Source organism: Euleptes europaea, unplaced genomic scaffold, assembly GCF_029931775.1.
Source record: "Euleptes europaea isolate rEulEur1 unplaced genomic scaffold, rEulEur1.hap1 H_2, whole genome shotgun sequence".
NCBI classification, from domain to species: domain Eukaryota; kingdom Metazoa; phylum Chordata; class Lepidosauria; order Squamata; family Sphaerodactylidae; genus Euleptes; species Euleptes europaea.
Window position 1 is genome coordinate 1,095,150 of NW_026612050.1, and position 288,358 is coordinate 1,383,507.

Consider the following 288,358-nt stretch of genomic DNA (forward strand, 5'->3'; position numbering starts at 1 on the left):
CACATTCTTCCAGGCATCCACCTCCTGTGTTGCTTGTACCTCCATTTGTTCAGATTCCTTACTCTCCTGCTCCTGTTGCTTGCTAAAGAGAGCTTCATGAGTTCTGTCCATGAACTCTTCATTTTCCTTTATAAAATTGAGTGTGGACAAGCTTGCCTCAAGACCCTGTATCTTCTCCTTCAGCAGGGCTACCAACTTACACTTGCTGCAAGTGTAATTAATGTTACCCTCAGGTAAAAAGACCTTGCATGTTACTGCCTCAGCTCCCTCACCATCCACACTGCTGTGATCCATTGCTGAAGTTTCTTTCCTAGGCTACTCTGATATTTCCCCTGACAAACTTCCTTTCAAGGCTTCCTCCTTAAAGAAGCAAAACACTCGGCACATAAAAAATATAGAAACCTGTCAGTGGCTTACAAGGCCCCCAGGTCAGACCCCCAGGTCTAGAGCCAAAGGGCAAGAGCCCTTGTGCTCTCGACCTTCGGCTCGCACCAAAGGCTTGCACCCCTGGTGAGACGAGCCTTCTAATGAAGAGCTCTCAGCCCTACCCCTCAATAGCTTACAGCAGAGGGTGGAGCCAGCAGGGTGGAACCCTAAGAAATTACACTGCCCTCCTCACTCAGGAATCAGCAACCCTTTAGAAACTCTGGCTCCTGCAGACTCTAGCCCAGGTGCCTCAGGTTTGGTCCCTGGCAAGATGAGCCTTCTAATGAAGAGTAGAGAAGCCCCCCAGCCCTACTTACATGCTGGCCCAGCGCCACCCTAGCAGCAGCACACAACCTCTCGCCCTTCAGCCGCTCCAACTCTCGACCTCGACGAGCAGGGTGGCCACAGACCCTACCTTCCCTGTGCCAGCAGCCCATCCATATTACAGGCTGAAAAAAAGGGAAATGGAACAGCAGACCACCTGCACCTGGGAGGTAAGATCTCAGGTGGCAGGAGAGCTGGAGGGCTGGCAGGTCTTAAGAAGATTACTTGTGAGTAATTTAGATTCTGGTTGCTATTGTGAAAGCTGTATTTACAACTGTTGAAAATAACACTTTTTTTGTAAATGAGACTATGGAAGAATAATCAGTCAAAATGTCTTATATGTTTAGGGATTTGGGCATCATTGCCAATGTTTAATGCAAATAGGAATTTACATTAATGTACAAGTTAGTCTGTCATATTCTAAAAAATGTTTGAGTAAGTAACTAGCTTTCAACCTTGATTCAACAGAGTTATTTAAAGTTTTTAGTGTAATTAACTTTAAAGAGCTATATTACCAGATTAAGAGGTTAAATTTAATCAATTGATAATCTGTTGCTTAATAAATTGTAAACACTATCTCAACACAAAAAGAAGAAAAAGTAAAGTTTTTTAAAAGCTTTTGTAAGCAGGTGAAAAAGACATTTATATTGGAAGATATTTTATCTTATCCTAGCCAGACATTCAGTTCTGACAGCAGTATCTCTTATAACAGCTTCCAACATACCCAATCACGATCAAAAAAGCTTAAAACTCCAGAAAGCAAGAAGGCAGCAATCATACTGTTTGGGACAGAAATCACAGCCACTGAAGCAGCTACAGATAGTTTCAAGGTCAATGAAGAGCCATCAGAAAAAATAAAGCCAGTAAACACAGAAGTGTCATCTGGTGCAGAACAAGACACAAGTAGGAAGCAGATGGATCATAATTTACTGGATAATGAAAAGGTCTCAGGTGAGATGAGTGACATTGTTTCCCATAGAGTTCATCAGTAGCTGATACTGTGTGATCCTGTAAATCTGTAAGTGGGAATCCACACCATGAGTTGATCTATGTAACCAAACAGTGTCTCTTGCATTGTACTGTGGTGTCACACACCCTTAAACCCATTAAAACGTAAAGAAATTTGGGGCTGACCATCTTATCTCCTCAGGAATAAACATTAATAATGCTGTAATATTATTGTAATGTAGTGGTACAGGTCTCACTATTGGCCAGTTTTACTTATGGATTTAGATTTTTATCTCATGTTGTCGTGCCGCGCCTGGTCTCTAGCGACCCCCGGGGTCTCTGCCCTGGAGAGGGGTGGGGGCGGGGGAGCCTCCTCGGCCTCAGACCAGTCCGAGGGGGAGTCAGAACTTTCTCCCCCCTCGGACGTTGCCAGGTTGCTGGCCAAAAAACCTCCTTCAGCCTCCATGCAACTCTTTTCTGGCTTCCTCCCTGGCCTTGGCTCCCCTCTCGCCTTTTAACCCTCCCCGGCCAGAGATGCCCCACCCTTTTCCCACCACCGCCCCCTTTCCCCGCGTTCCCCCGGGCCTGATGGCCGCTCCTGCGGCTCCATCGGGCTCGCCGGCAGCTGCGGCGGCCCTTCCCCGACCCGCCCGCGCCCTCCCGACCATCAGCTGTGGAGGGGGGCGGAGTTCGTTGGGCCGTGTCGCTCCGGCTGCGTCGGGGTCGGCGGCTCCTGTCCGGGCTGCTCCGTTCTTGGGCGGCCGCGCCCCTTCCCGCCGGTTGCCTGGAGGAGGAAGGGAACCGGCGGTGAGGCCCCCCAACTCTCCCTCAGGGGGGCGGATGATCCCGCGAGCCCCCCCACCTATCCCGTGAGTACCTCGGGGCCCGGGGTTTAGGGAGCGGGGAGACAGCGGCCCGGGAGCCGGCCTGGAGGCTCGTCCCAGGACACACCCCCTCCCTTAGCGACCGCTGGTCGGTGCTGTCTTCCTCGAATACCCGGGACATATAATCAGCCGGGACGTGGAGGGATCTAGGGGCATGCTGCACCGTGAAGGAGAACGGGAGCAGGGAAAGGTACCATCGAAGGACTCGGGCGTTGTGATCCTTCATCCTCGTCATCCAGAGGAGAGGAGCATGGTCCGTAACGAGAGTAAACGGATTGTTTGTCAAATAATACTGGAGCGAACCGATAGCCCATTTGACCGCCAGGGCTTCTTTTTTGACTGTAGCGTAGTTCCTTTCGGCCGGGAGTAGTTTGCGGCTGATAAACAGTAAGGGGTGTTCTTTCCCTTCTGTTTCTTGTAACAAAACAGCGCCTACCCCCGTGGCAGACGCGTCCGTATGGGCTATAAACGGCTTATCGAAGTTCGAGTTCTGCAACACTGGGTCCCGAGATAACTCTGCCCGTAAACAGTGGAAAGCTGCTAGAGCTGCCGGGCTCCACCGCAACTGGTTCGGGCTCTCCTTCTTGAGGCAATCGGTCAATGGGGACGCTTTCGTGGCAAAGTGCGGTATGAACTTACTGTAATAGCCGACTAATCCGAGGAACCGTCGCAGTTGGCGTTTTGTCCGGGGGAGTGGAGTCTGTTCCAAGGTAGTCACCTTTTCCGGAATGGGTCGTAATGTTCCGTGTCCCACAATATAACCCAGGTATTTGATCTCTTGAAATCCCAGATGACTTTTCGTAGGGTTGGCCCTTAGGCTGGCGTCGTAAATGGCCTGGCAGACCTTCGCCAGGTGTTGTAGGTGTGACTCCCAATCAGGGCTGAAGATGACGATATCGTCTATATAAGCAACGGTGAAACCCTTACAGTGAGCCAACACCCGGTCGACCATCCGCTGGAAGGTCGCGGCGGCCCCATGGAGACCAAAGGGCATTACGGTAAACTGGTAGAGGCCAGAGGCTGTTTTTTCCTTATCTTCTGGTCTCATCGGGATCTGCCAATACCCTTTTGTGAGATCCAGGGCAGACAGGTACTTGGCTGTCCCTAATTGGTCGATGAGCATGTCCGCCCGGGGCATAGGGTAGGCGTCGAAGTCGGCTATTTGGTTTACTGCCCGGTAGTCAACACAGAACCGAATACTCCCATCTGGCTTTGGCACCAGGACGATGGGGCTCCGCCAGGCACTCGTAGAGGGTTCTATGACTCCCAGTCGTCGCATCTTGTTGACTTCCAGCTCCACTTCATCCCACCTCTTCCGAGGTACTGGGCGCCAATGAGCTCGGGCTACTTGTCCGGGAGGGGTTCGAATAGCGTGGAAGAAGTCAGTGATGAGACCCGGCGTAGAGGAAAAAACCGGGGGAAGGTGGGACATCACCTCTTGCAACTGATGGCGTTGCTGTTTGGTGAGGGAAGCCCCTATCTTTGGGACTTCTGAAGGTTGGCGGTCCGCACCCCACGGCACGTCCCCCTCGGCCAGACTGAGTGGCTCGTCTCCAAGGTGGCACTCTCCTGTGGGGATGTCTGGGTTGATCCATTCTTTTAAGTCATTTACATGTGGCCTCTTCAGTTGACGAGGGCCGGGTCCACACCGGACCTCATAGGAACACGGGCCTAGGGTTCTCGTTACCACATAGGGACCTTTCCACAACTCCTTTTCCCCTGGCCCGAATACCCTACCGCGGACAAGCACTTGAGAGCCGACTTGTAGGTGCCGTTCGCGTGTGCCTCTATCATACCGGTCTTTCTGTTTTAGTTGGGCTAGGGCCAAATTCTGAGCAGCAGTCGCTTGAGCTACGACCAACCTTTCTCGCAACTGGCGCACGTACTCGGAAGCCTCCTGACCTTGGGAGCGTCCTGCTTCGGGCCCGGCCATCTGGCCTTCCACTACTTGTAAGATGCCCCGTGGTTTCCTTCCGTACAAGAGCTCAAAAGGAGCATAACCAGTGGAAGCTTGGGGTGTCTCCCGAATGGCGAACAGGACGGGGTCCACATATAGATCCCACTGATGAGGATGGTCGGCCGCCAACTTACGGAGCATTGTCTTGAGGGTTTGATTCAAGCGTTCCACCAACCCATCCGTTTGTGGATGGGCAATGGCCACAAAAATCTGGCAGATGCCCATTTCCTTGCATAAGGCCCTAGTGATAGCAGCCGTGAAAGACGAACCCCGGTCTGTTACTATCTCACGGGGTAGTCCCACCTGGGCAAAGAGATGTATCAAGACCCGACACACTCCCGGGGCCTGTAGAGTGCGCAACGGTATCGCCTCTGGATATCTTGTGGCATAGTCAATAATGACAAGTAGGTAACGGAACCCCCTTGGGGTACGAGGAAGAGGACCCACAAAATCCATAGCGATCCGCTCGAATGGTGTGTTGATGATGGTTGAGGGTTGGAGGGGGGCCCGGGGGGGGCGGTCGACCGTCCCACTTTTGGCACTGGGGGCCGGCTCTGCAGAACTGCTTGACATCCCGGGAAATAGCGGGCCAAAAAACCCGGGCCTGTAAGCAGGCCAGGGTGTTTTTCACCCCTTGGTGACCCGCCCAGGAGTGGTCATGGGCATATTCTAACAGCTTCCGCCTATACCCCTGGGGCACTAAGAGTTGGGTCACTTCCTCCCCCTTCTCAACCACCACCCTATACCACAAACCCCGTACCTGTTGGATTTGGGGCCATCTACGCGCTCGTCTCTCGTCTACTACTGCCCCATCACTCACAGCCACCAAATCGCATAGCCTCGCCAAGGAGTTGTCTTGCTCCTGGGCTCGCCGGAACTCGGGATCACTTCCCCACCGGGCTACCTCGGCCTCGTCCATCATCTGCCTTGAATGTGCTGGTGCGGTCTGCAGGTCAGCGGAGGTCCCCGGGTGCTCTTCATCGTTCCCTTCGATGGCCATACCTTCGTCCCCCGGTTGTGTTACCCCACGGTCTCCTAAGAGAGCCTTAAAGAACGGGGCGTCCCTCCCAATCAACATGGGATACGGCAAGTCAGGAACTTTGGCCACCTCCATGTGGTAGAGTTGGTTCTTCCATGTTACTGACACCGGTACGACCGTGTAGTGCTCCACGTGCTTGTGAAAGCAAGCGACCGTGGCCATCCGAACCACGGGCAGTTGTGCTGAGACCAGTGTGGACCTCACCATGGAGATTGAGGAACCACCGTCCACCATGGCTTTGAGTGGTCTCTTGCCCAGTAGGAGGGTCGGCAAAAGAGCTGCCGGGCGGGTCTGGGAACTCTCAGCCTGCATGGTCTCTTCCCACCCGAGGTCGCACTCCATCATAGGGCAATCTCGCTTCAGATGCCCCCATTGCCCGCACGTGAAGCAGGGTCCCAGCGCTTTGCTTTCCGGGCTGCGGCTTTCATCTTTGGGGGGGTTCCTGCCACCCTCACCCGGAAGCTGCCCTGCTGGTGACGCCATACTTGGCCCTCCCCACCGGGGTCTGGGACACTTGGAATTCTTGGGACCAGCCGGGCCCGTCCCCCCCGTAGATTACCGTCAGGGCTTTTAAACCTTCCATCCATGCGGCTCATCTCCCTGGGGATGTCTCTATGTTCACTTGCCAGCACGTTCTCCAGCAAGGTCATAGCGGTCTCTAAGGTCGCTGGTTTATTCCACATGACCCAATCCCGGGCTCTTGCGGGTAGTACTGAGAGCAGCTGCTCCAAGATGTCCTGATCAGCCACCTCCTTGCTTTCAGCCGTCTTAGGTCGTAACCATCGATAGGCCAAGTCCTTCAAAGCCGTTACGAAGGCCCTGGGGGGTTCCCCTTTCTTCCACTGCATGGCACGGAACTTGCAGCGGTAGGTCTCGGGGGATATGGCATATCTCTCCAATATGGCTGCCTTCAGCCGGTCATAACTCTTACTCTCCTCTTTGGGTAAGGCCTTGAGGGCAGCTTGAGTTGGGCCCATCAAGTAGGGCCCCACAATAATAGACCATTTCTCTTTAGGCCATCCCGAAGCCTCTGCAGTCCTCTTGAAGGCTTCGAGGTATCCATCGATATCATCCTTGGGTCCGAGTTTTGTCAGCAAAACAGCAGGCACCCTGGCGGGGGCTTCTCCCGTTGAAGTGGGGTCAGGCGGCCGAGTGGCCTCTAGTGTGTGTCGAAATTCCCTAAAGAGAGCCGCTTGTGCCTCCTGATGCTGCAGGGTCATTTCCTGGACAAGGCGTTGTTGGGCCTCCTGTTGCCGTTGCAGTAAGTCATGCATCATGCGCCCATGATGCTCAGTGAGTCAGCGGCCAAACTGGTCGAGGTTCCCGGCAGTGCCGGCAGCTGTGTCTGCTGCTTCCATCCTGGGAGCGGCGGGAAGCTGCAAGACCGGGGGCCGCAGTAGAGAGCGACTGGACCGCCACCCAGGGGGCGCAGGCAGGCGGGGTGGGGGTCGCGTCACGCTTGCCCCAAGGCCCGCATTCTCCACCATGTTGTCGTGCCGTGCCTGGTCTCTAGCGACCCCCGGGGTCTCTGCCCTGGAGAGGGGTGGGGGCGGGGGAGCCTCCTCGGCCTCAGACCAGTCCAAGGGGGAGTCAGAACTTTCTCCCCCCTCGGACGTTGCCGGGTTGCTGGCCAAAAAACCTCCTTCAGCCTCCACGCAACTCTTTTCTGGCTTCCTCCCTGGCCTCGGCTCCCCTCTCGCCTTTTAACCCTCCCCGGCCAGAGATGCCCCGCCCTTTTCCCACCACCGCCCCCTTTTCCCGCGTTCCCCCGGGCCTGATGGCCGCTCCTGCGGCTCCAATGGGCTCGCCGGCAGCTGCGGCGGCCCTTCCCCGACCCGCCCGCGCCCTCCCGACCATCAGCTGTGGAGGGGGGCGGAGTTCGTCGGGCTGCGTTGCTCCGGCTGCGTCGGGGTCGGCGGCTCCTGTCCAGGCTGCTCCGTTCTTGGGCAGCCGCGCCCCTTCCTGCCGGCTGCCTGGAGGAGGAAGGGAACCAGCGGTGAGGCCCCCCGACTCTCCTTCAGGGGGCCGGATGATCCCGCGAGCCCCCCCACCTATCCCGTGAGTACCTCGGGGCCCGGGGTTTAGGGAGCGGGGAGACAGCGGCCCGGGAGCCGGCCTGGAGGCTCGTCCCGGGACACATGTTTTGCTGAAGGTTTGAGCCACTTAAGTTGGAGGAAGTTTCCTTAGTCTGAAGTAAGGCTTTACCCTTTGCTTAGTTGGGATGGTGGCATATGGGTAAGATCCATCCCGTTAAGTACTGGCCCTAAAGTATGATTTCCATGTATATGCGGCAGTGGTTCAAGTCATGCTTTGAAGAAGAAATGATATGGGGCGTGTTTTACTGAAAGCTAGAAATCCACTGGCTAGGGAGAAGTAAACCAAACTGTAGAGAGACAAGTGCTTCCTGTCTCAGGGATGCACAAGATAAAAAAAGAGAGAACAGTTAAGTACTTGATTAATATTAGATTGAGTTTAGTCATGTTGTGTAAAAAGTTATGTTTTCAGAATGCACAAAGGACTACTGGGACAGAAAAGCAAAAAGTGGCCACTGTTCAGGGGTGGACTACGAGACCAAAAGCTCCCTGGAAAAAGGCCTTGCTTTCCCAAGGGAGAGGGAGAGGGAATGAGGAAGAACAGGATTTCAAGGGCTCATGCTTGCTTTTTGCAGAGTGGGGGCCAGTGACTCTCACTCACCTTGCACAAGGTGGGGGCTTGTGGCAGCAGCTGCCTCGTGCCCACCTTGCACAAAGCTTGTGGCAACAGTGGTTCATACCTACCTTATGTGGGGCTGCCTCCAGGGCTAGGATGGTGGTCCCCCAAGCTATTGGCCTACCAGGCCTTTTCCTCATGGCCTTAGTGGCCAATTTACCCTCTGTTGCTGTCACTTTGAGAACATAAATGACAGAAATCAATGAGATCTCTCTCCACTATCTCCATGTAATATGAATATTGATCATTTGAAGTGTTGTCCAACTTACTTCAGCATACTTTGCAAGTAACTTAGGCCAACAAATGTATGTTTAATCTAGGGCCATTTCTGACATAATTATTAGAAGTGTTATATGAGGATTAGTTACCTATCCAAATTTTTAGAGCTAAATCCATTAAAAGGCAGAAACCTAAGATCATGCTCTTGGGAAGTTTAACAGTGACCTCATAATGTTTCCATAAAGAGGTACTCAAATAATTGTTTTTAAAACCCTGTGTGTGTGTGTTTTTACCATCAAGTCACAGCTGATTTATGGCGACTAAGTGGGGTTTTCAAGGCAAGAGACTTTCAAACGGGGTTTGCCATTGCCTGCCTCTGCGTCACCCCCCTGGTATTCCTTGGAGGTCCCCCCATCCAAATACTTGCCAGGGTCGAGGTTGAAAGTGTGTGATTGGCCCAAGGTCACCCAACAAGCTTCCATGGCAGAGTGGGGATTCGAACTTGGGTTTCCCAGATCCTAGTCCGACACTTTAACCACTATACCATGCTGGCTCAAAAACCTTGTCTATGAGCTTTAAATGTGAAGTTGGAAATAGCTGCTAATTTAGTAACAGAACATCTATCCATCATATAGAGGAGTAATATTCATTCTGGAGGCTTGTGTGAAAATCCCATTGAAATGTGTGGAAGGTGCATAGTACCTGCTGGCTTCGATGAATTTGAGCTCTGAATAATTTGTAATTCTGTAGTTACCAAAGCTGTTGTTTTTTTTTAATTTCATGATTTTATCATTGGCTCTCAAGTATTGTTTTTTACCTGTCTGAATGTTGTCTTGTTAGGTCACAGCTCTTCCAGCTCATATCCTCATCCTGATCCTGTAATGAAAAACATACAAACTGAAGATGAGGAGAAAGAAAACTTCTGCCTTTGTTCAGTTCTGTCCTGAGGAATGTGCATTGGCCTTGCTTTCATCTTCTAGCTGTAATAAGCAAAGAGTTTTAAAATCTTCAGCTTCTTCGGGGCAGGCTGTAGAGTATGCATCTTCTGAAGCTGAGAGTTTGGAGAAAGAAGAAACTAGCAGTGTGTCTACAAGATGAGATCAGTGACCTCGAAAGCAGTGAAAGTGGCCTGGAACCTGGAGAAATAACACTAGTAAGAGAAGGGTTTGGGGAGCAGAGAATGAAAATACTCTGAGCATGTCAATTTTTTTTTTTTATAAACTCCTCCCTGCCCACTTGAAATATGTTCAGAACTGTAAGAATTGATTTTGGGGGTTTTAAGTGTCTGGCATGGCATTAGAGATTCTTTTGTTTTATTCTTATATCTAAATATTTTCATCCTCTGTCTTAACACTTTTGTGTGTAGTGTACTTCACACTCCCTCTCACCCAAGCCTCACAACAGCCATGAGGTGAATTATTTGTTTTCAGATAGGTCTGAGAGGAAAGCTCTGAACCTGTGTGTGCAGTGTACATATTATTCCCCCATCCTTTGTGTTGGTTGGCAGAGGACTCTACAGCAAGCTGAAGAAATTAATCTCTCTCAAAATAATATTTAGATGCCATTTTTGCAGTGCCTTTGAGCATTTAGTATAACTATACATTAATTTGTGGCCCTTCCATTACCCTGTAAGATAAACCAATAATTTTTATGTTTATGGTGTGGGTTGGTGGGTGAAGCTGAGAGGACAGTGGTAGACCTAAGGACAGGTTTCGGTGCTTTACAGCTCACTCTTAGCCACCATGCTGCACAGATGTGCTGTTCATATAATCTCATTTACAAAAGCCATCTGATTCTGATTTTTTCCCCACTGAACTTGCAAATATTTATGTGACTGAGACTCCAGGAAATAATAGTATAGCTGTATCCACTAACCTGCAGAGAGCAGCCCATTTTGGATGCCAGATGTTCCTAGGAGACTGGAAATATACATTTGAGCTAAGAATAAAACAGCACTTACCCTTTTACAGACATAAATAGCAAACTCATCATTGTTTTACAGAGAGAGGAGATTTAATAGTCCCAAAGCCAATCCTTCTGTTTTAATATGAAGTGCTAATAGACATCTTCTCAGTTATGAAATGGTATATTGCAGCTTATGTTTGCTTGGATACATTTGCTTGGATACTTTTTAAGCTATTCCTAAGTGGGTTTTCAAATATTTTCCAATATGTTTGCATTCTGTGTCTGTCTTGTAGTAGCACAAAAGCATTTATAGGAATATTGTTGAAAAAGCTAGCCCTTTGCCATTCTGCACAGCAACCTTGTGTTGTGTAATGAATCCACCCTATTTTTTAATCTTGAAATCAGCTGCACAGCATTAGGCCAATGATCCTTCTAGGTCAATGCCCTGTTTTCTTCAATGGCTAAACCTTGCAGTGTCAGGAAGTGATATAGCTTCAGGGTACTAATAGAGTATTCCATTTCATATTGCTCACTGCTTTATATGCATTTTAACTGTTGGAATAGAAGACTGGAACTATTACCCAATAAAACTGATGTTTTACCACCTTCAGTAATAAGCAGAGTTTGGACATGCATACCAAATCCTAGTAATTTGACTGGTTGGTAAGAAATTTGCTACAGTTAAGGGAAACTCAGCATGTGTTAAATGGAGAAAACTGACTCAGCCCTCAACATCTGAGAAGATAATCTTGAAAAACAACTAGAAAAATAATTGCTTCACCAATTTACATGTTGGGTAGCAGCTTTTTACCCCTGAAGGAGTAGTATGGGCATTTCTTAACTCAGGGCTCACTTCTAGAGCTACCAACTGCCTATTCCTCTCATGCAGGCTTAATGGGATGTTATTTGCCCCCATGCCATGAAAAGCTTCAGTTGCCCATTTCCACACACACTTCTATTAAAGGGACAGGGTGTTTTTCTTCAGGCCAGTTGGAAACTTTTTGCATCATTAGGAGAGGGCAATGGCCTCTAGAAGGGTTTTCAGCATCTTCAGACACAAAGTTTGAGGCCATTGACATATACAGTTTTTCACACATGCCATCAGCTGTCAAGGCCATTTCAGGAGTTGCTTATCCTTATAAAATCTCACATTGCCTAGCTTTTTAGTAAAGTATGCTCTGCAGAAAAAAGGCAACAAAACTATTCCACAATAATTTTGAAATATTTTATCATCCACAAAAGGAATTCTCTTCTATTCTTTGTTTTTTGAAAGGGATGGGGAGTGGCAGAAGTACCAAGTAGAGGGAAAGGAACAGCAGGACTCCCACTTAAACTGCTCATCTTCTGGCATGCTAAGCAAAGTCCACAGAATCTTTCTTAAGAAAAGCAATTCTCAAAAGAAATTTGAATCCCTGATGGTTTTGTGACAAAACCAAACTCGGAGGTTCTTAGCACTGCTGATCAGAAATGTCCTTTACTTCCAAACTCCTGTACAGCTGCTATTTCTATCCTTTTCTCTTGAGTACCACCTAGCTGTATTAGCACTGGAGATTTTTGTCATAAAGATATGTACTGTTTGCTGGCAATAATGTCATTTTCACTGTGCTTTGACTGTCTTCTCATTTCAGTCACTTTTATTTTAATAATATCTTGTCTAATGACAACATGTAGGTGCATGTAACATTCCTTATGAGAGTAACTTTATGCATATACTTCCCCATTTGGTTTGTCTTAACAAAACCTATGTCATGAACCTGTATGTCAGCTTTGTTTATTGTACCAGTCTTACCTCACTGCCCCTTCCCATAGGGAATTTTGGATGAGAGATGCCTGTTCAAGAGCATTGCAGGGGTTGTGCTGCTGCCCTGGAATGGGCTACCAGTGGGAGTTACGACCATCTCTTCCCTAATGGTTTTTAGAAGAACTTGTAAGAAGTTTTATTTCAATGAGCTCTCTGTTTTTATCGTGGGGAGTTTTATGGCCATGGTAAAGTTACGGTATAGTGGTTGTTTTTTATGCAGATGTTTCAGTAGTGTCTTTTGGCTTTTAATGCGGTTTAAGATTTAAATTAAAGTAAAATGCAAGAAAAAGGATTTTGAATTTTATTGAGAAAGACCCTTATATGGGGTCATGGTAGGTTATTGTTAAGAATAGATTCCAGTGGTTGGGGTTTGATGACATCATAGAACAAATAAAGCCACTGGAACTGAATTTGGATAGGACAAGTACCTTACTGAGAGCAGTCACTAAATAATTAGCTGCGGTGAGTGCCTGTAAGAGGGTTGGATCTTGATCTGTTCGGCCTTTAAGTCAAAAGAACAGTAAGATAAGTAATGCTGTTTAAATTGTAATGGTTTGGTTGCTATCAGCCTGCCTTGAGCCCACACTTGCAGGGAAAGGTAGTCCTAGAAGTATTTTAATTAAATTGTCTCTCTTAGAGAAATGAAGGAAAGCAAATGAAAACATCTAAAAGCTGGCATCATCCATTAAGCAACCCCCCTGCCAGATCTTTTATGATGTTGGTTAAATAGCAGTTAACAAGCAATGAAGGTGAGCATGCTTTTACTAACCCCTCTAATAATATATCTTTCAGCCAATATGAATATATTTGCATATAGACTTGAGCTATTTTATAGCACTAAGGACAAAAGGATATTCTGAGCATGTATCAGAAACTTTGCTGCTGTAGAATGAATTGCATCAAAAGCTTTCGGCATGCTTTCCAAATACATGATATATATATTTTTGTACATTTCTACCTTTTTTGACTCTTAAATCCTTCTAAAGACATTAAAAGGGACTTGTAAGAAGCTCAGAAGAGTATGTAGTTGCTTAAATACTACATGGGGGATAAAAGTTCATTTTGCAACCAGATAGTCTATGTTGGATTTTTCAGCAATTAGCTTTAGCATGGAACATTACATTTTATTGAATGAATGCAAGCAGAGCTAAACAGACCACCTCTAGGCCTTCTGAACCAACAGTGAACTGCTTTGCTCTTGGTTCTTTTCTATATAAACATTCTAGTTGGATCTTGAAAGAAATCTGATTCTCCAGTCAACCTTGGTTATTATCTGGTTTGTGAAAGAGACAGTGTTTTTGTTCTGAGCAATCAGAATATCAGAATTACCAAGTTCCTTTCGTTAAACTTTAGAATAGAAATTTTATTACAGTCAATGACCAGCACATTCGTTAAACTTTGAATTCTGTGTGCAAATTCAGGTCCAAATATAAAGGAAAACAAATGCTTTGCTTTTGTCAGCCTAGTTGAGAAAAGCTTCCCCATGGTGTGCATTAATGTAGATCTATCTGAGATGCTGTCAACATGTTTTACACAGTATCTTCCTCTTTTGTGATTCATCTGCATCAGCCCCACTACACCACTGATAAAAGAAAATACTAACCCAGATACCAGATCAGCTGAAAGGTAAAAGGTGAAATGGAAGAAAGGATAGGTTAGATGTTAGCCGTCTGGGACCTGAAATTCATTCATCTTTCAATGTCAGTTGAGCATCCAATCCTTCCTGACAAAACAAATGCCTCCAAATTGATTGGCTTGAGTTCATCTTTAATGCAGATTTCTTGTTGGTGCTTCCACTGAGACTTGTGGCTTGATTGTTTAGTACTTTGGAAATTCAGTTCACTCAGTATTGCTGAATCAAGTCAACATGTCTATTCAAATTCTTGATAAAATAGAGAAAGGATGTGTGTTATATGCAACTGTTTATGCAAATATTTAAATGAATCATAGAATCATAGAGATGGAAGGGACCACCACGGTCATCTAGTCCAACCCCTTGTACAATGCAGGAAATTCACAACTACCTCCCCCCACCCCCCAGTGATCCCTACTCCATGTCCAGAAGATGGCCAAGATGCCCTCCCTCTCATGATCTCCCTAAGGTCATAGAATCAGCATTGCTGACAGATGGTCATCTAACCTCTTCTTACCACCTCCTGAGGAAGCCTGTTCCACTGAGGAGCTGCTCTGTTAGAAAATTCTTCCTAATGTCTAGACAGAAACTGTTTTAATATCAATCCGTTGGTTCTGGTCCAAACTTCTGGGGCAACAGAAAACAACTTGGCACCATCCTCTATATGACAGCCCTTCAAGTACTTGAAGATGGTTATCATATCACCTCTCAGTTTTCTCCTCTTCAGGCTAAACATACCCAGCTCCTTAAACCTTTCCTCATAGGACTTGGTCTCCAGACCCCTCATCATCTTTGTTGCCCTCCTCTGGACATGTTCCAGCTTATCTACATCTTTCTTAAATTGTGGTGCCCCAAACTGAACACAATACTCTAGGTGAGGTCTAACCAGAGCAGAGTAAAGCGATACAATCACTTTGCTTGAACTGAACACTATACTTCTCTTGATACAGTCCAAGATTGCATTTGCCTTTTTAGCTACCATAGCACACTGTGACTCATGTTCAGTGTTTGGTCTACTAAGAACCAAAGATCCTTTTTGCACACACTACTGCTCAGACAAGTCTCCCCGATCCTATAATTATGCATTTGATTTTTCCTACCTAAATGCAGAACTTTACATTTATCTTTGTTGAAGTGCATTTTATTAGCTCTAGCCCAATTCTCCAGCCTGTCAAGATCATCCTGTAGCCTGGCTCTGTCTTCTACCATACTTGCTACCCCTCTCAAATTAGTATAATCTGCAAATGTAATAAGCATCCCCTCTATTCCTTCATCCAAATCATTTATAAAGGGCCCAAAACAGATTACACTCTACTAGTCACTCCTCTCCAAGTGCATGAGGAACCATTGTTAAGTGCATTGTTAACCATTAACAAGCACTCTTTGGGTGCGATCTGTCAACCAGTTACAGATCCACCTAACAGAAATAGGATCTAAACCACATTTTCCCAATTTGTCAACAAGAATATTATGGGGAACCTTATCAAAAGCCTGACTGAAATCTAGATAAACTATGTCTAACTGGGTCTAACAAGTCTATCCAGACTTTTCGTCACATCTTGGATGCGCGCTCCCAACAGACAGCACACCTCTCGAGACGACAAGTCTGGTCGACACACTTTACCCTCTACCCCTCTCAGTAGGGAATCCCCAATAACCAACACTCATCTACTCCTACACTGGGGAGCAGAGGTTTGAGTCCTATCATCCACATGAACCTTAGAGACCAGACAGGACTGGCGCTTAACCTGTGTTCCAATGGTCTAGATTCAGCATCTATGGGGAGGTTTTCAGACCGATTGCTAAGTGTCAGGTAAGACTTTTTTGCTTTCTGCCTCTGCCCCTCCCACCAGCATCTACACTAGGGCTGTCGATTTGGTTCGTCCTGAACCGAAAAACAGCCAAATTTCCCCTGATTCGGCGGTTTTTAGTTCGGATGGAATCAAACTCAAAAAAGGCGGGAAAACAAAAGCCGAATTCAGCGAGTTCGGGGTGTTCGGCGAATAAATTCAGCAAATTCGGGGTTCGGCGCAGCAGCATAACCATCAGTTAGTAAGCAGCATTCTCCTGCGGCCAATCGGTGGCCAAGCTGGGTCTTCTTCCCCACCCTTAATGTGCATCTCTGACAATGGGGGTTTGCAATTAGCAGAGCTTGTCACCCACGCCCAAAGCTCCCAGCCCCGACAAACAACTGAGCTGCGGGGAACAAGGGCAGGGCAGGTTCGAAAAAGATGGAACAGAAGACATCCACAGTAAGACCCATTTTGGGGCTTTTCTCTATAATTTTTCTCCTGTGTGTGTGTGTGTGTGTGGGGGGGAAGCAGAGTCTGTGTGTGTGTGGGGAGGGAGATGTTTCTGTGGGTGGGGGGGAAGCCAAAGGGAGCCTTCGCCTTTTCTGCGGGGTGTGTGTGTGTGTGTGCCCCCTGATGGAACAGAAGACATCCACAGTAAGATCCATTTTGGGGCTTTTCTCTGTAATTTTTCTCCTGTGTGTGTGTGTGTGGGGGAAGCAGAGTCTGTGTGTGTGGGGAGGGAGCAGTTTCTGTGGGTGGGTGGGGAAACCAAAGGGGGCTTTCACCTGTTCTGCAGGGGGGTGCCCCCTGAGTCTCTCTCTCTCTCCCTGGTTTGAGAGGGGGCCCTTCAGTTGTGTGTCCTCAGGTTTTCCCTCATTCATAAAATCGGTTAGGTCTATTTTGATGCTTGCTCAAAACTGGTTTTCAAATTGTGACTTAAAGAATGCATTTGCCTGGTCCTGAGTCTGATGCAAAAGGGGAAATTCCACCCTCTCCTGCTCCTTATGCATAGCTAGCTGCCTCTGTCCCTTTCCATGGTTTGCAAACTCCCAGGTGTCAGGTGTTGCTTTGCATGGTTGCAAACGTGTTGTTTTGCATGGTTTGCATGGTTGCAAACATGTTGCTTTGCATGGTTTGTATGGTTGCCAATGTGTTGCTTTGCATGGTTTGCATGGTTTGCATGGCTGCAAATGTGTTGCTTTGCATGGTTTGCAAACTTCTTCATACCTGCCCTGCCCTTGCTCCCCGCAGCTCAGCTGTTTGTTGGGGCTGGGAGCTTTGGGAGTGGGCGGCAAGCTCTGCTAATTGCAAACCCCCATTGTCAGAGATGCACATTAAGGAGGGGGGACCCCTTTCGGGGCTATATCTCAGCCCCCCCAACCCAATCTTTACAAAACTTGGGGGTTCTTGCAAGAAGGGCCCCCTCAAGCTACGCTGAAGGTTTGGGACCTCTACCCCCAAAAATGCCCCCCAGAGCCACGGAAAGGCGCGATTGTGTTTTTAATGGCTTTATTCAGCCAAATTGTCCCCCGAACTCCGGATCTCATGCCGAATTGCACGAACCCGAAGCGGGGGAGTTTGGACGTCGGCATTTCCTGAATAAAAACGGGCCAAATTTTGCCAAATCCGAATTTTACTGAATTTTTTTTCAACAGCCCTAATCTACACCTCAATGGAGACCTGCCCGGCTAATTGTTAGTGTGTTACCAGGTCCCGCGGAACAATGCCTGGGAGCCCTGGAAATCACCTAGCTATTTCATGCATTAGTTTCATGTATGGGTTTTTCAATGAGTAGTTACCGGCAGTTACCTTCTGTATTGTTTCCTTGTATTTGAGCCATCAAGACAACTCTGCCGCACCTCGTCCTTTTGTATTATGCCATGAACCTAATCAATCCTATTGTATGTACCGGTGTTTCCCCATGTCTGTATTCTAGCCTTATGTTTCTATGGACTGACTGAACTCGCTGGCTTTCTTAATAAAACTTTTAAACTCACGACTATGTCTGGAGTGAAGTTCCTTATGAAAGAAAAGCAACGAAGTACTGCAGCCTGACACTAAGCAGCAGAGGAATAGAATGTCTCCTGACTTTCCTATTCCTGTGGGTAGCATTCTTCCATGTGTCCTTCTCCTGAGGTTGGTCCCCTTCCCCACTGCTGGTTGTCACTGTACTAATGGGGCACCTCTACAGCGGCGAATGGAGAAGAAGAAGAGTTGGTTTTTATATGCCAACTTTTTCTACCACTTAAGGAAGAATCAAACTGGCTTACAATCACCTTCCCTTCCCCTCCCCACAACAGACACCCTGTGAGGTAGGTGGGGCTGAGAGAGCTCTAAGAGCTGGCTTCATGTGTAGGAGTGGGGAAACCAACCCAGTTTACCAGATTAGTGTCCACCACTCATGTGGAGGAGTGGGGAATCAAACCCGATTCTCCTGATTAAAGTCCACCTCTCCAAACCACCACACTGAGAATTGAGGGAAGATTGTTCCCCTGCCCCTCTATCATGTGTCTTTCGGGCAGGAAAAGCCATTGAGGCTTGGACGTGTATTGAGGGGAGGGGGAGTGCTCTATTCGGAGCTGATCATTTGAGAAGTTTTTAAATCTGTCTCTGTAGCTGGCCTGTGCATGTGCAGTACCCATGTGTGCCTGCACAGAAGACCACTTGATGAACCAGTTACAGGTAAGTGTAACACTGTTTCTATCCTTCTATTAAAATCCCATCAAATGCTTATTATTTTAAAGACAGAGAGAAACCCATAAATATAGGGTTGACTACTCAGGCTTCATTCCTACATATACTTGATGCCATGTATGTGGTTACTGGACCACAGCTATAAGAAAAATGGAAATAAGTAGCACTGTTGTCACCATATTCATTAAGCCCATCTTTATTCAAGTCACCTCCTGCTCTTACAAGAGCAGAGAGATACAGGCAAAGAAATACAGAGAAGGTGATAAAGGAAAAAATAAAGCAATCTCTGTGGATATAATTGTTCAGTTAATAATTTCTTTTGAGTACTATGTTATTATAGTGATTCTGAACTATTTCCTAATGAGAGAGCCATATTTTTTTAAAAAAGCTGAAGCTTCCAAAAGTTAAGAAACCCAAAGCAATGACAAGCAACATAGCATGCAGGGTACCTGGCTATATTTATTTTTTGTTTACTCTGCTTAATTGGATTTTTGCCTGTTGAAATGTCCCATAACAGCAAAGCAAAAAGCCATAGGGAATGCCACATCAATCAGAACTATAAATCTGTTTGGCTAGAGGACTATTTATTTATTTAGAAAATTTATATGCTGCCTCTCTAGAGACTTGCTCAAGGCTGCTCACAAAATAAAATAGTAGCACGAAACTCACAACATAAAAACAAGCCATAAAAACCTAGGCTCCAGCTCCTGGGTAGATTAAGACAAAGGCTTGGATCTTATACTTTACTTGTGCATGCACAGCAGTTTCCTCCATTGTATTGTGGAGTACATTCCACTGACAGTAGGCAAGTCATACTCATGCAAGGCCAGCATCTTGTGCAAGTAGAATGTGCCTAGTACCCAAGGAATTTTTCCACACTGAAGGACAGCACAACATGAGTGGGAGGATGTATAGGCTCCAAGTCAAAGCCCACAGGCATATTGAAGAAGGGTGGCGAGAACATTGCATCTTCTCTGTTTTGTACCCGCTCTTGCTAGGGTAAGTAAGGGTGGAGTTGATTAATAGCATATGTAATTCACTGTGAGGACTAATCAGACCAGGTAGGCAGGCATTTATTCTCTTGGATGAAAATTCATAATTACTCTGATATAATCCAGGATGGAGGTTGATGTTTCAAGAATAGGAAATAATGAACACATGAAGCTGCTCTGGTCCATCAAACTCAGTATTGTGTACTCTGACTGGCAGCAGCTGTTCAGGGTCTTAGGCTGAAGGGGAAAAGATCAGCTTGATTAATAATTTCCTCCGGACCAAAGGGGCACATTACATTCCAGCAGCACTTAAACTTTATCAGGTGAAAACCCTAGCACAAATGCTATATGGAACACAACTCGATTCTCCACCCTCTTGTCTTATTCCCATTGAGCGTGTGCAATCCAAGTTCCTTAGAGCTGCCCTACAATTGCCAAGATGTGTTCCAAATGCTTTGATCCGTTTAGAAACTGGCATGGTGAAGGTGGAGGCAAGGATTGTCCTGTCCTTGATTTATGTCTGGCTAAAAATTAACTTTAACCCTAATGGTCTTCTCCCACTGATCCTTTGTGACACCTTTAGGTCAAAATGGGTGATAGCCATAGAAGACAAATTAAATAACTTGGGTTTTACATCCCTAGCACTACTTCAGTTAGGGTGAGAACAAGCTAAGTTAATTATATCCCAAAGGATTAAAGACATTGAGAGACAAGCAGATTTAGCAAGGGCGCCTCTATTCATGGCACCCCTCCATTCTAAATACATCCTAGCACCAGCAGCCTATCTCCACTATTTAGAGATGAATAATTATAGAAGGGCCTTTACCCTGGCCAGATGTGCAGCCTTACCTTCTGCTATGCTAGAGGGGAAATTTAAGAAGACACCCTGGGAGGAGAGATTCTGCCCTTGAAAATCGGGGGACTTAGAAACTGTTGAACATGCCCTTCTGAACTGCAATTTTTATACATTACCCTGTTCGAAGTTTATTGAGCCCCTCTTATCGAGAATGGGACCTGACAGGGCAGGTGAAAGGTTTGAGATGCTCCTACAAGGGGGTAATCCTTCAATCACTCTTCCGGTTGCGAAATTTTGCATGGCAGCAATGAAAATTCGACGCCATAGAACAGCCTCTTAGCGCAATTGACAGATGTGTCCCAGCTGTAATTTTCTTTTAAAGTGTTATAGGACTCGGACTGTAATTCTTTGTAAGAATTTATTAGCCCATGTTTTCTGTTTTATCTCGTTTTATCTGGCTAAGGGCTGTAAATAAATTATCTATCTATCTATCTGAAGTCTTTTACCTCAATTACTACCTGATCCTTTTACCTGGAGATTCCAGGCATTGAACCTGGGATCTTCTGTGTGCCAAGCAGATGTTTTATAACTGAGCCACAGACCCTCCCTTATTAACAGCAGGAGATAGTCCTATGATTGTTTAAAATAGGTCTTGAGTGGAGATTTACACATGTCAAATGGATTGAGACAGAGAGGTGGATAGAAAAGAGCCAAGAATTTTAAGTTAGCTGGAAACTAGGTATGTAGCAGGGGAGGGGGGAATTTGGGAGTATGATCACTTCCAGTAGGCCGTTTATATATTTATAAATAAAGAAATATTTCAAAGACACCATACATTTCCACCTCTTTTTCATCCAATGAAAGCATCAATTTAGTATGCAGCTGTGGTGAAACAAGTTACATGCTAAGGAATGCAAATAGAACTGCCTGCACCATCACTTCCTTCTGTGAATCAATGGTGCAGCCATAGTTGGAATAGGATGTACAATTCTGGTCACCTCTGTAAAACAGAAATTTGTACAGCACAGCTGGAAAAACTGCAGAAAAGGGCAATCAAAACAAAACAAATAAGAGTTGGTGTGCAGCTTCTAGTTGAGAAAAAAGACAAATGAAAGGGACATGACAGAGATTTCTAAACTTACAAGTGGGGAACTGCAAGAAACTTGCAGAAGTAGCCATCCCATTCCCCCACCTTGTGTTTCTTCCACTCTTTCCCTACTTCTCTGCCCCCCACTCTTTCTTCCTCCTGCCACCCCTTCTCTGTCTCTCTCTCCCCATGCCTGTCACCCACCACTCTCATTGTCTCTTTCTGCCTCCCCAACCCCATCTCTCTCTCCCCTCTACCCCATCAATCTCTTCCTCTGTTTTTTGCTCCCATCACCCCATCACTATTTCTGTCTCTCTCCTTGTGCCCCCCCAGTCACCCTCCCACCATCACTGCTGTTGCAGGTCCAGATGCAGCTTCGTTCACCCCTCCCCACTATTACTGCTGTTAGCAGTGAGCTTGGCATTGCTTCTAGTAGGCCTGCTGAGGCTTCCCCCACCACCATTGTGGTTTTTATAGGCGAGCCTGGAGCAGCTCCCAGTGGGCCTGCTGAGGCTTCCCTGTGCACTAGTGCCACTCTCAGTGCCAGTACGGCTCCTTGCAGGCCCACTGAAACTCCCCCCCATCACCGCTTTAAACAGCAAGCCAGTGCAGCTCTCATTGGGTTGACTGAGACTCTCCACCCCAGTTGCTGCTGCTGGTCCTGGCTAGACTTCATCCCCCTCACCAGGCTCACCAACAGGAGGAGGAGGTAAGAGTGTTGTCTGCACTTGCTCAGCCAGCGCTTTTGTTTTTTTGAGGGACTAAGCCCCCCAATTTATTATGTCTTCGTTTCAGATTTTTCTGCAAACCTGTGGGGACCCCCAAGTTAGCAGAAGTACCTTTTTTCCTGTGTAGCTGCAATCCACAGATGCACATACCTGCAGATGGGGCCACACTTTCACAGTTAGAATATACAAGCAGGAACCTGCAAGAACTTGTGGGATGCATCTCATTTTCCCCTCCCCCACTATTTCCTCTTTCTCTTTCCTGAAATCCCCCATAGCCTCTCCCCCTTTCCTGCTTCCTTATCTCTTTGCCATCCAACAGCCAACCTACATTTATCTGCTCCTCTGTCTTCAGCTTTCCTTCTCTCCCCCTCCCCAGCTGCCTCTGTAGCAGTGGGGCTAGCAAAGCCGGTAGCTGGAAGTGTGCGGCAGCGACCGCAGTGGTGAGTCTGGCCTGGCCATGATGGTGGGGCTCTGTGCACTCCTCCACTTCGCCAGCCCCTGGCTTGGAAGGGTCCTGGAAGCGGGGTGGAGGCAGCGGCTGGAAGTGTGCAGTGGTGGCCGCGGCGGCGTTGGCACCAGCGCTGAGGAGTGGGACAGGGAGTGCTTCCGGGGGGGGGGGGGCTTGAGGGGTGGCAAAGGCTGCAGCGAGGAGAGAGCCTGCAAAGGAGGTGGCAAAGAAGGTTCCCGGAGATGGGTGGAGGCAATGAAAGAGCATAAGGAAGGGGAGTTGACCCACACGCTGAACCTTACCTAGTAATTGCGTTTCTTTACTTAAAATCGGGACAAAAGTGGGATTTGAAAACCAGGAGAATTTTCGCAAGGGAAAATTGGTCCTGCAGGCGGGACCATTTTGACTAGTAGCCATGGATAGCTCTATCCTCCATGAACATATCCACTTCTCTCTTAAAGCCTTTCAAGTTGGCAGATAGCACCACATCCTGGGGCAGGGAGTTCCACAATTTAACTATGCATGTCTACGTGACCTGAGACATGTTACCAATGGCAATTAGCTGACCAATTACCTAAAGACACATTGTTGTTACATCATCATACTGCGTCTGTATAAACAGTCAATACAAACAATTTAACCCTTTACTTTCTGACAGAAACAAAACTCGCATTCTATTCCCAACACTATTTTACAGTCATAGTATTTGCTTAGCTATTTAAGAGATTTCTGAAGGATCATCTATTTGTCCTACTAAAAAAATCATTCATTCTTTTCCATAGTTTTGTGATTAATTGGATAGATCTATAGTTTTTGAGCTAGCCCACAAATTTGCAAGCTATGGTACTTCAATTAGCTGTTAAGCATCTCTCCTCAAATTAGAGACAACTTAGAGCCATGATCTATATCTATGTAATATTTGCATATCTTTAGGGGACAAGATTGAGTGGGTTTCAGAGTGTTCCAGTAATTTATACAAAAAGGCTATATTAACATTAGAATCCATCTGGTAAAGTAATTAAAAGATTTAAATATGGGAGGGTTAAGTGAAATTGCTGAATTTTTAATTAGAGATTATACAGTTTTGTGTCTGGGGATGGCTGTTAACCTTGCTTACAGCTAAAATAAAGCATTTGAAAATTATGATTACCCATCTCCTTCAGAGTTGTCCTTGTCAGAGTCATTCAGGTGAGCTATTAATTTAATTGCTATGATGCATTTCTTCATAGTAGTGCTGTGATCCCCAAACTTCTTGAACTATTGTACCAGATAGGGAGTTGGATCCAGACTACATTTTCAAATGACCTGTCTCTTCCTCTCACTACATTTCTCTGATCTCCACCACATACTGCTCCTGGGAGATAGGAAACCATGAGGAATGACTTGAAGGGGTTCTGCAGTAGGAAGGGGAAATAGATGGAAATTGCCATCTAAGACAATATAGTCTGTATCCAAGCCACTATATAGCTCTGCCTTCTGCCCATCCAGGATATGGATTATGCTAGCCCAGCATCAGGGGATAAATATCTGAGGTACTTAACCTGGGAAAAAGAAACATTAATAAGCATATACACCAGTACTAAAATTGGGGTTTTTAATTTGGAATTGGGATCCTTCAGATGTGTACATCATAACCTAAAAATATGGACATTTTAAATGTCCACCATTCCATTAAAGAACAGCAAACAGCTGTTTCCCCTCTAAAAAATGGAAGATCACATTTTCGAAGGCTCCACGCTCTTCCAGTGCCTGTGCTCACCTCAAGGAGCTGAGCAGATGTGGCAAGTACATAACAACAGCAACACAGCTGTGCCTGGCATTGACCAATAACTGCATTCTGGACCTTGAGGACAGTGTAAGTGTCATCAAGACAACATGGATCATGGCACAGTGAAACAGAGGACAGCTGGTACTGGAGGTCAGCATACCCTGCCTGTTATGGACCAAAGTGTTCCACTCACTCCTATGCAAGGGGTACCTAGGGGGAGCCCAGCAGTAGGAGGTTCATCTAAAGGAATACCTGCTTTCCCACTAATCCTGGTTCAAGGCATTTGCACTGTGGATTATTTGGTAGAGCACCACTATACTCAGCACACTAGTTTGTGGCCAAGACATCACTCCCACTGACACCTCCCACTGCCCCCCATGCTACTTGGCTGGACCTCCCCAAATAAACTCTTTCTGAACACAATAAGCCCCCCCACTTAAAATGGGTTTGTCAATATTACCCGGAAAGATGCAGCAATATTTTAGTACACTTGAGGAACCTCTTCAATGGAGAGCATTTATGCTAGCTCGACTCAGTTCCTTTCAATCTAAGGTTTTATGCGGGAGATTTACTAAGACTCCCTTTAACAAGAGGGTATGTCCATGCGGAACGGGCCAGCCAGACACCCTACATCACATTATCTTAGTTTGTCGCTTACATGAAGAACCCCGTAAAAATTTTATATTACCCTAAATCAGCAAATGGATGGCCCTTTATAGAACACCCACTTGCCAATTCTTGCTGAATGACATTACAACTGATGTTACGGTGAAGGTGGTGGAGTTTTTGGCAGAAGTTGTTATGGTTAAGATTCAAACTCAGTTTTAATCTAGATATGTTTTATCTGTTTATCTCTGACCTTGTGACCATCAGTATTATTATGCCAATAAAGGTTATCTGATTCTGATTCACAATAAGCCAGGGATGAATCTCCTTTGTCTTGCAGTGGGAGCAGGTTGTGGTTATGTAGCCTTCCCATACAGTACTCTCCTCTATCATGCTTACATTTCATGCTATGCCACATAAAAACAATAATATCAAATGCAGTAAAAATGCATATAGAAAAAAATTCAAACCTCTATAGCACATAGGCTTTGCGTAGAAAATCCTCACAACAACCCTGTGAGGTAGGTGATACTAAGAGTGTGTGACTGGCCCAAGTTCACCCAGCAAGCTTCCATGGAAGAGTGGGGATTAAAACCTGGATTTTCCAGATCCCAGTCCAACAGTCTAACCACGATACCACAGTGGCTCTCAGTCTATTAATTGTATATATGTACTTTCTAATTTTAAGCAAATATATATACTAATGAGTAAAGTGGGAATCAGATATAGGAAGAGGTGCTTATTAAGCATGTCAAGCATTGGGGGGGGGGTGTCATTGTCTCAGCCAATTTATGGTGACCCCGTAGGGTTTTCAAGGCAAGAGACATTCAGAGATGGCTTGCCAATGTGTGCCTCCACATAGCAACCCTGGACTTCTTTGGTGGCCTCCCATCCAAGTACTAACCTGACTGAACCTGCTTAGTTTGGACCAGGCTAGCCTGGGCTTTCCAGGTCAAGGATATGCAGAGCATTAATCAACTTTAAATGGTGAGGAAAGAGCAGGGGGATCATAAAGCAGCTGGAAAACAGCAATATCAGTTGTTTTCAGTTTTCAGTTGTTCCTGCCTTTCAGGATTCCTTAAATATATACACATATCATCAGTCTCAGGCTTTGCTTTCAGCCCAGTGTTTCCTCCCTTGGCAAATCCATGTCAACACCAATCATAGGACACTCAGATCTCTGACTCTATCCCCCTTGGTGCCAGGCTGTTAGAAGAATACAATCCACATAATACCTTTTAATAAAAGGTCTGATGAAGTGGACAAAATGCTTTTAAGTGTGCAGCCCACCATTTCCAGTCTTGACTCTTGCCTCTCATGGCTAATAATATCATGCCATGCTGGGTTGGTTGGCTGAGTCTGGGAGATAATAAATGCCTCTCTGTGGGATGGTGTAGTTCCTACCATTTTGAGAGAGGTAGTTGTGAAACCCCTCCTGAAGAAGGCATCCCTGGACCCAAATGACCTAAACCACTAACCACCTAGTGGCTAATATTCCATTCACGTGCAAGGTGCTCAAGGTGGTGGCTACACAGCTTCAGGCCTTGGAGGAGAGGAGATGGATTATCTAGATGCATTACAATGTAGATTCAGGCCTAACTTTAGGACAGAAATGGTCTTGGTCACCCAGACTTATGACGTTCACCTGAAGAGTGATGGTGGAGTGAATCCATGTTAATTCTCCTGGACCTCTTGGTGGCTTTCAGTACTATTAACCATAGCATCTTTCTGGAGAGGCTGGATGGGCTGGGAACAGGGGGCACCATGCTTCAGTGGTTCCATTCTTACTTTGACCAACTGATTCCAGAAGGTGGAATTGGGGACTGCTTCTCGACTCCATGGAACTTATACTATGGGGTCTCACAGGGTTCTGTTTTACCCCCCCCCCCATTCTATTTAACATCTACATGAAACCACTGGGAGAGGTCATCACTAATATGTGTCACTAATATGTGGATGATTTATTGGAGTCTGCAATGCTGAGTTTTCCATCGTTCAGCATCTGACCACTCTGATTGCTCGGACTTTTTACTTTCACTTCTGCGGCTGGCATAGTGAAGAGATTGGGGATGGCCTTGTGTAGCCTCTGTGAAGAGATAAGAAACCCCAAAGCTTCCTGAATCTCCCTGAATACTTAATACTATCAAATGGACCAGCTGTTGGCGGAGGCCATAGTCTGTTGCCTTGCAGCCACCTTTGTAGTTCGATGGTAGCTTGCAGCTGTGGTGTCGGACTTGGTGTGAGCTGGGCATTTCTCTTACACTTTTGGAGGTCCTTGGGCAAGTTCAGGGCATTGGGAGTTTGTCACGCTCAAAGGGAAGATCTCTGAGAAAGAGAGTGCAGGTGACAACTGAAGAGACTGAAGAAACTGTAGGAGGTGACTGAAGGCAGCGGAGGAGAAGGTGGTAATCAAGGCCAAGGACTGCTTGTGGCCTACTGTGGGGTTGGTTTGGCGTGATCCTCACAAGGCTTCAAAGCTTGCTGCGTCTGGTCTGATTTGGATGGGGCAATTAACTGGGGACAAACTGAAGTGCTTATTTTTCTTTTAGTCATCTGAAGGCCCTAACCTTACCTTGAGTTAATAATTTGTTGTTTGTTTTTTAAACAACTACCTGTGATGAGTTTCTGGTCTAGACCTGTCCAAGTTTAACTCTCACACTGTCCTGGAGATGGAATTAGGAAATATTTAAAAAATGGGAAGTACCTGCACTGAGGATATTAAACCCTAACACTGTGCTCCGCCAATTACTTCCCAAGGAACCAGGAGGACTTTTTCTACAAGGAACTGCTTCCCTAACTGTGGAGCTGTAACTCTAACCTCAGCTGGATTCAATAGAGCCCAGGAGAGCCTTGCCTACCAATTACCTTTTAAGCTATTTATTTAAGTATTTTGAAATCTATGTCCTTCACTCTTTTTAAGGCCTAACAGAAGCCTAATTGGTAAGAAACTGCAGTCTTACAGCTATTGTGAGACAGCTATGGTTTAAATTTGAGGAAAATGTAACCTAACAAGTTCCTAACAGGCCCTTGTTAAAGACAGTAGTGTCTCTAAAATAGCATTGAACAACAAACCTTCCAAGAGAGTGTGCTAGACTCAATAAATCCACCAAAGCTTTTTGCAGACCAGAGAACACAAGAAGACATCAAACTGCTACAAAACCCCTCTCTAAAGGCAACAACAAGAACAGTGACAACCACAACAAAGTAGCCCCCCCAAACAATCAATCAAATCACCCCCTCTTTTCAGGTGAAAGTAAACAATATCTGAAGCAGAGAAAACCCTAAAATTCAAACAGTAGAACTTTGAAACAACAAGCAGTGGAGAAATTGAAGCAGGTCCTCTCTCAAAATAATAAAATTACCCCCTCAAACTAGCAACACCCCCCACCAACCAACAGGCCAAGGCCTGATGGCTTCTAGCAAAATTTAGAAAATAAGCCCCAAATACAACAACTTGTTTAAAGGGAAAACTGTTAAATGTCTTCTCCAGGCAGCAGTCAGGAAGGAATCCAACCCAAGCAGCAGGTTGTAATCCAGCAGGTCAGTATGAGGCACCAGGATCCAGGATCGCAGGCAGCAGGAGCTAAAGCCAAGCTATGCCACCAAACTCTCTCAAATGGCCTGGTCTGGGAACCAGACGGGCTTTTATAGTCTTTGGCCAAGCACAGAAAAATTTGAAAATAATTCCAGCCAAAAAGTACCTTCTGTGGTTGGTGAAAAAACACTGTTCTTCCTTATCTGGGTTCCTATTGGCCACTGAGAATTCCTGGCCCTCCTCCCTCCTCTACTCTAGGTTGTCTTCTGTTGCAATCCAGGTAGACTGCACCAGCTGGCTTTGCAGCAATACAAAATGCATTGCTGTCATTGGCCACATGGGAAGCTCCAGTGAGCCTTCCTATTGGCCACTCCAGCATGCCTGCTCCCTCCCTCCTGCTGCCCTGGAAACCAGCCAGGGAGCAGGAAAACGAAGAAAGGAGATAGCTTTCCTTTAAATGCAACAACAACCACAACATGGAGAGACTCCACAAGGCAAATAACCGAAACCCGAAATGCCAAATAATTATTTGCCTTTTTCGGGAATCACATATTCAGCTTCGGGCAGATCCCCAGGTTTTGGCATTCCGTAAAACCAAAACCCGAATATTGCCGAAATGGCTAATTTCGGGTTTATTTTCAGTTCCGGTATACTGATATGCACAACCCTACTATGGACTGCATAAAAGGCTCTACTAAACACCCCTATGTGGCTTTTGTTGACCTTACCACTGTCTTTGACTCAGTTGACAGAGACAGACCTTGGTATAAACTGTCAAGCAGCACCATTGACAAATGCCTTTTGCTCCTGATAAGGGAACTACTTATCTTCTTATCTACTTATCTTCTAAAATCAGAGTTGGAATCTCAGGTTCCTTGACAGAGAGTATTGCTGTAGTTAGAGGTATGAAACAGGGCTGTGTTTTGCCCCCCCCTTTTCAATCTTTATATAAATGACATGGTTAAGAGGCACTCAGGTGCTGGCTTTTTCCTTCCTTGCCTTGGCTCACATAAAATATCAGCCCTCTTATATGTAGATGATATGGTCATGTTGTCCATAACTCAAATTGGGCTGAGAAGGTCACTATCTAGGCTTAGTGACTATTGCAAGGAAGACCTGCTAACTATCAATTTTTCTAAGACCAAGGTGATGATCTTTGGAAAAAGGCAGTGTCTCTCCAGATGGTCAATAGACAATTTCCCAGTTAACCAATCTCAAACTTTTAAATACCTGGGAATCACATTCAGTGACACTCTTTCCTGGAAGGCCTACCTGGAAATTACTAAAGCAGCAGCCCTTCAGACAATGGGTGCCATATTGAAATTCTATTGCATTAAAGGGGACTTCCTGATAGATCCAGCAATAAAATTATTCCAGAGCAAGGTGCTTGTGCAACTTTTATATGGCATTGAGGTATGGGGATGGAATAATGCTATTGTATTTGGAGAGAATCCAAAATCTCTTCCTGAAAAAGATTCTAGCTCTACCCCTTAACACCCCAGCTGCTTTGCTGAGAGCGGAAATAGGTCTTCCTTCCCTGTGGGCACGGGCTCACAAAACCCTGTTCACATATTGGCAAAAACTGAAGAGAGCCTCAGCAATTCATCTCTCAAGTATTTATTTTTATATAGGACTAATGGATCCTTTATGGTTAACTAACTATAATAAAATCCTTCAAAAATATAGTTTACCCAATGTTGTTCGTGGGGCTTCCCAGGCTAACTTTATCTGCAGGGCCCAGGTATATGGCACAATGCAGAATCCGACAGACAGGTTATAACAGGTTCTAAGTTTTCATCCTGGTACAAATTTTTCAAAGATAATTCCGGGGCTTGCTATCTAAGATTACATTTTTCAAATTATGGTGAGCCTTTACTTCCATTCATTTTCAAACTATGCAAACTGCAATGCTTGAAGGACCCTATAACAAAAGACCAGTCACTCAGCATCTAAGTATTTTTTGGAGGTTCTGAACTGGAAGATCTGTGTCACTACTTGTTGGATTGCCCAGTACACCTTATACCAAGGCAAAAGATTCTAGAGTCAATCCTAGCCAATTTGGTCCAACGTACTGTGACGGAGAAGATCTTATTTCTCCTTGCAGATACAGAGCCAGTAATCTCCCATAAAATTGCCCTTTTTGCTTTGGCAGCAAAGAAAATCCAGGCCAGGCTCGTCCAACATAGTAATACTGAAAAGAACTGAGACGTGAACTAGTTTTTTGATGGGAAGTGGGATTAATTATAACTATGAACAATATTTGGGCAGCCATTCAAAGTTTGGGTTTTAGACCTAAATATTAGGGTTTATTCTATTTCATAGTAAGTCTGGAGAGGTATTGCTGATAATTTAATGTTGGGATATTCCCAGATAATTTCTAATGTTACATTTTTAAAGAATGTTCTATATCATTCTCCAGTATGTTAATATTCTTTTTTTTTGTAATTAAAGGGATACAAAAAAGGAAAAAAGGGAAGGATAAACCGTTTTATATACAAAAACAATATAGCAATTTCAATTGGAAGATAAACTCAGTCGAATACAGTAACATATAACCAGTCTAAGTACTGATCAAATGCAGTATAATATATCTAAAAAAAGTGATTATAAAAATGTAAAAATCATTCAAACTATCAAACTGTTACACATTAAAAGTATATAGTATACCAGTATGTTAATATTCTGATGGGTTAGAGAGATTTATTTATTGAGTTTTAATCTGTTGCCAAAATGTAACTTTTATCAATAATTGTTATATAGATTTTTATCAGTTCTTGTAATGGCCAAATGCAATAAACTTGAACCTGAACCTGATACCCAGCTGTATTTTTCTTAAACAGCTAAGCCAGGTAGGTCTGTGAAAATCCTGACTAGGTACCTGGAGAAGGTAATGCTATTGATGAGGGCCAAACTGAAGCTCAAACCAGACAAGACTGAAGTGGTATTGATCAGTGGAGAAGCTCCTTGGGGACTGTGGAGTTACCCTTCCTGGGGGAGGGTTGCTGTCCCCCGAAGGAATAGGGTCGTACCTTGGAGGTGCCACTGGCTGCATTTTCACACATGCTGAATAATGCACTTTCAATCCACTTTCAATGCACTTTAATGATTGTTTGCAAGTGGATTTTGCCGTTTCACACAGTAAAATCCAGCTGCAAAATGCATTGAAAGTGGATTGAAAGTGGATTATTCGTCATGTGTGAAAACGCCCTGGATCTTGGCCTATGGTTGAATGTTCAGGTCTTCTCCATAGCACATAGTACCTTTTATCAGCTCCAACTGGTTTGGCAGCTACACCCATTCCTCAAAAAGTATAATCTAGCCATAATGATCCATGCTGCGATTGCATCCAAACCTTTCATTTTTTAAATTTTGTTTTTATTATGAATATATAGGATACAAAAAGGGGAAAAGGGAGAGGGCAGGGGCAGTCCATCTGCAATAGACGTATAGACTTATTGGTCTTATAAATTCAAAAAACATTTTAAAGAATCATACTACAATAAGTAAACATTTACTACAATGGACATTCACTACAATAGACATGTATTATTGTCCAGATACGCTTTCATGTGGTTAATTCTATAGACTAATTTTTTTTAATGTGTTTTAGTTTTCTTATACTATGCTAGCATCCAAGCCTTTCAAAGACTTTCCTTCTTGGCCAGACATAATGCCTTACGCCTCAATGAATTAACTGGCAGATTTTAAAATACCCCTATTGAACAGAGAGTCTGCCCATGTGGAAAGGCAAAGGAACTGGATTGCATCCAAGTTAAATGACTGTAATGCTTTCTACATGACACTGCCTTTAAACAGTTCAGAAACTTCAATTGGTCCAAAATGCAGTGGCCAGGCTGTTGTCAGGGGTTGGTTACAGGGATGTGCTGAAAGATCTGTACTGGTTGACCATCTGTTTTTGGGCACAGTTCAAAGTGCTGGTCCTTACTGTTAAGGCTTGGGATCAGGGTATCTGAAGGTCCATCTTTTCCCACACTATCCAGCCTGCCAGTTAAGATCTGGTTTTCAAGCCCTGCTCTCTGTGCCTGCTCAGAGGTGAGGCAGGTGGCAATTGGAGACCCAGGGCATTGTCTGTGGTGGTACCTCACCCTTGGAATGCTCTCCCCCTTGAGGTTTGCTTACTTGTTTTTTTCAAGTTGCCAAGCTGAAACACATCTCTTTAACATTCTGTCTCCAATTTTAAACTCCAGTAACTCAGAAATCTTGCATATGATTTCTTTGACCTCTGAACAGCTTGTACCATGTCACAAAAGAGAGCTTCCATACATTTCTTGATGTAACAAGGAATAGCTTTTTTTATAGTTTAAGCAGAGAATGTGACATGCTTTAGTTGATTGAGAATCAGTTGAAAAGAGCATGTTGTCTATGCTCCTACAACTTTGGCAGACTTTGGGTTGGCTTATAAAAATATTGCCCTGACCTTGATAGGCCAGGCTAACCTGATCTCATGTGCTTTTGGAAGCTAAGAAGGTCAGCCCTGGTTAGTACTTGGATGGGATACCACTGAGAAAGTTCAGGGCTGCTACACAGTGGCAGGCAATGGCAAACCACCTCTGAACATCTTTTGCCTTGAAAACCCTACGGTGTCACCATAAGTCAGTTGCAACTTGATGACACTTTCCACCACCACTGAAATATTGTTAGTCTTAATGTTGTCCATTTGAGTTTTTGGCTGTTATTGATCACTATATAAGTTGTGTTTCTGAATATCATGAGATCTTGTTACTATGATAGAGGTGAATAGTTGTACGTAGGCACTGTTGTTTTGATTGTGTTTGTGTGGTAAGTGCCATCAAGTCACTTCTGACTCATGGCGACCTATGAATGAAAGTCCTCCAAAATGTCCTATCTTTGACAGCCTTGCTCACGTCTTGCAAATTGAGGGCTGTGGCTTCCTTTATTGAGTCCATCCATCTCTTTTTCGGTGTTCCTCTTTTCCTGCTGCCCTCAACTTTTCCTAGCATGACTGTCTTTTCCAGTGACTGTTGTCGTCTCATGATGTGACCAAAATACGATAGCCTCAGTTTAGTCATTTTAGCTTCTAGGGTCAGTTCAGGCTTCATTTGATCTATAACCCACTGATTTTTTTTTTTTTTTTGCAGTCCACGGTATCCGAAACACTTTCCTCCAACACCACATTTCAAAGGAATCTATTCTCTTCCTATCAGCTTTCTTCAATGTCCAGCTTTCGCACCCATACATAGTAATAGGGAATATGATGGCATGAATTAATCTTGGTGGCCAGTGACACATCCTTACACTTCAGAATCTTTTCTAGCTCCTTCATGGCTGCCCTTCCCAGTCTCAATCTCCTTCTGATTTCTTGACTACACTCTCCCTTTTGGTTGATGGTGGAGCCAAGGAATAGAAAGTCTTGAACAATTTCAGTTTCCTCGTCAACCTTAAAGTTGTGTAATTCTCCTGTAGTCATTACTTTTGTTTTCTTGATGTTCAGCTGTAGTCCTGCTTTGGCACTTTCTCTTTTAACTTTCAGCAGTAGTCGTTTCAAATCTTCACTATTTTCTGCCAATAATGTAGAGTCATCTGCATATCTCAAATTATTAATGTTCCTCCCTCCAATTTTCATTCCACCTTCATCTAAATCTAATCCAGCTTTCCTAATGATATGTTCTGCATATAGATTGAAGAGATAGAGAGATAAAATACATCCTTGTCTGACACCTTTGCCAATTGGAAACCATTCCGTTTCTCCATATTCTGTTCTAATTGTGGCCTCTTGTCCAGAGTACAGGTTGCACATCAAAATGATCAGATGTAGAGGCACACCCATTTCCTTTAAAACCAGCCATAGCTTTTCATGATCCACACAGTCAAAAGCTTTGCTGTAATCTATGAAACACAAGCTGATTTTCTTCTGAAATTCTCTATTATGCTCCATTAACCAACGTATATTTGCAATATGATCTCTAGTGCCTCTTCCTTTTCTGAATCCAGCTTGAACATCAGGTATTTCTTGTTCCATATATCGTAACAGCCTTTGCTGTAAGATTTTGAGCATCACTTTACTTGCTTGAGAATCTAATGTGATGGTCCAATAGTTGCTGCAATCTTTGATGTCTCCTTTCTTGGGAATTGGAATGTAAATGGATCATTTCCAGTCTGTGGGCCATTGTTTTGTTTTCCATATCTGTTGGCATATTCTTGTCAAGATTTTGATGGATTCCATTTCTGTGGCTTGGAATAGCTCTATTGATATCCCATCTGCTCCTGGTGATTTATTTCTCCCGATTGCTCCCAGTACAGCTTTCACTTCACTTACTAAAACTGTAGGTTCTTCTTCAAAAGATTCTTCTTGGAAAGAATATGTCATCCTTTCATCTCTTCTGTATAGTTCTTCAGTGTATTGTTCCCACTTTTTCTTTATTTTGTCCTGTTCAGTTAATGTATTTCCATGCTCATCATTCAGCATGCCTAACCGTGCTTTAAATTTCCCTTTGATTTCTTGGATCTTGTGGAACAGATCTCTTGTTCTTCCTTTTTTGTTGTTCTCTTCTATTTCTTTACACTAGTTATTATAATAGTTCTCTTTGTCTCTACGTGCGAGTCGCTGGAACTGTGCACTTAGACTTTTGATTCTGTTTTTGTCACCTACTTTTGCTTCTTGTCTATCTTTGTCAATTTTCTTATTCAAGAAAACACAGATTAAGAATTCAGATGCGAATAGCCTGGGGAATCTACTTGTTTTCATAAGGTTTTATTTTGATGTATGAACTTTTGCTGCACTGTTGTCTTATTTTGGAAAATAATAATTATGGCTGGAAGTATTATGCCTCCCCAAGTACTTTCAAAAGAATCCTTGTGGCATTTTTTCAGATCCAAGAGATTTTGAGTCACAAAATCATTTGGTTAGTTCCCCCCGTTAGTAATCCAGAGTTGCAAGCTTAACAGGGTGTAGGTGTATTGGAGTTTTTTGCTGTTAGATTCCAGTCATATAATCTGATCCATGACAAGCTTATAAGAAAAATGAGTCTGTAACCTGATAAATACCCTAAGAGAAATGATGGCTACATCTGTCAAGAAGAAGGATAACGTAGTGGTTCCTTGTATAAAAATGCTAGTTGTTTGAGTTGTCAAGTTAACTATACACACATGTAAGGTTTACGTAAAGATTTAGCATTGTCATGATACTAGAATCAGGCACATTATTATGTCTGTATTTTCCAACTGAAGTTGGGGATGTGTGGCTTTTAAACTTTTCTCAGTCTGTATCTTAAAATAAAACATATTAACTGGCAGAAAAAGCAGCAGTGAAAATCAGTTTGGATATGAAATAAACTTTTCTTGCCAATGTGAACTGTCTGAACTATATGCAGCTTAAATGTAAAGATGGTTTCTTTAAATGTAAAGATGTTTTCTTTAGAATTCCTTGTTTTATTTGTTTGAGAACAGAGCAGCATAGGAATCAAATTGATTTAGCACACAGCTACCAATGCATGGGTTTGCTCATACAGGGGCAATGTGGACCTCAGTATTCATAAGTCTGAAAAGTAGTTAAGGGATATTATATATATATATATATATATATATATATATATATATATATATTGTGGGGCGCCCTGTCCCCCCTGCGCTTGAGATATCTCCCGCCGGTACAGGAGGAGGTCGGGGTGGAGGAGCTTCCTCGGCCTCAGACCTTTCTGAGGGCGAGTCTGGTTTGAATTCCCCCGGAGAGGAAGCCAGGATCACCGTGCCGCCTGCCCAGTCGATCCACAAGACCCCTCCTCTGCTCCTCCTCGGCCTCCGCGTCCTCCACCCTTTTATCCTCCTCCCTCCCGGTGCCGCCCTCCACCCGTCCCCGTGACATTCCCCGCCCCCTCCCAGCTGCCGCCCCTCAGGTTTTCCTCTCTTTCCCTGGTCCCCGCCTCCCGCCACGGGGTTGAGCTTCCCCGCCCCCTTCCGCTCCGGGCGCGGCCGCCCATCAGCTGTTCCGTGGGCCGCCGCCCCGTCCGCCTTTCTTCGGGGCCGCCTCCTGGCCGCCGCCCCTCTCCCTCTCCGCTGCTGCTGCCGCCTCCCTCTGGCCAGCCCCTCTGTCGGCGGGGTTCGCGGCCCCCTGCAAAGGAGACCGGGGGGCCTGGTGAGTTCCCGGGGGAGCCGGGTCGTTTCCCCGGCGCCCTGCTTCCCCCCCCGCCGCTGGCCCGCTCCCCCAACGGCCCAAGCCCCGCCGCCACAAGCGGTGGCGGTCCAGACACCTCCTCCTGCGGTCTGCCCCCTCTTGTGGAAGGAGGAGGAGCCCTGCCAAGTCCGGCGACTCCCGGGATCCCGGGGGTCGCAGGACATATATATAGTTTCATATTATGAAAGCAGTAACAGTTCTTTATATGCAGTTGGAAATTGTTTTAGAGGTCCGGTTTGCACATGGTTGTCACTTACTGTCCCCCACACTGCTTTACAGACACCACAGGTCTCTATATTCTGTTTCTATACATACATATGGGATAAAGAAGAATAGCTGTAGGCAACTACTTCATCATTAAGGAGAAATAGTTCAATAAGCAATTGAGAGAACTTTGTTGAAAACTTGTCTATGCAATGTTTTCTAGACTGTTAGGGGAAAACCATGCCATTTTATAATTTGCTTACTGTACTTCAGCAGAAATTAAGGGCAATTCATCATTAAAGATCTATAAAAACTTTCTTTTGTCAACTAGATGCATGTAGTCATGGTCTGAAGGAATATGATGTTTCAGCATTCTGAGCAACATTCATTTTTTCTAACCAATAGAAGTGTTAATGAGAAGCAAGTTCATCTTATTCTGCTTTATGAGACACCCACTTCTTTAAAATGTATTCTGTGGTAACCAAGTCTCTTGCAAGTCATTATTTCTCCAATAGTATACTGTTTTATGTATTAGTGATTGGCATGTTGGCAGGCTGCTTTCCACACCTATAATAAACAGGGGTAAATTCTCCTTTCTACTTTGTAATATAGGCCAGTTCTTAATTCTGAATGCATCTGTTCTACTGAATTTTTCAAATGTGGAACTGCAGTCCATTTGCTTCTTACAGGGTTGCCAGGTCCCTCTTGGCAACCGGCAGGATGTTTTAGGGGCGGAGCCTGAGGAGGGCGGTGTTTGGGGAGGTGATGGACTTCAATGCCATAGAGTCCAATTGCCAAAGCGGCCATTTTCTCCAGGTGAACTGATCTCTGTTGGCTGGAAATCTGTTGTAATAGCAGGAGATCTCCAGCTAGTATCTGAAGGTTAATCAAACATTGTAGCTACTATGGCTCTATATGTTAAGATACTGTGACACAATTTACTTTTCCACTCTTTTGTGTATTTTCTGTATATTTTTTTGTTTCACAAACCACAGATACTTTTAAGAACTATACATAATGATATACAATTGTGTTACAATGTTGTCACTCCATAATAAAATAAATTCCAAATTAAATGTCCAAAATGAATAGCTGGCATCTTGCATTACAAAATTGCTGGTGAGTGTTATTATAAATGTATGAGGGACTTAGCATGTTAATTACTCCTTACAATGTGACATAGCTTTCAGTATTAATATTAAGTTATATATTGATTAGATAAAAAGCATTGGTGAAATATACTGCGTGCCATCTTAAGAATATGTGGATGGTTGAAACCGCTCAAGCAAAACAAGTGGCAGTTGGAGAAGATTAAAAAATACAACAAATGCAGAAGGCAAGATTTTGGATGCATAAAGTAATTGACTGATGAAAGACAATTTGAAACAGGAACTTTACCGGAATGCTGTCTCTTTAATTTCATGAGTTTTGAAACATTTTGGACAATTAATTTGGAATTTATTTTATTATGGAGTGACAACATTGTAACACAATTGTATAGCATTATGTACAGTTCTTAAAAGTATTGTATAAATCATCTGTGGTTTGTGAAACAAAAAATACACAGAAAATACACAAAAGAGTGGAAAAGTAAATTGTGTCACAGTATCTTAACATATAGAGCCATAGTAGCTACAAGTGTTTGATTAACTACGTGGATTGTAGCTCAGTTTTTTGTTTTCTTGACTAGGTATCTGAAGGTTGGAAACCCAAGCTTCTTACTGCTACTTAAATTTTTTGTTTGCCATAACCCCCAGAATACAGCATTTTCAGTTGTCATTTTATTTTAAGAACTGCCTGAGGCTCTCTTAAATGAAGAAGAAATCCAAGAAGAAGAGTCCTGGGTCAAACCTCTTGTCTACCTTTGGCAGAAAAGAACACCAAATTTTACTGCAGAAAAAGACTTCAATGAAGCTGTTGCCAAACTGGAACCATGTTGTGCCATATGCACACTCCTCAAGCCTTACTACAAGGTAAGGAATGAGAAATATTTGTGAATGAGAAATATTTATTTTTTCCTGTATGAGAAATATTTACAGATGTGCCCTGTGGTAAAATATGAAAAATACAAAGTAACTGTAAATGCTTGCGGAACGCTAGCTTCTCACAAAGCTATATCACTTCCCTGTCTTTATTAAGTAAAGGACTGAAGTATAAATGGTCCCTCATTTAGCAAGTCTGAATAAACATTGTGAGTTGGATCCAATGAAACATGAACAGAATGAGTTCACAGATCTGATCCTCTGCAGCCATTTATGCAGTCCACTACCAGATCCTCTTGTGTTTTAGGGGACCTGTAGGAACAGAGCAGGGTGGCACATGGTACTTAAGCAAAAAGAGGGAATTGGTAGAAATTGCATAGGCTTCCATGAGCTCTTGCTCTGTGCATAGGGGAATTTGTGCAAAGGGGGAGTAATTTCTGCCTGTTTCCTCTTGAGCTGCAATCCCCTCACTATGATCCGCTCCATTTCTGAGGCTTCCCCAACCCTCAGAACAGGAGCAGTTTTCTCAGAGGGTACAAGGGTTATAGAATCAAGGGAAATAGGAAACATTCCATTCTATGAACCCATTCCATGCATGGTTAATTGGATCACATCCTATGATTCGAAGTAGACATTTCTATGATTCTTACCACTAGAAAGCAAGTAAATGGAAATTAAGAAATTTCTGCCCTTCAGTGAGATTATTTTACTTTATATCATCATAGCACAGAGCATGAACTATCCTACTACATGGGGAGAACAGTAGTTTCTTAATCTGCTCTCTTGCCCAGTGGCAGAATGTGATAACACTGGAGGTGTTTGCCTGACCAGAATTCCTTGCATTCTTCCAAATGCTACAGTGCAGTAATGCGAATACATTCTAATTAGGCATCTGTTGAGAGGGAAGACTGGTACTTTAAATGCTGAAGAAACAAACATCAATCCTGCTTACTCCCATCTAAACTGAATTTTAGCAACTGTGCATAAGATTGCACTTCAGTTCACCCTAAATACATTCAGTTGAATTTTTATTGCATCAGACAATGTGAGCACACATAATTGCCAATCCCCCCCCCCAGATGATTTATGTTTCTGTCTGCTGGGGATCAGGTTCTACTGTGACTTAGACTGAAGCTCCCCCATCTCAGTCCATACTCAACAATTGGGGAAGAAGTCACAGTCACTATGTAGTTTGACTAATAACGTTATCTCCTAATTTCTGTAGCAGTGCTGTGGTTATTTGTTTAAAATAATTGTATGCTACTTTTCAAAATAAGTACAAAGCAATTTACATGAGCAAAGTATCAATTAAGTGCAAAAGGGCAATCAAAATAATTCAAAATGAAACTCTTTAAAATGTAATTATAACCCCCCACAGATCAGTCAAATTTTTTCTTTGGATGGGAAAAGAGTTTAATGACTTTTTGGAGCACTGACAGGTAGGAGGTTCCAGAGTAGGATCTGCAGTAGATTTTCTGCTGCTAGCTGTAATTATTCTGGCTAGGTTTCCCAGCTCCCTTAGTGGGGGAGGGTTTCCCCCACTCCAGCTCCTATTTCCCCTCCACTGCTCTGAGTGAGTGATGGTGGGAGAAGTTTTTTAAATGGCTGTTGGTCTGAAGGTATTGCCCAGGATACTGGTTCCTTTTGGGATCTCCTAATCCAGGGGTGAGGAACCTTTTTTCCGCCGAGGGCTATTTGGATATTTATAACATCATTCGCAGGCCATTCAAAATTATCAACTTAAAAGTTGACCAAGCCCCAAGCAGGCAGCTGCCCCAGATGACCTCCCTGCGTGGGCAAGCAGGCAGGCATACCAATTGGGGTGCACTTGCCCACCTGGTGGCACAGGATGGTCTGTTGCACCAGCCGGGCATAGCTGTCCAGCTGCACGCCAGAGTTACTCCTGCTCCACATGGTTGGGGCCGGATTCTACAACCCGCTCCTGCTACCTCCACCTGCACGGATGAAATGAGGACACATTGGCTAAGAACTCGCCCCCTTCATGAATTCTGGCCCTGCCTCCTTTAACCCCTCCATTGTCACCCCTTCCTCCCCCAGCCCTCTTGTAGTAGAGGGAATACGTTTCTCCATGGCCTGGGTGGGAAAGGGTTAACACAGTTTCTTGTGCAGTCCTAGCAGCTCCATAGCTAAAGACTCTTCTGCAAGGGGGAAAGAAGGTTCCTATTCTCAGCGAAACAAACTCACATCTGCCTTGAATAGAGGCTATTCCTGTCTGTGGGAGGGGGCAGATCACCAGTCTTAGATCCTCCTGAGCTAGAGATCTGCCAGGACCGATGAAGGGCCAGACCAAATGATTTTGCGGGCCTTAAACGGCCCCCAGACCTGACATTCCCCACCCCTGTCCTAATCCCAGGTGCTAGTGTTTTGTTGGCTTTTACCTTTGCATGGGGATGGGCATTGTTGGATGTTAACAGGAAAGTATAACAATATAAATTGGGGTATGAAACCAGAATGATAGGTGTGCCTCCTGCTGTTTGCAGAAGAGCATCAGCTGAGAAGTGTTAAAGCCTGCCTTGAGGAAGCGTGCATGGAAATAAATCTTTTTTAATTGTTTCTTTTTATACAAATTTCAATTATATATTTCTTATTCTACATACAATGTTTGTATAACATACTTTTCTCATTCCCTCCTATCCCCCTCCCTAGCCCCACTCCTTCTCCTTGTAATTTTTAGTCTCTTGTCCCCAGCCACGGGCACAAAGTCTGTATCTTCCACCGAATGTCTTTTCTTCCTTCCACTGATATCCACTCTAAGTAGGTCTTCCATCTACTCGTGATTTCCCTGCTCTTGTCTTTCCATGAAGTCTTCTGGCGCATCATCTCGACGATATCCGACTGTATAAATTCAAACAGATAGTTGTGCCAGATTTCTATAGTCCATTTACTTTTATCCTTCCAACCCAGAGCTATTACTGCTTTGCTTGCTAATAGCATAGCCTTGAGTATGGCCTGATCCCTCTTATTTACCCCCGAGTTCCCTGTTGTGCTCATTAACATTAGCTTAAAATCTATGGTTAAAGATACTTTACATATTCTCCTTATGATTTCTAATATTTGTGTCCAAAATTCCCTAACCTCTGGGCATTCCCACCACATGTGGGAGAACCAACCTTTAGATTGTCTACAATGCCAACACATGGGGCTTAGTCCTGGAAACATATTCGCTAATTGCGCTGGTGTTTTGTACCATTTTGTAAAAAAATTATGTTCCAATTCATTAAATTTAATCACTTTTATTTCCTCTAGTCCTTTCATAATTTTACATGCTGTATTTTCTGATATCTGACCTTCCTTACTCCAAGGTTTTTGTAAATATGTTATTGTCTTATCTTTATTTGAAATCATTTTCCTGTAGATTTTTCCTGCCAATCCTTGTTTTGATTTTTGTATTTCTTTATATATTTCTTGCATTGGTTCCTCTGACCATATTTCCCCTTTTTTGTTAATCATTTTAACCCTTCTATAAAGGCCTGATGTTTTTAGCCAATGTTGCTTGCCTATCTCTTCTACTATCTCTTGTAAAAGTTTTAGGATTCCTCCTCTGTACATATCTCGTGCATGGAAATAAATCAAGCAGCTTTTTTTATACTGAAGAAACAAGAATTCTAACTTTAAAGTTAGCACCATACACTACAAGTAATGCCAATGAAACGAAATTCTCAGATTACTAGCATTCACTATATTATTTAGACTACACGATATGGTGATATACAAGATGTTGGGAATGTATAAATGTTCAGAATTTAGCACAGATATTATTTCATCTTAAGTAGCTGTCATTATTGAATATATATATATATATATCTAACTCTCAACATGGCCCCATCTGTAGATACTTAAATCCAGTAACTGGAGCCATGAAAAGACATGACAGACCTTTCTGCAGACCTGAGAAAAGCCCTAGGTTTGCTGAAAAATTTGAAATCTAAAACAAACAATACTTTGAGGGGGTTAAAAAACCACCAAATGGTAGAAAGAGCATCTGTAGCTTTAAGAAATGAAAGCCTTCACTGACTGTTGGTAGGCAGACACAACAGCATTGCCAGCCTTCAAGTCTTGGTTTCTGTCAGTAAGAGATGGAAATAACAGGGCCCCCAGAACTATTTTGGCCTCTGAGGGAAGATTCATAAAGGCAGCCCTGGTAGCAACAACCACAGCAACTTGATACCACATGACTTAAATGATTCACCCAGAACTGGCTGCTTGCTACTGTTCAACAGCTTCCACCCCACAAAAGCTAGTGTGATGTAGTGCTTAGAGTGCAAACTAAGATCTGGGAGGCCCAGGTTTGAATCACTACTCTGCTGTGGAAGCTCACTGTTACTCTCAGTCTAACTTACCTGACAGGGTTGGTATGAAGATAAAATGGAAGCTAACTATTGTGGAGAAAGGCAGGGTATAAATGAAGTAAATAAATAATAATAAAGTAAATAAATAAATAATAAAGTAAATAAATAGAAAGTTAATAAATAAATAAAGTGAAAGGTGGGGGACAGAAAAAAGTTAGGTAGGTTGGTGGGTGGGAAGGAGAGAAGGGAGCAGGGAAAGGTGAGGGGATATGTGGGCTGCTAGGAGGACGGGAGGAGGGAGGAAGAAAATAGTGTGGGGAGGGGAATACAGGAGAAAACGAGGTACCCTCCAAGTCTTTGCAGGTTCCTCACTGCACAACTGGTCCTGGTCCAGCTGGCACTCTTCAACTTGGGCAGTTTTCCCAGGGAGTGGCTGTTGGAGGGGAGGAGAGAAAGCTGAAGACAAGGACAGATAAAGGGAGGATGGCTGGTGGGTGGGAAGGAAAGAATGAAGCAAGGAAAAGGTAGAGGCTGTGGGGGCTTTCAGGAGAGGGAAAGAAGACACTGTGGGAGAGGGAAAAATGAGATGCCCCCTGAAAATCCCTGCTTGCAGAGGTCCTCCATTTGTATGTTACCTGTATATTACTTTGCTGTTACAGTTTGATCCAGAGTTTTGCAGAAGCTGTAGTTTGTATATGAAGGTCCAAGAAAGATGGGACTCCACTATGATTCTGGCATAGCTTTGTGTCTGCAGTATGTATGTTTCATTTTGTATGTTTTAAATTGAATACCACCTGATAGGGATTGTTTTTGACTTTCATTTTAGCATGTGGTATCTCTAAATGCTATAAAAACTAATAATAATAATGAGATGAGTATATTGATAGCCGCAAGGATATTAATGATTGCTAAAATTTAGGCTGCTTAAATTAACTTAATTTACAGCTATCAAAATAAAACATAAAAAGTGAGTGGTGAGGTATATTTTAGAAGCAATCATTTTAATGAGAATTGGATTTTATTAGCATATAAGGAGGGTGCGAAAACATATTGAACAAAAAAACCTGAATAACTTTCTGTTAAAATGTATTTTTCAGGCTGACAAATCTAATGAAGAAAACTATATTTAGAAACAAAACAAAGAGAAATGTGTGTGACCAAGGAAAAGACAAAACCACCTATTCCAGAGATGTTTTATTTATAGTGAGGAGAACACTGAAAACTATCCATCAAATGGCTTTATTGAAGAAAATGGAACAAGTCAGCTGATTTCCTGTGTGAAATGTTGTGTACAAATTCATGCAAGTAAATAGAGCACTTGTTTAACTTTAAAGATTCCATTTACATTTTCACTTTTTTTGTATTATAATCTGTGAGTTACCCTTAGAACATATAGCAAAAACATGTGATATTTGGTTAAATAGAACTTGTATGTGCAAACGATTAGAAGATTTATAAATAGGGTTGCCAACCTCCAGGTACTGACATATCTTTGCAAAAATAAAAAGGGGCGTTCCCGAGCCGAAAGTGTTCTGGAGGCTGACTAACATCAGCCCTGCCCCGCAGCCGGCATTGTTACGCCTCAGGAATGCCTCTCGGGGCACCGGAATGCCTCCCAGCTTGCCTCCGCAGCCTGTGCTGGCAACCAGAGGCCAGCAGTCAGCGGCGGCGGTCGGGGAGTGGTGCCCGGCCCTGCATGCCTGTGCTGGGGCCACTAACGCCAGCGTGCGCCTTCCAGGAGCCAGCGGTGTGGTCCCCTGTGCCGGCGGAGGCCGTAGTTGGCCTCCTAAGGGCTTTGGGCCCTATTGTCAGGAATGGGCCCTTAGACTGGGAAACACAAGTTCAAATCCTCACTTTGCCATGAAGCTCACTGGGGAACCAGTCACTCTTTCTCTCATCCTAGCCTGCCTCACTGAGTTGTTTTGAAGAAGAAATGAGTAGGGCATGACTATACACACCACTCTTGATGGAAGGGCAAGATTAAAATATGATCGCTAGATAAAGCAAATATATAAGTAGGCAGGTTTGAACATCCCCTGAGTACCTAGAGAAAGAACAATGTATTTTTTTAAACAAAGGGAAGTCTAAAGGTCAAGCAGTGCAAGTGCAGTGCAAGAGATACCAGAAGGTATGTCTCAGTACCATATAGAGAAGAAATAAATACAATCAAATAAACACATGCAAAATCCAATCAGAGTAGGTCCCAGCTAGCGACCAATAGTGATGTATATGCTGGACAAGATTAGTGGTGTGAGTCATCCTGAAGGAAGATTACTTTCTATAATGAAGTAGCCATTCTCAGGATTTGTTGAGAACACATTATAGCATCATATTTGCTAATGAATTCTAATTCTGCAGCTTCACATGGGAGACTCCCACTGAAACTTTTTTCTTGAAATATGCTGTCTTCCCTGGGAGAGTGAAATATCCATCAATGACTTCTGAGTAAGGCCATTTTCCATGGCCAGTTTGCATTTATCCTTTTGCGTAGAGGCTGACCTGTTTGGCTTATGTCAAATGAGAAAAGAGCATTACTGGCAGATTGTATTAGATATTTTGGCCTCATTCGGGGGGGAAAGTAGGTGATAAAGTAGGCTATGGAACATGGAAGCTTATGCTCCAATAAATATGTAAGTCATTAATGGTTTATATCTGAGAGAGGGTGGCAAGTTTCATTCTATAAGGTATGTACTTTTGTTTGCACTGTATCATCATGCACTACATGTAGTTCTAGAAAACTGTGTTTATAGAATGGTTCCCAAGACTTACATAAATGCAACAGTTATGAAACAAATTGCATTATCTTTCTTTCTTTCCCCCCTGTTCTTAGACCGAGGTCTTGAACAATAAACCATAAAACTTAAATAAGACCAACAAATTACACTATTCTCAGAGGCAGGCAATGGCAAACCACCTCTGAATGTCTCTTTCCTTGAAAAATCCATAGAGTCGCCCTAAGTCAGCTGTGGCTTGATGGAAAAATAATAATGATAATAATAAGGCCTTATAAATTTGTATTGTAGCTTTATGAGTCAACGTTAGTGTTTTGAAGTACAACCGGAGAATGCTGATTTCAAACCCTGCTCTGTCATGGCATTCCGTGGATGATCTTGGGTTGGTCATTCTCCCATCTTAAACCACTTCACATGATTCCCATGAGGATAAAATGGAAAAGAGGGCTATGTATGCTGACTTGAGCTGCTTGGAGGAAGGGTGGGATAGTAATAAACAAACAAGTTTAGCAGCTTTATTGTACAGCAGAGTTGTATTGCCTCAAGTCTATTAGACATGCCTAATAAATAAAATGTGGTATACCAATGTGGGTAGGGTTGCCAACTGGCAGTTGGGAAATTCCTGGAGATTTGGGGGTGGAGCCTGGGGAGGTCAGGATTTGGGGGGGGGGACTTCAGCAGGGTATAATGCCATAGAGTCTACCCTCCAAGCAGCCATTTTCTCTAGGGCAACTGATCTATGCAATCTTGAGATCAGTTGTAATTCTGGGAGGTCTCCAGGCCCCACATAGAGGTTGGCAGCCCTAATGAGGGGTGCCTTTTAAGTAGATGCCTCTGGATTGTGATGTGCTGCATCTAGCTAAAAAAAGCCCAGTGGGATTTAAGACGTCTTGAGATTGGTTTATTAAAGGGTAACAGGGAAGGCCACACTGCTACCTTTATACAGGCCCAATTTAGCCTTGCTGTATGTCCAATTTGAGCAGACAGTTCCCAGCTGGTTTGGCCATCCCATCCATGTTTACATCAGGGCTGGCAGGAGAACTGTGGAGAGTGGAAATCGCACAATGTCTTGATGTCACATTTGGGCATTAGTCAAAGCTCTGGAATATCTAGAAGTCCAGAGAGTTTTGATGTCATATTCGGGTTTTCTCTCAGATGTGATCTCAATGTATTGCATGATGTCACATCCATCCCCTGTCCCACTCCCAGTGGTGCCAGGTGGCAGCTTGGCGGCCCTGGCTCAGCTACGCACAATGGCAGTGAGGCCTGCTGGAAATCATATCAGTTCTAGCTTTGGTAGAATTCAGTGCTGCTGCTGTTGTTGTTGTTGTTGCTGCTGCTGCTGCTGCTACCATCAGTACTACTAATAAAGCATTCCCTAAGTGTTCAAGGTGCTTCACATAATCTTAGTGAACTTTGCCTTATAAGGCAGGAAAGTATTATGTCCTCTGTGGGTGAAGGGGAGCTGAGATAGCAGCTTTCCCTAAGGCCACCTAATGATTTTATGACTAAGATATGGATTTGAATTATCTAATACTCTTAATTACTCAGGTGTACTAACTTTCTGTTATGAAGAGTTATTGCTGCAGTACTCAAATTGTGATTTTACAATATGGAAAGTGTAACCTAGACAGTGAAAGGACTGTTAAAGATAACACAACCGAAATTAGTGTAGTTGCCAACATAGATAACTTCTGAGCTGTGGATAGGGGCAACCAGCTTACCCCTGGGAAAATATTCATTTTCCAATTATTTTTATTATTTTTTATCACAGAATATGAGAAATAAATAGCTTGTCTGTTTTTCCAGAAAGATAATGAACTACAGAATCTGATTATCACCTTGCTTCTCTTGTTATTGGTTGCTATGGTGTTCCTTCTCATGAAATTTATTATGGATGGCTATGTTCTCGGTGTAAAAAAGGAGCCTGGACAGCTGTAAGTCATGTGTTTTATTTAGTGATTGTTCACAGTGCAGAGCAACTAATCCTCCCAAATAACTGATTGTATCTGAAATAAGCGATGTAATGGGGCATTCTTCCAATACAACCACTTAGAGTTGAGAACAGAATTCGTATTTCTGTTCTAACAATGCCTTTATGATTCAATTGAATTTTTGATAGTATTTTCAGGAAAGCGGTAAGGCATTTGATACAATGGCATCTAAGAAAACAACTAAAATTTGATGTGTTATAATGTTGGGCAGGATATGAGGGGAGCTAGTTTAGTTCTGGATCTGTAAAATATCTCCATATATCTTATTGATGAGCCCCTCCTTAATGGGAAAGAAATCGTGCATTTGCTTCATCCACTGAATGCTCAAACAATTGCATCAAACACAAGCATGCTTACTGTTCCTTTGAAGCATGACTTGGGAAGAAACAATAAGAGAAAGTAGCAAACAACGCATCCCAATAGCACCCCTCCCCACCACACATATCCTTCAACCCCAGCAGTCCCTACTGCATCTCAGGAGATAAGGAAATCCCACAAATCTTCAGTGCAGGAGAACTTTACCCACTGTTACATATGCAGAAGGAAGCTGGAATCATGTTGAGCTTGGAGCCTCTCCAGGCTCCTGCACTGGTGTGTTCTAATTGGTTCAAGGGGTTGCGGCCACCCAATCATGGTCTTGGGGGGCGTGGCCCCGGGTGGCTGGGTTGGCATATAAGCCAGGTTGTTGCACATTTCTCCAGTTCAGTTCTTGTTCACCTAATAAAGCAGTTGCTGTTGGAACTCCGTATCCAGTCTCATGTATCACCCATCAAAGAGATTCCCTGTTAAAGGATTGCCTTCTATGCAGGAGGTTGTCAGTCAGGTGAAGATAATAGGGAATTTCACAAAATGTGGTATTGGGCACAGAATCCAGCTTCCTGAAAATGTTGGATTTAATCTTTTTTTTTAAAGTGATTTCCTTGCCCCTAAGTCCATGGCAATATGTTTCAAAGAATATGGTCAATTCCTGGTGAAATCTCAGAAATGGAGGGAGTTTGCTGAATGTCCAGTGGTCAGAGAGCAGGACTTCAATTGCCTTTATTGCTCCATAAACCTCCACATTTTGTAGACATCAGTTCTTTTACTGAATGTTTATCTCTTACATTTTTTGGCAAGGGCAGCTATTTAAATGAAACCCCCTCCTCAATATACTTTGAATGTTATCCTATTTCTTCATGAACTTGGAGCATACAATACAACCAAGCATTGGCAATAAACACCATAGGGAAGGTTTTCAAAATACATAAATGGTGACCCCCCCCACCATCTCCTCAGTCTGATAAAGCTGGAATATTGCTCTCACCAATGTAATTTCTTACAATTTTATGAAAAATAAACGAGAAACAGGTTGGAAGGGGAGATAATGTAAACAGTTTTTTTAAGGTTCTTATAGCAGTTGGTAAAGAACAAAACAAGAGGTCGCAGATATGGTGTGCATATTAACCAAGGCAGGGAAATAAAATGGCAAATACCAATTTAGAACAGATTATTACAAAAATAGTCATTCGCATATATAGGTAGTTCAATGTTTGCTTGGTGAATTGCTATTAAAATGTGCCCAGAGTCAATTTCTGTATCTGTAATATGTTTTCATTTTAGCAGGGTAGGCATTCTTTCGAGGCAAAATTGAATTTTTCCTCTCTTGCTGGCCACCAGAGAAAATCGTGAAAGGTTTCTTATCAGGCAATCAGAAATTCCAGGACTTATGAAGCTGCCTTTGTTATAGCTCCTGCAGAGTTGTGGGTGGGTGCAGAGGGGAGGGGGTACAGTAAAAGTCAATCCATAGAACTGACAGGGTGTCTTTTAAATCAAAATGTAATTATCAGTTCAGTTCAGTGAACAGAGTTAGACAGCACTGCTGCTCTAACAACAAGTTTGTCTGTTTTCTTTCAGCAGAAGGACAAGTGGGTCTCCACTAAGCATTAGTAAGGAGAACTCTCATGTGTTTCCTTGTGAGGGGAACCTGATAATGTTCAAAATGGAGCCGACTGTCAAAGGACCTGGACCTTTCCTAGCAAAGCCTCTGTCTTTCCAAACCGGGGGGAAGTTATAGAGACAAAACCCAAATTAGATTCAATCATTGTAATGCTGGAACCTCAAAACGAGGATTATCTCTGCCACAATCTACTAGTTTGTTAAATTTAGATCAGTAGGTATCTGGAAACAATACCTTTGGAACTCACAGAAAATATATGTGCCCTGCCACATTAGCGCACGGTTGTTCATAAGCTCATGCTTACGCATGAAAACAACAGTATACTACTTTAGTAGCATTATACTACAATGGTATAGGCTGTTATAAGAACTGTGCAAATATATGTGCAAACTGGAATACTTTGAATCAGCACATCTATTCAGGGCAAATCAGAAAGAATGCTAATGCACTGAAAATTAATAAAAAAATAGATTTTCTATCTAATCCCAGTCCTAGAATCATAAAATATGTTAAAAAACATATAGGTCAGTTCTCTTTGCACAAGCCAGAGCCAAACCAGCTTATAATTTAATTTACAATGGGGATTTTCACATTGCCTATGTAAGCTGTTTTGGCTGCTGGTTGCTAGTGAATTTTTTTTTTTGGGGGGGGCATTTCAGACACAACTGTTTATGTCCCCTCCTAATTCAGGGGTTGAGCCTTTATTCTGAAAACCCCTTTCCCCTTTCTTTAGCATCTGGTAAACTTCTGAATTATTCCAGAGTAATGTTTGAAATCTCTGCGGTGCTTCTGAAAGCACTACCTTTTGATTTTCCAGCATGTTCTCCCCCCCCGCTCAATTTCTGTTTTAAAAAACAAAACAAAAACAAATAGGTAAGATTTTTGATATATCAGTGTATCACAAAGTTGGAAGCATTTTTAAAGCACTGCAGAGCCAGAAAAAGTGGCATGATTTGAAATAGAAACAGCAGTTTGCATATGACTCATAAACAGATGTAAATGCTGTTTACAACCTCCATTCCCCTATTGCTTTATATGAGGCAGCAATGGAAAAAACCTGGGTTAAAATGGAAATATGAACGTGCCCTTACACATGCAGCATACACAGATCAGTGAGTCTTTGATCAGTCAATAAGCTCAAATTAGCTATTTTAGGATTTACTTTTATTTAAAATACTGCTTGGCACTTTGAAAAGGTTGCCATCGTATACCCCATGAAATTTAGGCCCAAACCCTGGCATTAAAAGACTTGTCACAAACAAACATGGTGAAGACCACAGATTTATGTTAGTCTTTAAAAAGCACACTGGATGTGCTTGAAGCCCCAATTCCAATCAAAGCCAGATGGGGGAATGGAGAACCAATTTAACCCATCAACTTGCACTCAGTTTCACTAATTGAGAATGGATTGCCCATGCTATTGTTTGTTTTAAAGGGGATATGGCGAGTTTATAAGGACTTATCTTTTCTCCCTTTTAAAATGCTAACATGGAGCCATTTCATTTAGTAAAACTATGCAGTCCCCTAGGTCCCCTATCCCATCCCTATATGGCCCTGATCTGAGTTTGAGCTGTACATGTGTATAATTTGCCTTTTTCAAAAAAAACTGGAAGACATTATTTTCATCATATCTCGGTATCCTTGTAAGTGTGGATTTTGGTTGAAGTTCTCCTTTATTTATTTATTTATTTATTTATTTTCATACTTCTAGTCCGCCCTCCCCCAGCCAAGGCCGGGCTCAGGGCGGGTTACAACATTTAAAAATCTTACAATATGACTATAGAATATATAAAACCATTTAAACCATTCCCTTAATTATAAAACGATGGCTGCCATATAGGTAAAGTGCCCTCTGTTGCAGATAAGGCCGACCATAAATTAATATCTAAAACTAGGTTGGCTACCCCCCCCCCCCAGTATGTTGACTGTATGTTAAGAAGAAGGGGGTAGGGGGTAGGGAGGCCAGCACTGATCTCACTTGGTCTTGCCTGCGGCTGTCCTCAACCATAGGCCTGGCGGAATAGCTCTGTCTTACAGGCCCTGCAGAACTCTTTCAGGTCCCACAGGGCCCTGATGTTATTAGGCAGAGAATTCCACCAGGCCGGAGCCAGGGCTGAAAAGGCCCTGGCCCTGGTCGAGGACAGCCGCACACTCCTTGGGCCAGGGACCACCAACAGGTTGTTATCAGCAGAACGTAATGCTCTTCGGGGGGTATATCAGGAGAGATGGTCCCGAAGATACGAAGGTCCCAGACCGTGTAAGGCTTTAAAGGTTAAAACCAGCACCTTAAACCTGATCCTATGCTCCAGCTGGAGCCAGTGCAGTTGTCGGAGCACTGGCTGTATATGATCTCGAGGCAAGGCCCCAGTAAGGAGCCTCGCCGCCGCATTTTGTACCAGCTGGAGCCTCCGGGTCAGTCTTAAGGGCAGCCCTATGTAGAGTGAGTTACAGTAGTCTAGCTAGAGGTGACCGTCACATGGATAACCATGGCTAGATCTGGGTGGGAGAGGTAAGGCACCAGCTGCGGGGCTGGCGGAGATGGAAAAATGCCTCCTTGACCACGGCTATGACCTGAGCCTCCATAGATAAGGAGGCATCATGGATCACACCCAGGCTCTTCACGGCAGGCGCAGGTGTTAATTTCACACCATCAAGAGCTGGGAGGTGGCACCCCATCCCCAAACCGCCCCAACCGAGCCACAGAACCTCCGTCTTCGCTGGGTTCAACTTCAGGCGGCTCTTTCTCAACCACCCAGTCACTGCATCCAGGCACCTGGCCAGTGTGTCTGGGGCGGAGACCGGATGGCCGTCAATTAACAGATAAAGCTGAGTGTCATCAGCGTACTGATGACACCCTAGCCTGAAACTCCGGACAATCTGGCAAGGGGGCACATATAGATGTTAAATAACATCGGGGAGAGGATTGCGCCTTGTGGCACCCCACACACCAAAGGGTGTTGCTGTGAAACCCTCTCCCTGAGCGCCACCCTCTGTCCCCGATCCTGCAGGAAGGAGTGCAGCCATTGACGGGCTGTGCCCTGAATCCCAGCATTGGCAAAGCGGTGGTCAAAAATATCATGGTCGACTGTGTCAAAGGCTGCTGACAGATCTAAGAGTATCAGCAGCCCCGACCCACCTTGATCCAGTTGTCGATGGAGATAATCTGTAAGGGCGACCAGAGTCGTCTCCGTCCCATGGCCAGGGCGGAAGCCGGATTGGAATGGGTCTAGTGCCGATGTCTCATCCAGGAACTCCTGTAGCTGCTTGGCGATCACTCTCTCAACTACCTTGCCCAGGTATGAAAGATTCGATACCGGGCGGTAGTTGGATAGATCCCTCAGATCTAGAGTTGTTTTCTTCAAGAGTGGTCTCACCACCACCTCTTTCAAGGCCCCAAGGAAAGTCCCTGAACTCAGGGACAAGTTGATAATCTCCCCCAGGGGAGCCTGCACCACTTCCCAATTAGCTTTAATCAGCCAGGAAGGGCACGGGTCCAAGAGGCAAGTGGTGGGCCTCACAGCTAAAGGATCCTGTCAACATCGGACACCGAAAGCCACCTGAAGTGATCTAAACATGGTCCAGAAGACGAGCAAAGAGCCTCTAGTTCGCTCACTGTATCAAAATTGACAAGAAGGTCATGGAGGAGTGACAAGACTTTATCTGCAAAAAAGCTCGCAAATGCCTCACAGCTATGGGTCGAATTAATTAAGTTTGATTGATTGTCTAAAGATGTGAGGGACCGAATTACACTAAACAATTGTGCTGGGCGAGAGCTAGCGGACGCAATTGAGGCTGCATAGTATTCCTTCTTCACAGCCTTCAATGCCACATAGGCTTTCATAAACATCCTATAAGATGCTCTTGTAGCTTCATCACAAGTTCGCCACCATACTCGCTCTAGCCGTCTAAGCTCCCACTTCATACTATGGAGCCCCTCAGTGTACCAAGGGGCTCAGTTTTGGCGGGGGCGAAGAGGGGGTCGGGGTGCAATTTCCTCAATGGCTGCAGAGAACCAGTCATGCCAGTCCTCTACCAGCACACCAAGGGAGTTGCTAAGGGGAGCAGGATCCCGCAGAACACTCTGGAATCCAAGTGGATCCATGAGTCTCTGCGGGCGAGCAAAAATATGCTCACCGCCCAAACAGGGTGGAGTCTAAAGGTCTATCCGAGCCTTAAGGACAAAGTGATCTGACCACAGAACCTCCTCACTAGACCCGAAACAAATTGGGAGAATCCCAGTGCCGCCATGGATGACACCAGGTCCAGGACATGCGAAAAAGGGGCGGCATCAGCATGAACGTTGAAATCCCCCAGTACTATAAGCCTGGGGAACTCTAAGGCCCAGTCTGCGGCCACCTCTAGCAAGCTCGACAGGGTATCTGCCAGTGCGTTGGGCGGCCGGTACACCAGCCAGATAGCCAAGTTCTCCTCAACTTCCCACACAAGGGCAACACATTCAATGCCGGAAATCTCCGGATCAGGAAGGGTCCTAAAGGAGAAAGCCTCCCGGATGACCAAAGCCACCCCTCCCCCATGGCCCATCTTCCAAGACTGGTGAAGGACTGAGTACCCTGGGGGGGTCAGTTCTTTCAGGGCGACAACCTTGCCCTCCCGCACCCAGGTCTTGGTCACGCAAGCCAGGTCCACACCCTGCACAACAAAATAGTCATGCAGGGTGGCGGTCTTATTGTTAATGGACCTGGCATTGCACAACAGCAGTGTTGGGGACGGGTACTTCCTGGTCTCCCTACCATCGTCTCTCGGGATGGGACGCAGATTGGAAGGCTTCCGAGCATATCAGTATCTCTGACGCCTTCCTTTATATAATCTTCTCCCACCGCCATACCTCCCGCGCCCCCTGATGGTTGGGATCCCCAGCCCATGGCTGGCCTCCCTTAACTCCGATGTCATCATTCAAATCCACTAAATCCAGTAGCACTTAATCTAACCCGACAATAATAAAAACACAACACAATACCAATAGATAATCAACAATAGCCCACCCACTCTATATCCTCATATATCTCCCAATCAACCCTCTACCTATTACAGGAAACTATACCAGGAAAGAGCGGGAGATCTGAACTGGGGCAATTAGTTCCTTTTGTCAAGAAATATCTGACAGGAATCTGACTTGGCCAAAGCATATAAGTAGCACAGTGAATGCTAAGTAGCTTTGAATTTGCATCATATAGGTGCAGACCAGAAAGGTAGAGGTAAATATTGAGGTGATTACAGCAGACAAGTCTGAAGTACATGGTTCTTGCAGAAATAGCTTTGTGACTCCAAACAATCATGTATGTAGCAACACTCATGATATGAGCGATGGAACTCAATTATAGATCCTCATTAATCTTAAATATTTCAGGCAGGAACTCCTAGTAATGTCAAGAATAATAATGACTGACATTCTAGTGAACATTGCATACTGTACAATGTGTAGGACTGAATTTCTCCTGCTGGCACTTTGCTCAAACACTGATGCCTTTCTTGAACAAAGCTTTCAAAAAGGTTTAGAGGAGAAGAGAACCACATAGTACATGTACAAGAAGGTGCTTAAGTTAAAAGGTGAACATCAGTCAAATGTTTTAAAGTATAGAATCACTCATTCCATGTCTCAGCCATTTGTTTTACCTCCTTGGCTCCCTTTGTAATTCTGAGCAGAATGAATGAATTAAAGAACATAAGCAAAACAAAAAAAACCATTGGCTCTTTAATAAATTATGTATGGATCTTGATGAGTAGTAGTTTGGTGCTTTTTCTGCAAGCAAGACTATAACATGCTGACAACCGTTAGAATGTGACAAACTGACTATTTTTGAATTTATCATAGGGTCATCAGTGTTTGTTCTCACATAATACTTAAGTCTCAGGTTACTGAATCACTGAGTGTGCCTCCTGTAACATTTATTAAAGATTCCTTATACACAGTGCTTTTGAACACTGAAGTATCTAGAGTATCTTCGTGGTCGAGGTTTGGCTGCATAGTCCGAATTTCTGTCTGCATGTTACTGCTTTTGCCGCTGTATTCAACGCTTCCCCTGTCTGCACTTTCCCCTGCGGAGTTGATCATTCATGACATCGCATAAACACTGGTGTTAGGGGCACTTGCACCATACAGAAAGGGCCGGACGACTGCGTATGCAGAGTTAGGCCGACATTGGGAGGCAGCTGCCGGTGATGGTTGGAGTGAAGCAGTACAAGCTCCATGCCAGCACCACAGGTGCAGAGGCAAGTGCTGTCCCCCAAAGGGGCATTGCCAGGGGTGTTCTGAGCACTAGGAGTATTCCGAGGAACACCTACTTTTGATGCCAGGTATTAACCTGGCGAAGCCCATTGAGCCCCATACAGTCTCCCTCATGACTGGACCAGTCGGCCAGCGAGCGCCCTGCCCACCTCACCATGGCGGCTGCGGAATTCAACTAGGTGGCAGGCCAATAATGGAAGGCAGGAAGTGGACACCCCCCTGGGGGAGTGGCATGGCTGGGCTGCACTTTGAGCCAGAACTTCATCTGACAGGTAAGCCTTGTGTGGGGCGGCATGCTGCCGGACAGCTCCCTGAGGTGGGGACTTTGTGGGTTTTTCCCTCTCAACCCCTCCTTGAGGGGAACTCTGCCTGGGCCTCCCATGGATACCGGGAGAGGACAGTCTCATGCTCGAGTCTCCCTGCCGGACTTGGTATGTGGGTGGGCGAGCTCACACTGGTGACAGGAGCCATGGGCGAGGCAACCTTCTCCATGGATTACAGGGGTGCTCTGATGAGCACTCAGGAGAGTGTGAGCCACAACAGAGCTAATTGATATTGCCACCCAGTGCACTATGCTTGTGTTTTTCCAGGTGGCGAAGTCTGGCTGTCAAGGAGGCATCATCGCCATTGGGGCAGAGGCAATAATGGCAGAGATCCCTTCCTGCACTCTTGGTGCTTGCCGACCCGCTCCCTCATGGCACTCTTGGGGTTTGATGGTGGTGTCCACCCAGTGGCCACTCCAGTTGGTTTCACTGCACCCCAGCCACTATGGGCATTCTGAGGACCCTCTTCTCAGGAGCTTCCAATTTTCCTGGAGGCTCTATGGAGGCCACCCCTGGTACCTACTGTCTTCCTCAGGCAGCAGCCCTCAAAGGTTCTGAGGCTGGCCCTCTGCCTAGTGGGGCCACGCTCACACCCTCCTTCATCGTTCCAGAGATCAACCTTTTCTGGGCAGGAGGCCCAGAGTCAAGCCACCCTGCCCCCTCTCCCAGTGTATCAGGGAGGATGCCTCAGACCCAGTGCCAGAGTACTGCCTCCCCAACAGATTGTCGCCTTGTTCCGAGGAGCCCTCCATCTTCCACCAGTGAGGTGGGCCCGTCTGACAGTGCAATCCTTGTTTCGGAGCGAGTGCCCTGGGTGAGGAGGCCTGCAACCCTTAACGCTGCTCACAGACACTTGGCGGGCGGGGAGATGAGAGCCAGCGGGGGCAAGCTGCTGCTACTGATACCTGGCCTAGCATGGCACCTATCTATGTGGGGTGGCCATCCGCAGCCCCATGGTCTTCCAGGGCAGCATCAGTGCCACGGCTGCATGTTTCCGCCCCGTGCCTTGGTTGGCTGTGCACACCTTTCAGTCTGCCTTGTGGACCCGCCCGGGCCTCGACAACAGTCTAATAAAATGACACTCTCTGTTTCTATCCTTTTGGATGGGGGTTTGGAATTAATGGGCTGAGAAGCCCCTAGAGGGTGGCAAGGTTGGGGCAGCATGTGCTTGGTGGGCCCCCAGGGGTGGGTGGGCTGCAGGTCTTGCAAAGAGCCTCCAGTCCTCACTGGGGGTGTGGAGTCAACCCCCGAGTTGATCCCTGGTGCCCATGACAATGTGTCCAGCGTAGGGTGGTGAAAGCAGGGTGAGGCAAAGATGCTAAGAACCTACTATAGGTGCCGCCAGATGGCTCAACCCAATTGTCACTCCAGGGGGCGCCCCCTCATTTTCATGTCAACACAGACAGCTTTGGATCGCCCGCAGGCCAGCCCCACCCACTCGCAGCTGCCTTCCTGGCCCAGGATGGCCGTGGAAGAGGCCCTAAAGGCATCTGCCCCATTGGTGAGGTCACTCCCTGGACCACCCTATCTGGTGAGAGCATGCCCTTTATACCGCCTGGCTGCTGGTCCCAAGGTGGAGTCAATCTTCTGCAGCTTTTGCCATGGTGGCTTCCTCTTCCCCATCACCATCCGGCTCAGGGCATTGCACCACTGAAGGAATACTCATTTGATCAGAGGGCCTCTGTCCCTAGTGAGGGCTCACAAGACCCGGGCTGCTAATTTCCAAGTGCGGGCATTGAGCCAAATGTGAGGTCATTATGTGGGGCTCACCCAGTGTGCGGGACAATGGAACCCAAATATCTGCTGTCGACAGGTGTGACACAGCCAAGCTCTTTCTTCCTATCAGATCTCTCCTCCCATTGGGGGGGGGGCTCTTTTGTGCCAAAAATAATCACCTGGCTGGGTTGGAGGCGGGGCAAGTCCTGGCATGGCTGCCCCCAGGAGGTGATGCTGGAAGGGGCTCGCCATGTGCAGGGCATCCATCAAACCACCCTCACACCTGTGCATGGGGGGCTCACACCTACTGCCTATGGTGCTCTCCACAAGGCTTGGCCAGTGAGACTGCCACGGCAGCCTCCCAGCCCCCATTGTGTCAGCGACCATCTGGGACAGTGGCCAGCGGGATCGCCACTCTGAGCATCCACCCACAGCCCCCATAGGCCCTTCTCAGCACTGAGGTGCAGTCAGGAATGGATGCTCAACGTGAGGTGCGCCCAAAGTGGTTGTGCATTGATAGTTTCTGGCCCTTGCATGGGCACCCATCTCCATGCCATGTGCCTGCTAGGTCTTGAACATGCCTCTGCCAACTCTGGCTGTTTTGCGGCTTTTTTTTTTTTAACCGGGGCCTTTCACCCCATAGGGAATAGCGAGGCTGCGCCTGCTAAAAAGCAGGTGCGGCACCGCCATTCCCGGCACCGGAGGAAGTGGCCAAAAGGGGATAGGGAGCTGCCTTTGTTCTTGATTCATCCTGTTTACTTATGTTCCTGTCAGTTTAATTTGAACAACTTTGATCAGTCTGTTAGAGAAAACTGGATTTTAGTGTATTTGAGAAATGCCTCTGGAACCTTTCATAAAACATTGGTGTCACTTTAAAATATTATTATGCAGATACCAAGTTTCATGTTGGGTTTCAAATTGTGGTTAGCTTTACACAAAGACAGCTTCAGAATGAAATTTACTTTATAATATTCTTTTATCTTGCAAAAATGAACTACCATATGAGTCTCGTTTCTTCCACTGAAAGGCACAGGTAGCATCCAATTAAGTTACTAGCAGTGCAATCTTTTGCAAAGTTACTCCAGTCTAAGCCGATTGAAATGAATGGACAGACTGGAGTAACTGTCCTTAGGATTGCACTACAAGTTAGATTTCTGCTACTTTGTGAATATATTTTATGAGCTAATGTGAAAGTTTTGTTTTCTTACCTCTACTCGTGCTTAAACATTCCACACTCAGCTTTTGCTGATGACAGTATAAAAGAAGCAAACGAAAGCTCATTTGTCATTGTTTGCATGGGCAAGTCTTGTAATGTTATCTCACATTCAAGTGTGTTTTCTTTAGCTCTGGAATTTTGTGATTATGGTGCTTAACATGGTATTGCTAACGGTTTGTTAGAAATAAGCATACCATTAACAAAACAAAATCTGAATCAGCTTAAAATGGCTCTGGATCTAGTTGGTTTTCTTGGGTTTCTTTTATAACATACTCCTAAAATAGTACTGCAGCTGATATAATGCTGTTCACCAGACAAATATTTTGTTTCCTAATTATAAATACAGCATATCAAAGATTCCCAAGGGATAAAGCTGAAGGTTCCTCTCCCCCATGTCCTGCTGTAGAAAAACTCACTGTTGTACTATTACTTTATTGCTTTTGTTCTGATAGTGTACAGGCTTTGGTGTGTATGAGTGAAAACTCAGCATTAACAAAAACAATTCAGTTGACTAGTGGATGGTTCACAGTGTACTCCCAGCATGTGCACTGTCCATATGATGGGGTATAGAAGCTCGCACAGCTTCACCATGTTAACTTTGTGTATCAAGTGGTGCCTGCATGAATAGTCTTCATTCATGCAGTCCATCTCTTGTGGCAAAAGGGGGATGTCAGATCACATGGGCCAGGGTGGACTTGCATTAGAATGTATGTTCATTGATTGATCATATTTCTGCTTGTTGTATGTATTATCATGTTTTTGCTGCATTTTTTCTACTTTTGTAATAGCATATTCTGCATTTTTACTCAAGTCATACTTTATTGCTTTGTTTCTAATTTTTATAATCCTAGTCCTATTGCCTTCCTTATCTGATGTCTCACACTATTTGAGTGGATTGATTATAACCTTGTAACCTGCCTTGAGGAAGCCAATATGGTGTTGTGTTCTCTCTTCACTTCTTTATTTATGCTCACAGACAAGCCAGCACGGTGGAGTGGTTAAGATGTCGAACTAGGACCTAGGAAGCCCCACTTGTGCCATGGAAGCTTGCTGGGTGACCTTGGGCCAGTCACACTCTCTCAGCCCTGACCCTGGCTAGTATTTGGATGGGAAACTTCCAAGGAATACCAGGGTTGTGACATGGAGGCAGGCAATGGCAAACCACCTCCAAACATCTGTTGCCCTACGGGGTTACTGTAAGTCAGCTGTGACTTGTCAATAAAAAACCAAAACAAAAAACCTGCCTTGAATCTCAGTGAGAAATGTAGACTATTAATAAAGTAAATAAAAATAAAAATAAAAGAGGTAAACATTTCCACATCTGGGCTTAAAGACATTCTCTAGGGGTATGCACTAAAATGTTATTGAGTTTGTTTAATCCTTTAATAATTTTATTCATCTTTATATTCATCATTACCCATGTTCAAATTCTTTATCTTATTCTTTATTCGTTTCTGCTGTTTTTCATAGAAAACATATTTCCAGCAGTAGCTTTTGCTTTCCACTCAATTGGGATGAAATTCACAAAGATTGGTCCAATCTATAAATCAAAGCTAAGTTTACTATATTTCAGGCAATTAATGACAGGACACATTTCCTACTTTAACTTTATTTTTTTTACCATCCTGACCTTTTTGAATTCTCAAATTTACTTTTGTTATAGTGATGGATTTGAAAATCGTTAGAATAACTCCTTTTCAGCTAGCTTTTTGACTAAATGTTAATTAAGCAACAAGTATTTCTAAACACTTCTAGCAGAAGTAAACAGATTTCAAAATACAGATCAAGCAAATGTCAGTGAAATTTAATGTAATGCTTTGCCTGCTGCTGAGATAACACAAAAGGCAAGTTTGAAAATAAAAATATTTTCTGTGCACATTCTCTCAAATATGCACGGTATGAAGGAAAAAAGTGAATCATTTTTGTTTGCAGAGAAATGCTACAGCCATATAGTCACAAGACTATAGTTTGCTTTTTTATATTTTCTCACAAAAATTAAATAGTAAAGCAGTAGCTTCCCATAACAGTCCATAATTCCTGTTTAACTAGAAAATATGCAAATGATGTCTTCTTGCAAGAGAGCTCTTGCTATGGTTTCAAATTAAGTAAGGGGATAAAATAAGCAATAATGACTTCTTTATAAAACAAACAACTAATGATCAAAGAAAAGTATAAATAATTGTAAAATATCCCAGGGCCCATAAGATAAAGCTTTAAAAATTCAAGTTGAATTCCAGATAGACTCAAAATACCTTCATCTGATACCTTAAACTATAAAGGTTCATTGGAAATATTCCTAGACGATAGATTTCCAAAGCCATGTAACAACCACAAAACCCCCTGTTCCAGATAATCACAGATCCAACTACACAGATTCAAAACCCTATGCAGAGGCTAAGTTGTAGATCTTAATACATAGGAAACACAGTTTCTGCCTGCACACTCATGGAAGGTAGCTAGGCTATGTCAAGTGGAATAAACTATTGTGGTCAGTGTGGTCACCAGGCTGCAGTAGATTCTGCTGCTTCTTCAAAACACAAGATTACCTCACTGCTGACTTTCGGTGGATTTGGCAAGCCAGGGAGATGAGTTTGGCGCGTCTCCGCTTTTTCATCTCCCATTCTGGGACCCTGGGTTAGATTGGGGCCAGGTGAGACCCCCCACACATGATAGGTGGGGTACTCCTCTCTTCTTTGGAGAGCCTTGATTGCCGGTGATCGGGACTCAAGGGTCATGGCACGGCTTCGCAGAGCGGGGGACTGCAGTGGCAAGACTTGCCTCCACTATATTGATTGAATGGAAGAGAGAAAGGAGGGTGAGTGTGATATGAAGAAATAAAAGTCTTTTGGGGAGTATGGACTATTTGGAAAGCTGGATTGAGTGTGAATCTGGGACTTATTTGAAGCTGAGTAACTGAGAAGGGTAAAGGGGAAGAGCTTTCCAAACGGAGATCATCAGGAAAGATTGCAGAGACGGCAGCTGGAGGTGTGTGTGGGGGAGAAGGTGAAACGTGTCTTAGGTAGCAGCCTGTCGGCTTGAACTGGAGGCATAAATATACCTAAATAAATCAAAGCTAAGTTTGGGCTCAGGATAACTTGGGCTAAACTCTGAGAACTTTCAGAAGTTAAAAGCGAAACTAAAAGAGATGGCGAACAAAGGCAGGCGCCATTGCACTGCAAAGCATGGCCGAGGTGAAAGCAGTCTAGCATAGATGCACTGGGCTTAAAGGATTTTTTGCCTTTTGGGATATAAATTACTTACAGTGTGCCCCCCCCCCCCACACACACACAGAAGAACCCTTTGTGCAATTGGACTTACATAATACTTGGATTCCCCTCACTAAGCTGCAATTCCTGTCCCCAATTGGAGCAAGAAGCCAGGCATAGATTATTCTGGAGAGCGAGTTCAAGCAGTTGCACAACACAAGACTTCCACCTACTGGTGAAAAGCTACATTTCTTCTTTTACTAATTATTTCCCTGATATCATTGCAAGCCCTACTAAACAACTAAATTCTCTGGTTCAAGTGGCTAACAAATTCTTCAAGTTAGTGCTTCCATCCCCTCCTTTGAACTGAACTCTGTCAAGTTTATCAAATTCTACCAATTGCAAATAACAAAATTAAACTGTAAGGTCTTTTATAACTAATGAATTAATATAGTTCAAACCAGTCCAACTAATCAAATTAATTTTTAACCTATTAACTATTAATCTCATTGATCTCTTGATTATTAATTAGAGATTATGAAATAATAATAATAATAATAATAATAATAATAATAATAATAATAATAATAATAATAATAGGTCTATGACCGCAGTCTTGGACCAAGGAAAGAGAGAGGGAGGGGAACACAAAAGAAGGATAGGAAACATAAAACATAGTAAACATAGTAAACATAAGACAATATTAAATTAACAGTGCCAAAAACCAGACGTCAGCCTGACAGATAAAATTCCTAGCTAAAATAAACTAGGGGTGGAGCGAACTGACTAAAAGTTGCTAGAGGTAGTCATTGAAAATTATTTCTTCTTAAGTGCAACCACTCTGGCCAAAAAAACGAGCCACATTCGATGTTACCAAACCATTGTTTAAATCGCCAAGCAAAAATGGCAACACCCAGGTGTGTGAAGGGAGGTTCAAACTAGTAAGAATTGGAGCAATAAAAACCTCACTGTCCTGAGACCAGCGAGGACAATGGAGTATCAAGTGGTCCAAAGTTTCAATTTCGCCCATATTGCATAGGCAGAGACGATCTGGGTAAGGTATCCCACTAAATCTGCCCAACCTGACCACAGATGGAAAGGCATTTAGACGAGCTAAAGGAAAAGCCCGATGATGTGAAGAAATTGGAACCGTACTAAGGAAATCTGGAAGCTTCTCTGGTGGAGGGAGCCCCAACACCAAACTGGAACAAGTACGTTTGGCCCTCGCAACCGTGCTGGCCCAATATAACTCCTTCAGCCTCTTCAAAATTGCCACTGATTGAGATGGCACAAGATTATCAGAGGGAGTAGAAATTGGAAGTCCCAATACTTTTAATTTTTGGCTAGAAGAGTCAGCCAAGGGTTGGGGGCTGGATCCTTGAAAATAAGATGGAGAAACCCCACCTGGGACGGAAGGCTAGCATCGGACAACGTAAGCTTAATTGCTCTCCTCCACGTCTAATTTCTCATCAACACCGGAAATCCAAATGTCTGCTAAGTACAGAATTTGGGAGACCACCTTCGCATTAAACACTTCAATGGCGGACGGAATGTGCTTGGCCCCCTTGGTTCGGAAAAACTTCTCCACTATTGCAGTAGTGGACCTTGATGTCTTCTTCACATGATCCAAGTGGGCAGACCAAGATAGATTAAAACTGAAGACAATGTCCAAGTAGCGGAAGGTGGAAACCCATTCGAGCTGTCCGTTTTGAACCTTGAAAAACTGAGAACCTCTTCTCCTGGTGGCAGAAAAGCAAAGAACCTTTGACTTGGCATAGTTCACAGTAAGTTCTTCTTGGTCACAATATTCCAAGAAGAGATTAACAGTAGACCTCAATTCCCCTTCGGATGTTTCCAACAAAACCGCATCATCTGCATATAGTAAAAGTGGTATGGAATGGCCAGCCAAATAGGGTGTGTGTGTTTAGCTCCCTCCTTTAGGTGGGGCACCAAATCATTGATAAAGATGTTAAACAGGGAGGGAGTAAGCAGGCATCCCTGTCTTACCCTCTTTTGGACTGGGAATGGGTCCATCATTGCTCGGGGTAGAGATAAGCCTCTTCGTCAAGCCAGTCCTGAAGCCTCTCCAAGAGGAGTGCAGTGTTGATCTTGCATGGAATGGCAATCAGACTAATCGGCCTATAATTCCCAGGGTTGCTGGTGTCTCCGCTTTTATGTATTGGCACAAGTGTAGCTGTCCTCCAGATCTCCGGAATGGCGGCTGCTTGGTCGATATCCAAGAAGAAGGGGGCCAGACGATTCAGGGTTAACTAGGAAAATATAAAATATAAGATATATAAATATTGACAAGAGAAATATATAAAAATTGATTAGAGAAAATAAGATTGCATGATTATGTTTTAAAGTGTTAATGGAATGAGAATAGTGATTGCAAGTTTTGGGGGCTCGTAAATCTTTTTATAAGTTAGTTTTCTGGTAAATGTGTAACCTTGTATGGGAAAATTGTTTTATCATATGCAATTAAGAAAAAAATAGCAGACAACAACAAATATCCAAGAGAAGAGGCAAAGGAAAAACGAGTAAACTGCCAAGTGAGGAAGATTCAGAAGAAGAGTCTTTTGAACCTGTAACAATGTCCAACGCAGCCATCAAGGCACTAGCTGATTAAATGATGGCACAGTTTGCAGGTCTAGAGAGTAAAGGGAAGATATACAAACCTTCAAGATTGAGACAAGAACTTCTCTTGCAGAAATTAAGAGGAAATTGTGGAAAATACAAAGGTTGTCGATGAGTTAAAAGCGGAATACAAACAGGTCGCAAAGAAAGTTCACCAATATGAACTTTGGAAAGGGACCGCTGATACTAGAATTGAGATACTAGAGATCCAGAACAGAGAGGCGAACCTGAGATTTTGCAGGATTGATGAAGAATTCGGAAAGGACAATCTACTGCAGAGTTTTACAGAATTGATTCAGGATTACTTAGGAGGAGGAGGAGATTCTCTATTGATATAATATCTACAGAGTAAATTCCAGCTTTGTGAGAAGAAATAAAGCTCCAAGAGAAATTCTGGTTAAGTTTTCCCAGAAAATAACATAATACACAATTCTGCAATTGCAAAGAGAAAAGTCATTTATTTACAATGAAAAGCAGATTGAGCTATTTCAAGATTTACCAGCCTCGGTTATAAGAAAGAGGAAAGAATTCCAACAGCTAAGAGAATTACTACTGATTATACCAACCAGGCTGGAAGTATTTCTACCTAAGGGACGTAGAGCCATCTTAACCAAGATCTGACAGATCTATTAATTGAGGAACTGCGATCAAAAGGGAGAACTGAGAAACCAAGTAAAAGTGAGAAGGAGCGAGAAAGCCCAGTCTCAAGCCCCAAGAGAGTCAGTGATAAAAGAAAGGAGAAGGGGGAATCAAAATCAAAGGGGAAGAACAAGACACAACAAGAAAAAGGAGAAGGAGACTTGGAAGAATCTTCAAAACTAGACGAAGAAAGGGCATTTTAGAATGCAGAAAATGGATAAATTAAAGATTATTTCTGTTAACATCAATGGACTGACAGCCCATTCCTGAGGCCACAGGCAGGCTGTGGTGGAGGGGTGAGGTACAGCAATGGTGCAGCCAGGAGGCCTCCTAAGGGGATTCGCAGCAACGCGCGACACTATGAAAAAGGGAGAAGTTTAAAAAGAAGCGAGAGGCCGAGGAATGGCACAGTGGCACAGTCAGCAGGGCAACTTCCGGGGGAGGGATCTTGGTGGGGGGAGGTAGGCCACGGAATGGGGATGGGAGGGGCAGGCCATGAGAGGGGATGGCTGCCTCAGGGGCAGGAATGCAGGGGGAAGGGTGGAGCCAACAATGAAGGCAGGGAGAGCAGGACGGGAGAAGGAGGATGGGAGATCTTCCAGAGGGGCAAGGAGAATGTCAAAGAAACGGCCACGAGGACTCGGAGAAATGCAGTGTCGGAAGCATGCCCTTCACCTGCCATCCTCCAAGTTGCACCCAAGCAGCACTCTCTAGCGTGACATGAGCTCCAGGGTGGGCCGGGGGCAGGCAGCGACACCCCTCTGAATGCAAGCAGGGGTTGGGAGCCTCTTGTCAGCCGCACAGTCCAGGGGCTCAGCCCCATCAGTGGCTGCAGGAGGAAGGGGGAACTGCAGGAAGGGGGCCACTGCATCTTGAACAGCGACTGCATGCTGTGTCTTTACACCACATAAAAGGTTGTCCCCCTGAAGAGGGGGGGAAGGGGAAAGGGTTGTGGGAGGGGGGAAACACAGCTATCGTCCGCAAGAGTGGACAAAATTCAGCTGGACTAGCTGAATCCTTCCAGCCACTGGGGCGAGACACGGGAATGGCGCATCTTCACAGACGGCTGTCCCCATGCCCATGAAGGCCCTGGGGATCCCATCAGTGAGTGCCTGGGATGACCTGGCTCGGAAGAGACCCAAACCCAATGAGACTTGGATGACCGCCAGAGGAGCCACCTGTGTGGGAATGGCACACCGATATGTCATGGTGGACCGAGTCCTGGGGGAATTAGGGGTCTGTGGCACAGGGGGGCAGTGAGGGGGCATTTCCCCACTGGCGGCGGTAGCACCGGGAGGGAACGGCTGGCCACAAGCAAGCAGAAAAGGATGGGGGCACCTCCATGCAAATGTCTGTGGAGATGTCTGGGAGCTGCCAGTGCAAAGATGCCGACCCATGCCCTCTCTGCCTCCCTTCAGCCTCTGCAGCCACTGTCGAAACTGGTCAGCTGCTGAATGTCAGCCTCACAAGCGTATAGCCACCAAGCGCTGGCCGCTGTGGGGACGGGACAAGAAGGGCCCCTTCCACGGGCAGCCACATCCCTCCAGGTTGTCTGGGAGTGCCATTTATGCCCTGGGTGTCCCTACCCCCCTCCACCACCAAGTCATGAGTCTGGAGCTGCAGCCTTCTGCCAGAGCATCTTTTGTGGGAGGCACCTGGCCCTGGGGAGGTGGAGGACATGCAGGAGGGGGATGGTGAAGACAGAGGAGAACTGAGGGAATGCAGCCATGGTGCTGGGTGGGGTGGTAAAGTGCCAATGGCCATAGCCCCTCCACGCTGTCCTCTCAGCTGATGCCAAGCAGGGCCAGCAGGGGATGCCAGGGGGTGGCCGAGGCCTGGGAGCCATGGGATGGAGAGGGGGGAAGTGGGAACATACAGGGAGAGTGGTGGCTGAAAGCTCTGTCTTTGCACCAAGGGAAAGGAGGACCCCCTGAAGAGGGGGGAGGGTCTACCGCTGTCCAAGCTTGGAGGTGCCTTGCAAGAGCAAGCACACCTCTGCTGGGTGGGGCAGGGGGCGATGGACAGTTCCATCAGCCCCATTTTTTATGTGGGTCAGCATGTAAAAGTCTCCCGCCAACAGGGCAAGATACAGGAATGACGCATCTGTATAGATGGCTGTTCCCATGGCCGTGCAATGCCCCGCACAGCCCAAGCGGCTTTGCCGTGGAAGCTTGGAAGACAGCCAGACCCTAAGAGGCTGATTAATCAGCGAGGCAGCCGCCTGTGTGGAGACGGAAGCCCAACAGGTCATGGTGGTTCCACTGCTGGGGAATGTGGGAGTGCAGGGGTGGATGCTGCTTGCACCAGGAGGCAGTGGCTGCCAGCTGTGTCCCACCACAGGACGGTAGCGGTTCCATGCAAATTGCCGCAGGGGTGACCAGGAGCTGCCAGCACCACGATGCCAGGCCAGGCCCTCTCCACCTTTCCTCATGCAATGGGGCTACCGTCAGAGCTGGCCAGCTGCTGAAGTGCACTTCTCCAAGCGATATGTTGCTAGGTGCTGTCCAGCGTCTTCATTGCGGCAAAATAGGGCATAGCATGGCCAGGGCCAGTTTGAGGGCCCAATAGTGAGTGGAGAGATTGGCAGGGCAGCCCCCACCCCGCCACAGCTCCACTGCCACAAAGGCATAACAAAGGACACGCTGTCAGTGGAGCCCCTGTATGGGGAGGGAGCGGCCCCCTAGAGGAGCGGAGCCCATACAGGGAGGGGATGAGGAGGGTGGGGGAACATCCAATTGGGCTCAGGAGGGTCCGGACAGAGATGCCAACCTCCATGTCCTCAGGGGCATATCCTCTGTCACTGGCAGTCCATGCCTCATTGGCTGGTCATTGTTATTAAAATACGCAGAACTTTATTGGAAAATGATTGTTAGAATATTTTACAATTTTATCAATTTTAAGATGATAATTTTAACCAGGGATTGCTTTGATTAATCTTACACCTTTATATGTATGGGCAGTCTGTGATTCTGCTGTGCAAAACTATTGAGTCTGGAAATTTTGATGTATTGGTACATGATAGGTCAATCGACCGTATTAATAAAATTTGATTTGATTTAAAATTTGATTTGGAATGGTTGCTATGCCTGCAGCCATGAAAGCTGGTGCTCTGAGCCCTTGAGCACAATTTTGAATCATTCTGTTAATTACTTGACTTAAAAAGTTTAAATCAGTCACTCTGCGACCGACTGCCAATGCATTTATTTCATCTCTAGTTATAGGTAAAAATCCAGCTGCATATGGGTGGTTAGGCTGCCAAGCCTCATGAAATGGACCATGATGAGCCAAATCCTCCATAGATTCCTTGGCTGCCTTTGCCTCCCATGTGGATCTGCAAGACGACTGCTGTGCTGCAACTTGGTCCACGCCTTCCACATTCGTCTGGCAGTACCTGTTGGAGGTCGATTCTGGAGCAGATGTGGCTGTGGGGAAAGTGGTGTTGAGTTCCATCCTGCAGTGACCAGCTTCCACACCTACCTCCACAGTAAGTGAGCATGCTACTCTCCCATGTGGGACTGCAAAGAGGCCACGACAATGAAAACAGTGTTGCTTACCTGTAACTGTTGTTCATCGAGTGGTCCTCTTTGCAGGCACACATCTCTCCCTCCTTCCCCACTATAGGCTAGCTCACTGCCTAGTGAGTCTTAGTACCGCAGTGGCAAAAGGAGAACTGAGGGAAGGATGCTCCCTGCCCCTCTGTCACATGTCCCAAAGGGCTGGAAGGATCGTTGCCGGAGGGGAGCAACAATCCTTGTTGCTGGGCTAAAAATGAAGTTTTCTAGGCATTCCGCGGCTGGCCTGTGCAAGTGTAGTTCCCATGTTTGCCTGCAAAGAGGACCACTCGATGAACAACAGTTACAGGTAAGCAACACTGTTTTATACTTGCTTACCTGCAGGCTATCACAAGGATAATACAGGATTGCTGTTTGGAAAAAAAACCATAACTAAAAACATTACATAGCATCGGCACATAGGACGCTTAATGCGCTTTCAATCCACTTTCAATACATTTTAATAATTGTTTGCAAGTGGATTTTGTCATTTCACTCAGTAAAATCCAGCTACAAAGTGTGTTGGAAGTGGATTGAGAATGGATGATTCAGCATGTGTGAAAGTGCCCATAGACTAGTGTAGTATGTGTTTGTATGAGTGACTTAACAGTGCCATCTAAGCTGGTCAACTCAGAATACTTCTCTGGTCTGTTTAGTGGAACTTACTTCCAGGAAAGTGTTCTCAGGATTGTACTTAAAAATACAGTCATGGGTTAGATAGAAGCAGCCCTACTGGAGTACAAGTTATGCTTTCCAGCTTCACTGTTGCAACCTGCAGTGCCTGTGAAAATGTGAGTCAGGGGACCCTCTGGAATGTTATGGAATGTACCACAGCTGGAGGGGAAACATTCAGCAACAGGAACTCCCCCTCCTTGTGCAAACTTTTCGTATGATTGAGCCAGCACTGTGATGTCTTATTGTATTGTCATTATTCAGCATTGTTTTATTTGTTTTTAATTCCTTTTGGTTTTCAGCAGGGTAAACAAAACTAGAATTTGTGTTTCTATACCTAGAAAAGACAGTCATGCTAGGAAAAGTTGAGGGCAGCAGGAAAGAGGAAGACCCAATAAGAGATGGATTGACTCAATAAAGGAAGCCACAGATCTCAATTTGCAAGATCTGAGCAAGGCTGCCAAAGATAGGACATTTTGGACGACATTGATTCATAGGGTTGCCATGAGTTGGAAGCGACTTGACTGCACTTAACACACACACATACCTTGATGAATGGAACCTTATCTTTTGTCTGTACAGCTTTGTATTATTTATACATTTCAGATCTCTTTCTCCAAAAAAAGAAAGAAAATGAGTTTTACAGTGGCTGAAGTTGCTCTTTGGCTTTAGAGTACCTCAAATTTGTATTTGAAAAGTGAATCGAATATAGGCATGAGTATATTCTGAGTGAGGAGCATTATTTTTGAAAATAGAATTACACAGTGACTGAGCAACAGAGCCTTTCAGAATCTGGCTAAGGTCCTAGCAGTATTTGTAGAGTCTTATATACTTGAAAATTTGCTCTTAACAACAAATATCAGTAGGCTTGAAAACAAATGATTTGACCCTTGATAGTTGAATCAATTCTAAAAATAAAGAGATTTCACTATCAGCGTAAAAAGTGGAATCGTTTGCAAGTGCGCGTTAGTTTTAAAGGTATTGGCAGGTGCAGTCTCTTTAATGTTACAATTTCAAATAGAATCAATTTGGACTGTTTTTTTGAACTAATTTTACTAGAAAATAATTTTTTATAAAATTGAGAAGAGTTGTAAAGAGTTGGGGTTTTTTGGAAGCGTAGAAATTCTTGACACTGATGTATACCACTGCTGACATGAAATTCTTGAAAAAGAAGCAAGTATTGATTAACTTTAAGTTTTTCAAAAATATTGCTGCAGGCAGTAAAATAAAGGAAAGTCATTATACTGAACATTAACTTACGCACTAACTAGCTGATGTGTACATTTTCAGTTTGGGGTAAACACTTAGGGTGTTCAACCATATCTCCACTGATATGAAAAGGATATTAAAATACTATGAATAATAAATGCTTCCTTTTTTCAATGAGTGCTTTGTTAAAGTAAAGATGATATGATAACTAATGAACCCAATACAATTTATAATGTCAATTAAAAATATACAAATTTATTACAATTATGCACAAAACATGATTTACTATCTGTATAGTTTTCATAAGTAGATGTCTAAAAATGTACTCAGACATTCCATTTGCTTAGTATCAGAATGAAGTGCTACAGTAAACAGATTCTATAGCAAACTGCATATTGAAGTGACCCAATTAAAACATTTTGTATAAAATACAAAGTTTTGGATTGATGTAATTTCAAATAATAGTTTCTGAAATCTAACAATTAGCAAACCCCCCCACAGTATTTATTTATTTATTTATTCTTACATAGAGATGGCCACGGTCACATTGAAGTTTATTTAAAGTTCTATCAAAACCATTCAAGGCTTCAAAAGATTTAAAAGTGTTCAATATAAGTTTTACTGTGAGGAAGCACATCTGTGTGCACATGCATGGACTGAACTACTATTAGTGAAACAGCACTTTTAAGAAGCGTATGCAGACATACTGTGTTTCTTCTTATTAATTTCTGGAAACTAAGCATTGTTGTCCCCATCCATAAGAAGGGGATCAAGACAGAGCCACAGAACTATAGACCCATAAGCCTGCTTGACATTGCAGCAAAGCTATATAGCAAACATCTGCTGCATAAATTGGAAGAGTGGGTGACCGAAAACCACATTCTGCACCCACACCAAGCAGGATTCAAAAAGAGATTCGGCACAGTAGATCATTGCCAAACACTCTACCAACTTGCTTTTTCCGGTGTAAATGGCCCAACTAAAGCGCTATTTGTAGCATTTGTAGACCTGGCCGCCGCATTTGATTCCATCGATAGGGACCGTGGTCAAAATTATTAAGGAAAAACATTGATAAACGGATACTCTTTTTGTTGCGTGTGTTACATACGGACATCTATGCCCAAATTAGGGTGGGTATAACTGGCTCTTTAACCAACAAAATTCCAATCTGTAAGAGAGTAAAACAGGGGTGTGTTTTGGCCCCCTTGTTATTCAATTTGTTTATAAACGATATCGTTGAAAGGCTGTCAGGTCCACATTTTGTTCCACCCTCACTCGGACACCAAAAAATCTCAGTCCTATTATATGCGGACAATATGGCCCTAATCTCCCTTACTAAAGTTGGCTTGAGAAGGTTGCTGCAACAACTGGGAACGTACTGCAAGGAAGAGGCCCTTAATATTAACTACGAGAAGACAAAAGTCATGGTCTTCAGGAAAAAGCCCAAAATGTCATCTTGGAGTATACTTGGCAACCCAATCAAGCAGTGTAGCTCCTTTAAATACCTTGGAGTTATATTTAAAGAGACCCTAAACTGGAATGTGCATCTAGCAGCATCTAGGGCCTCTGCATTAAGGATAGTGGAGTCTATTTTACATTTTTTCTACAGCAGGGGAGGTTTTCTTATAGACCCTGTCCTAAAACTATACAAAAGCAAGGTCGTACTACATCTCCTCTATGGAGTGGAAGTATGGGGCTGAAAATATGATATTCTTATTAGTCTAGAATCAATCCAAAATTACTTTCTCAGGCGTATCTTAGCTCTCCCCAAGGGGACTCCCCCTGCCCTGATGAGAGCCGAAACAGGTCTTCCCTCGCTCAGGGTGAGTGTATACCTAGCGGTATTAAAATTATGGGGGAAAAACAAAATAGTTAGAACAAAATCGTTTAGCAGTCAGTCATTTAACATCATGCTAATGAAAGATCCATCACTCCTTAACTACTTAAATAAGATATTATCTCAGTACTCAATTCCAGATGACCTTTTAGGGCTCTCAGCAGATTTTTCCCAATTTAAGGACTGGGCCTACAAATTAGATGCCCTGATGGACAGAACACAGATTCTGAAATCGGGAACTGCTCCTTGGTTTACACTTTTCAAAACTGGCCATTTTAGAGCTACTTATTTAGTCAATATACCAAACCCCAAGCTTACAGCAGCCTTTACTTCCCTGCGGTTTCAAACAATGCCAACTGCTGTACTGTCCGGGCGTTTTTGCTGAATTCCAAAAGAGCAACATTTTTGCATCTGTGGAAAATCTGCTCTAGAGGACTTATACCGCTACTTATTTGAATGCCCTCTATTTGTGGAACCTAGGGCTAAATTTCTTGCCGGGTTGGTTTCTGGCCTAAACACCTGTCCTAGAGCTGAGAAACTAGTATTTTTGTTAAAAGGTACAAATGCGTTTGTCTCTTATAGGACTGCCCTGTATGCTCTGGCAACAAAGAAAATAAGGGCCAATATGGCTGCTAAGGGAGTAGATCCTCCAAGTTTATTTTAATGGCCGCTAGGTCCCATTGGCCGATTGGGACACCACCACAATTTTTAGCTATTATTTTTGTTGTTTTGTATGCATCAATTTAGCAAAGTTTTATTATGTATATTTATTATTAACCCAGTATGTTATTAATCTAATATTTTATTATGTATTTGTGGTATCCTTGATATGTTTGTAATGGCCTATGGCTAAATGCAAATAAAACCATCCATTCATATTATTAATTTCTAGTAAGTTCACTAACAGTTAAAATCCAACTTTGATCATGGTCATGGATATCTTCTTTGGCTGCTGCTAAGGCCAAAAGAGAATATCTAAAGGTCATTTATAAAAATCAATAAACACATCAGTTCAAGAGAACTTAATCAATATGGATCATGTATTCTATTAATTCAACAATTAATTTAATAGGAAGAAGCACTTTGCTTTATTAAGGCACAATGTTATTAAGGACCAAAGGAGGACTTGTTTATTTGAACTTCTGTATGTGAAGGGAAGTGACTGTGTCAGCTTTTTTACTTAGCCAATGTTATAAAAATCAATAGTTACTTGATACTAATTACATTAATAATTCAATAAAGAAGTCCAGTAGTGCAATTTTATAATGAGTCTTGAGGCATGTAAGTGTAGTCTAACTTCTTGAACCTAGTTTCAGTCCCTCTAGACCAGTGGTTCCCAAAGTGGGTGGTATCTAAGGGGGTGCTAGGAGGCATGGGGCAGCAGGGGGGTGCTGGAGGTGGGTCCCTTTGACTGTGTTGTGAACTTATTTGCAATTGTCCAGGCTATGGCACCATGCTGAAAAATGGCTTTCCAAGTTTCTGCTTCTGCATAGTGCTGAAATCTGGTGGAAACAATTGGAATTTTTAGTAAATAAGCCACCAAAGCTCTTGTCAGTTCAGTGAAAGGAATTTGCAGTTGCAAGGAAATGGGGTCAATCTTATTAAGGCTAAATCTGTCATCTCTACGTTTTTCTCAAAATTAATCATATTCAAATGCAATAGAGGCTGTTGCAAGCTATACCAATTTTGGAGCTTGACTGAGCTAGAAGAGAAAGGTGGAATACGAGATGTTGATCTGCAAGTTTGTTGTGACCATTTGGATAAACTGCATGAAGATATGTCTGAGCGATTTGAGCATCTTCTTTTGATTGGAATTCCAGATTGGGTGATAAATCCATTTTCAGATACAGAGGAAGTGGAGGTAGTGGAGGAAGAACTAATTGAGTTACACTTCATCAAGCCCTTCTATCGCATTAAGAATTTACTGAACAGTGAAGTAGTTACTAAATGTGGTGTCTAAGATTCTTGCTAAATGACCATCAGACACTGAAAGGCTGCTATCACTAGATCAAATTCATCAATTTTGCTGAATAAATTAAACTAAAAAGTTATAATTTTATTTTGAATAAATACACTTCTTCCTCTGCCACCTCAGCTGCTGGTTGTGTATAGAAGCCAGCTGCTGGCTGGCCCTTCATCAGAGGAATCATTGGTGTCCCCTGGACCTGACTGGGCCATGACACCTACCCTACCTTGGTGGTGGAAAGTGCTGTCAAGTCACAGCTGACTTATGGTGACCCCATAGGGTTTTCAAGGCAAGAGACGTTTGGAGGTGGTTTTCCATTGCCTTCCTCCACGTGGGCTGAGAGATCTGAGAGAACTGTGACTGGCCCAAGGTAACCCAGCAGGCTTCATGTAGATGAGTGAGGAATCAAACCTGATTCTCCAGATTAGAGTCCGCCACTCTTAACCACTACACCACACTGACTCTCGGGTACTCTACCCTACCCTATAAAAAGCGTTATTCAGAATAGCGGTTTGCACAACCCACTAAGGAAGATAATAACAATAAAATTCAAAAGTAACAATTAATTGAGTTAGCCCCAAAGTAAGGTTCAAATGGTATTGGAGAAATCCCCTTACCCCCTGGTGATTTTATTTAGCAAAATAAATAAAAAGCAGAGTACTGGACATACTACAATAATGAGGCAATGAGCATCCAGACTACAAGAGACTGTTTTTACAACTTGCACAATGATTAATTGACTATGTCAAAACATACAACATAGTGCAAGGAAATATTTTTCCTGTGAAAAGTTCTCATTCTTTATTTATGAAAGTCATGGCAGTGTCAAAACTTATAATACAAGTGTTGTTTTGTGCAATTTATTTTAATGAGAGTCAATTGTTGATGTGTTCAGAGAATCTTGACCCATGCTTAATACTGAAAACTCTAAGTGTTCTGAAATGTAATAAATCAGCTCCTGATATCTTTATTAAAAAATCCACAATACATATTCTTGTAAGTTGTCTTTCTCATACAAAACTGCACTTATATCACAGCCTTCCATTAGGTATATATTTCTCAATTAATGAAATTTATGTCTTATAGAAAACTGAATATTTAAATGGTAACAGAATGACGAATTTTTTACAGACTCTAGCTTCAATACTATGAACACTTACTAGGGAGTGAGTACCATTGACTTCAATGGGACTTGCTTCTGAGTAAACATACAAAGTACACCTACACATGCCTTTATTGGAATATAGAAAGAAAAAGTACATTAGGATAGATCCAAGTACAAATAGATAAAATTGGATAAACCATAACTGAATAAGCCATTAAGGAATGCTACATACCATTCACAATATCTGATTGCTAACTGTAAAAACCTTGCAATTGAATCAATTATTTTTGGATTTTGTGTGGTCATAAGATAGGATGTCCTAATTTCATCAAAAAGCCATTCTCTATTAACAAACAGCAGGTCAGTGAATTGGGATCAGCTGCAAGCATAAAAAAGCAATTAAATAGGACATGACCAAGTGATTTTATTTCACCATCCCCGCAAGGGCAAACTCTATTCGTAAATGGGATTTTATGAAATCTTCCATGTAACAAGGTGGAGGGTAGTGCATTAAGCCTGGCAAGCATATATGCTCTATGCTGTTGTGGTGCACAATAGATTGTCTATTTGACCAAGACTCCCAACTCAAGGGGGAACATCTACTATTTGCATGGCTTCTAAGTGCCTGCATTTCCATATCTAAAAAGCTGCACCTGATCACATCGAATGCTGACTTTTCTGTAAGGCAATACAGGGAATCTTAAGCAATTCCTATTGATCTGATTTGTTCTCAGTATGTCTTATCCACATGGATGATTGAGATTCAGTTAACATATGAGAAATAAAACTATTTAGTTCTGCCTTGAAATGCCACTGAAGCCAAAATTGTTACCAACCAAGCTCTGGTGTCCATAAATCTTTGATTTGTTTCTAGACACAAGGCTGCATAAGGTATACATTTTGGTGTTCAAAGAATATTACATGAGAATTTAGATTATATTCTTTCAACATCCTGATTTAAGGCATGAATCCATATTGGGATTCCATAGAGAGTTTGAGAACTTAGCTTTGCATTAAAAAACCTTAAGAGCTGCTGGAACATACTGGTGTCCTTTGGTATAGTAGAAAAGTGTGATCGACAATACACTATTTTGAGCAGAGTCTATCGTGAATTTCCTATGCATCACCCAGTTGGCTCTGTAGTGAAAATATATTCCTAATTAATTGAACAATTTCACCTTTTTGATTGAATTGCCTCTTATACTCTATTTAGAAGGGCTCCAAGATTTTGCAAAGACCATAATTTTTGATTTTTCAAAATTTAGAGTACGTTATTAAGATCACAAAAATCTAAGACATGGGAAAGTAAACATCTCAGACCTATTCATGTGAGTGAAAGTGTGGTTCTAGCCTCTCATACCCAGCCCTCCTGGCACACATGGACTAGTGTGCAGGACTGAGGAACCCTGCAGAGAGCCAAGGAATTGAAGAGACCCAAACACTACCCTGGATCAAGCTGCAAAGTGCTAGCAGAACCCTGCAGGTGGCAGTGCTGTGGACCCAGGGAAAGAAGTGGCCTGAACTCCATCTTGGATGTAGCTGCACAGCAGTGGAAGAGAAGACTGTTTCCAGCCTTACCTGCAACCCCCCTGACCCATGGAAGAGCTGCTGCCTTCTAGCCAATGAACATGACATTGTAACGTTTGCATGACTATCAACGTGGCCGCTCTATCAAGATCAGCCTGAAGACCAGAGCCAGAGATAATGACGCTCCCCTTCACGCCCTGAATTCCTTTCCTGGGACAGCCTGGGATCAGGCTAATCCCATCTTCTAATTCATCCTCTTCCTCTCACACCCACAAGCACCTGAGAGCCACCTAATATCAATAATTGCCCAATACTTGTCATTCATCAATAATCTATCATTCTTTGAATTGTCCTTTCTCCTTACAATGTTCCAAAACTTGAGAAGCAATGTTACCTTTGTGCACCCAGGACCACCTGTCTGGTGAGTCACCCTGCCTCAGGACAGAATTTTTGTATCAATGTTGCCACCCTCACAGTGACCACCTTGTAGGCATTTTCCTGGATCCAAGCATTTGCCCCGTGCTGCTAGTGCTGTCTTTTTCTCTGCTGATCACTTCTCGCTGCAGTTACTCTCCTTGGAACTTCTTTCCGGACCTCTGATGGTAGCTATAACTTCCAATTGCTCTATCCCTATTAGGAATTTGTGTGGGTATGTCGGCTTACTGTGCTCTGTGTGTGGCCCCTTTATTCCCCGAAATAAAATAACCTGCTTTACTGTTTAAATTGCTTTCTACTGGTTTATTCCTCTCAATTTGCTCATCCCTCGTGTACAAAGGTCAAAACCCCCACTTTAAATCAGCCTCTCGTTAGAGGTCTAAAATTATGTCTCCAATAAACTAATTTCCCCATCTAAATATTGGAGACCCCCAGCATTCCCCGTAACAAAAGCAGCACCGCAATGTCTGCATACAAAAGTAATGGCATATGTATAGAACCAAGTTTTGGGCTATGACAATCTGAGGAGCACAGAAAAGAAGCAAGGTCTTTCACAAACAGGTTAAAAAGGAGGGGCAGTATGCAGCCTTGTTTTACCCCTTTGTTAATAAGTCCTTGGAGGGGGTGTACCTAACTTGACAACTTGTAGATGGATGGAGCCTTCTTATTCGGTATAATAATCTCTTAACTACCTCCATCTTCAGGAGCTTATCCCATAACCATTCTCTAAGTATAGAATCAAAAGCTCCGTTTAGATCCAAATAGGCCACCACTAGTTTAGAACCCTTCCCACAACTGTATTTGTTGACAAGATGGGTTAAAACAACACAATGATCTAATGAAGATATTCCTTGACAAAAGCCTGCTTGCTCAGGGCCTAGAATTCGCTGGTCTGCCATCCACAACATAGGTTTATTTACAAAGTGTCTAGGATAGAGTTTCCCTACAATACAGAGTAAACTAATGGGTTGTTAATTGTTGGTAGAGTATGTAAGTATACAGAGAAGGGTCAGTCTCACTGATTAAAGATAAAGTTACATTTATTGAAGGAACTACATTTTGGGATAGGAAAGCTGAGAGACAGAGCCTCTAGCTGACTATCTAGCTAAGGAGGGAGAGAGAGGGTAGAAAGACTTCCGAGAAGAAGGAGGAAATTGCTCCTAAGAATATCAGTCTAAGGACAGACAAGAGGGGTGGAAAGGTCTCTAACCTTACAGCCCTATCTAGCTGACCACCTGCCCACCCCCTGCTGGGTCTTCTTCTCAGTTCCTTTGCACGCTAGACATTGCAACTCTTCCAACAATAAATACTTGGAAGTAAATAATGACATTTTAAAAAAAATATTGGGACCAGAATAGCATTTGTCCAAAAATCAGGAATTTGACCAGTCTTATCAACTACTATAAATAAATCAACTAGAAAAGCCCAGCAATCTGGATGGGCTTTATTGATTTCAGGAGGAATTGTGTCAAGACCTGCTGCTTTCTTAGATTTTAATTGCCCAACAAAGAATTTAACTTCCTCAGGCATTACAGGAGACCACTCTGGAGTATTATTCAACCTGAGTTCGGGGCACTCTGCAGAATTTACTCTATCTTCATAAAAAAAAAACTTTAAAAATATTCATGCCAAGAATGTGAAGGAATAACCTCATTTAAAGTAAATTTTCCCCTAAAGTCTCCTGACACTAATGCCCCAAAATTCCTAGAGTCTTTGGAATTTGTAGCCTGAATAAGCAACTCCCCCTATTTTTCCAGGAAAACATTTGGCTTATGTTTGATTAAATACTGCAATTGTTTTTTTTTTAATTAAAATATTTGTCAAGTAAGCTCAGTGCCCTAGATTCTCTATAATGACTGTAGATAGCCCGCACATGTGCTTTAATTTTACAACATTCACTATCAAACCAGCCACTATTATCTATTTTCCGCAAATTATTCTGTACTTCTAGTTGAGTTCTTAGGGACTCAAGCAGTTGAGCCATCAAATTATCATACAGTTTTAATGTTTCTGTTGCTTTTTGTGAGTTTTTTGACAATTATTAAATGCTAATAGGAAACTGGGATTTCGGAAGTGAGCAACCTTTTTTTTTTTTTTTTGGTGTCCGGTGGACTCTAGGCAAGCTGTGTGTGTGCGAGTGTTAACTGCCATCAAGTCGCTTCTGACTCATGGCGACCCTATGAATCAATGTCCTCCCAACTGTCCTATCCTTAACAGCCTTGCTCAGAGCTTGCAAACTGACTCTTCCTTTATAGAGTCAATTATCTCTTGTTGGTTCTTCCTCTTTTCCTGCTGCCCTCAACTTTTCCAAGCATGATTGTCTTTTCCAGTGACTCTTGCCTTCTTATAATGTGTCCAAAGTACGACTGCCTCAGTTTAGTCATTTTAGCTTCTAGGGTCAGTTCAAGCCTGATTTGCTCTATAACCTACTGATTTGTTTTGGGGTTTTTTGGCGGTCCAGGGTATCCATAACACTGTCCTCCATCACCACATTTCAAAGGAATGTACTTTCTTCCTATCAGCTTTCTTCATTGTTCAGCTCTCACACCCATACATAGTTATAGGGAATATGATGGCATGAATTAACCTGATCTTGGTTGCCAGTGACACATCCTTACACTTAAGAATCTTTTCTTGCTCTTTCATGGCTGCCCTTCCCAGTCTCAATCTTCTTCTGATTTCTTGGCTGCAGTCTCCCTTTTGGTTGATGGTGGAGCCAAGGACTAGAAAGTCTTGAACAATTTCAGTTTCCTCATTGTCAACCTTAAAGTTGTGTAATTCTCCTGTAGTCATTACTTTTGTTTTCTTGATGTTCAGCTGTAGTCCTGCTTTGGCACTTTCTCTTTTAACTTTCAGCAGTAGTCGTTTCAAATCTTCACTATTATCTGCCAGTAATGTAGTATCATCCACATATCTCAAATTGTTAATGTTCCTCCCCCCAATTTTCACTCCGCCTTCATCTAAATCTAATCCAGCTTTCCTAATGATATGTTCTGCATATAGATTGAAGAGATAGAGAGATAAAATACATCCTTGTCTGACACCTTTGCCAATAGGAAACCATTCTGTTTCTCCATATTCTGTCTTAACCATGGCCTCTTGTCCAGAATACAGGCTGCGCATCAAAACGATCAGATGTTGTGGCACACCCATGTCCTTTAAAACCAGCCATAGGCAAGCTGCTTGAATTAAATCCTGATTTCAAGGTCTGCCTGGATGACCTTAACAAGAACGGAAATCTAATAGTCAGGATCAAAGAGAGATGGTCACTATCTGAACATACTCCTACAGCAAATGCTTCAACTTGACCATTTAAGGTTGTTGAGACCAGAAAATAATCTATCACACTACTACCTCTCCTAGAGACCAAGGTATATCCCCCTGGATAATCATAAGGAGGTGAACCATTGAAAATGATCTTATCAAAGTGAATACAAAATTGGGCCAAACAGATACCTGCCTCATTGAGTCCTTAGAGTATCTCATGTCTGAAAAATATTTGGGCATAGGCTCATCCAGTTCAAAACCCATCCTCTTTGCAAGGGCAGTTCCATCTTCCCCCATCCTAGCATTGGTCACCCACTATCATCATTTCTATGGAAGGAAATTTCAATTCTAAATGCTCAACGAGTGATGTTAGATGATTCCAATAGTAGGACAATTTTTGGTGGTCTGAACAGGGAGAAATCTAGACATTAACAATTATTAGCACTAAATTCAGGGATTTTAGCAGAAAGGGTTGTGCAGTAGGTTCACAGATCTGTAAAACTGTCTCATCAAAACCAGCTTGACATGAACACAAAAAGGTTACGTCTGCTTTCTAGCGCACATTAGGATTTATGTGCGGGAAGAGAAAATACCTCAAATCCCTTTAAGTTAATTTCATAAGCGGCCCATGTTTCCTAAAATAAAATGAGATCAAAATCTCTAATACAACAGTTAAATTCAGGATCATTAACCTTGTTCTTCCAGCCTGTAATGTTCCAAGACAATATTGTAATGGTTGGATGGGTTTGTCTCTTTAAGTGTCAATCAGCCTCTATTAACTGTTCAAGGGAACTGTTTGTGTCATAAAAGACACTACCATTCATCCTACTCCAACAGCCAAGCTGAGATGCCTATTGTTTTTCTGTATTGTGGGATACTTCTCCAGTCAGTTCGTTGTTTCTGCTTAGCGATGAGGTCGTTCCCCCTGCTAGTGAGATCAACTAAGGACATAACTCATTTTCTTTTTCAGTCGATGAGCTTTTATCACAGGGTGTAATGTTAGTTGTATTATAATCCATACTTGATCCAATGTCAGAAAAATGGATTAATGGCCTAGTTGTGGCCGTTACAGTGGTTGTTCTCATTATTAGGCTGTTCCTCAGAAGCTCCAGCCAATCCGTAATCCATTGCTGTTCCTGATCTGATACAGCTAGAAATGCTCCTCTAAGGTTGTCCTCCAAGCCATCATTATCCATAGCTGATTCCAATATTGTTCTTGATTTATTTGGGGAGTCTGTCCAACTGATTAGATCCTTTTGATTAATTTTACTTGAAACCTCTTCAAAACCATCCTCAGTTATCTTAGGTTGTTTATAATGTCTTAAACATTTCAAGTTCGGGAATAATGGAGATAAGATTTTATTTCCAAAAACCTGAACAGGGAAAATCCCCTTTGCTGCCAATAAGCTTTTTTTCTTTAAAGTAGGAGCGGGGGGGGGGGGGGATTTTAGAACTACTAAAGGAAAGAACAATTCTCTGTATCAAATTTTTCTTATTTAAAGTTTCCACTGCATTTAAATCAATATGCCTCACCTGGTCACCTTAAGTGTCTTTTTGTAAACAATTTGGTGTTCCAAATTTATATTTGCACACTGATAAACTGTTCTTATTTGGTTCAAGCACTAAACTATAAGTTTCTTTCTGTTCTTTCTGTTTTTTTAACATGCTGCTATATTGAGACTTCATTTATTTCATTTATAGGTAGATCCAAATCTGGTGGGGCTGTCACTGTAGCTTTAATTGTTGAGAGTCTGTTAGGCACCCTATGACTCATCAGCTCTGTCCCTCTTCTAGCTGTATCTGAGACCAGGCTAATTAAGCGATTCATTTTAGTATACACTTTAACTTAAGTGGTTAAAAAAATTTATATAATATTCTGACTTGCTTTTGGTATCAACCATGCCACATGTTACCCATGATTAATATGACATTTTAGAACCTAAGTGTTGGATTGAATTACTTGTTCTGAAGGAAAGAGTGTCGCTGTGGAGGTAGACTCCTCATTTAATGGGAGAGCATCATTGGACCCAACTCCTGCTGTAGAAAGTTTACAATACATACAACTAATTTCAAAACTTCAACTGGATAAAAACCTGCAGCCTAAAAGCATCCTAAAAACTATGTATACTGTACTTTGATTTTGAAAGTTATGACTGTGAAAATACTGAACATAGAAAGATAAGGAGTTAGCAAAAACCCAACTATTTATTTATTACATTTATAATCTACTTTTCATCCAATTAAGATGAGAGGTACCACAGATAGCAAAATTATTTGTCTTTTAAATTGGCAACAAAGCTCTTCTTGTTCTTATATCATTCTGTATTTAATAGGAATCTTGTAACAGAGACATCATAGTCTCGGGCAGCCCATTCCTGAGCTCTGGGGCCAAAAGAGCTCAAGAGGCACACAAGTGGACACGCTGACGTCTGAGCCGTTTGCACTGGTGCCCGGGCCACTTGCGCTGCCAAGAGAGGCAAGGGATGTTTCATCAGTAAGTTGGTCTTCCTTTTTTGTAACTCTTTAGCTTCTGTGTGGGAAATTGTCCACAGCATGTATTCGGGTATATAACCTGCTGTGAAACAAACACCAACCTAGGGTGTTGTTTAAGTTGGACTTTAAACGCTGATTTATATGATTTATGGTCCATTGTGGTGTTCCCTACCGGGAGATTTCCGGGACCTCCTGCCTGCCGGGAGACACGCTGACCGCTGCTTCATAACCACTCAGAAGTCTCCACGGGGCGTTCTTCTCCTCCGTCTCCTTCTCTCCTCTATGAACAGCCTGTTCCGAACTGTTTATCTCATGCTGTTGAAAGGTGGTCGCTTGGCGACTTTTATTTTGGAATTTCTTTTGTTTGAAGAGGGAGTGCATTTGATACTGTATTGTAGTGTGAATTAACACAGTGTAACGTTTTATTTTCATATGCATTTTTGTTTGTGCTTATAGAATAATCCATCAGTAAATGAGCACCCAAGCATTATGATCACATTAAGTATCTTTATTCATTCATTCATTCATTCATTTAGCAGAGCCCACGTGCTGATATTTTCATACAACTGCATTAATCCAGCATAGGTTTTGTTCATACCTAATAAACCATCTGGAAGTTGGCAACCGTACTCTTGAGCAAAAACAATGATCGAGCTTTTTCACCTACTCCTTTGAAAAGTATACATAAAATGTTATATATCTTGAAAGGTAAAGTGTGAATGCAGCTATGATTTACAAATAGATACATCAGAGGCACACTCATGAGGGTGCTATGTTTAGTTGCAGCTATCTGGTGAGTGTACACTCAACAACCCTGTTTGCTCCTGTATAAAAATGGCCTCTGGAACAAAGGAAAAATAAACATCACAATTTCTATTGGAAAACTGCAAAAATGTATTAGGATAGTAGCTATCCATGTACTGGAGGTATGCAAATATTACTGAATGCCCAGGGTACCTCTATGAATCACATACAGAATGCATTCATACTATAGGAAAGAATGCTTTTCACCACTGGACGAATTATTGCATAAAATGGCCTTTATTATGTAGGAAATTAGAGTCATTGAGCAATTATAGTAGTTCCTTCTGACCTTTAGAAATGCATGGAATTCTATAAAGTATTTACAGTATTTGGTAGAATAGTACTGTGATGGGATGAGCCTGTGCTTGAAGTGGAAACAGCGATCCCAAAACAGACTGGCTAGACTTCATAATTGGCTCCAGGTGGTTGATGATGAACTAGGCCCAAAGCATAAGGCAGTGAGCTGATTTGAAATGTACTAAAAAGAGAACGGCACATCCCTTGAGAAGAAACTTGAGTGAAATTGCATCTGCGGATATCTAGCTGAGAAAAGGTCAGCTCAACACTACTAGGGAAAACTGCTGTGTTAATTCTACTTCTGTTGAATAGGCTGGAGAAAACAATGATCAAGGCTCTTAACTTGGTTCCTGAGTAATAGCATCACAGGGTAAATATGGGGAAGATTATAAACTCTATCTTGGGCTGGATGGACTCTCTAAAAAACTGTTACACCAGGCTGTGCATGAAACCAGCATTAGACACATGGTACAGATGCAGTTGAAAAAACTTTGGCAAGTGGGAAATCTGTAATTCACACAGCTATTGGAATAACAGAAGGTAGCTACTCCAAAGAACAAATAAGGACCTAAGTTTCAAAGGTTTGCTAAACAAACCTGTGTAGTGTAATTTTGTCCTGATGAAAGTTGTATTGATTCTAAGGATCCTCAGGACTCTGCTCAGATCACAGTTTACAAGAAAATTTTGATCACAGTTCTAAATCAGCCCAAAACATTTTTTCCCTCAGTGTTCAGTAATAACTAGAATTGAATTAGCATATTCTGATTCACAGTATCCCAAAGGGGAAGGGGGAAATCAGCTAGAGAAACTGTCTCTCAGTTAAGATGAGCTCTCCATAGCCAAGAGCCCTTGCAGGGGGTGGGGGGCTGTGGTATAGTGATAAATTTTGAAATTCAGGAGCTCTTTATTACACACATGCACATTCACACAAAAACAGCAACAACAGTGGACTGCAAAAGTGTTGGGCAATTTCATCTTCAGTACGCCGGGTAAGGTCCCTTAGTGTATGAGTTTGGAAAAGTGCAGCTTTCCAGTTCAGAGGCTAAAAATCTGAAAGAAACTGACCAGAACATTCTTGGCATGAAACTGCACACATTCAAGAAACAGAGAATAATATTTTTGAAAAAAGAAATGAAAGGTTCCTGGCTATGGAGAGCTCAGGAAGATGAGTAGAATGAGGAATGCCACTGACTGATAAATTTTGTCAACTGCGCTGGAACAAATCCAGCACAGATCATCAACTTAGCTACTTTTTAAAAGAGGCATCCCATGATTACCTGGGGCATAGCAATCAAGAATGTGACTTTAGGGGAGCAAATTTTAACAAACTTAAACTTATGCTGGGTAGAATCCCATGGTCAGAAATACTTAAGGAGAAGGGAGTTCAAGAAGGGTGGGAGTTTCTTAAAAAGGAAATACTGAAGGCGCAATCACAAACCCTTCCTATGAGAAGGAAAAATGGAGGAGCCTAAAGAGGCCAGGGTGGCTCCATAAACAGCATTTTAAAGAGTTGAGAAATTAAAAAAGACTCATTTAGAAAGTGGAAGGAGGGCCTTATAACCAAAGAGGAATATAAACAACTCATGCCTGTAGGGGAGAGTGTTAGGAAAGCTAAAGCTCAGTATGAGCTTAGGCTAGTGAGAGATGCTAAACAACAAAAAAGGGTTCTTTTCCTATGTACAGAGTAAGAATAAAAACAAGGACAGTCCCCATTGCGGGGACTGGAAAGTGAAATTTTAACAGGAGAAGAAGAGAGGGCAGAACTCCTAAATTCCTACTTTTCCTCAGTCTTTTCTTGTGAGGGAAGAGGTGCTCAACTTGGCATAAACAGAACTCATGATGAGGGGAGGGATTTGCAACACTCAGTCCTTGAGCATTTAGAAAGGATGGATCTGATTACTAAAAGCCAGCACGGGTTTCTCAAGAACAAGTCATGTCAGACTAATCTTATCTCCTTTATTGAGAAGGTCACTACCTTGCTGGATCAGGGGAATGCTCATGCTGTAGACATAGTTTATCTAGATTTCAGTCAGGCTTTTGGTAAGGTTCCACAAAGTATTCTAGTTGACAAATTGGGAAAATGTGGTTTAGATCCTATTACTGTTAGGTGGATCTGTAACTGGTTGACAGGTCGCACCCAAAGAGTGCTAGTTAATGGTTCTTTATCCACTAGATTGACTAAAATTGACTAGAGGAGTGCCTCAGGCATCAGTCCTGGGCCCTGTGTTGTTCAATATCTTTATAAATGATTTAGATGAAGCAATAGAAAGGATGCTTATTAAATTTGCAGATGATACTAACTTGGGAGGAGTAGCAAATACGGTAGAAGACAGAGCCAGTATACAGGATGATCTTGACAGGCTGGAGAATTGGGCTAAAATTAATAAAATGCACTTCAACAAATGTAAAGTTCTGCATTTAGGTAGGAAAAATCAAATGCATAATTTTAGGATGGGGGAAACTTGTCTGAGCAGTAGTGTGTGTGAAAAGGATCTTGGGTTCTTAGTAGACCAAACACTGATCATGTGTCAGCAGTGTGATGAGCAGTAAAAAGGCAAATGTGGTCTTGGGCTGTATCAACAGAAGTATAGTGTCCAGATCATGCGAAGTGATGGTATCGCTTTACTCTGCTCTGGTTAGACCTCACCTAGTGTACTGTGTTCAGTTTTGGGCACCACAATTTAAGAAAGATGTAGACAAGCTGGAGCATGTCCAGAGGAGGGCAACAAAGATGGTGAGGGGTCTGGAGACCAAGTCCTATGAGGAAAGGTTGAAGGAGCTGGGTATGTTTAGACTGAAGAGGAGAAAACTGAGAGGTGATATGATAACCATCTTCAAGTACTTGAAGGGCTGTCATATAGAGGATGGTGCCAAGTTGTTTTCTGTTGCCCCAGAACAGGGGTCGGCAAACTCATTAGTCAAAAGAGCCAAATATCAACAGTACAACAACTGAGATTTCTTTTGAGAGCCAGATTTCTTAAACTTAAACTATATAGGTAGGTACACTGTTTATTTACTTAATAAACTTTAGTTAAAGTTTTAAGTCTTAATTAAACTATAGGTACACTGAATAAAACTTGATATCATACTTAATAGTGATCTTATTTATTGATAAAAATTAAATTCTAAGTCCCTGCCATTTCCCCCTCCCCGTCCGGAGACCTCGTCTGGAGGCCTGGTCTACCGCCATAAAAGCCTATTGGTGGACCTGGCCTCCAGCTGAGTCCCATTGGGAGGCCAGGTCTACCCATTGGCTTTCTTGGCAGTAGACCTGGCTTCCGGAGGCCCATAGAAGCCAATTGGTAGACCTGGCCTCTGAAGGGGGATTTTCCCCTCCTCGGAGTCCAGGTCTACTGCCAAGAAAGCCAGTGGGTAGACATGGCCTCCCAATGGGACTCAGCCAAAGGCCAGGTCTACCAAAGGAAGCCTGCCCCTCCCAGCAGCTGATAGGCGGGGAGAGCAGGAACCGCCGAGCCGCCCGCCCAGCAATCGCATGACTAGAGGGGAGGGGAGGCTTTAGCCTCCCAACCATTGAAGGCAAGGGAAAGGGGGACCCAGCCATTCTCCACGGCAGGGGGGGGAGACAGCGCGCCCGCTCGCCCTCTCTCTCTCTCTCTCAGGCGTGCCGGCGCGAGCGGGCGCAAGAGCAGGGGCTCCAAACCAAGTTCGGAGAGCCGCGCTCAACAGGCCAAAGAGCCACATGCGGCTCTGGAGCCGCAGTTTTGAGACCCCTGCCCCAGAAGATCGTCCCAGAACCAGTGGGTTGAAATTAAATCAAAAGAGTTTCCATCTAGACATTGGGAAGAATTTGCTAACAGTTAGAGCAGTTCCTCAATGGAACAGGCTTCCTTGGGAGTGACGCGAGAGCTGGCGGATTGTGCCAACGTCCAGGAATGACCACCAGAACCACTAGAGCTTATAGAAATGCAGTTGTTTATTTACAGTGGTATATACACACTCTCTCCACCAAAACTCCCGACACAGACTCACAGAGTCTTTCACTTATATACAATGCCACCTCCAGGCATCAATTAGCAGTACATGCTTAGTCACTTTCCAGGTGCAACACCACACCTCAGCCTCTGGCCTCAACTGGATCTGGCCAGTATAATCAGGCCTCCTAGGGGCTTTCCAGGCCATTGCATCAGCCTATGGTTGACAGTTAGATCCCTTCCATCTAAGTCTGCCTGTCACAGCTAATATGACAGCCTTGCATATTCCAACAGGGAGGTGGTAAGCTTTCCTTCCCTGGAGGTTTTTAAGAAGAGGTTAGATGGCCATCTGTCAGCATTGCTGATTCTATGACTTTAAGCAGATGATGAGAGGGAGGGCATCTTGGCCATCTTATGGGCATGGAGTAGGGGTCACTGGGGTGTGAGAGGGGAAGGTAGTTGTGAATTTCTGCATTGTGCAGGGGGTTGGACTAGATGACCCTGGTGGTCCCTTCCAACTCTATGATTATATGATTCTATGATCAGCATCTTCCTGGCCAGCTGCCATGCTAAATGCTGCCATTTCACAGAAATTCCTCACAATAATGCACATTTTGAATTGTGAACAAACCTTCAAGACAATCAAAAGAGAGGCTCAACAAAAACATGTCAAAGAATGTAAGCTTGAAGTTCTTGTATCCTTGATTGATTATTGTTTTGGGAATCGGTGTCTTAGGAGAAAAAAATTATTTTACAGCTATGGACCAGGTGTTGAAAATTGTAAGACATTAGAGGTCTTTATCAGACTTCCTGGATGGCATGTTGGTATGTATGTATAGAGACTCTGTTCTGTGAATGTATTATGATCTGTGAACTCTGTGAAAATTTTGTGAACTAGCCTGTTGGGCTTTGCCTATATTCTGTTATACTCTTCTTATACTTTGATACTTGATACTAATATTTCTGAAGTTAGCAATAAAAAGAATCTAGCTGATTCAATAAGATTGTCTCATTACTTTGGGTAACTAATTCTAACAAGGAAACATACCTTCTAGTGAGGTATAAAACCTATAGATTTAGTCACTGATAATAGTAACAGTAACTTCCTTGGAGATCTATCAGAATCCAACATCAGAGCCTTGGGGCAATCTTTGCCTTTGTGAGTAATTTCCGGTATTGATAGTGTGGTGATTGAGTTGTAATCTGTTGAGGTAATCTACTAAAGTTTTTCTGTACATAGAAAAATATGCAGTGCTTGAATTGTATAAAAATATTTGAGAGACAAGTCTACAAAGATAATGAATTACAAGTTTTGAGCTGATTTCTTTAAAAACTGGGAATCTGATTTCTTTAAAAGCTTGCCCGCTGACCCTCAGGTGGTCGGAGGGCAGAGGGGTAAATTACCGGGGGTTTGCCCACCACCACCAGGCACTTGGCAACCCTACTCCACCCCCAAAACTCCAAGAATGTCCCAACCTAAAGTTGGCAACTCTAAATGCAAGTAATATGTATGCCCTGCATGGACCTATCCAGTAATGAGCCCTACCTGCTGTTCATTATTCCCTCCTCCCCTTTGCAAAAGTAAGGTTTTTTGGGGGGGGATTTGCAAGGGAAGAGCTTCTGTTTAGGCTGGCAAGTAAAGCTGTCAAGCACTCAAAAAATCCCTCAGATCAAGCATAAGAGGCCAGGATATTTACCTGTCATGAATCCAAAGCAGACATATACTTGCAACTCTCCACTTCACTTGTTCCTCTTAATGAATGGGAAGAAGGAGCAAAACTAATTTGTGTTTCCTGTTCCAGTACTTGTACAAAGCCACCTAATTAGCAGCAAAATGTTTCTAACAGATTAATCGATAGCCCAATTATAGTATTGTATAAGCAGGGATCAGGAAGAGGGACATACAAAGCAGCACAGTGGAGGAGCTTTGATAGAAGAATGTGCCCTGGAATTAACAGTGGGAGCAATCTCAGTGCAAATGCATGATTAGCTGTAGGACATGTTCAAAGTGCACACAGGAGAAAGTACACTTTTAAGGAAGCATAGATAGCTGAACCAAATTATCTGGGTCATATTGCTTCAGAAAAATAGAAACATGTATTAATATACGGGAAAATTATTTTCCATCCCTACATTTTGCTAACAACAATAAATACTAACTCTCAAGTGAATGCAACAGAAATCTTTTTCAAACATAAGTACCCATCCACACTGTTCGGTAATGGCCGTCTCTTCCCCATTTCTGTTGATCACATATAATAAAAACATGTGTACCATACCATTTTAAAATATCATCCTGCTTGTTTTAAAAGGAAATGAAGTTTTCTGTGTGATATTGTAGGGAAATAAATTTTTGAACTAACTTACCTGGTTATTAGAGACCTTCTGCTTTTAAGAAGCCAGCTAAATGCATTAAATATGTGTGTTTATGTGTGGGTATAATTACTGAAAATAGTTTTGTTCTGGTTATTTATTCTATCCAGTCATAATTTATTCACATTAAATGATGCCTAAGTGCATTGATGACTAGAAACAGGAACCCAGGCAGCTATGGTTGCCAACTCCAGGTTGGGAAATTTCTGGAGATTTGGGGATAGAGCCTGGGGAAAGCAAGGCTTGGTGAGGGGAGGAGCATCAGCAGCTTGTATTGCAATAGAGTCCACTCTCCAATGCAGGCATTTTCTCCAGGGGAATTGATCTCTGCAGATCAGTTTCTAATTCCAGTTCTAATTCCAGCAGCTCTCCAGCCCATACCAGGAGGTTGACAACAGGCTGAAGATTAAAGGTAGATAGTTTCATAGTAATTTTAAAACATGAATTCCCTTCTGCTTGATTTCTTTCTCTCTGCTCCTGAGAGCCTGCAGCTCTCAGGTTCACTGGATTCATCCTTGCTCAGCCATGCAGCTGGCCAAGGGGGGCAAGCCTGCAGAAATTGCCCAAGAGCTGCCTAGATGAGAGCCAGTGCTGACCACAATTGCTCAAAGTCATCCTGCTTCCCCACTCCACTAGGGATACCAGGCTGTGCCTAGCAACTGGTGAGAGGTTGAGGGTAGGGACCGGAGGGACACCAGTGTTGCATGTGCTGTGATGTCATTTCCAGAGGAAATCCAGAAGCAATACTACATTGCTTTAGGAATCTCCTGAAACTCTGTGGTAAAACTGAAGAGTTTCCAGTGATTCCTAGAGCAATGTGCCATTACTTCTGGGCTTTCTCCGGAAGTGACATCATGCCACACATGATGCTGGCAGGCTTCTTTTACTTTTCTCCCACCACTGTTTGGAGTAGTGGCAGGCAACAAGAATTGCCTGCAGGAGGTCTCTGCCACAGAGGAAGCCCTGGCAACACTACCGTCCACCTAAAACACAAATTAAGGTTGACAACCTCCAGGGGGACTGGAGATCTGCTGGAACTACAACTGATCTCTAGACTACATATATTGCTTATTTATTTATAATTATTTAAAACATTTATCCAGTTCCAGTGCAAAAAGAGCACCTGTATGCGAATGAGCATTTAGGTGTAACTTGATTATACTTTTCAGCGTATCTTCAAAGCAGCTGTTAAGTAGTAAACTACTGATAGAGTAACAGCCTTATTATTACCAGACATTATTACCAGACATTGATTAAGTAGATTAAGGGAGATAGACAGGGATGTATCCTGGCCTCTGATCTATTTAATCTCTATCTACATGATTTCATGCTCCCAGTTTGGCTGCATTCAATGCTAGTTTTGCTTTATGCAGCTGACACAGCCCTTCCTTCCTGCTCGAGGGTGGGATTAAGACGTCTTCTCCAAGCTTTTGCCTCGTAAGGTCAGAACAATGGAAAGTAAATCACTTCTGGATAGACATAAGATTGAGCAACTGTCAAACTTCAACTACTTAGGCTTCTACTTTGCCTCTTCCAATAAGTGGAAAGCTTTGTCTTCTTGAGTCTACGAAAGTACATTTAGCTGCTATTATGAGATTCTTTTATCACTTCCATTAGCTCTGGAAGTCTATAAGGCAAAAATAAGATATCTTCTGCTTTATGGAGCTCATATTTGGCTTCCTACTCTTTCCTCCACAATTGAAACTTTGCAATCAAAATTCTTACATGCCATCTTTCAAGCGCCTAATTGTATTTCAGACTCTAACTTATACTAAGAGGCTGGCCTTGGCTCCATCTCCCTCTTAGCATGGAAAGCTGTGGTGAAACTAGATTTTTTCTATTAGATCAGGATTTTCTTCCTGATCTCTTAAAATGGTAAAACATTTATTCGATGTCTCCTGGAGAAAATGACTGCTTTGGAAAATGGACTGCATGGCATTATACCCTACCAAGGTCCTTCCCCTATCTAAAACCCACACTCCCAGGCTCCACCCTCAAATATCCAGGTATTTCTGAACTTTGAGTTGGCATCCCAAACACAAACAGTACTCCAGCTTAAGGCTGAGAGCTAAATTTACACATACTTCAAGGGTTATGGCAGACAGGATACATTTTGCAATTTGGAGGCAATGGGTTGTTGCTGCCCAAAACAAAACATTTCAGTTTGATCTTCTCATCGTAGAAAAAGAGGCACATTTTATTGAAGATATATTATATTAAAGGAAAGCACAGTTTAAAATACTGTATTAATAACCAAAAAAGTATTAGGAACTGTTTTCCTAAGCATTTTATTTGTAGGGAGGACTGCCAGGTCTCCTGCTATGGAGCAGCTGTTTTCCTTTTTGCCGCTGTTCCTTTAGTCAGCAGGACAAAATTTTAAAAATCGTTATCATGTGTGACATGTTGTCACTCTCTGGGAAAATCCTGATATAACATCACATTGCTCTAGGAATCCTAGAGCAATGTGACATCACTTCCAGCTCTTCTCAAAAGCTATGTCACAACACTCAACAGCATTACCCGCCCATTTCCCCAACCCCCATCCCCTGCCAGGTGCCAGCCAGCAACCCTGTTTCTAGTATGGTGTTCAACTGTGATTTTAATAATATCAGACCCTTTGAAGACCTTGCCATTTTTGACTGAAGGCTGGTTCACTCACAGTTGTACTTGGATGGGGTCAGGCTTGTGTGTTTATGTGGAAATAAGTTTGTGTTCCAGACCTCAGACAAATGGAGGTTTGTCATATTTTAAAAAGTTTTTAAAAACATTTAGTGCATCTGAAATAGTAACCAACTTCACATAACATTGTCATTATTTTCTTTAAATATCACCTAATAGATGGTATCTTCAAAATATCTTAATGAACTGCATTCATATGAAAAATTACTTTAATGATCTACAGAGGGTAAGCCTTTGTGGATGATATTGCCTATAAGTAAACAAACTGTGCATAGTAGCAACTGCAGGCCTGTATCTGGACATTAATCTCTCCAAGATTTGTTCTGATGGAGCAGTAGGGTTGCCAACCTCCAGGTGGTTAGTATTCAAAATCGGGCTAAGAGTGCAAAAATAGGAGAGTGGAATTCAAAGGTATGCACTAATACAAAGCTCAATAAAGCGCAAATACAACAGTATGCATTCAATTGTATTCAGAGAGATAGTCTCACATGAACATTATCCCAAGGATATAGTAGCAGAGCAAGAAGATTGGTACAAAAAGAATACAAGGTGAGTATATACAAAGATACTTCAGGTGCGCAAAAATTAATAGTCCAGAATGGTAATTAAAATCAAGCGCAGAAAATATTCAGTCGCAATAAAGCACGGAACAATATTCAATCGCAATGGGCTTCCGGTAAAATCCCCTTTTGAAGCTTGAAGAAAGCTCTGAAATGGGGATTTTACCGGAAGCCCATTGCGATTGAATATTGTTCCGTGCTTTATTGCGACTGAATATTTTCTGCGCTTGATTTTAATTACCATTCTGGACTATTAATTTTTGCGCACCTGAAGTATCTTTGTATATACTCTCCTTGTATTCTTTTTGTACCAATCTTCTTGCTCTGCTACTATATCCTTGGGATAATGTTCATGTGAGACTATCTCTCTGAATACAATTGAATGCATACTGTTGTATTTGCGCTTTATTGAGCTTTGTATTAGTGCATACCTTTGAATTCCAACCTCCAGGTGGTGGCAGAAGATCTCCTGCTATTACAACTAATCTCCAGCTGCTAGAGATCAGTTCACCTGGAGAAAATGGCCACTTTGGCAATTGGACTCTATGGCATTGAAGTCCCTCGCCCTCCAAACCCCACCCTCCTTAGGCTCCGCCCCAAAAACCTCCCACCGGTTTCGAAGAAGGACCTGACAACCCTATGGAGCAAGCCTCACATTAGCTTTCTTATCATGCCCAACTCAAGCTGGGAGATTATATATGATTAATTAAATGTAGGATTCTTCCTAACCTAGCAAGTTAAACCTTTCTTTCAAATAACCATGGGCTGTTCCATTTGAATGTTCTATCCCTACCTTGCTAGAAGAGGTGACCAGGACTGGTGGGCAGTGTATACATGGTCTGTTCCTGGTGTTTCCCTGGGAAGGGGGCAGCACTATCTAAAGAACTCTCATTTTGGCTTATTTCATGTGAAAATTGTTGATAGTTCTTAATTACCTATCCCCGGCAAATAAAAAGCCACCTTGCTCTGAGTCAAACATAGGGGGGACTTTTTGGTGATGTAGTAGAGAATTGTGCAAAGACGCTTTGTGGGAACAACAGCTTCCTAAACCAGGTTATTCGTATTCCTCATATAATATTTACATCCATGGTTTACATCTGCATCAGATTCACTTCAGCAGATGTTGGGGATATTACCATCTGTTATTATGAAGTCTTTAGAAAAACTGGCTAGATATATGATTACAGCAGCAAGAGTTGCTATTGCATCAAAGTAGAAATCTGAAGAATGTCCAGACATTGAAGATTGGAATCGAATCGAATCATAGAGTTGGAAGGGACCACCAGAGTCATCTAGTCCAACCCCCTGCATAATGCAGGAAATTCACAACTACTCCCCCCCCACACAGTGACCCCTATTCAAGAGAGAGATAAACTAGCAGAATATGCAGTAATGGCTAAGTTGACAAATCTAGTAAATAAAAGGTGTAGCAAAAAAATTAAAAAACCCTGGGAATTGTATTATTTATATACTATATAAGGTTTGCATTAATAGTAAGAAAACTGGTTAGTTTCAAGATTTAGTATTATAAAAGTTAGTTATTATATAAAAATCCTATATGCACTATATTGGAGATAGCATCTAATTTTGGTTAGAATTATTATGTAAGTACGAAGTATAATCAGAGATGAAAATGCTTAGATACCATAATACATGAGTAAGGCCTTTAATAATCCTTTTTGAAAATATATACATTTGTAGTAATTATTGATGGATATGTGGGTCATTGTAATAAGACATAGATAAAACATAGATACCATGATTTGAGTGTTATCATAAAAGGCAGTTAGTAATACTATTATACTAGACTTTTATATTATAAGATAGAATTTATAATGAAATTATATGTTTTAAGTTCACCCTTGCAAAGAATGTTTCGGTATATTGTGTTGTGTTGTGTATGTTATGGTGTTATGTATTGTATGTTTTGTTTGTATTTTATAGATTTGAAAATAAAATTTTGATTTAAGGAAAGCAGATGTGTAGCAGCAGTGTGCTCTGCCATTACCCTGTGTATTCCAAAAGTGCAACATCTTCCCATCCAGAGGCAGAGAGCATTCACCTACATAATTGACTATGGCCTCTTTTTGTCCAGAGCATAGGGACTCTGGTCTGTTCTATTTCAGATCTTTAAGAAACATTGCAGTACATAGTTGAAATGCCAGTAGGCCAGCCTCAAGGTAGATGAAATTTTGATATGAGTATTTGTATCACCATCAGGATTCTCTGCCTGAGCTTGACAAGATTCTGGTTTCTAAATATTTGAACATGCAAGTCTTAAATGTGACTGACTGTCTCAGGATGGTTTCCATCTCTGGTTGTAGGGAGGTATGTGTGTGTATTTTTAATTTAAATTATCTCTTTTGAGGTTTGTAGCAGAAAAGAAAATATTTATCTTTTAGCTTATTGATATCAGCAGGCAGGCTAGCTAGTCTCAGAAGGATGGAAGGTTTATTGGTTAAGAGATGCAGGCACCCAGTTTGTGATAAAGAATTCTTTGCATTTTTCCTCAGCAAAGTAAATTGCTTGTACAGTATTGCTCAGAACTTAATCCTTTCAGAGCAGCATCACAGTCAATCAGTTTTAAACCGCTGTCTGGTATTAAATAGTTAATATATTCTCTTTAGCTCTGTGTATGCATATATATGTGACTGTATACAGAAGGGGGATGAAGAGGATGAATAATATTAGGAAGAATTTTCTAACAGAGCAGTTCCTCAGTGGAACAGGCTTCCTTGGGAGGTGGTAAGCTCTCCTTTCCTGGAGGTTTTTAAGCAGAGGCTAGATGACCATCTGTCAGCAATGCTGATTCTATGACCTTAGGCAGTTCATGAGAGGGAGGCATCTTGGCCATCATCTGGGCATGGAGTAGGGGTCACTGGGGGTGGGGGGAGGTAGTTGTGAATTTCCTGCATTGTGCAGGGGGTTGGACAAGATGACCCTGGTTGTCCCTTCCAACTGTATGATTCATTGATTCTAGGGTTGCTGTCCCGAATCTTTGTTTCCAAACCAGTTGCTGGTTCCATACTGTGAAAATTACAGCAGGTGAAAGGCCCCATTTGGGAGCGTGGGGCTGACGGGGGTCAAGATAGTAGTGTATATGTGCTCACTATGAAACTTTATGCCGATGCAGGAGTTGTGTTCTACTGCAGTGATCCTTCCCCTCCTACTTTTCAGGGTATAGAGGAATCGGGTGTGTCTGCTCATTTCATGCTTTGTGCAGGGTTTTGCCTCATTCATGCTTGCAGCAACTCTGAATGAAATAGGAAGGAGCTTTAGAGAAGAATATAGTATGACTTGGCTTCTATAATCAGAGTGTCATAGTAAAACTACAGATTGTTTTGTTCAAATATTATTTAAAAATAATCAAAATTAACTTTTAAAAAATCTGCAAATATCAACATAAGTTCCTGCTCTAGCAAAGTAAATTCTTGAAATCCATAATAGGTTCATGCTTGCATAATATTAATTTCTGTAGCAAAAGAAAGCCATATCAGTTCATAAGAAGTACATTTTTATCCTGTCATTCCTCCAAAGAACTCATGGTGGTATACATTGTTCTCCCTCCACTCTTTGATCCTTACCACAATTCTATGAGATCGGTTAGGTAAAGAGAGAGAGACAGTGACGAGCCCAAGACAGAGTGTGGATTCCAACCTAGGCCTCCCAGATTCTTGTCCAACCATTATATCATGTTGGCTCTCTGTTTATAGAAAGTGATACAAAACTCATATGAAGGCAGTGCTCACAGAATACTATGCAGTATCTCTTTTTTGAGCTCAATCCAGAGGCAGTTAAGCTGTTGTTTATTTAAAATTTATTTAAACAGAACATATTCTTATTGTCTTATTATAATAACAATGTATGTTGTTCCATTAATATTCCTGATGTTACAATTTATCGAAGCTTTAACCTTCTCTATGTGGTATCCTACAACACATTTGAGAAATCATGTGGACTAAAAGCACAGATGTGTGAAATTTGCAAAAAGCTGGGAAAGCAGAAGAACTTATTGGTCAGCTATTCATAGTCAGGTTCATTGGATTTCTCTCTTGCACCTACAGAAATGTATCTTCTGCCAACAAAGAGTTAAGGAAATATCTGGTGCCTGCATCCAATGTTCTAATGGATGGTGTCCAGTGTCTTTCCATGTTACATGTGCTCATGCTGCAGGGGTGCTGATGGAACCAGATGACTGGCCATATGATGTCTATATCATATGTTTCTGGCACAAAATCAATCAAAATGTGGTAAGGTTCTACATAATTTAATTATAACATGCTAGCCTATTAGGGCCAAAATAGATCTGATGGCGTCATCATGGCCACCATGAAGACATTACTAGCATTTTAAAGTCATTTTAAAATGCTGCCAGGATCAGGTCCACAGCGTGGCAGGCTGAGGTGCTCTTGTCCCCTTCCCATTACTTATCAAGTGCAGAAAGGACCACATCCCTCTGGGGCTGTTTCAGCACTTGAAAAGGTGTTGGGGGGAGGAACTGGAGAGCCACACTGTGGGCCTGATCAAGATTGGGTCCTTGCAGCATGTTAAAAAAGCAGTGCTGTCCTTGTGGCAGCATTAGGACACTGTCACATCTAGTTTGGCCCTTCATTAGGCACCATGGGTATAGGAAATTCCAAATGCTTACAGCAGTAACTGGTTCTGACAAACTGTTGCAGGTGCTTGTAACGGAAGCTCCTTCTTCCAGCCTTTACTTGTCTTCCAGCAAAGAAAGAGCTGTCCATGCTAATTTCTGCTTTCTGAGGGGATGGGATTTCTTTCTCTTGCTAGAGGGAACAATGGGGTTATTAACCTGGAGGTTTTCCTTCCTTATTTTCTGTGGCATTAGTTGCTTTGCCTCTTCCTAACTGTAGAGAATAGTACCTGATATCAGAGAAACCAGGGGCAGGGGTGAGGAAAAATTGAGAAGTAAGTTTTTTGTTTCTCTAGTAAGGGAAGGAGAGATAGCTGCCTGATAAGATAGAACCATCCTGCTTCAACTGGTATGAACAGGGATAAGGGCCAGATGTGGGCCACCAGTTGACCATTCCTTCAGCAAATTACTTGTATTCATCTACATAAACAGTGAATAGAATTAGGAACAAATCCTCTGTTGTCAGTGGTATATCTGCTGACAGTGTTATGTTTGAAGGACTGTCTCCTTCCATATGTTCCTCTGTGCCATCTACAGTCATCAGGCAGCCATATGTTGGCTGTCCCACTACTGAGGGTGGCTCATCTGCCATCGACCAGAGCCACCCTTTTCCATCATGGCTCTGCCTCTGTGGAATGGGCTCCCTGGAGAGTTGAGGGGGGGGCCCTCCTTGGAGAGCTTCAGGAGGCCCTGCAAGGCCTGCCTGTTTACCAGGGCTTTTGAGAAGGTTTGAATGGCAGGCATATTTTAAGAGGGGGAAGGAGGGAGATATTTTAAGAGGGGGAAGGAAGGAGAGATTTGAAGTTTGCTGTGTTCTTTTTGGTTTTAAGTGAAAATGTTTTTACCTATTATTGTAAGGTGCCTTGATCTACAAGGAACGGTGCGATGTAAAAGTTTAGATAAAGAAATAAATAAATGTCTGGTGTATAAGTTCTGGAAGGAAGAGCTTATTTCAGCTCCCTTTCAAAATGGAATAAGGGATAAGAACATAAGAAATATTCCTCATGTAAAATTGTTTTCTATACAACATCAGTTTTCTTACTGTGACTTTACCATCTCAAAAGGGAATACAATAAAAAGCCTATCTTTCTAATGGCTGCGAGGCTGGTCCAAGGGCTGAAGTCCCAAAACAGGTTTTACTTTATCATTAATCTTCTAGGATTTACCATATGAGAGAAACGTTTAGCCTTCTATCCTTGTAAGACAATCCTTTACCATGCTTAGTGATGTTTTTTTTTCTTTTCAGAAGGCCAATGTTACTTTTTTGTGTATGTTTTATTTTTTTCACAACTACCTTGGTTAAATCATAGCTTGGGTTAAAAAAAGAAAATCATATTTCTAAACAGCAGCTTGAACTATAATCTGTAAAATGTCACAGATGTTCCTCTTTCCTTAAAACAGAGCTCTTTCCCTAACATCTGTCCTTTCTGATCAAAAATGACATTTTTAGCATCCGTAAATTCTTGGGCTTTTCTGTCAGGAAATGTTTCTTAGGACATACTATAAATTACAAAACAGCATGGTTATCAATAACATTTTCTGTAAAGTAAATATCAAATTTCCCTGCAAAAAAAGGTTGATAACTGTAACAGTTTCTTCAAACTGGACTGTATTACCATTTAATTATTTTTATACCACTATCCAGTACCATAGGGAAACATATACAGTGTTTTGTACCACAGGCAGCGTTACCTAAGCTGGACCCTGAGAGGGGAGAATTAGCATGTTATAGGGTCTCCAGCCAGATAAACAAAGGATCTTTTGTCTATGTATATTCCTACACAATATTCCAAGAGAAAAATAACAGGGCTCACGTGTTTCAAACTAAATGGAATATTTATTTACTACCACTCAGACACACAACCACAGGGGGACTAAAAATTGCTTCTAAGATTTAAGACCATAACTACAACTACACAAGTAAAATCCAGGATAAAACTACCCTCTCCCTCCCTATAAACAGACACACAAAACTGAGAATGGGGGAAAGGAATGAGACAGGAAGAGGCAAGGATAGGAGAGGGAAAGTAGGGCCATTAACACATGTGCATGTGCGAATTAATTTGCTCCTCGGATATAGCACAATTTCCCCAAAAAACTGCACACATGGAGAAAAGGAGCGAATGGCCGGAGCTGCCGCCGCTCTTCTCTCCTCCACCCGATGTCCCAAGGCAGAGGTGAGGGGAAGCTGGCAGGAGCAGAGGCTGCTGCCTCCGGGTGGAGGTGAGAGGAAGCCGGCATCGGGTGGAGGGGGGGAGAGGGAGAGAGTGGGGGCCACGGGATTTGGGAGTGCTGCTGCTGCTGCTGTCAGGCCTGCCAGGCTTCGTCCGGCAAGGGAGTCGACCCGGATGCTAAATGCTCTGGGAAGCTCTCATGGTTGCAGCAGTCTTTAAATTTAAGTCGCTGCAAACCAGCTCTTTGCAGACCCGGAGAAGTTCCAATATTAGATGGGTCAATCACGCAGGCTATGCGTGTAGGCTCATTAGATTAGCCACAAACCAGGGCATTTTGCAGGATAAACGGCCATGCGTTAACAGCCTAGGTGATATATTACCTGATCCAAGGTGGGTGATAAGCTGAGAATTGCAGGGAGTCCAAAAAACAGAAGTCCCACAGAGAGGAGCCTGCAAAGCCATTGTAGGGGTGTTCTGGTAATGGAAGAAACCTGGCACACATTGCACAGACCTGGGCTAGTCCCTTTACGGGGGGGGGGGGAATTCTATAGTTTGGCATGGGATCTGACTTTTCCAGGCTCAGGACTGGTCCAAGAAATACAGTTTGAATATGATTGGTCAGTCTGAAGGAAACTTCCCCCAAAATTCAGTTGGAAGCGTCGAAATGACACCTGACATTCCAGTGTGAGGTCATTGATGGGTACTGACAAAAAATAATGGGTTTAAATGTTCTCTTGATAGTTACTTCTGGGTGGATCGGATGTTAGGCTACCTTTATCAATGGCTGGATTGGATTAGTGATACCTAAGGGTTGACCAACTGTCTATAGCATCAAATGGTTCACTTTGCCATGGTGAGGTATCCCATGGAGCAAGGGATGTGATTGTATTATGAATGCCTTTTTGCTGGAGGATATGTAAATACCTCATCCTGCCTCTGTGCTGGAATTCGCTTTGGACATGGCAAGCCAGATGCACGCTCTGAAACGTATGCCAAGAAAATCCCCATTGCACTCCTAGGTTTCTAAAAGGGGGGTGCCCTTTCAAAACAACTAAGAGGAGACTTGGGGATTAAATTGGGGTTCTCAATTGAGGAGAAGAAAGGGGCCTTACAGTAGGGCAGCCCTGATTTCCCATATGAAACACGAGGCAAGCAGTTTGGGAAGAGGGTGGGGGTAGGGAAATCAGACACCCATAGTGAGCCAAATCCTGAAGAGAATAATCAATATTAAATCCCACTGTGCTCAAAGGGGCAAAACTGGAGATTAAGCCTATGAGGCCTAAGGTGAGAGCCAGTGCAGTGTAGTAGTTAAGAGCAGTGATTTGGAGTGGTGGACTTTAATCTGGAGAACTGGATTGGTTTCCCCACTCCTACACACATGTAGCTAGTTGGGTGACCTTGGGCTAGTCACAACTTTCTTAGAGCTCTCTCAGCCCACCTACCTCACAGGGTGTCTGTTGTGGGGAGGAGCAGGGAAGGTGATAGTAAACTGGTTTGATTCTTCTTTAAGGGGTAGAGAAAGTCGGCATATAAAAACCAACTCTTCTTCATCCAGCAAGTACCTTGCAGCATTCACTATCAAAACAAATCACTTCATCCTGTAGGAGCTGTTTCGGCTGTGAATGTCACTGGCCTTTGCTGGATGCTGTGCCAGTCCTACATTGTTTCATATGTTCCCTTTTCTTCCTTTTGTTTGCCTATCTGCATAGCTGCTTTGAATTTCTAAAAAGAGGAGACAAACATCAGGACATTATACTTCTCTTGGTCCACTGTCTCCATTCTTCACCCAGAGCTGGAGCTGCCTTGTTTCTGTGGCTTCAAATCAATTAGGAGTTGTTATAGTAATCATGATGGATGTCAATACAGACATATCGACTAACCAATAAGGTTAAAACTGACGTGGTATGGATGTGTTATTCAAAAGAGGCAAGGGGTTAAGTGGAGGTAGCTTTTAATACTGTGCTCTCTTCTGAACCCCAGCTAGTATTAACATCCTCAATGAGTGGAACTTTGAGTGCAACTAAGATTCTATAGCCAACAGCAAATACGCCACAATATTTCACGGCTAGAGTGTGATCTATATTTTTATCTATATCAAATCCCATAAGTATGGCAGTATTATTGGGGTAACATGAGCAAGGAAAAGTAGCTTAATCCAAACATCTCACTTCAGTGCTTCAAATTATTTCACTGTATTCATTTTAGTGGTACTTTTGCTTTAGCCCTATAAAGACACTTAATGTTTTCTGTCTTCAAAGGTTACAATAATTAGATAACAAAGGGCAGAGAATAAGTAATCAGTTTGCATATGTCACACATTTTTTCAGCTAAGTAGATTTTGAATTCAGAATGTTCTTTCTTTCTAAACCATGCCATCATTTTAACATCTCCTGCTGTCTCTACATTTGATAACCCAGTTACAGCCATGGGCCTAGTAAATTTTTATGACATACACATAGCACATAATGAAAAGAGCTGCAACCAATGAGAGGCACTGCTTCAAAAATGGTCTTTGCTTTTATTAGGGGAATGAGAAATGTCATATTTTATGTTATGGGATGTTCTGTGAATGTTAGAAGCATGTCATGTTTTTATGGAGTTCTTTTTTATTTTGACCTGTGTAAGACAAGGGAGGTTTTTAAGAAGAACTCACCTACTATTGTTGGGAAACTTCCATAGTTTATTTGTAGATATGTCATGGTTATATTTTTATTGCTGAAATTCTGTGCACGCTTATCTGGGAGTAAGCTATATTAAATAAAATGGATTTACTTCTGAATAAATACTGTATTGCACTGTAAATGCTTTCACTGATTTGTGGTAATTAGAACAAAAAAGTGAACATAAATAATAAACATGTTCTCATCCATTTTTTATAATAAAGGTGGATAGTAATCTCCAGCCAGAAAGTTGATATTCATGTTCAGTGCAAAAGATGTATACAGAATCATGGACAAGCAAATGCTGTTAATTTCATGCTTGGAAATTATGCATGCTTGGAAAAATGCATGGAACCTCATTGTGACATCTACTAATTTGTGAAGATGTTTAAATATATGCCAACTCAATTCATTCCCTATCTATATGTTGCAAGCAGGGCACTGACACCTCAAACAGCTTTTCAGCTACTAATGAGTGGCTCAGGGGTGTTTATGGGACCTCTCCTCATGTATAGCATGGTACAGTGCTCTAGTCAGAATCACAGAGAAAGGCCTGCTTGCCAGTAGTCCCAGTTATCCTTTCTTCTCTTATAGGTGGCATTCTGATTTGGGATAATCATTGTGCAGGGGGTTGGACTTGATGACCCTGGTGGACCCTTCCAACTCTATGATTCTATGATTCTACAACAGTGAAATCCTATTAGATTGGGTTTATCAATTGAATAAGAATCCACCACTTAGACTGCTCATTCTATCGAATTCCATTCCAAAGGGCTTCTGATAAACAGACCAATGAATTTCTGTTTTTGTGGGGGCTTTTACCTATTTTCCCCAGTCTGGAGACTGGACACTGGGAAAAACGTTTTAAGAGCTATGGGAGCACATTTGTATGATCATACAATTCATTGACCTTGACAGATGTCCTTCCTTGATTTCCCCAAGGTTTGGGGAATCTTAAGGAAGCTGTAGGAGTGCATTTGTCAAGTCTCTAAGAGATTGCCCAAATATTATTCCATAGCACTTTGAAAATATTTTGTAAGTGGCAGAATCTCTGCTGAAGGTGCAGTTGTAGGGTAAAGGAAGTGATTCTGCAACTTCCAGATTCCTGGGGTCCAGAACTGCATTCCCAGAAGAAGGGTCTGTAAGTGTCAGAATCTCTGCAAGCACAGTTGTGCTCATGGGAGTGCATTTGGCAAAGCCCTAGAATTGCAAGATTGCACAAGTGTGCTTCTGTGGTAATTGCTCCATGGTAACTGCAAACACTTGGGGACTAAAAACAGGCAACAGGACAGGGAAAAGAATTGTTTCCCCATTGTTCCTGGGGGTTCTCTTCCACTGAAGGTTATGAACTTTGACAAAAGGTCTTTAGGTTGGATCCTCCAGGAATAGAGAGAGATTGAATCTAGAATGAGACAGAACTGCTGAAATCTGACCCTCTTTCATCCTGAACAAGGGTTTCAGTCTTAAGGGCCCCCCCTCATATTTAGCAAGATGCACTTCTTTAGGTATGCTGTAACTCATGGAGTAAACACTGTAGCCTCATTATTTTTTAAAAAACTATGTTTTTCATCCTTACTTTTAAGAAGATGAAAGCGCTTGAAAAAGCAGTTTCAGCTGGGTAGACTGTCATAGCAGAACACCCGATACTACAGCTGCGCAGTAATAGGAGTTACATCTCAGGTTTTCTATGAAGTCATGTTTGATGATGGTTCCTTCAGCCAAGACACCTTCCCCGAAGACATTGTGGTAAGAATTTATTTTAAGAAAATGATTTTAATTTTGAGGGAAATTTAAATACGTAAAACTGAATTATTTTGTTTGACCTTTCAATTAACTTAATATTCCATTCATGTTTGTTATTTTTTGCTGCACAGAATTATTGCTTTCTCAGGGGGTTCCCAACCTTATTTGTTCTAATTAGTATCCACCATTTCATCAAATGAATCAAAACTAATCTTCCAAAGTCTTTTAATTAAACAAGAAATATGTTTTAATAAAATATATTAGAGTGGGAATTCTATGTATTGTATTGTAATCTGTCTCCGGAAGATAATAAAACAAAATTCCTTGATGAATTGAAAAAATTCTTGTTTAAATATGTAACAGTCATAATGGTTCTTATGAATCTAGTTTGAGAACTTTTGTCTGATGTGTTCATATGATTCCATTGTCCAGTGTGAATAAGCCAAAGGGAAAGGATGGTGGCATTGCAGTATTTCTCAACTCAACATGCAGTTTAGTGCATGTCTCTCTCTCTCACTTAAACCACGAGGAAAGTGAATTACCAGCTCATGTTCTTGTGTGGGGCAATACACCTGTTGTTATATATTACTTCTTAGATTCTGGACATGAATCTGACTTGCCAGTGCAGGGCTGTTATGGGGAGGAGCTCCCATTACCTAACTTAATAACCACACAACACGCTTATTTCAGAAGAAAATTTGTTTATGGATAAAAACGGCCACAATTTTACAATTTAGCTAACAGCAGTAAGCATTGGCATGGCAGCTGGGCAGAATCCGACAATATATGCCGACCCCAATGCGGCTGTATATTGATCCAACTCCAGCGGTCCCGCTAAAGTGGCTATGGATGGCAGAGCCTGGGAATCACCGTCCGTAAGCCTCTATGTAAATTCCTCTGCAATATAGGGAGAGACCTTTTAGCCGCTCTATCGCTGGCTCTCTTACCCATGCCTCTCCCCGAACCCTTAATTTTGTTTCCTGCCCCTAGGAGGGCGCTTTCCAGACCGCTTTTTACCAGAATGGATTCTGCCCAATGCTCATCCCGCCCAAGTTGTGACAAAGTTCAATACAACATTCAAATTAACATATTAACAATTTCATATCCTAACCACATTTGAAACCCCAAGGACGGACTGACTTACCGGGCAGCTGGCTCTCCTTTTATTCCCCGCAGGCGGACGCAGAGACTGCTTTCAGTCCCCTCGCGCCACTGCCGTTCCCGCTCGAGACCAACCGCTCTCTCCCACCCTTCTACCAGAGAGCTGATTGGTCCCGATGCGGCCACCCCCGGAGAGCCCAGCCAAGCAAGCCTCAAGGAGCGCAACCGCCCTCCTTTTTTCTATTGCCTGTTTGTTGCTCCTTCCCTTACCCCTGGCCCTGGCAAAACAGGACTCCAGTTAATTCTGGAACCCATTAACTTGTTTGTAGGGTTGCCAACCTCCAGGTACTAGCTGGAGATCTCCTGCTATTACAACTGATTTCCAGACAATAGAGATCAGTTCAGCTGAAGAAAATGGCCACTTTGGCAATTGGACTCTATGGCATTGAAGTCCCTCCCCTCCCCAAACCCCACCCTCCTGAGGCTCTGCCCCAAAAAACCTCCCGGCAGTGGCAAAGAGGGACCTGGCAACCCTACTTGTTTGACATGTGATGCATCTTGCATGTGTTCTTGTTTGGAGGGTGATCCCTTTGAACTTCTCTAATCCTCAGAGTGCTGGGTCATAGGAATTCTGTAAAAATTTCTTCAGGCTCCATTACATCAGTCAAACGTTATCAAGATAGAGCAGCAGGCATTTCTCTTGCTGCCCCTTTTCCCCAGAGAAATTGAAATAGTTTTACAGCCCATTCCTGGGGGGCGGGGAGTGAGTCTTCTTTGGAGGCAGCGTGACCTTTCTGCCAGCGTAAGTGTAATCACGCAATTACATGCACTTATGCTGGCAGGGAGGGTAGTTCTGCCGGCGCCCAATCGCCGCGGAGCTGCACCTTGCCCGCCGCTGGTGCAGCCTCTCTGTGGCATAGGCCATGGCGTAGAATGGCCACGCTGGCGCAAGGGGCGTTCCTGGGGTGGGGCAGGGGAAGGAGCCGTCGGTTAGGCGGCGTTCTATCCTCGGTTGGCCTGTTACGCCGGCGCCAGGAACAGCAGTGCTGCGCCTGCTAAAAACGGGGCTTTTAGCCCCATTGAAAACAAAAAAAGCCTTCTCAAGGCTTTTTTCGTTTTCGTGGCATGTGCGAAACGGGTTAGGAGGAGGCGCGGCTGTGCCTCTTCCCTGCCATCTCCGCACGCTGCCAGCTCAGGAATGGGCTGTTAGAGTTCTGTTTCAGATATTTGAAAATGTAAAGGGGGTGAAAGGGTGCAACCCAAATAACTAAAGTATATATCAGCCCAACAACAAGCTTTTGAACTCTGGAGCAGGCACATAGTATATAATTTGGGGCAAGTACACATTCAAAAAACTATTTTTTCCAATGTTGCACACTCAGGATGATGCCAATATCATGTCTTGCTGAATTAGTTTGTTGTCACAGAACTTCTGTAATTTGTGATATATATGTTTTGATGAGTTGAATTTACATAAGAGAGCTTCTTTTTATGCTGTTTTTTTGTATCATCTGACAGTTTATGCAAATTATTGGGGTGGATTTTTATATACCATACTCTCTCAGATATTTGTCATGGTTTCTTTGTTTGTCTTGCCTAACAGTTCCTCAACAGATGTTAGGAGATTGACAGAGGTCAATCTTTCAGTCCAGTTGTCATGGCCTCACATATGAGTGACTCAGAGGGGTCAGCAGAAGAGCTGGAACAGCTGATTTAAAAGGGCCGGTGGAGGCTTTAACATTGAGACAGCTTGATGGATTTCAGTCCTCCTTGGAAGCCAGAGGGAGGGAGACAGCTGAAGAGTTACAGCAAGAAACCGTCCCCATAGAGCTCCAGAGAAAGAAGCAGCGACAGCTGCTTAGTGAAAGACAACACTCAGCGAGATTACTTAGATGCAAGGAGATTACAACGGCTGAAGTCGACAGTGAGTGATGGCAGGATCAATCTCACTCCGAGGACCGGCCAGATTTAAGGTGTGGCAAAACCCAGCAGAAATGTGGATGCAACTTACTGAACTCTGGATTCAGCCTCACACCACTCCAGTTACTCCCTTGGCTGACTTCGACCTTGGACTGATTGATGACAATGACCGCCTGATTTGCCTGTGACCCCTACCTTGGATTGATTAAGAGCAACCCTTGCTGCTCAGTCTCTGATAAGTACCAGACCCCGGCTTGACTTCTGGATTGTTTACTGGACTCTGTTTTACCCTGCTGATGTTCCCAATTAGTGCAGCGGGCAGGCTGCAGAAGTCTTGGCTTTTGTTCCCTCTTTCGCCTCCTGCCACACCCGTTCTTAACTCCCTCTACCCCATGCTGCAGTAGCAGCCCAGCCAGCCTTCCCGGACAGTACACCAGTCTTGTTTGATTTATATCTGCTGATATGTCTCATTCTTGTGGAATCTTGTCTGTTGCATTTAAACATATTTACTTTGGGGAAATAATTTTTTTGTTAGAGTTTAAACCCATTGTTGTATAGGAGGCTACTGAGGAATAAAGAATCATTGGTCATCCCATTTTCCTTTGCTAACTGTAGACAGAATTTGCTCTAGAAATACTGCTATTTGAGAATATATGTATAGGAAAGGTTCATCTCTGCACTGTCACAAGCTAGAGCAAGTTGAAGGGGTGAAGAATGGGATTTGGCCAAGATGATGGTGTTCATCCAGGACCAGCATGTTGCAAGCCATAATAGCAGGAAAAGGTGTATGTGGAAAGCAAGATGTGCTGGGAAGCATGTGACAGTGGTCATTTATGCATAGTTGCTTTAACCTCCTTTATTCTCCATTTCAGCCATGATCAAAGTAACCCAGGTTGGCAGAAACTGTATGCATTGGCTGGAATGATCAGGGACGAAACTGTCTGCTAATGGAGGCATGAATACAGAAAAGCAGTCTCCCAAGTTTAAATCAAGCCCCACCCCTTTAAATGCTGCTCTGTAATTGGCTGACTTCGCAGTACTCACCCTGAGAGAAGCTTTCCTTCCCCCCAGACCCAACTGCCACATAAAAAAGCATTTTAAGAACAAAAAACAAAAAACGGAGCAATATGAAAGAAGGGGGGGAGAGAAATCCAAGCCGTTTTTAAAAAGCCTTTCTTTTGCTCAGAAAGAGCTCCAAGGTAGCAGGAAGCACTTGAATCCCCACCTCTTTACACACTGTTTCATGATTGGCTGTGAGAGAAGCCAATCTTCTATGCTTCCCCTTTTTGGCTATCTGCATGCTGCCTTGAAGAGGAGTTTGGAAAAGGGTGGGGTGAAGCTCAACTCGAGAACAGAATATTAGGGCTGTTGATTCGGTTCAGGCCGAACCGAAAAACAGCCGAATTTCCCCCGATTCGGCTGTTTTTCGGTTCGGACGAACCGAACTCAAAAAAGGTGGGAAACGGGGGAACCAAATTTGCCGAATTCGGGGGTTCGGTGAATAAATTTGGCAGATTCGCCCCCCGCGCCTTCACGGGGCTTCCATGAAGGCGCGGGGAGGGGGCCCTTTAAACAGGTCTGCGCCTCCCAGCTGGGAGGCGCAGATCTGTTTAAAGGGCCGCCGCGCGCCTTCAGGGAATCCCCCTGAAGGAGCGTGGGGGGCCGAATTTTCCCCCGAACTCCGGATCCCCCCTGAATTTCGGGGATCCGAAGCGGGGGAGTTCGGATTTCTGCACGGCCCGAATAAAAACGGGCCGAATTTTGCCAAAGCCGAACTATACCGAGTTTTTTTTCCAACAGCCCTACATAATATGCATGCTCTGTGACTCCGGAATAAGCTAGGATGAACAGTTTAATTCAGGCCAGAAGAGCAATGGGAAAAGCCGGATTTGTTTTGCATTGAAACAGCCTTGATCTTCCAAGGAATGAGGTAATGTGCATACTGAAAAATTTGATCCTGGCTGAAACAAGGAATAAAGGAGAGTAAAGCTACCATGCATAAATGACCAGTGACTGCATATCTTCTCTCACCTTATAGATGTGCCTGCTGATCTCAGTTGTTGTTTTACAGTTTTTTTCAGGATGTAAAGTTGTCCTTCAGAAATTATTAGCACAGATTATGCTATGTTCCCTGCTAAATCCTTCCCTATAAAATGGTCTAATGCCTTTTTGGAAGTATAATACTCAAAGTGAAAGCAGTGTGTAAAGGATTTAGCTGTTCAGCTCCCGCTGGTGATAAGGGAAGCTATGCTGCTAAATCCCTGCTGTCTCCCTTTGAAATGCAACTCCTTAGTTTAGGGTATTATGAACAGCATCATTAATGATTGCCTTGATTAAGGAACGTCCACATATTGCACACATGGAGCTGTATTCTTACTATAGAAACCCGGTAGCACCTGCATCAAAGCTTAAGCTCTGCTTACCACCCAAGTGGGGTGCCTTGATTTGGAGCAAAGAAGAAATGTAATCAGGCCAGGATATGCGTCGGTGCTACTCAGATCGTAGAGAAGCAACATATAATTGTTTGAAGGAAACACCAAAGAACTTTCAGATTCCTTAGAGAAATCTTGTTGTGTTTTTATTAAATAATACACCTGTAGTATCAGTAACTGGGAGGATTTTTTAAATCTGCCTGCTCTGAAACTGCCTAATCTGTGCAATGTGCATATCAGGTGCCACTGGGAGGACTTATTCATCAAAGTTTGTGTGCTGCCTGTTGAAGAAGCTACTTCTCTAATCTGTTTCCCCTTTCTGGCTAGCTAGCAAAGGTCACAAAAGCTTTTGACTTTTGCATTATGTGGTCAAGCCACTGCACAATTTCAGTTCAGTTCACAATTACATTTATGCAAGTCATGCCAATATTTCATGTTTGTACACACTTAAAAGTGCTTGCATTTTCACCAAAACCCTGTGTTAAAATAATTACAGATAATAACATAATACATACCCATGGAAGCCATTTTCTTTGTTCCTAATATATTGGAGCTTATATTAACATATACATGCAGTTGTTCCATTTATTCATACGTTGACTTCTGAAACCAGTCATGTTTGTGATCACTGTGTGATTTAACCTTACTGAGCTTTCATAAGAAATACCCACTCAGTTATGTTTGTAATAAAAGGCAAATACAAGTGTTTTTGGAATCTCTTTAAAAGGAACAACACAGCTACCTGCAATTTTTGTGTTCAAATGAATTACTGATTTTTCTGATATGAATACCTGAAATAATCTAAATAAAAAAGGTAATAATCCTGTATAGACATTGTATTTAATCTACAATGGTCTGGTAATTTTCTCTTTCAAATGCATTACCTAGGCAAAACTTCAATGGGTGTTATTCTGCTGGTCATTGATAGAGTTAATTTGGGATCTACATTCAGGATCAATGGCATGTATGGAATTGTTCTGTAAATTAGTGTTATTGTACCTTTGAGAATACTTCCTTTTTCTGCTCTGGCCTAAGAGTACTAGCTTTATTGGCTGGAGTTAGCAACATGCTCTAGGCCTGGTTGTTTATGAGTAAGTGTTCTATAAAGTAAGGGGAACTATCTCCAATTTCCAGGTTGGATCTAGCTAGCTTTTTCACTGAAACTTGCCCAGCTCCACCCTTTGTTACAGCCTCCATCCCACATACCTTTTGTCCATATAGGTCTTGTGATTCCCAGCATTGCCTTTTGGAAGGACCCATCATCCCTTTTCCAGCACAGGAAAAAGGTGTTTTGGCTCCATCCCTGTGACACTGGCAGTAATATTTGTATTATTAACACTGAGCAATTCCTGACAAAGGCAAAGTTCCACAATATAGATACAGTAATAAGGCCATTCCTACTATCATTCCCCCACTTGAAACAATGTAAAGACCAAGCATAAAGAGCATATTTTAAATAAAAAAGTTTCTGGATTATATCAGAGTAACATAAAACCAAATCAGTGGCACTCAAAATGTCCCCTATCTGATCTATACATCTGTGATACTTTTGCACATTCCTGTTGCTTGTCTGTCAGAAGATAATGGCTGAGATCCAGAGAGGAGTATGCATTTATTCAAAAAATTCCTTTTCCAAATGTTGTCCCCTTTGGATCTCTAAATGTCGATGGAAAACAGTGACGTGCTTCACCAAATTTCTCAAACTTGCTTTTTGAACACAATTTTTAAAAACCCTACTCCAAAAGAGCAGGAGCTGGTGAAATGCAGGGGTAAGAGAATGAGTTGTGCTCTGGAAGATCACCTCAGCCACAAGCTCACCTTGGTGGTTTTAAACAAGCCACTCCTTGTCTCCCATCTGCAGCCTGGTGATAATAATGTCTGAATTGCTTTACAGGTCTGGCATGACAATTACCATGACAGTGGGTTGTATCCAAACAGCTTTTCTGTTGGTGAAACAGGAAGGCACCCCTCCCATCCAAAAAGGCTGTGCAGGGGATCATGAGACTTACATGTACAAAAACAGTGAAGGTTTAGGTTTTATAATAAGGAGGAAAATTGGATGAGATAGGGTGTAAAGCTGGTCTGATCCAACCCAACATTTATACAGAGTTTTGAATTCTGAAAGTGCTGTAGAAATGTCATAAATTTGTTTATTTATCTGTTATGGCGGGGACTTTGTGATGGGGTCTGTGGAAGGAGAGGAAAGTTCACATGGGCATGTGGATTATGATTTAAGTGATTATATAGGTCTGTGGTAAAGTTGCAGAAGTAAAAGTATATGTGTTCCCCTCTAGTTCTCAGCCACTGTATCCAAGACCATTTTTTTTGACATTGTAAATTAGGTCCTCAGTCCTGAACATAACCAAACAGTGAGGTGTACCTTACTGCACATCTGACCCCCACGGAGTGCATGTGCTTATAACTACATCCAGTATCTGTTTAGCAAATAAGCACCAAATGAGTACCTGGGATAGGAAAAAGTGTCTGGAAATGTTCTATTCCATTGATATCAAAAAGATGTATTATAACTTGTACCTCAATCCATATTGGTTCATTGGCACAACAAATCATGTGAGGTTGTCCTAGGACTGATGTCCACCCCAGTCCTTCATATTCAAAAGTACCACTTCCTTCCAGATTTCCAAGGGCTGTATTCTGCAGTCTTCTCTGAATCACTGTTAGTGATACAAGCATGCTTTGAACAAGCATCCACATCATTACATAGAGTAGGAAAGACAGCTGGTGACTTGGCCACAGCCATCAGTGCATTCATGCTCAAAACAGCATTTGAATTTAGGTTTCTCAGCTCCATGCTTAACACAACCTGCTGAAGGTGCATATAGACAAGATACTGGAGATTTGTGACTGGCTCTCCAGGCAAGGTGGAGTATTGACGGATCAGTGCCACTGTATGTGGGGGACTCTATTCCAGTCTTCCTTCCTTCCCCTTCAACCTGTTGTGAGCTCTGGTATTGATAGCAGTTCAGTGGGCGGGGAAAATTAGCACTGACAATTTTCAAGATGTTTATGTTGTTGATTTCTGTCTTGGAAATGATACTAGGAAATAGGCTAAATGCCCCTTTTCATTGCTGCAGCCCCAATCCAAAATTGTCCCCCACATACCTTTATTTTGAAGAACATTTTAAAGAAAATTAGATATCTGAACACAGACTTTTAGCATTTCATCTAGGTGTGAGCCACATGTTTAGAAATACAAGTGTCTTTAGAAAGGACATTTGCCAATCCCATCAAGAATTGCATTCACAGGTGAACAGACTGCCATTTCAGTATATAAAATACCTCTGCTGAAAGGAGTGCCTTTGGAACGTCCTGAAATAGTGTTGCATTTTCTTGACTGCCATTAGACTTATTCCAGATATCCATGTGTTCTGATTCTGTGTAGTCTGAAAATACTCAAGATGTTTGTGTACATTAATACACTTCTGAATAATATATGTAGCACTGTTCAGTTAAGCCCAGCATAGAAGCAGCAGCAGTCACAAGATGACTCAGTCTTTTAATCCAAGTTAATGTGACACAACCACTGATTAACTTTTTTTTGTCAACTACCTTTTTCTAAAGTGGATGTTACCTCACCTAAGACAGAGCACAACATGAAGTATATGGGATTTCCCCTTTTAAAAAATCACTGATAAAAGCAGCCCTGAACTGAAATATGCTGACACTAATGTAACGACATCCTTTCTGTAGAGGACCCGAGAGAGCCTTCAGTGAGATGAGAATGGTGACGATTAAGCCCCCATCATTCAGTAATTTAAATTCATCACCAGGCATGAAAAAAGAAAACGGGCCATTTAGAAATGTGACAGCAAAAGTACATCTAAAGACTACCTCTGCTTTTCCGCAGAAACCTAAATTTCACAAAACATCCAAATTACCATCTTTGGCTTTCTTTGTAACAGAATTGGGTACATTTTTTATTGTGCTTCTGAACAAATACTGGGGTGGCTCCTCTAAAGGAGAGTAGTTCTTACTCCTACACATGCTAAAAGTAAACCCTTTCAAACATAAGTGGGAAATGTTTCTCAGATTTTAATTCAGGACAAAAATCTCCTGCGCCTCAGGTATTAGAATAGCGAAGAATACTGCTTTTCCATATTATAATGTGTGTATCAGGTTCTCTGATTCTGCCTGTGCTTCCCCCCGCTATCATTTGCATATTAAAAAAATTGTTATCACTTTGAATTGTCAAGAAAATATCTGTGTAAGAATATGTATGATGATTTTTGGTTGTCCTTTAAAACATCATGCAGTTGCTTTTCTTACGGTTGCAATGATTGATGTTTGAGGTGCTGTCGCTCGAGGCAGGCATCTCCCTGGACGCCTGCAGAGTCGGTAGCCACAACAGGCTGGGTTGAGGTCATCCTTCCATGCCTATGACAAACTTACACTCACACTGGCTTGCTTCCACGAACAGCCCTTTACTTGTGGCCTGGTGGCCCAGTTACAATCACCCACCACGTTACAAGGTATCCAGCCCTTCCTCCTCCATCGGCCACCCCCAGGAGCACCTGATTACTGCTTTTAAGGCCCAGCCCAACAATTGGCCCCACCCTTGGAACCTCATTGATGTTCCAGAACCAGCCCTCTCTGGTCCACGCATGCCGAACAGCGCTCCCTCTCCTGCTAGGGTTGCCAAGGCTATCATCCACCCTCACCCTACATTATGCATATCAAGCCAAACTCGATCCCCCCAGCCTCCTTTGACCCTGGGCTCCCCCCCAGCCTCTGAGCCCAGTCTGCTTCACCTCTTCTGACTGGCCTACCACCCTAATGGCCGCATTCCACTGGGGCCTGTCTTTCTCGAGTGTCACAGGTGCCAACTATTGTTAAGAAAGTTTGACTCAAGAGCAGATTAGCTGATTAAATTGAGTAATGTAGTATCCCTAATGCTGCAGCAACGAAATGTATTGTTTTTGTTTTGGCAGCATAAAATGAAATATCCCATAGAATTACCATGGTTTTACAGTCGCCATAATCATTGGCAGGTGAAAAACATGTGTAAAGCTAAATATTTTACATGGGCACCAGCAACAGAAAACAGGGAGGGTTATTTCACTGCTATGAAGCCAACAAAGGAACAAGGCAAGGTCCTGAATCTCTGAGCTTCACACAGGATGTGCTTTATATAAACCCTGCTGCTAAGGAAGATGAGGTTGATTTGAGAGCCAAAAGCTGGTGAAGATGCTTGGGGTCCACTAAGAGCAAAGCATTAGATTAGAGAGCAAGGCTCCATCTCAGTTCCCAGTAGGCATTTTTCCTGACAAATTAGGTGCTGAATTAGGTGTTTTAAAAGTCAATGTCTCCCATCCAAAGTAGTTTCAGATATACATATTGCAGTGTATGTTCAGTTATCCAAAGCTAGATGTTGTCTAGCAGACTTCTGAGATATTTCTAGTGATTTCCCCTCCCCAATTTTTCTTGCCATTAGTTTTAATTTTGTGAGTGCCCGTGAGGCTCATTCTGCTGTTTTGGTTGGGGTCAGGCAGACTCCCTGTAGATCTCAAAACGAGTAGTAGAGGGGATTTTGTCACCCTGGTCTTCTTCTTTTCCTGAATTGGCTCACTCCCATCCTCTTTATCACATTGTGTGCTCAGTCCCTTCTTTCTCTCCAAACTGACCAGGGAGCCTCCCTTTTTGTGATCCCTCGGCCCTGCCCCCTGCTTCTGTTGGAGTGCCATCTGTGGGTTGACGTAAAGCACCTGTTTATTGGGATGGCAACTTCTAGGTCCTGGTGTTAAAAAAATGTTGCTGATTTTTAGTGTTGGGTTTGATAGTGTTGTGCCTAGAAAACACACACACAAACATCGGCACCGTTAGGCAAAACGCCGCTGACACGTACATCCCTGCTAGCCCCCTCCCTTTGAGTCAAGGACAAGGGCACTCCCTAGCCCAGTATACAAAGGGCTATCTCTCTCCTGAATAGTACCACGGCAGGCTACTTAGATATGCTTGGGCAGGACGTTAGGCACTGTGCTGACTCTGCATAGTCACTGGATTCTTTAATGTAACATTTAAGAAAATGTATCCACCTTGTGTGAAGTATAAAAAGTTCTTTCTCTTCTTTGTTTGGTGTGGCAGCTTCCCGTTCTGTTTATTGAGTCTGTCCACCCGGTTCTGTGCTTGGCCAAATAAAGAACTGTTCTTCTTTAACCCAACTTCCTCCCTATTGTCTTCATTGGACTCGATGGATAATTGGGTCACAACAATAGCCAAGGACACAGGGTGCTTGATAACCCCCTTCCATCCATCTACAGTGACCGTAAACTACTGTGGGAACTAGAGAGCAAGATAATAGCTGACAGCACTCCCTAGCTTCCATTTCCTTTGCAGTGATGTACTCTAACTTGGAAATAGCTGTTAAAACCTGTCTTCATACAGACAATGTTATCAATGCAAATTAGAGGGGCTTCTTTGCCAAAACAAAAACTTTAAATGATAGAACAGTGCAGAGTAGAATGCCTCTGAGAAACTGTTGTCTAGAACACTGATAGTATAGCCAAGACGACCCTTGGGGTTGATCTTAAAGATCAAGATAGAATATAAAGGAAAAGATGGTCTCTAAGGTATTGTGGCCTATATTATTAGACAAAACTAGCCCTTTAAATGGTGCTTGGTGTAGAATTCAGCAGCATTAGGGTAGACTCTGCAACCCTCCCATCAGGAGATATGTTACACCTCTTCTCTCAGTCACAAAGCTGCTGGGCATGATTATCCCTCCCTTTTATGGATTAAACCTCTGTTGGATCAACTATATAGACTTCCTGATAGTAAGAATGAACACCAGAGGGATTCTCCAGCTGTGAAGTTCATACACTGACAAATTAAATGGTGAACATGCAGCCCATATCTCATTTGTTTGGAAGACTGCTCCAGAGAACAGGGCTGTGAATCGAAGATCATGCAACGTTTCTAATTCTTACGTTCCAAGGGAAGGACAGAGTATGTATTTATTGCCTGAAAAGCTTTATTTCATTTCATGAACAAAAGAAAGGTTTTTTTATCACCACCTCCCTCTCCTAACTAGTGCAAAATATATCCCTTTCCCATTCTGAAACATTTTGAGGGTCAGAAAAACACACACACTAATACTTCCCTGCTATTCAGCAATACATGCTGGTTCAGCCCACTGGAATGACAAATGCTGGGAGATCTCTTGCAAAGTAACTTGTCAACCTTCCAATCTATTTCAAAGGAGTTTAGCAATCATCTTCAGAAAGGAGTTCTAATCTTATTAAGATGGGAACTGATTTTCTTCATCTTGATATAAAGAGTTTCACAGCATACACATCCAATAGTATCAGTGGGATGGGAAGTATAGCTACTCAGGCAATATTATTAGTCTGGAAAACCTGGGGCTGCATCCGTTTACGCAGCTCTTGTTATTGGCACCTCAGATTATCCTTGTCCAAATAAGTCATACACTGATTTTTAATCATGCCTGAGCTTCCATGAGAGGGGGCTACATTCACAGGACACACAGGAGCATACAGATTAATGGCTGGTGGAAAAAACTTTAAGAACCATTAATACGTTGTCTCTGTGAAAGCTGTTCTTCCTCACTTTGAACAAAGCTAAAGGTAAAGGTCCCTTGTGCAAGCACCGGGTCATTCCTGACCCATGGGGCGATGTCACATCCTGACGTTTACTAGGCAGACTTTGTTTACAGGGTGGCATTTTCCTCATTAGGATTAAGATCATTTTCAGGCAATGCCTCCTGCAGCACTTAAATGTAAATATTTCATTTCTCTCCTGTTTGTTTGCCCCCTTATAAGTGAGTATTTTCTTTGTATTAGGGAAATACACCACTGATGTTGAATGCAATGGTTTTGTGCTGATAATCTTCTCTTTTTTTCTAAAGGGAAGTTGCCAATTGCCAACAAATGGTGTAGGGACACACCTGTGCTGTTATTCAATATCTAGGAGAGAATTCTTCATTTCTAGAAATTAAACCTGCTATACTAAATTTAGTGTTAAAATTGCCAACTGCCTGGAGAGAAAACTTACTGTCCCTTGAATAGGAGGTTAATAGGATATTAATTTACCTCCATCCCATGAAAAAGCTTTTATGAAAAGGATGAGGTTTTTCTGCAGGCCTGTTTGCAACCCTATTCATTGTGCATGTGCCACATTTAGATACCGTGTTGTTGTTCCCTGGTTTGTAGATGTATTCAGTTCTCGCCCCTCTTGGATGCACACCTTAACGTTTGCAAGGGGGTTGTGTGTCAGCAGCTGCAGTGGAAGGGGACACTAGCAGAGGATCTGTCATAGACAACAGCAGTGACACTTCAGCTAACCCTGGTTAGTACTGAGCAGAAGAAGGCATCAGTAAACCAGTTCTGATAATTTCTTACCTTGGAAAACCCTGTGAAGAGACAATCCATAAAGAAAAAAAAACGAGATAGGGCTGGAAGATGGAACCCCCAGGTCAGATGGCACTCAATCAGCTACTGGGGAAGAGCGGAGGACAAATATGAGTAGTGCTGTTCTTAATGATGCAACTGGATTAAAGGACTGCAGTTATTGATGTGAATGGATGCAAAAGGAAAGTCCAAAGCTGTTTAGTACATATAATAGGAATGTGGCACATGAGAAGTATAAATAAGGCAAACTTGAAATTGTAAAAAGAGAAAATTAGGAAGCAGACTCAGCTGGCGAGGGGGACGGCTTCTTAAATACCTAGCTGGAGGAGCCAAGTGCAAAAGCTCAGGTCTGAGCCTGCCTGCTGGCCCCGCCCCTATTGAGCCAGGGCCTGATTGGTCCAATTGGAATATAGGGTGGGCCAGGAAGTTAGGCAGCAGGTGCATGAAGGCTTCTTGGAGATATCACATTTCTCACAGACAGTAAATTATATGACAAGGCTCTTCTTTGAAGGGGATGCCTGTGTAAAACTCAGATTACATTTTCACTTATCATGTCTTGTGTTTTTGAAGCATGATGTTATTTTGTTTTTGTACAATTAGCCCACCCAGAGGCAGGCAATGGCAAACCACCTCTGAACGTCTCTTGCCTTGAAAACCCTCGGGATTGCCATAAATCAGCTATGACTTGACAGCATAAACCCACATTAGGAGTGTGGGTTTTGGTTTCACTGTTTTTCACACGAGAGAAGAATGTGTTATCATTACAAGATAATCAAGTTGTGCAGATCAGTTTCCAACTTTATCTTCTTGCTTACTAATAGAAATATGTGTTGTTGATGTTTTGAAACAGAGTAGAGATTGCCTGAAGCTGGGCCCACCTGCCGAGGGAGACGTTGTTCAAGTGAAGTAGCCTGATGGAAAACTTTACAGTGGAAAATATCTAGGAACCAATGTGGCTTACATGTATCAGGTAAGTTTGATTGACAGATGTCTATGTCAGAAACCTTTGTTGTTTTTCACCCCAGGTTCATTATATTTGTAGGGTTATATTGGCTGTGCTAGTTGGAAAGCTTTATAACAGGGATAAGTCCCTGTCAACTTGTTAAGATGATTTTCTCTGGCCTGTATGACAGTTCCTATGATTCTGTGCAGTTCTTTCACGTGGAGAGTATTTCTTAGCTTCACCTTTACCTTGAGAAGCTGGGACTCTGGCTTAAAAAAAATTACTTGGTCATACAGATTCTTCTAGGTCAGCCAGGGTGAGTTGCTTGTTCTTACAGATTCCTTATCTGTAAAAGCAGCATATCAACTTGGGTTTCCAGCTACTTGGACCATAATTCTAAACTATATAAGCAAGAAATCTCATTACCCATACTGGAATAGTACAAAAGCTTCAGACATGCAGACCTGTAATGCATTTAAGCAATCAAATTTTATAGGCTTAAGTCACTATGAGGTGGAAAAAAATCAGTCAAAAATCAGTCAAAAAACCCAAAAAATTAGTCCCAGCCCGAACAGCCCGGGAGCCCAGCAGCATCCTCCCCCCTGCCTCGCTCTCCACCTCATTCCCTCGCCCTCTTTCTGGGCTTCCTCAGGAACCCAACAGGATCCTCTCCCCCCCTTTCTGAGCTTCCTGGGCCACTCTGCCCTGCGAGCCCAGTCAGCTGCCTTTCCCTGTTGTCTTTCTCCCTTTCTTTCTCTCCCTCCCCTTCCTTCCTTCCTTCCTTCCTTCCTTCCTTCCTTCCTCTCTCTCTCTCTCTCTCTCTCCCCCCTCCCCCTTCCTCTCCTGTTTCACTCTTTGTCTCTCTCTCTCTCTCTTTATTTCTCTTTCTCTCTGGCCATTTATTCATGATCAATTTTGATGCTCTCTCAAAGCTCTTTTTTTAATGTGATTTTAAAAATGCCTATTCACAGTCCTGAAGCAAAAGGAGAAATTCCACCCCCACCATTCGCCTGCGCCTTTGTTCTGTTTGCATAGTCATTAGCATGTGCATAGCTAACATGCTACTGTTGTTTTGCATGGTTCCTTGAGGAGGATTCTTTGCGGCAAACGCAAAGATAATGTTAAGTGGGCTCTTTAGTAATGCGAAGCAGGTCTATGCTGGCTTCGAAGTCACTTCCGGGGTGACAGTTAAGCATGAAAAATTCAAAAAGATATGCAGAACATGCTGCTAATTACCATGAATAAATGGCCCCTGTCTTTCTGGACTGGGAGAGGGCTGCTGGCTTACCAGTTAATTCAGTAAACAGAGGTTAGCCTGCTGTAAGATAGTTGCAAACAAAACCAGCAGTCAATTAGCCAAAAACTAAATCCTTATGGTGACTATCCACAAAGAATATGCAAATTCAAATGTCCTTGATATTATATATTCATGACAAATTTCAAAAATTGTCCATTGTAGGTACAAACAAGATTACAAAATAGCAAATACAGTAAGCCGTTAACATTCACAGTAAACTACTCTCTTGAGGGCAGTCTTTAACGTTACGCATTGAAATCCCGCGTTCTGGTAATGCTCTCAGCGTTGGTAACTTGCGGTTCCGATGTTCTCCTTGTAGGATGAGGTGCAGTTTGCAGTTTACAGGGGTCCGGTTATCACCCTGTTTCAACCTTGTAGGCCTTCCTCAGGGACCAACGCTAGCTGTTCAGTAACCTAGCTGTTCAGTAACCTGCTCTTACCAGTTAAGGCTGCCAGGCCTCCTCTAGTCCAGGTCTGGACTGATGAGTTTGCTGCAGGCTTACTAGCCAAGGGAGCCACACACACACACCCAGTCCAGATCTGGAATGGTAAGTTTGCTGCAGGCTCGCCAGCCAAGGTAGCCCTCCCCCCAGTCCAGATTTGGGCTGGCGAGCCCACTGCAGACTTGCCAGCCACCCACCCCCCGGTTTAATTTAAAAAAAAAAATTAATGCCAGCGACTAGATACAAACTTTACAGAAGACATGCAAAGACAATTAACGATATAATTTTTTTACTTAAATTATAACCATACTTAAAACAATAACAATAAGACTGTTAAGTAAAAGAAAATACTGTAAGAATGTTATTGTTGTAAGCTTGTTGGTTTTTAAGTAAAAATCAATATCATTAATTGACTTTGCCTGTGTCTTTTATAAAGTTTGTATCTCCAGTATCTGGCATTACATTTTATGGCATTTATTTATTTACACATGGCCTGGCCCGACCAAGTGACATTTATGTCATATCCGGCCCTCCTAACAAATGAGTTCGACACTCCTGACTTAATGTATACTTTTATGACATTTTACTTCTATCCAGCCCCATATTTTTACAGTAGCCATAAACAGCTGTGGATTAAAGCTGGCTTGGAGCAGCATCTTGTACAAATTATGCTCCTCTCTTCTGGTGTCTGGCCTCTTACACATGAGCATTTCCAGTGTTATTTGTAGTGTTGTGATAAAAACTCATGAACTCATTTTCATAAGAATTGCATGTATCCTGTCTTTGATAGCAGGATTCTAGCATATAAGGCTGTAAAGCAGGGGTGGGGAACCTTTTTTCTGCCAAGGGCCATTTGGATATTTATAACATAATTTGAGGGCCATACAAAATTATCAACTTAAAAATTAGCCGACCAAGCCCCAAACAGGCAGCTGCCCCAGATGACCCCCCTGGTGCGGACAAGCAGGCAGGCATCCAATTAGTGGCACATTCTGTCCCTGCCCCCTTTAACCCCCCCCATTGTTGCCACTTCTGCCCCCAGCCCTCTTGTACAGAGGGAATATGTTTCTCCATGGCCCGGGTGGGAAAGGGTTAACACAGTTTCTTGGGAGGTCCTAGAGGCTCCATAGCTAACGACTCTTCTGCAAGGGGGAGAAAGGGTTCCTTTTCTCGGCAAAACAAACTCACATCTGCCTTGAATAGAGGCTATTCCTGTCTGTGGGAGGGGGCGGATCGCCAGTCTTAGTTCCTTCTGAGCTAGAGATCTGCTGGGGGAGGTCCCATGGTTAGTAGGCCTCCTAAGGGCCCATTCGGCACGGGAACGCCCCCTTTTGCTGGCGAAAAGTTAAGCCAGGTCTCAACCTGGCGCAGCCCATTGACCGCCATGCAAACGCTCCGGACCCTAGTCTCTGCGCCATGCCCAAGCTCCGTCCCTCGCCACCTGGCACCTTTGGAAGTTGACTAGAGGCCAGCCAATAGGGTCAGGAGAGAAAGTGGCGGCACCCCACTGGAGGAGGGGCCTTGGAGCCAGATTTCTCTTTCAAAAGCCGCACTTCGCGGCCGGCGCTCACTTGACAGGTAAGCCTCGCATGGGCCAGCATGCTGCCAGTCTGTGCCGGGGGTCGGGACTTTGCCGATTTTTTGCTCAAACTCCCCTCGGGGGGGGGAGTGGGCATGGCTCTCATTCAAAGTGCTCTCTCTGGGGGTGGAGTGCATTGCTCGATCTCAAACTCCCCTCTTGATGGGGAGAGGGCATGGCTCTTGCTCAAAGTGCCTTCCCCACCCATCGCCATGGCGAGGCCTGCCTCCCCGCAGTGTTTTCCCTCCCCCGGAAGTTGAGTGCTGATCTCAGCTGGCCTTGCCTCACCTCAGGCTGTGCCACAGCGTCCCTGCGCCACGGCGTCCCAGTGCCGCCGCTCTGCTCCTTGCCCTCTCACTTCTTTTGCATCTTTTTCCTTTTTCTTGGTGGCTTACACCACCTTGAATCCCCTTAGGAGCCCTACCAGCGGCGCCATTGCTGCGCCCCAGCCGGCCGCAGCGGCCTGCCTGCAGTCTCAGGAATGGGCTGAAAGTGACATAGAATGCAACTAGTACAATTCTAAAGAAGGATCGATTTAAGCAATTATTGTGACCTTTGTAAGTATGTTTGCTTTGATCATGTTGAGATGTAGTAGTAATTGCAAGCAAAATCAGAGCTGAATTTTTGAGGGAAAATTTGAGCCCTAAGCATTTAGTGCCTTAGCATTTTGCTTGTGTGTTCCTTTTTAATATGCATGTGTGAGCTTATGAAGATGACTAAATTATCCATGTACCTAATTAAATGCTTTCTAGCAATTTCAATTAAACCACCAATTTATGATGTCCTAATGCAAGAAAATCACATGGAGATAACTAAATAGCAAATGTTGCTGACATATTATCGTGGTAGTGCTTGTTAATATTATGTGTATTTATCTCTTGGGGCTGAAATAAATTAATATGGTCAGTGACAGACAAAGGACGAAGATAGATGGAATCACATTCTAGCTGTATCTGAAGAAGTGAGCTATGGCTCGCAAAAGCTCATACCCTGCAAGAAATTTTGTTAGTCATTAAGGTGCTACTGGACTCTTGCTCTTTTCTACTGCTATTGACAGTCTAACACGGCTACCCATAGTGATTGACAAAGTTACTGGTCTACAGTTCACCCACTGAAGCCCGATTCAGATTTGGATTCATTAGAGATAACCTGTTGACTCCCTATGTCATAACCCCTTACTGAACAACCATGTCTTATTATTAGGTATCAACAGTTTGGGAATGGTTTCTAGCACAGTAACAATAGAACTTGACTTCCAATTAGTTGGGAAGGCAGATATGATTGAATTGTCTGTGGAAGAGCTTAAAAAAATGGCAAAAACTTGGTTTCACCAGATTGCCTTGGCTGCTTTGTCTTACCCTACTGAAATGTGATTTTTTTACCTGTTAGAAAGAATACTAAAAATGATCTCCCATTATAACAGATCTAAAAAAGGATAGCGAAACAAGCTTCCACTAGATTGTATACTATTGGTGATGTCTACCAGTTTGAATCTTTGAAGCCATTCCTTAGTAGGCCAAGTAGGATTTATGGAAGTTGCTAGTTATATAATAGCTGGCAATATAATATGATTTCTATATGATTTAACAAAGCACATATTCATTATATGTATTTTGATTATTTCTCATAGTCTTGTTGAAGTGTAAAGCAATTATTTGTTTAGAAAATTTGCATGCCGCTTGAAGCAGCTTACAACTAAAGTAAGATAAAACAAGATCAGCCAAGACAATAAAAATGAGTCAGTAAAAACAAATCACACCTACAAACAAAACAAGCCAAGTCAATCAAATGAATAAATAAAATGTCAATAAAAACAAGAAGAGTTGGTTTTTATAACCTGCTTTACCTTTAAGGAGTCTCAAAGCGGCTTACGATCACCTTTCCTTTTCCTCCCCACAACAGACACCTTGTGAGGTAGGTGGGGCTGAGAGAGTTCTGAGAGAACTGTGACTAGCCCAAGGCACTCAGCAGGCAACATGTGAAGGAGCAGGGAAACAAACACATTTCACCAGATTAGAGCCAGCTGTTCTTAACCTGTACACCATGCTGGCTCTATATAAAACAGAGTGACCTAAAATGGTATTGATAAAACAGTCCTTTGGCAGGGAGCAGACTATAAAACAGCTTTAAAAAGATTGAACCACTCCATTAAAAGCCTGTCTAAAGAAAAGTGAGACAGATGGCAGGCAACCCCTCCAGGACATGCTGACTCCTGAGCACTTGAATAGCTTTGCCGTTGACCACCAGTGCCTCAGTCTTGTCTGGACTGAGCTTCAGTTTATTGACCCACATCCATCTCATTATCTTCTTCAGGCACCTGTTCAGCTCTTCAACAAACCCATCTGACACAGCTGATAAGGACATAGAGAATTGGGTGTTATCACCCATATTCTTTTTATACAGGTGTCTGTATTATGTGTAATGGGGCACTGGTACTTATACACATCTGCCCTGGGAGGTTTCATGTCTGCACTTTGGACATGACTTTTGAATAGAGACATATGCCTGTTGGCTTTATGCTCATCTATGGAGGGGTTATGCCTTCCTACTTTATTATAAAACATCAAATATATTAAAGGTACTTGGTTAGGAACTCAAGAGTGCAATTGTAGATAATGCTGAGTCAATGTCTGAAAGGTGAAAGGTCATGTCAAAAAGTAATTTATAACTTCTGGAAGGTATAGCTAGTGCAGCAGTAGATTAATTTAGCATTCCCCACACCTAGCTGCATTTCATTTCTCATTTTCTGCTAAAGAGGTTCATGCTGGATTAGATCTAAACTGGAGCACGATAAAGCTTTTCATCTTCTGAACCAACCATTTTAAAGAAGTTCCATCAGATTCAATATAATTCTGTTAACTGGCATTTCCTTTAGTATCACTCATACCTTCCCCCCTTTTGACATAAGCCTTCCGCTACTTTGAAAACACTTGTCACTTGGAAAATTAGAGACAAAGGTATCAAGGTATTTTAACATGCTATGTAATATTTGTGTATGCAGGCATTATTCAGAATGCCTAGGATTTTTGTTTTTGCTGTTGTTCCTGGTTTGTACTTTTGTAATTTTTAGTCTAGACTAGTTTGCCAGATTTCATGCAGTTACTATTTCAAGCCTATATAACAATATATTGGATTTATATGAAAGTTCCAAGAAAATTCTCCCTAGGATGTTTCCAAGAACCAACTCAAGAAACATCTGTTTGGCTACCCATGATAGCCCATGTGAATAATATAATAAATATAATTTGATCAATTCCCTTTTTAAAAAATTAGGTCAAGTTTGAAGATGGTTTTCAGATTGCAACAAAGAGAGAAAAAAATGTACACTCTTGATGAAGAGCTGCCTAAAAGAGTGAGAGCCTGATTTGTAAGTATCCATGAAGAAGTTTGCTCTAGAGACTGGGCAAAATACCACCAAGCCAACATCTGAAGAGCTTTACAATTATCACAAATAATTGACATGAATAGAGAGGTAGTTAAGAAGTACCTGGCTGCATCAGATGAATACAAATCCCCCGGGCCAGACAGTATGCATCCAAGAGTGCTCAAAGAACTTTCTAGAGAGCTTGCAGAGCCTTTGTCCATCATCTTCCAGACCTCTTGGAGGACCTCTTGGAGATGTGCCACAAGACTGGAGGAGGGCAAAAATTATCACAATTTTCAAAAAAGGGAGGAGGGATGAACCAGGAAACTACAGGCCAGTCAGTTTGACCTCTGTCCCTGGGAAGATACTGGACCAGATATTAAAGGGATCATTCTGCAAGCATCTGAAGAACAACTTGGTGATCTAGAAAACTCAGCACAGATCTGTCCCTAACAGGTCCTGCCAGACCAACCTCGTTTCCTTCTTTGATCGAGTGACCAGCTTACTAGATCGAGGGACAGCAGTTGATGTTGTTTACCTGGATTTCAGTAAAGCTTTTGACAGGGTTCCCCATGATGTACTGATGGGTAAACTAGGGGACTTTGAACTGGACCCTAGGATAGTTAGGTAGACAGGGAACTGGTTGCAGAACTGCACTCAAAGAGTAGTTGTCAATGGCAATTTCATCTAAATGGAGCAAGCTGTCCAGTGGGGTGCCTTTTCAATATTTTTATAAATGATCTGGATGAGGGTGTGGAGGGACTACTCATTAAATTTGCAGATGACACCAAACTGGGAGGAGCAGCATTGAACACACAAGAAGACAGAGATAGAATTCAGTGAGATCTGAACACACTGGAAAAGTGGGAAGATGTGAGCAAGATGCAGTTTAATAAGGATAAGTGCCGAGATCTATATCTAGGTAACAAAAATGAGTGACATGTATACTGGATGGGGGATACACTTCTGGGTAGCAGTGTGTGTGAGCAAGATCTTGGGGTATGGGTGGACCGTAAGTTAAATATGAGCAGCCAGTGTGATGTAGTGACAAAAAAAGCTAATGCGATCTTGGGGTGCATCAACAGAGGCATAACATCCAAATCGCAAGATGTCATAGTTCCGCTGTACACTGCATTGGTCAGGCCACACCTGGAGTATTGTGTGCAGTTCTGGAGGCCTCACTTCAAAAAGGAAGCAGACAGAATCGAGGCCTCACTTCAAAAAGGATGTGGATACCACGCTTTGCCTACTATCATCTCTAGATGAGCCCTTCTCTTTTTCAGGGGAAAAACAGGCAAAGTAGGCATTGAGCCTTTCTGCTTTCTCTCTGCCCTCTGTCAGAGTTTCTACATTTTCACCCAACAGTGGGCCCATGGCCTTTTCCCCCTTGTGTCTGCTCCTCACATATCTGAAGAAGCTTTTCTTGTTGTAGCGAGCCTTCCTGGCCATCATCAGTTCCCATTGAACTTGGCCTCTCTGATGGCTAACCTATAGTGCTCAGCAACCCGCATACACTCTTCTTTCTTGAACATTTCCTTTTTCTCCCTTAGTTCATCATGGACTACCCTTCCATTGTGTACTGGCCGGGCAGGCAGGCTGGGCTGCTATTGCAGCATGGTGCTGAGGGAGCTGAGGGAGGGAGTTGCAGGAAGCGAAGGGAGGAACCAAACCAAGGCTTCTGCAGCTGGCTGGATGCACTAAGCAGGAGAGACAGCAGGGAATTCCAAGTCCAATAAACAATTCCAGATGTCAGGCCAGGGCTGGTACTTATCAGGGTCGAGGCGGCAGCATAGTCAAATAAGCAGTCCAAGGTCAGGGTTACTGGCAAGTCAGTCTGTCGTTATCCAAAGGCAGTCTGGGTCTAAGGCAAGCAAGGGAATTCCGAAGTGTAGTATCACTGAAGCCGGAGATCAGTATGTTGCTTGGTTCAGCTTTGGTTCATTTCTTCTGTTCCTTAAATCAGCCGGCTCTCAGAACGAGGTCTGGCCATCAATCACTGTCATCTTCCACAGCTGCAACCTCTCACCTAGCCTGAATTCTCGCAGACCGTCTTCTTTTGCTCATTAGAGCTCTAAGTCTTTTCCTCCTGTGCGCTCCTGGGGAGGATTCCTCCCCATCTGATAGCCAGCTTCCCGTGGGGGTCTGTAAATCCTTTGCCTGACTCGGCATGGTCGTCTCTGTTGTCTCCTTTGATCTAACAGCTGGTTCAGGAGGCTTGTCGGCTGCATTCTCTGGAGAGACTGCTAATTACTCTATCTCGCCCTCTGAGCTCTCGAAATCAGGTGAGACCATGACACATTGCTCCTTTCCCTTCCAGCAGTCTTGCCCATGGAATGATTCTCATCATTCCTGTAACTGCTGTTCATCGAGTGGTCTTCTGTACAGGCACACATCCCTTCCCTTGTCATGTGTCCATTAGGGTGGGAAGAGCCATTAGGCTCGAACATGGAGTGAGGGGAGGGGAGATAAGTGCTCTTAAAGATACAGACCTCGCTAGAAGCTTGCTAAAAAATCTCTGTAGTCGGCCTGCGCAAGTGCAGTTCCAAGTGTGCCTGCACAGAAAACCACTTGATGAACAGCAGTTACAGGTAAGTGCAACTCTGTTTTTTTCATGTGTGGACCTGGCTAAAACTCAGTCTAAGTTTTTAAAAAATATATTTTGTTGAACCACATCAGTTAACAAACATGAATGTTTATAAGAATACATATGCTATTATATTATTGTTTTAGTTAAATAAAACTATTTAAATTGTTATTATTAAGGTAATGATTATTTTTCTCCTTCCAATAAAGTACAACAGAAAAGTTGTCCAAATATGAACAATTAACTTATTAAACTGGACAGATAATTTCATAATTATCTGTCTACGAATTTCTAATAGTATCAGTAATTTTTGATATAATTGTAAAAACTACTCTGAAAATTTATTATTCCAAAAATGAAACCTTCATCTGGTTGTAAATATTAAGATTATACCAGCAAGAATTAGTCTTTCTGTAAAAACAAACAAACAAAAAAACATGATTTAAATCAAGTCTTACTGACTAGTGATTTAAATCAAATCCACCCTGGCACTGAGTGCCATCTCGCTCGATGCTTTAGGGGTGTGCTGTAGCTCTCTGAGGAGTCTTGTTAGGGCAAGCAACCACACTGTTGTCCCTTTGAATAGTCTCCTGTTCCCTATGCAGGGCCTCCAGGGTTCTGTTAAAAAAAATCTTTCCCTTCCTTGATGTCATGGAGAGTAGCAATCCTTTCCTCCAGACTCCAAACCTTCTCCTCTAAGAGCCCTGTCAACCTACACTTGTGACAGGCAAAGTCCATCTTGTCCTCAGGGAGGAATATAAACATGGCACACTCCCTGCAGGTGACTGGAAATGTTTCGTGAGCATCCCTCATCACCCGCACAGTGAATTCTTTCACGCTAGAAATACCTCGGTATGTTGATCTAACCTTAAACTAGCAGACCTAAACAATGTCCACTGAAGGCAAAAGGGGTAACAAGAACACCAATGTAAAAGCTTCTTAGCTACTTATATGGTCCCCAGGCCCGATCCCCAGGGCAAGAGCCCTTTAGCTCTCACCCTTCAGCTGGCACCTCTGGTGAGGAGGAGCCCCACCTCTCAACAACCAACCGCAGCGGGCGGGGCCAGGTACACAGGCCCTCTTCACTCAGCAACAACTAGGCAAAAGAGCAAAGGGAACCACTCAGAAACCCCTGTCCAGAAGGCTCAAAGCACCCACTCACCCTCACACACTATAGTCACACACAGCAACCTCAGCTACTGCTCTCCAGCAGCTTAGGAAAAACAAAAATTAGAACTCACCTGGCCAACAGCTCTGACTCCTGCTCTGACTCCCAGCACAGCTAACTCAGCTCTTGATGAGCTTTATATTGCTTCCTTCTGCTATGTGCTCCCAATTTTACAGGGGCTAAAAAGTTTAATTTATTTTGGATGGGAAATGACTGGAGACTTAACCTTCGTAATATTTGCTTTATTTACAAAGGCACAACCAAAGCCTAGGGAAAGCACATAGGCTTTTCTACAATTGACCCCCCAAGTCAGATTTCCAGAGAGTAGATGGCATAACACCTCCTAAGGCCGCATCTAACTCCAGCTGAAAACTTAGCTCATTCCATTTAAACTGCCAACTACCTTCTTTTCATATGTATTTATGTGTAACACACACACTTCGTACAGCACTTGTCTGTACCCTCCCAAGCCTGTAGGTCAATTGCTCATTGAGGAATGACACCCATTCCTTTTAAAGCTATGTTAAGGCTGTGTGGTAAAACTCTTGACCCCTAGCAGCTGACACTTTAGGCAAAACCGTAATGATATACCAGCGCACACTAATAAGATGGCCAAAATTCCTAGTAGTGTGCTGGGTAATGATGGCTCATATTTTGAAGACAGGGAAAGACTCTCATTTAACAGAGATGGCAACATCTCTGTAGGCAAGAGGAATTATCATAGTTCTCACATAGGCCAGGAAGTGTTAAGTCGAAATCTATTGTGTATAAACTTGAATAATCACCTGTAAAAGTGGTGTACAAAGGGGAGTGATTTTGTCAGGGCACAATGTCTCTGGTCTAACAAACTAGTTTCAAAATCTGAAAACTATGTTAGTAGAATCAACATTTGCCTGACAACATATACAAAAGAGATCGTTCTTCAATAGTATAATAACATAATTGGCATGAACAGTGGAACTATTGTTGTTGTTGTTGTTGTTATATTTGAGAAAAGGCCCCATTACTTTTTATTGTTTTATAGAGTATTTGTAACAGGGGTTTATAATTAGCTTGATATATGTAAATCTGTTTTACAATTTATGAGACTATGGATAGTTGTACAGATATAGTGGCTTTCTGCTCTTCATTCTAAAGTTGTGGCAGTTCTATAGATCAATTTTACTTTTCTCTATGCTAATCTTAACTTTTCCAGGAACTTAATTGTATTTTTAGAATGTTGCCTTCCTCTTTAAAATCTAGAAATTCTCCCCATATGCCCAGGTCCTATGGTTGGCATCTGGCTTTGGTAATGTTCTGTTTATCATACAAGCCTTCTTACTTATTGTGTCTCCTCCTGTAGTTAATCGTAGCAAAGCAGAATACTGTGGAATTCTATTTCTTGACTTAGCTAAGGCTTAGAGAAGGAAAGTTGTGTATCTCAGTTCACTGGGTGGGTGTTTTTTTTCCCTTCACAACTACCTCAAGTCTAGAGACCATGTATGGAATAGTGGCAGCAGCATACCACTGATCACACACAAATATATAGTGCCTCAAGAAAATGTAAGCAATGGAAAGGTGATGCTGACAGTGGGGCAGAACAAAACAGAAGGGAAGTTAATATCAAAGAAACAGAAGGGAAGTCAATAGCTTAAGTCACTCTAAAACCACGGCTTATAAATGGAGCCAAAATAGAAATGGGAACAATGGGGAAAGAAGAATTGGGACATTTTATAGTGGAAAGACAGTAGAGAATGGCCCATAGGCCGGCGTGGTGTAGTGGTTAAGAGCAGTGGTTTGGAGAGATGGACTCTAATCTGGAGAACAGTGCTTGATTCTCCACTCCTCCACATGAGCAGTGGATGCTAATCTGGTGAACAAGGTTGGTTTCCCCACTCCTACGCATGAAGCCAGCTGGGTGACCTTGGGCTAGTCACAGCAGTCTTAGAGCTCTCTCTGCCCCACCTCCCTCACAGGGTGTCTGTTATGGGGAAGGGAAAGGTCTTTAAAGAACAGCTCCTTAAACTGAACTCAGAAACAAACTGGCATCTAATGTAGGTGTTTAATATCATGTCATGTAACTCCTGACAATAACCAAACTGTTCCATTTTGACTCAAATGTAGTTTCTGAGTTGTCTTCAAGGGCAGTCCCATATAGAATGTGTGGCAGTAGTCTGTGAGGTTACCAAGGGATGGGTCAGTATGGACAGGTTTTCTGAGTCCTAAAAAGGGAGAAAGCTGGCAAACAAAATGATGCTAATATAAGCCACTTTGGATCGCTGTACCAACCTGTTTTTCAGACAGCAAGGTGGGGTCTACAAGCCATCCCTAAGGTCTTAACGGCTCTTTAAAAATGAACCTTACTGCACCCAAAACGATCGGTCCATTCCCTTCTAAACATCAGCTTTTCCAACTACCATCACATCCATCTTGAGTGAATTCAACTTCAACCTGTCGCACAGTTAGAATGTTCAGCTAGAATTGGAGAAATCCATATCTGAATTCCCATTTGTCCTTGGGCCAGTCATTTTCTCTTTCATCCTAACTTACTTCACAGTGGTACAAGGATAAAAGGAGAGGGGCATCCATGTACCCCACTCTGAGCTCTTTGGAGAAAGGGTGAGATTTAAAAATTAATATAATTTAAAAACTGACTTTCTCACTGGCTGCAACAGGGATCAATCTTCTGAACTCAGTTTTGTTCTCTGTATGAATTTCCAGAATATAACGATCTACTTCATTTACAATCTGGTTTGTCAATGTGTAACACTGATACATGTACCTATTTTAAACAGGTTCAGTAAAGCATCCAAGCCTTTATCAGTGGAGTTTTCTTTACTGTGCACACCAATTCACATTTTATGGGAAATAAACATGTTATTTCAGTGAGTTTTCCTTCACTGATTAGATGGGTTGTTGTTGTTTTTTCGAATAGATCATCTCCTGAACAAAGGAATTAAAAGTGATTACATTTTTTTTCAAAACTCCAAAAAACCAATTTAGATAAACCACGGAAGAGTAATTATTAGTTAACTGAGCTATTAATTTCTTCATGAAAGTTAAGGGAGTGGCATAGTAACCACTCAAAGAACCTGCAGGAGGAGGAAATTAGAAACCCCAAAGTTCATGGGTTTCCTCAGTGATTGATCATTTGTCAACTACTCAGACATCATTATTTTATTTAAACTATGCAAGGAAGTAGCATCTCTGTTTTATAGGCTCATACTCTGGTAAGTAAAAATGATTCCTATGTGTCATGGAAGGTGAAGAGAGCAAGAAAAAAAAAGGTCCATTATTATTAGGCCATTCCAGGTATGGCGCACCACCTTTTATCTATCTTTAGTACTCCACTCTCTCAGCCTGACTGTGTATGCTAAGGGAAAGCCTTAGCCTGAGTGTATTTGTGAGGAGATTATTTTTCTCCTTCTCCAGTCCCACACCAGATTTTACCTCAGAGAGAAATTTGACACAAGAGGCTTCTTAATGTTAATAAACAAAACAGGGAAGTTTATGGAACAGTGTTCACAAGATGGATTTTTTTGATAAAAAGGCAGAATTGGAGGGAAAACACAAAATCACATATATGTACACAAGAGTCTTTCAGAGAGATAGCTTAGTTTAGGTGGGGCCCCCTCTTGGCAAGAGGAGATCAATGCCTCCAGACTTTTTTTGGCTGGATGGAAGCAAAGTATAGTTGTTCCAATCCCCAAGAGGAAAACAAACAGGATCCACACAACTATCGCCCCATCAGTCTGTTAGATATTGCTGCCAAATTGTACAGCAAATTCTTACTGAGACAATTGGAAGAAAGAGAGCTAGATAACCAGGTCATTGTTCCAGAACAGGTTGGCTTTAGGAAAGGCCAATGTACCATCAACCAGTATCTGATACTGCAGCGTCTTGCCACAGACTGCATAAATGGTCCTACTATACACCTTTATGTGGCTTTTGTTGATCTTGCTGCTGCCTTTGACTCAGTCAATAGAGATAGGCTCTGGTATAAACTGGCAAGTACCAATATTGAAATATGCCTTTTGTTTCTGATAAGGGAAATCCATATCAAACTATCTTCCAAAATCAGGGCTGTGTTTGGCCCCTCTTCTTTTCAATCTTTATATCAATGACTTCACTAAGAGGCTCTCAGGTGCTGACCTTTTCCCTCCTTGCCTTGGCTCACAGAAAATATCAGCCTTTCTTTATGCAGATGACATGGTTTTGCTGTCTATAACCCGCATTGGGCTGAGAAGGTTGTTGTCTAGGCTTAGTACCTATTGTAAAGAAGAATTGCTAACCATCAATTATTCAAAGACCAAGGTGATAGTCTTGGGCAAATGGCAGTGTATTTCCAGATGTTCCATCAATGATTTTCCAATCAACCAATGTAGAACCTTTAAATATCTGGGTATTACATTTAGTGACACACTTTCCAGGAAGGCCCACCTAGAACTCATAAGAGCAACAGCCCCATGGGCAATGGTTGACATCTTAAAATTCTATCGTACTAAAGGAGGTTTTTTTATTGATCAGGCCATAAAGCTATTTCAAAGCAAGGTGATTGTACAGCTATTATTTGGCTTTGGGGTTGGAATAATGCCTTCATAGCTAACTTGGAGAGAATTCAAAATCTCTTTCTGAAAAAGATTCTTGCTTTACCTCTGAATACTCCAGCTGCCTTACAGAGAGCAGAAACTGGGTTTTCCTTCCCTGCAGGCATGTGTCCACAAAGCCCTGTTTAATTATTGGCATAAACTAAAGAGAGCACCAGCAAGCCAACTTTCAAGCATCTACTTTGCTATAAGCCTAAAAGATCCCATATAGTCTGCCAACTATAATAAAAGCCTCCAATTATACAGTTTGCCAGATGTCATTCGAGGGGCTGCCCAGGCTGGTACAGCAGCAAAATAGGAGTGTAGGACGCATTGTTAGACCCATACCTCAAGCACTCTGGAGCATTCCTTGAACTACTCATCCAACTGAGCACATGTTAAAAAGACACACTTCAGAGTATTAGAATCCTCCATTGATTCTGGTGTCAAAACCAACCATATATGCCAGGACCAGAAAAGACTGCACAGAAAGGCATGACACCCTAGAACAGCCAAGGTGTAGCATACATATGGTTCTCAGCTGAAGCCTCACAATGGAATAGCTACCAGGCTACCCTGGAACAAGCCCCCATAATAAATGGAGGTGGGCTGCTCCTGCTGATAAAAGCTGCCCAACATCCCAAACATTTTGCTTAACATTTTCCCATGTCGCTTTCCCTCTACTGAATTAATCATTACTTCTATCTGCTATTTATTCCAACAGCCATTGTGTTCCATTGTCCCCATCATATAGCCTGCATGGTTTATCATACATCAGCAGTGTTTGGGATTGTGAACCCAGAACAGCCTTCCCAGAGTAGAACTCTGCATTGTGAACCCAGAACAGCCTTCCCAGAGTAGGACTCTGCATACGGTGTATGACTGTCTCACCCCTCGCAGCAGAGGTTTATATGAAGACAGCAGAGGTTTATATGAAACCTCATGAAAAGAGGGCTAGTGAAACAACAGACCCACAACCAAGAACAGAGTTCTGAAGACAAGTCAGAATAGGTTGCTAACTCTGTTGATCTCAGGTGCCTTTGAACAGTGTATTAGCAGACAGAAAAATCACAGGTATAAGCGACTCTATTCACCCCATCACAACATGCCCATAATGTTGGTGTTTCTGCCCCTGACATGAGGCCAGGGAGATTTTTGCCCTGACCGAGGCTTTGTAAGTAAAAGCATCTGGCTCCTGTCCAGCCCACTATGGGATGTGGGTGAATAGTATCCATGCCAAGAGGACCTGGCAGCAGACCACTAGGAGTGGACTCGGAACTCTTGCTTTTCGTCTTGTACTCCATATTCACTGTGTCCCTCTGACTATATTTAGTCATTGAACACGGACTTATGTGTTGGTTTGAGAACCAAACTGCAGAATCTTTGCGAACTTTTTATTGCCACTGTGTCGAACACCTGAGCTCCCCTTTCAGCTTTCCCAAGGACAACCAGAGTGCTCCTTTTGTGATGAATTCTATAGTCAGCAGTTTCCTTTGGGGTAATGAGCTTCATTTAGCCTAAAACACTCTCTCTTCCTGAAAAATATGGACAGTAATTCTGCTCTAATTTCCAGAGACACATTTTATAATAATGAATTTTCTGTAATGTTGTCCATGCTTCCTCTGGCCACATCCCTTGCATAAGACTGAGGTCAGGGTGGGGGGAAGACACCAGGCTCCTTGCCTAAAAAGTATAACTCAGTTATCCTGCACCCTAGAGCCTTGATATCATAAGACACTGGCTGCTGTGGAAATGACTGAATTGAATAGGAAATGCAGAGCACACAATGCATTTCAGTTAATGGGACATTCCTAGAGGCTGCTGCTCCAAAGAGTGCTAATGGCAGCAGAAATAGAAAGGAAAAGCAGGGAGGTAAGGGCCTCGAACAGGCCTTGCTACTGCCTGAATATGTTGACTCCTCGCAATTAAGAGATGACTAAGGACAAGACGGAAATGCAGGCTCATTGCCTATTTTTTTAATACCTGCAGTGGATGGACTGTAAGCTGCCATCCACTTACATAGCATGAATACTCCAAACATGGATTTATGTGGAAAGAAGTAATAAGCCCCACTCTTGCTGCCTCAGCCCTCTTCTGCTGCTGGAAATACTGACCTCCTTTTGCTTCGCCTTTCTTGTTTTCTGCATGTGAGGCTTAAAGTAGTTGTATGAGATTCATGAAAGGTTTCATCTGGTATGTGTGAATCACAAAAGCTTCTCTTCTGCTTTCTAGCCTGAGTATTCAGTGCTCAAATTGTCATATAAAGCAATGAGGAAGAGAATAGTCAAAGGCTCCAAGGTAATTTAAGACAAATCTAAAAGGCTCTTAATCTCTTCCCTCTGTGCTGCGCTTTGGAAAACATCCTTTATTCAATTAGGTCTAGCTTGTGACTGACTCTTCCCAAGGTATATACATTAAAGGACCCATTCACAAATTGTAAACTCTTTATGATCCCCCACATGGTTGGTTGACAGAGGTGCTTAGGGAGTTCCATGCTTGGAACTTAATTCCCAGCTGCACATGAGTCTGATTAAGATTGAGAGCGTGGTGCACAGGGAGAGGGGGCTTCAGTTCTCCCCCTGCAACATTTTCCTAACTTGAAATGGCCCAAAGGAACTACCATTTGCTTTACTGGGGACATTTATATGTAGCCATGAAAGTTTATCCTATGGGCTTGTTTAGGTCAGAAAGATAATGTGGGGTGGAAGGTTGAAGCCCCCTTTCCCCACATATAGAATCCCAATCTGAACTGGGTCTATGCACACATGATAATTAAGTTCCAAGCATAAAACTCTAGGTACACTTCTGATTGATAAGACCTGTGGCATCCACATGGGGGGTACACAAGGGTGGAGTGACTCTCAATAGTTGCTTGCTCTAGTGCTTTCTCTTGCACTTCCTTGTTCTCCTGATCCTTCCTCCTCTTCTGTTTAGTGATAAACTAGGCTAGAGACAGTTACTTCAAAAAGCTGAAGATGCTATAAAAGAACAACTGTTGATTATGTATTGTAAACACATTCTCCCATTGCTCACAGTGAAAAGGTTGTTTGGACAAAGGAAGTGTGTGTGTGTGTGTGTGTGTGTGTGTGTGTGATGCCTGTCATATGACTTTCATATCTCTTCTTCTTTACCTTCTTCAACATCCAGAAAAACTTAATCAGATCTTGACTGAATTCTGTATCCTAACTACCCAGACCACAGTTCTTGGATTTAACACTAGTGGAATGGAATTTCTGCATAATGGATGTTGGTTTGTGAAGGGTCTTCCCCATTCTTCAGTATTGGGGAAATCTATGTATGTAATGAGCCATCTGCTTTCACTACCACCTCTGCCATCTTCTCCACAATATTGTTGTAGGAGCTTTTCTTTCTCCAATTTCTTCTACCTGCTTGAGCAAAATCTTTCTTTGGGTCTAGCCATACCTGACCACTTCATTTTCTGAAGGTAGACTGTGCCTACCAGCAAATACAATCCAGTAAAAAATGATGTACAGCTACAGACAGTCAGGGTTTTCCTAGTATCTAGATAATGTAGTTCATACTGCTCAGAAGAAGAAAAAACTGCTGATGGTGAACTCCACCAAGACTTACTGCACTCCTAAGAGCAAACTGTATGTTTGTATGTCAACCTGGGAGCCCCATCCTCAACAGTTGCTCATAGCTGGCTTTCCTTAGAGCTGTGTAAAAGCAATGTGTATTCTTGCTGTGGTTAAGGTACTCTTGTTTTAAAACAGAATTTGTTTTAATAGGCTTACCCTATACAGAGAGGCCTGACTTGGATGGCCAAGGCTAGCCTGATCTCATCAGATCTTGGAGTTAAGCAGGGTCAGCCCTGGTTAGTACTTGGATGGGAGACCATCAAGAAAATCCAGGGTTGCTAAACTGAGGCAGGCAATGGCAAACCACCTCTGAACGTCTCTTGCCTTGAAAATCCTACAGGGCCACCATAGGTCTGCTGCAACTTGATGGCACTTTCCACAACCCAACCATACAGGGGTATTCTTCACGGAGATTTGCTGCTGTTTCGACGCTGATTTGCGTCGGAGTCAAATTTTGGTTATTCACTGGAGATCCGTATTTCCCCCCACTGAGCAAAATAAGCCACATTAAAAGAGAGGCAATCCAAACCACTTTTGAGACGATCTTTCCTGTGGACGTGTGTTTTGTTGCACGGATGCCCATGAAAAAATGTTTGCTTCGCTCCCCGGGACGTCTCCTTTCTCCTCCCCCAAGAACGGTGATTGGCTGGGGGAGTTTCGCGCTCGGACAAGAATACTGCCCCTTTTGCTGCCTGCCTAGAATCCTGGCACTTCTCTCCCTCCGTCCCCGCACGCCTTCCCCGCCCCTCGCCCGGGATGGGCCTTGGAGCTGGGCCCACACCTCCAAGCCCAGGGGGACGTCGGACGGACAGCTCCAGGGGGAGACCGGCGGGGCCACGCCATGTGCTCCTCGCTCGCTGGGGGGGGGGTGGCAGCTCAGTCTAGGGCAGCTGGACCCGTGGGGGGGATGTTCAAGGAAAGGGGCTGTTGGCCCCTCTGCCCCAAAGGGGAGGGGGAATTTTTGAGAATTCGGATGGGAAAAATGTGCATCCTGAGAGTGGAAAACCCCCTCCCATCACTCTTCTGCAGAGGGGCAGCCAGCCTGCTCTTATCTGCCTCCTCTCTCTCGATGCCACGATCTCGTGGCCGGATCATGGCCGGCACGCAATCCAGGGGCCTTCTTTCCTCTCCCCCCCCTGCCATGCACACTGGCTGGATCGGGGCTGGCGCGCAAGCTAGGAGCCCTCCTGTCTCTCACAATGCAATGTGGCCGGATCATGGCCGGCGTGCAATCCAGGGGCCTTCTTTCCTCTCCCCCCCTGCCATGCACACTGGCTGGATCGGGGCTGGTGCACAAGCTAGGAGCCCTCCTGTCTCTCACAATGCAATGTGGCCGGATCATGGCCGGCGCGCAATCCAGGGGCCTTCTTTCCCCCCCACCATTCCCACTTTCAGCTAAACACTTCTCTAGGCACATGGATTCCCTGCCCCCCCTATCCTATCATTAAAGGGCAATGGGTTCCACACCTATAGAAAATAGAGGGAAGCATTGAGGAAAGCGCTGCCTTGCCCCCCCCCCCAAATTTGGAATCTGACTGTTCCAAAAGCAGAACAGAGCGAGGGTGGAAGAAAAATGGAGGAGACCAGAGGGACTGGTGCTTGTTTTTTGCACTGGGGCTAGTGAACTGCACTGGGGCTAGTGAACTCTGCTGGGCGGAGTTGGGGCGGAGCTGGGGGCAGGCATAAACAATGAGCCTGTTGGAAGGGGAGGCCTCCTGCAAAAGGGACAAACCAAACCGTTGTCAAATACAGCGTACTTTGTTCCCATGAAAAACCAAAACTACAGATAATTGACAGGGATAAATCACGGCCATGAAAAAAACATTTAAATTGTGGGTTTTTTTAGTCCGTGGCAAAACAGAAGCAAAATCTACTGTGAAAAATGCCCCACAGAGACCTAGGCTATCAGTATTTAACATCAGTATGTCCCTAAACAGAAAGCGAGCCTGAAAAGAACTGATAATCTATTATAGTGGATCTAACACCATGAATGCAAAGTTGACAACTCTATGACAGTTCAGACTAATGCAGTACCTTTTTGGCTTGCTTTTGTCAGCTTTACCAGAAAAAAAACAACTCCATCCACTCCAGAATTTAGGTGGACAGCTCGGCAGGACCATCTTCTAGCAAAACTGAGAGCTAGAATATGTCTTCTTGCCTCCTCTGTTGTCTGTCAGTGAAAGATGTCCCTTTGATATGATTAGGAAGCTATTTCCTGTAATGCAGAGGATCCATTGTCAAGTTCTTTTCTCTGGCCAACAAAGAGTATGGCTATTTATAATACTGTGTGACAGCAACTACAACAGAACTCCTCCTGCCGTTGAGCAATCGGCGATCTTTGTCACCCTGTTCTAAAAGATGCCTAAGTTTCTGCTTGTTAAAGACAAAACTTTATATTTCCACCCCACCTCACCCCCTTTCAACAGAAATAAAGAGCTGAGAGAGATTATGTTTCATCTTTAATGTGGCTCAACTACAACAATGTTATTATCCTGTATTTCAGAGGAATTTAATTGAGCCCTAATGAACAAAATTAATTGTTTTATGTAATCAGGATCCTATTTAAGTGGGTTAGAAAATGAAGGCATTAGTAATTGCAGTTGACACGCTTTTCTTGTAGGCTGCCTGAATCTCCATCATATCCTTCTCTCCTTAGCTGGGCAAAGGTAAGATACTGGAAATACAGAGATACTCAAATTATTCCTTGATATCACAGGGTTTTAAGGAGTATTAGAAGCCCATGATTTGCATCTCTAAATATGCCTCTTTTTTTCCTTGTCCCCATCCCAAACAATCATCACTCCTTCCTGAGCGGAATGCCTGCACCAGGCTTAGGAGGCAACGTGGCTGCACTGCCTCCAAAGGAGGTTTTGGCCTTGCCAAAACATCCTCCCGGCGCAAAAATCCATGCAACCCTCATTCCAAAAGAGGCATTCCCAGCCTGAAAGGGCTTTGGAGGCTGCCTAAAGGCCAGTATGGCCACCCCCAAACCAGCATGGAATGCCCCAGGAATGCCTCCCAGGATGACGCTATGCCCCGGGAGTGCCTCCCTGAATGCCGGCATGGCCTTTGCGAGTGTTCGGAAGCCGCCATCGGCATCCTGGGGCGGTGCTGGGGCCACTATTGTAAGCAGCCTTGAACCACATGGAAAGGTGGGATATAAATGTTTTAATAAATAAATAATAAATATTGGAACCACAGTTATCTAGATTTAGGTGTTCACTGTCAGTTCCTTCTCCCTTGCCATATACATCTTTGGTGCAGAGATAGCAAGGAGGGCTCCAGAGCTTCATTGCAGTAGCAAGGATTTAAGTCCTAGATAATTCCACATAAGAATATGATAACTTAAGTAGACCCTGCTGGATCAGACCGGTGGTCTAGTTCAGTGTATTGCTTTACACAGTGGCCAACTAGTTGCCCTGGTCAGCCAAATAAGGCATAGAGGCTGAGGCCTCCACCTGATGCTATCTCCCAGTTTTGGTATTCAGAGCTTTACAGCCTCTGTAATGAAGCTGTAAGATGATCTGAGGAAAAATGGACTCAGGTCGGATGACCTCTAACTCCCAATCAAGATGGATTTTTGGGATAAGTCTATAGATGGTTCAAACCAGTCCAAACTAGAATGAAGTTCTCAAAGGAAAAGAGTGATCTCACCCCTCCCATCTTCCCACAGATGTGCTGGTTTAACTAATTAGGATGGTATGAGCTGGTGACCTTGATAGCTCAGTCTGTTAGCTTAACAAGCTACAGATGTTATTTATGAGAACAGAATAAGCTAGGCCAGTGGAAAATTACTGAGTGCTAAATCTTAGACACACAAATGAAGAACAGAGAGGTAGCAAAGAACAAAATGATTCTTCTGTCTTGACAGCTGTTATTTAGTGTGGTATATAATCACAAATCTATCCAAGCCATATGGACAGAAGATGTTGCCATGACTGGACATCTTATGGAAGTAGCTACACCACTCTAGTGGTAATGTGGCTTATTTCTAGGTAATGGTAAATACATTATTGTTGGCCTCTCCTTTTTATCTGAATGAAACTAAACTTTTGATGGAGTGTTTGCTGACAGGCAGAGGATATATTAGAACTTTCCACAGCTGTTCTACAGACCATGAGCACACATCATTAGCTTTCCTTGCTGATGCTTTAGAGGAGGATGCAAGAGGCCAGAGGCATTATGTTACGTGCCAGGAAGTGCTTGTTTTTTTCTAATGTAATTTTTCAGAAAGTCAGATCAGTTACCTGTGTATTAGAAATTCTGCTGTTTGTTTTGCTGCACCATCACAATGTCATTAGGGACCCCAAGAGGCATGAGCAAAGGACAAGCATTAATTAATGGCTATGTCCTCTATTACCTAGTACATGCACCAAATGGAACAGCATTACTTAGAAAAGATTTCACTCTCCTGAAAAAAACAGCAATACCATTGTTGGTTCATACTGCTGTGATCTGCATCGTGTGCCCTGCATATCAAAATTTTCTACCCTTTAAACTTAGCCCACAGCAATGGTGGAACATACTAGGGCTGTTGAATTTTTTTTTGGTATAATTCGCATTTGGGTTTAAATGGCCTTTTTTTTAGTCAGGAAACCCGAATGCCGAATTCGGCTTTAATTTCGGGATTCCCGAAAAATCCGGCCATTTAAAGCCGTTTAAACACATTTGTAGATTTCCACGGCTCTGGGGGGGCATTTTTTGAGGTAGAGGTCCCACATTTTCAGGGTAGCTTGGAGAGACTCTCCTTGCAAGAGCCCCCAAGTTTGGTGAAGATTAGGTCAGGGGGTCCGGAGTTATGGGGTCTGGAAGGGGTCGACTGCTCCTCCTCCCCCACCTACTGCTGCTGGAAAGGCTCAACAACAGCAGCAGGTGGAGGAGGGACAGCCTGAGCAGCAGACCCCTGCCCAGTGCCAGACCTGTGGTCACCTGTGCAGGTGTGGCAGCTCCAGAGGCCCCCTTGCCACAGAGAATCTGCTGCTGAATCTTGGAGGGCACCTATGGAGCTTCTCCCTGCGGGGAGAGAACAGAAATCAATCTCCCACACCCCAAGCCAGGCCAGCCCAGTCCACCAGAACACCAAATTGCAAAGGAGAAAATAAACCAGAAATCAAGTTCACACACCAAAGGAGAAAATATGGACAGTAATTCTGCTCTAATTTCCAGAGTTCTGCAGTGGGAGGAGGGATCAGTGAGAATTCCCCCCACTTCCATCAATGGTAATGAAATGACAAGCCCATTCAGCAAATTTGCCAGTCAGTGGACTTAGGAGAGCAGAGAACCTGTAGCCTGAGGGCAGTATTTTATACCTGCCACTGTGGCTTAAATATCTTCCATAGCCTGCATTCAAGAAGTGCTACATCAAAGTGTAATTTGAAACCTAGGAGGCAGTGGCAATGTTTATGCCAGTTTTCTAACTTGAAATCCTCTAATAGAATATCTTGTGGCTAAGATGAGAAAGAACAAAAAATAAAAAAGATTTGGGGTTTCTCTATCTCAAAGAAAATCTACAAATATCCATGTCGCTCTTTGGAATAGATCCTCGGAAATATTCAAGGGCAGCATGCTGATCAAATGGTTCCATTTACGCATGATGTTCATTGTTGCTTTATCCTAATCCCCTCTTATAATGAGAAAACGAACAAGCCTTCTGTGTCAGTTGACATCTTACCAAGAGGAAATTACTTAAGGTATTGAAAAAAGTAGCAAAAATGTTAAATTAAAGAAAAAAGTCTCTTTTGCACTAGCAGCCTCCTGGTAGACAAGAATGTGAGAAATCCATCAGTTAAAGTCACAGTTCCTGTTTCTGAATAATAGACTACTAACTGATATTTCTCTATAATTATGGAGAGCATAGGAGGGGGAAGGGTGCATAGCTCCCAAGGTCTTTGCACTACAGATATCTTCAGTTCTCTCCCAAATAACCAGCCTCATGGAAATGGTCACAGGGAAGACATATATCTTTTCTCATATCCCAGGAGGCTCCATTTGCTCACCATGAAAAGTCACCCACACCCATACAACCCATGCAAAATATGCAGTCACCTCTTATATCTCTGTGGATGAGTATAGGGCCAAGGTGGGTTGGTGCACTTTGCATGTGTGGATACTGTGAATTGAAACAGCACATCCAGTCTTCACGTCCAGTCTTCTAGATATTTATACTCCACTTTTCTCCCTGATGAGGATCCAAAGTGCCATACAACATCCCTCTTCCTTCTTCCATTTTATTTTTACAGCAACAGCGCAAGTGAGTTAGGCTGAGAGACAGTGCCACCCACTAAGCTTCCATGGCATAGTGATTTTAATGTGAGTTTCAGGCTCTCATCTGATACTCTAACTACTATACAATAATGCCTGTCATATTTTTCTGTATGCGTGTGAGGGGGATGTTTTAGGAACATGTCTTCCAATGGGGATCCATAGTGACTAGATAGATATAGATATAAATGTAGATATACATGTAGATAGAGATGCCTCTATGAAGCCCACAAGCAAGATGACTGCAGCAGCACTATCCTGTCTGTGTTCCACAGCACCTGTTATAATAGGCATGCTCCTTTGGTACTGACGAGAATAGATATGCATCATGACTAGTATCCATTTTGACTTGTAGCCATGGATAGCCCTCTCCTCCATGAACATGTCCACTCCCCTCTTAAAACCTTCAAAGCTGGCAGCCATCACCACATCCTGGGTCAGGAAGTTCCACAATAAATGTCTAATATTGTCTTTCATGTAACTCCCTGGGACGAATCCCTTTCGATCTTCATGAATTAAGTCTGTAATACATTTTCTTACTGCCAATACTGGGGGGAGGTAGATCTGCGGTGGCTGGGAGCAGCGGCTGAGATCAGCTGCTGAGATCAGAGGCTTCCTGGCCACAGCAGAGGGGGGGAAGCATATTTAAAATTACAAAAAAGAAAAAGAGGGGGAAATGCCCCATTGCAAACAGCGAGGCTGTGCCACTGAAAAAGGTGGCACAGCAACGTTGCAGCTCAAGGGGGCATTCCTGGGGGAAAAGGTGTTAGGAAGCTGACTAACATCAACTCCGCCCCCTGGAACACCCTGTCAACACTGGCGCAGCCTGCCACTTCTGGGATTTTGGTTCCGGTGCGGCAGCTGCAGTGGCAGATGCCTGCGCTGCTCCAGGGTGCCCAGGCACCAGTGTGTGTGCCACCTGGGACAGCGTAAGTGCCTGTTATCCTGGGTTAAATGGGCACTTACCTGGCATGGGATCACAATGGCTCCTATGGAGCTTTGCCCCCCTCAGGAATAGGCTGTTAGTCTTACAGCCATGATTGCTGTGAAGTTTTATAACCCATGTTTAGTAATGAGATTGGTCCATATGATTGTGGTAATTATGGGTCATTCTCTTCTTTATATATCAAAGTTATACAAACCAGAGTGTGGCTCATAGAATCATAGAGTTGGAAGGGAACACCAGGGTTATCTAGTCCAACTCTGCCAGAGGAGGGCATCAAGGATGGTGAGGGGTCTAGAGACCTAGTCCTGTGAGGAAAGGTTGAAGGAGCTGGGTATGTTTAGTGTAAAGAGGAGAAGATTGAGAGGGGATATGATAGCCATCTTCAAGTACTCTGACATATAAAGGATGGTGACGAGTTGTTTTCTGTTGCCACAGAAGATTGGACCAGAACCAACGGGTTGAAATTAAATCAAAAGAGTTTCTGTCTAGACATTAGGAAAAAATTTCTAACATTTAGAGTGGTTCCTCAATGGAACAGGTTTCCTCGGGAGGTGATAAGCTCTCCTTTCCTGGAGGTTTCAAAGCAGAGGCTAGATGGCCATCTGTTAGCAATGCTGATTCTATGAACTTAAGCAGATTATGAGAGGGAGGGCATTTTGGGCATCTTCTGGGCATGGAGTATGGGTCACTGGGAGTGTGGGGTGGGAGGTACGGTAGTTTGGAATTTCCTGCATTGTGCAGGGGGATGGATTAGATGACCCTGGTGGTCCCTTCCAACTCTATGATTCTATGAAAAATAACAGAATGTGTTATTACTAAAAAGAAAACTATGTAACAGGATATAATGATAATCTCCAAAAAAAATAATCAAAATGTTTGGTCAAATATCAAGGAAGATCTTCAAAGATGGCAAAAGTTAAGAATTTCCTGGTTAGGAAGAATTTCTGCATTTATAATTAATAATACTGCCAAAGTTGATCTAATTCCAGATATTACCAATTTACATATATGGGAAGACTTAAAAAATGACAGAGAATGAGAAACAAATTTATATGGAGCAGAATGAAGCCCAGAGTAAGATTTAAAATATTACAAGATGAAAAAATGAAGAGGTTTATCAGTACCAAACATTAAATTGTACCATCAAGAGTCTGTACTAGTCTGGGAATCTTATGGATTATTAATCTAAATCAAAGGAATGTAAAACTGGAAAATTGACATTAAAGAAGAAATACATAACTATCTATGGAGTAAGAAGTCATTAAGAACAATTCAAACTCAAGATGGAAGACATAGAATCATAAAACTGGAAGGGATCACCAGGGTCATCTAGTAGAACCCCTTGCACAATACAGGAAATTCTGAACTATCTCCCCCCCACACCCCCACTGACCCTACTTCAAGCCCAGAAGATGGCCAAGGTGCCCTCCCTCTCATGATCTGCCTAAGGTTACAGAATCAGCATTGCTGACAGATGGCTATCTAGCCTCTTCTTAAAAACCTCCAGGGAAAAAGAGTTTACCACCTCGCGAGGAAGCCTGTTCCACTGAGGAACTGTTAGAAAATTCTCCCTAATAACTAGATGGAAACTCTTTTGATTGAATTTCAACCCGTTGGTTCTGGCCCGACCTTCTGGAGCAACAGAAAACAACTCGGCACCCTCCTCTATATGACAGCCCTTCAAGTACGTGAAGATGGTTATCATATCTTCTCTCAGTCTTCTCTTCTTCAGGCTAAACATACCCAGCTCCTTCAACCTTTCCTCATAGAACTTTATCTCCAGACCCTTCACCATCTTTGTTGCCCTCCTCTGGACCTGTTCCAGCTTGTCTACATCTTTCTAAAATTGCGGTGCTCAAAACTGAAAGCAATACTCTAGGTGAGGTCTAACCAGAGCAGAGTAAAGCGATACCATCACTGCGCGTGATCTGGACACTATACTTCAGTTGATGCAGCCCAAGATCACATTTGCCTTTTTAGCTATTGTACCACACTGCTGACTCATGTTCAGAGTTTGGTCTACTAGACCCAAGATCCTTTTCGCACACACTACTGCTGAGACAAGTCTCCCCCATTCTATAATTATGCATTTGATTTTTCCTACCTAAATGCAGAACTTTACATTTATCTCTGTTGAAATGCATTTTATTGGCTTTAGCCCAATTCTCCAGCCTGTCAAGATCATCCTGTATTGTGGCTCTGTCTTCTACCATATTTGCTACCCCTCCCAATTTAGTATCATCTGCCAATTTAATAATCATTGCCTCTATTCCTTCATCCAAATCATTTATAAAGATATTGAACAACACAGGCCCCAGGACAGATCCCTGAGACATTCCACTAGTCCCTTTTTCCAAGTGGATGAGGAACCATTAACAACCATTCTTTTTTCAATTTTTTGTAAATTTCAAGATTACATGGTCACTACTACCCAGAGTGCCTACTACTTTAACCTCCTCATAGGGCAGTAGCTCTAGCCCCTGATCATTTTGGTTGCTCTTTTCTGCACCTTCTCAAACTCTGCAATATCCCTTTTTAGGTGTGGTGACCAGAACTGTACACAGTAGGGCTGTTGAATTAAAAAAAATTCGGTATAGTTCAGATTCGGCTGAATTCGGCCTGTTTAGATTCGGGATATGCCGAAGTCCGAACTCCCCCACTTTGGGTCCGTGCAATTCGGCGGGATTTCAAAGTTCGGGAAAAAAATTTGGCCGAATAAAGCCATTAAAAACACAACCGCGCCTTTCAGCGGCTCTGGGGGGGCATTTTGGGGGGTAGAGGTCCCAAACTTTCAGCGGAGCTTCAAAGGACCCTTCTTGCCAGACCCCCCAAGTTTTGTAAAGATTGGGTCAGGGGGGGGGCTGAGATATGGGCCTCGAAAGGGCCCCCCACCCTTAATCTGGATCTCTGAGCAGAGCTTGCTGCCCATGCACAAAGCTCCCAGCCCCGACAAACAGCTGATAAGAGCAAGCGGGGCAGGTGCTAAGAAGTTTGCAAAGCAACACAACTGCAAAGCAACACTGCAAAGCAACACAACTGCAAAGCAACACCTTTGCAAACATGCAAAGGGCGGGGCAGGTGCTAAGAAGTTTGCAAAGCAACACAACTGCAAAGCAACACAACTGCAAAGCAACACCTTTGCAACCGTGCAAAGCATGGAAAGGGACAGAGGCAGCTAGCTATGCATAAGGAGCAGGAGAGGGTGGAATTACCCCTTTTGCATCGGACTGGGACCAGGCAAATGCATTCTTTAAGTCACCATTTGAAAACCAGTTTTGAGCAAGTATCAAAATAGAACTAACCAATCTTATGAATGAGGGAAAACCTGAGGACACACTGAAGCCCCCCCTCAAACCAGGGAGAAAGAGACTCGAGGGGGCACACACACACCCCAGGAAGAATGGGCGAAAGCCCCCTTTGGCTTCCCCACCCACCCACAGAAACTGCTCCCTCCCCCCACACACACAGACTCTGATTCCCCCCCACACACACACACAGGAGAAAAAGTATAGATTAAAGCCCCCAAAGGGATCTTACTGTGGCTGTCTTCTGTTCCATCAGGAGGGGTGGGAGGAGGACTGGGTAATCCAAGACGATTCCATTTAAGCACGGGTCGTTTTGCTCTGGAGATGCATTCAGGATCGGGTGATCCATTCATCCCAATAGGGAAAAGGGAAAAGGGGAAAGCCCATATCTCGGGGGGCCCTGACCCAATGTTTACAAAACTTGGGGGCTCTCTTAAGAAGGCTTGTCTGAAGCTCCGCTGAACATTTGGGGTCTGTACCCCCCAAAATGCACCCCCTGCAGCCAAGGAAAGAGAAAAGGGGGGAGCCCATATTTCTGCCCCCACTGAACCCATCTTTACAAAACTTGGGGGGTCTCTTAAGAAGGCTCGTCTGAAGATATCCTGAAGGTTTGGGGGCTGCACCCCCCAAAAAGCGCCCCCTGCAGCCACGGAAATGGAAAAGGGGGGAGGGAAAAGGGGTGGAGCCCATATCTCGGGACCCCCTGACCCAAAGTCTACAAAACTTGGGGGAACTCTTAAGAAGGCTTGTCTAAAGCGCCGCTGAATGTTTGGGGTCTGTACCCCTAAAAATGCGCCCCCTGCAGCCACGGAAAGAGAAAAGAGGGGGAGCCCATATATCGGGACCCCCTGACCCAATGTTTACAAAACTTCGGGGGTCTCTTAAGAAGCCTTGTCTGAAGCTCCACTGAAAGTTTGGGGTCTTTACCCCCCAAAATGCACCCCCTGCAGCCACAGAAAGGAGCAAATGTGCACAAGCACCCCCCCCCCCACACACACAAGGATTTCTCTCACTCTCTCTCTCTCCCTGGCCCGGCCACGCATCAGCTGATTCCTCCAGTACTCAATCCTGATGGATTGGCCAGAAGAAGACCCAGCTTGGCCACCGATTGGCCAGGGGAGGAGAATGCTGCTTACTGATGGCCCCGAATTTGCCGGATTTATTCGTGAGCTCCCGAACTTGCTGAATTGGGCTCCCCGGTTTCCCGCCATTTTTGAGTTCGGTTCGTCCCGAACTAAAAACTGCCGAATCAGGGGAAATTCGGCTGTTTTTCAGTTCGGGCTGAACCGAATCGACAGCCCTAGTACACAGTATTCCACGTGTGGTCTCACCATAGATTTATATGGCAGTATGATAGCAGCAGTTTTATTCTCTATATATTCACTCAACACCTCTAGCTTCAAAGCGTTCAGACTTTGGGAATGTTTGATTGACTGAATCTATTCATCTGGGAATTGCATGAACATTTTAGTTTTCACACCAACTCTTTCTTTCTCCCTTTCTTTTCCAAAGCCTTCTTCTATCACCAGAAGGGAGGAGAATAAATGTGATAAATTACTCTGCTGTGTAACACAATGAAAATCTTTTGAGTGAATCTTTCAATGAAATGCATGAACAACATGAGAGAGAGAGAAGGGAAGGAAGTACTGTCTGCTTGTACCTGGGCCTATCAACCCACCTGCTCAGATTAAACTTCAGCCCATGGGATGTTCCTAAATGCTGTGGACAAGATGTGGTCCTAAGGAGGTGAACCTTCCTCTGTCATACTTTGAACTATATTAGGAATGTAAGAATTATTATAAATGTATGTACATTCAACTATTAATTATGCTGGGGAGCTAGATGATTGGATGTTGTGACTCCGAGTCACTAGATTCGAATGTGTATAGCCATTGGGAACTGGGTAAAAAATAGATTTGGGTAGTTTAAAGAAACTAAACCTTTGCGATTTCTGACCCTTCTCTGAAAGGAACAGAGCCCTCCCTCCCCACCCAATCCATGTTTATTCAGAATGGAATAAATGGGACTTATCCCTCAGGGGACTGAAGCTTTAAGTATTACTTTCGAAGTTCAATGGTCTTTCACAGATCATGCTAGGATGACTCTATGATAATCACTTTTTCATGGAGCCTTTACTTAAAAAAACTCCATTCTACTTCTCACTAAGGACGTTTGTTCGGTTGTCTCTACCACCACACTGTGGATATATCTCAGCTGTTGAGATATAAAATATTGATTTGGTGTGTGAAGCAGACATCACAGTGCAAACCTGAGAGCTGGACCACTACTGGTATTATTTCAAACACAATAATTTTCAGTAGAGGCAATTCTTACATTCTGCTTTTTGAATGTTGAATAATCTAGTGATAAAACATCTACCTACACAAATGAACTTGCTCTAAGAAGATTCCCTCCCCTCCACTGGCTTGGGTCCTAAGAAAAACAGAAGTTGTGCAATGGGGCTTTCTCCTCTCCTCCTTTCTCCCTTGTTCTTCCCCAAAAGCCACTTTCTGTGGTTGTGGGACATATTAGAGTGGCATTTAATTCAATTGGGATGTCAAACATAAGGCCAGAGGGTCAGATCTAGACCCTTGAGAGCTCTTACCCAGCCTGCAAGCCTGCTGAGGCAGCCACCCACACACCCCACTCTCAATCTGGGTTGGTGAGGCATGGCCCAGGCCGACTAAGTGACATTTATGTCATATCCAGGCCTTGTAACAATTGAGTTTGACATCCATGGGATAGACAGTTGGAAGAAGGGAAGAACTGCATGAAATTGCAGGACTCCCTCTCCCATGTTGCATGAATGGAAGGGCCTGTGGACCACACAATGAATTCAGGATCTAAGCCACAGGACTTCTGGGTCGGAGAGGGAGCTCCTCGGAATGCGCTCAAAGTGCCCGAGGGCTGGGAAAACGCCCCCCCCCTGGCAAGCGGCATCCCTCGGCGTAAGAGGGGATGCTGAATCGGACACTGGTGGACTGCCTGTCATTGTAGCAATCGCCGCTGAGAAATCGGCGGGGGTTGCTCAGACGGGTGCAGCCCGAGAAGCGGGCGCCATTTTCTGCAGTAGCTGGGAAACTGAGGAGGGGAATCTCCGATATGAACAGCAAGTTTCTTTCGTTCTATTTCTAATTTACTTCATTAAAATCATAACTGAGGTGTTGGACAGTTTGGTTCTTGGAAATTAAAGTACTGAGTCTACTGACTATAACTCTACTAACTGCATTTAAAGTGAATCTGGGCTTTTTGTCAGCTGTGGCACAGTACAAAATATTTTTTGCCAGACACTGCTAAAAGTTGATCTGTGTATAAAAGTTAAGGTGATAAGAACTGGCATGAAACAATTAGGCAAAGAAGATAATGTTCTAGACTGTTTCTAAGATCTGATTTATATACTGTGTGATTTTCATCTATAACAAAGATCCCAAGCTGATGTTTTAAACAAGAAACACCATCCCCCCCCCCTCTGTGGATTACAAATTTCAGCCAAGCTTGTTTTTTGAATTCAATGGAAGACAAAGATAAAACAGAGAAACACTCCAAAGAATTTTTTAAAGGAGCTAAACAATTGAAAGTGCAGCAGACTATTAAACAATGTAGAGGTTCAGCTTCCAGTATAACACCAGTTGTTTCACCTTCTCTAATAAGTACCTCTATTTCTGTGAAGATGGCTGCTAAATCAAAACCTGAGGTGACTTTGAACTCTTTGCATGAACTCTTGACAAAAACCTTTCAAGAGGTTACAGAAATGAAACAAGAGCTGAGTCAAAATACTGTAGCTATCTCTCAAAATACTGTAGCCATCTCTCAAAATACAAATGCTATTGCTGCCTTGCAAGATTCCATTTCAGCTAAGAATGTGTGTCAGGATAAAATGGACACTAAACTTCAAAACTGCGTACAGGACAATAAAGAGACCAAGAAGAGGGTTGACAACCTGGAAATGTCGGCAGAAGCAGCTCAGGAGAGAGAAGAAAAAAGGGAAGACCACATGGCAATGCTTGAACTCAAAATAAAGGAAAATTCTATTCGTATATGTGGTTTCAGAGAAAAACTTGAAGGAACAGACTTAAAATTTTTTTTAAAGGATTTCCTGGCAGAATTTCTACATGAAGAAGATGTTGTGGAAGGAATGATCATTACAGCCTACAGGATTAATTCTGCTTTTGCAGCTAAAAACAACGTGCCAAGTTACTGTTTGGTTCAATTGTTTTCCAGAAGCTATCGGGATCTCATCTTAAATAGATTGGGGTTACCCGATTTAAGAATGTATTATGAAGCAGTTTGTTTTAATTGGATAAAGAATTGGATATTATTAGAGAATATAAAACTTTTAGAATTGGAAGGTTTCAACTTACGTTTTGGATGGCATGCATATTTGTGGTATGAGAAAGAGAAAGTAAATAAAGAATTTAATTCTCATATTATTAGATATAGTTTATTCCAAACTTGGAGAAAATATAAAGGATTTTTTGAAAATAAAACTCCAGGTTGGATTAATCCAGTAGAAGCATTTATGAAGAGGGGTATGCAACTAAATTTAGATATGGATATTTATAGAGAGATTATAGAGTGTAAGGAAGGGACTTGGCTGTTAAAGAGTAGAGAAGAGCTTAAAATAAAAGACTGGTTTATGTATTATAAATTAAAAGATATATTTAATAAGAATAAGTTGAAGGGTTTTAATGAAAATAAATCCAGATTTGAAATTATATTAAACAAGGGAAATAAAGGATTGATAGGATGGATTTATAAATTATTAATTGAAATGAATTTAGAACATGAAAGAATTAAACCAGTGATGGTGAAATGGATGAAGGAGTTAGGATATAATATTGACTTGGAACTATGGGAAAATGTGTGGAAAAAACAATATAAATTTACAATTTCCAATGAAATAAGAGAAAACCAATATAAAATGTTTTATAGATGGTATAATACTCCTGTTATGATAAGCAAGATGAAAAAAGGTGATTTGGATTTATGTTGGAAATGTGGAAAAGACAAAGGAACATTTATGCATGCATGGTGGTTTTGTAAATTTTTTTTAAAAAATTGGAGAAAAGTATTAAATGAAACTAATAATTTGATTAATTCTGAAGTGAAAATGGACCCTTCCTTTTGTCTATTGGGTATACCTGAAAACAATTTAGACGGATGTGATAGAGTCATATGTCAATATAGTTTTGCAGCGGCAAGAATTATAATAGCTAAAACCTGGAAACAAGTAAATAAACCTTCTATTAAAGCTTGGAGAGAGAAATTATGGATGTATATGCAAATGGACAAATTACATGGGACATGGAAGATTTTTAAAAAAAACATGGAAAGGATATGGAAGATTAAAAAAAAACATGGTCAAAGGCCGTCGCATATTGGGACAAACTGGAGAAAATGAATTTATTAATTTAGTTAATGAGTTGTAGATAACTGATTAATGGTTTTTATGATGATTTTATTATATCTAGTTTTTTAAAACTGTCATAACACTTCTCCGGAAGTCCAAAGTAGTGATGGGACACTATATCAGGGTGGGTGGTGGTTTCTCAGGGCATTATGAATTTTGTAATTTTTATTATAATAAGTAGTATCAATTGTTAAGTAAGTGCACTTTTGTATTATCTTTTTCTTTTTATTTGTATGTTTTGTTTTGTTATTAAAAATAATAAAAAATATTAAAAAGGATCTAAGCCACAGTACATAGCTGTTCTACATCTCTTTGAGAGCAACCTTTAGAACTTTTGATAAACTGTTATTGAACCCGTCTGTAATGTCCTGTTTCAAATTTGTTGCCACCTAGTGGCCAACAGGCAATTGCTTTATAGCAGGGGTCGGCAAACTCATTAGTCAAAAGAGCCAAATATCAACAGTACAACGATTGAGATTTCTTTTGAGAGCCAAATTTCTTAAACTTAAACTATATAGGTAGGTACACTATTTATTAACTTAATAAACTTTAAAGTTTTAAGTCTTAATTAAACTATAGGTACACTGAATAAAACTTGATATCATACTTAATAATGATCTTATTTATTGATAAAAATTAAATTGTAAGTCCATGCCATTTCCCCCTCCCCGTCTGGAGTTCTCATCTGGAGGCCTGGTCTACCGCCATAAAAGCCTATTGGTAGACCTGGCCTCCGGCTGAGTCCCATTGGGAGGCCAGGTCTACCCATTGGCTTTCTTGGCAGTAGACCTGGCCTCCGGAGGCCCATAGAAGCCAATTGGTGGACCTGGCCTCTGAAGGGGGACTTTTTCCCCTCCTCCGAGTCCAAGTCTACCGCTTAGAAAGCCAGTGGGTAGACATGGCCTCTGAGGAGGGAAAAAAGTAAGGTATCCATAAAATTAAATCATGACAATGACTGACAAACACTTAATGTGAACAATGTGAGCAAACTTCTAGATTCACAGATGCAGTAAACACATGAGAACATAAGAAAGTCCATGCTGGATCAGACCAAGGCCCTTCAAGTCCAGCAGTCTGTTCCCACAGTGGCCAACCAGGTGCCTCTAGGAAGCCCAACAGCAAGACCAGTGCAGCATCATTGTCCTGCCTGCGTTCCTTAGCACCTGATATAATAGGCCTGCTCCTCTGATCCTGGAGAGAATAGGCATGCATCATGACTAGTATCCATTTTGATTAGCCATGGATAGTCCTCTCCTCCATGAACAGGTCCACTCCCCTCTTAAAGCCCTCCAAGTTGGCAGCCATCACCACCTCCTGGGGCAGGGAGTCCCACCATTTAACCACGCGTTGTGTGAAGAAATACTTCCTTTTATCGGTTTTGAATCTCCCACCCTCCAGCTTCAGCAGATGACCCTGAGTTGTAGCATTACGTGTGTCCCAGGTCGGGGGCCCCACCCTGCGCCCTGGGGCTTTCCCGCCACCCTCCACTTACCAAACAAGCCCCTGCTCTGGCTCCAAAGTGTGCCTCTTCCTGGCTTACAGGGACCCGCAGGCCCAGAAGACGACGGGGGAACTGAGTCGGCGCCACAGAAGACGGGGTGCCGTGGCCCAGCGCCGCTGCCGGGGACGCGCCACCAAAGGAAGCCCATCCCGCCCAACAGCTGATAGGCAATCGGGCCCGGGCCAGGAACCACCCAGCTGCCCACCCAGCAATCGCATGGCTAGAGGGGAGGGGAGGCTTTAGCCTCCCAACCATTGAGGGCAAGGGAAAGGGGGACCCGGCCATTCTCCACTGCAGGGGGGGGAGACAGCATGCCCGCTCGCCTGCTCTCTCGCGCCGGCTCTGCAGCCCGGCTGCCAGCACGAGCTGGCGCGAGAGCAGGGGCTCCGAACCAAGTTCAGAGAGCCGCACTCAAGGGGCCAAAGAGCCGCATGCGGCTCTCGAGCCGCAGTGTGCTGACCCCTGCTTTATATCAATGTAAAACCCAGCATGTTCCAGAAGACTCCTTATCCCACCCCCAAGATGGATGCCTGGTCAAGGCTTCTATGTGTTGACCCAAAATAAATCAATTGCTTTCCTTGGATTTGGGGTGTGGCCTCTACACTAGCAGTGAGTTGAAATTGGAAACATCACGCTGCCCACTTTTCATGCTGTGTAAGTAGGAATGAAACTGTATATTGATCAACTAGCAACCTACGGACTAACTAAAGAATATGTTGCAGAAATGGGGGGTAGGGTTGCCAACCTCCAGGTGGTGGCTAGAGATCTCCCACTATTAAAACTGATCTCCAGTTGATAGAGATCAGTTCCCCTGCAGAAAATGGCCACTTTGGCCATTGGACTCTATGGCATTGAAGTCCCTCCCCTCTCCAAACCCTATCCTCCTCAGGCTCCACCCCCACAATCTCCAGGTAATTCCCAATCTGGAGCTGGCAACTCGGGGGGGGGGGGGGCTTGGCCCAGGATACAGAGAGAAACTCACAGCTTTTCACAGTAGTATTGAAAATGATAGAAGGGTAGGACAGTGGTCGGCAAACCTCGGCTCCCGAGCCGCATGGGGCTCTTTGGCCCCTTGAGTGCGGCTCTAGAAAGTGCCCTCCTCCTCCTCCTCCCCCCTTTCCCTCCCCTCACAGCACGGCCGGGTTTTGCACGCTGCGCTCGAGGGCCGGCGGTGCCAAGGCGGGCGGCGGCAGCCAATCAGCGAGCAGGATTTTTCCCACTGATTTTGGCTGGTGGAGGAGGCCGAGGCATTGAGGAGGAGGAGGAGGCGGCAGGCAGGGCCGAGCCGGGGCGGCGGGCATGGCGGGCGGCGAGGAGAACTACTACGGCAAGCACGGTGAGCCCCGGAACTGCTGAGCCGAGCGCAGGAGGGCAGCGCCAGCGGGGATGCGCCAGGATGCACTGCCGCTGGCCGGGCTGGAGGGGGCCCCGGCCAGGCCCGTCGGTGGCGCCCCCATCTAAATTTAGCCAAGCGGCACAAGACGTCGGGGCTGGGCAGTGCTGGAGCGGCGCCGAGAGCCCCAGGGGGCAGGGGGGGTTCGGCGGCGTCCCGCCCACACGCCCAGTCCGGCTCCAAGTTTCAGCAGAGTTCACGCGGCGGCCCGCTGGCCTGGGTAGTGCTCCAGCCAGGCGCGTTTGGCCAGGCGGTGGAAGGCGCCGGCTTCAACCCCCAGCTGTTCCAGTTAAAGGGACCAGGCAAGAAGGTGATGGAAAAGACCTCCCCCTGAGAACCTGGAGGGCCATGGGGAGGGGCCGTGGCTCAGCGGCAGAGCCTCTGCTTGGCACGCAGAAGGTCCCAGGTTCAACCCCCTGGCATCTCTGGTTAAAGGGACCGGGCAGGTAGGTGAGGCGAAAGACCATTTATGAATGGAAGGTTTTGCCTTGGATTTGCCACTCAGATGCACATTTCCCCCATCCAGATTCTCAAAACTCTGCATGGGGGGTTATTGCCCATTTATGAATGGGAGGTTTTGCCTTGGATTTTCCACTCAGATGCACATTTCCCCCATCCAGATTCTCAAAACTCTGCATGGGGGGTTATTGCCCATTTATGAATGGGAGGTTTTGCCTTGGATTTTCCACTCAGATGCACATTTTCCCCATCCAGATTCTCAAAACTCAACAATAAGCCCCCCTGCAGAGTTTTGAGAATTCAGATGGGGAAAATGTGCATCTAGAGAGCGGCAAATCCAAGGCAAAACCTCCCGTGCATGAATGGTTGTTAAAAGGCGTTTTGGCTCTCAAAAGAAATATCAATCATTGTAATGTTGATATTTGGCTCTGTTGACTAATGAGTTTGCCGACCCCTGGGGTAGGACAATCACAGGAACACATAAAGCTGACTCATACTGAGTCCAGTTGTTGGTCTGTGCATGTCAGTATTGTCTACTCTGACTAACAATGGCTCTCCAGAGTCTCAGGCACAGGTTTTTCACATCCTTACTACCTGATCCTTTTAAATGGAGAAGCCAGGGATTGAACATGAAACTGTCTAATGCCAAGCAGATTCTCTACCATTGACCTATGACTCCAACCCATGCTGGTGCGACCAGCATGTGCTAATGAACAGTCACATACAAGAAGGCTACAAATGTTCCTGTAACATGTAGAAGGACGACTTTGTTCTTTTAACTCATATCCCCTCAAGTCTTTGAATTTTTCTTGTGCTTTTAACCTATTAGAAAGGGATACAATACTCCCAACTGGAGCCCAGCCAATGAGAATTAGCCATATTTCTATCTCCTACTTCTTGTTTATTTGGCTTCTGTGGATGTTCCATGATGTTGCTACAGGATCTCACTGCTGGCATATTATGATTGTCGTGTGATTGTCAATCCCTCGTTTTTAATCTGTTCTGCTGCTTAACCAGTTGTATCCAATGAATTGGTGCTTAGGAAAGCTGTTTACCCTTTTAAAAGAGTTGATTGTATATTTTGTGCTTATGACTAATTTTGCAGCCTCATTTGGAACCCTTAACCTACTGCAAAAAGAATTGCCAGCTTTTCCAAGTTGTTTTATATCATTCAATCCAATGAGCATTATACTCTTGCTTTGACAGACTTTCCATTTTGATAATTCCTTGTCTGTAGTTATTTCCCACGTGTGGCTTTTCAACTAGCTTTTACCCACCTACTTCATTTATTTATTTATTCATATAAATGAATTTTAGTACTAGCTACCTCCAGCCTATATATATTTCCTGTGGTATGCAGAAGAGACCTGAAAGGTATATTATACAATTAGCGAAGATACATTTCAGCCTCTAAAAGAGTACATAAAGAATGCTGCATTGCAAAGAACAAAGATTCCCTCCTGCATGTAAAATGATCTGCATTTCTCTTGCATTTGCTGGCAGAGGCAGCAATGGTACTGGGCTCTAGTTGCTACTCTGTTTGAATAGTTTTATTGAAGTATGCAAAGTATTACAGAATATGCCAAAATATATACAATATACAAAAAACATAGTACACAAAAAAGAAAGTGAAGAAAAAAAGAAAAGAAAAAGTGAAATATAAAACAATACAAAAACCGACTTCCAACTCCTCATATAGAACAGAATATTATATATTATTTCTTTTGTGAATAACTTTGATTTTATCTGTTTTTACTTTAATTATTATTTATTTTCATCTTAGTCTACAGTTTAGTAAGTTTAAGTTCTAAAACCTAAGGTCACTTTTCTATCCCTAAAATACTGATTGATATATATTGACCATACCTTCTAGTCTTGATCACAGTTGGAAATCTAGCTCTCTTCTATATATTTACTTAACTTGGCTATCTTGCGCAACTCCATAACTTTCTGATGCCATTCATGCAATGTGGGTACTTCTTCTATTCTCCATTTTTTCGCCCATATGATTCTTGCCGCTATTGTTAAATATCTAAAGATATCTCCCAACTCTTTTTCTAATGTTCTATCTAAGATACCCAGTAAATATATTTCCAATTTAAGTGGAATTTTTACTCCAATAATTTTAGAAATTTCCTCATGAATACCTTTCTAAAAAAAATTCACTTTGCTACAACTCTACCATTGGTGGGAAAATGTTCCCACCTCACTTTGACATTTCCAACATTTTTCTATTCCCTTTCATGATTCTTCATCTTTGATATTTTAAAAGGGGTCAAATACCATCTATAATGCATCTTATATATTTATATTTTATATAATAGCTGGATGAAAATTTGAGGCCCTTTTCCCCTGTATATTGCCAATCCTCTAACTGAATATTATGTCCCAAATTTCTTGCCCATGACACCATAAATTCTTTGACAATCTCATTTTCTGTGTCTAATTTCAAAAATTCCTCATACATCCTTCTGGTCATCATATTTTAACAATTGATTTATTAATGTAGTTGATTTTAATTCAAATCCATATTCTTTTTCATCTTTAATATATCTGTCTCTTAATTGGGCAAAAAGCCACCATTCGTTTAGTTTATCCTTTTTTCACTCCATTCTTGCTTTGTTTTCTTGTTTCCATTCCTGGAAAGCATAGAAAAAGCCAACTTCTAAAAAGGGTTGAACTTTTAACTTTTTAAAAAAAAGCTCAGCTATGATTAGGTTAATACAGTCTCTGACATGTACCAGTCTCTGCATAGGCCTACTAAACCTCTCAGTTATCCAGCTAATGAAAGCAATTGTCAGACACTAGTATCTATATAGTTGTATTGTGATGAATTTAGGAGTCTAACACTATTTGTGTGCCATTGTCCCAAATGTTAAATCTATTTTTATAGAATGAACTGAAAAAATTAGTGTAGACAATGGGGAAGAAACAGGGCTATCCATTTAAAGATGCCCCCACCCCTTGCACTGAACAAAGTAAAATGCAAGACTATTTTTTCAGAGGGACTCCCGTATCCTACCAAGCAGACAAATAGATATCAGTGCTTGGCTAAGGAGTCAGAACTGTCTTTAATCCCTAATCCGCAACTCTCACAATTAGATGAGGGTCTGAAGGAATCATCTAATTTTAGTGATCTTTTCCAAATGCCTTCTCTGGGGAATGAGAGATCAAAGTAAAATAGGGCAGAAATTCTGGATTATCTAGCTAAGCAAACAGTATTAATTGGCTAGACGCTTGCTAAGATCTATGAAAGATTTGATCTGATAACTCAGTGCTGCAAGAGGGAGTCATGGGTTAACTCAAATATTCAAACCATCTTTTGGAAATCATCTGTCAAATGTAACAGGAGGAAAAGTTACTAGGAGTTATTCTTCTATTTTAGGCTGTTACCGCACTAGGTATTCCCAGTGATGTATTAAGAGTTTGGAAAGGTTATAAAAAATACAGTTCGCACTTTCTATGTATTCCCACCGATGTATTAAGAGTTTGAAACTGTTATAAAAATACTGTTCGCGCTTTGTTTGCCCCCATTAGCTGTGAAGATGCCTTCCAACCATTTTTTAGCCGTAGTATCCTTTTAAACCTAAAACCCTTTTAAAGCGATGTTTTTTTATAACATTTCCAAAATCTTGATACATCGCTGGGAATACCTAGTGCGGTAATAGCCTTAGTTTACTGCCCATACCCAGATGAAGACTTTTGTCAGGTAGTACTGGAAGTGCTTCCAGGGACAATATATTAAATGGCTTCCAAAATGGCAGGCTAAGCAGCATCTAGCTTTCTTGTTGTATATATCAGGTATTGATTTTAAAACAGTAGCAAGATTCCAGGGACCAATATATCGTGATTGTCTTTTACCTTTTCTCTCCCCAAGATTACCACATCTTCTCTTGGCTAAAAGTAACTTCCTTGGAACATATGAGATAATTCCCCTGAAATACTACCGTGATCCAGTAATTAAACCATTGATACTATCAAAATGCCCTATCCCTGAAAAGGGGGTGACATGGGGCAGTCCCTGGGGGATGGGTCCTCCTCAGAGGAAGAACTCTACCAGTAGAATTCAGCCCCACTGGAGCTGCCTCTGCAGCCTGAAGTTCGGCTTGACTCAGCACAGCCTTGCGAGGAGGTTGACAGCCCTGAAGCTGGTGGCTCTCCAGAGCAGGCACAGGACTTGCAGTTGGAAGTTGTGGCAGAACCACCCCCATCCTGCTCAGAACCTGGACCCAGTGGTCCAGCTGTGAGCCCTAAAGCTATTGAGGCAGCGTCAAGGGCTGACAGGGGGAGGCAATTGCAGAGAAAGGCACTGGTGGCTAAAAGACATAGTGCCCGGCTGGAAGCCTATCAGCGTTTGCTGGAACAACGGTAGGACAGCGAGTCCTCGCAGGAGGAGGATTGACGTGTAATCAGTATGCCAGAAAAGCAGCAGCTGAACAGGCCAGAGCCGAGGAAGCAACGCAGTGCATACCTGGGCAACGTGCTGACTCCTACGCCTGAATGACTCTCCGTGACCTGAGGCCTTGGATCAGCTACTTGGACCTTCGACTCTCTGTAACCCTTGTGGAAGAAAAAAGAGGGGAATAAAACCCAACCTGAAAACAAAAGCTGGGTACCCAAGGTTGGGTAGAAAGAATACATACACACACACACACACACACACACACACACACTAAGAATATATATATATATATATATATACCATCAGAATATATATATAATGGCATTTCCTAGGGTTGATATCTGTAACCACATACCAAAGGCGTTTTGGCCTATTGGGCCTTCATCAGTGGTTAATTAAAACACATGTTAAGCCTGCACACATTTACTGAAATAAATAAATACATACATATACAAAAAGTTCAAACCCAACCAGGCATGTGTATAGGTGGTATAATCTATTACCAATTACTCAAACATCTGGTCAGAAAGCAGTAGCAAGGGATTGTGGGGAACACAATTCCTTGACACAGCCTAAACACCACAGTCTGAAAGTTGTGTTTTTCTTCCCTGTCCCTGTGCTACACCCCCCGCACATCTAGCCCAACGAAAAGTTCTAGAGGGCTGAAAGCTTGCACAAATGTTTTGTATTAATTTGGTTAATCTTAATAAAATGTATTATGTGGCTTTTGCTTTTGGTCCTTGCAAGAAGAAAAAATGTGCAGTCTGGATATTTTAGATAGCCAATTATTGTGTAGTATAGGTCTGCCAACCTCCAGGTGTGGCCAGGCATTCTCCTGGAATTACAACTCATATCCTGACTACAGAGATCAGTTCCGCTGGAGGAAATGGTAGCTTCCAAGGATGGACTGTATGGCATCAAATCCATACTGAGCTCTCTGCTGTCCCCAAACTCTTCTTTCCCCTGGTACTGTCCCCCAATCTCCAGGAATTTCCCAAGCTGGAGTTGGTAAGAGCAGCATATAGTCCGAAAAAACCCCGATTTGTTAAAAGTTTGTTAGTTTTTCAGCCTCATATTGTAATTGTCATTAGAAGTTGCTTTGCTAATATATAGCAGCTCTGAGTTAAAATGTCCAGGAAGATTGAAATGATTCTTCATTAAGTTTTCTAATGTCTCAACTGTGTCTCTGTATTCCCTCCTTTCAGGAACTACCCCACTTGTCTTACTGAGAAGTACTGATGGGCATTAATGTCAGGTACCCATGTCTCCAGCTTCAATAGAAGATGTCTTGCATAGAGCTTTCCTATTACATTTAGGAGGCTTATTGGTCTATACCAATTACCTGGGTTGCTCCTCCTTCTTATAAATTGGGACCACAATAGAAGAGGTCCATTCTCGAGGGAACCTACCAGACCTGTCTATATGAGTGAACAGGGTGGCTAAAACAGGTGCCCACCAATCCTGAAAAGCCTTAAGCAAATCAGGGGGGATAAAGTTTTCACCTGGGGCTTTATTACTTTTCATCCTAGAAATTAGGGATTTTATTTCACTAACAGATACAGGGGGCCACTCAGGGGAGCTGTTTAATGGGATCGTCACAGGGCATTCAACTACACTATCCTCATAGGTTTTTATCATTAAATAATTTAAAAAAGGGTTCTTCTCATTGGTCTTTAGATATCATCATCATCAGTTCAGCTTATCATCAGAAAATCTACTCCATGTTAATTATGATAAAACCAAGATTATGGTTTTTGGTGGAAGACCACATTATTATAAATGGACAATGGATGAGAAACCCTTAGAACAGATGTCTAGCTTTACATATTTAGGGGTGATGTTTCATCAAGTCAGGCTCTTGGACAACTCATATTGACTATGCTAAGCATAACCTTGAAAAAGCTGTCCTTGGTCTTCTTAGATTTTATAGGAGAAGAGGAGGCTGTTTGATTCCTCCAACTGTAGAAATTTATAAAATGAAATTAATGCCCCATCTTCTACATGGAGCACCAGTTTGGGGTCCTGGAAATCTCCAATCTTTAGAAACTTCTCAAAACAAATTTGCACACCAGTTGTTGGTGGTCCCAACATCAATACCTTCAGCTATAGCTAGAGTAGAATTAACTCTACCTTCAATAACGACCCTAGTTAATAAAACAACAGTTAATTACTGGCTGAAGATAATCTTTTGTACATTCCCAGGCCTTTTGACCTTGGCGTATGAAGAGATGAAGAACAACTCATGGTGTAGTTCTGTGTTGAGATTGGTGGCTAGTTTTGGCTTCTCAGTAGAATATTTGAGGACCCTCGGATTCTATGCAGCCAAACTACTCATAAAACAAAGATTGTTAGATCAGAGTGCTCAAGCTGATATAGGTCTTGTAGGCAATTTGAGAACATCGATACTTTATAGACAGTTATCTCTCTCTCCCCTGACTTTTCCAGAGTATTTCACCAGTTTAAGGAACTGCAAGCATAGAAAGGCCTTCACCAGGGCACGCTTAGATATTCTGCCACTCACAGTCTTGGAAGGCCGTTTCTTTGGGATCCCATATAGGAAAAGAGTATGCTCCTGTGATCAAAAGTCTATTGATGATCTCTCCCACATCACATTCCAATGTCCAAGATATGAGGATGAGTGTAACCGATTTTTGCAGACCATATTATCCCGTTTCCCAGGAAGGTCAGATTAGGAGAAATTAGTCATATTATTGAAAGACAGAGACAAATACATTACTTCTCAAATGCCAAGATTTGCTGCTGCCATCATGAAGCATAAAAAGATGATGGGACATGCTGAGCATAATATCTCTGACCCATAATTGCTCTACTCTGGGTCATTTGTAATCTGTTATTTGACTCTGGATTGTATGATCTTTCCTTCCTATTATATTTTAATGAAGAATTTTTATGTGCATTTTAATATTTCATGGGAAATGTTTATTTTTTAACCTATGTTAAATTATGTTACTATTTTTTAATGTTATTGATTTTATTTTGCCAGAATTTCCACCTTATTCTGTATTATTGCTATGGCTTTATTTTTTGCTAATGCAATAAACACTTGAAATGTCAGGTAATGGTGCTGTATGGGACATGGGTGGCTGTGCTTGTGAAAATCTAGCTGTATCGTATTTATGAATTTATACCCTACTCCCTATTGGTGACCCAATTGACTTACAATATTCTTCCTGATTTGGTTAAGCTGAGAGAGAGAGAGAGAGAGAGAGAGAGACTCCCTGCTGACTCCCTGACTGATGCATGCTCCTGCCAGACTCTGAGGGAGAGAAGAGGCACATCGAAGCACTTGCCCTCAATTTGGTTTTATAATCCTCACACTGTCATCTTTGTACTATCAATAATTGATCTTACAGTATCAGATCATTTAGTGATTGCATTTTAACTCAGATCACTAATCCAAAATACCTCCAAGCATTTAATTAAATTTTCCCCTTTCAAAGCAGTTGCTACATGGTGAGTTTTAATGATAGGTTCGTGCTCCTGATGAATACATATTACCCTGGTTATTATTAATGAGGGTTTCTTGTAAAGAACAATGAAGAACTATTTCCATTGGATGGTGCATTTAAATAAACAATCATCAGGATCCCCCCTGAACTATGCTGAACTGTTGCTTTTTTTCATTTATGACATCATACAGAAAGTCCCTCTGGATGGTGGATGCCACAGGTGTAACACTGTTCTGCTTTCAGGCCCCCCAAGATAAATACATTGCTAACTGCTTCCCATGGACAATCCTTGTTCTCTCTTTGCCGTTTTGGAAGTTTCTGTTGTCTGGCTGTGGTACTACAGGGACAGATTGTTCAGCACTCTGAAGCAATGAGACAAAGAAAGAAAAGGCATGGATGAAAGGATGGTTTAAAAAAATCCCTGAAAGAAAGTACAGATGATAACAACTTCAGTCTTTTTTGTTGATCCTTTAACTCTAGCCCTGAATCCAAATTTAATTTATTTATTTAGAACATTTTTATGTTGCTTCTCCAGGAACCTGCCCGAGGCAGCTGAAAAAATAAACCTAATGAAAAGAAAACATTAAAAGAGTAATTAAAATCCACTAATCAAATGCAACAATCAAATGCTCCAAAAGGACTGCACATTTCCATCCATATTGAGAGGTACAGGCAACAATTTTAATGGGGTCTGATGACCTTGGTGTTGTGGTATGCTAATAGCCCTAAGCTACCCTGGAACACCCAGCAAGGTGTTCAGGACTGGAGCTAGTGTGCAAGGATGGAACACTGCTGTCTAGCCAGAGACAAACAGGGGTCTTCTGGGATCCATCTCATTTGTGCCATGCTGCAGAAACTGACTGGGCAGACGTGTTTACCACATTTCCCCTTGGGAGGAATATCTGGTGTCCCAGAGACAAAGAGATGAAGACAAACCTCTTTAGCATTTCTTTAGCTCTCCTGCAGCAAAAAAGATACACCTTGCCAAATCTCATCAACTACATTCAGATGAAGGCAGTAATCTCATCACATTGCTAGTCAAGCCCTCTGACTCACCCTGCTAGGATCTTTCCATACCTCCCTTCATTTCCAGGTCTATAGCCCGATGCTCAGATCCTTAGCCACAAGTACCTAGATATTGTTTCTGATCTGCCTCACTTCCAGGTTCTATTCTCCTTCCTATTCCTAATCCATAGAATCATAGAGTTGGAAGGGACCACCACGGTCATCTAGTCCAGCCCTCTGCACAATGCAGGGAATTCACAACTACCTTCCCCACACACCCCCAGTGACCCATACTCCATGCCCAGAAGATGGCCAAGATGCCCTCCCTTTCATGATCTGCCTAAGGTCATAGAATCAGCATTGCTGACAGATGGCCATCTAGCCTCTGCTTAAAGGAGAGCTTACCACCTCCCATGGAACTGCTCTGTTAGAATATTCTTCCTAATATCTGGACGGAAACTCTTTTGATTTAATTTCAACCCATTGGCTCTGGTCTGACCTTCTGGGCCAAGGCCGCAGCGGTGACCCAGGAGGCGTTCCCGGGGTGTAAGGGCATCCCAGGGGGTGTTCCTGAGGCATAACGGCATCCTGGGAGGCATTCCTGGGGCATTACAGTGCCAGCCAGGGGGTGGGGCCACCGTTTTGGCTCAGGAACGCCCCTTCCCTCCCCCCCGAGATACGCCACCTTTTAAGTGGCGTATCTCCCGTGCACAGGTTTTTTGCACCGGGAGGAGGTTTCGGCCCGGCTGCGTTGTCTTCTAAGCCTGGCGCAGGCATTCCAGTCAGAAATGCACTGTAAATGACTTCTGTATAGTTAAATTAAGATAATATTCTCAGAAGATTATGTCTGCTATAATAATAAGAATGAGGTAAATTGATGGATTGTAGCAAAGTTCAGAGGAGGGAAATCTGGGTCAAATGTTGTCCAAAGCATATGATTGCTGAGCACTAACTTCATTGGTCCCCACCTTTTGTGGTGGTAGCTTCTCTTTCTTGCCACAATAAGGTAAGAAGCACTTCCAGTCAACAACTGGATGAGAGGGGAGAAGGGACGTGTGTAAGATTCAAATGACTATTTAAGTTTTTCACCCATTCCTCAACAACACCTCAGTACTACTCACAGATTTTAGATTTTATCAGATTTACAGCACAAATCTTAATAGTTCATTTAGATTGGAAGCCTTTCTGGTATCAGTCGGACAGTTCCTCATAAGTAGGATTTCAGCCTGTGGATGCAGGGCACAGGATTCTTCTCTATAGAGATTATTCAGATTGTTTGTGTTTGCCCAGATTTGGAGAGAAAGATGGAAATACATCTGCAATTTCATCTCCCCTCCTCCAGTTGTTGCCTTTACTGTTGGGAGAGAATGGCAAGAGAGATACAGTGACAGAAATGAAAATGGATGTAGCAGCAAAATGCTTGATGATACCCATGGATGTATCATATTATGTGCAGCGCATACAGTATGAATCCATTTCATACTATTTTTCAATTTATTTAAGCTGCAAGTGAATCAGCTAAGTTTTTACAAAACATGAGCATTCCTTACCCAAGTAGGAGACACTTCCAAACTCAGTCCCTGCCTCCTCCATATTACCCTCCCACCTAGGCGCAACCCCAACTACACTGCCTCCTTTGTGTTTCTTCATTTCCTCTTGTTATCAAGTATCATTTTCAAAGTTTGTTTTCTGTGTATTTTTTTGCCAGGGTTTGGTGGCCTGCACTTTAATTGCCATTTTTTTAAATTTCAAGATTATATATTTTAAATGCACATACTTTCCATTTCTTTTGCATTGGTGCCTCATTTCTAAAGACACCTTGGTGTGCATCATGGAGTAAGATAGAAATGAGATCTTCTTACCTGCTGTTGGTTGTCACAGATGCAAAATCAAAAGTTTGGTTTGGTAAAGATCAGTTTACCATTTGGACACTGAGGAAAACAGTCCACCCCAATACTGCCTATAACAATAATCTGGGTGTTTTATCTTAATCTCACTCATGGGGCCCATACAACTTGATCCTTGGTCTACATACAGAGGTCATACCCATCTACAAGAACAGGTTGGAAACATAAAGCCTTAAATTTTTGTGCTGGGGAAAATGTGTTGTTTTTCTGTGGGTTTCTTGGTATTTTGCTTTATTGTTTATGTGCAAATTGTTAAAAAAGTACCTAAAGGGTATGTGGCGGTACAAAACAAGCCACTCTGAGCCCCGTTTCTGTTGGGGAGGGCGGGTTAGAAATTTAATTAAATAAACAAACAAATAAATGAGCAGATAAATGTACACTCCACAAGGAATGGAAGAGAGGTGCTTGCTTGATCACGAAAAGATGAAACCAGGACAGTGAAACTATCCTCTCAAAAAACATTCAGGGATACCTTATGAACCCATTAAACATGCCTCTTTGAAGCACACTGCGACAGTGAGAATGAAGAAGCAGAAGGAACACACTTTCAACTTGAGGGAACAAATATGTATTGCACAAGCTGGGAAACTGGGGTGGTGCCAGAGTGAGAGAAGCTGTACCAACTTCTCAACAAATGTACATACTGTACCATCTTCTCAACAAACACCTTTGCAGGCCCAGGGCTTAGTGGGGATCCCAATGCCAGGATGCAAAACTACCACATGCAACCTACCCCCAGCCCAAGCCCAAGGTCTCCCATCGCCTTGGCAAATGATACAGAGTCTCTGGCTGGAAGAAAATGGCCACGACTTTATTGGTAACAACTCTAGGCACTGGTGTAGCATAGGGGTGGGATCCAGGCATCAGCTGACCTGACTGTCAACTGAAGTCCTCCTGCACCCAGCCCACATGTGGGGAGCAGCCTGAGATGGCAGTATGCAAGACCCACATGGATGGAAGCCTTCTGTGTGGTCCACTGCCACTTGGAAGGAGGCCATCCTCACAGTCCCCGACATGTAACAATACAGACCTCCCCCATAACCCCTTATTAGAGTCCCCAGAGTGGAGAAAAGGGGGCATGCATGCTGGCTTTCCCCTCAAAACTGAATCCCGCCCCATGCCCAAACCGCCACAAGAGACAGCAGGGGACCAACCCCAGACCCAGCCAACTCACCACCAACACCTAAAGCTGCAACCAATGGACATCCTGGAGCCAAATGTCCTACCCCCAAGAAGAGAGATGCATTCCATCTGGGCGAAAGTACACCGATACTACGCAAGAAATATTCAGATGGGGGATCACCACCCCAATAAGGGCTATGGCCACTTTGTCGATGGCTATGGTGGCTTTCTGCCTGGCCCTGTCCACCTTCTCGGGGCACACAGCCCCCCTCCAAGACCGATGCTCCAACATGTCTGACCACAACAGGGCCATACTGGGTAGCCATTCTGCCAATGCCAGCAAGTCTGCTGCTGCAGCTTCTCACACTTCAAATCCCATTCTTTCGCCCAGGTCATTCTCGCCCAACTGAAAGACCGTAACATCCGGGGTGGGGGGGCAACTGTCAAACTCTGTGTCACACCAGTGATGTTAGAGCATCCCATGGCATCCCGTGAATGCCAAACCAGGAGACCTCCAGCCACTTGTCCAACCCCAAGTGACGACCCTCAACTGGAACCAGCCACATAGACCCCTGCCCAGTGAATGATGCTATGCCCACATATCCAAGTGGCTGGAGCTAGTATCTGGAGGTTGGCAACCCTAACTCAAAAGGAGCCATTAAAGTGGGATGCCCTGTGGACGGATGTATGACTTATACGCCGCAGACTGCCAATGACCGATAGCCATGATCTTCGGTTTGGGCAAACCAAGTGCTGCAGCCATAGTGGCCACACCATTCTGAAATGAGTGAGGGCTGTAGTTGCCTGCGGAGGCTAGGCAAGCCCAACCGCAACACACTGGTGAATTGGTGTCATAAAACAGCCCCCCTCCTCGGCCATACTGCCAGAATTGCAACAGTAGCCCTGACTGGGCAAGGCTCGGTTGGAGCTGCACTGCCCAATTTGAGGATGCTAGCCCTCCCCGCCTAATCAGTCTTTGACGTCACGATAGTGAGGAGAACCTCTTTCCCCTTTACAGAGAAATCTTGGGCCCTCACAGCCTGGCCAGAGCTGTCGGTTGCTGATCCCGTGACCAGCTCACCCACCCTCAGAGCCCCAAAGAAGGCCAATGTGAAGCCACCTCAAACAGTGTTGCCTTGAAGGCTGACTGGCAAACATCAGGCAGTACCATACTAACTGTGACAGTATGGCAAGCTCCTTGCATCAGGAGCCCAGGGGGCAAGCCGTTTCCAGCCCTCCACAGCCTTGCACACTACAAATGAGGAGCAGGGGTCAGGGTGCCCATGGGACTTGCTAAAAAAAGAAATAGCTGCCACGTGCACAACCATGGTCCTAGGGGCGAAGCCCTGTTCCCACAATGCAATCAGGTACTGTAGTACCATCCCCTCAGGCACTGGCCATCCACTGGGACCTCCCTTGCTGGCCAAAAAGGAAAGGAAGGCAGAGGCTGACCCTGCATAGTTCTGAGCATAGTGGGTGCGGTGGAGCTGAACACCCTGTCCATTAGTGTGCGCTGCCAAGGGACCATAGTTCCTCTGGGTGCTGGTTCGCCCCGGGGACCAGGCTGTGGAATCTCTCTTCCTGGAGGCAAGGTAACACATCTACTAGGCTGTTGTCCACCTCGGCTATCTGCCTAGCTGAGAAAGTGATGTTGGCCAACAAGCAGGTCAAGGTGAACCTGTGTACCAGCTGCATCACCTGCTCAGACCATGAGGATTGCTTATTGATGACTCAAACCACAGCCTCATTGTCGCACCAAAATTTTACCCTCTTATTCTGAAAAGGGTCCTGCCAGAAGGTGACAGCCACTAATATAGGTAAGAACTCCAAGAAGGTCAAATCCCGGATAAGCCCCAGTCCCGGCCAGTGAGCAGGCCACCTCTGAGCGCAACTACATCCCTCAAAGTAGACCCCAAAGCCAAACCCACCTGCTGCATCAGACTGAACCTTTATTGTTCCCCCTTTAAGTCCAATGATGTTTGCCACAGGGAAACTCCATTGAACTATGTCAAGAAGGATTGCCACACCAGCAGATCCTCCTTAATTCCCCTTGGCAACTGGATTCTATGCTGCAGGCAGGAGGTCTGGGCAGTAGCCCTTGCCAACTGAGCAGGAAAAGCCCTCCCCGGTGACCCCACCTTACATGAAAAGGTGAGATGACCCACTAAGGACTGCAGCTCCTTGAGAGTGATTTTTTTTCTGGGTCAGGAACATGGACAGGAGGGCCTGTAGAGCCAAAAGCTTTTCCTCTGGGAGGTGGGATGTCCCAGCCACTGTGTCAATTTCAATTCCCAGGTAGGTTAGACTGGTGGCGGGGCCCTTTGTTTTTTCAAGGGCCAGCAGAACACCCAGCTTTTCTGCCAGTGACTGAAAGGTGTTTAACAGGTTAACACAGGTGGTGGAACCTGCAGTCCCCCAAAATAGAAAGACATCCAGGTAGTGGGTGACATGCTTGGAACCTGCTCCAATGGACACGGCCCACACCTAGAATGTGCTGAAAGCCTCAAATGCAGCACATGCAACAGAGGAGCCAATGGGCATCGCCATATCCACATAGCAGCTCCCCTGAAAATGACAACCCAACAGGCAATAGTCCTCAGTGTGTACAGGGAGCAGCCTGAATGGGGACTGGATGTCGCACTTTGTGAGCAAGGCCCTAGGGCCGCAAACCTAGGCCAGAAGCCTGGTCAAAGGAGGCATACCTTGCTGTACAGAAATCAGGAAGAAGGGCCTCATTGACCGACAACCCTTTAAAGTAAGACAGGTGATGGATGAGGCGATACTCCCCGGGGGATTTCTTGAGGTCCACACCAAATGGGGACAACCTAAGGTTGGACAGTGGGGGCTCAGGAAAGGGGCCCACAACCCAAATGGCTCCTGGGGTGGTTAATTCAAGACACGCATGGGGATTTAAAGTGGCCTTTAGACCCATTCTTTCCTGGCTCCCAAATGCCTTTGGGGCCCTCCTTTCACCCCGAGACCTCATCCTCAGTCCTCCTTCACCACACCCAACCCAGGAGCCCAGGTTTTTCAGCTGTGGCCTGCCAATAACCCGCAGAAGCTTGGTCTGACTTATCCCCAGACACAGACTCACCTGATGCTCCACTGCTGTCTGAATCCTCTTGGATGCTTCCCCTTCTTCCTGCATGTAGTGCTTCCGCAGCCCTTCTTGCAAGCCTGCTGCCACGGCCTCCTGGACCCTGAGCTGCTGGATGCTGAGTTGCCTGGGCTAGAGGGTGACGAAACCCCCTTCTTACGGGATTACCAGTGCTCCGGGTGCGATCCCTGAGTGCCCTCTGTAGAGATCCGCCAGGTGCATCCAGAGTGTCCTTTGCTGCTTTCAAATCCACCACATCCTTGACCAGATACCCCACTAGTTGAGTGAGCCCCCACAAGGAAGACACCCCAGCATGTGACGGCCCTGCTGGTGGGGAAGGCTGTCTCCCCTGTTTCTGCTGCCGCGCTGGGTTTTGCAACTGGAGGAGGCATGACCTACTTCACCCCCGTGCAAAAACTCCCCAAAACTTTCTTCCCCCCCAGCCTGGCCCCTGGTGCGGGGAGGGGAAATGCCCTATCCCCATACCTTCGAGGCACCTGGCTCCCTTTCTTTGGTGGCATGTCACCATGCCCCAGCCGCTCGTCCAAACAAGCGCCTGGCTGTTGTGAAGAGGGAGACTAGAGCCAGCCAGGAAGGTCTTGCCAGACAAGCCCCCCCCTCCAAATCAGGCGACAGCAGAGCACTGCCAAAAAAAAGAACCCTGCCTTTGCTCCACTGCCTGGCAGACTGCCAGGCAGCCGTCTCACCTCTCCTGGATTCATCAGAACCACACTCCCCACCCACTTCTACAAAAAAGGCCTTAGGTAAGTCAAGGCCTGAGCTTCTTGGGTGGACACTAAACAATTTTCTCCTTGGACAGCAAAAATTCAGCACAATAACAAACAGTTCAACATTTATTTTGGAGTAAGAGGTCTGGCAATGAAGAATATACCGTTCTCTGAAAATTAACACCAGGAAAAGAACAGAATTGGTACTTCAAAGAGACTGATGGAAGTGGATGTACTACAGCTAAAGCTGTCAAAATGCAAACCCATTTACTATTGAACAGGAGGGGGGAATCTTGAGGTTGCACTTCTTGTCCTTCTAGCTTATTGTTTTTGCTTTATTTATTTATTTTGTGGAGAGAAGAGTGCTTTGCCAAGCTAGAGTCCATTACCAAAATGAATGGATTCAATATCTGTGCAATGATGTGTTAAAAATGAAAGAAACATCATTAAATGTCAGAGATGTTATTAACACATTTCACTTCTTACCCGAATGAAACAGGCATTATCTCACCAGGTAGCGTGCAACCCACTTGCTATTTCGCTAGCTTGACTTGGTGGTTGGGCTAGCCCCAGGAGGCAGCAGACAATGCCCATAATAGCAATGTTTGCATGGATCTCCAGGCTCAGCTTTCCTGTGTGCACTCAGACATAACCATAGCTAGAGAGAAGCAGCAAAAATACTTGTTATGCAGAGAACCTGCTGATTGTCTATTTAAACCTGCATTAGGAAATCATAATTTTTTGCAAATGCAGGCCATAAATTTCCCTATCTATCCCCCACCCTTCCCTTCTGTCATTGAATAATGGAGTGAATCTGAGGATCAATTACTGGAGAAACAGCTTTTGTTGGTTGCTAGCACTCAGAAATGCTATTGACTCTTTCCCAGTAGTGAGGCATACTGGCCAATTGTTTGTGCCTGGCTTAAAGCAAGTGGTCTTTTATTCCAGCTGTTCAACAGAAAAAGAAGCAAGCATTTCTTGCCTGTTCTTAACAGACACCATAGTGCTCCCTCCGTTCATATAGCAGCACCTGCTTTAGAGAATCGATTTTCCTGTGAAATTGCAGATCAATTTGCAACTATTATTCACAGAGAGTTTTTTAAGGAGGTTAAAATGAGGAAAATGGTGTGCTGTTTTGCTTGGTGTGGCAGAATAGCCACCTTTATGAATGGCAAGGATAAAACAAGGATCAGTCCTGCCTGGCATGCTCCCCTGTGCTGCTGAGGGCAACTTCTTTGCTTCCCAGCAGCACACAAATCAGTTCTGTGGAACAGCACCAATGTCTCTCTGCCCATAGTTCATACTGCACCGCTTCATGGGCTCGTGACAGCGCTTTCTAGAGTTTCAGTTAAACTCTTGCCTTCCTCCTCACCTGAAAGGGAGCATTCTTCTTTGTGGCCATCATGTCTGTTCTGCTAATCCTCTAAGGAAAAAGAGAATTGTGAGAATTCCCAAAAGACAAAGAAAACCAACCTGAGTTTCTCTAAAGAAGGATGGGATAAAATTGTACTAGAGAGATATATAAAAATGACCCTTTACTGGATCTGTCCTTCTTCTCAGAAGTAAGATCCTATTTCGACTAATCTCAAAGCATTCCCTTCTTTCTGAATTCCTCTTATTCACTTGTGCTTGTGTCACTCAGAGGACACAAAATGGGGCCTTATAGTATATTTACAAATGATACTTTTTTTCATTTTTTTGTCTCCTAGGCAGAAATTCCCAGGAAGCTAGCTAGGTCCATGCTGCCAAAGTAGCTGAGGACCACTTCAGATATTCAGCTGAAAAAAAGCTTCTTCCTTATGGTAAAGAGCAGGTCTCATTATCAGGATCTGTAATTGCCCAAATGGCGTTACATGCCAACTGAGCATTTATGTGTACAATGGTGAATGCAGTTTGCTTGACTCCTGCAATCCTTTCTGCGCCCCATAACGTCAGATGATGAACCTGGGGGGAAAGCCAACAGGAGCTGAGAAGCATCCGGTTCAGGCAAAGTCAGTGCACATGGACAAAGGGAAAATTGCTTCAGATTGCCCACATGGGAATTACTTGGACATGAAAGGGAATGGGAAAAAAATGATGGATAGCCACTTAAAGATGCCCAAAGGCACATGCCAGGCAAGTCGAAAGAGAGAAACAGTGTGGAGGTGTTTCTATGCTAATGCTAGAAGCCTCCAAGCAAAAATGGGGGAATTAGAGTGCATGGTTTTAAGGGAAAACATAGATATAGTGAGCATTACAGAAACCTGGTGGAGGGGAGAGAACTGGTTACAACTGTATAGAAATGACAGGGAAGGGTGTATTGGAGGGGGTGTTGCTATGTATATCAAGGAAGGCATAGTGTCTAATAAGCTAGAGACCATAAAAAGGGCAGACTCATCCAGAGAATCCTTATGGGTGATGATTCCGGGCCCCAAAGGAGATTTAGTACTGGGGACGTTCCATCGGCCCCCTGACCAAATGGCTCAGGGTGATCTTGAGATGGAGAATGAAATTAGGGAAGCATGTAAAGGTAATGAAGTAGTAATAATGGAAGACTTCAACTTCCCTCATATTGATTGGATAAATGTATGCTCCAGACAAGCCAAAGGGATAAAATTTTTAGACATCCTAAATGACTGTGCCCTCGAACAGTTGGTCATAGACCCAACCAGAGGGGAGGCGATCCTGGATTTAATACTCTGTGGTGCTGCCAGTGATTTAGTGCAGGATGTGGATGTAGTTGAACCGGTTGGCAATAGTGATCACAATGGCATCAAATTTAATTTATATGTAAGTGGGAAAGTGACTGGGAAATCTCACACAATTACCTTTGACTTTAAAAGAGGGAACTTCTCTAAAATGAGAAAACTGGTAAAGAGGAAGTTGAAAGGAACAGTTAAGAAGGTTAAATCTCTTGAAAAGGCTTGGGGGTTACTCAAGTCCACATTACTAGAGGCTCAGCTAGCTTGTATACCGCAGGTCAGGAAAGGTAGTAATAAGTCCAAGAGGTCACCACCATGGCTAATGGGTAAGGTGAAGGAAGCAATTAGAGAAAAAAAGTCTTCCTTCAGAGACTGGAAGGTTTGCCCAAACGAGGTGAACAGAAGCAAACACAAACGTGCACAAAGGAAATGCAAGCAGATAATTAGAGATGCAAAAAAAATATTTTGAGGGGCATATAGCTAAACACATTAAAACAAACAATAAGAAATTCTTTAAGTATATTAGGAGTAGGAAACCAGCTAGGGAAGCGGTTGGACCATTGGATGACAATGGGAGTAAAGGAACTCTAAGGGAGGATAAAGTAATTGCTGAAAAACTAAATGAATTCTTCTCATCTGTCTTCACTGTTGAAGATACAGGGCAGATTCCTTCTCCTGAACAGAGATTTTGGAGAGGGGAAAATGAGGAACTGAGGCAAATAGTGGTAACAAGGCAGGAAATCCTAGAACATCTAGACAAACTGCAAACTAACAAGTCACAGGGACCAGACGGTATTCATCCTAGAGTTCTTCAAGAACTCAAATGGGAAATTGCTGAACTTCTAACAAAGATATGTAATATGTCCCTTCGATCAGCCTCTGTACCAGAGGACTGGAGAATGGCTAATGTAACACACATTTATAAAAAAGGTTCCAGGGGGGGACCCAGGAAATTACAGGCCAGTTAGCTTAATGTCTGTTCCGGGTAAATTAGTGGAAAGCATTATTAAAGATAGAATTGTCAAGCATATAGAAGGGCAAGGTCTGCTGGGCAAAACCCAACATGGCTTCTGTAAGGGTAGGTCCTGTCTCACTAACCTATTAGAGTTTTTTGAAAGCGTCAATAAGCATGTGGACAGGAATGAGCCTGTGGATATTGTGTATTTGGATTTCCAAAAAGCTTTTGACAAAGTCCCCCACCAAAGACTGCTAAGCAAACTTCATAGTCATGGGATAAGAGAGCAAGTCCTCTTATGTATTGAGAGCTGGCTGAAAAATAGGAAGTAGAGAGTAGGAATCAATGGTCAGTTCTCACAATGGCGGGATGTGAGCAGTGGGGTGCCTCAGGGATCTGTGTTGGGACCAGTGTTTTTCAACCTGTTCATCAATGACCTGGAGTTGGGGTTAAACAGTGAAGTAGCCAAGTTTGCAGATGACACCAAATTATTTAGGGGGGTTAAAACAAAATCGGACTGTAAAGAGCTCCAGAAGGATCTCTGCATACTGGAAGAATGGGCATTAAAATGGCAAATGAGATTCAATGTGAGTAAGTGTAAAGTGATGCATATTGGGACAAAAAATCCCAACTTCACATATACACTGATGGGATCTGTGCTGGCAGTGACAGACCAAGAAAGGGATCTTGGGGTGGTAGTGGATAGCTCAATGAAGATGTCAACCCAGTGTGCAGCTGCTGTAAAAAAGGCAAATTCCATGCTGGCTATAATTAGACGAGGAATAGAGAATAAAACTGCTGATATCATACTGCCCTTGTACAAATCTATGGTGAGACCACACTTGGAATACTGTGTACAGTTCTGGTCACCACACCTAAAAAAGGATATTACAGAGCTTGAGAAGGTGCAGAAAAGAGCGACCAAAATGATTAGGGGACTAGAGCAACTGTCCTATGGGGAGCGGTTAAGACGCTTAGAAAGAAGGCGGCTGAGGGGAGACATGATAGAGGTCTATAAAATTATGCATGGTTTGGAGAGAGTGGACATGGAGAAGTTTTTCTCCCTCTCCCATAATACTAGAACACGGGGTCATCTGCTAAAGCTGGAGGGTGAGAGATTCAAAACAGATAAAAGGAAGTATTTTTTCACACAACGCATAGTTAAATTGTGGAACTCCCTGCCCCAGGATGTGGTGATGGCTGCCAGCTTGGAGGGCTTTAAGAGGGGAGTGGACATATTCATGGAGGAGTGGGGTATTCATGGCTGTTAGTTAGAATGGATATTAGTCATGCTGCATACCTATTCTCTCTAGCATCAGAGGAGCATGCCTATTATTTTGGGTGCGGTGGAACACAGGCAGGATGGTGCTGCTGCACTCGTTTTGTTTGTGGCTTCCTAGAGGCACCTGGTTGGCCACTGTGTGAGCAGACTGCTGGACTAGATGGGCCTTGGTCTGATCCAGCAGGGCCTTTCTTAGGTTCTTATGTTCTGATGATCATGAGTAATGGGTGAATTGTGTGTACATTTATACATAGAAATGCTTAGTTCTATATATATATGCTAAGGTAGCGAGTTTATCCTACAGAAGGCTTCTATTTATGGAATCAAAGGCCCCGCGGAGATCAATAAAAGCAGCGTAAAGTTTACCTTTTAGATGTATGGCATACTTTTCCGCCAAGAATGAAAGAATGAGGGCATGATTGATGGAAGAATGTCCATGGCAAAATCCCACTTGTTCTTTACCTGGCAGATTAGTTTTATGCATCCACTCAGTCAGGCAGCCCAGCAAGTGTATTGAGTATAATTTCCCCATAGTTGATAATAGGCTTATGGGGCGATAGTTACCGGGAATTTTGGCATCGCCTTTTTTAAAAATTGGGACTATAATGGAATTTAACCAGGAGTCTGGTAGTATCCCAAATTTATCAATGAGGGTAAATAGATGGGCTAATGGATCAGCCCACCAATCAAGATTGTTTTTAATCAACTCCAGGGGAATGCCATCAGGGCCAGGGGCCTTACCTGGTTTCATTGAGGCTAAAATATCAAGGATTTCCTCTTTAGACACAGGAGGCCGATGAGGAATATCAGTAGGAATTTGAAGATCTTCAGGAAGATCGGCTAATATGGGATCAGTAAAAACTTTAGAATAGTGCCCAATCCAGGCTGAGGCAGAGATTGGGAAAGGTTGTGTGGCAGAGGCAGAAGGATTTCACCCAGAAACTTCGCCCCAAAAATCCTTCATATTCTTAGTTCTAAACGCCTGGAGTAGGCGGGACCACTTTGTCAGGGCTAGAGCATGCTCTTTTCCTTCAAACAAGCATAAACAAGAGCTTCTAGCCTCAAAGTAAGCAGCACTAAGTTCAATTGAGTGATGAGAACGTAGTTGGTGATAAAGACGTCGTAAGTTCTTTTTAGTAGTCCAGCATTCAGAGTCAAACCATGAGGAGGGACCTTTGCCATTTCTGGGAGTGTCTGTTGTTCCTACAAGGCCAAAAATGGAATTGATGGCATCTTGATATGCTTCTAGGACCTTGAGTAAAGAGCCATCAAAAGATATGGTATATTTCAGCATCATGGCTTGGTCTGTGGTTGACCACTGAAGGAAAACATCCCTCAGGTTACTGGTCCATTTTAGTCTCTGATGGATTGTGTACGAGTTGTTCGAATTATCTGCGTTGGAACGATGGACGTCTGGAGGGACCAATGATAGGGTCAACTGAGCGGGGAGATGCTCACTTTTGGAACGCAGTCCAAATGAAAAATCAGTCACCCTGGGCATCAGGAGAAACCAAAATATAGTGAACCACACTTGAGCCTCGAGGGGAGATGAACGAAAACTCCCCCGGGATGTATCCAGGGAAGGAGCCGTTCAAGATCCTTAGATTATGTCCGATGCAAAGGTCAATCAAAAGTGAAGCCGCATGGTTAATAACTTGGTCTTTAGATATCCTTGGAGCAAAGAAGAAGGACAAACACAATTCGTCACTTATCCATGGTATATGAGAAGTCAGAGTAACATTATTGGAGCCCAGTCTGGCATTTGGATCTCCTGCCAAAATAATGAGAGCTGATGGATAACTATCAATCAGTGATTCCAGATATTTCCTCAAGGTTGTCCAGGCCACAATCCGTAATTTGATCGTGGGTATAGGAGGAATATAGACGTTTATCATTAGAAACAAGCCCGTACAATGTCTGAGTAGGATAGCTTGAGCATAAGGTGGCTCAGGTGGCAGGCAGGTGATTTTATATTTTGTTTTAGGGTACACCAAGCAACAAAGGCCAGCCTTGGGATGTCTCTTGGAGTTTGATTTATAGCTGGTAAAGAGAAAACTGTGAATCCAGGGGCAAAGGGGTCATCAGAGCACCAAATTTCTTGCAAGAATATAATGTCAAAGGAGTGCAGGTATCTCATAAAATCCAGGTCTTTAAATTTCCTCCCCAGTCAGAGATATTCCAGGAAACCAAGTGCAAATTGGTGGGCATAAACGGGTTAGGTAAATTTTGCTGAAGCAATCAGTCCTCCAAGGTGATTAAATTTATAGAGTCATGGGATTCTGGACAGACACAGCCATTAACCGTCTTGGTTAGAGGTTGCAAGGGTGGGTTAAAGTCAGGGGTTTCAATATATCCTGCAACTGGTGGGTCGAAATGGATAAGGGCATTTTTCTCACTTATTAGGAGGACTTTGCGTGTCTTGTTCAAAGAAGTGGGAATAACTTCCCGGGGCAACTCCCTATGGCTAGAGACTGTATTGCTATACTCCCACTTGTTAATTGGTCTTCTGCTTAGTTACTCTAAGCTGAGCTTCATATTTCAATGGGGGGGGGGAAGAAGCGTGCAAGAGAACAAAGTCCCTCTCTTATTCCAACTAAGCACCCACGAATTGAGTCCTTTTAAAAAAATCAGAGACTGTACCTCAAACTTCCAGCCCTGGAAATAATTTACCTCTAGAGGTGCATGAAGCTTCTGTATTGCAGGGTGAAGAGTGTTGTGAGGGGACTGCTTGATACATTCCCTCAGCTGGCGTGTCATCCTGTGAAGCCAACTTTGGGATGCCCCGGAGACGCCCCTAAAAATCAATCCAACTCTCTTGTCCCTCCCTTACTTTCTCAGGAAAACCCCTGTCAGTTAACAGCACCTGTAACTCCCAAGTTAAATGACGTTTGGAGCCCTTTGATAGAATTCAGCTTATTAATGGGTGACTCATTACAGGCAATTCTCAATTATTTACAAAGGATTGCCACTAGATCAAATATATCATGCTGTTGCAAAATCTCTTGACTTTCAAGTTAAAATTTTAACCATGACTATAAGACATTATTATTTGCATATATTTAATCTCCAAGGGGATGTTTGAAGTTATGTCATGCTTAAGTAATTTAATTGTTCGTCACATCACTGAAATATCAAATTATATCCATAATGGAGAGGATTCTCCAGTTAGATTGCAATGATTGATTTGTTATCTGACAAGAGCACAAATGAACAAGTAGAAGAATGTACAGAGAGCTGACCCAGAAATCTGTGAACCACAATATTTAGTTTGTTTCTTTAGTACATACATCTGAGAAATAAAAGGGAAGATGCATGTGTGTGTTTGAGAAGATGTGAACTATTATTATATACTCAATTAACTTTTTAGGCAACTATAGTTCAAAAGCAAATAATACTTTGGAAATGTCCCTCCCCCCACACATTACACATGGACTGAGATTTGTATTGTATTTATAAGATATTCGGGGGAAACACCATTATTGGAAACACAGATCTAGATTTATGAGTTCACTTTCAGTCTTCCCTTTACATATATACCTCTGGTGAAGGGAAAGTAAAGAGAACATAAGTATGGCCTGCTGGCTCAGACTAGTGGTCTAGTCTGGTATACTGCTTCACACAGCAGCTCACCAGTTGCCCTGGTGGGCCAAACAAACTGGACATAGAGGCTGACCCACCATGATGCTGCTCACTGGTATTAAGACGTTTCCTGCCTCTGTATATGGAGGATCCCTCTTTGAAAGCCAACTATGCTCATGGCCATCACTACATCCACTGGCAATGAATTCCACAATTTAATTATCTGTTGAGTAAAGAAATATTCCTTTTTCTCTGTCTTGTACCTGTTGCCCAACAATTTCATTGAGTGACCCCAAGCTCTGCTATTATGGGAGAGGGAGAAGAAGCTGTGTTGACTTCAGAGGAGTTATGGGAGCCAAGAAACGCTCTCGTTCTTTGCCAGGGATGTCTGATGGCAAAGCAGAGAAGCAACTTAAAATGGACTATTATCTCAAAGAAACACCCTTGGAATCCGTCTCAAACATTCCCTGCGTCAAAAACAGATTTGAGCTCCTGGAACACGAATCTCTCCCCCAAGATGACGATGCTGAGATAACAATAGAAGAGCTGCCACAATCTCAGAGGTATGCAGAGGTGGAGAGGGAGAGGGAGGTTAAGGCAAAAGAAATGGAATTACTGACCAAACAAACCGCACTTGTGACTGAAACAATTATAAATTTGTACACCAAGATTGATCAAATAAATCTGAAAGTAGATCATCTAACAACAGCAATAAACTCTTTAACTGAAGAACTGCAAAACAAAAACATTCAAGAAGGATTCCCAGTCAAACAGATGGCAGCCCCTCCCTAGATTAGTAAAAATACTCGCTGCTTACAAAGAAACCAGGTGGCTCTCTATATAGGCAATCAAAGTGTTAATTATAATCGCTGGAGCAGCAGGAGCTCTGTAGAAAACTCATTGTGTCAACTCTTACTTTGCAACCAGTCTGACTTGGATATTAATGATATTTTCTGGCTACCGAGTTGGGGACTTCATAAGAGATTAATCATCACTTTTCGGCAGCCTAAAACCCTTACATTACTTTGGAGCAGACAGAGGCACTTGAAACGCTACCAAATCTCTCCAAAAAGAGTCTTCAGAGACAGTGTTCCCTCTCCCTTATGCAGTCAAGGGGTTAAAAACTCACAGTTTTACAACAGCTGACCCAGATGATTTCACAGGGTACAGAAGGTCTGCGCTAATTACTTCCGGGCTCTCTGCCTTCCCTAGCAAACATCAAACAGCAAATCCTAGTAAACTTCAAAGTTATGTTAAACCAACCACTTTTAAACCAACCTCTTTTAAACCAACCACTAAAGCACAGAGGGCAACCCAGTCTACTCAGAAACTGAATCTGAGTACAAATAAACAGCCTAGGAAAGAAAACACACGTGATACGCTCTCCCTGAACTCTGAAAGAGCAATTATCCATACTGCGGACACAAAGACAGCTACTGACACGGAAGCTTGTGTTCCTAACTTGCTGTCTCCTCTATCTGGCCCCTATGGATCCATGCCTTCTTTAGAATCTTCATATTGCTCCTCCCTGGAGAATGATCTAGAGAGGACAAAAATGACACTTCCACCTGAAAAGGAAAATGGAAAGCCCATCAATGAAACTAAACCCTTAAATTCCCAAAATGCCATTTTTCCTGATGGTTCCGTTAGTGTCACTGGAACTGAGGATTCATCACAACCTTCAGAAATACAGGAAGACTTTGAATTGGATTCTAGGATTTTACATAGTGTCTACTCAGATATGAGCCAGCAGAGCCCAAGCACTACAAAATCTTTAGCCCATGAACTTCTGCTGGTCTCCACTCAGACGCCTTATTCCCAACCAACACAGGGCACTCACTCCAACCCAGAGATGGCAATGTTACAACATGAGACTATAGATATTCTTAGGCTGCCCCAAATGCTAACTCAAAATACACAGGCATCTGAATCTAAGTCTCCTGAAACTGAATTTACAAACAGGCAGGATTTACATTTTGGGCCCAAATCATCGGAATGACTAGCTCAGGATGGCTTTGGCTCTCCACTTTGATTACTTTTATGGAATATTGCGGGTTGGAATAATAAAAAGGGCAACCAGGATTTAATGAAATATTTATGTAAATTTGACTGCATCGCCCTCAAGGAAACATGGTCCTCAAAAACATTTACACTAGAGGGTTTTTGTACCTACCATGAACTAGCTTTTAAAAATAATCCTAAAGGTTGCTATCAAGCTGGCGTGTCCCTATCTGTAAAACATCATCTGGCCTTTAAGTCAAAACCTCTAGATCCCTGCCCACCGCTAGCCTAATCACTTTTACTTGATACAGTGAATATTAACATTCTGATAATCAATGCTTATCTACCACCATCGATTCTCTGCATATATATCAATTTTGGAGAGAACCTATCCAACGGCAAAACTTCTCCTTGTGGGGGACCTTAATACTCGTATTGGGGAGAGCAACCAAGTCCAGGCTGAAAAAATGGAGGTTGACATTGATGGTTCACTACCGGATCCTCTAGTAAGAATAAGACATTCCAATGACCTTCAGATCAACCAGGTGGGAATTTTACTTCCAGATCTATGCATATCTCTGAACAAGAGTTAGCCAAAATGCTCAGTTATGAATATTTATATGGGGAAATTAGCAGATCAATAACCGGCAAGGGGAATAACCTCGGGATCCAACCTTTGTTTACGGGAGTCTGTTCCAAGATTCAAACAAGAGGCAGAAGCAATGGTTTCTTTTAAGAAGTTTACTTTAAAAATATGTGCACACGCAGTCCAATAACGCATACACAACACACAGTAAGAGCCTAAGAAACAAAGATAGGAGTATAGAGACATTCGCCTATGTGGCAGTTTCCTTTTGAAGAGGGGTAATACGACACCTGATCCAGTAGAGGAGACATCCGGGGTTCCGTGCGGCTAGTAAGGAAGAGGGGGAATGGGGACGGGGATTCCCAGGGCTTGACCAGCAAGTTGGGGGAAGTATATTGGCTGGGCTGCGCAAAACCCACACCAACAGAGTGACAGCAAGTATGAGAGGGGGAAAGGAAGGATAGCTTACGGCTGAAAGTGACCCCAGTTATACTCTTTTTGGGGGTGGGGGATGATGGGCTTACCCCCTCGTGGTTCCCATGGCAAACAAAGGCAGACAATAGCATTAATGATCGGCTGCTAGGGTGGGGTGATGGGTGATTTAGATGGGCTAACTTGCACCTATTGGCTTTGCACAATTCCGGGAGACCCAGGAGACAATCGTTGATGGGTTTATTGAGTTTGACACAAAGGCGCGAACAGCCGCGTCCAAGGTGAGTCATTTCCTGGTTGCCTGAGGTGCGATCTCTTGGTGCTGATACCTCGGGGGCTTCCGATGTCCTCGCTGCCAGCCCTCACAAATCCTGGATCTTCCCGTTGCTCTGTTAACCTGATTCTTCCTTCTCCTCTAAGCTCAGCCCGCTTGAAATATCCATGCATAAGGCAAAGTGTGGGACATGCAAGCTTAGTTTCGCTCACAGCCAATTACAAAGCAGCATGTCCAGAGGCAGGGATTCAAATATTTCCTGCTTCCTCTGAGCTCTTTCTGACCAGAAGAAAGGCTTTTTAAAACCAAGGCTTGAATTTCTCTCCCCACTTCTTTTCAGATTGCTCCGTTTTTTGTTTTCTATTCTTAAAATGCTTTTTTATGCGGCAATTGGGCTTGGGAGGCAGGGAACTTTTCTCTCACTACAGCCAATTACGAAGCAGCAGCATTTCAAGGGGTGGGGATTCAAATACTTCCTGATTTGAGCTTGGAGACTGCTGGTGCATAGACTCCCAACAGGAAAGTGTGGGTCCAGTGAGCAATGAACCTCAGGAAAAACTCCCATGTAAAAATTACCTATGTCAACATTTGCAGTGAACTTTCCACTACAACCCCAAGATCACTTTCAAACTCAGTCTCAACCAGTTCAGACCTCATCAACATCAAAGATCTTATAATTTCTTTTTCATGTATACCCCATCTTTCTCCCCAATGACCTAATTAACTGACATCATTCTCCTCTCCTCCATTTTATCCTCATAAAAATCCTGTAAGGTTAGGCTGAGACTGTGTGACTGGACCAAAGTCTCCCAGCAGACTTCCATCACTGAGCAGGGATTTGAACCTCATTCCTAGTTTGGACTATGATATCTACTAATGAATTATGAACAAGTGTGGGATCATGAATACATGCCCTAGTTCCTTATTTACATGTAATCCATACAATGCAGAAATATAAAAACTCTTAGTGCCCTTTGGACAACTGGAATCTTTTGATAATATTAGTTCATCTTTTATTCCCTGTCTAAGAGCACAATCCTGAAGGGGGGTGGATTCACAGAGGTTGGGAGCGGCAGAACCACATCACCTCCTCAGAGACTTCCTGTCCACAGCAGAGAGAAAAAATGCATTTTTTAATTAAAAAAAAAGAAAAAAAGGGAAATGCCACATGGAAAACAGTGAGTTTGTGCCACCAGAAAAGGTGGTGCAGTCCCGCTGCTGCTCAAGAAGGTGTTCCTGGGGTGAAAGGGCTATGGCAGTTGCTTAAAGGCAGCTCCACCCCTGGGAATGTCCCCCCACGCCACTGCGAGCTTTCCCTTCTGGGAAAGCCCTGCCGGTGTGGCTGCGCTGGTGGCAGGGGCCGGTGGTGCCTGGACGCTGGCGTGTTTGCCCCCACAGTGCGTAGGTGCCACCTTCAGGAATGGGTTGTAAGTTTTAACCTTCTAGAAGTACTTAGCTGACTTGTTAGGTAAATGTTTTCAGTGGTAGTCAACTGATGAAGTGGTACTATATATGTCCTGTTCATTGATACGTTTAATTTCTTATGAAGATTTCACCAACATGGGCTGTTAAGTAGATTCTCAGTTTTAGTTTCCTTATATATTCTGACCCAGTGAAATTTTTGCAGTTCGTAAAACTTATATCTTGCAAGCCAAAACAATTGTTGAGTTTTTCTTTCTTTCTGTGGAGTTAGGATGGATGCAGGCCTTGTTTTTTTCCACCTTGATGGACACAACTTGAACATTAAGGAAACAAAAAGAGATCCATTCCCACTTAATTCACCCCTTTCTAGCTATTTTCCCCGTGATGATCTTGCTGAAACTGTAAGTGGTGGATGTTTACGTGCACTAATGCTGTGTGATGTGCAAACACCAAGGACATATTATCTGATGTGTCTGTGTCGGGAGGAGTTAAATCTTTTTTGACAATTCAATAGTTCCCTTTGGGTCTTCACAAATGGCACCTGTTGTTGAAGTCAATAGAGCTTACAATTTAATTTCATCTGCCTGCAAACAATCTCTCTCATTAGGGGGTGAAATGATGATAGAATTCACTGAGGCATGCAGTTTCACTTTCTACAGGGCACTACGTAAGTACAGTCATCATTTTCAACAAAGGGAGGCACAATTATTCTGGAAACCGATTGTAAGGAAGACAAAATTCACAGAAAAAGCATCGTAAAAAGTCAGGCTCTGCAATTTTGCTACATTTGTTGTTCAATGCCAATTTGCAGTCTAATTATTGTGTTTAACAGGATCTGGAAATGTAGTAGTCTAAATGACAGGTAAATAGCTTATTTTATTTTATTTTATTTTTTTTTACTTTACATTAGCAGTGAACTCATCAGCTTGGGCAGTTCATATTGATGCAAGTTTTTTTTTTAAACTACAGGCAGTTTGTTCTTTGGTTCCCAACTTCATATAGACAGCACTCAGTGTTTTTTCAAAGGGAAAAAATCCTGTGTTTTAAACTTGGTACATGAACATCCTAATCCTCAAAGTACTTGGAATCAAGGGGTTTCTGGCATCATACTTTGGGTCACTGGAGTCTAGCTTGCAATAAAGTACTACTACAAAGAAGCTCCGTGACAAGAATTAGTCTGGTTTATTCTTTAGCTTGCATAGTTCCTCTCTCCTCTGTTATAAAAATCCAGATAGGAGATGGACAGTGTCTTGATTTTCAATATAATTTGTATGCACTTCTGGTTCACCTGCAAACTGATTCCATGTGTGCATGTGTATGCTGTCTCTTGCACACTTCACAGTCTGTGAAATTCATGCAGGAGAGCAAATAATACGTTAGCTCCCAAGGCAGGAGGTTTGCAGCATTACTTTGAGGTTACCATCTGGCTTGCTGAAAAAAATTGGAAATCACTGAAGTTTGTTGCTAACCCTGAGGAACTCTTTGTTGAAAAACTGGACTATGGGGTAGTCATTTTCCCAGAGATGACTATTTTACATGGAATCATTAGGTTTTAATGCCTGTTGTGTGTCCGAGAAAGGAATTTTATTTATGGTATGCCACAGTCTTGCTGTGACAGCTATGGTCTATAACCTGCTGAACTGCAGGACTTGCCCCATTCTCCTTTAAGCACCTTGGCTCTGCGTAATTAGTACAAGCAGCAGGCAGGCCCTAAAGAAACCTGAAAACATCAGCTGATCTGTAGGATCCTGCTATGGCAAACAGTTACACAGTCTGCTCAGCCAGGAGCAACCCTCATGTGTACCAAAGGGAGTACCTTAATGACAAGCATGTTTTTAATCCACTCAGGCAAATATATTTTAACGCTTTCAGTGCTTTCCACTGACTTAACCACACAGCCCTTATATATATATTAATTAATTGGAAGATTGCTTGCATACAAATGATTCTGACCATTTCTGGAGTCAAATCAAGGTAGTGGAATTTACCATTCAAGTATTTTATGGGTTTGTATACCTGAAGGATCACCTCTCCATTTATATGCATGTACCTTTTATGATCTAGATCAAAGCTTCTTAAACTGTTGGTCGTGACATATGGGGTCACGTAACTGAATGTGGGGGTCATGAAAAATGTGGCAACAGTAAAAGGTTTCTGAGCGAGCAACGACCAAACACTAATTTAAAACTAATCGCATAATGAATCCGAAGTATTTCTGGCAGCGCTTGCCCATGTTGCATTGTGCGACTTCACTGCAGCCTTGGTTCTGAACACACAACATGCGCACTTTGCGCTGCACATGCCATCATGCCATGCAACACCATCAAACCCTGCCAGAAACACCTTGGCTCAGATTCAAGACTATATTACGAATGGCATTGTTTTTGCTGTACATACAAAGTTTTCTGCTCTTACAGAAACATAATAGTTTAATTTTGGAAAATAAAGACTTTTAATATTTTCCTGTTGTCATTCCAGCATGTAAGTATATCTTTGGATTGTATTGTGTTAGAATGTTTGATTTCAAAAATTGCTGTTATCTCCTTTTAGAGAAACATAAGTGTTTAATTGCAGCAAGTAAAGACAAAAGTCCTTTGAGCACATGAACACATGAAGCTGCCTTATAGTGAATCAGACCATTGGTCCATCAAAGTTAGTATTGTCTACTTTGACTGGCAGAGGCTCTCCAGGGTCTCAGGCAAAGTTCTTTCACATCACCTATTTGCCTAGTCCCTTTAACTGGAGATGCCGGGATTGAACCAGGGACCTTCTGCATGCCAAGCAGATGCTCTACCACTGAGCCACGGCCCCTCCCCTTGAGCCACAGCCCCTCCCCTAAATAATAATATTTAATAATATTTCTCCACAATCATCACTGTATGTGTATGTAAGTGTGAACATCATTTTTTAAAATTAAGCACAAACAAATGTAATTTCATAAACTAAAGCTAGTATTTATTTGAGAAATTATTAGCAATACTTATTTGTATTTTAGGACAAAAATATTTTTTGGTTATGGATAAGTAGCTAAATTTAGACAGAAGAGGTAAAAATACTGATGACAACATGGCAGAGTCTTCGCTACGAGGTTGTAGTACACCTAAGCAGACAAGAAAAAGAAAATATGTCAGATCTTTTATGCAATATGGGTGCAGAATTAAAAAGGATATGGGAAAGGGGAAAAGAAGCAGGGGGGGTAAACAGATACGTTTTTGTGCCTGAGTTTTATAAAAACATTCATTGCATCTCTCAAAATCAATGTATCTTAAAATGCACCCAATCATTCTATTAAAATATAACATTAAAATATATAGAGTACTCCATGTATTAGTTTTCTTTCCTTAATAACTATCCCTGGGTATGTCTAATACTTATTTAGTAATCTAATTCTCTTATTAAAGCAATTAACCTTGAACAACAATTATACATGTTATGCATATTTATCATAAAAATGTTGCCATTAAAGTCTAAAATCATCTAATTTTTTTTTTTTTTTTACTAAACAGGTTAATTTTGCCATTGTGTTGAAGTCAAATAGTTTGTAAATCCATTCTTTCTTCGTTGTAGTCTTGGGATTTTTCCAATATGCAGCATACAGAATTCTGGCCACCGTGGTAGCATATTGGAAGAATTCTCTTTGGATTGGACTCACTTGTGGAGGGATAACCCCCAGTAGCATAAATTTGGGATTTAGTTCAAAGTGTACTTGAAGAATATCTTGAATTGTTTTGTGAACCTCCAGAACTGCTGGCTTTTTTTACATGTCCACAGCTGGTGGAAAAAAGTCCCTTCCAACTCCGAACATTTCCAGCAATTCGCTTGATTTGATTTAAGCATCTTCTGAAGAACTTTTGGTGAGATGTACCATTTGTAAAACATTTTGTATCAATTTTCTCTGATCGCTTGTGAAGAGGAAATTTTTATTCCTGTCATCCACAATCTTTCCCAAGTTTAAATTGGAATCATTTCACCGAAATTTTGCATCCATTTGATCATGTACACCTTAACTTGTTCTGGCGCTGTTTCAATTGATAATCAAAATTGATATATTTTAGAAAGCAAGTGTTCTTGTGTCTTGATTATTATTTGCTCAAAATTCGTCAGTTTTCTCATTCAAACTATGAATTAATCAAACTATGAATTAATCTATGGTAAGTGAACCAAGAAATCTAGCAATTCTTGTTATGGAGATCCTGCAACATTTTAATGTTGCCATCTTTTAACACCAAGTCCTGATAAGAAAAAAAAGACATTATTTCTCCTGGTTGTAAAGTCTAAATATGCTTCAGTTGGTGACATTATTTTTGGTGGAGAGGGACTAACAATTCTTTTTATTGAATTCCATGTCTTTAACAACTGTTCTCTGATATTAGAGTCAAAGATTGTTTCAGTGTTCTGTGTCGTATCTTTGCTCCATAAATAGAAATTAAATCCTTGTTCTAGACCCGCTTTCTCAAGTCTAATTTTCCTATCTTCTGGATGGAGTATTCAATTTGTCAAAGTGACTAAAGCTGAGGCCTGATGGTAAATTTTAAGATTTGGTAATGCATGTCCACCTCTTTTCTTTTCATCTTGTAGTACTGTGAATCGTATCCTAGGTTTCTTCCCATTCCATACAAATTTATTTATTCTCTGTTGCCACCTTTTGATAATTTCAAGTTTTAGGTATATTGGAAGTGTCAAAAAAAAGAAAACTGAATCTGGGCAATACATTCATCTTGATAACAGCAATCCTACCTAACAATGATAACTGAAGTCTATTCCACTGAAGTCTATTCCATCTTTCTAAGTCCTTTTCTATTCTGTTCCATGTTGCTTTATAATTCAGTTCATACAACATTTCACCTTCCATTGGAATTAAAATTCCAAGATATTTAACACTTGTTTTTGCTGAAGAACATTGTAGTATGTCCGTCAGTTCTTTTTCTTTTTTTTTTGTCACTTGTCAGATTATAAAATGTCATCTTGGTTTTCTGTTTGTTGAGTTTGTATCCGGGAACATAGCTAAATTGATCTATTTGAGACTTAATTGCTGAAATTGAGCTTGACATACCTTGTGAGATCAATGCCACATCATCTGCATAACTCCTAATCTTGTATTCTTGGTCTTCAAGCCTTAAGCCTTTTATAGTGGAATCCAACCTTATTTTATTCGCCAAAACTTCCATTGCTAAATTAAACAGTAGTGATAACAGAGGGCCTCCTTGTCTTGTCCCTTTTTCAATTTGAAACTTGTCTGAAAGAGCTCCATTCAGTAACAGTTTGGCTGACTGAGCTGAGTATATTGTTTTAATTGCAGTTAAAAACTGTTGTCCAGGTCTAAGATGTGATAAAACGTGAATCAAGAAATTCCAGGAGATGTTGTCAAAGGCTTTCTCAGCATCCAGGTATAATATCGCACATGCCTGTTTTGTAATCCTTATCTGATTGATTGCTCCAAGGATCACTCCTTTCAGCTGCCTTTTTGGTATAAAACCCATCTGATCTGGGTGAATTATTCTGGAGATTGATTTTTTCAGCTTGTCAGGATGGAGGTGAATATTTTATAATCAACATTGAGGAGCGAAATCAGCCTATAGGAGTGAGGGTGATTGGTATCTTGATTATCCTTTGGAATTAAAGTAATATGAGCTTCTTCCCAGGAAGATGGCATTTTACCTGGGGAACTAGCAGTTGTTTGAAAGTTTTGTAATAACTCGCGACTTGACAAAGTTTTGTCAATCCATCTGGGCTTGGAGCTTCATCTGGCTTTAGGTGCCTAAAAGCATCTGTTATCTCTTGAACAGAAATTCTTTGGTTGAGTATTTGTCGATCATCTTCTGTGAACCCTATTAATTTTGCTGATTCTATGTACTCGTTCATTCCTGATTGGGGTGAATTTTTTTTATACAGCTCAGTGTAAAATTCATTAAAAGTCAGATGAATATCCTGTTCTTTATAAGATAGTTGATTGTTTTTATGAACCGATAATATTGTCCTCTTCTCCGATTCCTTCTTAAATGTGTTTGACAGTAGTCTGCCAGGTTTATTAGCCATGTTCAAAGAATTTTTGTTTGACAAAACTAAGTTTTTTCTGCATTTCCTCTGTTTCTATTAAGTCAATTTAATGTTTTAAACTTGATATTTTCAGCAGACGTTTTCTATCAGTGGCTTTTTGTTGTAATTCTTCTAATTGTCAAAGTTCCTCATAGAGGGTGTTCAGTCTTGCTTCTTTATCTTTCCTAATTTTAGCCAAAATAGCAATAAATCTCCCTCTCATATAAGCCTTGCTGGTGTCCCAAATAGTTCTGATTGAAAGACTAGAAGTGTTATTTAATTTGGAAAAAAATTAATTTTTTGTTGACACAAAGCCACAAGGTCTCTACTCAAAAATATATTCTCGTTTAGCCTCCAACTCCTGAGACCTCTACTTCCCGCAGTCAGTGTTATTTGCAGTGGATTGTGGTTAGCAAAAGTTCCTGGTAGAATACTGGCATCTGCCAAATTATTAAGCAGAGATTGAAATCCAGCTCAAGTCTATTCTCGAATACGTGTTATGTCTGTTTGAGTAGAGCTCCATTCATTGTGTAGGATGTAATCTTTTTGGTTTGGATGTTTAAATCTCCAAGCATCAACAAGGTTCCAGTCAGTCAGAAATTGAAAAACCATCAGAGGTCATTTGCCCCCTTTTGTCTTGGCTGATTTATCTAGTTTTAGATTCATAACTCCGTTCGTATCTCCCAGAATCAAAATTTCTCCTTGATGAAAGTCTTGGAGTATTTCAAAAAAGCCCTTGAAGAATTTTCCTTCACATTGTTTGGAGCATACACATTTGCAATCATGTATTTTTGGCCATCTTTTCCTTGCATCAACAAAATCAAATATCTTCCACATCGATCTTTGTAAGTGTCTAATACTGTCAGTTTGTTTCCTCTGACACATATCGCCACTCCTCTTTTATTTGTATGAGAAGAAGAGGTGTATAATGTGCCTAGTTTTTCACATTGTAAAAGTCTGTTGAACTGTTCTTTAATGTGGGTTTCTTGCAAACATGTTATATCTGAAGAAAGTTTCAAAGCTTATGGAAGGTTTTTTTTCCCTTTTGGCAGGTGAGTTAAGCTCATTTATGTTAAGTGAGGTTATTTTTAAACGTTCCATTTTAATAAATTGCAGCTGCTTTGTCTATCTTGAAGTCTTCTTCTTCAGGGGACTGTGAACTATCAATAGCTAAAGGTGATTTCTGTGGAGTTTGTATCTTTCAATTTCTCGTAACATTTCTGGTGAGGTTGTGTCCTTGATGTCTCCCAATAGACCTTGTACTATTAACTGTTCTTGTGCGAGGAATCGACAAGCGATAAATGTTGGACAACTTCCTTTAATCCTCGTCTCATCCTTAATTTTCTTGATTGGATTTCTTTGTAAAGTTGTTGCTCCTCCTCTGAGGGAGCCGGGTCTCTTCTGCCTGGGGTAGAGGAAGGAGTAGAATAGTAAAGAAGATCTTCTATTAGTTGGTATGCTTCATCTTTTGATCTAATTGTTCTCTTTCCTTTTGGTAGTGAAACTGAGTCTCTTGAGTCATGGAACACAGGAAACCCAGATTTAAATGAGAGCATCTACAGGACATTGCACTGATTCTGAGCAAGATTCATGAGCTCTCCCAGGGCTTTCCCCTTTAAATTGGGGGGGGACCTCCTTTGATCCTGTTCAAGAGAGGAACTACAAGGTAGCTACATTCAGAGCATCCATGCAGATGCTCGACCTGAAGCCACTATGGGAAGGGGACAGAGCTAAGCTCCATCTTTAAAATGACAGAGATAAACTCTGCATTTTTTTCCACCTTGGCCCTTTAAAGCGCTTTTTAATTTTCCCCAGCTGTGCTGTTCTGCAGATTTACAAAGAGGAGGGGCAGGGTAGTGTGGGATGCCACTCCTACCTGCTCCTGTACAGCATGCTGCTGCTATGGTGGAGGTACATTTTCAAGTATCTGTATGCAAACAGCCTCAGTTTAGCAACCATAAGTCAACACAGTGCTGAATGGCTGTTGATCATTCCTGTATTTGACACTTATATCAGGGTTATAACTCAAAGAAGAACAAATCAGAATCTTAACTGACAAAGTGAGTGTGGTTACCCATTTTCTGCTTCTTCCTGTGATGTTTTATGTATCTGAGAAGCAAGATAATTGGGATATGAATGGGTAATTGGAAAACTATTAAGAGTTTCAAATATGTGTCTTTATAATACCATACTTCTCTAGTATAAACTCTCATAGGATTGTGATCATCAAGAAAAGGGATGCTGTTGCTGATAACTTATGAAATCTAGATTCATTTTCAGTCTTCTGTGCTGCCCCACATATGGGATTGCGAGTGCGCAGGCCTGCCCTTCGGTAGAAGATTTTTGTATCCTCCTGGATACAGAGGGGGTGCCCCTCCCCCTTGGAATGGTTGTGACAATTCCTTCCTGCCAAAACTGTCATTTGATCCAGGGGCACCCCCTAACCCCTCAGCTCCTTTTGTACCATTACTGTGTGTAGAAAGGTTTTTCTTGTCCTACAGTTTTTCTTCACAATGACTAAATTAAAACAACCAAGCCTTTCTTCACTTCTTGATTAGGACTCTTACCATCGGACTGAACCCAGGCATGTACTATATGTATGGAGTTCACCCAAAAGGCCTGAGGTGATGGAGCCTTCTGACTAAAAGCAGCTCTATGGGAGAGGACACTGAAAACAGTGTCAGACAGAGTTGGGAAACCACAGAGACCAACTTCAGTACAATTGACCCCAGCACACTCCCCAGCCGATCCCCTGGCGTAGATCGCATTCTTGAGATCCATGCTGGCTCTGTCCTCAAAGTCGATGAGTGCCCCACAGATCCATTCGGTTCCAATGACTACTTTGGTTCCAGTTACTACTTTGGTTTTGGGGTGCTCTGGAACAGAGCTATCGGATCAATTGGATCCAACGATGGCTGTCTCGGATCCAGTGGCTTCAGTTCCAGCGGCTTCGACATTGAAGAGACAGAGCTCCTCTTCCCACAAGCTGGTCAAACCATCGGCTAAGAAGCATAAACAAAAGTCAAAACGTAAGGAGAAGGAGGGGACATCCAAAAAGACGTTAGATTCTTCTAAGAGGGCTCACAGGAATGAGCCTGTGGACATTGTCAAAAGCCTTCTAGAAATCCAAATACACAAAGTCCCCCACCAAAGACTGCTAAGCAAACTTCATAGTCATGAAGAGCAAGTCCTCCTATTGATTAAGAGCTGGCTGAAAAATAGGAAGCAGAGAGTAGGTATCAATGGTCAGTTCTCCCAATGGTGGGATGTGAGCAGTGGGGTGCTTCAGGGATCTGTGTTGGGACCGGTGCTTTTCAACCTGTTCATCAATGACCTGGAGTTGGGGTTAAACAGTGAAGTAGCCAAGTTTGCAGATGACACCAAATTATTTAGGGTGGTTAAATCAAAATCAGACTGTGAAGAGCTCCAGAAGGATCTCTACATACAGGAAGAATGGGCATTAAAATGGCAAATGAAATTCAATGTGAGTAAGTGTAAAGTGATGCATATTGGGGCAAAAAATCCCAACTTCACATATACACTGATGGGATCTGTGCTGGCAGCGAAAGACCAAGACAGGGATCTTGGGGTGTTAGTAAATAGCTCAATGAAGATGTCATCCCAGTGTGCAGCTGCTGTAAAAAAGGCAAATTCCATGCTGGCCATAATTAGACGAGGAATAGAGAATAAAACTGCTGCTATCATACTGCCTTTGTACAAATCTATGGTGAGACCACACTTGGAATACTGTGTACAGTTCTGGTCACCACACCTAAAAAAGGATATTACAGAGCTTGAGAAGATGTAGAAAAGAGTGACCAAACTGATTAGGGGACTAGAGCAAATGTCCTATGGGGAGCGGTTAAGATGCTTAGGGCTGTTTAGCTTCGAAAGAAGGCGGCTAAGGGGAGATATGATAGAGGTCTATAAAATTATGCATGGTTTGGAGAGAGTGGACAGGGAGACGTTTTTCTCCCTCTCCCATAATACTAGAACATGGAGTCATTTGCTGAAGCTGGAGGGTGAGAGATTCAAAACAGATAAAAGTAAGTATTTTTTCACACAACGCATAGTTAAATTGTGGAGCCCCAAGATGTGGTGATGGCTGCCAATTTGGAAGGCTTTAAGAGGGGAGTGGACATGTTAATGGAAAGGAGGAGTATTCATGGCTATTAGTAAGAATGGTTCCAGTCATGATGCAAACCTATTCTCTCCAGGATCAGAGGAGCATGCTGAATATATTAGGTGCTGTGAAACACAGGCAGGATGGTGCTGCTGCAGTTGTCTTGTTTGTGGGCTTCCTAGAGGCACCTGGTTGGCCACTGTGTGAACAGACTGCTGGACTTGATGGACCTTGGTCTGATCCAGCATGGCTTTTCTTATGTTCTTATGTTCACAGCCCTGGGCTAGAGCCAGTTATCATCCCTTCTAAGACTCCTTCTTTCCATTCAGATTTGCCTGTTCCATCTTGGATCCGGAGACAGAGGGCTCTCGGCAGGAGATATATGAGGTCCTCGTAAGTCCTCTACCACCACAGAAAGGCAACAAGAGGTCATGATTGCTCCTTTAAGTATTCCCATTTGATAGGCTTTTGTTGACAGAGAGGCTTGGATCTTATGGGGCAACCACTACAGATGGTTCCAACACCACCAGAGTTACAGCAATCATTCCAACAGCAATCCTTCCAGCAGTTAGCTTCCTATGAGGAGCCTGAACAGGGTGCAAAAAATGTATGTGTGTCAGCTTACAGTTCTGAGGCTGTATCAGAAACCTCACCTGATGAGAAGGTGGGGGACCATGAACCCTCCTCACCTACTGAGGACACCCGCCTTCACATTGACCACATGCTAAAATTGTTAAGGCTATGGACTTGGATGTCTCAACTATGGACAATAAACCTAGAGACAAAATATTTAGGCTACATGCAGACTCACCAGACGTGCTCCTCTTCCCTGTGTTTGAGGGACTCTAAGACATTCAAGCACTTCTATTCAAGAAGCCAGCATCTACTCCTGCAACTACATGTAGGGTACAAAATTTATACTGGGTCAAGCCTGATATGTGTCCTTTCCTGTCCTCACATTCTCCTCCCTCCTCCATAGTTATGGTGGAGATGCAGACCAAACAGAAGGTGGGACAACACTCTACTTCCTCCGATACGGACAGTAGAAGGCTGGATACAATTGGAAGAAAGGTTTATTCCTCCGCAGCACAGAATTTCTGGGTGGCAAATTACCAAATTATATTAGGAGGATATTAATTGTTTATGTGGGAGAAGCTCTCGCTCCACCTAGAGAATCTCCCAGAAGAGGCAAATGCTGCCATCCAGTTAAGTGCAGTCAGAGGTGATAAAGGTCTCACATTAGGAGATTGCTGTGGGCAAACATGCAGCAGATGTGTCTACCAGGACTTTAGTCTCTGCCATTACACTTAGAAGGAACTCCTGGCTGAGGAACACAGCCTTTCCCATAGAAACCAGAGAAAGAGTGGAGGATCTCCCCTTTGAGGGCGCAACGCTGTTCTCCTCGGGGACCAACAATTTCTTAAAAGAAAATAAAGCAGACAGACAAACTGCTAAGGCGTATGGCGTCCTGCCTTCCATCAGCACCAACAGGGACCGTTTCCCCCCTCAAAGGAGTCAGGAATATTTCTCACCTTATTACAGTTCTCAGAGCTATCCTCAACACCAACATCAAGCTCAACAGTATCCTCAACAGTACTAACAGTACTAACATTTTCAGCCCCAAGGCAAGAAGAGGCCTAATCATAGGCCATGGTCTGATTCTGCACCCCCTCCACATAAGGAGCAGCATCAGCAAGGCTTTACATTTTGACTGGCAGGGTATATCCAGGAGGAGTGCCCCTTTTTCCTGGACGGATTAAACAGTTTCCTTGCTCAATGGGAAGCAATCTGCAGTAACAGATGGGTTTTACATATTGTTTATTCAGGCTATTTGTTAGAATTTAAAGAACTACCCCCTGTTTTCTTAGCTCAAGAGTCATAGATAACCCTATGGAGGAGATATCTCTCCTACTTGGAGAGAAAAAGGGGGTTACAAAAGGGGGCTGTTAAGAAAGTCCTCCTGAGTCATAGGAGTCTTCCTTGTAGATAAGAAGGATGGAGGCCGCAGGGCCATCCTGGATCTATGAAACCTTAATAAATACCTGTTTGTTCCAAAATTTAGAATGGTGTCTCTTCCTGAGGTCATGGAACTATTGACATGGGATGTTTGGTTTGTGGTCATGGACCTGAAAGATTCCTATTTTCATATCTCTATCCATCCGAGTCACAGGAGATTTCTTAGATTCATACAGGGATCTGAAATCTGTCAGTATGCCTCTTTGCCCTTTGGATTAGCCACCCCCCCCAAGAGTCTTCAGTAAGACTATGGCGGTGGTTATTGCCCACCTCAGAACACTGGGATGCTCCCTTATTTGGATAACTGGCTTATTATGGCCAGCTCGGCAGAGGTGTTGGAGACACATGTTAGGTTAGTGCTAGCCACTTGCACACAATTGGGGTTGGCAATCAATTGGGAGAAGTCACACTTCATACCGGCTCAAAGGGTCTCTTTCATAGGGGCCCTACTAGATTAGACCACTGGCAGGGCCAATCTTCCTCCCGAGAGAGCAGTAGCTATAAAGGGGGTCATAGGATCTTTCCAGAGAATGAGGTGGTAACCTGCCAGAACTATCCAAAGACTTCTCGGCCTTATGGCTTCCACCACAACAGTAGTACTGAATGAGAGACTACACATGGGTATCTTGCAATTATGGTTTGTGAATTGTTTTAAACCAATGGTACATGCACCTCTTCACCATTTTTCAACTCCCAGGGTGGTCATTCGCTCCCTGGAATGGTGGTTGATTGATGACAATCTTTTCTCAGGTATTCCATTTAGTTACTGGTCTCACAATCAGGTGCTTTCAACAGATGCTTCCTTGAAGGGATGGAGTGTGCACTGTGGGGATATGTCAGTGCAGGGCCTATGGACCTAGGAACAAGTAAGGTTACATATTAATAGTTTGGAACTCCTTGCAGTCAGGTTTCCCCTTACCTCTTTTACAGATGTTCTTCATGGATCCCATGTGCTCATCCAGTTGGACAACAGAAGCGCCATCTATTATATAAAAAAGTAGGGAGGGACAGGGTCAAGGTCTCTATGCACAGAGGCCATAAGGATCTGGGACTTGGCCATCCAGAACAATACACATCACAGGGGTTATGAACATTTGGGCAGACAGGCTCAGCAGGGAGTGGTCCCTTCAGTACAAATACCTCTGGCCAGTTTTCAGTAAGTGGGGATTCCCGCTAATGGACCTGTTCACCACCAGAATCTCCATAGTTTTGCTCCCTAGCGGGAACGACAACAAGTCATTGGGAGATGCCTTTCAAATCACATGGTCTTGCTACCTTCTGTATGCCTTTCCCCCCTTCCTGTTCATCTCCAGTGTGTTGGGCAAGATAGTGGCAGATCAAGCTTGCTGTATTCTAATAGCACCATTTTGGCCCAAATATGGTTCCCAGAGCTCCTCAGACTGGCAGGCTCAAACCATATACCCCTTCCACACAATCAGAACTTACTCTCTTGGGGAGACCTATTACATCACAATGTACCCAGACTGCACCTGATGACATGGTTCATCTAACATCAGAAATGAGTATCCCCAGAGTGGTCCAAGAGAATTTAACACAGGCAAGGAAGCCTTCCACCCGACTCTCCTATTCTAGCAAATGGAGAAGATTTGAGGAATGGGCTTCCAATAGGGGGGTTTCCCCATTCATTTCCCCATTACTATTGGTATTAGAGTTCCTGCTTTTCCTGGCCCAGGGGGGCTTATCCATGTCCTCAGTTAAGGTATTCTTGGTGGTGATTTCTGCTCACCATGCCATTATTGAAGGGGTCTCAGTGTTTTCACACTCTTTGGCCAAGAGTTTCATGAAATGATTGTTAAATGTATTCCCCCCAGTACCAAACCTGATTCCTCAATGGTCTCTTCAATTAGCACTGCTTGAGCTCATGGGATATCCTTTTGAACCCTTGAGGGACTGTTTTCTGGCCATGCTCTCTAAGAAGGTGGCACTGCTAGTGAATGTCATGTCTGCACGAAGGGTGAGTGAACTGGCTGCCATCTGGTCAGATCCACTCTTTCTAAAAAAAAAATTCCCTGAAAGAGTAGTCCTGCATACCAGCTTGGACTTCCTCCCCAAGGTTCTTTCCAAATTCCATTTGGCTCAATGTTACTCTACCTGTTTTCTTTCCACACTGCTCTACGGAGGTGGAGAGAGGTTTGCACACCCTTGATGTCAAACATGCCATCTCTATTACTTACACAGAAGTAGAGATTTTAGAATTGACAAATGTTTATTGGTATGATATTTGGGGCCAAGGAAAAGAAGGTCTGCTTCCTCCCAAACTGTTTCTAGATGGTTCATGGCTGCCATCTGATCTGCTTAGAGCTGCTGCTGAGAGCTACCCACTGAATATCAAAGCTCACTCCATACGTGCTCAGGGAGTGTTTGTGGAATTCCATAGAAGGGTTCTTCTGGTTGACATCTGCAAGGCAGCAACATGGTCAGATGGGGATATCTTCATGAGACACTACGCATTGGATTTTCAAGCACGAAGGAAGGCTGATGTGGGAAAGGTGGTGCTGCAGTCACTTTTTCAATAGATTTGCCTCCCCACCTCCAATTGTGAGTAGCTTGCTAAAATCCCGTATGTGGGGCTGCACAGAAGACTGAAAATGAAAACAGAGTTGCACTTACCTGTAACCGTTGTTCACTGAAGTCTTCAGTGCAGACACACATCCCCCCTCCTGCCCTGCTGTAGGCTCACTATTGTTTGTGCTTTTTCATCAGGAGCTTATGGCAGCATTCAGGAACTGAGCTGAGGGGGCGCCCCCCCCCCTTGGATCACATGATGGTTTTGGTGGGAAGGAATTGTCATGACCGTTCCAAGGTGGAGGGGCACCCCCTCTGTATCCAGGAGGCTACAAAAATCTTCTACTGAAAGGCAAGACTGCACAAACGCAGTCCCATTTGTACATCTGCACTGTAGACTTCAATAAACAACAGTTACAGTTAAGTGCAACTCTGTTTTGTTGAAAAAGAGGAAGCCTGACTAGAAACAATTGCAGATTTCGCAAATTTGGTGTTATTCTAGACTTAAAGTCTAGACTAAAAGTCTAGACTTAAAGTCTAGACTTATGGTCAATTTCTAATTTAAAGCACAATTTTATACATGTTTACTCAGAGTTAAGTTTCACTGAATTCAGTGGTGCTTATTTTCAAGTAAATGTGCACAGGATTGCAGCTTAAGGCTTTTTATCATTGTTCTTCCTAACAAACCAGTTCGCACATGCTGGCTTTTGATTTAACTTCAGGCATAGTGGCAATTATATTCACACCAACGTTCTTTCCAGTTGGAGATGGTCCTGGATCATTTAAGAGGAAAAAAAATTCTTACATTTTATCCTCCTAGGACATTGTATTAGTGTACATTTTACTTTCTTCCATCCTTTTTCCATGTGTCTGATGACTTTTAGGCTAAAGACAAGAAATGTTGAGGTTGTGGATGGGATGACAGATGAGTCAGAGCATGTAAAAGATGATCCTGTTAACAAAACAGTTGGAATTACTCTGTTTCTTTCCACATTTAACTCTGCTGTAGAATGTGTAGGAAGTTTCCTGCACTGATATTGGCTATCAGATAAACAAGCAAACCTAACCTTGCAAACTCGTTTAGCTGTGTTATGAAAAGCCATTGAAGTGAAGCAGTTTAAACATGTAGAAATATGCCTGCAGGCACACAATGTTGAGCAGTGCAGAGGCTAGAGTCAGTATATTGAGCTTTCTCTTTTAATAAGCTACTGAAAACTGCCAGCAAAAGCTCCTGGTTAATCCACTAGGAACACTTACTGTGTTTGCGGGCCATAAAATTAAGATAAAATGTTGGGTTGTTCTGCAGCTTCCTTTTAAAGAGTCAGCTTCGATCAATGCCTGTGAGGACTCCAGTCTTCAAAGGGTAAAGGTGCCATAAATTGTACCAATTAGGGACCATCAATGTCTTCCTCTGATGTGCTGTGTTATCAAGCAGGTGGAAACACTATGGTGCCATCAAATGCGGAAACAGCCCCAGTTGTCCTGAGCCTGCTCACCTGGGAACTTATCACAACACAAGTACCTAAAAAAAGAGTTCAATTATCAATAACCCCACATTTGTCAAGGGGAGGAGGATATCCCTATTGGAGTGGGAAAGAACAAGCTGTGACTTGGAGCAACTAAAGTGAAGTAAATAAGGCAAAGTCAGGTGGTAGAATTGTAAGGTAGCTAAGCAACATTGCTCAAACTCACTAGAAGTGAGATTGTATTGCAGGTTAGTTTTCTTTACCAAATGATAGGCCAGATACCGTTTTCTCAAGCTTTTGTTTTTTTTGTCATTGTGTTTGGGGGCGTTTACTTGCATGTATCAGGAGCACACACTATCTGCAATCCTTCTGATATGTGTGGTCACCATTTTGTGTGAATAGATCACTGTGCATATGAAGCAGAAAACCACATTGGTGTCTTATTCAATAGAAAGTGGGAGGATTGTGGGTAACATGCTGTAATGGAATTACTGAAGGACTACATTCCCCAACAGCCCTAACTCGGGCCCAAGAAACAGTTGCCTTTCCCTGAGGGAAGGAGAGAGAGGGTGGAGGGAAAAGGAGGGAAGAGAGAGGGCAGAAAACTGAGGGGGGAAAACTGCAGAAAGAGGGGCCTGTGGGAGCTGTGAAAATGCCAGTGGGAGTTGAGGAAGCTGAAGCTCCAGGTAGAATGGCCTGGAATCTGGAAGGGAATTTCTGTAGCTTATCTGGCAAGCATAGAAGACCTAATTAATGTAGGTGTCATGGCCCCCCTCCTGTGGCTGAGTCCGAGGCCTCGGATGCAGAACTGGAGCAGTTGGCCGTCCCACCGGCAGCTGCTCCTCTTGGGACTGCAGCTGACGAGCCTTTTGAACCAGATGCTGAATTAAAGGGGCCATCAGATGCTTCTATGTCCAGCCAGGCCAAGAAATTCCAGTCCCCCTTCAAGGCCCGACTCCCAGAGCTAGCCAGAGACTCAGAAGAAGAATCCTCCCCCATGGTTCATCAAAGACAGAAACTCCGAGCTCTGCTGCGTGAAAGAAGATGCTCAGCACAGCTGCAGGGCTGGAGAGGCATTCTAGCTGTAGAAAATGACAGTGAGTGATGACAGGACCAACTTCACTCTGATAGCCGGCCAGATTTAATGAGCAGTGAAGATCAGCCTTGGCGTGGAAGCAACTTACTGAATTCTGGTTTCAGCCAAGCTCCACTCGCTATGTTGATTGAGAACGACCTTGGACCATTTAAAGACGATGCATTCCGCCTTGCCTGTGACCCAGACCTTGGACTGATTAACGACAACCCTTGCTGGCTAGCCTGTGATACGTAAGAGACCCTGGCCTGATTTCTGGACTGCTTCTTAGACTTTGCCTTACCCCTGCTGACCCCAGTGTTTCTGTGCAGCCGCTAGGCTGCAGAAGCCTTGGCTTCCATACATTCCACCGCTTGCTGCCACGCCCGCTCTCAGCTCCCTCTGTACCATGCTGCGGTAGCAGCCCTGCCAACCTGCCCAGCCAGTACAGTAGGGTTGCCAAGGTCCCTCCTGGCAACCAGTGGGGGGCAGAGGGGACTCACTAGGAGTAGGAGGGAGGCCTAGGCCTTCATTGGTGATGTGGTGATGTCACATCTGTCATGCACCGGATGTGCCATCATCATGTCACCAGCGTCACAGTGATGCTCTAGTACTTGGGCAAAAAACGCTATGATAAAAATGGCTTCTATCATAGAGTTTTTCCCCAAATACTTTAAATTTAATCCTTTCTCTTTTCCCATTCCATATAAATTTGTTAATTTGTCTCTGTCAACTTTCTAGTCTTATCTTCTAGACTAATTGGAATAATCTGAAATAGAAAGTTCAGTCTAGGTAAGACATTAGGTCTAGACATTAGGAAGAATTTTCTAACAGTGAGAGAAGTTCCTCAGTGGAACAGGCTTCCTCGGGAGGTGGTAAGCTCTCCTTCCCTGGAAGTTTTTAAGAAGAGGCTAGATGGCCATCTGTCAGCAATGCTGATTCTATAACCTAGGCAGATCATGAGAGGGAGGGCATCTTGGCCATCTTCTGGGCATGAAGTATGGGTCACTGGGGGGGTGGGGGGGAGGTAGCTCAGAATTTCCTGCATTGTGCTGGGTTGGACTAGATGACCCTGGTGGTCCCTTCCAACTCTATGATTCTATGAAAAGTTGTTTTTGTCTTTTTGTTTTTAATGTGCTCAATGGTATTGAGTATAAACCGCACATTTTCTTTAGGAATCAGTGAGATAAAGGCTTCTTGCCATGACTGAGGAGTTTTCCCTGCCAGTGATGTTTCATTCATGGTTTTCTGGAGATTAAGTACTATTTCTTCTTCAAAAAACTTTATATTTTGCAGATAATTCATCTGGTCGTGGCACTTTGTCAAATTTTAGTTTTGCAATGGTAGTTGTAATTTCTTGTAATGTAATTGTTTGATTCCAGATCTCTTTATCTTCTTCCTGAAAAATGTTTAAATTTGAATCTTTTCTATAGTTCTCCATTTCCTCCAAATTAGGACTGAATTTGCATTGATAAAGATGCCTAAAAAAGGAAACTGCTTATGTATGCCCTTTTCAAAAAAAATTTTTTTTTATTCATTTTGACACCTGATATGGTCTTTGTCTCCACTTCCTTTATTAGACAGTAAGCCTAGGTTTATTGGCATATTGGGAATGCCTTTGTTTTGCAAATGTGATTTTTCTTTGTAACTCCTCCATATCTAACAAATCAATTTCAATCTTTCTTAATTTAGAGTATCTTTTTTGTGTTGTGTTTTTCTTCTAGTTTCTTTAATTCTTCAATTAATTTCTCTCTGTGCTCTCATTTTTGTTTTTCAGTTTTGCATTTATGGCTATCAATTTGCCCCTCATAAAGGCCTTGCTTGTGTCCCATATTGTAGCTTGATTAACATCCAGAGTGCTGTTAATTTCAAAAAATTCCTTCAGGACTCTTTTACATTGGTTAATAACCTCTAAGTGGAATATAATCATTCAATCTCCATCTTCTGCTTCCTTGGTGATGAGATGACCACATAAACTCCAACGGATTGTGATCTGCCAGTGTTTTCGGTAAGATTCCCACATTTTCTAAGTTATTCATCAACGTCTTTGAAATCCAGCATATATCTGTTCTTGAGTAAGAATCATGTCTGTCTGAATAAAAAGTGTAACTTCTTTTTCAGGTTTCTACTCCTCCATGCATCTTCTAATTGTAACAAATCCATATATTCAGGTACATTTCTTGGTGGTTTTCCTCCTTTATGATTTCCTGATCTATACAATTTTGGGTCTAGCACTCCATTCATGTCGCCAATAATTCTCCTTGTTCATCCAAAATTATCTGGAGGATTTTCTCAAAAAACTGTTCTCTGCCATTACTTGGAGCATATATTCCAACTACTGTAAGGACAATTCCTTGCAACTTGATCAGTAAATACCTCCTTTCCAGATCTTTGATTTCAGTGACTATTTTAAGTTGAGGATTTTTTATATAGATTGCTATACCTTTCTTCTTTTCATTAGCCAGTGCAGTCAAGAGGTGGCCTAATATTTTGTTCACCAGTATATACTCATGTGTCTTTTTTACATGGGTTTCCTGGATGCAAATTATATCTGCTCCAGGTTTACTGAATACGTGAAATGACTTGTTTCTTTTTGCTGGGGCATTTAATCCATTTATGTTTAATGATATAATCTTTACTTTCTCCATGATCTTTCCTGTTTTCAAAATGCTGTTGCAGCAGCCAGTTTCCCACTTTTTCCCCAATCTTCTCTGTCCTTTTCTGGTTGGGTTGGTACTTTGTTTTTTCCTTCTCCTGTAGCAGCACTTGGATTTTTAGGATTTATTTCTTCCAGTTTTTAATTTTCTCTTCTAATGTTGCTAATTTGCTTGTCAGGAGGTCTGCTTGTTTTGGTTCGATATTGTTCTTCTTCCAGCAGGTAAAAACACTTCCAACACCTTTGGGATCATCCAGCAATATCTTATTTATCTTCATAGTAGGACTTGTCTTAGTGAATGAAATCATTTTCTTTTTCTTACAACTGATGCTAGTTGGTCTTGAAAGATCTGTATTTGCTTTCCTTTGTATGTCAAAGGGTCTTCTCTCTGATGTTGTAGTATCACATCTCTTTTCTTTTTCTGTGAGAATTTGACTAAGATGTCCCTTGGTGCATTATTTCTTCTTGAAAAATTTGAGTTAATTCAATAGATATTATTAATTTCTGGAAAATCACCTTCCATTTGCATATAGTCTTGAATTAGCACTTGGAAGCTGTCTTCAAGATTGATTTTCCCAAATTCTTCTTCAATCCCACAAAATTTCAGGTTCAGCTCTTTATTCTGAATCTCCAGAGTTTCTATTCTCTTTTCAGCACTTTCCAAATTTCTTGTTTTTTCACTTTGGTTGCCACATTTTTGTGTTCTGCTTTCAATTCATTAATGTTAGCTGCATTTCCTACTATTTGGGTCTTTATTTCAGAAAAGGCTGCTCTTGTTTTCAGTTTAATGGATTGTAAATCTGCCCATACTCTAACCTCTAGACCCGTCATCTGCCAGAATATGTAGTTGTTCTGGCAAGATCTCTTTGAGGGACTTGCATTGCTTTGGATCTTCTACTTCTTCAAATTTCTCTTCACTTGATTGTTTAATAGCTTTGGCACTCTTTCCTCTCGTTTATTTGTTGGAATCTGTTCTTTTTCCTTCTTAGTTGAATGTGGCAGTAGAATTTTCCATACACTAACATACAATATTGATTTACAGTTGTTCACAATTTATAAACTGTCAATCTTTACAGCATAGTTCCCCAAGATCAAATATCATGTCACATTTTAGCTTTGAACAAATGTTATTTGTACTCCATGAATTCCAAATACTGGGTTTTCTTTTTAATATGTATGTGACAATAGCATTTGCTTATTTTTTCAAGAGTCTGCCATTTATCTATTTTATGTCACCAGAGAAAGATGGTCTTCTGTTGTCCTATTTCAATGCTTAAAATGTATTTTTATTAAATAAATCTTTTTTAAAAAAATCTTTACAGCATATTTAAGTCAGCTCTCTTAAAATCAATAACTTTTCTCTTTATCAACTCTTAAATATTTACTAATCACTTATCAATTATAATGTCAACACTTTCAATGGTTTAAATGTATTAATGCAAATTATTAAAGATTAATCAGGTTAAAGAAATCAATTCTATATTATTCTACCTTATTAATTGAATTAGTTATTTGATTAGTTTAAAATAGTTATTAGCAAGAGATTTCAGCAAGAGAAAGCAAGGGTGAAAGACTAATAAGCTAGCAAATAAAAAGTTAAAAGCAATTCTGAAATGAAGAATAGAGAGGGAAGTTTAAAATAAAAAAATAAAAATGTCAGGAAGGTCCAAAAATAAAAGCCAAAAAACGGGATTGTCTATTAAAAGATTCTTTCCAAAAAAAGAGGCAACACTTCTCCAGTCACCTATTTGCACTTCTAATATATATAAAAAGTACAATAAAATTAATAGATCCACTGTTCAAAAGAGTATAGGTGTATTAATTATACGTCTTACTTGGCACAGCCTTATTTTGTCTGTGAACATCTTTTATACAAGTATCCAGTAGATGTCAGTGTTGGATTAGAAATAAGGAAGGTCTGATCTTTCTCAGGGCATCGTCTCTCCTCTGTGTAAAGTCAGGCTCTCACTGTTATGGAGTTTCTGACCTCACTCAGAAGGCTCTTTGAGATCTATAATTCAGAGTGGCTGGGGTGACGACTGGGGAATCCTGTGCCATTCTTAGCCAAGAGACACCACTTCAGCCAATTTCCACCAGTGTCAGCCGATTGCTGAAAAATATATCTCACACCCAGCCAATTTTTTTATAAAATATCCCAGAGAGGGGAGGATAAAGCGCCAATCAGCCTATATTGGTGACTCTGGGCCAACCCCCACCCTCCTTGTAATGGCAATGGCTCTGTGTTCTCGGTACTAAGTTACTTTCACTTTCCACACTTTGCCAAACAGCATCCTGAGGGAAGTTCAAGTTTATTTTCTCTGTTATGAAAAGGCGTGTCTGGCGCAGTTGCACCAAGGCTGCTGGCCAGCCAGGATCTCCTGCAGGAGAGGGGGTTTCGATAGATTCTGAGTCCTTCCCAGTCCTGATCCAGGGATTGGGGTCCCAGAACGGGGGCACCTAAACCAGAGCCGCAAATTTCATGATCTTCCAACCTGCTGCTCCAACTTCTGGTCCAATAAGCAGATTATTTTGAGGATGGGCTTCACTAGGCATCCACATGTTCTGCCTTCTAGACATATCCACCCTAGTTCTGCCAACCTTGCTTATGATTGCCTGCACAGCCATATGTGCTGAGAAGTGCCCAGCTTCATCCCTCTTCCATGATGTGCCTCAAGGCTACTACCAGGTTCCAAAGATGCCATTCAGCACCAAAGGCAGTTCTTCACAATGCACCCAGCTACAAGGTATATGATGGCCTGTTCTGGAAATGTTTTCTAACATGCAGATGTCTCAGGGTGCTTATTGATTAACCCTACCTATCCAAAGCAACCTGCCCTATTCCTGCCAACTAGTGGTGGCCTAACCAGTTAGTAAAACCAGGCTTATTTAATGGGAAAACCCATCCTACAGAAACAGCATGGAGCAAGTGAAAAGGGGGTTCCTGGCACAGCCAATTTGCAGAAACCCCCAAAATTCCTACCCGACCTTATATAGCGACTAGCTAATATAGTGACCCTAGGGAGGGTCAGCCACAGCAAAAAGGCTGAGGTGAAAGGGAGCAGCAGGGGGAAAGACAAGCTGCCTTCCTTTGATTGGTTGCTCTACCTTCTCTGCAACCAATGAAGTCTTGTGCTTCATTTGACTTAAGTTGGGAGCTGGGGCAAATCAACTCACAGTGTAATTTGTGGAACTGTGGTGTGCAGAGAGGAAGGGCTCCTGACTCCTCCACACAGCATTTTGAGATGCTGGATAGGAAGTTATTTATGTACCCCACCTGCCACTCCAAAAGTATGTACATATTTCCCTCCTGGAGTGTATTTCAGCTTCTCAAAATGTTCCAAGCAGAAAAGGGCTCCCTGATGTTTAGAATGACATTTGCTGTCACTACTATGTAACTGCAGGGAACATGAGCTGGGTCAGGGAAACCTAGACACAACTTACCAAAATACATACCATCTAGTTTGGCCCTTAACTAGACTAGTGGGAAAATCTAAGGGTTTTATCTGCAGATCCATTTTGTTTAATGGCAGCACTTTTGCATGGCAGAATGAGTCTTCTCTGATGCAGGAGGGTTCCCAACAGTAGACGATTTTTTGTGTGTCAGCGGAAGGCTTTGTGTGCTAGAGGTAAGTGCTATTGTTAGTGGAATGGATCTGAGGGATCAAACCCTAAATGAGTGGCATATATTTTTCAGTGTTCTTATTTTTATTTCTTTAGGAGATTTCCCCTCTATTTATGCATTTATCAGGAGGTGAGGCCACATTGTTAATAGGAAAAACAGTACAATAGTAAGCTGCAGCCATGACAACAGAGTGCTGACAATGAGTGTCCTCGGGAGAAATGTGCCGAAAGGGGTTTATAAATGTTTAATAATCAGTAATAAACAGTCTCAGCTTACATCTTGGTTTGCAGGTGATCATTGCATAGATAGGATAATTGTCCCACTGCTGCCAGAGCAATTGCTGCTCCTACCATGCCTAGTTTGGCTGAGAGGTGGCAAGATTGGTATGAAGATGGAGGGCAATGGATATGGGAGGGGTGGTGGGAAGGTAGAGGAACACAGAACATGCACCTTGGATGTGGAGGCTCCATCCAATAGTGTGATGCTTAGTTAGTGGCAATGTAATAAGTAGCATTATTTATTAACCCTGGAGAATGGGTATGCACATTAAAATCAGTCTCCTAAGCCCTTCCATTAGATGACAATTCTTTGTTTTGGGTTGCAGGAGATGATGCATACAATCCAAATCAATTCTTAGAAATGTCCTTTATCCCAAGGCACTCTTTATCCAAAAGCTATCTTTATGTCATTACACATGTTGATTATAATCTGATTCTGCTCTGTATTACCTCACAAGACCCTTTTTCTTTCAGTGGTGCTGCTTTAATACTTGTAAGCAGAGGGTGGGGATAAATAGAAAGAAATATGTGAACATCTGAAAAATGGAGGACACAGAGTTCATAGACTCCTCCTGGCTGCCAACAAGACAGATTGCTTTGAAGTGTACATATGGGAGGCTAATCAAGATTACCTGGGGCTCTGAGAGGCACATGTCAGGAAAGTCCTGTCTTTAGGCAGTCTTCTTTGCAGTCAGCTGTATAGCAGAGGGTGATGCTGAAGACACTTAATCTTTCCAAAGTGTTGTCTGCAAAGCAGCACAAACCATGTGAGCCATGAACCTTTTGTTCAAGAAGGAATCTTTGAAAAGAGTAATATGTCTCTGAACAATTTGCCTCAACGAGTCCAGGTATGAAAGGGCAGTATACAAGAGCAATGCCTGGTACATTTCTTGTGCATGGAGAAATTTTCTTGACTATAGGAGGAGCACAAAGCAGCCAAATCCACACCTGCATATTGATTACTGGCGTACATGGCACCAAAAAGTATAGAAAATGTCCATGTCTGCTCATGAAGAAAGGCTGCATTATAGCGCTTTGTGTTCTCACTGTGTTAACACTAGTACAGCCATGTTAGTTCATTGGCTTTATTGTTTGCATTTCTGCTAGAAAGAGCCCAAACTCAAAGTGACTCCTCTGTTACCCTGTGTGGACAGGAGGCAAATGTGCCCTATATGTGTCAGTGTGAATGTGGCATATTTTTTGAGCCCATATCCACACAAAAATAGCCTGGTCACTGAGGAAATCAACTTCTTCTGCCTCCCACTTTAAGGAACTTCTATCTTAGGTTCCACATCCAATCCAAAGAAACCCACAGATCTAGGCAGTGATCCACACACCGGTAAAAAGGGATTTGTGACCAATTGTCTACCTACCACTAAAAGCTTACAAGGAACACCTGAGATCTAGAAAGAATGAAAATCAGAAATACTGTGAATAATATTACAACTATTACTGTGCACAATTTTACAAACATCTGGGTCAGAGAACTAACCAATATTTAGCAGTGAAAATAATATCAAGTAATCAGCATCAATACCCTGTACTAGAAAGCCTACTAAGGCACCTGTTACTCCAGGTACCCAGATACTATGCTAGTTACTGCACTAAAACAAGGAGGCCTGAGGCCAAAAGTGAGATGGGGAAGGATGGAGAAAAGGTAAATAAGACTATACTCACTGATCCTTGAAGGTCCAAGCACCAAGGCAGAGGGGTCCATGTTGCAGGCCAGTGAGTAATCCAAAAGGGGAAACAAATGAGCCATGATGCATCATCATAAAACATAAGTAGGGGCACCTTAAAGATTAACAACATTTATTCATATCGTCACACCAGACAAGGGCAATCCTGGACAAGCAGTGCACATAGCTGGGTCTCACTCTACGGAAGAATTTTGACCTCTAGCATAGGGCCAGAGGGGGCTTACCATATATGGCCATGGGTCCTGTGTGAGATAAGTTCTAATGGAGATAAGTTCTGCTAGTGGCTAAAAACATATTGATTAATTATTGGGGGTTCTTGATAAATAGTCTGAATGCCAGGTGCTGGATGCGGTGAGGGTTCTTCCAGGTAACTCCCTGGGATAACAGTTCTACTTGAAAGCATGGTTTAATTAGGTGTGGTCCTGTTTCCTCTGCTGGCTCTGTCAAGAAACTGGTCTATTAATGCAGTGCCTTGTTCTAGTCAAACAATGATTCAGCTGAGGCCTAGTAAAGATGGAAGTTTGTTTTACTGAAAATCAGCAAGTTGTTGATATTGCTGATCCTTAGATAAGGGGGATGAGAACCAAGATGCGTTCACAGCACCAAGAATAATCAGCTTCAAGGACACTGGGGCTAGGAGAGAGCATTCCATCTAATTAAAGCCTGAGATCATCTAGTGGTAGAGAGGCCTTGTTGAGGGGACAGCTGAAGAGTGCCGGCAAATTCCTCTGATTACTAGGAAGGGTTGCCAGCTCTGGGTTAGGAAATACCTGGAGATTTTTGGGGCGAAGCCTGAGGAGGGTGGAGTTTGGGGAGGGGAGCAACTTCAATGCCATAGAGTCCAATTGCCAAAGTGGCCATTTTCTCCAGGTGAACTAATCTCTATTGGCTGGAGATCAGTTGTAATAGCGGGAGATCTCCAGCTAGTACCTGGAGGTTGGCCACCCTGTCCCTAGGTCATATGGCCAGCAACAGGTTTAGTCGGTCAAGTGACATCATAGACCATACATTTGATTGGCTAACCAGGATCAGGCCAACACAGGTCTTTGAGCACAAAGCTTAGATCCTTAAATTTAGTTTTGTCCTTGCTTCTTGCATGGCCCTTGCTCCCTGCTTGGTCCTGAGCATTGGGCCTGGTACATACCCTGTGCCTTGTGCTTCATCTTGCTGGTGGGCCTTGCTGGCTAAAAACCTGGTCCTGGACTGTGGACTTTGATTGCTGAAAGAAATCAGCCTTTTGGGTAACTGTGTAGTTTGCTTTTTAAAATTAGCTTTGTTATTTTATCCTCACTGTTCACTGCTCTTTTATTCTTATTCTTGCACAATTTTAATGAATTGCTTTAATTATATTTAGTGCATTCTTTGAATTCAGGTGGTACAACGTTTAGAGCTCCTCCTATCGGATACTATGGCTAACCTATCTGCAAGCATGGACAGGTTTGGCTAGCAATTAGGCAGAGTATGCTTAAGAACCTACATTAGCTAAGGAAATAGAGAATGAATACTGTTTGATCCTGCAGTTTGAATACATGTTTGTTTATTAATTTTTTCTTCTAGCTTTAGCCTCTGTAATTTTAGGATATTATCAAGCATTCTAATTTTACCCACATTTAGTATTTGCTTGGATATTAATTAGTTATGCACTTTGATAATCTTGCCATTTTTAACAATTTAACCATTTAATAGCAAATCTATTTTGTATTTGTTTTTATCCTATGCTACTTAACTAAGCAAATATGTCTTATTTGATGGTATATGATTGCAAATAAATTATTGATTGAAGAATTCAGGTGGTTTCAATGTGAATCCAGTACTTTGGCCTGTATTGGTTACAGCTACCAAATTAAGTGTTTTCTGAAACTCTGTGTAGGCTTCCTACCTTTCAAGGGTGACTTTCTTGATCTTAGCCCCAGGAGGATCAGAGGCTTGTCCCTCGGTCTCTGGCTTACTGGGTAGTGAAAGAGACTGGTGAAAGGCTACTAACTGAGGCATGAGGAGTCACACTTCAGCTTTTTGTAATTTGTTTAGTTAACTGCCTCATCCCAGGAGGGTCTTGGGTTAGGCACTATCAACAGGCTCTCTGCTCTGAAGAATCATGCTTGCTACATAATTCACAGGAGGATGCTTGATGACCTATTAGTTCAGTTCACATCCTGCTTGCAGATATTGATCATGGGAGCCAAACGTTCAATTAAGTGTTTTTTGGCATCCAAACAGCTAAAATGTGTCCAATTGTGGGGGGGAAACAACTGTGAATGTATGATTACATTTTTGTGCCACTGCCATTACCTGCATTTTGTGCTTTTGCCACCTCCAACTTAAAAAGCACGTTAAAAAAAATACATTTTTGTGTTGAGACTTACTCTTTTGGTGTCTCTTTGTGCCTTGTGACAGAATAGGTGTCTATTAATTGCTGCTGAGCTGTCCAGATCCAGTTCAAGTTGCACATGCATATTCTTGTACTTGCTCTTGGGAGCTGGAGTTTAATTTATCCCTCCCTTGCCTTGATTGCACAGGAGGCTGCCAGGTCCCTATTCGCCACTGGTGGGAGGTTTTGGGGGCAGAGCCTGAGGAGGGTGGGGTTGGGGGAGGGGAGGGACTTCAGTGCCATAGAGTCCAATTGCCAAAGCAGCCATTCTCTCCAGGTGAACTGATCTCTATTGGCTGGAGATCAATTGTAATAGCAGGAGATCTCCAGCTAGTACCTGGAGGTTGGCAACCCTAACAGGAGAGTCTGTAGCTTTGAAGTGGGTGACAGCAGCAGCTAACTGGGCTTTAATTGCACTGTTGTCAGTGTGTGTGTGTGTAAAATATCATGCAAAAAACACTTCTTGAATCATTTCTGTTTGTTTCTTTTTTATAGATTCAGACCATCATTATATGTTCTCAGGAACAGTTTCCTTAATCCCACTCTCTTCCTCCTGTTAACATTGTTCTTTTCATGTAGGACATTAAAAATGTATTGTTCTTTTCATGTAGGAGGATTATTTTGTGACTTGCTGTGCTCATGATGCCCATCCCAGTGGATGGAGATATCCATATGTGATGGGTTTGAAGGCCTCCTGTCCTAACCACAAGGGTAGAAGAATACATGTTATTGATGATGGGGTGAACCACATGGGGTGAACCACACCACTTCAGGTACTGTGTAAAACCACCCTAGAGGTATTTACAGTGTGTAGGTAATATCTAATAAACACATTAATCATACACCCTAGTTCTTTTTCTGTGAAAACACATGGACTGCATACAGTGCTTCAATGAAGATATTCTCAATCCCAGGCTGACAGGTTTTCAGTAATTAAAGAAAGGAAGAATTTTGTTCAGATTCATCATTTCCCATTTGTAATTATCCCCTTGAAGTCGTTTTATAATTATTCCTTTTCAAAATGATATTTTGCATTAACACACAATTTAAATTGTTTAATTAGATCATAGTTTATTCAAATCACAGACAAATATGTTTTAGTATAACACTCCAGAAAACAAAGATTGTTTGAGCTGTGGTACATTAAGTAGAGGGATTTGGGATAGAAAATCTCTTGTGCTATCATGGCCAATAATTATGCATCTTTAATTACTTTTATGTCTTGATATTTGTAATCCAGTATGGAGAAACCTGACTATAATAATTTATCCTGGACTTAGATTGGAGCACACCATCTTGCTACAGCTACAGTTTCCTATGCAAGTTTCATCTTTCTGTGATGTTCCAGCCTAAGCCCTAGTGGACTCTGGAATGACAAAATGATACCCTCATTCAAGGTCTAGTCACAAATTATGAAACTGAGATACCAGAGAAGGTATGATTAGCACTGTAGTGTGACTAAAAATTATTACAAACTACAGAGGTTGGAAAAAGAGAAAAGCTTTATACTGGAAATGTGTAGAAAGCTTTTATTTCTGTAAAGAAGGAATCCATTTTTAGAGTAACAATCTTTTTTAAGGGACTGTGTACTGAGGTCTGGCCCTTTCTTTCACAGAGTGATCTTTTTGGAACTTGCTCCAAGAGGAGGAGAACCCTTACAATATGAGTACTTGTGGCATGTCATAGTATGGGGCTGGCAACCTTTCTAGAATGGTCTCTCTCTTAATACATGAGATGGAGAGTAAAGCTAACAGTGTTGATGATTAAGAGAGTAAAAGGAGTAAGAGAGCACATTGAATGTAGCACTATGATTAGGCTTGTCATTTTGTTAAATAGTTGTCACCCAACCAGAAGTTAGCAACTAGCAGCTAGAAAACAGCAACTGTGCTAGATGACAGCAACTGGCAGCTCTTAGCCTTAGGTTTGCTGTTTAAAGATATTAGTTGGTGTCTCTCAATTATCTGTTTAGAGAGGAGAAGGGACAGCGAAAGCAAGAAAAGAAGGAAAAGAAACCACGTGAGTAAGGGGCTTCTCATTTCATCACTTCCTTCCTATTGGGGGGACTTGAATGAGGAGCCATATCAACCATTGATAGGCATTATTCCACATGTCTACAGTTTCCTGAGGAACGTGGGCTGTGGTGCCACTAAGCCTTACTTGTAAAGGACTAGAGGGGAGCCCTGGTCCACATATTCTTACTGCTTTATAAAAGTCCAGCAAAGCTCATTGATGATAAGGGCCTGTTTTATGCCCTTGCTATATTATGTAAAGTGGGAGTGTGAATCTCTCAGATTAGACAAGTCCTTTGAGAGCTATGGTTGGGAGAGCACCCAATGAAAGAGCTATGATTTAGCATTCTTAAGATAACTACCAACTTCAGATAATCTTGGCCTATAGCACATGTGAATCAGGGGGAAAACAAAATTGTTATCTATGTTAAGGAAGAATTGAGAACCAAGTTATTGATGTCAGATGGAATGGGAAGATTCTTATTAACAGAAATATTTCTGAATGAGTGTAAGACTCTTTTGGTTGGTTTATATGCACCAAATGGGGGGAAATAATTTTTCCCCAGGATTTGAAAATGCTATAGAAAATATGGAATATACAGAGGTAATAATGATGGGAGATATGAATGGGGTGGTTGATCCAAGGATAGATAAAAAGTGGTGGGAATAAAGTGTAATGGCACCATTTCATACTCCCTATAATATGGACACTCTTGGACTCTCATATCTGTACATTGGAACTGCTGCTGAATGACAGGGGAGGCATAGAGAGACACAATGCCACACTCCAAGGGATAGGAGCACCCCAGACATCCCACCGGACATCGCTGTATGGAGCCAGCAAGATCCTACGAATGGCATACAGCACCTGGACCCGGAGAAGGGGATGTGGCCTGGACTCCATCTTGGAGGTGGATGCACAGTAGAACAGAGAACTCCAGATTCTGCTCCTACTTCTCCCCACCTGTGACTCAACCCTGGCACAGATGCCTTCCTGGACACCTTTGCATAACCAAAGAAACGGCCAGCATATCAAGATCTGCCTAATGACTTCGGACTCTGAACAATGACAGTTCCTCTTCCTCACTTTGTGTTCCCTCTCTGGGATAGTCCGACTACATGCTAATCCCATTTTCTCATTCAGTCTCCTTCTTCTCCCTCCTCCCAGTTCCTGCCAGCTGTCAATATCGCAATCAATCAGTATTTGACAGTCTTCAATAATCCTCTCATATTCCAATCAGCCTAACCCTTACCTTTTCACTCCCCAATCTCTCACCACTCAAGAAGCAATCTTACCTTTGTGCTCCACTGCTCACATGCCCTATGAGTCAGCCTGCCCCCAGGGCAGGATTCAGCCATAAATATTGGCTCCCTGGCACATGCCAGTTGCTTCTACTTCTGGATCCTAAAAGAGCGCCCCATGTTTATACAAGGCTTTCTGATTATAACGTATTGGTTCGCGGAATAGCCCTCCTCCTTCATCAGCAGCCTCTCTCCCTGGAACCTCACAGAACAGGTAGCTATTGAATCTCTTCCGCTATCCCTATAGAATTCTTGTGTGTGTTGTGTGCTTCACTGCATTTTGTGCGTGTTTTGCATCCCTCTCATTCCCCTAAATAAAGTATATCCTGATTTGACTTCAATCAGTTTCTCTCTCTGGGTTTGTTCCTCCCAAGGTTTGCTCATCCTTGCATATACACAGGAATTAGACTTCGCTAAAGCCTCTCGTTAGTGCTCTAAATTTATCTCCAATTGACTAATTCCCCCACTAAAAAGTTGGATACCCCAGCATTCCCTGTAACAAAAGGGGGGGGAGAGACAGGGTAAATTACCAGGCTTTTTTTTTTAATTGACAGACAAGTTAGGTATGGTGGATATTTGGAAAAATAAAAATGGAAATATTAAAGTTTTTTTTCCTGCTAGACATAAATCTTGGTCTAGAATAGATTCTATTTGGGTTACAAAATGGGTAAAACTTATGATGGTTAAAACAGAAATACTTTCAGGGATTATTTCAGATCATAGACCATTATGGTGTGAATTAAGGAAATGGAAAAGTGATGGGAAAATGAGATGGTCATTGAATAGTGTTTTGTTACAAGATAAAAATGTAGAGTGAAATTAAAATAATTTTTTCAGATGAACTTTGATAAAGGGGTGGAAAGAGTAGTATGGGATAATAGTAAAGCTTTTATAAGGGCTATTTTAACTACATATGGCATTCAAAAGAGGAGAATTAAAGACCAGAAATAAATAATAAATATTAAAATAAATATTATTTATTTTTCAAAATAAACCCATCATAAACTTGGATAGCCCTTTAAATATTTGGCAGAGAGAACTTGCTAATTTTATATGGTAAGGGCAGAAAGCAAGAATAAAGATGAAAACCCTTTGTGATAGTAAAGAAAGAGGAGGATTGAAAGTACCCAATTTAAAACTGTATTTTGAGTCAGTGGTATTAACTTGGTTTAAAGAATGAATTTCATTAAGAAATTTTAAACTCTTGGCGTTAGAAGGGGAAGGAATAACATTTGGTTATTCAATAAATCAATTGTTAAAAGGTGATAACCATTTAATCAGAAGGATGTTTGATAAATGTTTGAAATTAGACACAGAAAATGCAATTGTTAAAGAATTTATGGTGTCATGGGCAAGAAATTTGGGACATAATATTCAATTAGAGGATTGGCAATATACATGGAAAAAGGGCCTCAAATTTTCATCCAGCTCTTATATAAAAGAAAATTACTAAGAGACGCATTATAGATTGTATTTGACACCTTTTAAAATATCAAAGATGAAGAAGAATGAAAGGGGGATAGAAAAACAATGGAAATGTCAAAGTGAGGTGGGAACATTTTTCCACCAATGGTAGAGTTGTAGCAAAGCAAAAGATTTTTGGAAAGGTATTCATGAGGAAATTTCTAAAGTTATTGGAGTAAAAATTCCACTCAAACCAGAAATATATTTACTGGGTATCTTGGATAGGACATTAGAAAAACAACTGGGAGATACCTTTAGATATTTAACAACCCCAGCAAGAATCATATGGGTGAAAAAATGGAGAATAGTTATGGAGTTGGCCAAGATAGCCAAGTTAAGTAAATATATAGAACATAGCTGGATTTCCGACTTTGATACAGAGTGGAAGGTATGGTCAATATATATAAATCAGTATTTTAGGGATAGAAAAAAGACCTTAGGTTTTAGAACCTAAACTTACTAAACTGTAGATTAAGATGAAAATAATTAAATGATAAAGTAAAAACAGATAAAATCAAAGTTATTCACAAGATAAATAATATATATAATATTCTGTTCTGCATGAGGAGAGTTGGAAGTCGATTTCTGTATTGTTTTATATTTCACTTTTTCTTTTCTTTTCTTCACTTTCTTTTTTGTATACTATGTTCTTTTGTATATCTTGACATATTCTGTAATATTTTGTATACTTCAATAAAACTCTAATAAAAAACAGGAAAAATACTAAGCCTTACTTGTAAAGGACTAGAAGGGAGCTCTGGTCCACATATTCCTACAGCTTTATAAAAGTCCTCCAGCAAAGCTCATTGATGATAAGGGGACTGTTTTATGCCCTTGCTATATTATGTATAGTGGGAGCATGAATCTCTCAGATTAGACAAGTCCTTTGAGAGCTATGGTTGGGAGAGCACCCAATGAAATAGCTAAGATTTAGCATTCTTAAGATTACTACTGACTTCAGATAATCTTGGCCTATAGCACATGTTAGTCTTCTAAGGGAATCAGCTTGTGAAGCATTTCCTGAATACAAAAAGGCACAGAGTACAAAAGGTTTAAAGTAGGTAGATTAAAGCCACAAAATAGCTTTTCAGATTTCATGCATTCTCAGGTTTAGAGCATTTGTATCAAAGCTCTAAGCAGAGATGCCCCAAACAATCTGAATGTCCATGCAGTTTAACCAGACTCCTAATCATCAACAACATCCCCCCTCCCCAGGCTCTCTATCCCAAAAGCTCCTGCAGTACGCTGCGAGAATTGGCAATCAGGAGATTCAGTTTTCCATGAATGTGACTACTTGATAATTTTGTGAATTAGCCATCTGATGTCAAGGTGCTCTCATATCACTAGGGATCTCAAGGTGGTGGCTGGAGATCTCCCACTATTACAACTGATCTCCAGATGACAGAGATCAGTTCACCTGGAGAAAATGGCTACTATGGAAGGTAGACTATGGCATTATACCCCATTTAAGTCCCTCCCCTCCCCAAACCCCACCCTCCTCAGGCTCCACCCTCAAAATCTCCAATTATTTCCCAACCTGGAGCTGGCAACCCTACATACCAGGAGAAAATAGGGCTGCACCAGTAGGCAAGAAGAACAAGGTGCAAAGTAGAGAGTTTATTTAGCCCTTCTATATCTAGACCTAGATCTAAATAAACTCTCTGCCTTGCACTTTGTTCTCTTGTCCTCTTGGCTCTTTTGTTTCAACCCTACATATCACCAGTGTTGGGTGGTGGATTGAAAGCTAGTATATCAGCATTGGTTCAGACTGAATTGAAAAGTCCCTGATTCAACTTTTGCCTTGGTCATTTATGCATGGTTAGTATGTCCCTGGTTCATCCCTCTCTTGTCACACACTTGTATATCCTGAGATTGGAAAACCTTATGCATGATGGTGCTTGTAGTTAAGAAAGTCCTGGACATGCTCATGAGCACAGCATAATGACAAGGAGAAATTAGGAAGTGCCTGAGTCCCCGCCCCTTTAACTGCTACAATGTCATTGACAGTAGTGCTTACTCTGACAAAAAGTCACCCTTCCCCCCTTCCCTCTTCCCCCTCCCCCCCATGAGTGGCCAAAATGGAGTTCAGAATTGTATCCACAAGAGCAAAAGGGGGGGTTCTCTCTCGTACACACACCGCTGAAACTGACTAGAATAGACTTGCAAGTTCTTCATTCATCCCTGCGAATCGTACAAAAGGAAAGGGGGGAATCTCCACGGTTGGACACACACTGCTGAAAATCACTAAAACAGAAGCCTCCTCTGTGCCCCCTCACCACATTTTTTATTTTTTTTCTGCTGCTCTGATGGAATACTGATATATCATCATATCATCCAAAATACTACAGAAAAATCGCAGAGACAGCCAAAATCGCAGAGACAGCCAGCAGAGGATCATGCATTTGCTCGCCCCCCCCATGGGTAAATCATCACCCAAATGTTGGGGGGGGGAGAGTGAATGTACAATTCTAGTCTCCACTGGCTCTCTCTGTGATTTTTAATAGTATATTGGATGATATGATGATACATCAGCATTCCATCAGAACAGCAAGGAAAAAAAATGTGGCGAGGGGGCACAGAGAAGGAGCAGACTATGGCCGCCTCCATCTATGTCTCTGATATGGCTTCCTGGAGCATTGTGGAGGGGATGGCTGAAGGCTGGCTGAAGGAGGAGTTGGAGGAGGGGTAGGAGAATGGGGGCATGTCATGATGTGGGAAGATCAACCTGCAGCTGAACTATGCACCTACTAACATCTGAGATAAGCTCGGAAGTAAACTTATTTTAGGAATAAAACAGGGATTGGAAAATCTGGGGAAATTGCAGAACGGAAGCTAGCTGAGCCCCAGGGAGAGGAACATCATGCATAATCCCCACAGAGAATCGGGACATTCGCAGGAGAATCGCAAGACAAACCACTGCTGATCAGCCTCTGCCTATAATGTGGGGATAATATTTACTTCTGGGGTTGTATGTATGTGAAATTCTTTGAACCATTCAGATACTATGGTTATTGATAAATATGGCACAAATCTATATTCTGGGCCTTGCTGGTTTCAGCTCTTTTTGTTTGTACAGAAGATGAAAGTAATCTTCTCCTCACATAAAGACCTCATAATGAAAATTAATTTATTACAATCCATAAAACTGTTTAAATCAAACAACAAAACCCAGAATGGTGCCCCTGTTTTTATTGATCTTCTCCGTTTGCATTTCTTGCTAGGAATTTCTGAGAGATTAAGAGAAATTATCAGGAAACAGAAAACAATAATCAGGAATGCTTATTTTTCATGATGTATCCATTTGGCATAAAAGCATTATTTTCTTTGTGTCTTGATTATGCAAAGTAAATATCTCAAAACACTTAGTATGCAAATAATACAGAATTAATTTTCTGTTCAGGTAGCGGAAAAAGTTTAAATTTATGCTGGGAAGAAAATAAGCTATTTATTTACCTTGAACTCACCCAACCCTCCCCTCACTTTCCCTTCCTTTTTGTTTAGCTTGATCCTCTAGGTCAAAACAGGCAGATAGTGTTGTTGTTGTTGTTTGCAAAAAATCTATGCACGGTTCATTTTTAACTGCAGGGAATCCCTAACAGAACCAGTAAATAAGTAACTCAAGAATTAAATTAGCCCACAGCTATCTTAAGCAAATAACCTACAAGGGAAATTGTGTTATCTAACCGGCCAGTTGATGCTTGCTTTTCTCCAGCTTTAAGAAAGAAATTAAATGGGAAGGCAGTGTATTACTTTCATTTCAAATCCTCTGGAGCAGATAAACATTATCATGAAACTGGCCAAGGATGAAATTTAAATAAGTAGTGATTGGAAAGGATGACAGCAAGAGTTCCCAACCCACAAAAACAGACAAATTAGTTTAATTAACTGCAAATTTTGGAATACAAAGATATGGGGGAGTTATTTAGTTTGCGTAATGCATTTCCACTATTTCTGTAAACAGATTAGGGCAAAGAAACACTGCCATATAATTACCCTTTTTTTCAAAAAATAAGCTGGAGTGACTATACATTTTTCTCATTTTGAGTCACTGTCACTTTAGAATTCCAATGTGGGCTGCAGATTTATTCAATTTCAGCTGTGTTCTTGAGCAAAGGAGAGTTCTTTCTTCACTGAACTCATTTAAAAACCCTATTCTGCTTGTGGCACAGCTGCCGTAAGTGGCAGTCATCTATATAGGATTATGAATCCTCATATAAACTTGCATTGTGTATCATTTGTTCTGTTAAGTATTTTGTATTGTGCAAACACAAATCCTGTTTGTAAATACAGTTGCATGAGGATTAAATGCATACATGCTAAAGAGCAGCTGAGAGAAATAACCCTTTCCCATGCCTTTCCCAGTTATATGGCTTTATACCTGTTATTTTTAAAACGGTGTTGTATCCAGGACTAATACTCTGACACACTTTTTGTTACTTCACAGCAACTTGTTGTTTCTTTGCAGCAGCCATAGGGTTGCGATATACCCACTGGGGGTGGGAAATCTCCCAGTCCAGTGGGTGTTGCCTGCTGGCACGCCGGTAACTGATGGGCTAATTTTTTTGTATAAAAAAGCTGTTTTGCCACAGAGTTTCCAGCAATTTCTAGAGAGGCATGATGTCACGGTTTTTTCTGAGAAATGACATCATGCGAGGGTTGCCAGCTCTGGATTTTTTTTTTACAAAAGTTATATATATTTCCCTATTTTTTCTCTTATATGCCTGCTGTAACCATGGTGCAAGAAAAGAGGGAGATCTCCTCTAAGAGGCTGCCTGTTCTGTTATATTATTCTATAGAGAAAGGAATATAAGCCAGAGGACAAGCCTTCTTGACTATGTGTGTAAAGTGCCATCAACTTGCAGCTTACTTATGGCAATCTCAACAAGGGGCTTTCAAGACAAGTGAAAAGCAGAGGTGGTTTGTCATTTCTGTCCTCTGCAGAGCCTTCCTTGGTGGTCTCCTTTCCTAGTATGGACCCTACTTAGCTTCTGAGGTCTGACAAGATCAGGCTATAGCATTCTGCCTTCTCTACTATATGGTACCTGTAAATATAAATAAGGATATATTATTATTTTAAGTCCATAGTGAAAATAACCTATATCCATTTTTAAAAGCTTGCAAAGATCTCCATTCAAAGGGATATGATTTAGAGGGATTTTAGGGGAATTCAGAGGGATATGATTTAGTAGGTGGAACGATTTTGGTTCAAGAAGAACCAAAAAGGTCGAAGAGGTGGCGGAATGGTGCTGTTATGTGAGGAGAGGGATTGCTTGTCAAGAAATACTGGAGGAGGAGGGTGACAGCCCAGTGGAAATTATCTGGGTGAGGATAAGGGAAGGCAGGACAAACAATACTGTGGTTGGAGTCTGCTACAGACCTCCTGACCAGGGTGTGGAGGTAGATGCTGTCCTCCTTGCGCAGCTTGACAGGGCATCCAAACAACAAGAGATGGTAGTTATGGGTGATTTCAACTTCCCTGATGTGTGCTGGGAGACAAACTCTGCAAAGCAACCACAGTCACGCAAGTTCCTCTCTTTCCTGGCTGACAACTTTCTTCATAAAATGGTTGAGATCGCTACAAGGGGCTCAGCCATACTTGACTTAATATTGACCAACAGGCAAGAGATGGTAGATGAAGTGAAAGTGGTGGGGACTTTAGGGGGAAGTGACCATGTCCTCCTATAATTCCTTTTGCTGTGGGGGACCAAGGCAGTTACTAGCCAGAAGTGTCTGTTAAATTTCAGTAGGGCAGATTTTAATAAACTCAGAGGCATGATGAGAAGTAGGGCTGTCGATTCGGTTCTATCCAAACTGAAAAACAGCCGAATTTTCCCTGATTTGGCTGTTTTCAGTTCAGATAGAGCCAAATTGAAAAAAGGCAGGAAAAAGCCGAACCGAGTTCAGTGAATTTGGGAGAACACCGAATTAATTCGGCAAAATTCGGCATTCCCAAATCGGCCTTTTCCCTCCTTTTTTCAAAAGAAACAAAGAGCTCTCCTTGCCAAAGAGCTCTCCTTGCAAACTTGCCTTCCAGGAGAGACAACAAACCAGCAGTGGCCAATAGGTGGCCAAGCTGGGTCTTCTTCTGGCCAATCAGAGAAGGGATTCTCCCATTTAAACTTCTCTGAATTGGCCAGGAGAAGAGAATAAATACTCCCTGGCTGCCAAGAGTCTGCTCCTTTCATCTTGCTGGTGTTTGCTGCTGCTGCTGCGCTGAACCTTGGGCTCCTGAGGTGACCTGCTGCTCCTGGCTGAAATTGGACTAGATCACTGACTCCCTGCCTGCTCCTGCCTGCTGGAAAAGAAGACATCCACAGTTTGACTCATTTTTGGGGCTTTTCTCTATAATTGTTTTCCTGTGTGTGTGTGTGTTTGGGGTTTGCCTTTACTGGTTTAAGGGAGAGGGAGTAACCTGTTCTGCTGGGGGTGGGCCTGCTGCCCTCTGTGGGAGTGAGATTTCTGCTGTTTTTACTGGTTGCCACCTTCGGCTGGAGTTAAGTTGTTGCCAACTCTGCTTTGATTTACTGCTTTAAGCTTAGGCATTGTTGGGTGAGGACTGGAGGTGACTTCACTGACTGTCCCACATTAATAAGATCAGTTAGGGAATGTCTGGCCTACATTGGGCCCTCACATTTAAACCCTAGGAGTAGGGCCGGTCAGCTTTTCACCAACTAGGTTCAGCTATGTCTTTAAAAGGGCAAGGGATATTGATTTTTAAATAGATTAAAAAGTCAAACAGTTGTTGGGTAGCCTCTGGCCTGTCTTGTGGCCAAGGACCGCTGCTGCCAGTAGATATAATCAACAGGGAGGGAAGAGTGTTCATCCTTGCAGAGAACACTCCTCCTGGTTCCTGAGGGAACCATTGTTGGAGCACAGATTTAGATAGGCTTTAAAATATCCCAGGCATTACTTCCCCCTTTTAAAAAGGTTTAGAAATCCATCTCCAGGGCAGTTTGATAGGTTAAACTTAGACAAGTCTCTAAACCAGGTTCACCAGGTAGTTCAAAAAACCAAAGAAACAAACCAGACGTTATCAGTTGTAGGTTAGATTAGGGCCTCTTGTTTGCAAAAAAGAGAAAGTTTGTTATCTTGGGGGAGGGTACATAAAAAGTTCTCAGGTCAGGGACTGATCATAGTCCAGGACAGCTAGCTAGGCCGTTAAACTTCCCCACATTACAGGTAGCCAGAGTTTGGCCCAGGGGAACCATGAGTGGCAGGGGTGCAGGTCAGAGGGCTTTGACTAAGAAAGAGGAGTACCAAGGCGCCTTTACCAAAAAGATATGCCAGTGAATTTTATGTGCAATGGAAATGTTAGCTGAGTAAAAAGAAAACGGAGAGCACTTTGACACTGGCTTCCTGCCTAGTTAATTTCCACACTCTGAATCATAGCTTTCTCTTCTGTTGGAATATTTCATTCACTTTTGTAAAACTGTACCTGGATCTCACTATTTAGAAGGTGTGCCCTTATCATAAATGAGAAAAAAGTGTTAATATGTTAGGAGTAGAATGTGAGATATCTAGTTCAGAACTTTCCTTATGATGTCACTATGGTCTAATTTGCATAGTGAATTTTAACTCCATGTAATGTTCCCTGAGCATATTTTAGATTATTTGTGCTCAGAATGTCTTGGATTCACTAGAGTCTCCATAAATACAGCATATAGTTCTCAGTAGTGAGACAATTTGTGCCCCAAGGAGTGGTGGCTGTATTGTAAAGAGCACTTTTCCATGTGAGTGTGTCCTCTGAGAACAATTTGTGAAGACCAAATAGACTGTGCAAACTGGCCTTAACATACTTTGCTGTGCAAAACCTGTACAGTGCCTACCATGCTGTTATATAAATTAATGGTGGGAGTAACTTAACAACAGTTGTGCTGCTGTTATGCACTTCCATGTTCCTCCTCTCTCCACCTTTAACATTTCTAGGGCAGGAGAATGAGGCAGTAATGAGATAGCAAAAATGGTTAGATGGTACTACGGGCTGTATCACTACAGCCTTCCCTTATCTTAATAATTCTCTGTACGTGGACACTAGTTCAGTGTGCAAAGAACTATGCTAGAAATGTTCTCTTTGATGCACTTTTAAAAAAAAATATGGAGAGTTTTTGCAAGGGGAAGCATTAAAAAATTTCTCCTGCAACATAGCCACTCCATTACCTCATTCTCCTGCATGTGTAAACCAGGCCCAAGTACTATGAAATAAGGTGTATTCATGATATTCAATGGATGTATTCCCCCCTTCCCCCATACAAACCATTTCCTTTCCTCCTAGTATTAGTAACCTAGTACTGATATATGTACTGGATGTACAGCCAGAAATCCAGGCTACCAAGCTCCTGCTTAATCTGGAAAAACTGTGTTTGGCCAATTTATGGCTTAATTTTGTGGCTAAATAGAATACTGTGTAGCCGGGTGGAAATCTCCTTTGAAAGGAATCCTTGAGTGTGCTGCAAATCCTATGCACTGCAAGCTATTAGGTGATGCATATTGCTTATTCCCCTAGAATATGTCAAGGTGTCATAAAAATAATACTGTCAATTTTGATATTATGGAGGAGGCAATTGAGACCACTCTGGGTAAAGTGTTTTGAAGGTATTAAAGCTGTTAATATATTGTATGTGGCTAGCATACAGCATGTGAAATGATATGGCTGCCAGGAAAAGTCTCATTGTTCAAACAAAAGGTCATTGCCATGATTTGACTGCAGCTTTTGTCAATAAGATTTTTAAAATCTAACCAGCTGCATAAAGCTCTTTATGAGGATTTCAATACAATCTGCAATTCAACAGAGACCACAACAATATTTGTGGGCAAGTTCATTTAAATGCCCCATTGAGCAAATCCTCCGGTTTTCCTGAAATATGTTTTGTTTACTCAGTCTTGCACATGAAAAAAGTACAGAAATGGAACTAGAGGACTTAAGACCTCATCAAAGTATTTAAGCTTGTTTCACAGTTTAACTGGCTGTTGAATATTAAGCACTGTAAAATCCAGGAGTATCATCAGCACACTGGAAAGCCTGAGACTAAACTGAGTAGAATAATGGTGGATGGGAGAGCAAAGTAAAGCCACCTTTGCACTAACCAGAATGTTTTCTTTGATTTGGTCCTTTCTCCATATGCTTTCACACTGTGATGGGAAGCTGTGTAATAACCTGGAGGAAACATCTCTGGTGGCTGATACTGCAGTTTATGTCAGCATTGATGGGTGTACTTAAACTTTTTGATAATGCCACATTCCCCAGTGTCCAAGCTCAGCTCAAGCAGAGTGCACCAGCTGCCTTCCCAACTGGTGATCAGGGATCTTCCAGATAAAGGCAATTGATGCAAATCTGCCATGAAAATGAAAACCTTGTTGTGCGCAGTCATGTTTTTCAAATTACTTTGCCTGTCACTGTGTGGGATGAAGCTTCCAGCAGCGACCATGAAAACTCACTTGGAGGTTCTGTTTGAGCTCAAGATCTCTTTCCCTGCTGTGCTCATGAGATTCCCTACCCTTGCTGGCCTTTATGTGTGAACTGAACAATATCCTCACATTATGGAAAAAGTCCAAATGGTGAGGTTGTGGTGAGGTTCAGCTCAAAGGCATGGCCCAAGAATGGAGGAGCAGGGAGGAAAATTGGTATACTCTAGCAGAAGAAAGGGAATCCATGAGGGCCTGGGCTATGCTGTAAACTCTTTACCATTGTATGGTTTACTTCTGTCATTTCAGAAGTAAAATAGATTTTTGCTTCTTGCATGACCCATTGAATTGTATTATGGGATGGGAACATTTAAAGGCAATGACAGGGTAGGGTAGCCAGTGTTGTGCTTGGCAATAGCAGGAGCTTTTGATTTGGGGCATGGGGACAGAAAGTGTTGTGTGACATTACCACATATAGCAATGCTGTGGGAATTTCCCCAGTTTCTATGCTAAAGACCATAGAGATTGCAGATATTCCTAGTGAGTTGCTCCACATAGTGACATTGTACTGCTCCATTTTTTCTGCTGTTGCCACACTGAGCAATGGTGGAAGAATGGGGAACCTGGATGGGAGAGTTCCCTCTAGAGTTGCCAACTTCAGGTTGAAAAGTACGTGGAGATTTGTTTGTGGACCCAAGGGAGCGTGGAGTTTTGGGTGGTAAAGGGCCTCAATGGGGTGTAATGCCATAAAGTCCACTCTCCAAAGCAGCCATTTTTTCCAAGAGACTGGTCTCTGTAGCCTGGAGATCAGTTGTAATTCTAGAAGATCTCTAGGCTCCACCTGGAGGTTGGCAACCGTAGGGCTGACTGTACATTACAAATATGTACCAGGCCCAGAAAATGATGCTTGGGCCCTGCACAAAGGTGAGTATCTTAAGTAGAGGGGGAAATGATTGATGCTTACCCCACTGTACACACATCTAGGGCTGTTGAAAAAAAAAATCGGTATAGTTCGGATTCGGCTGAATTCAGCCCGTCTCGATTTGCCTTGGATTTGCCTCTCTCTAGATGCATAGGATCGGCTGATCCCATTCATCCCAATAGGGAAAAGGGGGGACCCATATCTCGGGACCCCCTGACCCAATCTTTACAAAACTTGGGGGTTCTTGCAAGAAGCCTCATCTGAAGCGACGCTGAAAGTTTGGGGGCTGCACCCCCAAAAATGCTCCCCCTACAGCCACGGAAAGGAGCGAATGTGCACACGCACCCCCCATGGGGATTTCTCTCTCACACAAACAGATACTCTCTCTTTCTCTCCCCGGGCCACGCAGCAGCTGGGCTCACGTGCTCAATCGCGACTGATTGGCCAGAAGAAGACCCTGCTTGGCCACCGATTGGCCGCGGGAGAATGCTGCTTACTAACTGATGGTTATGCTGCTGTGCCAAACCCCGAATTTGCTGAATTTATTTGCTGAACACTCTGAACTCGCCGAATTCGGCTCCCCGGTTTGCAGCCTTTTGTGAGTTCGGTTCCATCCGAACTAAAAACCACCGAATCGGGGGAAATTCGGCTGTTTTTCAGTTCAGGCTGAACCGAATCGACAGCCCTACACACATCTCTCTTGGCAAGTATAGATGCAGCAAGAATTCCATGCTCTGCATGGAACTTCTTTACAGTCTCATCATGTAGCAGGTTCTGCAATGTAACCTAAAGTTCTACAGCTGTCAAGAAGAAATATATTAGTTTGTCCATGCCTCAAAATGCTTGGGGAACTTTTCCTGAAAACAGATCTGTCAGTCTTCCTCTGAGTTTTGCTACATCATGGGGACTTGTGAAAATGTAAGCTTTCCACTTTTTAATTCCTGGCTGTTCAGAGTTGGAATCATTTCCAAATGGCTGTTTTGTGTTTCCTGTGGACCTAGGGGTTAATTGGAAAGAACTGCACATGTGTCATGTTGGAGCAACAGCAAAAAGCAGCAAACAACACAGCCCAAATGTCATCAGATGGAATAATTTGCCAGTATTGCATGTGTGAAATTGGCATACCCACTAGGGTTGTGCAAAAAAAAAAAAAAAATCCAGTAATGTCCCTTGCTGGATGCCTCCATGCCTGACACAGAACTGTCGGCGCCCCCCCCCCACATCGACAATAACTCACCCGACCCCACAGGGGTGAAGCTCCATGAGTGGGGGATCCATGGCGCCCCCACTTTGACACGTCTGGAAAGAGAGAGGGGTGCCAATGAAGGAACAGCGGGAGATCTGGCCATGACAACAGCGAGTGGCTGACCTGGTGGTCATGGAGCAACTGATTGCAATTGTGCCACCGAAAGCTTGGGACTGGATCTCTTATAGTAAACCTACCAACTTGCACGTTGCAACAAACCTCTTAGAGAATGCTATCACCACCAAAGGCCGGGAGGGCTGAGCTGAGCCAGCAGCTCCAGTAGTCACCTGCTAGGAGCCTTGGAGGCAGGCTGAGGTGGTCTGGCAGGACTGGGACCTCGCATCCCAAGGCCCAGACCGTTACCCTCAGCAGGAAAGCGCATGCCAACCCCAGGCCTCACCGCAGGTTCACGAGACTCCACCAATAAGCCAGGAGAAGGAGGAATGGGGCCTTGCTTCACTTTTGGCTTCTCTTTGGAGAGAATGCCCCCTGATGGAATGTGATTGGGGAGCAGAGGAAGCCTGGCAGATGTATCAGAGGGACCGAAAGCCCGCCCCCATGCTAGCAACCGTCTATCTCAGTGGCAGGTTCCTGAGGGCATTCCTGGACAGCGGGAGTTCTGTATCCATGATCCATACCCATCTGTTGCCCACCTATTTGCCAATCACCCACCAAGTTATGGTTGCGTGCTTCCACTGGCACTCCGAGGAATACCTTGTCATGGGTGTGCAATTGAGCTGGCAGGGGAAAGAATATACATTGGAAGTGGTCCGCATTCCTGACCTACCCTTTTCCATCCTGCTAGGCTGGGATGCTACCTGTTTCTTTAAGACCAAGGGACCCCCCAGCCCCCACCAGGGGTTTTCATTAGAGGCGGCGGGTGACCCAGGGGAAGGACCTTCTGCCCACAGCCTGTGGGATGAAGCTATCAAGCAGATGATGACATCTGATCCCGAGTTCCAGCAGAAACAAGAACAGACGACTCTTTGGAGGCTCTGCAATGGATGGTGGCCATAAGTGAGGGGAAGGTGTTGAATTTCCAGCATGCGGCCTGCATGCCTCGCATTGTTTAGAAGGGGGTTTGTGGTACTGAGAGGTGGTCATCAGGGGGAGGAGGTCAACCAACTATTGGTACCGGGACCCTACTGGAAACAGTTGCTGCAGCTGGCCCAATGACCACTCATGAGTGGGGCACTAAGGCGTAAAGGCCATGACCGCCCGATTGTTGGCCCGGTTCTTCTGGCTCTCACTATCAAGAGATGTAAATCAGTTCTGCATGTCCTGTCCTGTTCCCCATGTCAGCAATTGAGCTACTACAGGACTCTGAAAGCCACTTTGGAACCCCTACCTCTGACTGTGACTCCCTTTGAGTGTATTGCAATCAACTTCATAAGGCCCCTGCCCTGGACCCTCTGTGGATTCCACTATATCCTCATAATCGTCGATTATGCCACACGCTACCTGGAAATGATTCTGATGCAGACGATGCAGGTGGCGGGGGTGTGCCGGGCGTTGGTCCACTTCTTTGCCCATTTTGGTATCTTAGCAGAAAGATTTAAAAAGGTATTAAAAGATATAATACATGAAGATCAAGCAGGTTTCCTTCCGGAAAGACAAATTAACCGAAATATGAGAATGGTGATTGATTTAATAGAACTAGCAGAACAAAAACCTGATATGCAATTAGCTATGATATTTGTGGACACCGAAAAGGCATTCGATAATGTTCATTGGGGATTTATGAAAAAGTACGGCACTATATGAATATAGGACCAGGATTTATAAGGGCAAGAGATAGTATCTATAATAAACAAACAGCTGCCCTACTAATAAACGGGGAAGAAACTGACAGAATAGAAATACAAAAGGGCACCAGACAGGGGTGCCCACTCTCCCCTCTCTTATTTATATTAACTTTAGAAGTGCTTAATAATATAATAAGAATAGATAATTTAATAAAAGGAATAAAAATTGGTCAACATGAATATAAAGTCAGAGCATATGCAGATGATATGGTATGTATATTAACATTAAATTTAAATTAATATATTTAAATTAATTTTATATATTAATATATTAATTAATTAATATATTAATATTAAATTTAAATAATTTAAGTAGATTGTTTGAGATTTTCCATATTTATGGAAACGTCTCAGGATTTAGATTGAATAAGAAAAAAACTAAAATATTAGGGGAAAATATGACAGAAACAAAAACAAGGGATAAGAATAGAGATAGAAATAATAGGGGTAATTAGAAGTTACTAAAAATAACTGGATATACCTGGTTTAAAATAAGGCTGTGGCTGTTTAAAAGCAAAAATATAATAGAATAAAATGGAATAAAATAATCCTTGTCTAAAATATCACTTATTTAAAGACCCAACAAGAAATGGGCTGACTCATTAAAGGAAGCCACAGCCCTCAATTTGCAAGATCTTAGCCAAGGCTGTCAAATATAGGACATTTTGGAGGACTTTCATTCATAGGGTCGCCATGGGTCGGAAGCGATTTGACGGCATTTAACACACATTTAAATGTAGGAGCCTGCGAAGGCTTAAGTATATAAAGTATCTTGAGGCCCAGATGATGGAGAACAGGTTGGTGGGGTGGAGTCCTTGAAAATGGGCCATACTTTCACTGATTCCCAAGTTTTTATATAATTATTTTGAAATAAATGTATATTATTGTTTGTAATCCAAATACCCAAGTATTTTATTTTGTTTTCTAGCCTACATCCAGCTAAAATATTTAACCCTATTTTTAAATTTCTTTAATTTCATTTGATATTATTTTAGCTTTTTCCAGCTTTTTGTAGCCATTTAAATAGTTTTATATATCCCTATATTTCTATAGTTTATACTTATACCCACAGCAGATTTAAACATTTAAACTATAGTCCACTTATTTATCCAGTTATCTACTTGTACTTTTGAGCTCTGGTTAAAATAAAATAAAGCATATATATATGCTTTATTTTATTTTAATTCTATTTCTTTTTTATTAGTATAGACTTTATCATTAATTTTATTAGTAATATTGGCACCCCTCATGTCTTCTGAAATGGGTAGAAAAAGAGGATTCCCCTCTGATTCTGATATTGATAACCTCCCTTCTAGTAAGAAAAGTAAGATGGATGATTTTTTTACACCTACTAACACCACTAATAGGTTTAACGTGCTCCAAGATTTGCCTACTGAGCTGTCTACTAACCCCATTGCCCCTGATGTTTAGGAGAGTACACTATTTAGCCCACTTTTACCCCTAAAATACCCTTAATTGTTGACAAGCCCCAAGCTTGCATAGAGGAGGAGAATGGAAATACTGACCAGTATGATGCTTTAAGTCTGTTAGCCTCTCAGACATTCCTTATCTCCAAAACCCTCCAGAAGATTTATGACAAATTGGATATTTTGGCAATACAACTCTCACGCTTAAACTCTCCTGATCTTGTACCAAAAATTTCTCATCAGAAAAACAATTTCTCTGGATCTATGCACAGAACCCCACTCTCTTGAAGGCATAGAGCACAAAGCCCGGTGTTTTAAATTGCAAGGGCAGCAAGGTCCTTTGGACCTTGTTGGATGTTGCCCTATTGCTGCTGGTTGTGAAGGGGCCCCCATAACAGTTCAAGCTTCAGGGCCTCAAAAATGTTGGTCCGCCACTGGGCAGATGACATCTTGTGAACAGTCTATTATAGTAATAAAAAATCTGATTTAAAGAGATGGTCATGGTGCAGGGAAATGAAGCCTCTACTTGGCATGACCTTCAGTTTGACAGCAGGTTTTCTGGGTGGTAGTGTTGGTGATATCAGAGCAAGTCAAAGTCTCGACCATGGGGGCTATCTGAAGGAGACTGCTCATCCACACAGGTGAGGGAGTCTCCTTCGGAAGCTTGGTGGTGTGAGCAGCTGTTGAACCTGGTTCTTTTTAGTTGGAGGGGATATCCCTCCAGAAGGGACTTGGTGAGCCCCATCTTTTAAAAAACCCTTATGCTTGATCCATATCAATCCATTTAGTGGTTGGTCAGACCAAGTCAGCTCCAATTACATTACCCAATCACAAAAGGGCCCCAACTATGGGGCCCTAACAAAAACAGTAAAAAAAGATAGACAAATGGAAGAAAGCACAGAGCTGTGCATATGAGCAAAGGTGAATAGCCGAACCCCGAAGCTGAATAGGTGATTCCCGAAAAAGCTGAATAATAAAAAGCCCCATTTGGCTTGGGGGAGATCCCCAGGTTTTGGCGTAAAACCGAAACCAGAATATTGTCAAAATGGCAAATGTTGGGTTTATTTTTGGTTTGGATATATCGATATGTACAACCCTAACATCCACACACTACAAACTATGGCACTCCTATTGGTTCTAATCCATATGGGCTAGCAGAATCGGTGTGGTTTTCACTGTGATGGAAGTATCAACCTAGCTACTGTTGTATCTGCTAGCAGCGTTGGGGAAATAAACCAGTTCTACACATTTTAAAGCCTTTTATGCAGGGGCATTTCCCAATGGTAACCCCCACTGACTGCTTCAGGGCTTCCTTTTAATTATGCATGCCTTATCCACCTATCAGACGTTGCCTTGCTCTCCCTGTGCTGTTTGCCCACATTTTCCAAATTCTGGCTAAACACAGCATCTGGAAAACATGGGCAAAACACAGGGGGAGAGCGAGGTGACCTCTGATGGGCAGATAAGGCATGCATAATCAAAAGTAAGCCCCGAAGCAGTCGACAGAGGTGACCACGGGGAAATGTCTCTGTATAAAAGGCTACAGCTGCAGTCTGTAAAGCTTATTGCAACAGCTGGATGGCAAGAAAAAAAAAACCTTCCTGGAGGCCTTCCAGTAGCTCTCTTCAGGATTAACTAAGATTCATGCTGATAAAAAGCATGAGAGGCAGGGAAAAACAAAAGATGTACTCAATAATCTCTAAACTGTAGTGTACTGATTAGCAGGCTGTCAGTGTCAGGTTGCAGTATCTGGAAGCAGAGAGCAAGAAGGTTTCCAGGAGTCAAAGTCTTTTAGTCCAAGGTCAGAGTTTCAGGCAATGGATTGGCATCAGGCAAGCATTTGCTGTACTTGTTGCAGCCCCGCCCAACAAATTACCCCAAGAGCCTTTTATGCTTTGCTCCCACTGATTCAGTCAGCATCTCCACTATTGGCAAACAGCTGCCTTTGGCTCTGGAGATGAGCACTGTGCCTTCTTTCTCACAACTCCATTTGTAGTCTCCTCCTACATCCCTCCAGAGGTGTAGGTTAGCTGGAAAGGCTGGGTACCACTGCCTGCCCTTCATCTGCTGGCTCAGGACTGGGGGGCTTTCTTGCCCAGCTCTGTCTGAGCCTCTGTCCCTTGCTGGCCACTTTCTGTTGGCTCTGGGCTGGCTACACAGTGCCCCTCTTCCTCTGATGAGTTCTTACTACCATCCATTCCTGACTGCCCCATGACACCATCCCCCCCACAGGGCCCCCCTTCCGAGTCAGGGCTGGCCCAGACTTCTGTGGATAGGACTCATGGAATCGCCATACCAAAACAGGCACATGCACATTGTCAGAGGGTTCCCAAGTTCTTTCTTCCAGCCCATGCCCCTTCCAATCCACCAGGTACTGCACCCAACCATGATGTTGGTGAGAGTCCTGGATCCGGCTACCTCGTACTCTTTGTGGCATTCCACCCAGATGGGTGGGGAGCTGGGATGGGGCCCCGGAGTGCATCTGGAGGTGCCGCAGGGACCAGGAGGGAACGGTGAAAGTCTGGATGTATCTGCAAGGTAGCTGGTAGAGCAAACTAGTAAGCCACAGGGTTCACCTCATCTGTGATCAAAAAGGGTCCGCTGAATTGGGTGTCCAACTTGCGAGAGGGATGTTGGCTTCAGAGGTGTTGTGTGGACAGCCATACCCTGTGTCTAACCTTGAGGTCCTCGCCTGGCTGTTGTCTCTGGTCATCGTCTGCTTTGTATGCCAGTTTGGCTTGCCACAGTTGCTCCTGTAGAACAGCTTGGAGGGCCTGGAGTTCTTGTATGAAGTCATTGGAGGAGGGAACTGCTGAGTCTGGCAGAGTTCGAGGCAGGATCCTGGGGTGATATCCAAAGTTGGCCATGAATGGCATTTGATGGGTGGAGGAATGCAATGTGTTGTATGTGAATTCGGCCAGAAGGAGTAGGGCTGACCATTCATCCTGCTAGTGGTTGACATAACACTTGAGATATTGCTCCAGGGTGGTGTTTGTCCATTCTGTCTGGCCATCTGATTGGGGGTGGTGCACAGATGATAGATGCACCGGGTCCCCAGCACAGAGTGTAAAGTGTGCCAAAATGGGATGTAGACTGTACTCCCCGATCTGATATTATATGTTCAGGTAGACCATGCAGTTAGACATTCTGTACATACAGCTGGGTGATCTCCCAAGTTGTGGGGAGGCTGTGGCTTGGTACAAAATGAGCCATCTTTGTGAAGAGGTCTACAATCACCAGGATACTTGTGTAGCCCTCAAAGTCGGGCAAGTCAGTAATAAAGCCCACGGGGGAGTTGGTGAAGCAGATCAATTGCTGTGATAAGTGGCTATGTTTTTGGATCTTGTATATCTTACTTAACCAGCCACTTCAAGCAATGACACAACTTTGAATTGTTTTAGAATTCCTTTTTATTGTTAATGCTTCAATACTATTAATAAAAAACTAAAAACCCCACTAATATATATTGAATATATGAAAATCAGACTACATGAAAAAATTGAACAGATTCTAACAAATTATCTCAAATCTGAAATGCAGAAAAAAAATTACAATGAAAAATGCGATAAAATTACAAACCCATCTATATGTCATGCCAGGGATAATTCTCAGACAGCACACAAGCATGCCTGGCAAAGAATTTCCAACCTCTTACAATCTTAAGTCCCTTTATATACTCTTCCAGAGGACTATTGTTTTGAGAACCAATGAAAATTGCTATGAGAATCAGTGTAAAGTTGTTTTGAGAATTGTGTAAAATTGTTATGAGAATCTTGAAATATGCTCAGACATCAAAAAGACATAACATGTACCAATAAGACAAAATTTCCCTTAACAAACATCTTTCCCTAACCTTGATCTCATGTCAGACAAATGGATAATATAGGAAATAACACCCAAACATAGATATCAATATACTTTCTCAATATAAATTCCCAGTGTTCACACTTTCATCTTCAAGGCTTATTAACCACTAAGACAAATAAGTCATTATTTTACTTGCTTATAATGCTTTCCTATTTGACTTGAAAGCAACCACAAAAGCAGATAAATGTGTTTTTCTCTACATCTGTGCTTTTCTGTACATCTACTATCAGCAACCTTGAAAGCCTTGTTTTGGCTATATTCCCAGATTTCAACTGATTATCCAATGCTTGAGAACATTGTATCTGACCTTGCTCTGTAGTTCTTCAAATGCCTTCCAAACATCCCATCTTACAAACAACTCACAAACAACTCATTCTTTCCCATGCAGGTCCAAATCTGAAGCCTAAAATCATTATTTGGAATTTAGATCAATGCTGCAGTTTGTCAATAACCATAAATATATTGAAAACCATAACATTGGCAACAGATGAAGCAAGCCCACTGGTTTCCCGGGATGGTCCTTGGCTTGTCAGCAAGTGTCACATGAGTTGACATAGTGAGCTACATCCTCCTGTACATGGGGCCACATGAACTCCTGAGTGAGTAGGTGTAGTGTTTTATAACGACCAAAGTGCCCGGCAGGCTTGATATCATGGCTTAGGTGTAGGATTTTCTATCTCAGGGGCCTGGATAGTATGTAGAGCCAATCTTTATAGGTCAGCATTCCTGCCCTCTCAGCGTACCCTGCCAGTGTTCTTGGCTGCACTTCTCGAAGGCTCTGAAGTTTTTTCCGTCATTTTGGGTCATTTTGCTCTCCCTGAGTGAGAAGGTTGGGGCCAGGGCAGTGAAAATGTCAGGCGGCAGGACTGTGGCCAAGGGTTGCTCCTGGGTTCAGGTGGCAGTGTACTCAGCCTTCTGGGATAGGGCATTCACCCATTTATTCTGAGAACAAGGAACCAGGAACAGGAATGTGATCCTGAAGCTGAACCTTGAAAAGAAGAATGTTCACCAAACCTGCCTTTGGCTTAATCGATAAGTCATTTTTAAGTGCTCTAGGTTACAGTGGTCTGTCTGAACTTGCACAGAGTGTTGGGCCCCCTACAGGTGATGGTGCCAGACTTCAAAGACTGCCTTGATCTCCAGGAGTTCCTGCTCCCAAATCGTGTAGTTCTTTTCAGCTGGAGTGAGCTGGCGCGAGTAGTAGGCACAGGGGTATAATGGTTCAATGGGTGTTGCTTGTTGGGACAGGACTGACCCGATTGCGGCACTGGAGGCATCAGTTTCCACCATGAACAGTAGGGAATGGTCTGAGTAATGCAACAGTGGCTCAGTGACAAACTGCCTTTTCAGCTCTTGGAAGGACCTCTCAGTGGCGGGGGGCCACTTAAACAGTTCACAAGGTTGTAGCTGGCTAGGGGCACAGCCAGGGAGGCAAAGTTTGCTATAAATTGCCTGTAATAATTAGCGAACCCCCCCAAACCACTGGAGGTCCTTCTGGTGGCCAGGAGCTTGCCAGGATAATATGGCCTTTGGCAGGGTCCATCTGGATACCTTGGGGCAAGATCTGATGCCCCAGGAACTTCACCATTGATAGACTGAAGGCACATTTTTCCAGCTTGGCATAAAGCCCACTTTCTCAGAGGCATTGCAAGACTGTCCAGACGTGCTCAGGGTCTTCTTGGGGTCCCAGTAGTATATCCGGATGTCGTCCAGGTAGATCATCATGAACCTCCTCCAGGGAAGGGGCTGTGACTCAGTGGTAAAGCATCTGCTTGGGATGCAGATGAAGCTGGGTTCAATCCCCGGCATCTCCAGTTAAAGGGACTAGGCAGTTAGGTGATGTGAAAGACCCGTGCCTGAGACCCTGGAGAGCAGCTGCCAGTCTGAGTCAACAATACTGACTTTGATGGACCAAGGGTCTGATTCAGTATAAGGCAGCTTCATGTGTTCAAGATGTCATTCATTAATCTCTGGAAGACCGAGGGCCATTGCACAATCCAAACGGCATCATTAAATATACTGCCCATATTGGGTACAGAAGGTGTTTTTCCATTCATCCCCTGAGCCGATTAGAACCCAGCTGTACACCCCATAGAGGTTTAACTTAATATATATCTGGGGACCCTGTATCCAATCTAATAGTTCTGGAATTAGGGGCAGGGGGTACCGGTCCTGGATCATTATTTTGTTCAGGGCCTGATAAACATTACACAGCCGGCGTTCCCTGCTCTTTTTCTTCACAAAGAGGACTGGTAGGGATGTTGGTGAGGTAGATGGGTGTATGAAGCCCCACTGTAGGTTCTGGGACAGGAACTCCCTCAGCACTTCTTGCTCTGGCTCAGACAAGGATTATAGCCGCCTCGCAGGCAAGGGTGCCCCAAGTATCAGGTTAATCGCACAATCATATAGTTGATGTGGAGGAAGCTGGTCTGCCCCCTTTCCCTCAAACACATCCTGGAACTCTGCATAAGCTGGGGATAGTGATGCTGGAGACTAGTGGACCGTGGCTGCTGTCGCGAGGGAGGACCTCAGATGGGGGCATGGGTCATTGAAATGGATCTCCTGGCATCTCCAATCTATTACTGGGTTGTGTATCTCCAGCCAAGACATCCCCAGCACCAAGGGGAACCAGGGCATATAGGCGATATTTAGGGTGAGCTGTTCCTGATGTTGCTGTAACTGTACCACCATGGGCACTGTTTCCATCATGACCGGGCCTGATCACAAAGGCCTCCCATCAATGGCTTCCATCTGCATGGGGACTTTTTGCAGAACAATAAAAATGGCATGCTCCAGAGCCCACCAGAGCATATGCCACAATCCAACATTCATCAGGCAGCTGCATCTTTACAGGGAACAGGTGTCATGGGCCAGTGATGAGTGGACCTTTGAGTTCTGCAGCTCTCCCCAAGTAGCAAGGCATAGACTGGTTTGGAGCTGGGAGTTTAAACCTGGGCAGGGGTTTCTTCTCCACACAGTCATAAGCATAATGGCCTGGACTCCCACAGTAGAGACACAGGTTTAAGGTATGACGCCTCTTCTTTTCCTGCCTGGATAAGCATGGGCGGGCTGCTCCCAGCTGCCTTGGCTCCCCCGCCTCCATCACGATTCTCTTTGGGGGCAAAATGGGCCACTGTAGCTGGAGGAGGTCGGCGCCCAACCGACCTGTCTGCAATCCTCCAAGTGTCCATCGAGGCACATACAGAGCTGGATCAGGGTGGCCAGGGTTATGGGGTGTTCCACCCTCGCTACTTTGTCCCACACCTCCTCAGCCAAACCTTCCAGATACTGGTCACACAACACAGCCTCATTTCAGCCCAGGTCTTGGACTAATAGCTGGAATTCCATGGTATCTTCTGCCACTGAAATTTCCCCCTATTTCAACCCTCTGATGTGATGATTGGCCTGCTTGGCCTTCTGAGAATTGGCAAAGGCAGCATTCATGTGGTCAATGAAGGCTGGAAAATTTGTCAACAAAGGGGAGCTTGAGAGAAGCAGTGGAGTCGCCACTTCGTAGCTGTCCCCTTTAAGAGGCTCAGAATGAAGCCGACCTTGGTCTTATCAGAGAGAAAACCCCTTTCTTGGAAATTATGAACAATTTTCATTGAGCCAGAATGCAGGGAACTCTGCCAGGCCTCCTCCAAACTTCTCAGGAGGACTGACAGTACATTTCCCTGAGGGAGGAGAAGCAGGAAGTGTAGTAGCGGCAACCCCTCTGGAGGCAGCACCAGCTGTTTGTTGTTGAAGTACAAATAAAGCATTTGTTAACTGCTGTATCGTAGTCTGCAGAACATAGTTCTGGGCAGCAACGTCCACCTGAGAGAGTGTTTGCCTCCATGCTGCTGCTAATTGTGGGTGTGGCTGCAATCTGTACTGATTAACAGGCTACCGGTGTCAGGTTGCAGCGTCTTGGAAGCAGAGAAGGTTTCCAGGAGTCAGAGTCTTTAAGTCCAAGGACAGAGTTTCAGGCAGCAGAGTAGCACCGGATAAGCATTTGCTGCACTTGTTGCAGCCACACCCAACAGATTCCCCCAAGAGCAGTCATGTCCAAAGTCCGGCCCGGGGGCCAATTGTGGCCCAAGGGCCGGTTTAATACGGCCCCCAGCCCGTTTTGCACAGAGAGAAAAGGGGGCACGTGGGGGCTGCGCCTGTGCTTTGCATCCCCGACCGAGGGGGCGACGCTTGGGCGGAGGGTCGCCTCGATTGGCTGTCTCAGACCCACCCCCCGGAATGAAGGCCAGCGAGTCTGAAACCCTAGAGAGGCCACTTCCTTCTTACCCAGAGCCCGCGTGTTGTTCTGACGCGTGGAAAAGCAGCAGCAGCTCCTCCCGAGTGAGTCAAGGGGGATCCTGAGGATGGGTTGGGGGGGACTCGAGGGTGGGAAAGGTGGCGGTGGGGAAGGGAAATGCAAGGAAGGTCAGAGGCTGGCCCCAATCTGGGAGAGGAAAGACACCCCCCCCACACACACAAACACCAAAAAGCCTGGGGGTGGGGGGGCTGCTCCGTCTGGCTCTCCTCTTTCCTCCTTCCTCTCTGCAGAAGGCTGGGGTGGGGTGGGGGAGATGCAGCCCCTTCCCTGCATTGCAGAGGTCTTGCGAGGGATCCAGATTTGCAGGGTGGGAGGGAGGGAGGAGGGGAGAGACTGGATGGGTCTTGGGGATTGTGAGTCAAGGAAAGGCAGGGGGAGAGGGGGCTGGATTTGGGGGCAGGGAGTGTTTGGAGTCAGACCCACCAGCAGGTTCTCTCCAAGGCAAGTGGCTGCTTCGAAAGAAGGGATGGGGTGGGGGAAATAAATGACTCCTGGCATGTGTCGTGTTTGGAAACAAGGTGTGTTCAGACGGGGCGGAGTCTGCAGAGAACACCTGTGTTCATTCCAGAGGTCAAAGACCCGAGCAGAGAGCAAAGAGGTCAGAAGGAAAAAAGAAGAGAAGAGTTGGTTTTTATATGCCCACTTTCTCTACCACTTAAGGGTGGCTTACAATCGCCCTCCCCTTCCCCTCCCCACAACAGATACCCTGTGAGGTAGGTAAGGCTGAGAGCTGTGACTAGCCCAAGGTCACCCAGCTGGCTTCGTGTGTAGGAGTGGGAGAAACAAATCCAGCTCACCAGATTAACCTCCACAGCTCGTGTGGAGGAGTGGGGGAATCAGACTTGGTTCTACACCACGCTGGCTCTCATGGGGAGAAAAACTCCACATTCCTCCCTGCACGGGAGATGTCAGAGTGTTTGAATCTTGGGCTCCATGAGAATGAAAACCAGTTTATTTCCTGGCTCAGATGAGGGAAGGACAGAATACCCCCGGCATGGTTGAAGGGAGAGAGTCGACAGTCCCAGAGAGGCACATGAGCGGGGGGTGGGGAAGAGTTCCTTCTCCCTCCCTACAGAAAGAAGGTTGGAGATTTAGAAGTTGGGGGGTGTCCGGTGAGCTGAAAGGGGCTTTGGGGAAAGGAAGGAATGTAGCCATGGTTTTTGTGGTGCAGTCTGTGCTTATGGGCATAATAAGTATGCCATTTGCAATAAACTTTGCATAAAATAGTTAATTTGCATTTAATTAATTTAATTAAGAATGTCAGGCAAAATGGTCGGCCCTCACGCATCTTCACTTCATCAAATCTGGCTCTCTTTGAAAAAAGTTTGGACCCCCCTGCCCAAGAGCCTTTTATGCTTTGCTCCCACTGATTCAATCAGCATCCTGCAACAACTCATCTCCACTATTGGCAAACACTGCACCTTCTCTCTCGCAACTCCATTTGTAGTCTCCTCCTACATCTCTCCAAAGGTGCAGATGAACTGGAAGGGCCGGGCACCACTGTCTGCCCTTCGTCTGCTGGCTCAGGGCTGGGGGGTGGCCATGACTTGTCTGCTGACTCAGGACTGCTGGGAGGGCGTGCTTCCTCACCCAGCTCTGTCTGAGCCTCCATCCCTTGTTGGCTGCCTTCTGTTGGCTCTGGCCTGGCTACACAGGGCCCCTCTTCCTCTGATGAGTCCTCACTGCCATCCAATCTTGATTGCCCCACGACATGTAGGATGCATACATTGCAGTTCCCTCCAAAGTTCAAAAGGACTAGACATACATTGGTACTTGAGTTGATCAAACCTCTCAAGTATTGTTGCTTCTCCACTAGTATGAAAGTCTAAGAAATACCTCTGTGGGCATATGTTCAGATCAGTTTCCTGTGTGTACACAACAGTTGCTAGAGTGGCTGTTATCTTAAAGTGCTCTTACTATATCCATCATGAATATACATCCATCTTGGTGGACACCCCAACTAATCCAAATAGTAATCTGAGTGAGTTTATGAAAGCAAATTGTTAGGCAGGTGCTAGAAGAAGCATGTTAAATTCAACACACAATTCTTGAGTGTGTGCACAGAGTATAGCACCTTTTGCAATTTCGAGTTAAAGAAGGTCTTTGCCTGACTTCCTGGCCACATCAGAATTTTGGAGACAGGAAGGGATGGAGAAGCCTCCTCCCCATCACTAGTTTTCTTTGTGCTCATTCTGCAAGACAGAACATTAATGGTCTGTAACACTGGAACCCGACGGAAGTTGGCTTCAAGTAGCCGGCTCAAGGTTAACTCAGCCTTCCATCCTTCCAAGGTCGGTCAAATGAGTACCCAGCTTGCTGGGGTAAAGGGAAGATGACTGGGGAAGGCACTAGCAAATCACCCCACAAACAAAGTCTGCCTTGGAAACGTCAGGATGTGACGTCACCCCATGGGTCAGGAATGACCTGGTGCTTGCACAGGGGACCTTTACCTTTAACACTGGAACCCTTTCTCTTCTCCATTTGCAGTTTGACAGGAAGGATCTTTTGGATGAGGGGTACAATACCTGATAATTTCCATCCATTTGGATGGTGATGGAGACAGTTACAGGTGGGAATGTGTGAAAGCAATGTACATGTCACCTAGATATAATGACTCTGAACACATGAGATATGCTATCAAAGAACTCAAGCAAAAATTTAATGAACAAAAGGAGTGAAAACAAATAAAAATTCATTGCACATCTCTACTGGGTATGTGTACCTGGCATCACTTGTAAATGGCATGTGAGCATTTAAATTGCTCAATTTTTCTTAAAGAGATTGATACCAGCTACACATGGCTATGTAAACACCTCTCTCTTTTTAGAGAAGGTTTTGCTTTTGAAGGCCATCTGCATTCCAAAGTCTTCTTGATTTAAAGTCATACAAGAAAGCAATTAGAAATTGGTGCACCTAATTACGTGCTAATTATAAACTTTAATAGATGCAACTAAATGAAGATATACGAGGTCTTTTAAATGAAAGCACTGAAGACCAAGTAACCTAGCATAAAAATAATATGTTGTGCAGTCAACACAAGTCCTTCAGAAGAGGAGAGGCTGGAAAAAGAGGAAAGGATAGCTTAGTAGAGAGTATCCAAGGGGGCAAATGTCAGCTGGGGGAAGGGACTCTCAGACCGGGACTCTATTTCAAATACTGACTGATTTGCCACCCCCTGCTCTTGACAATAGTACTTCCAAGAGCAAAGCAGTTACCCTAAGCTCAAGCAAAACCCTCACAAAAAACCCCTCTCATTATCAGTGCTTCCTGATGAAAGTTTGTCAGATGGACAAAACTACTTCAGGCAGAATATAATTTTTGACACATCAGCGGTATAATCTGGCATGGCAAATCTTATATTCCTCTGTACTTGGTTGTATTTTCAACAGCTTTTATATTCACATATGGAGTTTTTTTATTTCTTGAACTGTGTAGCAATTTAGATTTTGCTATTGAGCCATGGACGTTCCTGGCATGCAATTATGATGGAAGCCAATTCATGTTGGACTGGCTATGATATAGTTTACTGACTTGGGGGAGGGGGGTAGAAGGAGTCAATCAGTACGTCCTTAGAATTTTCAAATGTTGTATGTTCTACTACCAGGATCTAACTGGAACATGGGAAGGTGTGCTTTCAAGTTCTGTTCTTCAATTCCAGAGGATGTGTTTTATATGGAAACAAAGGCTCACTGTCTTCTCATAAGTACCTGTACAGAGGTATCACTTGTTAAGTTCTTGCTCCTAGTTTTGATCCTGTTCTCCTCCAAACCCTAAACAGGGAATAAATATTTTTTTTAAATTTTTTTTTGATACTTCAGACAAGCACCCTCAAGTTTTATTACTAGCTAGACTGGGTTTTTGTTGTTGTTCTTTTATTATTATTATTTTCTTATTGAGAAGACTGTGATCTCAGGTCCAATTCAAATATGTAGACAGGCATATGGGTAACATGTAAACACAACCATTTATTTTAAAAAAGGTTTTTTGGCTGCTTTTCTCCTCAGAAGGACTCAGAGTGACTTACAAGAAAGGAAAAGAAGTCCAGGGTACAAAAGCAAATAGAAAAATGAACAAAACCACAGCCAAATCTGGGCTGGACTGTGCTTGCTAAATTGACTCTTGCTGGTCCCGGGTTGTGAACCACTGGCTAAGAAACATAGAGCCAAAAGCCTTGTACTTCAGCCCAGGCCCACTGGGTTAGTGCCTCTGGCCCTACTCAGGCTAAATACTTGCAGGAAGAAGAGAAATAAGTAAGCTCAGGTGGACCTAAGCAGCTGCTAGATTGCTATCACCAAGCAAACAGAACTTTTTTCATTTCCTCCTTCTGCCAGCCATGTAAAGTTTCTTCACCACAGCAATAACTGTGGGGAAAGAGGATGGCCGTCCATATATCTGCTTGCATTTATGAACCAGGCCACAGCCTTATCAGGATATGTTGTTGAGGAACACTGCCTATTTCTCATATTATATTTCTGTGTGGAATTGGAGAAAACTGAAAATAAATTTTATTACAGAAGGTCAGGGAATATATTTGAGATTCTAGATTAAGATTTGGGTCAATTATATTTTTCCAAATTGAATTATGTTATCTCCACCACAATGTCTGTCTTTACTTTATACACCCTATAATCTTGGTGCGGAGAACTCAAGTATTACACAAAACTATTTATTCTCTAAAGAAGTCAGTGCGTTCTACAGCTTTTATCACTTTAGGCACCACTTCAGACCTCCTTTACTACTTCAAATTACTTAATTTGTTTTGCTTTGATTGGTCACTAAATAAATTTAGACAACCCCCATCCATAATAAAGCTCAATAGTTTGTGTCATCAATCAAGTGTGAAGGGTTTTATTTTTTCTCTTTCCATTTTATGGTATACCTCCCCCTTGTCACTGCTGGGTTGCCTTCCTTCCCCCACACACACTGTGTAGAGGATTAAACTGGTTAACAGGCTAGATAGATTATATGCATTAACACAACTGTTTTTCTCAATCACTAAACGAAATAAGAGACATTCATTACACAAAACAATTAAGCATGGTTTCCTGTGTTTGGACTTTACTGGTTTTAGTCTTCTAGGGGAGGGATAACAGCAATTTAATCATTTTTGAACTGGAACATTTAATTGCCCTTTTCTTATGGGAGTTATATTGCAGTACTCAACAGCATCAAATACCCCCCCATTTCAAAAGGCAAATCAAACATACAGGCAGACATCTGAGACACTCCCCGAGAAGAGAATTGCACCACAATGCTCCAGACATGGAGCTCAGGTTTAACTCAATCTTCAAGGTTCAATCCAGTTTTTAGTTTTTGTTGTTGTTGTTTTGCCACCAAGTCACAGAAGACTTGTGGAAACCCCTTAGAGTTTTCAAGGCAAGAAATGTTCAGAGGTGGATTGTCATTGCCTGCCTCTACATAGTGACTCTGGGCTAACTTCGTGGTCTCTAATCCAAATACTGACCAAGGCCAACCTTGCTTAGCTTCTGAGGTCTGATGAGATTGGGTTAGCCTGGGCTAACCCAATGAGATTGGGTTAACCAGTGTAGACTTTCCTTATCTTTTCTCTTCTCTGAACACTGCTAGGGCTGGCTCCAGGTTCTGGGACTCCTTGGCAAGATACTATCCTGCAGGCTGTCTCCCAGATGTGGCTATGGTTTACAACTCTGGGTTGGGAAATTCCTGAAGATTTGGGGAGGAGACTGGGAAGGGCTGGGTTTGGGGAGGGGAGAGACTTCAGTGGGGTGTAATGCCTTTCAGTCCATTTCCAAAGCACCCAGGGAACTGATCTCTGTAGTGCAGTTGTAATTCTGGGAGATCTCCCACACTGGGAGGCTGGCAGTCCTAGATGTAGCCATGTCACAGATACAGAGGAGAGGCAAGTGAATAGCAGCTGCCTCTGCTTGATTAATGCTCACCTAGGCAGATAATTAGCCACTGCCATTAAGGGCCAACAGCCAGCACTTAATGTCTACATTTATGGATTTCCAATAAATGGTACAGTGTGGCCCTGACTTATTAATTTAGAATATTTTTATCCATCCCTTCATCTATGGTGAACATCATTATGCATTCTAAATATAACATATAATGTGTACATGGTACATATAAATAGCATATAAAGTGTGTACTGAAACTGTACAGCCTGCATACACAGTGCAAACAAAGCTGCAGAACCAAAAATGAAAATCAGAGAACTTAGACCATTGATAAAAGACACACAAAAAAGAAATGCAATATGGAAATGCAATAAGAAATATAGAGTGACACACATTTTTCATTTCTTCATAAGTTGTGTGTGTGTGTGTGTGTGTGTGTGTGTGTTAAGTGCTGGCAAGTTGCTTCTGACTTATGGTGAACCAATGAATCAATGTCCTCCAAAACATCCTGTCATTAATAACCTTGTGCAGGTCTTGAGAACTAAGGGCTGTGGCTTCCTTGATTAAGTCAATCCGTCTGATGTTGGGTCTTCCTCTTTTCCTGCTGTCTTCAACTTTTCCTAGCATTATTGACTTTTTCAGTGACTCTTGTCTTCTCATAATGTGACCAAAGTACAATAGCCTCAGTTTAGTCATTTTAGTTTATTTTGTAAGTTCAGGGTTGATTTGATCTAGAACCCACTTATTTGTATTTTTGGCGGTCCACATAAGAAAAACCATGCTGGATCAGAACAAGGTCCATCAAGCCCAGCAGTTTGTTCACACAGTGGCCAACCACACAGTGGCTAGGAAACCCACAGACAAGACAACTACAGCAGCATTGTCCTGCCTGCATTCCAAGGCACCTAATAAAATAGCCATGCTCATCTGATCCTGGAGAGAATAGGTATGCATCATGACTAGTATCCATTTTGACTAGAAGCCTTGAATAGCCCTCTCCTCCATGAACATGTCCACTCCCCTCTTAAAGCCTTCCAAGTTGGCAGCAATTGCCACCTCCTGGGGCAGGGAGTTCCACAATTTAACTATGCGTTGTGTGAAGAAATATTTTCTTTTATCTGTTTTGGATCTCTCACCCTCCAGCTTCAGCAGATGACCCTGAGTTCTAGTATTATGAGAAAGGAAGAAAAGCTTCTCCCTGTCCACTCTCTCCATACCATGCATAATTTTATAGACCTCTATCATGTCTCCCCTTATCTGCCTTCTTTCCAAGTTAAACAGCCCTAAGTGTTTTAACCGCTCCACATAGGGCAGTTGCTCTAGTCCCCTGATCATTTTGGTTGCTCTTTTCAGCACCTTCTCAAGCTCTGCAGTACCCTTTTTTAGATGTGGTGGCCAGATCTGTATTCAATATTGCAAGTGTGGTCTCACCATAGATTTGTACAAGGTCATTATGAGAGCAGCAGTTTTATTCTTTGTTCCTCATCTAAATATGGCCAGCATGGAACTTTCCTTTTTCGCAGCAGCTGCACATTGGGTTGACATCTTCATCAAGTGATCCACTACTACCCCAAGATCCCTTTCTTGGTCTGTTGCTGCCAGCACAGATTCCATCAGTGTATATGTGAAGTTGGGATTTTTTGCCCCAATATGCACTTGCTCACATTGAATCTCATTTGCCATTTTAATGCCAATTCCTCCAGTTTGTAGAGATACTTTTGGAGCTTTTTGCAGTCTGGTTTTGTTTTAACCACCTTAAATAATTTGGTGTCATCTGCAAACTTGGGTACTTCGCTGTTCAACTCCAACTCCAGGTCTTTGATGAATAGGTTGAAAAGCACCGGTCCCAACACAGATCCCTGAGGGACCCCACTGCTCACATCCCTCCATTGTGAGAACTGACCATTGATTCCTACTCTCTGCTCCCTATTTTTCAGCCAGCTCTCAGTCCATAAGAGGACTTGTCCTCTTACCCCTTGACTATGAAGTTTGCTTAGAAGTCTTTGGTGGGGGACTTTGTTAAAAGCCTTTTGGAAATCCAAATACACAATGTCCACAGGCTCATTCCTGTCCACATGCTTATTGACACTTTCAAAAAAACTCTAAAATGACCTACCTTTATAGAAGCAATGTTGGATTTTGCTCAACTTGACAATTCTATCTTTAATAATGCTTTCCATTAATTAACCTGAAATGGACGTTAAGCTCTGCATTGACAAAGATATTCGCCTTTTGGAAACGATCCAATCAAAGTTTCTGAGGAAGATACTTGGAGTTCCGAGATATGTTCCAAATGCCCTTCTCTGATCAGAAACTGGAGTGATCTCTTTGGAGTCCAATATGTGGATCCGAGCGCTTAACTATTGGCTAAAACTCATATTCAACCCTATTGGTCTAACCCCTCTAACTGATAATCACTGCTCATCTTGGCAAAGGGCAATAGAGAAGATGCTTTTCTTTCCCTTTAACCCAGGCTCATTCACAAGGGACCCTCTGACTGACCAATGGAGCCATAAGAATCCATTGAGATGTCCAAGGCCCAAATAAAACAGCTCACTGTCATTTTAAAGCTTAGATAGATAGATAATTTATTTGCGGCACTTAGCCAGTCAAAACATGATAAAACAGAAAGCATGGACTAATAGATTCTTACAATTAAAGAATTACAGTCCGAGTCTTAAAACATTTTTAAAACATTTAAAAAAAGAATTACAGCTGGGACACATCTGTCAATTGCGCTGTTCTAAGGCGACGAATTTTCATTGCTGCTATCATTTTAAAGCTTGCTGCTGCTGTTGCTGCTGACCAGGCCTATACAATAGAGTGAATATAGGGTGGATGTTTTTACACACAACCATTTCACTCAGGACATTTAGCTCTCCCCTTTCAACCCCAAACAACTCAGCCATTTTGTTAGTAAAAGGTTAACTCTAGTAGAAGAGAGTGAAAGGTAAGTATCTCAGAATGAAATTTTGTCCCAGCAACTTCTTGGTGTGTTAGGGCAAAAATACTGTCATTCAATCTTTTGAAATGGTGATGGTAATTTCCTTACCCAAAGAAAACCAGGCTATACATGCTTTAGAGTTAATCCTGTTGAATATGGAAGGATTTGTTTCTTATTAAACATGCATGGGAGTGTACCTTTTGTGCTACATTAAGGGCGCACTGCACATGCGTTCAATTATTTTGTTACCAGAACTGCTGAAATATGTTGCAAACATACTGGGAGGACTTTTTTTTGAGGGGACGACAACAAGCAAGTCTTAATCTAGTTTTGGCTGGGTGTTTGTTGTTAATTGCCCAGTGGGGGTGGGAAATCTTCAATTAATAAATGTGGCCAACGTTCTCTTTGCTTTTTAGTTGCTTTTTAACATGAAAATGAGTTAATCAGCGAGGGATCTGGGGAATTCTGGATCAGATTGAGACTAGTGGTGCTCATATTCTTCTTTATCTCATAATCCTTGCTTTTCTAATTAGTATGTTGAGTAGTGGGTTGGGGGGGCATGTGGCAGGATTTCTTTCCTGCATTGGGTGTTCCTACTGTTGCAAACACAGTATCAAAATAAAAAGTTGCAATATGTTGGTACCTGCATAGGGGTCAGTGGTTACATGTTTTCATTGCAAAGGAGGCAGATAGGGACAAAAACAGAATTAGTTGGCACTGCTTAACATTAGTTCTGGCTTTGCTACCATTGATTGCCCTGACCTCTGTCTTCCAGACCCAGTGGGTACCATTCACCAGTGATCTAACCTTATGTTAGATTGAGTGCTACCATCAATAGATCGATTAAATAATGCTTTTGTTTAAATTGGTAAGGCTGTGATTGAGGGCATGCTTGTGTTTTACTGTGGAGAATTTGTTTATGGCATTATAAGCTGCTGCTTCTTCCAAACAACACCTAGTCAGGTGTATTTTCTCAACAGCCTTCTTAAACTGATAGTGATTGGGCCAAAGTCATCCTGTTGGCTGAACAGAGATTTGATCCTGGATATCTTCCAACATATTGAAATTTGGTTAAAATGCAAATGCCTTTAAATATAATTGATCAATCATTTAAAAAGCAGATGATTTGTTCTGTAAATGATTGCTGACCTCACTTACAATCAGTTTTATCCCTGAGGCTTCCTACCTCTTCCATATATAAATTGTTTCCTTGTTTAAAAGATGGGCAAGGCTGATAAAACCAGTGGCTTTTTGTGGAATGAACTTGACACTAGTTTTGCTTATTCTTCATTGATTCAGTGGTATGAAATGACCAGGTTTCCCCAGGTTTCCTCTGCTTTTATTCTTACTTCTTTCAGAAATCTGTAAGGAAAGTTTGTTATGTTTTTCTGTCAGTGACCACTGCAATCGAATAGCATGTAAATTGCATTCTAAATAAATAACAGCCTCCTATTCATTCCCTTTTTGTAAGCAGAACTCATATTCCTGGATCACCAAATCTTGGTTGAAAAGAGTTACCTATTCACATAAAATACTATCTGGTAAGATTTATTTTCATTTTGTATGCTCACTACTTCCTGGTTCTTATCAATTTGATATATTTCCTCCTCCTTCCTCTTTACAAAAACTCTGGTATCTCCAGTTCATTTGTTGGACCTGTCATTTCCATCATTTTATAGGTGATTCTTGCACATCACATTAGCACAACCATTTCTGCTGGATTTAATGGGACCCATTTCCAGCTAATATTGTTTCTTTATAGCTTAAACCTGTCTTTGGCAGCTATAAGCTTTTACATTGCATTCATGCATGTGACCTTTCCTTGCAAAGGCCCACTGAGCAACCAAAATTTTACCCAAACCAAATTCAAAATTAATTTGAAGTTTGCTCCCAAAGTGAAATACACAGAATTTAGATAAATGCGTTTTGATGTGAAATAGTTGAACTTCTAAATTGTGGTTCTGCGTGTCTCTGCTGTCAAATTACCCTGAAGTAAAATAGGAAACAAATGTGGACGTTGCTGCTTAGATGGAACATGTAAGAATTTTAAGTCAATAAGAGGGGACATGGCTCAGTTTTAGAGCATCTTCTTTGTATGAACGAGTCCTAGGATCAAACTCCAGCATTTCCAGCTAAAAGGATGGTGCAGTAGATGATATAAAAGACCTGTGCCTGCAAAAAAGACACAACCAATTCCCCTGACCCAGCTTGTATCACAGGTAACATGTAGTTTGGCTGTGGGCTTAATTTAAACCATTATTTCATGTGATGTCTGAACCAAGCTACAGTCTCTTTTAAAAGCTACCACATGAGTGTACTTTGTTTTTCCTTTCTTTCACTCAGCATTTATCTCTCTTGGTTCCCCTACCCCATATGCATTCTGTTCAAGGTGTTGTGTACGTGGATGTATTAGTCTAAGGCTTTAATTTAACAGTAAATCTAAATGGCATACTGTATGCATGACTAATTCAAAGCTGCCCGTGCTGTGATCTAGCCTTAACGATCTGGATGACAAATTATTATCTTTTAAAATTTAATATTAATTAAAAATAGAAGAAATCAAAGTGGCTGAGAAAACCCAGCCATGTTACTACAGATTGCTTGCTTTTCATACCTCCAATTGCAACACAGACTCAGCTGTGAAAGCTGCCTTACCTTGTGTAGACCGTCTTTAAACACAGGCTGTGCCTGTATGTTGGTTTTGTGATGTGAGTCCATTAGAGGTTAGACCTGGACTGTAGAACTTGCTTCTAGAGGCTAGATACAGTTGCTAACCTCCTGGTAGTAGCTGGAGATCTCCCGCTATTACAACTGATCTCCATCTGATAGAGATCAATTTACCTGGAGAAAATGGCTGCTTTGGCAATTGGACTCTATGGCATTGAAATCCTTTCCCAACCCCCCAACCCCTTCCTCAGGCTCCACCCTAAAAGCCTCCTGCCGGTGGTGAAGAGGAACATGGCAACCCTAAGGCTAGACTAGAACTTATTTCCCTTTCATCTGTCATCAGTAACTCAGAGTTGATATAACTCAGCATGTCACATGATCAGTGCCACATTAGTGCTTTGTAAAATGTTGACAGAAATTTGAAATTAAAAACAAAAACAAGGCATTCATACTTTAAAGAGTGAGTTAACAGCCAGTGAGTAAAGACATTTTCTTCTAAGAGGAAAAATACAAGCATCTGTAGCAATGTACCACTTTTACTACAACATAAGTTTTTTAATTCAAGGGACTTGTTTTGATGATAATTGTTTGTAAATAGTGCGTGACAGGACATGTTTTCTGAGAAAGACCATGTGACTTGGTTCCTCTAATACCTTTTCTATAGCATCTTTGGATGTCTCAGCAAAGCCAGTCATTTTTATTATGGAAAATAACAAGCAGAGCAGCACATGCAGTTATTTTACACTGACAAAATGTCAAGAAAATGAAACCAAATGTTTTGAACGGTCCTTAGAGGGATAAAGAGTTCATTTAGTAAGCTCCCCCTCACCCCAAACTGTGTGATTTAGTCATCCGGGATGATCTTATTTTGTTTTCCGTTATTGGCTGCAACACACAAATCTGTATTTTACTGCCAAAGAAAAGATGGTGGAGAAGGTTCGAGTGACATTAGGCCAAGGCACTGTTTGTGCCATTGTGTGAAGTATATCTTTAGAAATAAGGGAATGAATTCTGCCACTTTGTCACCCCTCCACAAATATTCAGCTAAGATAGTGTCCATCAAAGCACAGTGGGATACATAAAATTATGTATTATGCTACTGAGTACATTTGGTTTGCCTCTAAAAGGCCTTCATAATTTGCATAGCTCTCAACAGGAGTTCAGTGGTGTAGTTAGGTTGCCCCACAGTAGATGAGGCTGGAGGTTGGTGGCTTTTCATACTGAAATGGAGACTTTTCAGATTTTTTGAAATTTTCTGGGTTTATTAAATCAGAACCCCAAAAATTACTGGAAAAAGAGCTGCACAGCCCTACTTTCCGCTGGCAGCACCTTTCTGCAAAGTTTACTATAAGGAGGCAAATATTTGCATATTCTGCTAAACCCATCAGTCAAGCCAGCACTAGAGAACGGCAAGACCAGCAACCACAGCTCATCACTGCTATGGTCACTGACAGGCTGCCATCTCCTAACAAGGTTGTTATTTCCAGCAGCCTGTTTCCTTCTACCCAGGATTGGGTTGCCAACTTTGGGTTGGGAAATTCCTGGAGATTTGGGGATGGAGCCTGGGGAGGGAGGGGTTTGGGCAGGTGAGGGGCCTCAGTGGACTATAATGCCATAGAATTTGTCCTCCAAACCAGCAATTTTCTCCAGCGGAAGTGAAATCTGTGGTCCAGAGATCTGTTGTAGTTCTGGGAGATTTCCAGGCCCCATGTGGAGCTTGGCAACCCTAACCCAGCTCCACAGTTCTATCTGCTTGTCTAGATCTTCCTTGTTAGTGTGTTGTAGAAAATAAAATAACCTTTCCTCTTTTCTTAATTTCTCCTCTTCAGTAGGTCAGAAGGATAAGGTGTTTTGTTTTTTGTACTTTGTGCATGTATTCTAATCAGTGCTATTTTCTTCCATATTGTATAAGGGCATAATATGGGGCAAAATGTGGGGCAGCACTATGCCTGGGAACAAGTGAAATGGCAGCTGCATTGGGGCCAGGGTTTATATATTTCATTTCATTTCATTAACCTTTATTGGCATACCAAAAGACAGAGATAAAACAACAATATACCTCCAAAGGGCAATACATATAAGTTACAAGTCGGGTTAATAAAACCTTTCTTGTTCTTTAAGAATTCCTGTAAGAAATTCAGCCACGGTAGCCATAATTTAGGATCATGATCATTCAAGAGAAATTTGCATTTCACTTCATTACTCCTGTATCTCTTGTACTGGAGCAAAGTAAATAGCAGTTTATCCCACAGAGTCACATAGAAGGGGCAATCTAAAAGGATGTGGTCAATTGTATCCAACAAATTTAAACCGCATGTGCATAAGCGTTCATGTCTAGGGATCTGAAGGTATTGGCCTAAGAGCATCCTAGATGGGAATGCGCTAACTCTAGCTAATAGAAAAGCGCGGCATTGAGAAGGTATCTCTAGGTTATCTAGATACCTAGCCATTTTACCCAATCCATTATTAAGGCCTAGGTCCTCAGGAGAACAGATGGGGGGAAGAGCTGGGTTAAAATTCTGCAATTCTACATCAAGGAGACGTTGCTTGATTCTTTTGAAGATGTAAGATTCATTGGCCAGAGCAAGATTATTTAAATCAATTCCAATTTGGCAGAGTCTAGATCTAATCAATATGTCCCGTGAGAAATAATGAAGTTCACTTTTCAAAAGATATAAAAGGGAACCTGGCTCAGTTTGAAAATATAATTTGAGCCAATATCTTATTGTTTGAATCCAGGCTTTGGTGGCAATCAAGTTTTGCCCGGTTTCAAGACAAATTGTAAAATATGAAACACATTTAGGTACCCCCAATATTTGTCTAAGAAATATGGCTTGGATGTTCTCCACTTCTTGATTAAGAGTTCCAAGCCATAAGGGAACACCAAAGAGAAGTTGGGGGAATATTTTCAAATTCAGGATTTTGATCACTGCAGGAACACACTGATTCCCCTTCGCGTAGAAAAATTGCTTGAGTTGATTTAAGGAAATCCTGGTGGCTTTAATAGTATTATGTCAATGTATAGACCAATTGAGATTATAGTTATAGGTAATTCCCAAATACTTATAGCTTTTAACTTGTTTGATTGAATCCTTCCCAATATGCCATTTATATAAGGACCATTTTTTGGAACAGGGTTTATATAGCTGTAAGAGGAAGTTTTGGTGTTTCTTTGCCTTCAGATAATTCAGGGAGAGGGTTCTCATCGGACTTGGGCCCCACCTGATGGCTGTTCAAAGGCAAAAAAAATCTTTCCTCTTCGAGTAGCCTATGTGTGGCCAGAACAGTCTATGTTGGTCACACATGCAGGCTATTGAAAGGGATTAAATCATTGGTCCCTTTCAGTAGCTTACAGGTGAGCCCATTCAGCTCAGCCCCTCCCCTTTGAGTAGTTTGCATGTGTACCCAACCCAAACCAGATTCCATACAGGCTATTTAAAGATACAAAAGCTTTTCTGCATTGGGTAGCCGGCATATTAATCGATGGGAATCAGGTGTATGCACGGGTTACTCAACAGAAAAAAAAGGCTTTTTCTGTTGAGTATCCTGTACGTGGCTATAATCCAAATTGGACCCATGCACAGCCTAGTCAAAAGGATGAAAGCTTTTATCCCTTTAAATAGCTGGTATGTGCAAGCTGATTTGACTTTTCAAATGGAGAAAAGCTTTTCAATGTTTGCTGGACCACATACCTGTGTGGGTTGGGAGGCAGGACCCCACACTTGGCCTCATTCCTTGGTGTAGCGATGGAATTATAATTTAGAGACTTCATCTGATAGTGTTGGGGAACTGACAGTTTAAGCACTTGGCTGAAGATCATATGATCTTACTTGTCAAACAACAATAATAATAAATAATAAGAAAAATAAATTTAAAAACAAATGCCTTTTGTTGTTAGGACTTCCCATCGAATAATAGCAAACTTTTGAATTCCCCAGAAGTCTTCATCGAACAATGGTTCAGGGTATCTTTGCTACGAGTCAGCTGTTCCCCCCACCATACGTGTCCTTTCTGGTCAGTTTCACCAGGAGAGTTTGCTAAAGTTTTGCTGTGTTAGACCCCTGTCTTTAGATTCCTGCACTTCTAAAGCACATTTTGTGAGCACCTTATGCACATTTCCACACTTTGAATTCAGTGGCATTTCATAATAAAAATTCTTATGGTCAGGTTGTACCTTTTGTGAAGGGAGGAACGTCTGGTTGCTCCTTTAGTATGGAGAAGAAGGGAGTGTCTATTTCTGGCATTTTCTCACTTGCTCTTGGTCTGGCTCATTCTCTTTCCCTTCAGTGGCCAGCGGCTCTTATGAATCTGGAAGTGGGGAAGAAAAGACTAAGGTGGCTTATGGGGGGGGGGGATAATTGGAAGTGTTGCAGCCAGCCCACAAATGCTGGGGAGGCAGGAGAAAGTTCTCCCAGCCCCAGACTCAGTGAAGAAAATGTTCCAGGATTGCTGTCTTTCCTACATCTCTTGAGTGTCTCACAGGAACAGAGGAGAAGGCAACAATCCTTTTAGATTATAGGGGCATCTGAGAAGGTAGGAAATGGTGCCACACTCGATATGCAAATAAGGAGTCCTATGAAAAAGAGAGGACTGTTGCTGTTTCCAGTATCAGTATAATAAATACAGAGTAACAGTATAATAAATTTATGATGTAGGTTTGTATGCTGTTTTAAATGACGATAAATTCATGAATGACCCCAAAGTGGCGATCTGCATTTCTCTGGGCATGTAAGAAAGGGCCATGAGAGCCAAGTACTGACGCAACCCTTTCTACTCTCCCTCTCATAATCTAAGAATTGGAGTTCAAAACTGCAGATAATTCTTTGTTAAACACCACAAAATTTTTATCTCCCAATAAAATTGGAGTTGGGGGGGGGTAGTTGAGGGCTGGGACTGAGAGCTCGTCATTAAGAAGGCTCTTCTCACCAGAAGCGCGAGCTGAAGGGCAAGAGCATGAGGGCTCTTGCCCTGGGGCTCTTATCCTGTGGGCTTAGCCTGGGCGCCCTCCATAAACAGCTTTTTAAACTGGTTGATGAGGTTAAAGTAGTGGGCATCCTGGGTAGTAGTGACCATGTACAAAGATGAATATAAACAAATAACTAGTGCTTGTAGGGTTCCTCATCCACTTGGAAAGGAGTGACTAATGGAGTGCCTCAGGGATCTGTCCTAGCCCCTGTGTTGTTCAATATCTTTATAAATGATTTGGATGAAGGAATAGAGGGTATGCTTATTAAATTTGCAGATGATACTAAATTGGGAGGGGTAGCAAATACAGTAGAAGACAGAGCCAGGGTACATGATGATCTTGACAGGCTGGAGAATTGGGCTAAAACCAATAAAATGCATTTCAACAGAGAGTAATGTAAAGTTCTGCATTTAGGTAGTAAAAAGCAAATGCATAATTATAGGATGGGGGAGACTTGTCTGAGCAGTAGTGCATGCGAAAAGGATCTTGGGTTCTTAGTAGACCAAACACTGAACATGAGTCAGCAGTGTGATGCGTAGCTAAAAAGGCAAATGTGATCTTGGGCTGCATTAACAAAAGTATAGTGTCCAGATCACGTGAAGTGATGGTATCGCTTTACTCTGCTCTAGTTAGACCTCACCAAGAGTATTGTGTTCAGTTTTGGGCACCACAATTTAAGAAAGATGTAGACATGCTGGAATGTGTCCAGAGAAGGGCAACAAAGATGGTGAGGGGTCTGGAGACCAAATCCTATGAGGAAAGATTGAAGTAGCTGGATATGTTTAGCCTGAAAAGGAGAAGACTGAGAGGGGATATGATAACCATCTTCAAGTACCTGAAGGGCTGTCATATAGAAGATGGTGCCGAGTTGTTTACTGTTTCCCCAAAAGGTCAGACCAGAACCAAAGGGTTAAAATTAAATCAGAAGAGTTTCCATCTAGATATTAGGAAGAATTTTCTAAGTTAGAGTAGTTCCTCAGTAGAACAGGCTTCCTCGGGAGGTGGTAAGCTCTCCTTCCCTGGAGGTTTTTAAGCAGAGGCTAGATGACCATCTGTCAGCAAAGCTAATTCTATGACCTTAGGCAGTTCATGAGAGGGAGGGCATCTTGGCCATCTTCTGGACACTGGGTTTGTGTGGGGGAGATAGTTGTGAATTTCCTGTATTGTGCAGGGGGTTGGACTAGATGTCCCTGGTGGTCCCTTCCAACTCTATAATTCTATGATTCTATGAAAAAAAAAAAAACTACAGAACTCTCGAAAGAGGGATTATTGTTAAATCTATTTCAGCCTGTAGTGGAGACGCACCCCATGAATTGCAGGAATGATGTTACTGGAAGTTTTCAAACAGTTAAAGCTTTTGGGAAAGAGATCTGTGGAACTAACTCATCCCTTGCTTAATTGCTTTTCCTGGCCGATCAATAAGGGCTGGCTGATCCTTGATGAAAAGCCTCCATGGGCTTTGGGTAAAGTACACGTATATTGATAAAAGGACTAAAAGGCTAGAGGAGAAACACGGCTTATCAGGCTACAGTATCTCTTACTTTTACTTGATGTACATCCAGACAGCTTGATTTCAAGAGTGGTTTCCACAGTAAACCCAAAGCTTACTTCAACTGCCTCTAAACTTCAGATGCTTGACAAACCTGCCTTTCAGAGACTTTACTCCCTGGACAGCTGCTGGGGAAAGAACGATATTAAATAGTTGTGTGTGGATACCAAACGAGGAAGATATAAGTAGACAGCTAAAATAAGCTCATTGTGTGTGGGCTTGTAGAAAATCAAACAAGTCGAGTGAATTCATAGGTTGCTTCCACACTGTGACCCTTTTGCAGTTCAGAATTACTTTTCTACAGCTGGGTGCAAGTCAAATTGATCAGTAATTCTTAATATAGCACACTATTCCCATAAATATCTGGCATTACATCTCTGCATGGGCAAAACTCTACTATCATGTTTACTTGAAGTAAGTCCTCCTTAACATGGTCTCTTCTCTGGAACTGTGTTTTTTTTAACTCTTTCATTTCACTGCATAGCTGTGAGTTCTTGTATCTCTCCATGTTTAACGACTTACTTTCTGTTCACTCAGTGGAATTCCTGAATGAATACTTAATCAGTTCCTATGGGGCAGGGGTAAGTGGGTGGGGAGGTTTTCATCATTGCTCTTTATTTTGCATCCAAATAGATTGCTCATTACTTTTCTTTAGTGATGATAATATCATAATAATGACTTTGTGATATTTTATAAGGGTATCCTATCATATAGACTGTTGATTTTTAACAGTTAACTACTTTTATGATTTATGTTTTCATTATGTTTCACTTTGCAAACCTCCTTGAGCAAGTTCTCTGGAGAGGCAGTATAGGAATTATATATATATATATATATATATATATATATATAGTTATATATATATATATAGTTATAGTTATAGTTATATAGTTATAGTTATATAGTCATATATATAGTTATATCTATAGTTATTAAATATTATATTATTTTATATTATAAATAATGTAAGGTAACATAATATAGCCTTCACCTGGATAACCCTAAGCTAGCCTGATCTCATCACATCTCAGAAACTAAGCAGGGTTGGTCTTGATTAGTATTTGGATGGGAAACCTCCTAGGAATTCCAGGGTCATGACGTGGAGGCAGGCAATGGCAAACTACCTCTGATTATCTCTTGTCTTGAAAACTCTACAGGGTCGCCATCAGTCAACTGTGACTTGATGGCACAAAAATATAGAATAGAATAGAATAGAATAGAATAATGAATAATATAATTTAATATAATAAAATATTAAATGTTATATAAATTATAGAAATAGTAACTTTGTTTCAAGCAAAGACGCTGGTTATTTCTAGGAGGGATTTCATTATATTTCATGGCATGTCTGCTCTTGTGATCAGCTGGATGGCACAAAAATATAGAATAGAATAGAATAGAATAGAATAATGAATAATATAATTTAATATAATAAAATATTAAATGTTATATAAATTATAGAAATAGTAACTTTGTTTCAAGCAAAGACGCTGGTTATTTCTAGGAGGGATTTCATTATATTTCATGGCATGTCTGCTCTTGTGATCAGCTGGATAATTTGATACTAGTAGCACCCTGGATTGGGCAAAAAGATTGTCTATATGTTGTATTATCTGAATGATGTTAAACTGGCAGTGTGGTGGCTCTGCAGTTTTAAGAATTTTTTAAAAAAATAATCCTTCAAGTGGACACTTTCTACATGAAGGTGGGCCTTCAGACATGATGTGATTATAAGACAGCATATTGTTTAACACATTGCATCTCTGGTCTCTGTGGGTATTTTCTTCTAAACTTCTAAGCATTTATGTAGGATTAATGGAATACATACAATACTTAGAATTGTCTCTAAATTAGTCCCAGAGGACTTTTTGGGTTCAGCTGCTACAGATTTTATAACATGGATCAATGGAGGATTTCCCAGTAGAAATTGTAATCAATTCAAAATGCAGACTATACTCTAAGCACTGATGTGCTTAGAGTGCATTATTTTTAAAAGTAGGCTCATGATAGGAATCAACAAATATAGAATTCTCAGAATTATCCTATATTTAGCTTAGATCTTCTTTCTTCATTTCCAATAATATTCATTTGTTCTGTCCTTGCAAATTTTAGTTTCTAAAACCTCTGGAACTCCCCCATCGGAAGATACTTCAAATAGTTTAATATGATTCTAAAACTAGTTCATGCATTATGTACTACTACTTTCCCTGTTTCTGTTGCGATGGCTGAAGTGGAACTTATAGGTTGGCTCACAGATCTCATCTGTTTATGAGATCTAAGTGTCTCATTTCAATTATTACAGCAGAAATGATTGCCAAAGGGTGATGTAATTTCAACAAATCTGTTCAGAATTCAAAAGTTTAGGCACCTGGTTCCACTGATTTAACAATTTCCAGCTTCCCCAGGCAGTCTTGAACTGGATTCATTCCTATGATGGATTAAGATTGCTGGGACATTGGCTTTTAGAGGTTGTTCACATATTCATGCTCTTCTCTTGAATGTTGTACCCTCAAGTAATAAGTTTTGTATGTGAATAATCCATCACAGATCTAAATCTCAGATAGTACTTTAAAACCTTCTGATGTCACCTTAAATGCAGTTGGGGGTGGTCATTTCCCATGTTTGACTGTGAGTCATTAAGTGTAGAAAAATCAGAAGATCGTGTCCAATCCAACGCTATGTGAGGATTAGCCAAGAGCTGAATTCCCACCAATCTTTTTTTTGTTTTTGGAGGAGGAATAAAGAAGAGGGAGACTGTAGCTCTTCTCCTCACAAGCAGCTGGTTTGATTTTCATGTGTTGTACTCTGTCTATCCAGCTAGAAACTCAAGTCTTCTTCTGCACGTCCGGCTTCTAGCTAGATTGAGGGGTATGTGTGAACCACACCTTTATATGCCATGATGGATGTGTACTGAAAAACCAGTTAGCAGTCATTTATACCTATTCCTCTATTGCTTTCTCAGATATTTTTCTACACAGCAGACACTGATGACTTTAATGGAGATCTGCCAGTGAATAAAAGTTTTGTGCTATATTTTTATAGGTCTCTTTTGATCTAGCATTACTTTATAAATGAATAAAGGATGCCATTTTGAAATAATGGCAGCAGTTAATGGAGCACTGCTAATCTCCTTCATCCAGAGAACACTTGCTGTGTGTGATAATAACATTTTCCATTTAATGAAAGTGAAAACTGGAGGGACCATCTCTGTCACTGAGGGAGTTCAAGCTCTACATACAAATCTGATGCATATTTGTCTTTCCTGGGTTCCTCTATTTCTCCACATGTCAGCTCAAGCACTGGTTAGAATGCTTCCTGGAATGGTTTGAAAGTTAATTTCTCAATTTTAAACATTTTGGTACAATTATTTTATTTACTATTAAATCACCTTCATTGTGATTTCAGTGGTGAGTCCAGTACCTATTACAGAAACTAAAACTCTTACCCAAAGATGTCAGAGTGTTTTGTTCAATTAAGGCATAAAAGTCATATGGCTGCTGGTGCAATCATAAAACATTTTCCCAGTCTTATGAAGTCAGTGGAGTCCGACTTTGGGGAAGAGCTGTTTAATAGTAAAAAGGCAGGAGAAGGGAGGATTATGTAGGGGAACAGACACCATCATATATATAGAAAGATGAAGGAAAAGAGAGGTTTAGTGTATGGGCGAAAACACATGGTCGCTTTATCCTCCTTTAATCCCTGTTTTAGCCAGGATCGAACACACATTAGGCGAAACTCATGCGTTTGATCCAGGCTGAATCCTGGCTGAAACAAGGATTATAGGAGGATAAAGCGGCCATGCATTTTCGCCCCATGTCTCCCATGATGAACTGCAAAGTGGGTAGAACCTGGTGATGTCAGGCTGAAGGGAAAAGGGATTTCAGTAGATTTCAGTAAGTGAGAGGGCAGGAGTTAAAATAAGAAACAGAGAGAAAAAGGAAGGAGTAATAGCATGTCAGGGTTAATTGCTAATGTTCCTTGAGCTCCAACAGACTGCAATAGAGATAGCAACATTTTTGGCCCAAGTGCTAGGAAGAAATGTGTGAAGATGTTGGTGTGTTATCAGTTAAAGGGGTGGGATGTGGGTTGTACTTGGCCAGACACACTGGGAGTAAGTTGAGCCCAGCAGGTCTGCTCACATTTCAGGGGTTTACCTCTGACCCAGCTGGCAAGTGCATGGGTCTTTGGAGAGGGTGGATACCGGCATAAGTCATACATATCACCTTCTTCCACATCAACAGTCCCAGTGGCTTTGTCAGAGCCTCAGAGGCTTGCCTTGATAGCATGGGCAGAGAAGAGCCAACTAGGGCTGTTGAAAAAAAAATGTTTTAATTCGGATTCGGGTTTAAATGGCCTTTTTTAAAGGGAAATCCCAAATTCCCCTATATTGGTCTAGATAGGAATTCGGGTTTATATTCGGGATTCCCGAAAAATTCGGCCATTTAAAGCCATTTAAACACATTCATGGCTTTGCGCAGCTCTGGGGAGACATTTTTTTATGTAGAGGTCCCAAATTTTCAGGGTAGCTTGGAGGGACTCTCCTTGCAAGAACCCCCAGGTTTGGTTAAGTTTGGGTAAGGGGATCCGAAGTTATGGGGTCTGGAAGGGGTCGCCCCATCACCCCATTAGAAAGAATGGGAGCCGGCTCCTATGCATTAGTATGGGAGAAGGAGGGCGCCCCCTTCAGACCCTATAACTCCGGACCCCCTAACCCAATCTTTGCCAAACTTGGGGGTTCTTGCAAGGAGAGTCCCTCCAAGCTACCCTGAAAATTTGGGACCTCTACCTCAAAAAAATGCCCCCTCCCAGGAGCTGTGCCAAAAAAAACTACCATTGCCTCAAACTTTCCTAACCCATTTTCTTCTTCAGTACCCTAACAACACAACCACCAAACAACATCACAAGCAAGCTACCTAATTAGAAGTAGAACAACCAATAAGCACGACAAACCGCACTGAGAAGTCTATGGTGCCGACTCTTAACAAAAACCCCTAAACACGAAACCACAACAAAATCAAAAGTGAGGGCCCTTTTGCCCTCCCCTACCAAACCTACATTATGTGCTTGAGGCTGGACACAGGCACTCTGGCAGCACACACCCCGCAAAACCCATGTCCAGCCACACAATGCCAGGTAGCTGGAGGTTCCTCCCCCACCAAAGTTAACCACTAGCGTACAAAACACTCAATCAAAGCATCTGTGTGAGTTTGTGATCCAAACTCAGGCTTGCTTGCAGCCAGCTGCCACCCAAGCCAGCCAACCACAGCAGAAGCCCACCCCCCAATCAGTAGCCTGATTTCACACCAGACAATCACTCACTTCCACGAGGCATAACTGGATCCCCCACAGGCAGAAATCACACTGGTAAGGCAGATTTCAATAGGAAGCAAGCAAAGTTCACCAAAGTTCATCAATGAGTTAACTCAGCCTCTCAGGCCCCACAGCATCGGTCTCATGGAACAATGCCCTGAGGGCCCTCTTCTGCTCCATCAAATGCCTGAGCATGGCGTGGGTGGAGTTCCAGCAAGTTTCTATGTCACCCTTCAGGCGGTGCTCTGGCACACCTTCTTGGGTCTGAATCTCACGCAGTGCATAGTTGTCCTTCGTACTGTGTGAGATGTGACTCACAAACTGTCGGCATTTTCATGATGAGAAGCCAGAACTCGAGTTGCGGCATCCAGCCTGGATTCCTGTTGGGAGCCCAGGCCCAGGGCATCCCTCACCATGAGGTGGAGAAGGTGGGCTGCACAGTAAATATGTGCCTCCAGGCCCAATGCCGCTGCTGCCGCCCTGATGTTTGTGCCACCATCCGTCACCATGAAGCCCATGGCGACATCCCTGCCTACCCAGGAATTTAACTTCCCTCAGGGCAGTGGTGATGTTGGCCGCCTTGTGCGCCTCTGCAAACAACTGCATGTGGAGCATAGCCGGGCGATTGCTGGCCCGGCGGCACTCACCTTTCCTAATGCTGCTCCCCCCACCCCCACCCACAAGGTTGTCAGTTTGCCACAAGTGCTCAGTTAGGGAGAGGAACCCATGCTGCGCATGCTGGCTTGTCCACAGGCTGGATGTGAAGTGCACAGTTCTCCCGGCAGTGCGGGATAGGTGTGCCTTCACATATGCTCTGGCGGCCCTGTACAACGAGGGCACAACGGACTGTGCCATCGTGGAGCAGCTGGGAACTTGTACCAGGGCGCCAGGTAGTGGATCAGCCTTCGGAAGGCAACCTCCACTAGACGATAGGGTAAATCATCCATGGCAATCACCTCGCTGAGTAGACGAGTGACCGCTCTCGTCACTCCCCACCTCTTGGCGCCGTACTGACGCCCCCCTCACCAAGCAACTCAGTAAGAGTCGTTTGGTGTCCCTTCTCTACCGGAGGTGCTGCATGTGCAGCAGGGAGAGCACGAGGTGAGGGCGGTGGTGATCGCCTCTCCCCTTGGCTGGCTTCTGGCCCCTTGGCCACTGGAGCACCAGCCTCTCTCTCCCCTTGAAGAAGCACAGCTCAGCCCTAATTCCTCCTCAGACTGATCCTCTTCCTCCACCTGCTGCTGCTGGAAAGGCTCAACAACAGCAGGAGGAGGGAGAGGGACCGCCTGAGCAGCAGACCCCCGCCCAGTGCCAGCACCTGCCAGCACCTGTGCGGATGGAGCAGCTCCAGAAGCCCCCTTGCCAAAGAGAATCCTCAGCGGAATCCTGGAGGGCACCTGTGGAGCTGCTCCCCACGCAGGTTGGGGGTGAGCTGCAGCCTTCCCCCTCCCCTCCACCCCTCTAGTCTTCTCCTTCGCTTTCCCCCCGGGGCCCCTCTTACCTGCACCCCTGCCACTCATTGTTCCCCTGGGCTAAACTCTGGCTACCTGTAATGTGGGGAAGTTTAACGGCCTAGCTAGCTGTCCTGGACTATGATCAGTCTCTGCCCTGAGAACTTTTTATGAACCCTCCCCCAAAGATAACTAATGGTTTTGTTTTGTTTTTTGTTTTTTTGCAAACAACAAGAGGCCCTAACCTAACCTCTACTTAATAACTTCTGGTTTGTTTGTTTGGTTGTTGTTGGTTTTTTTTTAACTACCTGGTGAACCTGGTCTAGGGACCTGTCTGAGGTTAACCTCTCACACTGCTTTGGAGATGGATTTCCAAACCTTTTTAAAAGGGGAAAGTATTGCCTACTAGTACAGAGGGTATTTTAAAGCCTATCTTATTCTGCGCTCCAAATGGATCTTTCAGGAACCAGGAGGAATTTTCTCTGCAAGGACTCGCTCACTTCCCTCACCATTGAACTGTAAATCTAATGGCAGCTGTCCCTGGCAACAAGACAGGCCAGGTCCAGGAGGCTTTTCGACAACTGTGTGACCTATTGATCTATTTAGAAATCAATAATATCCCTTGCTCTTTTAAAGGCCTAGCTGAGGCTACTTGGTTAGAAGCTGAGGCCCTACTGCTGGGGTTTAAATGTGAGCCAAATACTAACCCAGACACTCCCTAACAGATCTTATTAATGCTGGTCAGTGAAGTCACCTCACCCAGACAGAAACCAGGAAGAATCCCACCAATCTTATAATTTTTTTTAAAAAAATGCAAAACACAGAGACCTTAGGCCAGGCCAAAGTCTGGGCTATTCCAACTCCAGGGCAGGGCACAGCAGGGATTAGAAAGCCAGAAGTCTTCTTCAGAGCCCAGTGCCCACCCCGCACACTGAACCCAGAACCAAACTGCAACTTTTAAATCAAGAGACCCTAGGCCAGGCAGGCAGAAGAAGCCTGGGACTTGCCCCAAATCAATACAGCAGAATCGGCTCCCCCCCAAAGTTATAAAGAGAAAAGCCTCAAATAAAGTGAAATAATTAATTGGGTCAAACTGTGGATGTCTTCTCTTTTCCACAGGAATCAGGCAGTCAGAGATTTGTAATCCAGTTGGATAGATCTGATTCCAGCAGAGCAGGTCAGTTTTGAATCGCAGCAGCAGCAAAATGGAAGGAACACAGAGCCCGGCAGGAGTTAAAGTTCTTTAGGGCTGGCCAGTTCAGAAGTTCAAGTTGGAGAATCCCTTCTCTGATTGGCTAGGAGAACCAGCTGGCCACCCTGGTTATTATTATTATTATTTATTACATTTCTACCCCTCTCTCCCCAACCTGAAGGGGAGATTCTCCTGGTTGGTTCTCCTCAAGAAATATCCCCGGGCCCCTAGGAGAGCTTTCTTTGTTTCATATTGAAACAAATTGAAACAAATAATGCAGGAGCCGCGGCTGCATTCCCCAAACCCGAAATTCTGCCTTTGGTTTGTCCTGAACTAGGAAGCCCCGAATTAAGCTTGATTCAGGAGATTTCCAATCTGGGATGAACCGAATCGACAGCCCTAGATCTAAACCTCTGCCACACTATCTCTGCAAGTTTCTTGTGGGTCTCCACTTGTTCCTCCTAATTCAAAATCTCTTCCTTAGTGACCTTTTACCTTTCTTTTGGCAACAGTCACTTGCTTCACTAACTGAAAATATATTGCAACAATTTGAAATGCTCTCGGGTTGCCAACCTGCAGGTGTGGCCTGGAGATCTCCCATAATTACAACTGATCAGGGCAACCGATTACCAATTCTCCTGGAGATCAATTCTCCTGGAGAAAATGGATGCTTGGAGGGTGGACTCCATGACATTATCCCATGCTGAGGTCCTTCCCCCTCCCACACCCCTCCTTAGGCTCCATACCCCAAATCTCCAGGCATTTCCTAACCTGACTTGGCAATCCGCGGTGGTATTATGATTTGTAGGGTTGGGAGGCATATGGGAGGATATCTGTCCTGGACTGCCTATTTGGCCTTGAGGTGTTAAGTATTAAAATGTGAAATCACTGTACACTGACACCTGGGTTTGCAGCCATATGGTAAAGGCATTTCCCAACCCAGAGCTGGGAACCCTATGATCACCTCATATAACCTCTATGCATACACAGAACAATGATAACAATAAAGTGTATTCTGAAATTATTACAAAGTGCACTTGTTCACTTTGTTTCTTCACACTGTGGGCTTCATACTTCTGGTTTGGAAGGCCCTTGGGAGGTTTTAAATCAAATAGCTTCAAGTTTCTCTTCGGAAGAATAAAACTGATCAGTTTTAAAGCACACTGAGGACTTCTGTATCTGTGGTTTTACACCCACTTGTGGTTATGGTAGGGTTGAGAACTGATTCCATGATTATTTTGTTTCAGTATTTTAGGTACCACCTCAAGTGTATCCCTCAAATCTTGATTTCATAATTCTGACTGATTAGCATTTATGCATTGTGGATCTATTCCTAGCATAAAGGTTTGCATTATCTAGGAGTAACTTGAAAAGGGCAAGAGTCCAGTAGCACCTTAAAGACTAAAAAAAATATTTTCTGGTAGGGTATGAGCTTTCATGAGCCACAGCTCACTTCTTCAGATATTGGTATCTGAAGAAGTGAGCTGTGGCTCACGAAAGCTCATACCCTACCAGAAAATGTGTCCCGCCCCCGGGCTAGCCCCGGTCGCGAGACTGCCCAGCGGCGCACTTACCGGGCAGGAAGAGGCGAAGCCGGCCCGGGGAAAGGGGGCGGGGCCGACGGTTCCGCAGCCCGTGGAAGCCCCGGGAGAACTGCCGGTCTGGCCGGGAGGGCTGGGGCCGGGCGATGCGGCATTGCCGCCCAGCGGTGGCAGGGATTGTGGGGTGACGCCTCTGGTGGCCCAGGTGCTGGGGCGGAATCAACCAGCAGAGGAGGAGCCGGGCGGGGAAGAGCCGGAGGGGTGAGAAGGCGCGAGCAGGAGCGGCGGAACACGAGCCGCCGAGCAGCTGGGTCGGGGCCGCAGCCCTCCTGAGGGGGAGGGCGGGTGGACGGAGCTTCCAGGGGCTGATTGGTGGAGCCCCTGTCGGAGAGGAGGGGCAGGTGGGAAAGGGGCGGCTATATGACTGGGAGGGGGTGGAAGGCCAAGGAGGAAGCGGTGCAGGTCTGCCATGGAGCTGGTGGCTCAGAGGAGCAGGAACTGACCGTGGGCTGAAGAGGAGGGAAGGACATCCTCTCAAGAGGCCCATTCTGAGGCCAAAGGAAGCCCTCTCCAAGTCAAGCCAGCCAGGCCGTGGGGCTAAGAGGCGGGGCCCGAGAGGACGGTTCCTCACAAAATATTTTTGTTAGTCTTTAAGGTGTTACTGGACTCTTGCCCTTTTCTACTACTGCAGACAAACTAACACGGCTACCCACTGTGAATTAGGTGTAACTTGAAACAGATATTATTACTGGATTGTGAATTCTTAGTTGTAACTGAAGTAATGTAGGATAAACAATGTGTTAAGATGATGTCAGCAGCCAGCATAAAATAATAATAATGCTAATAATATTATTAGTTAATTGAACCCCCTTTAATAATGTATGTTACTGACATTTTATTCAACTAAGAAGGCAAATTGCAATATTACAGCAGCACCACTATGAAGTCCATTTCATGCATGAGTGAAGTCTCTAATACCTGAAATGATGGTAGCAAACTGATCAGAAAAGTAGACAAAAGGCTACGTTTTAGTTTCTTATTTTGAGATAAATTTCCTGGTACAGCTCTTTACCTAATCACCTGTGACAATTATTAGGGCACATGTATGTCTCTGTGTTCTCTCCCATCAAGTCCAAAACACTCTTCAAAACCAGCATTAGGAATGGAAATTGGGAGACCAATTGCATGTTTACTCTACTAAGAAGAAACAGCATGTGGAGAGTTTACCTGTCATGTTCTTTTTTAGAATGAATGTCTCATGAGTCAACCTTATCAACCAGCAACTGTGTATGTAGGTTCAGGTGAATGGACTGACACTCCAGTGCAGTGTCACAAATTGTGGTTCATCACCAGAAGGAAACCAAGGGATTGTGCTAGTGAAACAATGGGTGAAATCCAGGCAATTCAACCCCAATTAAACTGATACTCCATGTATTCATATCTTTTCATTCATTCTTAGAACATCACCTCATGTATGAGTTTTTCATAACATTAGAACATTGTAGTAGCCTATAGTTATATTAACCTTGTATTTAAAACTAGGTGATGGGTTCAAGTTGGAGTCTGGCAGGATCTTTATGTGAAGGAGAATGTTGGTGCTCCTGTAGTGAGTCAAACCTGTGACAATATTGCCCTTTGATTACTATTGTCAGTGGCCAGGATATAAGGAGTTGCCTTATATTGAGGCAGGGCTCCCCCCCCTCCAAATTTATCCTTGCACCGGCAGCCTATCTCCGTTACTTAGAGATAAACAAATATAGGGGGGCTTTTACCTTGGCTAGGTGCGCAGCCTTATCCTCTGCTATGTTAGAGGAGAAATTCAAGAAGATACCCAGGGCAGAGAGACTATGCCCCTGCAAATCCGGGGAGAAACCAATGAACATGTTCTCCTGAACTATAACTTTTATACTATACCCCGTTCTAAGTTTATTGAGCCCCTCATACTGAAAATGGGACCCGACAGGGAAAGAGAAAAGATAGAAAAGCTCCTACAAGGAGCTAATCCCTCAATCACCTCTCAGGTAGCAAACCTTTGTACTGTTGCAATGAAAATTCATTGCCACAGAGTAGTCTCTTAGTCCAAATGGCAGATGTAACTTGGATGTAATTTATTTTATTATTTTTAAGTTTTTTAAGTGATTTAAGACTCGGACTGTAAACCTTTGTCGGTAAGACCATTTTAGTCCATGTATCTTGTTTTATCTGGCCAAGGGCCGCAAATTTATCTATCTATCTATCTATCTATCTATCTATCTATCTATCTATCTATCTATCTATCTATCTATCTATCGTATATTGAGCCAGACCAAAGGTCCTTTTGTTTCAGAACTATAATGCTGATTGGCAGTGAATCTCCAGGATGTCATGTTCCCAGATCTGTCATTCATTCAATCATTCATTCATTCATTCCCCACTTTTCTTTCCAGTGGGGACCCAAAAGATTCTTACAACAACATTATCACCTTCTCCATTTTATACTCAGAACAACAACCCTGCGAGCATATTAGGCAGAGAGAGAATGACTGGCCTAAGATCACCCACCAAGTTTCCATGGTGGGGAGGGATTTGAGCCTGAGTCTTTCAGATATAACTACTACACCACACCCGGCAGAGTTTTAAGTCTGGGCCTTTATTTAAGTCTATTAGTCCTATTTTATGGATCCAGCAAACAAATGTGTGCCTTTGTTTGGATATTTATGTAACTCTAATACAGTGAATGCATAGCAATGAAGGTCATTTATGCATGGGTACTTGGACTCACATTTGTCCCTGGACTGACTCAGTTGTTCCTTGGAGTTATTCCGTCCATTAGAGATGACCTCACCCTCAGCCCTTGCAAATCTTGGGTCTTCTCGTCCCTGTTAAAACCAATTCTTCGATCTCTCCTGAGATCAGACCAGGTGAAATCTCTATGCAGAAACCAAAGTGCGGGACAAGGAAGCTGGGGCGTTGACGTTTTTCTCACAGCAAGCACTGGGACCAATCTCAAAGCAGTGTTTCAAGGGGCGGGGACTCAAATGCTTCCTGGTTTGTCTCCCACAGAGTTCTTTCTGAGCAGACATTTGCCTCAGTACTGGGTTTTAAAACAAGGTGTCCCCCCCATTCCTTTCCTTTTACAGAGCTCCATTTGTGGTTTTTAAGAGGGCACTTGGGTTTCTGCTGGGGGAGAAGGAAACTGTGCACTGCAGCCAATTACAAAGCAGCATTTTCAATGGGTGGAGACTCATGCTTCCGGATTTGAGCTGGTGAATTTGCTGGTGCATAGTGTTGTTTTTTTATTTGCAACAGAAAAGTGTGGGACGAGCGAGCATCAAGCACAAGGTAAAACTCCCATGCATAAATGACCAAAGTATGCCAGGCTGAAGTGCTTTGTGAACATATGTAGTTTAACATAAACCAGACTGAAGTTATTTTCTTGCAATTAATTCAACATCTTCCTAGCAGCTGAAAGCTTCCCAGTTATTTATCAGCTTTCCCCTGGGAAGGATTGGTTTCAGGGGGATGACCCCAGTATTCTGAATATGAGATCTGTTCTCTTTGCTTACTTCAAAAATCTCTTTATTGTTATCACATTTTCCTGAGCTTATATTCCAATCTTTGTGCCAAGGCATCTAAGGCTATTTAAAATATTGAACAAAGAGATATAAAAACAAAACCATAAAATAGCAGAATTCTCTCAGGCCACCGGTGGTCTCTTCAGGAACTGATGGCATCTGCTCTGTAGTGTAGACTTTACCTTTTCTTGGGGTCACATAGTTCTTTAAGTAATCCCAGGGATGGTGGGGAAAGAACTTTCCTATCTGAATACATGGCCATCATGGTATCTCTCAGTCTTCAGAGCTGCTCAGAAAAAAAAAAAAACTCCACATAGTCTGATCCCTCAGGAATCCCATTCAACTGTCACCCCAACTTGAAAATTTCATTTTCTCATGCTCTCTCCTTGGATGGAATCATACACAAATTATCTGTTGACTGCTTAAACTGATTATAAATGAAAAATTTGGTAGTTCAACTAATTCCTAAAGTGAATAAATCCTACAGTTTTGCAGACTTCCATGGAACCCTTTCCTACTTCTGAAAGCTAAGCTGTAAAATGCACAGCACATCAAAAAGTCTGCAGACTTCCATTTTTCAATCATGTACACATCTTTAGATAACATTCTCCTCCACCCCCCTTTCTGAGTAAAAAAAATCAGTGTATGTAATGCTCCAGTTACATTTATTTAGGATTAGAATGAAATATTTTTCAGTTTATGGTGCTGGCAGGTACCTTTGGTTCTCAAGTTTGACAGCAGCAGACATGAGTCAATTTGGGGATGATGGAGGATTAGAGGTAGTTTCTGCCACTCTAAATTAAGAAAAGAGCTAAGCTCCCCCTCTGTATTCCGAGACAGTCTGTGACTCTACTGCAGGAACCAGATCAAAAAGGAAGAGCACGAAAGCAAGCTATTAGTAAATGTCAGGCAAAATTACTGAAGCATTTTTATAACAGGCTGTTCCTATGCTCTGGGTGGTCTCTTAACTTCAAACATGAAATTTTAGGACATAAAAACCAAAATCCTTACATAATAGAATGGAAGAACTACACCAATATTATGAAACTTTGTTGGAGTCCAGATGAGTTTGGAAATGCATAATAAGGACCGTCTCATCCCATATTTCCCAATTCCTCAGAATGTTATCTGTTCATTGTCTGCTCCTCTGCGTATGGTTGACCGTAAGCATATGGTTGACCTGACATCTACAGGAATTTCCCAACCCAGAGTTGGCAACAGAAGGTGGTGTTATGATTTGTTGGGCTGTAAGGCACATAAGAGGATGACTGGGGAAGGCACTGGCAAACCACCCCGCAAAAAGTCTGCCTAGAAAACGTCGGGATGTGACGTCGCCCCATGGGTCAGGAATGACCCGGTGCTTGCACAGGGGACCTTTACCTTTTACCTATTCTGGATTGGGCTGCCAATTGGCCTTGTGGTGTTAAGTATTAAAATGTGAAATTGCTTTACACTAGCACCTTGATATGGTGCCATGTGGTAATGTGAAATGATCCAGTGTGGCTTGGAGACAGTCCTCTAAGGACATACAGGTTGGGAGTATGGAAGATGTTTGCACCTTGAGATTTTGCTTATTATCAGGCCAAATATATACTATCTGAAAATTCAGGGAGAATTAATATTGTACTTATGATATTAACTGCAATGTATAAAAAGACTTCCAGATCCTGCTACCAAGAGTAGTTTAGAAATATTAATTTTAAAATGTGTCTGTAAACTATAGTTCAGTGTCCAGCACGTGCTTCATCTACATACGTTTTTAGGTTTAATCTGTGAGGCTTCCAGTTAAAAATGTCTCAGTACCAAATTAGACGTGTTTCTGGGAATTACATGATTGGAACTTCCAGTGGTCTTTTAAAATGAAATTACTGGGCGCATGAGGTCCAGTTTAGACAGGGACTGTGGCACAAGAGGGTAAAGCCTTCTTCCAGTGCTGTGTTTCCAGGCTGAAACATCCCTGGGAGCTGCTTATGTCAATTTGGGCAAATATAAGGATACTTGCATTTCTGTTTCCCAACCAGGACAAATGATGGCTCCCCATTTTCAATCTGAGGGAAGGCTTTAACCCTCCCTTCCTCATGGCTTGGCAATACTGAGTATCAGGCTCCAATGAACCTGGCAATTCCATTAAAAGAAGGTGGGAGCTCCAACCACAAAACTCCCGCCATATCATCTGGTTTGACCCTCTGACTAGAGAGAGTTTTAAGACCTGCTACAAGGTGACCAGTGACTGGCTGACTTGGTATAAAGGAGCTTGATTGATACAGAGTAGAAAAAAATCACTTTAATGTCTTAACCTATTTTGTTGTTCAGTGTGACAAGGGGTAATTAAAGTATATTAATTCTATGGTCAAATGACATGCCAACGTTGATCAGCGTAGGTGCTCTGGGGGACTGTGCATTTATAATGTTGAAAGCTAAAAAGGAAATATCTTTCCTTTTTTGGTGCTTTTTAATCCTTGGAATTTTTTAATCCATACTGCTCAATGAACTCCAGTCAGTAAGATGCAGTGTTTGCGTAAGCCTTGTAAAAAATTATATTTATGTTGAAAAGTGTATTGCCTTGTTTCACTTGCAAAGTTATGAAACACTAGCCTGGAAACACTGCCCTCTAGAAGGAGGTGCCTATTACAGAGGAGGCTGGGGGAAAGGATTTTGGGCCGGGAAACAGGAAGAAAAAAGGAGGGATGAGGACTCCAAGATGGAGATTCAGCTAGAGAGAGAAGCTGGGGTTTTCTCCTCCTGATGTTGTGGGGAATTGAGAGAAGAATCTCCAGAGAAGAAACAGCCGGGGAGACAGAGAGTGGCAGCTGGCAGAAGGTGGCAATCTTCTGGGCTGAGCCTTCAATTCTGAGTGTTACTCTGGGCCTTCTGCTGTGACTGTGAGGAAAAGTGTTTCTCACAGTGACTATGAGGAAACTGGAACCTGTCTGCAGTTTGTGAGTCAGAACCCAGAGACTAAAGAGTCTTCCTTCTCTTTCTCCCTTGACTTTGGGACTGATTAATATAATTGTTATTCACACCGATTAATTTCACACCCAAAGTCGGGACAGGGTAAAGCCGGAACAGCCCGGAACGGGCATTAAACAAATAATAGTACCACAAAAAACAGTGGCATGCATTGCAGATACTCCAGAACAATATTTTAGAAATCGACTTCCGGGTGAAAAGATGGCCAATGAGCAGTAAAACTTAAAAGAGCTGCTCACTACCTACCCAGCAAGGAGGGCTAGCAGCCTGTCTGAAAAGCCCTGGGGTGACCAAACATAAGTTAGATGCCCCCCCCCATCAAATTGGGGTCCACAGATACCAGGTTCCCGCTTCAAGCGGTTCTTGTGGCAGCTGGGATAGAGTTGGATACACTCGAGCTGGTGACTCTTCACCCCCATTTCTTCCCCATCTTTCTTTCCTTCTGCCCCCCCCCCCGATTGTACCAAGAACTTTGTCTGCTAGAACTCCAACCTAGAAAACTAATTGAGCTTGAAGCCCCTACCAAAAGCTCAGGGAAACAAAACCCAAAGACCAAGAAATCCAAACCTGGCTTATAATGGTGGCAGAACAAAAGTGAAACCAATATCTGCAAAGTTTCAAATCCTACTTGCGCAGATTGTGATCCAACTGGGAGGGGGCCAAGTACCAAAGGGTTGAAGAAATAAACCTCAAAGCGGTTCAAGGAGGGGTGACAAGCCGGGAACTTTAGACCTGTGGATTATATGGTTGTTGGTGCTGTGTGCTGGAGAGCGGAGAACTGTGCCCCGGGTGGAAAGAGCCGAGAACGGAGCTGTAAACAGAGCGGAGAGAGCAGAGCTGTGAGCTGAGCGGAGAGAGTGGAGAGCAGAGGCTTGAGTGCTTGGGTAGAGGCGAGGCTCACCCAGTCCACTACCCAGCAGGAGAGAGAGGGGACTTGATGGGCTGATCTGATTGGTAGCGGGTGGAATGATACGGCGGCAGCAATTGACAGAGCCAGGTGAGCCGGGTGACAAAGAGTGGAGGCTTGAGTGCACGGGCGGCCAGCCAGAGAACTGTGAAGCTCGCCTGGCCAATTTGGTGTATTCGTGGGTCATTCGGCGGGGGAGAGGAGTGGGCTTTGTGAAATTGGAGCAGACCCACCCGGCAGAAGTGGGTGGAAAGATCAAGTGAAGCAGCGGTGGCCATTGTAGCTGACCAAACTGAAGCTAAATAATCTCCACACAAAGGCAGCAGTGCCATCTAGTGGCCAAACCCCACAAGGCAATTAACCCCCTCCCTCCCAAAGCAAATAACAATTGGCGCCCTGCTAAAAACCACCTTCCCTTAAGTAACATCATACAGCCAAACTAATGATAATAACCAGTTTGGCCAATTAACTCCGGATTTGAATAAACTAATTATAAATAACTAATCAGAATTAATTAACTAACCCAATTAACTGAATTAATTGAATCAAACAAAGTTGTGAGCTTTTTTGTCTTGTATTTTCTGTATTATCTGTATTAATTGGAATTAATTGATTGAAATTTTGATATTTGATTTAAGTAATAATAGAATTAATTACTGGTATGAGAAAATATTTGCATTACAAGGCCAAAAAACTCCCCTTAAAGACTCGATCAACTTCAAAAAAAGAACAGACTTTGACAAGTTCTACTTGGCATACCAAATCAGAAATCCCTTGAGACATGCCAAGAGGGAAGAAAGGCAAGCAAAGTGAGGACAACAACCAAAACGTAATTTTGAAATTGAGTGAGGAACATACCAAGAAAATAGAGGAAACCAAGAAACGTCTATTGGACAGTCAACAAGAAGGCAACAAGCAGCTACAAGAATCACTGATTAGGATTGAGAAAAAGATTGATGAAAACACTGAGAACATAAAATCACTTCAACCAAGACAACAAGAGATAGACCAGAAATTAGAACAGCAAGCCACCATTTTATCTGTTCATGAGGACAAACACAAATTCGTTGAAGAATGTCTAGATCTTCAAGACATTATCAATCAAGAGAATAACCTGAAATTTAGGGGCCTGTCAGAAGAATTTGGTGTGTCTGATTTAGAACAAGAACGACAACAACTACTGCAAGATACTTATTGTCAAGGAAGTGGGTTCTCACAATTCTATGCTTTTATAATTTCTTTGGTTCAGGCTTTTAGCCTGCTATAGTCTAATACTAAACTCTGAAAGGTTGGAGTGCAAGGCCAGCCTGCAATTTCCAACCGTGAGAACAGTTTCACTTCTGAAGGATTCCTGCCTGTGGGGGGAGGGGGGAGATAACACACAGCTGTGGAGAGTTTACAGCCTTCTCTTTCCTCCCTAAATTGAAGGTCGTTAGTCACTAAGGTAACAAATCTGTCGAACAAGGCCTTATCTATCATTGAGGATGTCCAGGTGAATTGAGTTCTGCAGGCTCAAGGCACCTTTGACATACCCTGATGCAATAGAGGGGCAATGTTTGACAAGTCAATTAATTACTGGTTTATGGATTTCTTCGCAATCTCATTGGCTTATGTGAGCTCACGCTATTGGGATTTCGATGATAAAAGTAGGCCAGTTTTTAGCCAAAGTCATGAACACTTGGGGATGGCTGGTTCCATACCCCTGCTTCATCAAAACCCATTTTGATTTGCCCTTTCAGGGGGAAACTCTGTCAGACTGACTTTTGGAGCAACTTTGCATGCTGAACCAAGATGCTATGAACTTTGTGGAACTGGTAAAACTTATTTGGAACAAACTTATTTGAAACTTGCCTGAAGCTTTGCCAAACTTTTGAACCTAAGAACCTTAATGTGTAGTTATCTGTGTTAAGCTTTTTGTTGTTTTTTGCTCAACTGCTTCACGAACCTTTTGTTTCTATAATGAGCACAAATCTTTGGAATAAATATTTAACCTGTATTTTGGTTGTGTCTTTTGGCTTTATGGGTTTCACTCTCTAAATCCGAGTGCCTTAATGTTTGTTTAACCACCTATCAAAACTTAAACCTTTTGTTATGTAATTCTCTCCTGTCGGGCCTCCTACTCTGCAGGAAGAGCGATGCTCACTCCTTCAGAGGCGCAGGCCCAGCACCACCTAGAGTGGTATTTCTTTTGTATGGGGTATTTCTTTTGTATGGGGTTTTTAGAAATATGTTTTAGAGGAGCTTTGTTATAGTAGGGTTTTTCCAGGCTGTTCCTCATATAGGTCATCTTATTTAAGAATGTCTGCAGAAGCTCCTTCCCAAATACTCTTGCCTTCAGTGTGAGATGAGTAGATTTGATAAAAGGTATTGTAAATAACAGTGCTTTTTATCTGAAGTGAAGCAATTTTATTTCATATATTAATAGGAATTCCAAATTACCTGAACCTGAGTCTGGTATAGTCTTTTGACTCAATGAAAGTGTTTTGCTTTAATTGGAGATTGTTTTTTAATAGAGTTGATTATAGATGCATCTACCAACCTCAGAATGTTGAGATTTCTCACTCTGTGTATCATTTGTTTGATGTAGTATGTTTAATGTTAACATGAAAACGGGGAAGAAAATGAAGCAAGGTAGATGGCTAGTGAGGGAAACAGTGTTGACTGTTTCCCAGTTATGGCCCAGTTATGGAATAAGAGTCTCAAAATTTCTCTATTAAGTAGTTTCTGGTAGATTTTTCTATATAGTTTTAACAAATGTCATTTTCTGCCTTGTTGCTTCTTGCTGTTTTTTTTTTCTTTACTGATTTTATTGGCTGTGGTATTTGATTTGATTCTAATGTGCCTGCAGTATATTATAAATTTTATTTTGTTAATATTTTATTATAAGCCACTGGGGCAAAATAATTTTTGAAATGCATGATAGTTCAGGACTAGAGGGATAAATAATTTAAAAAAACCTCTTGGATTCATCCTTGTCCTGATGTCTCAGGTTTCCTGTTGCATATGGATTTGTTAAACTTGAAAACTGATTCTGTATGCTGGCCAATTTTGCAAATGATTCCTGTGAGTCTTTTGTTTGAGGAATATGTGTGAAATTGTTACTCAGTTATGCAGTATTCAGAAGTTGTTTGCGATGATGTTCCGTGATAAGGTGACACCTATGTTAGCATGGGGTCATGCCAGTTCCTATGGAGCTTCGCCCTCTTCTCAGGAATACACTCTAAGAAAATGTATTCCAGACTTAATTCAAATGGGATTTGTTCCTAGAAAATATATGAAAGACAATATTAGATAGTATATTCAATTGTGTTCAGTATATGAGAAAAGGAGAAAAGACAGCGTTTATGTTTTTAGATGCAAAGAAAGCTTTTGACAAAGTTTCTTGGTCATTTTTAATGAAAGTTTTACAAAATATGGAATATGGAAGATAGTTTTTAAATTAGACACCAAGTATTTATACAATGCAGCAAGCTAGAATTTTAATAAATGGATCTCTAATGGAAAAAATTGAAATAGCAAAAGGTACACAACAAGGATGCCCAATATCACCAATATTATTTATTTTAATAATGAAAATATTAGCTACAAAAATTAGACAAAATACAACAATTTATGGAATAAAAAAGGCAAAAAAAGAATATAAAATGAAGAGTTATGTGGATGATATCGTGATCTCAGTAACAAAATCAAATATCTCTTTAAAAAGTACAATGGACCAAATAAATAGATTTGCAATCTATTCTGGATATACATTGAAGAAGAAGAAGGCAAACATAATGTTATTAATGGCATCAAAAGAAGATGAAGAGAGAGAAAATAATAGAATGTACTGTCACAAAAAAACCAATAACATATTTGGGAATATATGTAACCGGGCATAATTATAACCTCTATAAAGATAATGTCAAGTGGGGTAGTAACCCCCACCGCCTGAAGGGTCTCTGCTCTGGAGGACTTCACGGCTGAGACAATCTCTTTTGCCTCAGACCAATCTGAGGGGAAGTCAGAGCTCAACTCTCCCTCGGACGTCGCCAGGTTGCCGCAGGACTCACCTTGCAGGCAGCCTCTGGCGTCTATCCTCCCCAGCAGCTTGACTTCTCTGGCCTTTTATATCCTCCAGGCCAGAGAAGCCCCTCCAAGGATCCGCCCCTAGCCTTCCCCCATAAAGGGTTGGCTGGGGGAATCGTCAGGGGAGATAGGAATCCCGCAGAGCCCTCTGGAATCCAACCAGATGCATGAGTCTTCTCAGGTGAGCATAAATCAGCTCATCGCCCAAACAAGGAGGGAGCAGGATGTTGATCCAGGCCTTCAGGACAAAATGGTCTGACCATGGTACTTCCTCTTTTGGCATAAGATGTGCACCCACCTCAGACCCAAGAATCAGATCCAGTGTGTGTCCTGCTTGGTGTGTGGGACCTGAAACAAACTGAGAGAGCCCCAGTGCCACCATGGATGACACCAGGTCCAAAGCCTGCGATGAAGGGGTGGCATCAGCATGGATGTTGAAGTTCACCAGTACTATTAGCCTGGGAAACTCCAAGGCCCAGTGAGTCACCACCTCTAACAAGCTCGACAGGGTATCTGCCAGTGTGTTGGGCAGCTGATACACAAGCCAGATAGCCAAGCTCTCCTTGGTTTTCCACACCAGGCCAACATATTCAGTGCCAGGGATCTCTGAGGTGGGTACACCCCTGAAGGCAAAAGCCTCCTGGACAAACAATGCAACTCCCCTGGTCCATTGTCTTTATTAAAAATGAGAGTTATATTGGCCACTCTCCCATCCTCCAGTACAGAGGCTGATCTTAGGGACATGTATATCTTAGGTCTTTTATGCATGGAAGTTTTACCTTGCGTTCATCGTTCTCTTGACCCACACTTTTCTGGTCCGAATTCTAAAATGCTATGCATGGTGTTGTTTGTCCTGAAGAAAGTATCATGAGCAGTGCAGAATAACCAGCAAAAATCTGGAAGTGTCTGAGTCCCCACTGCTTGAAAATGCTGCTTTGTAATTGGCTGTAATGCTTACTGTGATAAAAATGTCACCACTCTCCCTGGTCCCCTCTCCCCCCAGCGAGTGGCCATTTTACAACCCAAGCTCTTTAAAGGGTGAGTGGGAGAAACCCAAGTGCCTTTGCACAAGCCATTTTACAACCAGGTGCCCTTTTCCCCCCTTCTGACTACCTCCTTCTCTGGCTGACCTCAACCATTTTTTCCTCCTTGTATGATGATATATCGATATATCATTAAAATATATTAAAAAATTCCCCTCCCCCTGAGTAATTCATCACCCAAAATGTGGGGGGGGGGAGCACCTGATCTAGCCTCGGCTGACTCTCTCTTCAATTATATATATATATATATATAATTATATAAATATATCATCACACTAGGAGGGGGAAATGGTGGAGGGGGGCTAGAGAAGGAGGCGGCCACATGGTCAGCTCCTTCTCTGGTATGACTTCCCAGGGCATTACCGAGGGAATGGCTGAAAGATTGGCTGGAGGAGTTGGAGAATGGGGACATGTGAGGGCATGGGCAGACAGACCCATGCTTTGGCTTATGCATGGTAATGGTCACAATTTGACCCTTGCTGGTCTCAGGGAAGATTGAAGAAATGCATTAAAACAGGATAGGGAAGACCTGGACATTGCATGGGCTGGGCACGAGGTCAACTCTGAGGGATGGAAAACGCATGCATAACTCCATGGAACAACCAACTCAGTCAGAGGGTGAACGTGAATCAAAGTACCCATGCTTAAAAGACCTTAGTTAGAAGACCAGCAGTTTTACATTTGAGTTCTTTAATAACTCTAGGATGGATACCATCTGGTCCTGGTGATTTGTTAGTTTGCAATTTGTCTATATGTTCTCCCTTGTCATTGCTAATTGCTTAAGGTCCACATCCTCCCCTGCTAAAAACATCTATGCAAGGACAGGTATTTGCCTTATATCTTCAGCAGTGAAGATACATATGAAGAATTTGTTTGGTTTCTCAGCAATTGTCTTATCCTCCTTTAGTACTCCTTCAATTCCATTGTCATCCAACAGCTCCCCTAGCCAGTTTCCTACTCTTAATGTACTTAAATAATTATTTATTGTTGGTCTTTATGCTTTTAGCGATATGTTCCTCAAAATCCTTTTTTGCATCCTTAATTGTATGCTTGCATTTCCTTTGTGCAAGTTTGTGTTGGTTTTCATTTGCTTCATTTGGGTAAGCCTTCCAGTTTCTGGAGGAAGTCTTTTTCACTCTAATAGCCATACTGGTAACCTCTTAGACTTTGTACTACCTTTCCTGACCTGTGGTATACATTCTAACTGAGTGTATAGTATTGAGGTTTTCAAGAACCCCCAAGCCTTTTCAAGAGATTTGACCACTTGACTATTCCTTTCAATGTTTTTTTTTTACCAGATTTCTCATTTTAGAAAAGTTTCCTCTTTTGAAGTCAAATATGACTGTGTTGGAGTTTCCTGGCACTTTCCCATATACATGTAAATTAAATTTGATGTCATTGTGATAATTGTTTCCAATCAGTTCATCCTATAGAATTGTATCTAGGGATGACCATATCCCATTGGTTCTCTCTCTTCCACCAGGTTTCTGTTATATCTATATCTATGTTTTCCCTTAAAACCATGCACTTGAAATCTCCCATTTTGGGTCTGAGGCTTCTGGCATTTGCACAGAAACACCTCAACACCTTTTATTCCATTTTTTATGCTTGTGAACCAACAGGTCATAAGCAAACCATATCCAATACATTCCATAATACATAAATAACCAAACTGTCAAGCTGCCCCTGCACAGCTATCCCCGGTGGGGTCTCTGCCCTGGAGGAGGTTTTGGCCAGAAGAGCCTCCTCAGCCTCAGACCAGTCTGAGGGGGAGTTGGATCTGTCTCCTCCCTCAGATGCAGCCAGGTTGTTGGGAGAGTTCTGCCCTGTTGCCTCTCCAACCTTCTGCTGCTTCTCCTCCCTGGCCTGGGCTCCTCTCTGGCCTTATATCTCCTGAAGGCCAGCGAGGCCCCACCCTTGCCCCACCCCAGTCCACCCACCCCGGAAGTCCATAAAGGGCACGGCAAGCTGGGTCCCTCCTGGAACTTTCCACTGCTGGCCTGTGCGCTCTTCCCAGCCCCGCCCGCGCCCTCCCGACGATCAGCTGTTGGGTGGGGCCCGCCAGCGCCATGGCTCTCCAGCTAGGGCTGAGGTAGGGCTCTCCCATGTGGCAGCGGTGATGGCAAGCTGTTTGGCTGTCTCTCCTGCCGGGTGCCTGCAGGGGAAAAAGGAACAAGTTCTTCAGCCTCTCTGCAGCCCTGGTGGGAGTTGGCTTCTTTGCGACCCGCCCGTCCTGGGGGTGAGGCAGAGAGTCCCTGCGGGGTGGGGAAAAGACCTGGGCAGGCAGTGGAGTAGCCCACCCCGGGACACCAACATACAAAAATATAATATGTAAACAGTACAATTAAAAGGAGGCATCATTAAAAACCATAGATAAAATTTTTGCCACAGTGAGGGTTACATTTTGGTCAGTATTAGCCAATAACTTTGCAACTATATTTTGCTTTAGGGCAGGTCCCCACCTCTGAATGTATATTGTGATCCATTTGTCTCTGATGAGATCCTGCTTTTTACAATCTACAAAAAAAAAAAAATGCCAAACAGTATCCAAACTCCCTGATCCACAATTACAAAGTCACTCAGAAAAGGGGACCCCTGAAAATCTGTCTGCTAACTCCCCCAATGGCAATGCATTTAAGCTGGCCTTGGAGGAAAGCACTCTGTATTTGGGGGATACCTCCACACCGTGTTTCTCTCTAGACATCTCTGGAGTGTGCCTTTTCCTCTCTGGCCCTTAGCCTCTTTGACTGGCTATCCTGCTTTACTTTATCCTCATTTTCCTTTTATCTACCAAATCCCCATTTGTGCAACAGGAAGCATTTTTCCCTTTGGGACAAATCTGCCAAACTAATTGCTTCTCATCTCCTGTCAGCTTTCCCATCAAATCAGAAAACGACAATGGAATTATTATTTTTAAAAGACTGAGCTCTGAGATGTTGCAGACACAAAATCACAAAAAAAATCACAAAATCACACAAGGTTGGAAGAGACCACAAGGGCCATCCAGTCCAACACCCTGCCATGCAAGATCCCACAATCAAAGCACAAACCAGTGATTAATATTAAATACAAGAAAGGGAACTCATGGAAATGAGTAGGATCAGCAGAAGATGAATAAAGCACAGTTAGGTGGTCCCACTCCCAAGTAAAAGCTGACAACCATTTTTTCCTCTGTGTGTTATTCCCCACAAATGACTTATTTGTTTTAATTTTGCTTTTTTTTTTTCATTTTTTCTTTTTGCTCTGCTCCTCCATGCTGGGGAGTGGATCAGAAGCTGGTTGTGGCAGTAGAAATGGTTTTGTGCACATGTAAGGACTGGAAGCTAGGAGACCTTTAAGTCCTGTCATTTTCACAGTGGATATCGGGAGCTTGATGGGTGCCAAGCTTCAGGATGGACTTGAAGTAAAAATGATTTTATTTTCAAACTATTTTTGAAAATAAATAATTTTCTCTCATATCCATTTGGGATAAGGACATTCTTTTGTGCCAGACATGCCTTGCCCTCCCAGGTTTAAGGGGGGCAGACCTAAGGGGGGTCTTGTTTATTTAATTTCCTCTTCGATTAGATGCCATAGAATTAAATTGATTTTAACTTTGGATTCATGGCACTACTGGGGTTTCCCCCCTTTTGATCTGGAGAAAAAGGAAACTGTTTTTTCAAAACTGGTTTAAAGTGGGATCTGAAAGATAGCTGCAATGTCCAGAGGAATACTTTCTCTGTAGCCACTAAGGGGGGGGGCTCCACTTTCAAAATGCCACCAGATGGTTCACTGCCACATGTCCTGCATGACAGGGCAGTCAAGTTTCTTGTGTCCCCTCTGTTTTCAAACGAAGCACAAGCCGGATTCCACAGAGACGTGAGGGTTAACTGCTCTCGCAGGGGAGGTCGGCACTGCTTTCCTATCTCCCTTCCCCACCTCACTCAGCTCGTGCGTGGGGCTTCGGGTGGGAACTCCAAGTTGTCCAAACTCCTTTTGTCGGTGCATCCACATCTGATTGGCCAAATTGGCAGCCTCCGTTAAAGTCACAGGGTTCCTATCCTTCACCAAGGCTGCTAGCTCTCCCGGAAGTAAGCAAAAAAATTGCTCCAGAAGTATTAACTCCGTAAGTCCCTGGAACGTTTTCACATTTACCACACTTATCCAGTGTTGAAAGTTGCGGGATAACAGCGAGGCCATGGCTGGGAAAGTTTCTGTTGTGGACCGGTCTATTTTCCTGAAAGCTCGGCGGTAGGCTTCTGCAGACAGGGCAAAATGTTGCTATGCGAGCCTCTTAAAACTTGGATAGTCCTGTATTTCACTGGGGGGGGCAAGTTGCCCATGAGGTCAAGGAGACTCCCAAAGACTTGAGCCCTCAAAACTCTCATCCAATGTCTCATAGGTATACAGAAATCGAGACACGCAGCTTCAAAGAGGGAGACGTAAGCTAGGAGATCATTTCCCTCTTTAAACGGTGGTAACAAAGATTTGTTGGCCCTCCAAGTCGCAAGAGAGTCTCTTTGGGATCGGGCCCAGTAAGAAGAAAAATCCTCATCTTCATCCGAAGTGTAGTAGTCTCTCCTTCCCCTCCTCCATCGCTGTGGGCGCCTCGGGGGCTCAGAGTCTTCCCTCCCGCCGTCAAGGTCACCCCTCCTCTGGTCTTGGTGCTGCTTCAGGGAAGATGCTCTCTGGCTAGGTCTCCCATCCCCTCCTCTGTACTCCAAGGGGTAAGTTCGCTCTCGGTCAGGGTAAAGTGGGGATTTCCTCTCCTCTTCCCTCCTGACAAAGTCTCTCTGCCTGGACCGCCCTCGCTCTGGTGAATCCCTGGGTTGGGGTTTTGGGTAGTATTCTCGCACCACTTCCCCTCTCCCTTTCCCAATCTCACCAAATTCGCCTGCAGCACTATAGGTCATCACGGTCGGTTCCTTTGGCACACAGCATCTCTGCTCCCGGCTGCCTTTCTCCAGCTCTCGGGGTCGGGTTACAGGGGAATCCGCTCAGAAAGTCCTTTCCTTCCCCCTCCCATTCTCACTGGTGTAGTCAGCTGAGTTGTAATGGGTCACCTTCTGTTTCCGAGGCTGCCCCCATTCGCGTTCCCATTTCGATCGCATTTCCAGCCATAGCTCTTCGTCTTGCCTCTGTCTGCACCGGAGGTCCTCCATCAGCATCTCTGGGCACTGCTCGCTGGCCAGTGGGTCAGGGCTTCCGGCCCTCAAGGTATCAGGGAAGAGGGGCAGGGTGCTGGGCAAAGTTTGCTCATCAATGTTGTTATCGGCATTCAAACACAGTCGCCTCTTCTTCCAGCAGCTTGCCCACTCTTCCTTTGGGAAAGTCCAAATGGTGGGCTCGGCCACCGTTTCTTCCAAAAGGCCAGTCTGGTCAACCGTCTCGAGGTTGCTTTCCTCCTGGCTCTCAAACGACAGCCTGCCTGTTGCCATTGCTGTCCTAACTCAAACTTCCAAAAATAATAAAAACTCGCTAGGTGCCTCACGCTGCAACCTCAGCACAAAATTGATTTAAGGAAACCTTTCAGGGTCCCAATTCAGATCACGCACGCTGCCACCATGTCGAGGAGACCCGGTCTGCTCTCCAGCAGGCCGG

At 43.0% G+C, this 288,358-nt stretch overlaps 1 pseudogene; it reads left to right on the forward strand.

Moving 5' to 3' along the window:
- The first annotated feature begins 9,409 nt into the window (after positions 1-9,409).
- On the forward strand, positions 9,410-126,987 carry LOC130492911 (lysine-specific demethylase 4C-like; annotated as a pseudogene).
- Positions 126,988-288,358: the final 161,371 nt, after the last annotated feature.